The following is a 285,630-nucleotide window of genomic DNA, read 5'->3' as shown; positions in this document are numbered from 1 at the left end:
ACTACCCTCGGGGCCTAAAATAGAGATAAAGCTGACTGCAAAGCAAGCTTTGCAGGATTTTGCCCGTACAAGGCCAGAGGCGTGCCACCTTGCAGCCCCTTGGGGCAGGGAGCCGCGGGGCGGACTGCCTCGGGTCTGCCCCAACGGTGTCACAGGCTCTTTCTCCCTCTGATGGATGACTCTCTGGGGGCTGACTTTTATTTAAAATCAGTTTAAGAGAAGAGGCCCCCGGCTCCAGGCCCCCCCCCCCCGGCCAGACAAGCCAGAGCCGGCCCGGGAAAGAAGCCCCACAGCCCGAGGTTTCCCAGATGCCCCTCTTGGATGTGGAATTTGGAGCCGCTGCTTCTGGGGAGTGTCTGGGCGAAAGCGAGGGGCTTCAAGATCTACCCCGCACTCCCCCGCGAAATAGACCTCTAGGTGGCTGTTCAGTCATGCGTCACTTAGGTCCTCTTTGTCCTACGAGGAAGCTGGTCCCTCAAACCACGTCCCCGTTGCCTCACAGGGGGAAGGCCTTGGAATCGGTCCAAGAAAAGACACCCAAGTGTAAGGGGAAAGGCAATTCCTGAACCCGGCCTCTGACACCCAGGAGCTGTGTGACCTTAGGCTAGACGCTTAACCCCTCTGCGCCTCGGCTTCTCCTCTGGTAAATAGGGATAATAATGCACGCCTTGTGGGTTTGTGGTGGGGGCTGAACGAAACAACGAAGGATGGAAAGAGCAAGCCCAGGGCTGGCGCACTGGAGGCGTTCTGTACACGCTCCCCTTACTCCTCTGCTCATAAGACAGTGTGGGTGATGGTTTGGGTGGTGCAGTGACACCTGTTTCAACTCCTGGAAACAGCACACGGGGTTCAGCTCTCTCTCTCTCTCTCTCTCAAGGTTGCATCAGGCACTTGAGGGTAGGAAGAAGGCACCAGACGGCGTCCACCCAGGACTTGTGTACGTGGGGCACTGGTCTGGCCTGGAGCAAAGCGTAGCTGCTGACCCTCCAGCCAGTTTCTGGGCTTCTGTCCCATCGTTCCCATCAACCTGGATGTGCCAATACTTCAGTACCCAAGGGACACCTCCCAAAAGCCTCTCACACCCCAGGAGGTCGTCCTGTATGGCTGCCACTCACTCCAGGCCATAAGCAGGTGCTCAGTGACTGCTTTTGGGGGTGGTGGTGGGGACCCCGACCACTGTGAGTCTAGATACGTCCTCCTCGGGATGCGATCAGATTATAGAAAGCTAAGAGAGGTGACCCACCGGCCCAGAGCCAGGTACCTGGCCTGCAGGGATCTGTTTGTGCTCTGGTCACCTCTTGGGCATGCCCTGGAGCTGTCAGGGCAGAGAGCGGTGCTGGGGGAACTGATCGGCACCCTAGGGACCATCCTATTCTGTTGCTGCGGTGAGCAGGACTCGTCTGCACCTTGTTTTCCTCGTCCGTGAAAGGAGGATTTGCTGAGACCCTGAGCTCAGTGGTTTAGAAGGTGAGCTTGGAGCCAGCTGCCTGAATTTGAAGAGTAGGCCTCCTACGTGTGACCTGTGCCCGCCTGGGTGGACTATTGAGTCTTTCGGGGCCTCTGTTTCCCCATTTGTAGAATGCCAATGGTGACAGAACCTGTCTCCTAAGTTTGCTGCTGTAAATGGTCCAAGGCACCTGGTAACACAGGCTGAATGCCTGCCAGATGCGGGCCACCTGCATCGACGGGTGCCATCTTCCGGACAACTCTCGGAAGAAGGTGCCAATGCTAGTCCTGTTTACAGATAAGGAAACTGAGGTCCAAGGTCACATAGCTAGTGACTGTCAGAGCCAAAGCGTCTGTCTCCATGAGCCCACATTCTTTTTTTTTTTTAATTTTTTTTTAACATTTATTTATTTTTGAGACAGAGAGAGACAGAGCATGAACGGGGGAGGGGCAGAGAGAGAGGGAGACACAGAATTGGAAGCAGGCTCCAGGCTCTGAGCCATCAACCCAGAGCCCGACGCGGGGGTCGAACCCACGGACCGCGAGATCATGACCTGAGCTGAAGTCGGACGCTTAACCGACTGAGCCACCCAGGCGCCCCGCCCACATTCTTAATAAATAATGTTACCTTCTAGTGTTATTGTTGTAATTAAAATTAAACACAATTCCAGTGTCCCATAATTGTGACCTGCCTTTGCTGTTGAATAGGACAAGGGTGAGGTGGTGTCAGTGTCCCCAGGCCTGTGCTTCCCCCAGCTGCTAAAGAGGATTCTGTTGTTTCTCTTGCCCACCTGGGGGACGAGGGCTGCCTAGTGCAGGGCCATAGCCAGGACTCAGAGAAGAGGGACCAGGAGAGCTGGAAGGGAGCACCAGAGAACAGAGGCAGGAAACAAAATTGGGAGAAGAAGAAAACTGAATGTAAAAAAAAAGTCGCCCAGAGCTATGAACTGGTCTCTTAAGAACCCTTAAGAAATGGGAGTTAGGGGTGCCTGGGTGGCTCAGTTGGTTGCACGTCAGACTTCGGCTCAGGTCATGATCTCACAGTTCAGGAGTTCAAGCCCCACGTCAGGCTCTGTGCTGACAGCTCAGAGCCTGGAGCCTGCTTCTGATTCTGTGTCCCCCTCTCTGCCTCTGCCCTACTCATGCTCTGTCTCTTAAAAATGAATAAACATTAAAAAACATTTTTTTAAAGAAATGTGAGTTAAGAAAGAACCTATTTAATTGTGAACTGTCATTTGTGCTGTCTGAATCCAACACCACCTACAGGCTTAGCCATCAGCAGGGTTACATTTGGGGTTATGCCTGGGCCTCAGGGAGGCCCTGGATGCCTGGGGGAGACGCAGGGAGCAGGCTGACTTCTGGTGCCTCAGAACGGCAGGTGAGTCTTGACACTGTTACGTGTGCCTTCCCTCTTGGTGAGGCGAAATCCTCCACCTTCCCTTGTCCTCTGGCCTTCTGAGGTCTAGGGGGGCTCAGGCCTCTCCTGGTGACCCCTGATGAGGGGTCTCAGCTGCATCCCAGTGAGTCCTGAAGCAAAGCCCCTCTCTGGGAAGCCCCCTCTGGGCAGTGAGGACCGGAGGCCGGGACTGCAGTGGGGACCCATCAATGTCTGGGTCAAAGGCCCAAAGAGCCCTTGTTCTTAACATTCCTGGTGCAGCCTAACAGGACTGTGAAGGATGAGGGCCACTGGGCAAGTGCAGAGTCAATGTGTGGCTAGGGGAGCAGACAACGAGGCTGACCACTAGGGCCTGCGTCCCCAGTGGAGCGCCCAGATGTCTTGTAGGGCTGATGTGATGAAATGCGCTGGGGGCCAGGATAGTGTTTTATTTATTTGTTTATTTATTTGTTTATTTAATGTTTGTTTATTTTGAGAGAGAGAGAGAGAGAGAGAGAGAGAGAATCCTGAGCAGGCTCCATGCTTTCAGCACAGCACAGATCATGACCTGAGCTGAAATGAAGGGTTGGTCGCTCAACTGACTGAGCCATCCAGGCACCCTCAGGATAGTGTTTTAAAAATGAATATACTACATATTTCCATCCATTATAAGTTAAACCATTGACTTTATCCTAGTTCTTTGGGGGGACAGGAAAAATAGATGTCTTTTAAACGTATTTATCAATTGGGAGGCCCATTCAGGTACCCCTACTATAAAAATGTGAACAAATTGTGTATCTCAGAATCAGGGACTCTGCTGCTCATGGAAAAAGTGTCCTCACTCTGAGAAGACAGGTCACCCTCACCAGCCCTCGGTTCTCTCTTCCCTCTGTCCTTCCTGGTCATACACATCTTCTCTCTTATTAAGTGATGCTAAATGTGAGGCCAGAGCTGCCTGCTCCTGACTCTTTGGTGATGGAAGACTAAGGGGACTGACACATACATGAGCAGTAACAAAGCATCCTCCCATTCATTCATTCATTCATTCAACAAATACTGAACACTTCATATGTGCAGACAGTAGTCTGGGAGATGGAGATGAAATGGAAAAATGGTCCAAGTTGACTTGGGTCTTCATAGTGTACTGGCTACATGACTGGTAACATTGAAATCAAGCCTTCTCATGTCCAGGTAGATAACAAGAAGTACGGATAGCTGAGTGAGGTTTCACTCCCGTGAAAACCAGGATTAAGGAGCTTGCACCCAATTTTTAGCAAGAAGTTGTAAACATATCCATGTAAGTTACCTCTGTCCCTAGTCGGTGAGGGTGACTCAAGTTAGGCAAATGGCATGATGGAAAATCTGGGAATTAAAAGTCCAAATAAGTTAAAATATTGTGTTGCACTCAGGGCCTGGAATCTGGGACTTTCCCAATGTTTCCATCCTCTGGAAAAGACTCCACCGTGAGCCAGAAACCCAGGAGTGCCCTATTCCTCCTTCTCCTTGTCCTACTGTGATTTTCCTTCCTAAGGATCTCAGATCTGTTCACGTCTCTCCATCTCCCCTGCTACCTATTGGATTTGTGCTGCTGTCGCCTCCTGCCTGGACATCTTCTCAACTGGTACCTCCAGCCTCTCAACCCCCATGAGTCAGGCCAAATTCCCCCCATCACTAGCTCTGGCACTAGCAGTTTTTCACGGTGCTCATCGTGGTCCTAACCGTGGATTTATTAGTGAGCTTGTTTAAGTAATGGCTGCCTCCCCCGCTTCATTATAACCTCCTTGAGTGCAGGGACTACATCTGTTTTTGCTCATCATTCTGTCCCCTGCACTTAGCACGAAGCTAGGAAGGAGTTGGAAACATATTTTGACCAAGACTTTGTAAACATATCCATATAAGTTAGCTCTATCCTTACACTTCCCCTCTATCTTTGCTTATCCTTAGCCATGGCGGGTGCTCAATAAATATTTGTTGAATGAATAGATTAATGACTAAAGCTGTTTTAAACATAAAAGAGAGAGACATAATTTTTACATGTATGAAATCAGCTTTTTTTTTTTTCTCCCCCACTAAACAAATGCTGAAGACATATTTCAAGACTGTCCATTTGGAAGGACATTTTGGCCTGTTCAGAGGCCAAAATGTGGGTGGTGGAGCCCCTTACAAACAGTGTGTGTGTGTGTGTGTGTGTGTGTGTGTGTGTGTGTGTGTGTGTTTGAGAGATTATTCCCTGGGGAGTGCACAAAGAGGAAGACAGTGAGGATTATCTATGATCTGATCATCTATTATCTGATTATCTAATTATCTGTTAAGACAAACACATCCAACTGAGGGTCCCGGGGACTTCCAAGAAGTAAAAATAAAATCCTGCTAAGTATTTGCACACTGAATGCTGACATGAAGGAAGCATTAGCCTGGTGCGATGCTATGAACGGGTGTAGGAGAAAAGATAGGTATCTTCTTCGCAGACTTTCTCTCTCCATCTTGTCAGATCTTTTCCTGGATGCTGCTGCGGGTTCCTGGGAGGAGGTGACAGCCCCGGAAGTATCTGCTGTGGTCAGTGGGGCTACTGTTTGGCTCTCGACATAGTCCTTGCCCCTCCCTCCGCTCCCCCGTCCCCGCCTTTACACCCACTTTGTGCTCAGCCATCCAACAAGACCTGTGCTGTCTAAGTGTAGAGAAACAGGCTCTCTTCTCTACTGTTTTGGGGGCTGTAAATTTGACCCACGTTTTGCAGGGCAATTTAGCAGTACCTATCAAACATTTAAAGACATATCCACCTTGATCACGGCCAATTCTCTTCGAGAACTGTATTTCCACAGATATACTTGGACTTGTTTGCGGAGATGGATATGTGAAGATGTCCATTGCAGTATCATTTATGCCAGCAAACAAAAATTAGAGCAATTAAATGTGAAATGTAGGAAATGGCCTAATAAATTGTGTCCATCTGTACTGTGCAATATTATAAAGCTGCGGGATGGCTTTCTCGAATGGTTCTTCCAGACTCCAGAGTGTTCCTTCTCAGTGTCCTTTTGAGTTCACTTTCTCTCGACAACAAAGAATTATCTGGCCCCAAATGTCAATAGTGCCGAGGATGAGAAATCCTGGGCTAAACCCGAGCCTAGAACGCAGAAAGTGCTCATTAAATATGTCATAAATGAATAGAGTCTGGCATGTGTTAGGTGCTCCGTAAGTAATCAGTAAATGATTGGAGGAAAGAAAATGAGGTAGATCCACACATTTCAATAGGGAAGGAAGTCTCAGATACGGTGTTAAAAAAAAAAAAAAAGCAAAGTGCAAAACAGTGTATATTACTATTACTTTTTGGTTAAAAATGATATAAACAAATGAATATGCTTGTCTATGCATAGGAAATTTATGTAAGAGAACGTAAGTAAGTCTTACTGGTTATCTCTGTTAAGTGGGACAGAGTTTGGAGTGGGGAACAGGGGAAAACATTGGCTTTTCATTTCATAGGATATTTGAACTCTTTTAATTTTTTTTATTTATTTATTTTGAGAGAGAGACAGAGCACCTGAGCAGGGGAGGGGGAGGCAAGGAGAGAGAGAGAGAGAGAGAGAGAGAGAGAGAGAAACAGAGACTCCTCAGCAGGCTCCACACTGCCAGCGTAGAGTCCAATGTGGGGCTCGAACCCACAAACTGTGAGATCGTGACCTGAGCCCCTGAGCCGAGGTTAAGAACCGGATGCTTAACCGAGTCAGCTGCCCTTGTGCCCCTGAGCCATTTTAATTTTATATCATGAGCATACAGTGATTCTAGAACACCCACCACCACCACCGAGCCCAGCTTAATTAAAAAACCCAAACCAAAACAATAGGACGGCCTGGTCTACCTCAGCGGCAACAACACTCGGTGTAAAAAGTGGCACGTGGGGCCTGGTGGACTGAACCTCTGGGTGGGGGGAGCTGGATGTGGTTTTCGCAGCCTACAGCGTGCCTCCCCCCCCCCCCCCCCCCCAGTAAGCCACCTCCGACTCTCAGCTTATCTCCGTTGGTCTTCGTATCAGCCCTGAGAAGGCCTGTCATCATTTTTACTGTTGAGGAAGCTGAGGCCGGAAGAAATTATAGTGCCTTGCTGAGGGGGTGACAGCAGAAGAGTGTCCTTTTGTGCTTTGACCCCACGGGTATTGGTGGGGAGGGGGCGTGTATTAGTTATCTAATGCTGCGAAACAAAAGATCCCAAAACAGCATCTCAAGACAAGAAACCTTTATTGTCTCACAGTTGCTGAAGGTCAGAGGTTCTGGTTCGTGGTTTCTCCTAAGGCTGCTGTCAAGCTGAAGGCTGGGACTGCCGTCCTCTGAAGGGGGAGGATCCGCTTCCTCTCACCCTGTGGGCCTTGGCAGGCCTGGATTCCTCAGTGGCTCTTAGAGATTCGCTTCCTCACCATGTCGGCCCCGGGCTGTCTGAATGTCTGTATGGTGGGTCAGCCGGCTTCCGCTAGGGCTGAAAGCTAGAGCTGAAAGATTGAGGGAGAGAAAGAGAGAACCCAAGGCAGAAGCGCGGTGTTTTATGACCTAATCTCAGAAGGGACATGCAGTCACTCCTGCCATGTTCTGTTGGCCACACAGTACAGCACGGGAGGAGACCACACAAGGGTGTGGGTTCCAGCAAGTGGGATAATTGGAGGACGTCTTGGAGGCTGGTGACCACAGAGCAGCTTCTGGAAGTCTTACTCTGAAAGCCCAGACTCTATCTTTGGGTGGCTCCTGGGGCGGGAGAATAGGAGGACCCACCTGGACCGGTGCTGTGGTGCAGCAGGGGGCACCACGGAGAGACACCCGGAGGGACGAAGGGGTACGGACCTCCGGAGCACATCCCCAGTGTGGGCTTCTGCCCCAACCCTGAGAAATCACAGGCAAATCGTCGTGCTCTCTGGGTCTCAGCACCCCCCGTCCAGGGCCAGTGGCGACTTGACACCTTAGCCTTCCCTCCGCTCGGGAACGTAGTGGCCCAACTGTGGGCAGTGCCCGGGAGCCAGTGAGCCCTGTCAGCGCCATAATCACAGGCCTGAGTGGCCCGCTCTGGACAAATGACCTCGCCAAGCTGGCCGCGTGGCGAGTGCTAGACAAGCGCTCGGTGACAGGTCAATGGCTTCCTTTGTAAACACATGTACTCATTGTTTACTGCATGCCAGGTCCTTGGCTAGGCCTCCAGTTCACACATTACATCGGTGTTCACCCCCAGCACACTATAAGGTTGGTAGTTATATTAGGCCCCATTTTACAGATGGGAAACGGAGGCAGGGAAGTTCAGCACGTTGCCCCAAACCACACCGGACTTGGGCCCCAATCAGCATGGCTCTAAGATCTCTGTTCTCCCTGCTGATGCGGCACTGCCTCCCATTCGCTTCCCTGCAGTGGGAGTCAGGGCTCTTTAGCGGGAGGGCATGAGTCTGCGGCCCGAGAGTCTTCTGGGTCCTCTATTCCCCACCGAAGGGGTGGAGAAGGTGCAGTCCCAAGACAAGAAGCCTCCTCTTCCCTCCTTGAGTTGGAGCCAGTGCCCAGACCCAAAGCCTCCTAAGAGCCAGACTGGTGGTCTTTCACTTCCGTCTGGAAGCCCAGTCCTCATACCACCTCCTGCAAAAATACTTCTGCAATAAGCAGGAGGCTGGTTCATTTTCTTTTTTTTTTTTTTTAAACGTTTTTTATTTATTTTTGGGACAGAGAGAGACAGAGCATGAACGGGGGAGGGGCAGAGAGAGAGGGAGACACAGAATCGGAAACAGGCTCCAGGCTCTGAGCCATCAGCCCAGAGCCTGATGCGAGCCTGACGCGGGGCTCGAACTCACGGACCGCGAGATCGTGACCTGGCTGAAGTCGGACGCTTAACCGACTGCGCCACCCAGGCGCCCCGAGGCTGGTTCATTTTCAAGGCCGGAGCTAATTCCTAGTAGGCAGCCTGCTAGAAGGAGCCTGGGCTGTGGCAAGAGGCAGATCTGTGTTAAGTCCTTGGGCAAGCAGCTAACCTTTCTGAACCTCAGCTTCCATATCTGCAAAATGGGGACAATCGCACTAATTTCTAAGTTAGTTGTGAGGATTAAGTGAAACACAAGAAGTGAAAATACCTGGTATGTGGTAAGTACCAAATCACATTTGTTTCTTGGTTGTCTTTAGTCCTTTTAGATCATATTGCAGAAGCTCCAAGTCTCCCTCCAATAAAAATGTTCTTCTTTGCATTAAAACGGGGCCCTCAGGGGCACTTGGGTGGCTCAGTCAGTTGAGTGTCAGACTTTGGCTCAGGTCACGATCTCACGGTTCATGGGTTCAAGCCTCACGTCGGGATTTGTACTGACAGCACGGAGCCTGCTTTGGATCGTCTGCCTCCCTCTCTCTCTGCCCCTCTCGGCTTACACACTCTTTCTCTCTCAAAAATAAACATGAAAAAAAAATTTAAAAAAAGGGGGGCCCTCAGTCTTGCCTGCTAGGGTTTTTTCCCTGTGTGACCTTAACATCTCCAAACACTTCTTCCAACCAGTGAAGACCTCCACAGCGTTGATGGGGGCTTTCTCTTCTGCACCTTGTTAGAGCCGGACCTGAAGCCCCCAAGAAAAGGGAGCCTTGATATAGCCGACCTAATTTCACCAACTGCGCCTCTAGTGGGCCAGGTTGGGGGAAGTTCCTGCAGTACTTCTGGAGTGGAAAAACCCCAGGTCTCCAGGTGGTGGCTGCTGCACTACATTTGGCCAGCTTAGTCACTGGCGGCAGGCCTAGGAAGTGGTTGGATTCCAGCAGCTGAGGTCCCATGGGGAGCAGCTGCTTCTGTCCTAGGGAGCTGGGGGAGGGGGCATGGGAGAGCAGACATTCTAGAGACTCTCATCTAGTCCACAGTGGGATTGGAAATGAGGCTAAATTCTCTCCTAGCTACTCTGGCCTGGAGTTTTAGGGTGAAAACCAGGCCCCTGTGGCTTGCTTACTCACAAATGGTTTATTTAATAGAAACAGAAAAAGATAGTATAGGGGCGCCTGGGTGGCTCAGTCTGTTAAGCGTCAGCTTCTGCTCAGGTCATGATCTTGTGGTTCGTGAGTTCGAGCCCTCACCGGACTCTGCCGACAGCTCAGAGCCTGGAGCCTGCTTCGGACTCTGTGTCTCCTTCTCTCTCTGGCCCTCCCCCACTCACATTCCGTGTCTCTTTCTCTCAAAAATAAATAAACATTGAAAGAAAGAAAGAAAGGAAGGAAGGAAGGAAGGAAGGAAGGAAGGAAGGAAGGAAGGAAGGAAGAAAGAAAGAAAGAAAGAAAGAAAGAAAGAAAGAAAGAAAGAAAGAAAGAAAGAAAGAAAGAAAGAAAAGGAAAAGATAGTATCCTTTCAGGTAGGGAGGCTGGCTCCTTGGCAAAGGTTGGGTGGCTCTCAGGGAACTGAAAGGTGGTCAGACCAGGCCTTGAAGGTCATTTCCAGTCCCCAAAATGCAGGGCTCCATGATTTGGGACATTGCTCTAGATCAAGTAGATAAGAATGAGGGCTCATAGACAAACCCGCCACAGCATCCCTAGGGGAGAAGCAGGGCCAAGAGCCAAGACCCAGGGCGGAAAAAGTACCAGACAAGTCAGACCTCTGACTGACCTTGTGACCCCAGGCAAACCGCCTTCCTTGCTGAGCCTCGGTGTCCCCGCTTATAAAATAGGGAGGACATGCTCCTTTACAGACACTTGCAGCTCTGAAAATCCCTGCTTCATTTCTGGAGTTTTGGCCTCGTCCCTGGTAATCTGGAGACCTGCCAGTACGCAAATATTTATGGAACATTTGGCACCTTGTCAGGTGAGGTAGGAGAAACAAGTAATTTCAGAGTCAGCCTCTGTCCTCCTGGAGCTCATCAAGGACACTCAGATGTAGGCAGGCACACACACAGAAGCGGCTACCTGATACCCAGTGGATGGTGCCTGTTACAGGACCACCCAGCGTGGTCCACAAAGACTTTCTGGAGGAGGCAGAATTTGAGGCAGGCTTTGCAAGATGGGAAGAATTCACTAGTTTAGGGGAAGGGACTAGGGTATCTGTGCAAGGCCTGGTGAAAAGTCAGGGCTCACACATACAGCTGTGTGGGATGTGCACTGCACAAGTTCAGAGGCACTCTGCATTGTAGTTCATGTGACTAGCACTCCCTCCCTGTGTATAACCTCCATGGCCTTGTGTGAAAACCCTGGAAAAATGCTGGGATAGGTGTCTTCCAGGGCTGGTGGGGTGGGGCCCATTTGCCCACCCCTGGCCTGAGGTGATACGATTCTCTCGGCCTTGGGCCGTAAGCTGTGCTCCTTCTTGAACAAGGCTCCAAGCGTTCATGAAAAGAGCTCAAAGAGATCAGATTCGGGTGTTCCTTCCATTGCTTTGTGGGATCCTCAGCAAGTGGCACAACCTCTCCAGTCCTCGGCTCCCTCCTGAAAGTGGGCGTCATAAGAATTCCACTCTACTGGGTGTGGAGGAAGTGAAAGCAGATCACGTATTTGAAGTGCCAGCCCTGGGCTTGAGAAATGATCCGTGCGATGATGACTGACTTGGGGACAGAGAGAGAGGACGGAGACAGAGAGGTTGGTTCCCGGAAACTCCTGGGTTCTGGGGACGGTTGAGTGGGGGCAAGCGGCTTGCAATTGGGCTGGGCAAGAGCTGTTGCCAAATAGCAATGATTTTGCCATGAACTTTTAAATGGCTCCCAGGGCACTGGCAGGGTCTTGTGGGAGAACTGTTTTAGGAAAAAATATTTTGTGAAGAACATTGGAGCCGGGGCCTCAGGGGATTGGAGTTCTTTGCTTCGCCCAGCAGGGATGCTGGGCCACTCGCTGAATCTGAGTTTCTGTGTGTCCCTCACCCCATTAGGGGAAGGACCTCACAGCGGCTAGACTCCTTGGCCACCCTGGGCACTGCCCACCCCAGGCCCGGTTAAGGAGCCGGAAAATGCAGGTATACCCGGGGGAAGTTGAGCTTTCCAGGGAACATCATGACTCCAGGCAGCCAGACTGGAACCTGAACTCACAGCAGTGGAGTCTATGCAGTCAGTCTTAGTTTCACTCTGCTTACACCGCTCTGCAGACACAAGGCTGAGCAGCAGGAGGCTCCAGCTCACCCCCATTTACCCCCAGGTTTGCCTTCTGGACCCAGGAATCTACTGATAGGACGGAAGCTTCTTCCAAAGGCTTGGACTCAGCCCGGGCTCAACTTCCTCTTCCAATGGCACGTGCAGACAGAAAGTGAAGGGGTCTTCTCTTGGTGGGGGCACCAGCCCCTCGGTCCTTCAGATCCCATTCTAGAAGCGTGGCCAGGCTCGGGGCCAGCATAATAATAATAATAATAATAATAAGTGTTCATTTTTAAATAAAACAGCTTTAGTATAATTCTCAGATCTTAAAATTCACCCTTCAAAAGCATACAATTCGGTGGTTTTATTTTATTCACAAAGTTGTGCAATTATCAATCCCTATTATCTAATCCCAGAACGTTTTCAACAAAGAAACCTGGACCCAATTAGCGGTCAGTCTCCATTCCCTCTTCCCCCTCAGCCCCTGGCAACCTCTGGTCTCCTTTCTGTCTTCATGAATTTAATGATTCTGAGCATTTCACATAAATGGAATCACATAAAGTCTTTTATGACCGGCGTGTTTCACTTAGCATACTGTTTTTAGTGTGGCATATATCAGCACTTTGTTCCTTTTTTATGGGTGAATGATATTCCACTGCAGGGATAGGCCACGTTTTGTCTATCCATTTACCAGTTGATGAACCAAGCTGTTTCCAGCTTTTGGAATATTATGAATAATACTGTTATGAATAGCTAAGTTTTTAATATGGCAGGGGGCCAATATCAGCCTTCGCATGTGGATGTCCAGTTGTTCATGTCATTTGTTGAGGCTCTTCTCGCCCCCATTCAAATGTCGTGGCAGTCTCACTGAAAACAAATTGACCATAAATGCAGGGGTTTATCGCTAGGCTTTCAATTCTATTCCGTCGATCTATAATATACGTTTGCCTTTCTTTCAGTACCACACTGTCTTGATTACTGCAACTTTGTAGTAAATTTTGAAATTGGGAAGTGTCAGTCCTTCATCTTTGCTTTCTTTTTCAAGAAATTTTCTTTTCCAAAATTTTGTGGGGGCTGTGGGGTGCCTGGGTGGCTCAGTTGGTTAAGCATCCGACTTCGACTCAGGTCACGATCTCACAGTTCGTGAGTTTGAGCCCCGCGTGGGGCTCTGTGCTGACAGGGCAGAGCCTGGAGCCTGCTTTGGATTCTGTGTCTCCCTCTCTCTCTGCCCCTCCCCTCCTCACACGCTGTCCCTCTCCCTCTCAAAATTAAATAAATATTTAAAAAAATTAAAAGAAAAATTTTTTTGGCTATGTAGGTCCCAAATGAATTTTATAGTATCAGCTTGTCAATGTCTGCAAAAAAACGCAGCTGGCGTTTTGATAAGGATTTTTATTGAATCTGTAGTTCAATTTGGGGTTTATTACCATCTTAACAATTTGTCTTTCATCCATAGACATGTCATTTCATTTATTTAGATCTTCTTTAGTTTCTTTCAGTGATGTTTTGCAGCTTTCAATGTACAAATCTTACACTTCTTTTGTTAAATTTATTCCTAAGTATTTTATTCTTATGTCTTTAAAACAAGTACGAAATTGTTTTCCCAATTTCATTTTTGAGTTGTTCATTGCTCGAGGGTAGAATTGCAACTGATTTTTATATTTTGATCTTGAATCCTGCAACCTTGCTAAATTCATTCCTTACGTCTAATTGTGTGTGTGTTTGCACGTACCTGTTCACATGTGTTTCCTTAGGATTTTTTATATATAAGATCATGTCATCTGCAAATAGTTTCCTTCTCCTCCTCCTCCTCCTCTTCCTCTTTCTTCTCATCCTTCTTCTTCTCCTCCTTTGCAATCTGGATGCCTTTTATTTTATTTTTTTCTTGCTTAATTGTCCTGGTTAGAACCTCCAGTACAATATTGAATAGGAATAGTGAAAACAGATATTCTTTTCTTGTTCCTGATCTTAGGGGAAAAGCTTTTAGTCTGTCACCATTAAAAATGATGTTAAAACTGAGAACAAACTGAGGGTTGATGGGGGGTGGGAGGGCGGGGAGGGGGGGTGATGGGTACTGAGGAGGGCACCTTTTGGGATGAGCACTGGGTGTTGTATGGAAACCAATTTGACAGAAAACTTCATATATTGAAAAAAAAAAAGAAAGAACAGCAAAAAAAAAAAAATGATGTTAACTGTTGAGGTGCTTAGCTGGCTCAGTCAGAAAAGCATGTGACTCTTTATCTTGGGGTTGTGAGATTACTAAAAACAAACAAACAAACAAACAAACAAAAAGAATGATGTTAACTGTGGAGTTTTCATAGATGTCCTTTATCAGGCTGAGAAAGTTCCCTTCTATTACTATTGAGTATTTTTATCATGAAAGAGTGTTGGAGTCCTTTAAATTCTTTTTCTGATTCTATTAAGATGATTATATGGTTTTTGTCCTAATTCTGTTTTTTCAAATATATTTATTTATTTTGAGAGAGAGAGAGCAAGGGAGGGGTAGAGAGAGGGAGAGAGAGAGAATCTCAAGCAGGCTCTGCACTGTCAGCGCGGAGCCCGATGCAGGGCTTGAACCCATGAACAATGAGATTGTGGTCTGAGCTGAAATCAAGAGTTGGAGGCTTAACCAACTGAGCCACTCAGGTGCCCCTGTCCTAATTCTATTAATATGGTATATAATTATACTGATTGATTTTTGGATGGTAACGCAACCTTGTATTTCTGGGATAAATCCTACCTGGTCATGGTGCATAATCCTTTTTATGTGTTGCTGGATTCTGTTTGCTAGTTTTTGTTTAAAATTTTTATGTCTACATTTATAAGGGATATCTTTGTAGGTTTTTTTTTTTCCCTTGTGCTAATTTTGTATGAAGGGTAATACTGTCCTTGCAGAATGAGTTAAGAAGTATTCCCTCCTTTTCTGTTTTTTAAAAGAGCTTAGATTGGTTCGTCTTTAGATATTTAATATAATTCACCAGTGAAGCCATCTGGGTCTGGACGTTTCTTTGTGGGAGGATTTTGATTATTACTTCTGTCTCTGTACTTATCATAGTTTTGTTCAGATTTTCTGTTTCTTCTTGAGTCCGTTTTAATAGTTTGTGTCTTTCTAGGAATTTGTCCCTTTAATTTAAACTATCTTATTTGTTGGCATATAGTGGTTCATAGCATTCCCTTATAAACATTTTCATTTCTGTAAGGTTGGTATTCTTGGTACTATGTCCTCTCTCTCATTTTTTATTTTAGTAACTTTAATATTTTCTTTTTTTTTTCCCCCTCGGTCAATCTAGCTAAAGCTGTGTCAGATTTTTTTTTTTTTAATTCAGGAAATATTTATTGAGACCTACTCTGTGCCAGGCATTGTTCTGTTTTTTTTTTGTTGTTGTTGTTTTACATTTTTTTCCTTAAAAATTTAATTCCAATATAGTTAACATACAGCATTATATTAAAAGGTTTGTCAATTGTGTTATCTTTATCTTTTCAAAGCATCAACTTTTGATTTTGTTGATTTTCTTTAGTATTTTTCTATTCTTTATTTCACTTATTTTGTTTCAGTTTTTATTTCTTTCCTCCTGCTTCCTTTAGGTTTTGTTCGGGTTTTTTCTTATTTATATTTTTATTAACATATAATTGACATGTAACATTATATTGGTTTAGATGCACAACAAAATGATTTGGTGTTTGTACATATTGTGAAATGATTATCCGAATAAATCTAGTTAATACCTGTCATCACACTTAGTCACAAATTTTTTTCTTGTGATGGGAACTTTTATAATCTACTCTCCTAGCAACTTTCAAATATATAATAATATAGTCATCATGTTGTACCTGACATCCTAGGACTTATTTATTTTATAACTAGAACTTTTTACCTTTGACCCCCTTCACACCCATCTCACACATTTCTTAACTACTTAAGGTGGAATATTAGTTTACTTATTTGAGATCTTTCTTCTTTTTAGTTTTTATTATTTATTTTTTAAATATTTTATTTTAAAATTTTAAATGTTTATTTTTAAAGGAGAGAGAGAGAGACAGACAGACAGACAGACAGGGCATGAGCGGGGGAAGGGCAGAGAGACAGGGAGACACAGAATCTGAAGCAGGCTCCAGGCTCTGAGCTGTCAGCACAGAGCCCGAGGCGGGACTTGAACTTACGTGCTGTGAGATCACGACGTGAGCCGAAGTCAGATGCTTAACCGACTGAGCCACCAAGCCATCCCTTAAATATTTTATTTTTAAGTAATCTCTACACCCAACCTGGGGCTTGTACTCATGACCCCAAGATCAAGAGTTGCTTTTTCCTCCAACCGAACCAGCCAGGCACCCCACCTTTCTTCTTTTTAAATATAGATGTTTACAGCTGTCAATTTCCCTCTAAGCACTGCTTTATCTGCATCTCATAAACTTGGTATGTTGTGTTTTCCTGTGTACTCATTTCAAAGCATTCTTATTTTCTTGTGTTTTCTGCTTTAATCTATTGGCTATTTAAGAGTGTGTTGTTTAATTTCCACATATTTTCTTCTGTTAATTGATTTCTAATTTTATTCCATTGTGTCCAGAGAACATACTTTGTATTACTTCAGTCCTTTTAGATTTATGGCCTAAAGTTTGGTCTGTCCTGGAGAATGTCCCAGGACATTCTGTGGGTATGCTCACAGCCCTGTGCATGCATGTGGAATTCTAGATTCCCAGAATATAAGGGCACTTTTCACAGCCCTCTATGGACATCCCATTCTTGTGTCTACTTTTAAGTTTAAGTTTGGTGAGCATTTGCTGTGTGCTAGGCCCAGGGCTAGGTCTCATGAACCTCTTTCCCTGACTCTTATAAGAATTCAGTTGATTTTTTTATTGGAGCATTTACTTTATGGATTAAAAGGCTGGGGCTCAGAAAGGTGAAGAAATGTGCCCAGGGGCGCATAGCTGGTTGAATGGTGAAGTTCTTCTCTATTTCCCATGCCTCTACTATACCAGTGTTTCGACATCACAAGATGATTTGAGGTAACATATAATCACTTAACAGTTTGAATTGCGCACGCGCGCGCGTGTGTGTGTGTGTGTGTGTGTGTGTGTGTGTGTGTGTGTAATTTGTATACCCAATCCATGACTTTACGTTTAGGACAAGGCATAAATCCGTGATTAACTTTGAAGAGTTAGTCAATCTAAAAACAATTTTAAGGGCACCTGGGTGGCTCAGTCATTGAAGCATCTGACTCTTGATTTTGGTTCAGGTCATGACCTCAAGGTTCATGGGATCAAGCTTCATGTCGGGCTCTGAGCTGACCACATGGAGCCTGCTTGAGATTCTCTCTCTCCCTCTCTCTCTGCCCCTTCCCTGCTCTCTCTCTCTCTCTCTCTCTCTCAAAATAAATACATAAATATCAAAAAATTAAAAACAATTATTAAATAATATATGGTTACGGGTGATATCTGTCAGGACAAAAGTTGAGCATGATGGAAGTTGGCATGACACCACATTCTGCCCACACACCCTCCACTCTGACATTGGGAGTTAGGGTGGGGGAGGGCAGAAGGCGTGTCTATACGGCACCATCCGGTAGGATTTTCTGTGATAACGGAAACATTCTGCTATCTTACTGCCCAATATGGTAGCCACTGACCACATCAAGTACTTGAAATTGTATTTAATTGTAATTCTTTTAAATTCGAATTCATACAGCCACGTGTGATTAGTGGCTGCTATATTGGAGAGGTCAGCCACGGCCAATTTCAGCTCACCTGCTCCACAGGTCTGCCGGCTTCACTGAGCTGGGAGTTGTCGTCCCAGAAGCTCATACCCAGGAGAGCAGCAGACAAGGCTTCTGTCTCTAACTCTGGATTGTGTGGCTATTCGGTCTTGCCAAAAGGACTGAGTCTTTTCATGCCTCAGTTTCCTTATATGTAAAACAGGACTAATAATTACTGCTCCATATATCACATAGGCTTATGACGAGGGTCATGGGACTAATTTAGGAAAGAAAGTTTTATGAACCATTAAGTAGTGGAGAAATGAAAAAAAAACCGTCTAAAAATATTTTCAGAATAAATGAGTTTCTTGGAACAAGTGTGGTCAGGCTGGGCTGGGTGTGGGGAGGCAGTGTGAGTGAATTTGGGGTCATGGAATCTGACCTACACTACAGCCTGGACCTTGGCTTGTCCTCTAGACCACACAGCCTGGGTCTGAACTCGCCTGTGGGCTGTTCCAGAGTAAATGCATCAGAAGATATGATGAGAGGCCCTCGGGGAACCCGTACTGACCTCAGGCTGGATCCACACCATTTTCCCGTGGTTTCCCCTACCTCAGTAAATGGCAACTCGAGCTTTCTAGCAGTCGTCCTTGAGGCCTTTCTTTCCCTCCCATCCCACCCCTGAGGACTTGGCTTCTATCCAGAATCAGCCACTTCTTACCATTCTCACATTATCACCAGCTCACCCCGGAGCTATCATAATATCCTCCTATCTGGTCCCACCCTTGACCCGCTACAACAGCATCTTTTCCACTATAATCAGGGAGATCTTTTCCAATGCTAAATCAGGTCAAGTCTGCCTTAAAACCCTGTAAAGGCTTCCTGCTCCACAGGGGAAGCCTGCATCCTTCTGGTGGCCCACAGAGCCTACCTACCTGTTCCCTCTGACCTCCTCTCCAAATACTCCACTCCAGCCATCCAGCTTCTTGCTGGTCCTTGAACACATTAAGCCTCAGGGCCTTTGCACTTACTGTCCCCCTGCTTGGAATGCCCTCCTGCCAGATACCCTGTTGGCTCACCGCTAGTGCCTCCAGGTCTCTGCTCAAATGTCACCTTATCAGACGGGATTTCTGTGTACACCTGACAAAATGATCATCTCTGTCTCCGGCCCTTGCATGCCAACTTCCCGAGGACAGTGCCCGGGACGTACTTGGCAGTGTCATTCTTGCTGGATGAATGATGTTCTGGGCAGATGGGATCACTGGCAGCTCAGGAAACTTGCTATGTGGTTTGGACAAACTGCCCTCTTTGGACTTCAAATGCCCCATCTGCACAATGAGGCCTAAATAAGGGACGGCACAGTCTTGAAGATTGCTCACAGTTTGAAAGAGTCCGTAGGGCCCCCGATTCTGCTCTCGCGTTTGCCTGATGTTGGTGAGGTGGCCCTCCAGAGGGGTGTTGGACCTCGGGCTGGCTGAGGCATCACTTAGGAAGGAGAAGGATGAGATCTAAGTTGGGTCCCTGGGGTGGTCCACAGGGCCAAAAGACAACTTCTGCAGAACATGGGCCTCTTGGAAGCTGCTCCGTTGGCCTCGGATCCTTTTAGATACTTCAGTCTGGGTCCCCTGGGCCTGTTTTGTTTTGTTTTGTTTTGTTTTGTCTTTAAGGTCCTCAGGGGCTCCTCTCATCTTTCTTGCTTAGAGGCACGGTGGCCTGCCGCTCCCCTTCTGGTTTATCAAGTCTAGCCCCCGGCACTTCCTCTCCCCACTTCCTGAGCAGTATTTCCTTAGGATTTTCTGGCATTTCTTTCTCCTCTTCTGGGAGGTCTCATCTCCCCACCATCCCCTCAGACCCCAAACTGCAGAGCCCCACTCTCCCCGCCCCGTTTCTCATGGACATGGGCGTGTGTCCAGGAGCCAGGCCCGTCCCCTCTGTTCCTCCCTTTTCTTCTCCAGCCGCACAAGGGGCTGTCTGCTGCTTGGGCTATTTTTATCCCAGAAGCTTTCTCAAGGAGAGAGCAGCATGGTCCCCGAGCCAAAGCATGGGGCTGTGTCCCTGTGGAAAACCTCCCCTCATGAGGAAAGAATCTGGGGTTTTGGGATTTTTTTTTTGGGTCCTGGCTTCAAGCCTTCAATTTTTGTGTGTTCCTTGCTAATTTATCAAGGTTTCAGTTGTTGAAATGTTGTGTTTTTATAGGGACGAAGGCAACACCAGATTATGAGTCGGGCTTGGATGTCGTCTCTTGTGTTGTGATCAGCCTGCGTTTGGGGTTTTTAAAAAAAACTTCTTACCTTATTTCTGTCAATAGTGGAGTGGAACAAAGAGGTATAATGAGGCAGGAGTGGCAGTGCAGAGCAGAGCTAACATGTCCTGAACACCACTAGCATCAGATTCTGGTTTCTGTGCTTACAAGGCCCCTAGGAAGAAGGGACAGTTAGTGTCCAGGTTTTATATGTGGGAAAACAGAGACTCAAAGAGATCAAATAACTTGCCCGAGGTCTTCCAGGAACACATGAAAGAGCAGAGAGTTACCCCCAGGATTTGGGAAGCAACTGATGGCTCAGCTTCCTGGGTTTAAGTCTCGGCCCTGCCACATGGTAGCTGTGTGACCTGAGGCAAGCAGCTTCACCTCTCTGAGCCTTGCGTCCTCACCTGTAAAGTAGGGATCGTAATACTGGCCTTATGGGCATTTGGGAGGATCCAGCGAGATGCTGTGTAAAGGGCTTGGGGCAGAGAAGAAAATATATGTTGGCATCTGCACCCCCACCCCCCCCACACCCCCCGCCTTTCCTTCTGGGTCACAATCGTTCCAAAGAGCCAGCTGCCTGTCGGGCTCCCCAGGCATGTCTGTGGAGGTTCCTGCACCTTGTTTTTCTTGTCCTGGGAGTTTTCCTTTTCCGCGGCCTCAGAGAGTCTAAGGTCTGGACAGTAGCACCCTTTGAAGATGGCTGTTTTTGCGGAGAGGAAAAGAGTAGGGAGAGAAAGAAAAGGAAGTGTCAGCGGAGATTCCAAGGGTTGAGTCTCAGTGCTGTCGCTGCGTTCGTTCATGTACTCTGAGAAGCGGGCACCACAGTGCAATTCAAAATATAGCATGTTTATTGGAGGCAACACCCGCGAAGCATGACTGGAGGGGGCAGGAGGAGGCGGGGAAGAGCCTTCAGACCGTGCTTTCCTGGGAGAGAAGAGAGAAGGAAGGGGAATGAGGGATAGAAGACTCTTGCATTGCAAGACAATTGCAAAAAAGGCTCAGCCAGGCCGATGAGGAGTCCTTGAGCCAAAGTAGGCCCATGGAGGAACCCCACGTCTCCCGGGAAGAGCCTGTGCCGCTGGCACCCTGGTCCTCCATGGGCTGGGAGCAGCCTGGGGGAAGCAGAAGCGGACCGCAGGGAGACTGCAATGGTGGATCCAGGCGGACAGTAGCTGGGGCCGTCAGTCCATTAAGCCCCACCCGACAAGAGATCCCAGTGGTCATTCTCACAGCCACCGGCTTGCTTACTCACTGGGCAACCGTGGGAAATGTGCTGAAGCTCCCTGACCCTCAGAGTCGGCATCTGTGAAAAGGGGATGATGATAGTATATCCAGGTCCAAGGACCTGTCTCCGTGTTCCACTGCTGTGTAACAAATCATCCCCGACAGTTTTGGCTTAAAAGAGTGATGTATTATTACTCATGATTCTGTGGGTTAACGGGGATAGTTAGGTAGTTCTGCAGCTTTGCACATTATTGCTAAGGTTACTCGCAGGGGCTAAAATCAGATAGGCCCTCCTGGCTGGGACGGGATTGTGCGAGGTGCCTCCCAGCCTCCAGGCTGTCTCTCCACATGGCCTCTCCCCACAACGTGGTCTAGCCTAGGCTTCCTTACAGCATGGTGGCTGGCTTTGAAGGACAAGCATTCCAAGAGGACAAGCCCCAGGGCCTGAGCACTTGTCACACCTCTGGCTGGTACCAGGCTTGCTAATGTCCCATTAGCCTAAGCACATGGCATGGCCAGTCCAGGGGACCACCCAGGACATTCACAGGGCTGTGGGAGGGGAGGGAAGTGATAATGTTGTTAAGTGCTTTAAACACGCACCCAATGAAGAGTGGCTGGAGCGTCATGAAATTGCTCTCAGAAGGGCTGGGGGGTGAGGCTGGGGTGGGGTGGGGAGGGGAGGGTGAGGGGGAGCCCTCTCTGGCCCTGAGGGAAATTAGAAGACTGGGCTGGGGGGAGGAAAGATGCCGGAAGCTGTGTGGCCAGAAGGATGCCCAAGAATTCCTAGGAAGAAGGGAGGTGGTAGGGACCAGCTTCATGGAGTCTGGGGATGGTGTGTGTGTGTGTGTGTGGGGGGGGGGGGGGGGGTGGTGGTTAACTCAGGTCAACAGAAGCCCAATAAGTCGGGGCAGGCCTCTCTCTCAGGGGCAAGAAGACTTCCCGCCGAGAAGTTTCCTGGTGGGAAGGATATGGGCACATGTGGTGTGACTAGAAGGAAAAGTCCTGTGGAAGCTCCGCTCATCATTTCCTGGGTCTGCCGGGTGAGAGTCACAGGAGTCAGCTCCCTCCAGAATATTCCTTGTAACTGCTTCAGTCTTGGGAAACTGGTGAGTGTGTAATACAGCCCAGTAGTGATGGATGGAAAGAATGAAGGTTTAAATGACGGGGTGGAGGAATGCTTTGGTGGATGGATGGCCGGACAGAATCTGGAAGAGAGGGGGCTCCAAATTTATCTGTTATCTCACATAATCTTCGCAACCGCCTTCCCTTATGTCTTCACAGATGAGCAGCTGATGCCCAGAGATGCTTAACAACTTAGAGCCACACAGTGTGTAGGTGGCTGAGCTGGGACTTGAACCCCAGAACCCTGATAACAGCTCAGTATAGATCCCATCACACCATATCCCGTACAGAGAAAGGGACATCTTAGGAGACCACAGCAAACAGGGCCAGAGAACAAGTAGATGAGTCTGGCACCTGCCAAGGCCAGTCAGCCCCGCCCCCACCCCCTAGGGAGCCAGGCCACCCAGTCACCCCACTGCTGCCATCTCCTGCCTGCTTTCCCTAGTATACCCGGGGCCGAGGTCACTCCGTCTCCCTCCCAGGACCTGGGCTCTTGGGGGGGGGGGGCCTCCACTTTGAACGGTGGGTGACATACGTAGATAGTGTCACTGGAAAATGAAACAAAACTCTTTTCTTTGTGCCCTCGGCAGTATACCAAGTCCTGGGCAGCGGGACAAAAAAGCGTTTGGAACAAACTCCTCTTTGATGGCCGAAGTAGGAAGACCTTGGGGGAAAAGCAAACAGAAAGAAAAGTCTGACCTAACTGAGCCACAGCTCTGGCAGGGAGAACAGCTTATTCACGTTTGAAGAGCTATCGAATGCTGGCAGCATATTAAGTGCTGAAGGCAGGGAGACACTGCCATCCAAATAAATCTAGGCACAGTAATGAGATGGAGAAGCCGGAGGGGAGAGCATTGGCAGGAGAGGTGGGGTGGTGGGGAGGGAAGGATCGGGGAGGCGAAGGGGCCGGCCAGCATTCCAGGCAGTGGGTTAGGGTGGCGGTTTCCCTAGCAGACCCACTTTGTTTGCCTTGGAATGTGGTTCTCTATCTTGGGGAGTCTGATGAATGCTGTGGCCTTTATCGTCCCTTTGCCAAACATACGCGCAGATAAAATGTGGGGTGGGAGGAGAGACCCCCTGCGTCCCTGCCACACAGCCCCTCTGAGACAGTGGTTCTTTACGAGTGGCATTCACCTTCCTGCCCGCCCCAGAGACACTGGTTTTGGGGAAAAGCTTCCCAGGTGATTCTGACATAGCGTCCTGGTTGAGAATGCTGTCCAGGGGCTCCGGGAACTCCAGGTGAAGTTCTTTTCGGGAGCAAAGGTTTTTTTAAGCTAGCAGTGAGAACAAGTGAATCCAAGCCAGGAATGTACCTCATATAGCTGGAGGTGTCCTTACTGGTTTGGGACCCCCAGCCAGCTCTACAGGGCAGTTAGTGATTCACATACCAGCTCTGGAAGATCTGTGCTGTCTTCCCGTCATGCTTAGATTCAAAGCCAAAGTCTTTATCGAGGTTCACAAAATCTCACGAGATCCTTTCCTCAAATACAGCAAATACATGCTCCTACCTCAGGGCCTTTGCGCTTGCTGCTCCCCCTGTCTGGACACTGTTTCCTCAGAGAGCCCCATGGGTTACTCCCTCACTTTCTGTGGGTCTTTGCCTAATGACCTTATCTGAATAGCATTCCTTCCCGCTGTTGATCCCTTACCCAACTGGAGTATTCCTCACAGCATTTATCCAACCATATCTATTCATATATATCGTTCATTTTCTATCACCTGCTTGAGAAGGTAAATTGCAGGAGGGCTGTATCTGTTTTGTGGCCATCCTTGTCACCAGGGCCTAGAATAGGGTCTACCACATGGCAGTCGCTCAATAAATATCTCTTGAATGGCTGAATAATGCTAATGTGCTTCTCCCGGTTGTCCAACAGGATACGAATGTCATTTTCAAATTTGGCTAAAACCGCCATGTAAACAGCGAGCTGCTTTTTGGATCTGTTTCCCATACGGATTCCCGTGTAAACTATAAACAGGTAAACGAAGAGCAGTTAGTTACCTGACACCTGCTATATGCTCAGCCCCCACAGGCTAAAGGGAGGTACAAGCAAAGAGTCTTTCTCTTCAAGGTCCTTAGGGTCCTGTCAGGTATGAGTGCTAAGGTCAGAATACCCAGGTGGACAGCTGCTCAGGACCTTGAAAGACAGTGGTCGCTGCTCTGAGGGTGGCGAGGTCAGAGGGGCTTAGCGGAGGTGTGCCCTTTGAGGAGCAGGACTCAGAGGGCAACCACGCGGGAACCAGTGAGGTACCTGGCTCTGAGGCCCTGCCAGAGCAAGATGAGTTGCGTGAGCTAGAACCACGGGCCCCTGACATCCTGGCGTCTCTCCTCCACCTCCCTACTTGGGGTTGCCTCATACAACCCGGAGACCCGGCCAAACCCAACAGGACCATTAGGGGACTGGTGCTTTGGCTAAGTACCCAGAGAACACTGGGAAGAAGGCCTGGATTCAGACATGCCTGGAGTCAGGCATCAGTGCAGGTGGTGTAAACTTGGATAACGTTGAGGAAAACTCGCTGGGTCTCAGCTGCCCCACTTGTAAGGTGAGGCCAAGGGCACTCTCCTCACTGGATTGTGGGGAAGGCCAGAGATGTGGACCCAGAAATGTGGATGTGGACCCCTGGACCCATGTCAGCAGAGAGAGCCCCTCATTACAGACTCCCAGGTTCTGGTCACAGGTATGTACGGGGCACAGTCTTCTGGGGTGGCACCCCCCCCCCCAACTTAGTTTCATGTCTGTTTGAGAAGGCACAAAAGACCGTTTGTTTGCAGCCTCCTCCCCCTTCTGCCTTTCTCTGTGCCTCAGGCTCCTCTCTGAAGTGGATCTTCCTGTGGCCGAGTGGCTACTTAAAAGATCAGGGGACTGAAATCAAGGGGGTAAGAGTGATAGAGACAGGGAGATGGTGGGGGTGGAGGGCGCCTGGGTCCCGTTCTTGAGGGAGGAGCTCTGCCCACCTCCCCACACCCCCCACCCCCCACTACCTCCCTGCTCGCTTTCCAGACCTGGAAAGAGAACCCAAGGGCCTTCCAAGTTAGGCCACGCCAGGCACAGGACTTGGAATCTTTCTTGCTTTGGAACAGAGAGATGCCAAAAGCAGCTGGGGAGGAGGACGGAGGGAGGAGCAACAGTGCTCCTCCAATCTGGATTCGAATCCTACCACTGATGTTTTCTAGTCGTGTGACAATGGCCAGGGCACCCCACCTCTGGGAGCCTGGGGTTCTCTCTATAAGCCCGAGACCCCCAGGAGAGCCTCAGAGCACAGGGCGGGCGGTGGATTAGAACGGGTTGTGTCGCCGGTCCCTCGCGCGGTGCGCGAGCCGCTCGGTGCCCAGGCTTCTGCGGATGCGCACTGCGCGCACCGGGCCGGCTGCTCCGGGAGGGCGCGGCCCTTCGCCCACCTTTCCTCGTCCTCCCGCCCGGGCTTCGCCGCGTCTGGGGAGGTGGCGGCCCTGTTCTCCGAGCCAGAAAGGAAAATAGGGGTTTCGCGCCCCCTCTTGGCGAATCCATGTTACGGCTGTTGTGGTCGGAAGTGGGGCCACGGGAGAGGCTCTGGCTGCCGCAGGTTGTGGGCAACGTAGGAGGTCGTGGGAAATGGGGATTTTCGTCTGGACAAGTCTTCACTCCGCCGTCAGCGTTCACCTGCTGCTGACAACTAATTCCCTCAATTCCGTCTCAACCGCTGATAAGTTGCCAACAACACTGAACAAACACTTTATAACCAAGAAGCCCCTCTGTGCCTTGAAACTATGGCAGAACCAGAGGGGGTCGCAGACCTTAAATTGCATATGGCATCCGTCCATCCGTCCACCCACCCGTCCGTCCACCCATCCGTCCATCCACCCACCCACCCATCTGTCCACCCATCCTTCCACAAATATTGAGCTTCCCTAAAGGCCAAGCACGGTTCTTTGCCTTTGAGGAACATCAGTAAACAAAACAACTGAAGAGCCTTGGCCCTCGTGGAGTTTATGTCTGAGAAGGGGGACTGATAAGAAACAATGCAGATAACAAATAAGAAAATATATGGTACACTTGGAGGAGAAAAGTGCTGTAAAAAATGACAGATAGAATAGGGGAGGAGGTACCACGGTGTGGTGAGGGTGGGAGCAGGTTGTGGAACAAAGTAGGTGATCATAGTAGACCTCTGAGGGAAGGTGACATTTGAGCAAAGACAAGGAAGTGAGGGAGTGAGCCAACCAGGTACTGGGGGCAGAGCAGCGCAGGCATCAGAGCTCAGCTGGAGCAAAGGCCCTGGGCACACTCCCTGGCTTGTGTACCCTTGGCATGGGCCCCTACACCTACCTGGGGAGTCAGGGAAGAAGATTCCTTGGAGGAGCATAGACTTAGTCTGCCGAGGAGGTGAATCTGTGAGTGGGCTTTCTGAGTGGAGGGAACAGCATGTACAAAGGATGAATGAGAGATCCTGGCATGCTGGGAGAGTTACGGGAGGGTCAGTGTTTGGTGTTGTCGCCTGGAGGCGGAATGGAAGAGATGTGCAAAGAATGGGGTTAGGGAGGTAGGCTATCATCGATTATTCTAGAATCTGATATGCCACATGAATGAGTTTGGATTCAGAGGTTGCAAACTGATGGCTGAGGGGCTGACATAAACTGGCCAAACCATTTTGCTCTCTTTGCACATTTGTTACCATTGTGTCCCCGAGGTATTTGAGTTTATAACCCCTCAAAAAAGGGGAGCCGTTGGAGGATCTTAGGCACAGGAAAGATGTGATCAGATTTTTCCATTGGAAGGTATTCTGGGGCTTCTTGAAGCCAGGGACCTTTTCCTGCATTCTGATAGTCTCAAGGTCTAACACAGCCTAACACGGGATCTAACACATGTATCATGGGTACATAATAGGTACCCAGTGAATTGTTTTTAGCTTTAATGAGTGGGGGGTGAACAAATAAATGACACAAGGAATGGGCCGTCAGGGCGGGCCAGGCTGGGGGACATGTGAGGTCTTAACCCTCTGCAGTAAAGTGCCAGCCCACAGCTCATGCTTCCTCTCACTGCGGAGTCTGCCTGGGCAATGTGTCTCCAAGAGTAGTCCATAATCACCTGCCATGTTTGTTTTAGAAGACAGGCTACCAGGCCCAAGTGTAGACCTACTGACTGGAATCCCTTCGTGGAGCCCAGGCATCTGCACATTAAACCAACACCCGCTAAACTTGGAGGAGAGTCGCAAGGCAGGGTATTTTCAGACTACAGCCTGCCTTTGGCCTCGCTTCTGTTTGTTGGCCCTCAGGGAAAGCAGAACAGGAACGGTCAAGCGTGAAACTGATAAACCCACACATAGAGTTATGCAGCAGTTCTCTCATTTTGGCATATATCCTCTGACTCAGCCTCCACATCACCCTCTGTGAGGAAGGTTTCTTGATCTGCCCCTTTGACAAGGAGTAACCGAAGACCGGAAAGACCCACAAGGATATGCTGACAGGTAAGGCTGGGGAGATTGGGACCGGGCTTTCTGGCAGCCAGCCACTCCAGTGCTTCCTTGTCGAGTTGTCCTTCCTGCCCTAGGTTAGCCCACTTTAACGTGTTCTCAATCATGGCCTCTCCAGAAATGGGGAACATTAGTAGCTCATCTGTGCTTTAATTGAGATTTGCTCGCTCCAGTGGTTCTCAAATGCTGGTAGTATTTGAATCACCTGGCCGTCTTGAGCTACCACACGGCCCCGGCCCTAGCCTACTTCTGAGAGCCCCTGGCTCTTTGTTACCTCTCCAGGTGGTGCCAATGCCCTCAAAGTTTGAGAACTGTGGCTCAATGTGTGGTTCTTCCATGTGTGGATATTGCTGAGCCTTTCCTGCAAAGATGCGAAGAAAGGCCATTTTAGGTAATGGGGAGCTCCTGGGGAGATCCCTGTGGAAGGGAAAGGGTGGATCTTATTATTGCCCTTGAAACTACTTTGTACTTAAAAGCAGAGCATGCGGGCACAAAGCAAGCTTAGTGACAGGAGGAGGGTGGTGGAGAGGTCTCTGAGCCCTGACATTCAAGGACAGTTTCACCAGGCATAGTAAGGATTTCAGGCTGGAGAAGAGATGAGTGGAAACAGAGATAAAGGTAAATGTGGAATGGTAAGGAGGGGGAGCCGTGGGATATGGAGTCTGAGAGGGGCTCTGGATGAGACATTGCTGTGGCTTCAGCTGGGGCTCCTGGACCCCCAGTGGGGTAGGACCCACCATCTGACTTAGGTTTTGGATTCCCAAAAGTGAGTACCAAGTTTTGAAGGTATGTGCACCCTTCCAGGAAGAGGCCTTGAGGGAGGATGGGGCCTGGGGTTAGCAGACTTGGGGTTAAAGCTCCCCTTTCCCATCCTACTTGTGTGAGTCACCTCCTTCTTTTGGGCCTCTGGTTTTTCATCTGTAAAGTGACGCTAATGGCAGTGCTCTCCTAACAGAGTCCTTTTGAGGATTAAGTCACCCAGGCCAGAGCTTGGTTCCGACAGTGCTCAATCAGCGTTAGCTGTCACTGATAATATTGTGATTTGGGAGAGTTTTGTGTCCTCCCCCCCCTCCAAAAGTTTACATCACTCGTGCTCATCCTGGATATATTGGGGGGCCTTGTTGAATTCAATGGACTGTAATAAATTATGTCATTAGTTGCTCCATCCGAAAGCTGGGAATAATTCTTATCACCTAGAGGTTAGGATTAAATGCTGCGTGTGGCTGGGGCTGCTGGGCAGCCGCTAGGCTCACTCATTAGGTAAGTGACCCGGGTTGAAAATGCTGGTCTAGTGTTTATTACCAAAGTCTGGTTGGCATATGTGTGCCACACAGGTGAGGCTGTGTTCCGATAAAACTGTATCTACAGAAACATGAGTCGGGCCTCTATTCTATCACTACACTAAAGTCTCTTGTAGATCATCTGCGAATTCTCTAGTGTCTTCCAGGCAGACACTAGTAATCTGTAGATAGCAGAACTCCAGATTGCCTTGTTCTAACTCTAATTTCTTTCCTTGCCTAATCTCGGCCAAGACCTCTGGTACAATGTCAGCTATTTGACAGTGACAATGGGTGGCCTTTCCTTTTGTTCAGGAGTTCAAACCTTTCAGAATTTCCCAAATGAGTAAGAGTCTGGCTTTTTGGCTGAGAGATGCCTAATGTTAAAGAGGTATCCATTCATCCTATTGTCTAAGTCAAGAATGGGTGTCTAATTTTGTCAGATGTCTTTTTAGTGTCTATAGATCAAATGATTTTTATTCCCCTAGGATCTGTTAAGGAGAAGTTCATTCAAATCATAGGGTTGAACCATCCTTCCATTCTGTATGATCCCATTTGGTCATAAGGTTATGTTACGATGCGTTTGGAGTCTGTGTGCAAAGTGCTATTCAGCTTTTAAGTATTGATAATCTGATGATAGGTAAGACTTGTCCATAGTTCTTCCTATAAACTTCATCAGATCTGTTATTGTTTAGTTGTAAAATGTGGGTGTGTTTCCTCTTCTCTGGACAGTTTAAATAGAACTGGAATAATATACTTCTTTAAATATATGGTAGAGTTCCTGGTGAGACTGTCTGGACCAGTCACTTTTTTAGGGAATTAGTCCTTTGATAACTTCTATGTAAATTGATTTCTTTTGATTTTATTTCTCACCTGGGATTAGGATTAATAAACTACATTTTTAAGCTAAATTAGTAATTTCATCCAGACTTAAACATTCTCTATATGTGCTTTTTTTTTTTTTTTTTGAGAATTGGCTCTTCATTTCTTTCCTACTATAAATAATTATGTAAATGTGCTCCTGTGTCCTTGGCACCTGCCCCCCATATGGGTCTTGCCACTTAATGGGCTAGCACTGGAAGCAAACTTACTTGGCTATTTATATCCTAACAGAATTTTAAATTAGCTACAGCTGCATTTGAAAAACCTGCTTCCTAAATATATTAAAATTCCTAAGTGTACAATTTGAACTATGACAAACGGTATAGCCATGTAACCACAACCTCAAGTTATAGATCACGTCATCTCCCCAGAATGTTCCCTGTACCACATTGCTGTCATTTTCCCAACCTCCTCCCCAGGCAACCTCTGTTCTGATTTTTATCACTATGGGTTACTTTTGCTTGTTCCATAAGTAGAACTGTACAATGTGTACTGTGTCTGGTTTCTTTCACCCGGTTGGCCTTAGCTTTTAAAGGCAAACTTACTTGCTCAGATTAGTAGTATCCTCTGCACAAATCTAGTCCCTCTAGCAGGGAGGAATTGGTAACACCTATTGAAATATTGATCCTTTGATGGCTACAGGATTCTAGGTTGGGAGTTACTTTCTCTCTATATGTTGAAAATAACATTTCAGGGGTACCTGGGTGGCTCAGTCGGTTAAGCATCCGACTTCAGCTCAGGTCATGATCTCACGGCCCGTGAGTTCGAGCCTTGTGTCGGGCTCTGTGCTGACAGCTCATAGCCTGGAGCCTGCTTCAGATCCTGTGTGTGTCTTTCTCTCTCTCTGCCTCTACCCTGCTCACACTCTATCTCTATTTCTCTCAAAAATAAATAAACGTTAAAAAAAATCTAAAAAATAAAAGAACATTTCATTGTTTTCAGGTTTCCGCTGTTGGCTGAAGTCAGCTTTTGGTCTGTTATTCCTCTGAGGGTAACTTTTTTTCTTGGCTGATTTTTGAGATGTTTGTCTTTTTGTAGATATACAATCTCCTAAATATATACGTATATACATATATGTATGTATATGTAGATTGCTTTATTTTAATTTGCATTTGTTGGGCTTGCTGAATCCATGCTGCGGTGTCTGGTTATTTGGCACTGATAAAACATCTTATTCAGATTGCTTCTGCTCTATTTTTCTCTTCCTTTGGGACTCGAAATGAATATGTATATGTACATTTTAGATCCTCTGCTATCTTCTTTTACTTTTGTGTCTTCATGTCACGTTTTAGAAAGTTTCTTCAGCCTCTTCTTCTGGGTCATTAATTTTTTCTTTAGCTGTATCTAATTTGATGTTAAACTCTGCCATTGAGGCTTTTCACTTTTGGTCAGTGGATTTTAACCTCTAGAATTGATTGATTTCTTTCAAATTTGTCCTCTTAATAATTTCCATTTATTCTGTCAGTTTTCAGACTTGAGTTTCTATCTCCTTGAGAAGAAAAGCAATCATTTTATAGTCTACTCTTAGTAGCTGGAGTCCATGTTAGTCTTTCTGTTGTCTGTACTGGTCTTACCTCATGCTGCTTATTCATGTGTCTGTATTTTGTGTTCTGGACACTGTATTTGAAAAGTCATCCTCTGAAAAATGCAAGTAAGTCTAAGGTAACCACTTCCAGAGTATTTGTCAGCTTCTGCCCGGGGGCTTGGAGTCAATACAGGAGGACAAGATTGTTGGGTGAAGTTAATCCGCCTTCAGCAATTGAGACTTCCTGGACATTGTGACATGAGGCCAAGCTGCTGTCCATGTAAGGGCTGGTTTTCTTCTAGCTTTCTCTTGTTCTCAGGAGTTCTGGGCTAACGTGGGAGGTCTGAGGTTTAAATCCTGGCTCTACTGTGGCCTAGAAGTGACTCATCTTCATGAAGCTTCAGTTTTATCCCCTTGAATTGAGGTATCTTCTTATCTTACATATGAGAAACTGATGCCCAGACAGGGGAGATCATTCTCACAACATGCTACAATTGGTGAGTAGGAACTATAAAATAGAATCTAGGCTCTACAAGGCTGCTTTTACCTGAGACTTCAATTTTGCAACTTGTGTTTAGGGGTCTATTTCCCCCACACCTTGCTTCTCACGCACATAAAGGAGGCTCCGCAATCCTTATCATACTTCCCATAACAAGGAGGAAGTATCTGACTGAGGCCCAAGGACTGGGACACCAAGAGAAGCTGGTACATGGCAAAGGAAAGGAAGGTCGGAGGGCAAGACCGAGCTAGAGAGCTTGTAGGGTCCTAGGGAAAGTGACATAAAAATTGTCCTGCTTGGAGTCAGGTGCTGGCATTGCAAACAAATGAGCTGGTTCTAGCTCATTTCCCATGTTCATTCCCTATTCCCAGCTTCTACTGTTTGTCAGCCCTTTGGCTCTTTTCAGAAGGTTGTTGGTATCAGTTGGGCTGGTTCTGAGCCATGGCTTCTAGCTGTTATAGAAGACCCCTGAGTGTGACCTAATAGGCAGATGGTTGGAAGCTGAGGAATGTTGAAACCAAGGGTATGTACAAGACAACTTGAGGAAAGGGTTGGTATACCTCAATACCAGACAATTTAGGGGCATTATTGCCTTTGTGGGCCAACATTTTTCACAATAGACTTTTCTTATAGAAGATATAAGTCTTGGCAGAAATCTAACTGCCAGGTTTCCTCCTGGCCTTACCACATACTCATTTCAAATACATTTTGGGGTGCCTGGGTGACTCAGGTTAAGCGTCAGACTTTGGCTCTGGTCATGATCTTGCAGTTCGTGAGTTTGAGCTCTGCATCAGGCCCTATGGTGGCAGTGTGGAGCCTGCTTGGGATTCTGCCTCTCCCTCTCTCGCTGCCCTTTCCCCACTTGCTGTCTCTCTCTCTCAAAATAAATAAATAAACTTAAAAAGAATTTGGGGGCACCCAGGTGGCTCAGTTGGTTAACCACCCAACTTTGGTTCAGGTCATGATCTCATGATTTGTGGGTTCGAGCCCGGTGTCGGGCTCTGTGCTGACAGCTCAGAGCCTAGAGCCTGCTGAGAATTCTGTCTCTTTCTCTCTCTGCCCCTTCCCTGTTCACACTCTGTCTCTGTCTCAAAAATAAACATTTAAAAAAGAAAAAAAAATACATTTTGCCAAGAAAACACACTTCTTTTAGGTACTTGCCTTAGCACTATTTGCTGTTCCATAAGCCTGCCTGGAGAGGTTCTCATCCTAACTGCTTCGAGCAGCCTTTTTCCTCGAATAGCTTGTTGGGCCACACTGGCCTCCAGTTTCCCTACCTGATCCTGATCACTGTTTTCTTTGTACCTGGAGTCCCTGGCTGAGGGCTGGGTGGATGGGACAGAGTTGTGGAGTTTTGGTAACATCAAGGACTTCCAGGGCAAGAAGTTCAAGAGAGCCCCTAATCCAGCCTGAACTGGGATTACTGCTTAAAGTCTGGGACCATGTGCTGGTCTAGTGGATATTACAGAGCTGTGATATCTTTGGTTTTGTTATTAAGGTGATACAGGACAAAGACCCTCAATATGTGAGAGACTAGCCCTGGAAGAAAGCAGAAACCCCCTACTTCTTGCCCATTGAAGAGAAGTCTTGTCCAGCAGTGTGGCCCTTCCCGCCAAACTCCTCAGAACCAGCAGGGATGATAGGCACAACCTTTTGGAAGGCAAAACCACAGGAATCTCTGTTGACACGTAACTACCCCTCTATGCTATCCGAGTATAGATTTTCCTTGACTTATGATGGACTTCTGTCCTGATAAACCCGTTATAAGTTGAAAATGCATTTAATACACGTGAACTACTGAGCATCATAGTTTAGTCTTGCCTACCTTAATTATGTTTAGAACACTCACACTGGCCTACAGCTGGGCAAAATCCTCGAACACTGTCCATTTTATAATAAAGTGTTGAGTATCTCATTTAGTTTATTGAATAGTGAAAGTGAAAAGCAGAAGGGTTGTATGGGTACAGGATAGTTGTAAATGGTTTTTACCCTCGTGATTGTGGGGCTGACTGGGAGCTGCATCTTGCTACCAGTGCCCAGCATCATGAGACGGGATCCTACAGCACATCACTGGCCCAGGAAAAGGTTCAAATTCGAAATTCCAAGTACAGTTTCTACTGAATGCGTGTCACTTTTGCACCATCGTCAAGTCATAAAGTCAAGAACTGAACCATTCTAAGTTGGGGGATCTGGAAGGATCTGTATCTGGAAGGACCGTATGAGCTCCTTATCTGCAGGGTTGAAAGCCCCATTGAAATGACCCTTTAACTTGTAGGGGAGGGAGTCTGAGCCAGAACAAAGTATTTTGCTTGTGGAACAAAGGGTTAGTCTAGACATGAGAATTTATATCTGTTCAATCTCTTTCTAAACAGTATGTGTGTTCCTAATTCTGGCGCGTGAAGTTCTTTGTATCACTGCTGATGAGAAGTTGGCACCCTAAATCAAGACCCAGTACTGTTTCGTCCTGTGGCTGTATCTGGTCACCGCTCCATCTTCTATAGCAAAGTCCTCATGGCTTTGCTCTTCTCTTCACTGACTTGGCAACATCCTGCGGTTGTGCCTCTCCTCCTAGCTACCTATGTGCCAGGCACTGTGCTAACGATAGAATGATGAAGGCTGACCTGGGGAGATACTGAACATGTAACAGTATTAAGTGTCATGAGGGGGAAGTATAGATTGCTATGGGCATATCCCAGGCAGACTGAACATGTTTTGGAGAAGTTGGGCAGAGTGTCCAGTACTTTGAAGTGCTGGTGCAACAAACCTGTGAAGGAGGTAACGAGGCTTTGCATATGGCGGGGATGGAACTTAGAATAAGAACTCAGAATATGGCATCTAGTGGAAGGGCTGTAAATCTAGAATTTTTAGGAAAAGAGGTCTCTGTGTCTGGGAATATGAAGATTGTCATACAAAGAATTAGAGGCAGCTGTTGGCCTCAGGTTTTCTTACTGTGTGGCTTCTTGCTCTCCGATTTGTTTGGTTGATTCTTCAAGGCTTTTAAAAAGGTTTTTCTTAGGTCTTTCCCATCATGTTGACTTCTCTTCAGATGAAAGGTTGGTCTGAATAGTTAGAGGCTCTCAAAGTAGAGCCTCAGGAACTTGTTTGAACTGAAAATTCTCCGGCCCCACCCCAGATTTACCGAATCAAAGTCTGGCAGTGAGGCCTCGCCATCTCTGTGCTAACAAGTCTTCCAAGTGATTCTGGTGAAGTTTGAAGTTCAAGAACCATGTATCTAGCCCCTGGTTACTAGTGATGGAAGTCTGAGGCAGCTGTCACAGTGAGCAGGTTGAAGGTATTTATAAGGAAATGACACAAAGAAGGATAGAAGGACTGAAGAAAAATAGACAAAAAGAGGGGCTGATGTTCTAGAACAAGGGATGGCAAACTTTTCCCAAACAGGGCCAGATAATGAACATTTTATGCCTTGTGAGTCATATCCTATGGTCTGTGTCACAGCTATTCAGCTCTGCCATTATAGTGTGAAAACAGCCATAGATGATATATCAACAAACAAATGTGACTGTATTCCAGTAAAACTTTATTTACAAAAAGAGGTAGTTGGATTTGGCCCTTGGGCAGTACTCACCTCTATGCTAACAGAATAATTTACTCAGGCTTTTTATTCTTTATCTTTCTGTCTCTCTCTCTCTCCCTCTCCCTCCCCCCCCCCCCGTCTTTCCCTCTCTTTCTTTTTCTCTCTCTGTCTCTTTATTTCTACAGAATCCCCTTTTCTTAGAACACTGTAAAGCAGGAATTGCTCTGATGGAGGGAGAGGGAGGAGACCCCAGAAGCATACCTGTTCACTTTCCCCTGTTTCTCAAAGTAGGCCCTAATGCTCTTCTTCAGAACACATTTTAATGCCATTTCACTACAGTGTTCCAGGGTCTGGGCTTGGGGCCTCTTAGGCATTGCCCTCAAATGAGTCGGTAATTCTCCCTGAGCCAACATGTACCTATACCCAAGGCATGGAAGTAGGAGGCAGTGAGGAGCCTGAGATCGGGCCTGGATCTCCTCAGGGTCAAGGAGGGTTTCCTTTAATGCACTTCGTGGTCTCTCGCTTTCTCTGCAGGTTCCAGCCAGCCTGCTGAGGCCAAGACAAAGACCCAGAGCATGAGTCATCGATTAGGCACGTTCCGTATGCCCTCTGCCCAGATGAGGGGTCAGGGCCTCAGAAACCAGAGAATCCACACCCACCTGATGGAGATGATGCTGCACTTGAAGCAGACCATAGAGAAGAACCTCATGCACCTAACAACCAGGCACCTGCAGCAGGACCTGGTGCTGGAGGAGCAGAGGCACAGTCAGGCCGCCAGTGAGCAGGAAGCCCTCCTGGGCCGCTTAATGTACCAGTTGGTCAACCTCCTACAGTCTGGGGCCATGGGTGGCCTAGGGCTCCAACCGTCTTGCCCTTCCCTGGATGTTAGGCGTGATGTCAGAGGTGGGCAGTGGGCCCAGTCCTCCAGGCAGCCTGACTGGCCAGTTCACCAACTGAGTGATCTTGAAGCTACATTTGTCAGTCAGCACCTGTCCAGCCGTGGGATTGACATCTCTGCCTTATACCACTCCAGCTTCCAGGACTACAAGATCTACCAAAGAGACAAATACCACGAGGACAAGAACACCATGGTGAGGATGAGGGCAGGGGGAGACACCTATTCAAGGGCCCCAATCACTAGGGTTGACTGAGTCCTGTGCCGAGTACTGGACTCTCTTCCTCTTCTTAGCTCCGTAAAGTAGACGCTATTGTCGTCTTATAGATAAGGAAATGGGCACAGAAACAAGGTGACATGCCTAATAAAATTAAGAGCTGTGTCTGAGTCCCCTGCCTTCCAGTTCCCCCAGACTCCCGCCACCGCCCCCACCCCCAGCCTGCTTTCCCTGAGTCCATGCTCTTCCCCACTAGGGGTCACTGTGGTCAAAGTGGTAAGCAGACATGCCCTCATGGAACTCAGTCTAGTGATGAATGTAGTCAGCCATTGGGGAAAGGAACATGAATAATAATTCCGAGTGTACAAGGGGTTGCCTGCTTCGGGTGGTCTAAGGTGTCTTAAAGACTGAATCAGCCAGCCATATGGTGGAGGTGGTGGGAGGGGGGACCTCTAGGTAGGAGGAACTACATGTGTGAAAGCTTCGTGGTGGGAAGGGCTGGGAGTGATAAGGGAAAGGCTAGGTTGGGGGAAATGGGTGCTGTGACGAGGTGTGGATGGGGGCAGGCCGTCGTGAGGTGTTGGGATGGTATCCTAAGTGTTAGGGAGCCAACGAGAGACTTCCAGCAAGGGAGGTTCACTACAGCTCTCCAGCCAAAGATGGAGGACAGTGCTAGTCAAACCTTCTTTTCTGTTTTTAGCTAAGTGATGTGTGGTCAATGGCCATCTGCTTCTCTGGGGACCAACTGAGCCCAGTATCTCCACTGGACTCTGAGGGACCATATCTCCTCCAATAAGTTGAAGGGCCCTCTCATGGAAGCAGAGATGGGTATGAGGCAGGTACTGGGTCAGGCAGGTGGGTTCTGCCCATCGCTGTGGTCACGTGGCTAGTAGGTTATTCAATCTTTCTGAGATTCACTCTCTTTATTTATTTATTTATTTATTTATTTATTTATTTTTAAATAAAAAAAAAATTTTTTTTTAACGTTTATTTATTTTTGAGACAGAGAGAGAGCATGAACAGGGGAGGGTCAGAGAAAGAGGGAGACACAGAATCTGAAACAGGCTCCAGGCTCTGAGCTGTCAGCACAGAGCCCGACGCGGGGCTCGAACCCACAGACTGTGAGATCATGACCTGAGCCGAAGTCGGACGCTCAACCGACTGAGCCACCCAGGCGCCCCAAGATTCGCTCTCCTTAAATCATGTGCTAGGGTCTGGCACATGATAAGAACTCAGCGACTGGTATCTGGTATATAAGTACTATGTGGCTCTGAAGGGGAAAACTTGCAAGCTGTAAGATTTTTGGGTCTGTGAAAGTTTTCTAGCACTTGAAGTTGTTAAACATGGATTGAACTGCCTCATGGGGCAGTGAGATTTCCATTTGAAATAACCTAGCATGAGTATTTACTAGAATGTTTAAGGAGGCCCATATAGGGCAGGGCAAATGGACTGATCTCAGATTCCTTCCATCTCCAGGGCTTCATTAACCTTGGACTCAGTGAGAATAAGCTCTGCCTCGATCTGATGACTGAACGGGTAAGCCAAGCCCTGTGCTATGCTGGGACCCGCCATCGGGCCTAGTCCCACTAGAATGTTTCTTAGCAAGTGGCAGATACAGGAGTTGGACTTAGGAGTTTGGGGAAAGAAGGGAGAAAAGAGCTTCTAGAATAGCACATCTAACCTTCTGGCTTACTGACTGTGTTTGGAGGTGTGCTGTGGATGGGTATATATGGTGGGTAGGCTGCCAAGGGAGCCTCTGGCCCTGTAGGGCCATCAGACACTCCCCAGTGATTCTCTATTTGTATAGTCTATGACAAGATTGGGCCTCCATTCATTAAGGGGCATGTTTCCCTGTTCGTCTTCTGTCAGGCCCTGTGTTGTAGGGCAAACACCCAGATGTGTCTGAGCCGTGGGATGAGGCCTGTTGGGCTTCCCTGGGCTGGCTGTCCTCATGCTCTGTTTGTCCACAGTTGAGTCAGAGTGATATGAACTACATTGAGGATGCCTTGCTGCAATATCCTGATTGGAGAGGGCAACCATTGTAAGTAACTTCCAGATCTAAAGTCTCTTGGCCCCTAGACACCTGCTCTCATCCAGGGAAGGACCCAAAGCACCAGATTCTTGGTTGGCTACCTCCCTATTTCTTTGGGTAACAACTTCTACAAAATATCTAGAGCAAAACCTCATCAGGAGCCTGGTGTCATAGAAATAACACTGCCCTATAATTCAAAAGGCTTGATTTCTTGTCTCAACTCTCATACTTCTTGTCTGTGTCGCCTGGGGAGTTGATCGCCTCAGTCAGTAACCTGTAACATGAGGTTGGATACCTTGCTCTTTGGAAAAGACTGTAGTCTAGATCCTGAATGAGGAAGGGCCCCTGGGCGCGGGCACCACAAAGTCTCTCTGGGTTTGTCCACAGCCTGCGAGAAGAGGTGGCCCGGTTCCTGACCTACTACTGCAAGGTACCTGACCAGCTTGATCCAGAAAATGTGAGTCAGTTTCCCACCCTCACTGCCCCCTTGGTAGAGGGCTTTATTCTTGGGGGACTCTTTTGTATTTTCTAGAACGAGTAGAGACCCTCAGGGCCAGGACAGAGGAAAGGCCAATGGATAAGGCCAGTGGCTAACCAGATAAAGAGGTTCCTGATACCCATCATAGGGGGAGGGAGAGAAAAGGGCTAGACCTTCTTATATGGGGGATGGGTTTTGATTTCTGTCTTCTGTCCATCTTCAGGTAGTTGTTCTAAATGGCTGCTCCTCTGTATTCTCCACACTGGCCATGGTTCTTTGTGATCCAGGGGGTAAGTTAATGGGCTTTGCTTTCCCTCTGGGAAATAGCAGCACAATGGGCACTGGACCTTAGGGAAGAAGAATATCTTGACCCAAGGCCTTTCCCCTAAAGTACTGGGACTTCTACATTCATCAGAACATCTTCCTACTATTTCTGTAGTAGCGAGAGATTTGGGTCCCCATTTAATATGGAAGGAAAACGTGTGATGGTCCTCAGTGAGTTATGCTTTAGAAATGTGACAATGGGAGCCAATTCAGTATATTCTTAGCTGGGCTTCTGGACTCAACTCCAATACAGAGAGCCCTGGTAAACTGGCTCACAAGATAGATTTCCTATCCTCGTCCACCAAACAAACAAACAAACAAAATACACACACACACACACACACACAACACCTCCCCCCCACCTGAACAAACAAACAAAAAACTAATTAGTTCTAGATCAAACAAGGCTGAGGGATCTGTTCTTGGTCTCCCTCCTAACAACACCCAAACAAGAGTCTCAGATCTTGATGAGCTCTGGCTGCATAGAAGGAAGTTACCAAGATGATGGTTACATTCAAAGGAGTGAATCCTTGGTTTGCTCATCAATGAGGCCAAAGGAACGGGAAGAAAAGAACCCATGGGTTCACCAAGTCTAGGTAACCTGAGCCATGCAGAGAGGTGAGCGCCCCCTCTGGGCACAGACCTCAGCCTCTTGTGTTCCTACTGGAGCTGGTAAGACTCAGTGGATGACTAGCATTTCACCTGTTAGCAAGCCTGTTTTGGTTTGTAACCTGGATTCTGAGCCATTCATAGCAATATTCTTCCCCTTCTACTTCTCTAGCATACCCCCAAAGAAGAAACTTCTCTAGTGTTCCCCAAATAACATTTATAAGAATGTAACTTTTATGGAGCCTGAGCCCAAAAGCATTAAGCCCCAAGCAGGATGGATTGCCAAACTAACCTTCTCTTGTCTATAGTGTTGCTGCTGGTCTGGGGGGCCTGGCGTGTTCTGACGGGGAGACCATGGACTGACGACTTTGTCTCCCTGTGCTTCCAGAGGCCTTTCTGATTCCTGCCCCCTTTTATGGTGGCTTCGCCTTTAGTGCCTGCCTGTATTCGAAAGTTGAGCTGATTCTTGTCCACCTGGACAGTGAGGTCAGAATGGGGACCCTTCCCCCTGCTTAGCCCACCTAGGCAATGGAAGGTCTCTAGGGCATTTGGAAGGTGTAGGGGAACTCCCTTTCCTCCTATATAAGTGACAGTGGGGGGAGATGGAGAAATTAGAGCAAAGAAGGCATGTGGGGCTGCAGCCCTGGGCATGAAGCATTGTTCAGTGTCTGTGGGATGAGGAACTAAGGCTTAGAAGCTTTCCAGTAGGCAGTTCTCAGACAGCGTTTGTCTTCCAGGTCACAGATGCAAATCCCCATCCTTTCCAGCTCACTGTGGACAAGCTGGAGCAAGCTCTACTTGAGGCTAGGCTTACAGTAAGGAGGGACCTCTGTCTTCAGGGTGGGCACTGCTGTCCCTGAGAAGGGTTGAGGACTGAGACCCGGTACAACCTTCTCACCACGGTGGTGTGGGCTCCTTCGGAAGAAGCAGTGTCCCAGGGGCCATGTCCCCCTGGGAGCCCTGAGCCTTGTCTATGGCAGCCCCCAGAGCTCCTTCTGGGGCTGCATGTTCGAGATCCCACCTAAAGGAGCTGAGATCCCAATGAGGCCTTGGTTGGGTGTCCATAATGGGGTGTCCTGATGTGACCTTTAGCTGAACTTCAGGTAGATGTGTAGGACTTGTGTTCACTCAGTTATGGTTTTTTATATATTTTTTTTAGGGGAAAAAGGTCAGAGGCCTCATTCTAATCAACCCTCAGAATCCTTTGGGAGCCGTCTACTCTCGAGACTCACTACAAGAATACCTGGAGTTTGCCAAGAAGTAAGAGTTCCACCCCTCAAGACTACACAAAGTCCCTTAACAATGTTCTGATCACTCACGGTCAAGAAGTCAGAACCAGACAAAACTTACTCCGATATTTTTACTGCACAGTATACTTTGCAAAGCTATGTAGAACTCACACTGAAATTGAAGGAAAAGGCGCCCACATGCTTCAACCCTACATTTTTGGGCCATTTTGCCTTTTTTCTTTTTTTTTTCTTGCCCAGGTACAGACACCTACATAACAATTATGATCTGGTTTTGTTGCTTTTCCAATTCTTGTTGTGTAACCACTCTCTCCCAGCATCCATTTCCCAAACTACTTGGCCTGAGGTGCTGAGAAAGACAGACTTTCAGACCTTGTGGGGTGAAGATGTGTCCCCAGAGAACCCTCATGTCCCATTCCTACAAACATGTTGACATCCACCATCTCTGGAGTTCTGAAATAGCCCTATTGTTTAGGGTACCTCATCTCCCATTTTCCAGAAGAAACACTTATTCAAATTTCATAACTCTAATCCAGACCAATTCATGGCAGAACAGGAGGACAAGAGAATGAACACTGGAAGTCCGTGGGCTGGAATTTGATAGAACTAGGTTCAAATCCCAGCTCTAGCATCTGCTGATTGAGGAAATGAACTATGTCTCAGAAACTGTTTCTTCATCTGTGAGATGGAGATACCACCACTGCTTCAGAGGGTTGTTGGGAAAATAAACAAGATGATGTGCATTAGCACTGAGCCCACTGAATGCCACTACTCAGTTCGGACCCTGGGTGGGAGCTCCCTGACTACACCAGATATAAAACTCTTTGGGACACCCAGCCCTCCTCGTTGGTCTCTGCTTTACAGTTGAAGGGTTAGATGTTCTCCTGAGTGTCTTTGGGTCCTCTTCCTTCCTACCCCCGAGCCAGGTCTAAAGACCCCTTCTGCTGGCCACCCCCCTCCTACCTTGCCATGCCGCTTGGAAGGGTTGGATGGGCTGCTGGAGCAGTAGGAGTAGCTGATCTGTGTCCAGAGAAGACCATAAAAGAAAATGAGTTGAGATTGGAGAGCGCCTAGACATTCTCTTTCTTTTACCCAACCTGCAGGTACCACCTTCATGTAATTATAGATGAGATTTACATGCTGTCTGTGTTTGATGAATTCATCACATTCCACAGTGTTTTGAGCATGGAAAGGTGAGTTGGCCTCAGCTGTTGGGAATGAGAGCCAGGAGGTTCCTGCTTTTGCAGGGTGAGTTCATGTGCCATAAACTTTACCAGCTATGTGCTAGGAAAAGGGCTAAGTGCCACTGGGAGTGTGAAAATGAGCAAAGCATCATCTTTCCTCTCAAGTGTCTTTAAGTTTATTTATTTTGAGAGAGAAGATGTGAGTGGGGGAGGGGAAGAGAGAGGGAGAGCAAGAATCCCAAGCAGGCTCCACGCTGTCAGCACAGAGCCTGATGTGGAGCTTGAACTCATGAACGGTGAGATCATAACCAGACCTGAAATCCAGAGTTGGATGCTTAATCGACTGAGCCCCTCAGGTGCCCCCCAGGTGTCTTTTTTAAATGCCATTTTGTACATGAGATAACTTGACAGCATGGTATAGAGGTTACTGTCAACATAAAGCCCTACAGAAGGTCAGGGAGGAACTTCTTGATAAGCAGTACACAGGGAGAGAACAGAAATAGGGGGAAACTTTTAAAAAAATTTTTATTTTGAGAGAGATTGAGTGAGCACGAGCAGGGGAGGGGCAGAGAGAGAGAGGCAGCTTGGGGCTGATAGCACAGAGCCAAATGCAGGGCTTGATCTCATGAACCATGAGACCATGACTTGAGCTGAAATCAAGAGTTGGATGCTTAACTGACTGAGCCACCCGGGCACCCCTAAGGCAAAACTTTCTTAAGGATAGTATATGGCCCTAAGATAGGATCCCGGCAGCCAAAGCAAGGCGAGGGCATGCCCAGCAGAAGGAACAGCTTCACCAAAAATGGGACAATAAGAAATAGGTGAGCACATTTTAGAAACAATGGGTGGCCCATATGTGTGAAGAGCTAACTGCTAAAAAGGTGGCTTTGGATCAGCTACAGGAAGGCTGAGGGTCCTGGACTTCGTTCAGTGGGTGCTTGGGAGCTGTCCCATCTAGTTTGCCAGCGATACCTGTTGTTGATTTCCTGGCTTAACTGGGGCAACTGTTTCTTGAACTTTGGGCCCTGTAGGTCTTTTTGTGTAGGAAGGACCTCAAGTCCATTTTCCCCTTCTTACCCGCATTGACCCCAAGTTTTCATTCTTCACATACTTCTTCATAACCATGATTGTACTGTCTCCTCTCCAGTTTGCCTGACCCCAACAGGACCCATGTGATCTGGGGCACCAGTAAGGTGAGCCCCAGCTTCCTGTCTTTGGGTAGGAAAGGAAAGGGAGCCAGGAGGTGGGCAGACCAGGTATTCCTTCCCCTACTTCTTTTCCTCTAGGATTTCGGCATCTCTGGCTTCCGCTTTGGTGTTCTCTACACCCACAACAGGGAGGTGGCCTCTGCTGTGAGCTCTTTTGGCTACCTCCATGGCATTTCTGGCATTGCCCAGCATAAGTTGTGCCGGCTGCTCCAGGACAGAGGTACTGAGTCCCATCCCGGGCTGGGATCTTGGCTAGACTCCATGGCCATGGGGATTCCTGGGTCTGCTTGAGCCTCCGATATATGTCTAAAACACTGAGACTCTGTTTGCTGTCTTGGGCTCAGTGGTGGCAGGACAGGAAGTTTTGAAGAAGGGCAGGATGTGGCTCTGATAGTGTAGTAGGGCAGAGATGGAAGATGGAGCTGCTGGTCTGAAACGTAGATGGGCCTTGTGTCTAACTGTCTGGGAGCTCATGCTCTGCCTGGACAGGGATAGTCAAATTGTACTCTAAGGCTTGAAAGCCCAAAATTCGCCTTTATGTGGAGGTCAGTTTTCCTGCCCCAGTGCCCTGCTTGCTTTAGGCAAAGCTTACAAAGAAATGCCATGACTCCTTGAATATGACTTGACTTCATCATCTAAGGTGGCCAAAGGAGGGCTGCCATTTGGGCACGTTGGTGTGGCTGGATCTATGGCACCTGGATTCAACTTCCTCCGTGGATCACAAGTGAATACTGGCTTCAGAGGAAACCCCCCCCCCACCCCCTCTGTCTAATGCCATGGCCCAAACTTAGATGAGGCCCTCTCTCTTTAATTCCCTATAACAGAGCAGATGCCAGGCTGGAGGATTTAAATTAAAAGCTGGTATATAATGTTACAAATGAATGTAATTCAATAATCTGGTTTAGAGACACTGTCTTTCAGCTTTGGCAGGGGGAAAGGGGCAGATAGGAGAAATCCAAGCAGATATCTCTGGTGGATGGTGCCAGGCCCTTTTGATATTTGGCAGAAACCAGGTTCCTAGCCCCTCGAACACTAGTTCTCAGCCTTTGACACATGGGAACTGTCTGGGGAGCTTAAATGCTGATATATGGGTGCTCTCCCCCAAGATTCTGATTTAGATGATCTAGAGCTATAACCTGGGCATCAGGACTTTTAAAAGCTCCCCAAGCATATCTAGGTTTCTCAAAGTCTGCTGCGTGAGGCTCTGAGGCAGGAGGTAAAGAGGGCTCTGATTATCTGCTACTTGCCCAGTTGACAATAGCAACATCAACCTCACTTAGGGGGTACCCTGACTCTTTGTATCAGGGGTGTAAATCCAAATAGAACATCCCTACCAGACTATTGAGAAGCCTGATATCTCTACCCTGGCTCTAGGTAAGTGGTGGGTGTGTTGGGGATAAAGGTCATCAAATATAATACAGAGTCAGTCTTGAATAGGAACAGCTGGCACAAAGCCCAGGTAGGGAGCCTTGGGTAAGGATCCCTCTGGCAGATCTCTGCCACAAGCCCTGTGACAGCGGTCTTTCCCCACCCATCCAGAGTGGATTGACAAAGTATACCTGCCCACCTACCGCTCCCGGCTGCAGATAGCTCACGGATACATGACCAAGAAGTTGGAGGCATTAGGGATCCCTTTTCTCAACCGTGGCTCTGGCCTCTACATCTGGATGAACTTGAAAATGGTGAGCTCTGGGATGAGGCCCAGTGCCGTTGGGCAGACCTACCGGATGGGTCCTGGGCTCAGCTCCGTCCTTCTGCCTGCCCTAGTACCTGGATCCGTGCACCTTTGAGGAAGAGCTGCTCCTGCATCGCCGCTTCCTGGACAACAAGCTGATCTTGTCCCGTGGCAGGACCTACATGTGCAAGGAGCCCGGCTGGTTCCGTATCACCTTTGCGGATAAGCCCCTCCTGCTAAAACAAGGTGAATGGTCCTGACCTCCAAATCCTGGCATCCTTCAAAGATGCCTCACCAACGCCTCTGTCGCCCGATTCCTGAATCTTCCTGTTTTTGGCCTTTAGCAGCCGATAGCGCTAGCCCTCCTATACCATCTGTTCCATTTTCCGTTTTTGTTTTTTTTTTTTTTTTTTAAGTCTATTTTGAGAGAGACAGCGCGAGTGGGGGAGAGGCAGAGAGGGAAAGAGCGAGAATCCCAAGCAGGCTCTGCACTGTCAGCACAGCAGAGCCTGACTTGGCGCTCGAACTCATGAAACCTTGAGATCATGACCTGAGCCGAAACCAAGAGTTGGATGCTTAACCATCTGAGACACCCAGGTGCACCCCACTTTCCTATCTCCTATTTCCCAAGCTCCTTTGCAAACAGGAACAGATAGGCACTTGAAGGACACTGCGCCCTTTGGGTATCTGTTCTGTGCATGCATTGAGCAGGGCATTGGGACTATCAGCTAATCAGAAGCGGTGCACTGCCCTTGTGCAGCCGTGGTTTGGTAGGTGAGACAGACGGAGGACCATGGAGGTCCCTGTACATTATACTGTGGTGTTTCAGATTCTCCTCTGAAGGTTATAGAGAACATGACCTTTATTTCACCAACTTTTTTATTGCATCTCTCCACATACCAGACACTCTTCTACCTGCTGGGAATAGGAGTGTTAACGAGAGAACGTTTATGTTACAGAAACATCTTTTAGAGCATGGACTGAGCCAAAGGACACTAGAGGCAGATAGAAACCCTGATGAGGACAAAGCTATAAGCCAGGTTACAGGATCGGAGATATGAAGGTGTCTGGCAGGTGGATGCTGTGATAACGAAGCTTAGGAAGAGACCCTGGGGAGGCGGCAGGTAGACTGGGAAATCTGTCCCAAAGAAGGGAGGATTGAACTTCAGCATCCCTGAACGAGGGGCTCTGTGGTGGTCTGCCATGATCTAGGGATGTCTGGAACCCACCCGCAAGCCCATTAAGTCTTCATTTCTCTGTCCCCATTTGGACCCTCTAGCCATGCACCGGTTCTATCAGGTGCTCTCGGAGCAGAAGCAGGATCTGATCATGAAGCAACTGGAGAATGCACAGAGAGAGTAAGTGGGCTGCTGCCAGTCACATGCTCAGGGCATCCCTGACATCAGCGTCTGGTCCAGAAGGCTGAGGGTTTTGGCCTGATGCTGTGACAGAGCCAACAAGGGGCTCTTCCAGGAATGGGCTCATCTGACCCAATCATCAATTTTCTCAAGCTGAGCATCTGTCGTTTTGGAAGCGTTGCACCTTTTTAGTCTTTGCTAGCCATTGTGTGCCTATGTGGAATGCTTTTATAGAGTTTGGGGTGGGAGCTTTCGGGGTCCCTATTTTGATGGTTTTACTTTTGTATTTAGTATCTAATAAATTTAATCTTCTCTTAAACTCTAGGCCTATTTTATTTCTTTACATTCTTTTGTATCATCTTTGGGGGATTTTTTTTTTTTTTTTGGTCCTTTTTAAATTCTAAGGCAGGTTATATGTGAAGAATACTGCATGGGGAAGGTCAGAAAGGAGGAAAAAAAGTGATCTCTAATTGACAGAGCGCGTTCTAGCTGTCAGGATCCTATGAGACACTGCATCCCATGAGATCAGGCCCACCTTACACCTGAGTGGGTAAGTGCAGGGTGGGGGCATAATACCAGACGTCCCTTCTTCCAAATAGGAGTTCTTTCCATTTGCACCCCGTTCAAGAGGCTTTTAAAATGAATCTCTGGTGATGAGCCTGGGATCTCCCAGTTTCATATCGAGTGTTTTCAGCTGTTGGAATCACATCACCTGGGAGTTGCTCTGTAAAGCACTTGGATATCTGCACTCTAGTTGGGGGATTGATGCTGTGAAACTGGCACAGCAGGGACTACCACATTTTGTAGAGGACAGAAGAGCTTTTAGCACCAATTGATAGCTTTGGTCGGTCACTTGGGTTTGTGATCATCCTCCCTCTCTTGGGTCCAGAGTTGGTGGTTCTTGTTCTTCAATGACAATCTTTCTTCTTCTTCTTTTTTTTTTTTTTTCTAATCATCAAAAAGTAGCATGCCAACAAATCCCGATTCTTCAGTTTTTTTTTTTTTTTAACCCCGGAAACTTTTTTTTTTTTAAGAGAAATTGACTAATAAGGTAATGGACAAGGGTAAGGGAGTTCACTGTATGAATGAGGGAGCTCACAGGACCAGAGAGAAGATGAAGATCAGAACCACAAGTGCTCTCGGGATCTCTCTAAGGGACCTAATAGCGAGTCTCATCAGCACACTGTGCTGGGGCAAAAGGGGTGGTGACTTCCATGGAAGGGGTAGACTATTTCTGTCTTCATTTCCACTCAAGATTTGAATGGTTGAAGGGAGAGAATTTAATATCTCCCTATCTTTGAGCATGGAGTCTCCTTCCATTTATTTAGGTCTCTAATTTCTCTCAGCAAGGTCTTTGTGGCTTTCAGTGTATGCATTTTGTTTTACACACGTTTTAAGTTTATCACTATCCTATGCTTTTCATGTTCTGTTAAATGTATTGTTAACTTTATTTTCTAATCGTTGCTAGTACGAAACAGATGTTTGTATCTTGTATCAGGAGCTTTGAAGGCTCTGAAGTTTTACCCTAGTTATAAATGAACAGGTGTTATGGATGCTGGCAGAAGGCATGAGAATCCAGGGTCAGAGATAAAGGACAGCTTATTACTCAAAGAAGCAGCAGGAATCAGAGTAGCTGGTTTTGGCTCCCAAGTCCTGATTCCTATAGGGCAAATTGAAGAGTATCAACTGATGCTTGCACGTGCAGTGCGGTATATTGCAGAAGAGGAAACCCAAGCTTAAGGAACATGATTCTTTTATGGTTAGCAGTAAGCCTGCCTGAACTTTGGCCCCAAGGGAGACATTATCCCTATTATATTGAGTAATAAACCCACCCTTTGCTCCAGAGGGAAATACTATTGCTATCATTCAGGGCTGTTCACTCTACACGTGTGTGTGTGTATCTCCTTGAAGATAGCCTAGAACAAAGACAGTCAGTGCTCCTTTTTATAAGACAGGCAGAAACATGAGAGACCCAGAAAGAATCCTCTTGTGACATTGCTAAATTCATTTATTAGCCCTAGCAGTGTCGGGTGAGGGATTTCTCTGAATTTTCAGTGTATACAATCATGTTGACTGTGAATAAAGATGATTTTCCTTCTTCTTTTTCAATGTTTCTAATTTTTCTGTTTTAATTGCATTGCCTGGAACCTCCAGTGCAATGTTAACTAAAAGCAGTGAAGGAGGACTTCCTTGTTCTCAATCTTAGGAGGACCTACGTCACTCTCTCTCTTTTTACTTTGTTTTTTTAACGTTCATCTATTTTTGAGAGTGAGAGAAAGACAGACAGACAGACAGACAGACAGACAGACAATATGAAGCTGGCTCCAGGCTCTGAGCTGTCAGCACAGAGCCCAACACAGGGCTCAAACTCACGAACCAGGAGATCATGACCTGGGCCGAAGTCGGACGCCCAACTGACTGAGCCACCCAGGCGCCCCACTCTTAGTCTTAAGTACAATGTCACTGTAAGTATTTTTTATACTGCCCTTTCCCAGATAAGAGGTCCTTTGATTCCTAGTTTGCTGAGAGTTTTTCCATGAATGAGGGTTCAATTTTTGTCATGTTTTATACCTCTAGAGAAGATACAATTCTTTTAATTATTAATGTGGCAAACTACATTAAATTTTTTAAATGATGGGGTGCCTGGGTGGCTCAGTCGGTTAAGTGTCCGACTTTGGCTCAGGTCATGATCTTGTGGTTTGTGAGTTTGAGCCCCATGTCAGGCTCTGTGCTGACGGCTCAGAGCCTGGAGCCTGCTCAGGATTCTGTGTCTCCCTCTCTCTCTCTCTGCCCCTCCCCTGCCCATGCTCTGTCTCTCTCTTTCTCAAAAATAAATAAACATTAAAAAAATTTTGGCTGGGGCGCCTGGGTGGCTCAGTCGGTTAAGCGGCCGACTTCGGCTCAGGTCATGATCTCGTGGTCCGTGAGTTCGAGCCCCGTGTCGGGCTCTATGCTGACAGCTCAGAGCCTGGAGCCCGTTTCAGATTCTGTGTCTCCCTCTCTCTGACCCTCCCCCATTCATGCTCTGTCTCTCTCTGTCTCAAAAATAAATAAACATTAAAAAAAAATTAAAAAAAAAATTTGGAGGGGAGCCTGGGTGGCTCAGTCGGTTAAGCGTCTGACTTTGGCTCAGGTCATGGTCTCACGGTCTGTGGGTTCGAACCCTGTGTCAGGCTCTATGCTGACAGCTCAGAGCCTGGAGCCTGCTTTGGATTCTGTGTCTCCCTCTCTCTCTGCTCCTCCCCTGCTCATACTGTGTCTCTCTCTGTCTCAAAAATAAATAAAAACATTAAAGAAAAAAAATTAAAAAAAATTTTTTTTAAATATTAAGCCAAGGTCCTATTCTTGCAGTAAGACCCGCACAGTCATAATGCATCCTCGATTTATATATTGTTGGATTTGGTTCAGTATTAAGAATTTTGCATCTATTTTCGTGAGGAATATTGTGCTATAATTTTCTTTTTAGTATTGCATTGTTGGTCTTGGTATCAGAGTAATACTGACCTCTTAAATGTTTTTGGAAGTGTTCCTTATTTTTCTGAAAGGAAAATTTCCACATTTTGGCTATTGTGAATAATGCTGCTGCAAACACGGGCGTACAAATATCTCTTCAAGAATCTGCTTTCAATTCTTTTCAAAACATACCCAGAAGCGGAATTACTGGGCCAAATTTACTTCTATTTTTAATTTTTTGAGGAATCTCCGTATTGTCCACAGTGGCTGTACCATTTTACACTCCCACCCAAAGTGCACAAGCGTTCCAATTTCTCCTTGCCAACATTTGTTTTCTGGTTTTTGGATAATTGCCATCCTCTTATTATTGGCATGGTATATACTTTTTCCGATTCTACTTTTAACCTTTTGTCTTTTTATTTAACGTGTCTCTTGCAATTACCGTATGCTTGAACCTTGCTGCTTTGTCCAGTCTGATGATCTTTTAATTGGTCCTTCGTGATTACATTTTAATGTGATTATTGATATGGTTGGATTTCAGTCAGCTATCTTGCTGTTTTCTATTGTGCCATATGCTCTTTGTTCATTTTTTTCCTTCCTGCCTGTCTTTTTTCAGATTAATCAAGCATTATTTAGGATTATTTTTTATTACCTTTTTTTGGCTTCTTGGTTATAGCTTTTGATTTAAAAGAAATTGTTTGGTATAGAGCAATGCTCTCAGTGAGAAGTTCACAGTTCTTATCATGGTTGGTTTACAAGGACTCATGACCTCAGCCCTGCCTCTATCTCCAACGTTTCACCCAAACCCCGCAAGCTCCAGCCATGTTAGATTTCTTCCCGTTTATTAATGTTCCACGTTGACCCTGACCTTCAAGGCCCTATCAAACACTTCCATCTGCTTCCACCATTCCACCCTCTCACTATCTAGCTAGGACTTATCCTTCAGAACTCAGCCATCACTTCCTAAGTGTTCATAGCAATTTTATGCGTGTGTAGGGCTTCCTATGTGGGGCCAACGCATGTGCTGGGGTTGGCGGTGAATCTCCCTGCTGCATGCTTCCATGGCACTGGGTAACCTCGTTCTTAATAGTCGTCATATTTGTATGTCTGCCTTCCCAATCGACCACGCAGGCCCACTGTTAGTTTTGCTCATCATTGTACTCCAGTACGTTGCAGAGATCTGGCACAAAACAGGCATTCAATAAGAGTACTTATCAGAATTAAATAGAATATGACTTAAATGGGGAGAACTGGCTTGTTTTACAGAACATAACACAGAGGACCAACAAAGTCAGGAGAACCGCTTAAGGTCACAAGGGTAGTGGCAAGGCCAAAGAGAAGACCAGAAGTGGAGTGGGCAGAAGACAGCTCAGTCTTTCCAGCCATACTTGTGTTGAGTTAGCCTGCCGATTTCATGAGAAAGATTTTTCCTACTCAAGGCTCTGCGCAGGCTGAGGCCTAGGTAGCTTCACTCACTGCCCAAGCACCGGAACGTCTAGGGTCCACGGCGGAGTTCAACAAATATTCCATGGAACGCCCGTAAAACAAACAAAATAACTCTCACAGGGGAAGGATGTTTTGAGGATGGCCTCGCCTTAACCTGGAAAGGCTGTTCCATGGGTGCAAACAGGCAGACATTTGCCAAGTAACCTCCGTGACTCTAAGTGCTTCAAAATCGGGAAACTGAGGCCGGGAGGCAGAGGGAGGGGCGTCTCTGCTTCGGCCGCGCCCCGGCGGGGGTCGGCACCGGGAGGGGCGGGGGCGGGGAAGGCGTCCCGGTGCGCCCGCTACACGGAAGCCGGGCGCCGGAGGGCGGGTCCGGGCGGAGGAAGAGGCCCCGGGGCGCACGGCTCCGCCGCGCCAGCGCCCGCCTCCCTAGCGCGGCTCCGGGGCTGCGGTCCCGCCTTGCAGGGCAGCCCTCCACGCGGGCTCGGGGATCGTCCGCAGGCGTCCACGCCTCCGTCTCGCAGCCCCGGGCCGGCTCAAGCGTCCTCGTCCCGGAAGCTCCGCCGTCTCGTCTCGCGAGGCTCCGCCGCCCGCCCAGGCCTCGGCCGTCCCACCGCGGCCTCCGCCCCTGGCGCAACGCGGAGGCCCGGTGGCGCGACGGCCGGAGCCGCGACCCTGCGCTCCCGCTCGGCCTCCGCCCGCGCCGCCCGTCCGCCGGCCTGCGCTGTCCGTGGGAGCGAGGTGAGCGCCCGGCAGAGCCCGGCCACTTGGGGAGGGGAGGCGCTGCGTGGAGCAGTGTTTAACCGCGGGAGCCCCCTGGGGTTCAGGGCCGCTGGCCGTCACCCGTCACTTGGCGTGCGGGCTGGCTTCAGGACTGGGAGACTGCGTGCGAGGAGCTGTAATAACACTTCACTGAACTGCAGCCATGAGCCGGGCTTTGTTCTAAGCGCTTTATCTACTTCTAGCCCCGCTGCTGCCCTGCTCGGCAGGTGAGGAAACTGCCTTACAAAGTGGAGGAGCTCACACCCGCTGGCAGGAGGTGACTGCCCTCCCTGGCACCTGCGCTTCCCTCCCTCTGGTGTGAAGACCGGCCCCTGGAGCTCTGCCCGGGTGCCTGCCTACACGCGGGAGACCCCCAGGCGTCCTTCCTTTAGTCCCCACCCATCATCCGCTCGAGACCACCAAATAATCTGTCCTTTACCCCAGCTGTCGTCAACCACCACAAGACCCCTGGGACTCCCCACTCTTTCTGCCTTTTTTGTTGTTGTTGTTTAAGTTTATTATTTACTTGGGGGGGGGGGGAGGCAGAGAGCGAGGGAGACAGAGACTCCCAAGCAGGCTCCACACTGTCAGCACGGAACCCACCAACCCTGAGATCATGACCTGAGCCAAATCAAGAGTCGGACACTTAACAGACTGAGCCACTCAGGTGCCCCCAGGCTCCTTCTGCTTTAAGTCAGAAAATTTTAACCTGATTTTTGGAAATCGAGGTCAGCAAGGATAGAAAAAGAACGTTGGTGACCCTTGGGCTGCAGAATGAACTCCCATAAGCTGTTGTCAAGTACAACCCCTGACACTGAATAGATCCTTAACAGAATTTACTTGTTGAAGGCTTTGCCCACACGGTTACAACCAGTAAGGGACACGGGAAGCGGGGAATGTATAAATGTAAAGGAAGGGGCAGATGGAGAATGGGAAGGATCTCGACTCCTAGTTCATTTCCCCTGCTACGAAAAGCCCTCGAACAGGTGCTCAATGCTTTCAAATGCTTTTGTCTTCTTTGCAGATGTTCGCTCTGCCTCAGAAGGAATCCAAGGCACCTACCACCTGTCCAGGCCCAGCCTCCACACAGGACCTGGACAGTAACCATGGGGATAGTCTGGAAAGAGAATGCTCTAGAAAACCAGACTGGAAGCTTCCAGAGTTCTGTGGAGTGGGTGATCCTACCGCCACAGCGTCCTCCGACAGCTCCCACCTGTCCTCTAGAGGAAGCATCATTAAATGGTTCTGGGACTCAGCTGAGGAGGGCTACCGGACCTACCACATGGACGAGTATGATGAGGATAAGAACCCCAGTGTGAGTGAAATCCCTGTTCCCGCTGGAACCCAAGGTGGGATACTCTACCTTGACCACCAGGCAGGCGCCCAGCTTGCTCTTGTCAGGTTGGAGTTACAGTCCTCTGACCTCCAAGAAGGCTTCTGCTGTAGCTTAGAGAGTCCCCGGTTCGTTGTCTGGATCAGAAAACGGCCCGTTAATGATTGAGGGGACCCTGATTTGTGAGGGAGGAATTCAAGAATCATGGAGAGCTCCCCTGTGGATTCTGACCACAGCCCATCGACCATGCAACTTGAGAGCTGGGACACGACTAGAGGTCAGGCTGCAGCCGTCTCACTTAGGGGTTGTGTATTCTTGAACTACTTTATTTAATTTCTTCGAACCTCAGTTCCCCTGTAAGTTGAGATGACGATGTCTGTTCTATAGCAGAGTCACAATTAAATATGAGGTATGTTACTAGCACAGCACTACTGAATAGAGCATCCAGTACATGGTAGCTGCCATTATTACTATTCTCTGTCCCAATGAACCTGTTTCTGATAATACCTTCAGAGGGCAGAGAGCTGTCACAAATAATCCTGTAATAATCTCTGTTAAGCATCTAATCAGGGGCAGGGCACTAAGTCCAGCACACATTCAAGGCTTCTAATGAACAGAACATGGGGGTGTCACATCCTGCAAGAATCGGTCATAAAGTCTGTGGCTCCCCTCTTGGGTACTCACGGTGTCTCGTCCTCTTTCTTGGACCTCCTGCCCTGGGGGAGGCCAGCTGCCCTTTCCCGAGGCAGTGCTGTGGGGAATCCCGTGTGGCGAGGGACTGAGGCCTGCCAACAACCGTGTGAACGAGTCTGGAGGTGGATCCTTCCCCCAACAGAAGATCCTTTCTAGATGGGGTTCTGGGTGGGGGGCTTCCTGGAGGAGATGGCATTTGAATGGAGCTTTAGAAATGGGAAGACGGGACCAGGGAGCTGAGTGAAGGTAGGGCTCGAACAAGGGCAAGGAAGGGTGTTTGGAAGGGCAGGTTCACTCCGGCTTTGCTTTGCTGCCTCCGTGGGCTCCTCAGGCCTTCTTTTGGGACCCCTCGGCTCTGTTGACCCTGCCTCCGTATCTCTGTCTCCAGGGCATCATTAACATGGGCACCAGCGAGAACAAACTCTGCTTTGACCTGCTGTCCAGGCGGGTAAGTCCCGGTGCTCCTCTGGGTGGTATCACCAGTTCCCAGGGAACTGTCCTCTCTTGGACTTCCCCCGAATGCTTCCCTGACAAGAGCCTGCTGCTCACCTGAGGTCAGGAGACCCGGGTTCCACATCTGCCTCGGGGGCAACTTTCTCTGTGATCTTGGGCAAGTCACTTCCCTGTTCTGACCCTGCTTCTTGAAGACCTCCTCCCCATACTTGGTGCCTCCTGCTGGCTGGGTCCCTACTCTGAGTGGGGAGCACTCAGCAAGGTGAGGTCAGTATTTAGCACCTGGCTCTGGAGTAAGGAGGACTCTGATTTGTGGCTTTTGCCAATTCCCATAGTGTAAATACTCCCACCGTGGCTGGTTTCAAGGTACGGATGTGACATCCCTGCAGACAACTTGGGAAAAGCGGTGTTAGAGGCACCCATGAGGTAGTGTCCCCACTGTCTAGACACATAGATGGAAGTAGCCTCGAGGGCACACATAAAAATGTAGTAACATAACCAGAAACGGTGATGTTTAAGTTATTACCTTGGTTTTTAATGCACTTTACTTATTTATACGTTTATATAATTTAATTTTTTTAAATGACTTTTTTTTTTTTTTAACACAGCTTGTAAAATTCCTGGAAACTTAATTAAGCAGATTTCTTGAGCTGGTATGAGCCCTCTCTAGCAAACCGCTGGAAATACCTGGGAAATGTGTCTCCCAAAGCCACGGAGTCAGAGTTGGGGATTGTAGAGAGAGTGACGTCTAACCCAAAAGAACTTCTTTCCAGAGGTGACAAATCCAACACCTAAGGGAAGAGGAATGTAGGGAATGGGTTCAAAAGGCGCGTTCTCTCTGACTCCAGGTCCCCGCTGCACTGTCCGAAACAAATAAAATGTGAGCCACATATATAATTGAAACTTTTCTATTAGATAAGTAAAAAGAAACTGGTAGATTCATCTTAATAACATATTTAGCCCATTATATTAAAAAACAGGACCATTTCAACATGTAATCAATAGAAAAAAATGAGAATATTTTTCATAATTTTTTTTTTAAATTTTTTTTTAATGTTTATTTATTTTTGAGATAGAGACAGAGCATGAACGGGGGAGGGTCAGAGAGAGAGGGAGACACAGAATCTGAAACAGGCTCCAGGCTCTGAGCTGTCAGCACAGAGCCTGACGCGGGGCTGGAACTCACGGACCGCGAGATCGTGACCTGAGCCGAAGTCGGACGCTTAACCGACTGAGCCACCCAGGCGCCCCACTGCATACTGTTTTCATATCAAGCCTTCAAAATCCAGCGTGTCTCCATTGAGGCCAGCCACATTCCGCGTGCTCTGTAGGCAGCTGTGGCTGACGGACTCCATACTGGACAGCCAGCTCTATGGGATCAGGGAGAGGGAAGAGGCTGGAGTTATATACAAGGGGCTGATTGCCCTTTTTCTTCGGGTCCTCCCCCCAAGACCCCTACCTTTCCTTGACATTGTGTATGTGATGCCCTGGGAGTTCCTAACCCAGCACCTGGTCATGGTGGGGATGGTCTAGACACAGCCACACTTTCCGGAGTGTAATGTTGAGCAGAGCCTGCAGGCCGAGTCCCTCCAGAAGTTGGAGCCAACACCGAAGTGATGGCACCCGATTCCGGGACCCCTTCTGTCACCCCAGGGAGAAGCTGAGTAGCGCGATCTATCACGGCCTCCACAGATCCACCCCTCTGGGTTTTTTAGATGGCAGTGTTGTATAAAGAGCACTGGATTAGAAGGCAGACATTTGGGTTTTGTCTCAGCTCTGCCACTTGCTAGCTCTGTGACCTTGGCTGAGTCACCTCACTTTTTTGAGCCTCAGTTTCCTCATCTGCAGAACGGGCAGGAGAATGCTGTGCCTGTGCTGTGTCACAGTTTCTCTGATGAGCAGACCGAGCCCAGGCTTTAACGGCCCTGGTGCTGGGTGGATGCGGGTCAAGTGCTGGCGGTCACCCTGAGGATGCGTGGCCCTCAGTCCCGCTCTTCCCTCTGTCCCCAGCTGAGTCAGAGCGACATGCTGCGGGTGGAGCCATCTCTGCTGCAGTACCCTGACTGGAGGGGACATCTGTTGTAAGTAGTTGCCATGAGCCAGTGGTTCTCAGTCTGGGCTGGTTTTGCTCCCCAGGGGACAAAGGACAGCTGGAGACATTTTTAGTGGTCATAACTGGGTCGGGGTGGGGGGGGCTGTCACTGGCATTTATCGGGTAGAGACAAGAGATGCTGCCAAGCCTCGTACAATGCCCAGGGTAGCCCCCACAACAACTAGCCCGCCCAAAGGTGAGTGGGGCAGGTGGAGGGGGCCTGCCTCAGGCTGAGGGCCGGTCCCGGGGACCTGGCGATCGCGGGGTCTCCTGGAGCGTCTGCAGGGAACTCTTACCTCTGCCAGTCCCAGCCCAGCTCAGGAGCTCCCAGCTTGGCTTCCCTGGGTCTGAGGCGTGGGGAGGGCCTTCAGGCATGGGGTCTTTGTCCCTGCTTTCTCGGTAGTCTTAGAGGAACCAGAACTAGCACTGGGGGCGAAGGGGGGCTGGCTAACGCGTTTTCCTCCTGTAAAGATGGGAGGTGGTACCTAATACTAATCGGAGTTTGTCCTCGTTGAGCACTTGCTAGGGGCCACCTGCTGTTTTAAGGACTTAGCGGCCAAGCAGGACTGGATTCCAAAGTGCATGTTCTTCTAGTAATTAGGATGGTGGGTCCTAGAGACAGGCCACTGGCATGAGTGGAGTCTGCCGCTTACCAGCAAGTGACTGATTTCCTTCAAGCCTCCGTTTCTTTGTCTGTAAAATGGGAATAATAATAATAGCATCATAGAGTTGTCATGAAGATTAAATGAGTAAAATTCCCCCAAGTAACTCCTGCATCATGTAAATGCTCAATAACTGTTAGCAACAGTAACTATGATGACAGTTATTGTTATAACATTATTATCTGCTAGATTTACATGCAGATAGAGTGTTACTTTTGATATTCCTCCCCTCCCCTACCCCTGGATCCTACCCAGTCCAGCTGATCAGGTGGGTCGGGGGTCCTAGAACTACAGAGAAGGCAGGTTTTTATGCCTGTGGGTGGTGGTGGGGTGGGGGGCCCCGAGATGTGGAGACAGCACTGGCCTCACTGCCCTCGTGAGAAAGTGGAGAAGGATAATGGCAGCTATCTGAAGATTCACCAGGGGACCTTTGGGATGGACTGTGGGTTGGGGACCCTCTGACAAGTGTCCATCTCTCTGTCCAAACTTTAGCCTCCGGGAGGAAGTGGCCAGATTCCTCTCTTTCTACTGCAAGAGCCCTGCACCCCTGAAACCAGAGAATGTGAGTAGCCCCCTCCTCTGCCTTCTGCTCTTCTGCCCACCTCCCCCAATTTTTGACTGGCCAGGGGTAAGGTAGGGCTGGGATCTGCCTTTCACTCAGTTTTGACTTATTTCCAGGTGGAATTAGGAATACCCCCTCCCCCTTTCCTCCTCACCCTAGATATTTAGGATATAACTGGGATGTAATTTCTGCTCTACTTGGTTCTGTGGTTCCTTGTTGCCTTGACACCTTTGGACAAGACCCTCTAAGTGACCAGCTCCCTCTTCCTTGCTCTGTTGATCCAGAGCATCGACCAAAGAATAAGCCACACAAATGCGCCTGGCTGTTAGTCAGGCGGGCCTGTGGCTGCTTCTGGTGACTGTGCTGTGACAGAGCCCCAGAGGGCCCCGAGGTGGGGCCTGTCCGTCCCTCTGTGCCAGCCTGGATATAGCCATAGGTCCTTGCTTCCACTTGCACAGGTTATTCATCTTTCTTGTGTGGATGTGTCACCCTCAGGTGGTGGTTCTGAACGGCTGTGCCTCTCTCTTCTCTGCTCTGGCCACAGTGCTGTGTGAGGTGGGGGGTAAGTAAACTGTGGGCTGCTCAACACTGGGGGCTGCCCTCCGCCTGTCGTGTCCACAGCCGCCTGTCTTTGCAGGCTGCACCGGAATGCTTTGGGCCATAGTAGACTGCTAGATGGCAGGGGGCGAATTAGCACTTTGACAAGATACTGGATGTTGGCAGTTTCAGGGGAGGTCAACTGATGCCAGGGTTCTGGGCTTCTCTCTGCCATGACCTTGGTTTTTCCTGTCGTGTGATGCTATGGCCTCCTTACGTGACAGTGTGTCCTAAGGCAGGAAGGAAGGGATGAGGTGGTGCCTTGCCTGTGTCTTTTTTATTGGGAGGGTGCAGGACTTTCCCAAAAGAGTCCCAGCAGGGCTCCCCTTATGTCTTACTGGCCAGAACTGACTCTCAAACCCGTTCCTGAAGCAGTCCCTGAAAAACGGGATTAAGAACCACGGTTGGCTTAAGCCAAACATGGTTTATCCTCAGGGGCTGGGGAAAGGCCATCTTTCCTTCCCTCCCACCTTCCTCGGACTTATTGCTGGCCATATCTGGGAAATCTGATGCTCTCTTCGCAAGAAAGTTGGAGTGGCTGTTGAGTAGGCCACGAGCAGTGTCTGAAACAGGAGCCAAAGTCAGATTGAGAATGGGTCATGGTCAGGGGTTATTGTCGCCAGAACAGAGAGACCAGACCTACTCACCTAGCTTAACTGGTAGTGATTATACTGGTAACAATTACTGACCGCATGCCATGTTGCAGGCACTGGCCTAAGGCTTTACGCCTAGTCCGTCATTTAATCCTCAGTACCTCCCTCGGAGGCAGGTTCTGTGTCAGTCCTATTTCACAGATGAGGACATGAAGGCACAGGGGGTTAAGTAACCTGTCAAATTCACACACACACAGAGCTCGTAACCAGGATTCGAACCACAAAAAGAAGATTCATTGCAAGGATATAATAGGCAATTTCCTACCCATTCTAGAACAGTCAAGAACAGGATTGGTGTTACACTCTCCATCTCTCATTGGGGTATATAGTTCCTCTTCCTCCCCTTTTTATATGTGAGCCTCTCTCCGGACCTTTCTCAGCTCCCGCATGGCCCAGTGTAGCTGCCCCAGCTCCCACTGCACGTGATCTTTCTGTCCAGGTGCTCATTCTCATCTGATGAGCGTCTGTGCTTCCTAGAGCAAAGTCGTGAGAGAGAGCACGTGATGGGCTTCTGGCCAGCCAGTGGATGGGCTCGCTTGGGTGCCTTGTTTACCTCCCGTCCACTCCCTGCGGCTGGGGTAGGGAACATGTAGGACGAAGGCTGTCCCTCCCAGAGCTGCGAGTGGGGCAGGTGGGGGGAGGGGAAGGCGGCCTGACCATGTGTCCTCCCCAGAACTGGAGGAATGCCTTTGCCTCTGCATTACGATAGACCTTGGCGGTCATCGCCAACCACCCCCTGCCCCCATCCACAGCTGGGGTCTTCTGGATGATATCCCGTCCCCAGCATGCCGTCTCAGCCTTTGATTCCAATGTGCCCAGAGGGGGAAAATCCACTCCTCCCGAACCCACTCTATCTCTGGGCAGTTCTGTCTGCTCTCAAGTGTGTCCATTTGTCCAGCCCAGATCACCCTGCAGCTTCAACTCAGTGGGTCCCTGTCTTCTTGGAGTGACCCAGCACGTTGAGTGCTTTAGAGGGATCCTCTGAGGTTCAGTTTGCTCATCAGTAAAGTTACTGACATTACAGAGTGATAGCGAGGACCAAATGAGCTAACACGCAAGTGCATGTTTAACACAGTTCCCAGCATGTAGTAAGTATTGAGTAAATGTTGGCTATTGATTATTAGCAAAGGGACTGATCTCAGTGGATCCAGTATTAGAGCTTGAGAGTTGAGAGACACAGTGTGCCTCCACTGTTCCCCTGAGGACGTGGAAGTCTGGGAGAGGTGTGGAGCCCGTGGATGGGGGGATTGGGGCATTCGGGCCAAGAGTGACAGACCCTGGCCCACTCCTGCCCTCAGAGGCGTTCCTGATCCCTGCCCCTTACTATGGAGCCATCACACAGCACGTCTATCTCTATGGCGGCGTCCGACTGGTCTGTGTCTATCTGGACAGTGAGGTAAGAGCTCCTGGGACCCCAGGCAGGACCCACGCCTTCCTATACATGAAGACTTTTCTCTCTATGAATTTGAGGGTGGACATGGGAAGAAGTCCATGCTGAGGGCTTTGGGGTTATGGCTGCAAGGAAGTGGAGCCTTCTGTTGCCCATGACTGTCCATACCTGGGTTCCCCAGGGGTTCTCCAAGTCCTGGTTTTGAGAGCTCTGGGGTCAATGTAGAAGCCAAGGGCAGTCCCAGGGAGACTACATCAAAATGGTGGCGTGAGGATGGGGCAGAGAAGACCTCAACATGAAAGTTCTTGGACCCCAATCAGAGTCTCTCTCGGGCCTCTTCCCAACTAAGAGTGATGAAGTGTCCCTGATGTGATGGGGTGGGGGTTGGTGGCAATGAGGAGAGTGAGCCTATCTGTGTTTTTTTTTTTTCAGAAACTGCATTGGGGAAGCTAGAGATGACAAGGGCCCTGGAGAGGCCCCAGAAGTTCAGGTTTAAGGGATCCCTGAATTTGGCTGGTGGCTTTTCTCCATCTTTGTCTAGGTCACTGGGCTGGACACACGCCCCTTCCAGCTCACAGTGGAGAAGCTGGAGATGGCCCTGCAAAGAGCTAATTTTGAGGTCTGGAGGTCATATCAAACCCAAGGCTGGGAGTGGGTGGGTCTAAGCAGGACAACAGACTTCCTGTGGCTGATCTCATCCTGGGAGTGGGTTGGCACTCCCTGATGGGGATGGGGTGTCGGGGGGTCAAGTAGGAGCCTGCCCAAGGAGGGTCTTCTCACTGGAGAAAGACCCTGAGACCTCTGTGTACAAAGAGTCAACCAGGGAACTTGATTAACACCCCCGCCTCTACCACCCTATTTTGATTTTGTGGTCAGGTGTGGAACCTAGCCGTCTGTAGTTGAGCAGTCTCCCTGATGATTTGAGGACATGATTCTCCTCTCGCCTTGAGGGGACCTCCTGAAGAAAGGCAGAGACAAGTACTACTCCTGTGGTTCCTTTCTAGTCCGAGGTCATTAACGCTGTACACGTAGGAAATTCTAAAAGTGAAAACCCCCACCCGTTATTCTACCAACAAAGGCAACCTTTACCCTTTGGGCATGTTTGCCTCTGGGCTTTGTTCTCTGCCTTTGTTTCCTTTCCTGGTTGACCCCATGCTACAGACATGTAATTCTCTGCCCTTGTTCACTCCACATTGGGTGGTGAACACATTCCCATCACATTTCCCTGGGAGCCTGCCCAGCAACCAGCCCCATCTAGTGGGACCGTGTGGCTCTGGCCTTCAGGAAGAGCTGAGGGTCTCCTGCCCCACTGATGGTTTCAGGGTGTGAAGGTCAAAGGCCTCATCCTCATCCACCCCCAGAACCCTCTGGGTGACATCTACTCCCCAGGAGAGCTGCGGGACTACTTGGAATTTGCCAAGAGGTGAGGCACCTTGCAGTCCCCCCACAAAGCGTGTCGGCAGATCAGGAAACTGACACAGGCTTTGGTACAGGCCCTTCTACCCTGTTCCCTCCACTGTGGGCTCCCACCCGCTTTGGTCCTTCCCCAGCAGTGGGGTGGGGAAGCAGGGATTCGTGGGATGCCGCTTCTCTTTCTTTCTCTCTTTCTTGTTATAACAACAGCTGTCATTCAGTGTATAGGCTCTAGGGGCCAGGCACCCTGCTAAGTGCTTCATGTGCTGTGTCTCCTGTAATCCTCCCGGTCACCCTATTATCACACTGTCATTATCCCCCGTTTGCTGAGCAAGGAGTGGAGCCAGACTTGAATCTGGGTCTGTCCGTACGTAACTGTTTTGCACTTATTCGTGTCCTTTGTGGAGGTACCCACGGCCTCTCCGCCTCTCCCAGACAGTGCTTCGAAAGCCCCACTGCTGTCTGCTTTGTGTGTGCGGCTTCCTGTTTGAAGAAACAGGCACAAGAAGGGTGTCTCTGGAAGAAAGTTTGGTAACCCTGGGCCAGACTGTGGTCCCCTTGGATTTCTGATTCATTGCTTCCCCCACCCCGGGGGACCTATTTGGCCTGCAAACCAAGCTCTCTCCTCCAGGCACAAGCTGCACGTGATGGTGGATGAGGTCTACATGCTGTCCGTGTTTGAGAAGTCGGCGGGGTACCACAGCGTCCTAAGCCTGGAAGGGTGAGGCTGCCCCACCAAATCTGACTCTGCCAGCCCCCCAGGCCCCCACGGTGCCCTGGCCCCCTGTGGCTCAGCCCTCAGGATGTGGCCTAAGTTCATTTCATTTCCTCTCATGTCCAGCTAATCCCACCGTCCTCAGATCCCCTAAGGAGAACATGGGAAGCCAGGCTGCATCATAGGTTTTCACATTGTTCTGTGGGGTTTCTGTAGAGCCCCAAGGAGGGGCCAGGCCATAGGATTCCTGGTTGGGGGGAGGGTGGTGCTGCGAGGGTGGGAACTGGCCTTCTTTGCTGTTTTCCAGAGTAGCTCTAGCTTTATCCATTCATTCACTCACTTACTCACCCATTCATTTACCCTTTCATTCATTCATTCATTTACTCAGTCGTTCACTCCCTCACTCATTCACTCCCTCCCTCATTCACTTACTCCCTCCCTCACTCCACTCACTCCCTCCCTCACTCACTCCCTCCCTCAGTTGTTTGTTCCCTCACTCCCTCACTCGTTCACTGACTCACTCATTCCCTCACTCATTCACTTACTCCCTCACTCACGCATTCACTCCCTCACGCATTCACTCACTCACGCATTCACTCCCTCAGTTGGTCACTCAGCAAATCCTTCTGCAGCCCCAGGCACGTGCCAAGCACTTCCAGCTGTTTGGGCTCTTTCACTGGATTTGGTATAAGCCAAACATTTGTGGCTAAAACAGCTTTGGAGACTCTTAGACCAGATCATCTGTAAAGTCTGCAAATCCGACATTCAGAGATTCTAACAGTTCCTGATACTTGTTCAGACCTGTTGACCCTGTGAAGTCCTTTCCATTGGTTCTCTCGGCTAGTCCTCATGAGGCCAGGTAGACGGTTGTCGCTTCTGTTTGTTTATGGGTTAGGAAAGTGAGACACAGAGAAACAGTGACTTGCCATCTACTCTGTGCCAGACATTGTGCCAGGCGCTGGGATACAACAGTGAGCAGGAAAGGCATAGGCCCCCCCTTGGGTGGAACTTCTGTTTCTAGCCAGGAGAACGTTAGCAGCTAAATACACAGTGCTTTGATTGTGGCCGTGAGAAGTGCTAAGAAGGAGAAGTCTGGGGAGCTGTGAGGGGATCTACTTAGGGTCCTCCATTGGCCCCGCCTACGGGGAGGTGGTCAGAGAAGTGTGTTTGAGGAAGTAGAACTCGAGCTATGCTCCAGATCAGGGATTGGCAAATGTTTTTTGGATCAGATGGCAAATATTTAAGGCTTTATAGGCCATACGGTCTCTCCCTCAGCTGCCATACAGCATGAATGCAATCATCGACGGTATGCACACGAAGAAGCAAGGCTGTGTTCCAGTAAAGCTTTATTTACGGAAACAGGCAGTGGGCTGGGTTTAGCCTGCAGGCTATGTCTGCCGACTCTTGCTCTAAAGGATGTGTAGGAATTGCTGATTCAAGAGATGAGACCGGAGCTTCACACAAGAAGCGGAACCAAGGGGCGCCTGGGTGGCGCAGTCGGTTAAGCGTCCGACTTCAGCCAGGTCACGATCTCGCGGTCCGTGAGTTCGAGCCCCGCGTCGGGCTCTAGGCTGATGGCTCAGAGCCTGGAGCCTGTTTCCGATTCTGTGTCTCCCTCTCTCTCTGCCCCTGCCCCGTTCATGCTCTGTCTCTCTCTGTCCCAAAAATAAATAAACGTTGAAAAAAAAAAATTTTTAAAAAAAGAAGCAGAACCAAATTCGTCCACCCATCTCATTTGTTCAGCCGAACGTGTGTGAGCCTTTGTGGTGGATCTGTGTTCCCATTTTCCCACACTGTGCTCTCTGCAGGTTGCCTGACCCCCAGAGGACCCATGTAATGTGGGCGACCAGCAAGGTAGGTTCCTGTATGGCCTCGGGGGTGTCGGGGAGGTGAGAGGGCAGAGAGGTGGGTGGAACCAGCTTCCTGTGTGGCGGGATGGCCACCGGGTGCCTTTCTCCTGCAGGACTTCGGGATGTCTGGGCTCCGCTTCGGCACGCTGTACACAGAGAACCGGGACGTGGCCACTGCGGTGGCTTCCCTCTGCCGCTATCACGGCCTCAGTGGCTTGGTCCAGTACCAGATGGCACAGCTGCTCCGGGACCGTGGTGACTGCCTGGGCCCGGTCACTTGAGAACTGGGGGGAAGGTTGTAGTCAGTCGGGGACTGGCCAGGCATCATGGGTGCTTCTGTCATGAAAAGAATTCAGGGTGGCGTTTGGAAGTCCCAGTGACCTGACTCGGGCACTCCCTGGCTGTGTGGCACCTTCCTTCGCCTCCCCAAACCTCAGTTAGTGTGACTTGTGAATTAGCGATAGCACCTGGCGTAAAGAGGCGCTTGGTCAGCGTGAACCCATTACTATTAGCTGTGAGCACTTAGAAAAAGGAGAAGCTACAGAGGGAAAATGGTTATAAGGCAAGTCTCTCTCTGTGAGCATCTCAGTGTAGACAGCAAAGGTGGTCTGTAATTGCCACCGTTTATTGAGCCCTGCTAGATGTTCTCAGTGCACCAGCTCATTTGTCCCTCCCCTGAATCCAGGAGCAGATATTCCTGTATTTTCCCTGGTATTTTGTAGATGAGGACAGGAGGACCAGATACCATACACCTGCTGTAGCAGCTATAATTAAAAAAAAATAGCGACACCATCAAGTGTCGGCGAGGGTGTGCAGCAGCTGGAACTCTCACGGGCCGCCCTGGGAATGCAGGAAGGTGCGGCCACTTTGCAAAGCAATTGGCCGTTGCTTACGAAGTTAAACACACGCTTACCAAACGGCCCAGCGATCCCTCCCCTAGCTCTTTACCCTTACGGTCACCCAAAACCCACTACGTGAATATTTATAGCTGCTTTGTTCACAATCACCCCACACTGGAACCAGTCCCCCGCAACGTCCTTGTGGGCATGAACAGGGGAACAGACTGTGGCCCATCCGCACAATGGAATACAACTCTGGCATAAAATCCAAGGCAACGCGGGCTGAGCTCAAAGGCATTGTGCTGAGGGAAAGAGGCCAGTCTCAAAAGATGACGTGTAATTCTACTTATGTGACGTTCTGGAAAAGGCAAAAGTAGAGTGACGGAGAACAGGCCAGTGGTTGTGGGGCCATGGGGGAGACGGGACTACAAACAGCATGAGGGTGTTCTGTGGGGCGAGGGAACTGTTGGTGTCCTGCTTGTGGGGGGTGGGGTGGTTTACACAAATCTGCACGTGTTAAAACTCATCAAACTGGACACCACGGAAAGTTAATAAAAAAAGGTGAGGATGGGGGGGGGGTGAAGTTGCCCAAGGCCCCACAAGTTGTCAGCGGACTGGCTGGGACCTGAACCTCAGCTCTGTGAGTCGGAAGCATTGCTCTGTGAGTGGGCCACCCCTCAGGTAGGATCCACATCCTGAGGGACTTTGTGTCTGCAGGACAGGGAGCTGTCAGGCCAGGTATCTGGATTTCAGGTGCTTTGTACTGGCTATTGAATATTTCCATCGCCCCCATCATCCAGCTGGAGGAAGAGTCCTGGCCTTTTTGTTGTCAGTGTTTACACTCCTGGGACAGAGTGAAGGATTGATGAGAGTTTTGTGTTTTGGCCTCTCTTTGTACCCAGACTGGATCAACCAGGTGTACCTACCTGAGAACCATGCCCGGCTCAAGGCTGCCCACACCTATGTCGCAGGAGAGCTCCGGGCCCTGGGGATCCCCTTCCTCGGCCGTGGGGCAGGCTTCTTCATCTGGGTTGACCTGAGGAAGGTAATGCAGGTGGCGGGGCTGGTGCTGCAGGCTGGGAGGGAGTTTAGGCCTCTCTCCAGCAGGTGAGGGGCAGGGCTGTCTCATTTGCATCCTGAGCCCCTCCCCCCCGCTCCCCCCCCCCCCCCCCCCCCCCAGTACCTGCCCGAGGCCACCTTTAAGGAGGAAATGCTGCTTTGGCGCCGCTTTTTGGACAACAAGGTACTGCTGTCCTGCGGCAAAGCCTTCCAGTGTAAAGAGCCTGGCTGGTTCCGCTTGGTCTTCTCGGACAAGGCCCACCGGCTTTGCCTGGGTAAGCGATCCCACCTCCTCACACACCCTTCGGTCTGCCTTCCCTCCTCCGGTCCCCGCTGTGGCTCCAGCAGCCTTAGCTCGTGCATCCTGCCGCCCAGCTATCGGTGCCAATGCAGCTGTCCCTTCTTCCCAGGGATGCAGAGGGTCCGGCAGGTGCTGGAGGGCAAATCCCAGGTGCCAGATGACCCCGCTTCCTGTCAGAGCCAGGAGTCAGGGAACCAGCGCAGGTGAGCTGGTCATTGCCTGGTGACCGCAGGACCTGGCAGCCGCCACCAGTCTGACCCATTTGGGGCTGTGAAGACTGGCGGGGGTGAGCCGTTTGCCAGGAGGGTACCTGACTTGGCCTTGGCCCTGAAGAAGAACCATTGCTTGCCTCTCTCAGTGGCGGTGAGACTCCTCCAGCGGTGCTTTGACTCGGCCCCACCCCCTCTATTAAACAAGACTGGGAGAAACTGGAAGCCTCGGTTGTAATTTGCTGAATGGAGGAGTCGCGACTGCTGCTAACCACAACCCTTAGGACCCACCCCTCCCAGGATGTGAGAACAAAACAACGTGTACCTTCTTTCTTCCTTTTTCTTTGTTGCCAGGGAAACAAGTTAGAGGAGCAACACATATGAGAGAGAATATGCCCCCGAAATAAACAAGAATGATAATCCCCGAACTGCTAGGTGAAAGGAATTAATTCTGTATGTTCAGATTGTTCTCCCCACGTTAGGATGTGTGGGCCCACAGTACACCTGGGACCTGGGATGGGCCTCTGCTTGGGCCGTGGTGAAGAGGACCCTGTGCTGGTGATCAGGAGGAACTTCTCTCCCTCCTCCTTCCTGGCAGGGAGCTGCCGTCACTGATGATCTCAAACCTGAGTGATCTAGCCATGACTGCGGGGGGGGGGGGTGGATATGGGCTAGACCTTGAACCAAGGCTTTCCACCCTACGCATGCAAAGGGCCACTCACCCCATCTCCAGGGGTGCTTTAGTCCAGGGCCCAGATGAGCTTTCTGAACTGATCTTAAAGCTTTGCGCTGAGGACCCTTCTCTGGTGTCTACGCTCCTGATAAGAAAAGCTGTCTCTTTCCTTGTTTCTGTTTTAAGAGAATGTCAGTGCGATCAGTGTTTCATTTCTGTAAACCGTGGTGCTCAGTTTAGGATTTGCTTTCCTCTATCTTTCTGCCTTTCATTTATTCATTTCTTCTCCCTGTCTTTTCTTGAATATGTTCCATGTGCCAGGTACTGTGCTGGCAACTTCTATGCGTTATTTCTTTAACAACCCTGGGAAGCTGATGTTATTATCCCCCATTTTAGAGATGAGGAAATGGAATCTCAAAGATATGGAATGATGTTCCCAACGTCACGTAACTAAAAAGTATCAGAGCCGGGATTCAAAAGGTCAGATTGGTTTGGTTGAAAGTCCTGTGCTGTTTTTACTCTGTCACACCAGGTTCCAGCAAGATGCTCTGACTCTCTCCAGGCCTGAGAATCAGGCTTTGTGTTGTCATTGTTGCCCCCTTTAATTCTTCTTCAGTGTCTTTGGCTAAGTATTGCTCCTGTCTATTCCCACTTCCGGGAAACATTGGTACTAGGATTTGCTGAGTCACTGGAAAGCCTTCAGGTTTACAGAGGATCAGAATGAGAATGGCCACATTGAGAACCCTTTGCATCCCCTTCACAAGCCTCCGTTGTGATGCTTGCCATTGCTTAGGGTCCCCCAGGGAAGGATCCAGGTGATCCATTCCAGTTTAGAATTCTCAGAAGAATGACTCCTCCTTCTTCAGAGGGAATCTAAGCTGGCTTCCCAGCCGAGGCAGACTGAACCGGGAATTGGCCTGAATGTTTCAGTAGGCAGAAGAGGGGCCTACAATCCCAGCTGGCCTGTGCTGCGCTGATGGGCTGTGTTCCACGTGTATCTCTTTGTGAAGTGTGGGTCCGGCATATTCTACACCCATCTCATGTCCTCCCTAGTCACCTTTCTGCTTTGCTCTTTACTGCAGCCAGCCAGCCGTGTGTGCGCTTAGCCCAAGGGCACCTCAGCTGCTCCAAATGTCACTTTCTGGCACAGCCTTCTGGCACAGCCACTTGGGGCACATGTACACTGGGAGGTCTGAGGGAGTTCACACTTCTGGGGTGATCCTTGAGCGATGGGGGCTGGGGCAGGAACCAGTGGATAAATATCCCTCCCTGCAGTAGACAGTTGAGACATTCTGCGTGGCTTCTTCAAGAGTGCTGCTGGGAGTGAGCCCCGGGTGCCCACGACAGTAGCCTGCTCTGTAACACACCCCTGGATGGGCTTTCTCTTTTCTCCTGGACTCATTCCGATTTCACTATTCCCTTAAGATTACTTCCCAAAATAGTTACCTGCATCAAGCCTCTCTCTCAGGGAAGGGCAAGACAGAGGGCACATGATAGGTGAACAACATCCACCATGTATTTTCTGAGCTCAAGCCATTTTCCCCCACAACCCTGAGATGCAGGCCCAGGTTTGGGCACCAAGTGATTGGATTTCTGTGAGTCTTTGGGAGAACCCTCTACTGTTGGCAGTTACAGGGCGAAAGGTTTTTCATAGGGAAATAATATATTTCCCTTTCTCAATCGATGAGAATTTCTAAGTTATTCTCTTACTTAAGACTTGTTTACAAAAATGGTGAACACAGCTCATATTTAAACAGAAGGGTAGAGGGTTTATTGAATTTACTAGGAAGGGGAAGGGCAGATGTTTCAGGCATGACTCTAGCCAGGAGTTCAAATGATGCCATCAGATTTCGTGCTCGCTCTCGTATCCTCTATGTAGCCTCATTTCAGACATGCTCCATTTAGGTGGTGGCAAGATGGCTTCCAGACAGCTCCAAGCGCCGTGCTCCTTGTAGCAGATACCTACAGGGTGTTTGAAGGATAGATACCCTTTCTTCCTCAGCATTCATGTCTCTCCTGTTCCAGGAGGCCAACTGGCCTTACCTCAGTCACCCGTGTTCCAGGGGAATGTGGTGCTCAGAGCCCAGGTTCTGTTCATCTGCCCACCCTGCTCTCCTAACACATTGATGTTTCCCATTCGGGCTTCCTTCCTCACGGTCTCAATATGGCCCCAGAAGCTCCACACGTCACCCCCTCACCAAGTGCTTCCAGAGACAGAGAGGAGAGTATGTTTTCTGGTGCCTCCTTTTTGCTTTGTTTCAGTCATTTATTTGCTCATTTATTTAAAAAGATATTTTTGGGGCGCCTGGGTGGCTCAGTCGGTTGAGTGTTCAACTTCAGCTCAGGTCGTGATCTCCTGGTTTGTGGATTCGTGCCCCATGTCGGGCTCTGCACTGACAGTGTGGAGCCTGCTTTCAGATCCTCTGGCCCCTTCTCTCTCTGCCCCTTCCCTGCTTGCTCTCTCTCAAAAACAAACAAACATTAAAAATAAATAAGGGGTCCCTGGGTGGCTTAGTCGGTTGAGCATCCGACTTCGGCTGAGGTTATGATCTCACAGTTTATGGGTTCGAGCCCCACATCAGGCTCTGTGTTGATAGCTCAGAGCCTGGAGCCTGCTTCAGATTCTCTCTCCTTCTGTCTTTCTCCTTCCACCTCTCATGCTTTGTCTCTGTCTCTCAAAAATAAATAAATGTTAAAAAAATTAAAATAAGTAAATAAGATATTTGTCAGGCTTCAAATGTGTAGGGGTTTGTTATCCAAGTGAGCACTTTGCCAGATTCTCTGAAATTATTCACATTCATACTTCCATTATTTATTTATTTTAAAAGTTTATTTTCGAGAGTGCATGCACACGGGAGGGGCAGAGAGAGGGGGAGAGAGAGAGAATCCCAAGCAGGGTCCACATTGTCAGTGCAGAGCCTGATGCGGGGCTGGAACATAAGAACCTTGAGATCATGACGGGAGCCAAAATCAAGAGTCAGATGCTTAACCCACTGAGCCAGCCAAGCGCCCCAATGTTCATACTTTTAGTATTTTCTTTACCCTTCTCTTAAGCATGCAAACGCCCTTTTACATTAACTCTTACTCCTTTATTTTCATCTCCTGTGACACTGTTGTCTAGTATTTTAGTTAATGCCTAGGTGGTCTGTTTGTTCCTTCTTCCTCCAGAAACCGTGCTTTGGAGACTCATGACAACCCCAGTTTAGGTAAAGACCAGGCAAAATAGAACTTCTACTTTAAAGTTTTTAAAATGGTTATTTATTTATTTTGAGAGAGAGAGAGAATAAGCATGAGCGAGGGAGGGTCAGAGAGAGAGGGAGAGAGAGAGAATCCCAAGCAGGCTCCACACTATCAGCACAGAGCCCAACGCAGTGCTTGAACTCGGTAACTGTGAGATCATGACCTGAGCCAAAATCAAGAGTCAGATGCTTAACGGCCTGAGCTACCTAGGCGCCCCTTGTTTTTGTTTTTAGATTCTGCAAATAAGAGAGATCACCCAGTATTTGTCTTTCTCTGTCTGACTTATTTAGCACGATACCCTTGAGGTCCATCCATGGTATCACACGTGGCAAGATTTCATTCATTATTATGGCTGAATAATATTCCATTGTACGTGTATATATCCCCTTTTCTTTATGCACTCATCTATTGATGGACAAGTAGGTTGTTTCCATATCTTGGCTACTGTAAATAATGCTGCAGTGAACACGGGGGTAAATATCTAGTTTTTAATATTCAAATCAGTCATTTTTATTTTTATAGTTTTATACAGTTACTATTTGTTATTGTTGCTTTAGTCAGTATTTGTTTTGATTTACCCATGAGTTTATCAGTTTCATTGTTTGCCATCGGTCCTTCATCTCAGTACTTTCTTCTGGTTCTAACATTCCTTTTCCTGAAATACATCTTTCAGAAATTCTGTTAGGAAGGGTCCACTGATGGTAAATTCTTTCTATTTGTGTCTGTCTCTTCCTATTTGTGTCTCGTATTCTTCAAAGATGGTTTTACTAGGTATACAATTTACATGGACTGCTAGCTTCTCTTGGCCCTTTTTTCCATTATCTTATGACTTCTGTTTGTTTTTGTTGAGAAGTCTGCTGTTAGTCTTACTGTCCATCCGTTACAGAGAGTCATCCCCACCCAATAATGGAAAATTCTCAGCTGCTCTCTCCCTGGATACCAAAATCAAGAGTCGGACACTTAAGCAACTGAGCCACCCAGGTGCCCCAGGCACCTTTCCTCTGATGGGCTTATTGTTCATGTGCTCATTCTGGATTGTGAACTTAACATTTGTTTGGGTTTTATCTGTCAGCATCCTGGGCAGCCTGTGTGGAGGCATGACCCTTTGGGCGGGCGGGGGGTCGGGGGTGGGGGGTGGGCATGGATTGGATTTATATTTCCTTCTTCAGGTGCTACCAATCTGGGTTGATGATACTTCATGTTATTCTCTAGGCTTGGAGCTTTCTGGACCATGCTGGTAATATAAATTCAAGCCCCACATCGTTGTGAAGCCTGGTGTTAAACGTTCTCAGCAGAGACTCTTCTTTTTCCGCTCTCCGGACAAGACAGGTTTTTGGTTTGTTGTTACTGATGCTGAGTCAGTTTTCCAGGCTGCCATCTCAGTGTCCTAGCTTTACATGGCCTTCTTGGTATCAGCTCCCCACCTTATACACCCAACTTTGTAGCTTTAACACTCATTTTTCTCACTGTGCTTCATTTCTGGCTCCTGTATATTTTCTTTACTATTTTTGTGAGCCCAGCCACCCACCTGACAGAGTGTTCATTATATCTGCTGTGGTTTTAATAGGTGTTTTCTAGTTCTCCAGCCTGCCTGCCGGTGTTGTTTAAGCTGAGCCAACATAAAATACCACAGAACGATTCTTTCACAGAGTCTTTTTCCTTGGAGATGACACCTTTCTTCATTCTTGCAAACTGCTGTCATTTAAAGGAAGTGGTAAATCTGGGACTCAACTGCACACAGGCAGTTCTTCCTGCTGGTAACCTTGCTTTCCCCTGATGATGCCACTTTCCTTGAAAGCCACGCCTTTTCTAACTCCCGCCTTTGCTTTTCCTGACTCTCTGGGTAGGTGGGGGTCGGTGCGGTCTCTGTTTTTCTTTCTTTCTGTACCTTCAAAGTGAGTAATGCAACATCTTTCTATAGCCTCTCCTCTTTTAACTGCTGACCACTAAGACTTTTCTACCTCTGAGAATAGGGGCGTCAGGTCTGGCTTATAGTTTTATTCCCCACTCTTTGCTATCATCCCCAGCTGCTTTAGCATGGCTTCTAATATCATAACTTCTGTGCTTTCCTACCTCCAATCACTGGCATGGTTTCTACCCCTAGAAATGCAGCCACATCGTTCCAGTTACACTGGATTAAAAAAACACTTGGTCTTTCTGATGGCTTCTCCCGTTTTTACACCTCCTCCTTCTCATCTGGGTTTTTGCTCATGACTTTTTCTCTGTCTGGAACGCCCTATTCACAGCAAAGATATTACATCTTGGGTGAAGGCTTCCCAAATCTTTGCAACTGGAAGGGTTGCTTTCTCTTTTGAGCCCTGTAGCACTTGGTGTATATTCTCCCACACCACTTTTCACCCTCAGTTTTGGCTAATCTTGCTTGTATACTTGTCTTATTCTATTGAGGCCCACCTAGTTCTTGGGCACCCTTTATTCGTATTCACTGAGCACTTACTGTGTTCCAGGCACTATACATGTGTAGGGTTATAAAAAGTAAATAAGATAGGCAGGTTCCTCAGAGGCTGAGCCTAACACGGGCCTTTAACACAGAAAGTCCTCATTTAATGGATGAATAATGATTAATGAAAAGCATATATACTATAGATATATTTAATTCAGAGGAAGACAAAGAAGAAAAAATATTTTCCATCTTTCCATTTATCAAATGGGGTGTATGTACCTGTGCTAAATTTCCTATGGTTTGGGGAAGATGTGGACTTGGATAGCAGAGCAATACTCTCTCGGATGTGGAGAAGAAAATGTGGGTTTCCCATCTCCAGAACATTCTCAACCCAGTCTCCCTGGATCTGTGACAAGCAGACATTAACTCACAATATCCACGGAATCACTGTTGCTGCGGGAAGCCTCAGTCTCTGGACTCCGAAACATTCCCATGAATATTGAAGCTGTAAGGGACAACGTCCACCAGGTGGCGCTAAGGGATAGCTGGGCCTAAAATGGATTTGGCTTCTGTCGCCAGTTACCTGTAAACTACACAAACTCAATGGGGTCACCTCATTAACCTCTCAATAACATCACTCTGCATTTTGATTTAATTTTTTAGACTCCACTTATGCCTTATGACGGGTTTTACTGTGCCTTTATAAGGCCAGATCATATAAATAATACAGAAAACAAAACAATCTCTTTCCCCCATTTCTACCTTCATAATTACTCCCCCCCCAAAAGTCTTCATCGCTTCTTGGATTCCTTCCAAAAAAAAAAAATGTTATACATACGCTTGAATATAAACATCTACATGTATAGTTTCTCTCTCCTGTTTTTGCATGTAAATATATTTTACAGAAAAGGGATCATACTTGCTCACCGTTCTAGAGCACGCTTTCATATTAACACACCTTCGAGATTATTTCTATACCGACATCTATACGCATTCTCACATGATTCTATTCTAATCATAACTTTTTTCATAGTTTATTTTGCCGGTTTCCGGTTTTCAGGTATTCTTAGGAACAATGCTGTAATGAGTAATTCTGGTAAACGTTGTTGAGAATACCTGTGGGGTAAAATCCACACAGAGGGATTGGAGGGGCAAGGTTGCGGGCATTTCACGTTTGATGGATACTGCCAAATTGTCCTCCGGGAATCTGCACGCTCGCCAGTGCTGATTGTAATAAAACGTTTACGTCTGTGTCAGTTTTGTAAGTGAAGCACGGTGCGTAGCTACTTGGGTCTGCAGTTACTTTGATTATGAGCCTGCGGGTCTTTGCGTGAGAGTTTCAGGATGGAGCCTGAGCTGCGCGTGTCTGCCAGGGAGACATCCTAAGCGGTGCCCTGACTCCTCCTGTCCAGCAGGGGGCGCGGGCCCGGCCGCTCCCGCATGCGCAGTGAGCTCGGTGTCAGGCGTCACCAAGCCCGGTCGCTGGCGCCTCGCTCCCCGCTCGCTTGCGCAGACCCGGCGCCGGCGGTGGCGCCCGGCGACTTGGCGCGATTCCTCCTGGGCGGCCGTGGCCCGCGCCCCGCGGCATGCGCCGGTGACCGAGCGCGGGGCCGAGCGGGAGGCAACCGTGGCCGAGGTAAGCGCGGCTCGGAAGGGCCTCGGTGGCAGCGGCAGAGTCGGGCCGGGCCGCCGGGAACCGCGGGCCGCGCGGAGGCCTGAGGGCGGTGAGAGGCGACCCCACCCCCGCCGGGGCCGCTCGCTACTTCTCCAGCTGTGGGAGCGCTTTGATTTCCGCACCGCCTTCTCGTCGCTCCCCTGGCCCACCCCGCGCTTGGGTGCCCACCTGTCTCCCTTGCCCACGCCTACCCCGCCGGCCCCTTTCCTCTCTTTTCGGACCCCGAAAAGAGAGGGCCCATCCTGCGCGGTGACCTCTGCCATCCCGCTGCCACCTCCGTCCCGCGAGCAGCGGAGATCTGCTTCCGTACGCGGCGCCTTCTGGAGCGCTGGGCTCTCCCGTGGCCTGTGGCATCCCGGCAGGTTCTGGTGCGCGGAAAGACTGGTGGGGAAGGTGGCCAAAGATGCCCTGAGTTTGGGCATCGGCTCGAAGCTCAGAGGCGTTTGGAGGTTTACTACTGGCGGTGGGAACCAGATCTATGTGTACAGTTTCGAGATTCACATGATTGCTTGGTGTAACTTACTGGGAGTTGCTAATCTGGAAGCGTCCTTGACTTGCTCCTTGTCTGAAGATTCCTTGAAATAGAAACATGCCAATTTTAATTCTTGAAGTCAGTTGAGTGCTCTAAGGACTTACATTGGACTTGGTTTGTAAATTTCAGGGCTCACAGGCTATTCGCGGTAGTATATGAGTCAGTTTCCAGCATTTCTCACTTCCGCTGACTTAAGCCTTTTGGCTGCATATGCTGGGTATGGATAGGTTTGGGTCCGTCAAGTTATGCTGGCTTTGCTAATTGAGTGAAAAAGGTAGATCTAATCTAGGGTGTTAAAGGTAATTAGGGGAGGCATGGGGTTTGAGAGCTCAGGCTCCAGAGCCAGACTACCATCCTCCAAATCCTAGCCTTGGCATTTTCTAGTTTTGTGACATTGTGCAAGTTACTTACGCTTCCCGTTGCACTTTCCCTGTCTGTAAAATGAGGATAATAATAGCTTGTCAGGTGGCACTGTTAGAAAGATTAAATTAATACAAAATGCTTAAAACAGATTGTAGCATGTAGTAAGTCCTCAATAAAGTTTAGTTATTAGTTAGTGTATGCACTGTATTATAATTCCCACAAAGAAGCACTTTTTATTCCCCCTTGAAAATTTCACCATTTTTAGGGATGGCTAGCCATAATATAGCTTTAATTATAAAGGACCCTATCAGGTAAGGCAGTGAATTGCAGATTTTCCTACCTTTGCTAATATTTGGTTCCTTTGTTTTCAGGCACTGTGGGGTTGAGTTCCAGTGTAGCAGTGGCCCTGGGAGTTCAGTTGTGAGGGCTTTTCTAAAAAGGTTAAGACCAGAGATTGTGACTCAAAGCTTTGGACTAAGTGGATTGGATATAGCCCGAAGCACCAAGGAAAGGGTTTTTCAGGCAAATTTTAGGAATAAATAATTCCAGGAACAGAAAATGCAGCTCATCCTGACATTAGAGTGGAGTTAAAAGATTTTTCCAGTGAGTCAGTGCTTGACAGCTAGCCAGATGATTCCAGTGTTTTGCAGGGACAGGTTTGATATGTTTTAAGGAAGATGAAGTTTGTAGGGCTTTGTTATGAAATTCTTGTTTCATCTGGGTTCTGGTATTACATGGAACATTACTTAGCAGAAGCCTCCTTTCAGTCTGTTGTCTTCAGAGAAGCCCAGCATCAGGAGCTTTGGACATGGTGGTGGTAGTGAGTGTCCTCTTTGGATGGAAAGATGATTACTTGTTCTCTTGGATGATGGTTTTGGGGAATACATCTTTCTGAGCTTCAGTGTGTGGAAACTGACTACAAGAACATGACAACCAGTAGAAGAGACTGGCAAATATTTATTTTTATTTTTTTAAATGTTTATTTATTTTTGAGAGAGAGAGCATGAGCAAGGGGAGGGGCAGAGAGAGAGGGGGACACAGAATCCGAAGCAGGCTCCAGGCTCTGAGCTGTCAGCACAGAGCGTGATGCGGGGCTCGAACTCACGGACTGTGAGATCGTGACCTGAGCCGACGTTGGATGCTTAACCGACTGAGCCACCCAGGTGCCCCAGACTTACAAATATTTTATATAACGTGGCAGATACTGTGATGAGGTCAGTAAAAGGTGCATGGATGCTCACCAAGAAGGTTGTCTGTTTCTGAAACACCACTGAGTAAGGGACTTTTTCGCTCTATCTCTCATCCTTTCCTTTCCTTTTTCATTTAAGACTTTCCCCCTCATTTTAAAATAGTTTTTATTCTACCTCAAGCACTCACCGTATCTGTTAGCTATTTGGCAAAAACTTGTGGGAGCTCGCTTAGCCTGTGCAGGGCATACCTTGGAAATGTGAGTTTATATCTTGGAATAGCCCTCAGCCCCTGGGGGATGGGCTCCAGTGGATAAATGCCATAGCTTCTGATCCTTTAAAGAGACAGTTCGGAGGTGCGTTCTATATAGTCCCGCAGATGGATCCTTCTGCAGAGGACAGAAGTCCATTTCCCAGCTCAGTGCGGTAACCCTGATGGCTTTCTGTCCTTCCCTGACTCCTCTCCTTTGTCCCTCGCTCTGGCTCTGTGGACTCCCCTTCTGCCAGCTACCTGCTTTCGAGTTTTTTTTTTTTTTTCTTAGTTTGGCAGAACATAAACTGAAGACAGATGGTACGAGAAGTGGCTCTAGAAAGCCAGCCCTGATGAGAATAGTATTGTGAAACTGGAACCCTTCACCCTCAGATGGCAGCGAGGACCCCTCTGCTGGTGTTGGGAACCATTGGTACTCTCTGGCATCACAGTTGCATGACTTGCCGGCGGTGGGAGGGATGCGATTCAGGTAAAGGGGAAGCAGTGGCTACTACAGTGGCTCTAACACTTGAGCAGTGTGTGGACAACGGTAGTGATAAGGCCGGCGGAGTTGGCTGTCTCTTGCCTTCTTCCTGGGAGCCTTGAGGTAAGGTCTGGCTCACGTCAGCCAGATACCAACTCAGGATACACCGTGAGCGACAGAAGGCTCTGTGGCGGCATCTCCTGCAGCTGGAGGGCAGGCTGTTGAAAATCAGCCCCAGAGCTTAATCATCATCATGGCAGAACTGCAGGGGAGGCCGAATGCACAGCCTTGGCAGGCGGCCGCTGCTAAAGCGAGACCGGGTGAGACCAGGGTGGAGATGTTTGGTAGAAGCGCTGAGAACTTTGAAGCCCCAGGTTTCCTTGGATCCCCTGGGCCAGCAGAAGGATCCACTGCTCTTCGGACACTCTGCAAAGACCTCGCTTAAGGCCATTGCCTTGCAGGATGGTATATATCCTCCTCAAGATCTGCCTCCCCCTTCACCAGATCTCAGCATTGCCCGAGTGGGCAAGGACAGTCCCTGCTACTGGAGAAATAGCTTTTGTACCGAATGAGCTATAGGACCTGGCTCACAGGCAGGAGCAGGAGCTGGGGGCGCACGCGTGGGAGTGAGTCTGGAGGTCGCTAGGTGAAGAGCGGGCTAGTGGTGGCCTGTAAAGCCGCTTGGGACAGGCTGTGTTGCTTTGGGAGTGTTCCCTCAGGATTCAGGATTTAATGATCTTGCAAGAGCAACTGGAGCCAATCTGCTGGACAGATTCCTTGAAACTTGAACGTGACAGTGATCGGCACCACTGGTTCTCAGCTAGGGGTGACTCGGCCTCCCCGGGGGATGTTTGGCAATCCGGATATGTGGTGGGTCGTCACAACTGGGGGTTGTTTCTGCCTCCCCGCAGGAAAGGATGACCTGGCTCAAAATGTCGGTGGTGCCGGTAGGGCCTGGCCTATGGTAAAGGAGGTGGAGACGTCAGAGCTGTCTTGGCAGGTGTTGAGGAAGTTATCAGGGGCATAGGGAAGTGGAGACTTGAAATTGATTTATTGCTTTAGGCTGGTGTTCCCAGGAGGGCTCACTCCCTTCTCTCTGGTAACGTGAACATCCAGAGGAGGCCAGCATCTTTGAGAAGCTTGGTGTTGGTTGTGCCCTGCGGGCCAGAATTGACTCCAGAAGGTGTGACATGGAATTGGGTTCCTGAGGATCTGTGAGCATGATAGGATTCTGAAGTAGCAGAGGTGGTGGCACTAACCATCAGTGACATGCTAGACCAATACTCATAGTGGGATATAAGGCCCAAGTCATAACCTATGTGTCTTCTGTGATGCTAAAAGAGTATGGTCTTCTTTTTTTTTTTTTTAATTTTTTTTTAATGTTTCATTTATTTTTGAGAGAGAGAGAGAGACAGGGTACGAGGTGGGGAGGGACAGAGAGACAGGGAGACACAGAAGGTCAAGTAGGCTCCAGGCTCTGAGCTGTCAGCACAGAGCCCACTCGTGAACCACGAGATTGTGACCTGAGCCAAAGTCAGATGCTCAACTGACTGAGCCACCCAGGCGCCCCTAGAGTATGGTATTCTTGAGGGCGGTATAGATGGGCGGCCAACTAGGGTATCGCTTGACTTGTTTTACCAGAAAAAAAACCCCGAAAAAAACAACAACCCAAGAGTGGGCAAATAGAAGCCTGATGTCAGCTGTTGCAATGGAAAAATCCTGTTTTCCGACATGAGCTCAGACCCATATCCTATGTATTGAGAGGGAGGCTGGATCTCTTTGAAGAGGACTTTGCAGCATCCCTGCAAATATAGACAGTCCTTCCTCAAGAAACTGCAGCTCTGTATCAGACTGACGTACATCAAAGAAAGGATAGTATCCAGATCTTTTGGGGGTTGTTGAGTACAGAGTATGAGCTGATAATAATACCAGGCAACCCTCAAGCAGTAGTGTGCAGGAGTTGGGAGATAAATGCCTTGGGCTCTCATCCTTCTGAGGGACAGAAGGTGTAGTCTACATGATTCTTAAAGGCTTCCCAGCCCTCCTAGAGTCCCTGTTGCCCACCGCAGTGACCGGCTTAAATCACGCACCTCTTATTGGCTTTCCCTGGTTCCCTGTCTCTCTCTGCTTGATAGCTGCTCTGGCTTTCTGGGGTCACCTTCCAAGTAAGTAAACGACCTGCACCTCCATCCTTGTCTCTGGTTCTTTTTTTGGGGGGCGGGGGGCAGAGGGACCAAACTGACGAGTAGAAGCAAAATGTGATGCCTAGGACTCTAACGTAGGAGCATTAGGTCCTCTTCTCTCCAGCCCTTATGCTGACCACCTGGGACTCTGGAGCCTGTTCACATTCCTACCAGGATGTGCCAGGTCCCTGCCAGCACTGGGTGGTGTGTTTGATTCTTATACTTCTTGCGCTCGTGAGTAGATGGTGTCTCATTGTGGTTGTACTTTCCCTGATCAATGAGACTAAACGTGTTTCTCAAAAGTCGATGTGCTGGTTTTGTTTCCTCTTCTGTGAAATTCCTGTTTGTCTTTTGTCCGGTTTTCTATTTTTTGTTTGTTTTGTTTTTCTTGTTTTGTAGGCATTCTTTATTCTCATTGCTAGTCTATATTGGTTATATGTATTGCAGGTATCTACTAGTTTATTGATTGTCTTTTAACTTATGGTGTCCTTTTTTTTTTTTTTACAAAAAACTATTTATTGAGAGAGAGGAGACAGAGTGAGCAGGGGAAGGGCAGAGAGAGAGAGGGAAAGAGAGAGAGAATCCCAAGCAGGCTCCACACTTTTAGTGCAGATCCTGACATGGGGCTCGTACCCACGAACCGCAACCAGGACTTGGTCGCTTAACCAACTGAGCCACCCAGGCAACCCGATGAACAAAAATTCTTTTTTTTTTTTTTTTTAATTTTTTTTTTTCAACGTTTATTTTTATTTTTGGGACAGAGAGAGACAGAGCATGAACGGGGGAGGGGCAGAGAGAGAGGGAGACACAGAATCGGAAACAGGCTCCAGGCTCTGAGCCATCAGCCCAGAGCCTGACGCGGGCTCGAACTCACGGACCGCGAGATCGTGACCTGGCTGAAGTTGGACGCTTAACCGACTGCGCCACCCAGGCGCCCCCAAAAATTCTTAATTGTGACACAGAATTTATCATTTTATCTTTTTATGGTTTGCACTTTTTTGTATTTTGTTTTAGAAATCATTCTCTGCTCAGAAGCCGTAGAGATCTCTGTTCTAAATATTTTATAGTTTTGCCTGTAATGTGTAGCTTTTTAATCTACCTTGGATAGATTTTTCTCCCCTCTGGCCGCTTTTAACATTTTTCTTTGGCTTTCTTTTCAGTAGTTTTACTTTGACATACATAGGTGGGGTTTTCTTTGTATATATTCTGCTTGGACTTGAGATCTTGAATCTGTGAGTTGGTATCTTTCATTATATTAGGAAAAACTTATCAGAAGACAGCTGGATTCTCATATCTATTTCTGCAGTCTTTGCAATACCATGGATCACATGGCCTCAAAAATGAAAGTGAAAAAATCTTACCAGTATTATTATAAAAACACTTCAGAGCCTTTGAAAGGATTGTGGGGAGCCCTCAGACATACCTTGAAATCCACCTGTGTGAGATTTTGGTATTAAGGTTATACTAGTCTCCTAATATAAGCTGGGAAATGTTTTCACCTTTTTTCTGAACTTGGAACTTATTTGTGTAAAATTGGAATTATTTCTTGAATGTGTAGTAAAACTTGGGAAATCTTCTGGGCCTAGGATTTGCTTTCTAGGATGATTTTTAAACCTTTGATTTGATTTCTTTAATGTTATACAAATATTCAGGTTTGCTGTTTCTCCTTGAAAAATTTTATATATATATATATATATATATATTTTTTTTTTTAATGTTTATTTTGAGAGAGAGAGAATGAGCAGGGGAGGGACAGAGAGAGAGGGGGAGAGAGAATCCCAAGCAGGTTCCACACTGTCAGTGCAGAGCCCAGTGTGGTGCTCAAACCCACAAACCATAAGATCATGACCTGAGCCAAAATCAAGCGTCAGATGCCCCAACCAACTGAGCCACCCAGGTGCCCTGGAAAATTAAATTTTATATATAAATTAAATTTATATATATATGTGTGTGTGTGATTTTTTTAAGGTTTTATTTATTTTTGAAAGAGAGCACAAACGGGGGAGATGCAGAGAGAGAAGGGGACAGAGGATCAGAAGCAGTCTCTGTGCTGAAACTCATGAACTGCGAGATCATGGCTAGAGCCGAAGTCAGACACTCAACTGACTTGAGCCACCCAGACGCCCCCGGGGAAATTATATTAAAAAATTTTTTTTAAATGTTTGTTTATTTTTGAGACAATGCAAGAGACAGAGTGTAAGCGGCTAAGGGGCAGAGAGAGAGGGAGACACAGAATCCGAAACAGGCTCCGGGCTCTGAGCTGTCAGCACAGAGCCCGATGTGGGGCTTGAACTCACAAACCATGAGATCATGACCTGAGCCAAAGTCGGACGCCCAACCGACTGAGCCATTCAGGTGCCCCAAGAAATTATATTTTTAAAGAATTTTTCTAGTTCATCTAAGTTTTCAAATACCTTGGCGTAAGTTTATTGATATCATCTTATCTTTTAAATCCAGGCAGCATTTCGAGTTATGTTCCCCTTTTCATTCTAGATATTTATTTGTGCTTTTTTTCTCTTTATCTTGATTAATCCTACCAGAATGATATCAAATGTCGATTTTATTCATTTTTTTTTTAAAAAGCAAACTTTAGCTTTGTTGATCCTTTCTGTTTTGCTTAAGTAGTTAATTACTGTGTTTTTATTATCTCCTTCTACTTAGGTTTATTTTGTTGTGATAGTGCCTTTCTCATAGTCTGTAACTTGTGAACATTTGTAAGCTCATGTGTGGATTCTATTTTTGTTCCATTAATCCCACTTTTGTTACATATGAAATCAGTTTTTTTCTAAACTATGGGTGTCTAAATTATTGGCTGATTGAACTGATCTAGTAGGTAAGGCCAGAATTTTAACAAAAGCAGTAGAATAACAATGGAAAAAATTTAGTATTCATTACATATTCTATGGCTAGTGCTGTATACTAAGATTAAATGTTTTGTCAAGCTTTTATTTCAAATACAAACACACGCACACACACACACACACACACACACATGCACACACCTGTGTCTGTACTGGGTCAATATAAAATGTAAAATGCATTTCTTATGGCAGGTTTTAGTTAAAAAAAAAAAAACAAAAAACAAACCTTGAAAGCCACTGTGTTAAATTGTTTGTTTAATTTCAGTAAAGACTTCAAACCTGTTTGCACAAAATAAACACTGAGGAGCCTGCTAAACTGACAGATTCTATGACCCTATTTTAGACCTGCTAATACAAAGCTCCCGCACTGGGGCCAAGGACTGTTTTGTAACAAGCGGTCTCTGTGATTCTCACCCGTTGGGTGTTCTAGAACCACTGATTCAGGCTGTAAATACACCTGGAGAGCCTGTGGGACGTTCTAACTTGCGGCAGTGAAGGCCGTGGAGCGTGCAGCTGGCTCCTGGCACACATTTGTCCTGAAACTTCCTGTCTTCTAAGTCGCGCAGAGACCCAAGAGTGTGGCAAGAAAGCTACAGGGGGAGGGGGGGTGGGGGTGGGGGGGCGGGGCTGGCAGTGGTAGGGAGTAGGGGCAAACTGGTTGTTAGAATGGCAGAAAAAGTGAAATCACTCCCATCTTCCTGGACCCAATGAGTATATATTGGATGACTGATGTATATTCCCCAACGATGATAATTTTTGAGCTTAAAATGTGTGCACTTTCGTGCATCAGTCTGTGACCAGGAAATTTTCTAGGTTCTAACTCATGGTCTCAAGAGATGGGAGTTGAAATCGTTCATGACTATTTACATTTTGCCCAAAAAGCTGATAAGGGTTACAGCATTCAAAGCTTGGCGGTATTCAGCTAGCTGGGCAGGGGGCAGTTTTGTGGTCTGGGCAGCAGTTGGGGAGAGCTCCATTTAGCCAAAGTAAAAATGGCTGTTAACCTTTGCGATGGTCTGTGGACTCCTCAGTTATTTTCCCTTTTTATTAATAGCTTTTCTGCAAGACCAATGAGTGGAATGAGGCCATTTCATAGGCTGGGACTTTGACACTTGGCATGCCACAGTAGCTTACTGTAGTAACCTCGTGGGTCTGTGAGGCATGGCGCCACCCACGTGGCTCTGCCCTCCCTACAGTATCTAGGCATCGGATGGGGCAGGTTTGTCTGGTAAGGATCCTAAGTTGTGATCTACAAGGAAAGTCTGTCTTTTCAGTTGAGGACTAAGAATTTTCTATCAGTCAGCGACGGTTATTGGCTGTTTCATTTACGTATTGCTGTATGACAAACCAACCCCAAGTGTTGTGGCTTAAATGACAGTAACAACCATGGATTTGCTCCAGATTCTGGGGTTGGTTCTTACCTCTTCCACAGAGTTTCCACTGGGGTCTCCCTGCAGTTGCCCTCAGCTGGGAGCCCAGCTTCCTTGCGGTGTGGCAGCCGGAGTCCCAGAGGACAAAAGCAGCCGCTGCGGAGTCTCTTAAGGCCTGAGCTCAGAAGCCCTCGAATGTCACTTCTGCCGCATTCTCTTGGTCAGAGCAAGTCACGAGGCTAGCCCAGATTCACATTCTGCCTTTTGATGGGAAAAGTAGCATGCACCCTCAAAGATGTAGATTGCTGGCACCAGTCTTTGGAAATCAATCCACCACATTGAGACTTCTTTCCCTCCTCCCGATCTCCCTGTGCTCTTCTTCATTCCTTCCTTCTATCCGAGCGTGTCATCTGTCATCTTCATTATGAAGCACCAGCACCCATGTGTATTTTACTTAAAGATTAATCTTTTCTTCTCTAACAACCCTTGGCACTTCATTGATACTTTGCTAGTGATATTTTTACATTTGGCATTTTGTTAGAGTTTTGTCTTACCTCCCCCAGTGGAATATCCGTTCCCATGAGGTGGGGCCTTTGCTTTCCTCCTCGTTTCCTGCACAGTGCATGGTGGGTGCCTGCTCACCCGGGGCTGCTTGGGTAAGTGAATGAAAGCAGATTTTAGAATAACCAAGAGTCAGCTTGTCTAGATGAAGCATCAGTTTCTATTGGGCAAGTGTTAGAGAAAACAAAGCAAAACATATATCTAGCTATTCTGCTTTTGATTTTTCTTCCTTGGTCAGAGCCCTTCTTCCTAGGCCCCACACATTTACCACTTAATGCTTTCCTTGTATGTATAATTATAGGCTATTGTTCTCTTTTTATATTTACCAATATTTATATTTAGTATGTGTAGTATTAAATATGTCATGTAGCATTTAATGCACAAATATATATTTGTCTATGTTTATAAGAAGGGTCAAAAATCCCTTTTCGTTATTTCATCAAATCACTTAAAGGAAAGAAGTAGGTATACTAAGTCATTTGCCACCCTAAAGACTTCATTTTTCTCATTTCTCCCCCTGGAACTAGGAGCGTGAGGAAGAGGCTGCCTGTGTCATTATGTGTGCGTCGGTCAAGTACAATATCCGGGGTCCTGCCCTCATCCCAAGAATGAAGAGCAAGCACCGAATCTACTACATCACCCTCTTCTCCATTGTCCTCCTGGGCCTCATTGCCACTGGCATGTTCCAGTTCTGGCCGCATTCCATCGAGTCCTCCAGCGACTGGAGCGTGGAGAAGCGCAGCGTCCGGGACGTGCCGGTGGTCAGGCTGCCCGCCGACAGCCCCATCCCCGAGCGGGGCGATCTCAGCTGCAGGATGCACACGTGCTTTGACGTCTACCGCTGTGGCTTCAACCCAAAGAACAAAATCAAGGTGTACATCTACTCTCTGAAGAAGTACGTGGATGACTTTGGTGTCCCAGTCAGCAACACCATCTCCCGGGAGTATAACGAACTGCTCACGGCCATCTCTGACAGTGACTACTACACCGATGACATCAGCCGCGCCTGCCTGTTCGTCCCGTCCATCGACGTACTTAACCAGAACACGCTTCGCATTAAGGAGACAGCACAAGCCTTGGCCCAGCTCTCTAGGTAGCTAGTACTTTCTCAGACGGGAGCACAGTCCTTGGGGAACTAAAGGGAAGGCCAGGGAGAGGGAGTGGTTCTTCTCTTGATCTGGCTCCAGCTGCTGTCTCTTTGCTCGAGGGAGGGCATGCGTGTGAGTGACTGACTTGGGGGACAAGGCCAACGCCATAAGCACCTGGCCTGTGTTCCAGTGAGAAGCAGTTGGCCATCAGTGCTATTGCTGTGAGCTCTCAGCATCTCAGAGTTTAGAATCTAAGGATGGCTTATCTTCCCACACTTTTCCTTTTATGCTTAAATGTTCCCTCTTTGTTACTTACACAGTACATGTTCACTGTAAAAAGTCTGAAAGTACAAGGAAGCAAAAAGAAGAACGTAAGGTTTGTTCCGTGATGCTGCTGTGATGTTAGTTTCTGGTCACTTTTTTAAAAATGTTTTATTTGTTTTTTTTTTTTTTTTTTTAATTTTTTTTAACTTTTTTATTTATTTTTGAGACAGAGAGAGACAGAGCATGAGCAGGGGAGGGGCAGAGAGAGAGGGAGACACAGAATCTGAAGCAGGCTCCAGGCTCTGAGCTGTCAGCACAGAGCCCGACGCGGGGCTCGAACTCACAGACCGCGAGATCATGACCTGAGCCGAAGTCGGACGCTTAACCGACTGAGCCACCCAGGCGCCCCGTTTTATTTGTTTTTTGAGAGAGAGAGTGCGAGTAGGGCAGGGGCAGAGAGATTGGGGGACAGGGGATCTGAAGCAGGCTGTATGCTGACAGGCTGACAGCAGAGAGCCCGACACGGGGCTCGAACTCACAGACCGCGAGATCATGACCTGAGCTGAAGTCAGATGCTCAACCGACTGAGCCACCCAGGCGCCCCTTCCAGTCACTTTTGTATAAAAAATAAATACATATGTGTGTAATATTCATTTTTGTATGAAATATATGCATACCTCAGTGTACATATACATTTTGTCAAGGGATTACACATTATATATTCTTACGCTGTCTTTCTCCCCTGATATGTTATGAATCTGTTTCCAAATAATTTCATATTCTTTTACTATATAATTTTAAGAGTTGTATAGCATTCCATTTTACACATCCCATTCTGTATTTAAGCCATCCTTATATATTTTATATATTTTTTTGTTTCTTTAACCAGATGGTGCACATTCAGATAGTTTTCAGGTTGTCCTAATCATGGGCACTTCTGTAGTGGACAAACTTCAAGTAAACATCCACCCATGTTTTTCTTTTGGGGAACCAGGGTGGCCTGGGATGTCCTCTTGGGATTTCTAGGAATTCACTTTGCACACCCGAGAAGTGGGCCTATTTTGGGTTGGGGATATTTGCTGCTTGTCATTCAGTAACTGACCCTTGTATTTGTTTCTTGGGAGTTGACATGTGAATTCCCCTACATGTATAATTTTTTAATAGGTGGGATCGAGGTACAAACCACCTGCTGTTCAACATGTTGCCTGGAGGTCCCCCCGATTATAACACAGCGCTGGATGTCCCCAGAGACAGGTAACGGTATTTGGAGTTGTCCCTGTGAGGGGTTTCTGAAGATCAAGGAAATACAAGACCCTTTCCTTCCTGTGAAGTCATTTTCTAAGCCTAGTGGGACGGACTGTGTCATCAGAATTGTTTGTTAAATTAAAAAAAATGCCCTTGGCATTTACCTCCTCAGGACCTAGAAGTAGTGAGACCTGACCTACTTAAATCTGTTGTGTTGAACCGACCAGAACTTCCATTGTAGCATTGCATTTTAGTTAGTGTATTTATTTATTTATAAAAAGTTTTTGTGTATTTATTTGTTTTGAGAGAGAATGTGCACACAAATGGGGGAGGGGCAGAGAGAAGGAGAAACAGAGTCCCACGCAGGCTCCACGCCATCAGCACAGAGCCTGATGTGGGGCCTGAACCCACGAACTGTGAGCTCATGACCTGAGTTGAGATCAAGAGTTGGAGGCTTAACTGACTGCACCACCCAGGCGCCCCTGTAGCATCGCATTTTAAACAACTGTCTTTTTTTCTCGGTCTGACTTATGCTGTCCTTAATGCTGCACCCCCACCCCCAAGACCGGGTTCATGATTGGCTTGTGTGTGCTCTGTCTGAATTTGGGAGCGTTTGCCAAAAGTGGAGCCACAGCTCACTGTGGGAAGGGGGTGCGGAGGTGTGAAAGTGACACCCACAGCCCGTCACGTCGGAGGACAGGGTGGGGGCAGTCTGGTTGTCATTTACTTTCCATTGCCTAAGTCAGTGGGACTCTTCCTTCCTCCCTCCCCTCCTCGCCCCCACCCATTTCTTGCCTTCCTTTCTTCCTGATGAAGCCTTCCCGACAGCACTTATGTTACGGGGTGGCCGAGATCGCATGATTATGATTCTCAGTTCACGTACTGTACTCGTCAGCCCTTTCATACAGCGGCTGAACCCCTTGGGCTGGAGGCTTCCTGGAAGTCTTGGGAATGAGGTCTGCTTGGCCTTCCTCTCCTGGTACTTGATTCACGGCTTTGAGGAGAGCAGAAATGTTAGGCCCAGGGTAGGGCTCCCGGGCAGTGTTCAAGGTACAGGATTGTTGTAAACTTATGTAAAACTCACTTAAAAGTAGTTTTATTATGGTTGATATTTAATTCTTAAAGTGATTGTTACTGGCAAAGGTTAGAGAGTAACCCGAGGCCAGCCATGCTCTCAGCTTCCCGGAGGCTGACACTGTTGTCATTTGTGAAAATCTGCACCTAACACTACTTTTCCCTGGAAAATTAAACCCAAGCTCTTTTCGCTTTATGTGATTATATAGGGTCAGTGTTGTGTTTTTATCTGGAAATACCGTTAATGCTACAAGAGACTTACACTGCAGGACCACTCTTCACCTTTGGTGTAGGAACCATTTTGGTCGATAGAGGGCAGTCAGGCCACACACATTCGGTAGAAACCAGCCGAACACAAGGTGAGCCCTGGTTTGGCCCTCAGCCCCAGCCACACCTGAGTGGGCTACTGTTTTATGGATTTGGTTGCTCGGGGAAAGAGAAATACTTTAGGGAACAGAGAAGGGGAGAAAAAGCTGTTAGGAATGCAGTGTCTCTACCTGCTGTTTTGGCTTTATTTTGAGAAGGCCTTCTTTCTTTCTTTCTTTCTTTTAAATTTTTAATGTTTATTTATTTTAGAGAGAGAGAGAGAGAGAACGAGCAGAGGCAGAGAGAAAGGGAGACACAGAATCTGAAGCAGGCTCCAAGGCTCTGAGCCGTCAGCACAGAACCTGATGCAGGACTTGAACCCACTAACTGCGAGATCACGACCTGAGCCAAAGTTGGATGCTTAACCGACTGAGCCATCCAGGCGCCCCCTCCCCCCTTTTTTTTTTGAATTGTTTATTTTTGATAGAGAAGGCCTTATTTCTATATAGGACGTTGCACTTTTTGCTGACATTTTGGTATATGTATTTGCATGGGAGAAGGATTTTATTTTTATCAAGTGCACATGTGAAATGGGGTTTCATGTCTCTGCAGGAAAGTGTCAAGTGGTCAGGAAGAAGTTTGAGTTCCTGCTAGTGCTTAGGTGTTAAGGATCAGGAAGGTTAAATCTTTTTCCCTGTGCATGTATTTTTGTAAGCGATTATGGCAATCCTATAGCAAGTAATGAATCACTGTTTAGTCTTCCTTTATCTCTGCACATGGGAAATTGCGTTTTGAGACCTGGGTGGTCTTCTGGAAGGAAGGAAGAGCAGATTTTTTGTTAGTTTTTCTTATCATTTGTCCTTGCTCCTGGATTCAGAGGAAGCAAGAGCCATGAATATACACTGGTTTTAGCAGGAGCTGTGTATCAGGTTATTTGGAAATTAGAAAGCAGGCAGCCTAGATTAGACTGTTTCTTAGGGTCTCCTAAAGTCTAAGGTCATAGGTGTGATTATTTGAGAATGATTTGACCCAGGGAAATGCAAGGAACAGGACAGAAGAAAATGTCTTCTCAGCATATAATCTTTCGTGCTGCTTAAATCTGTCTTTATTTCTCTTTCAATTTTTAAAGATCCTACACATGATATACCTGATAACGTATACTTTCTTTGTACAAGATTGTAACAATATGCAAGTGTATAAAGAGTGAAATATAAAAATATGCTTTCAAACCCTCCTCTATTTTCACTCCCTTACCGAAAGATAATTAAGTACTATGTATTTTTTCTAGCCTTTTTCCTATGGGTTTATACATAAACGTGTGTGTGTGTGAGACACCCATTTTTTAAAGTTTTCTTTATTTTTTGAGCGAGAGAGAGAGAGCTAGAGGGAGAGAGAGAGAGAAAATTACAAGCAGGCTGCACACTATCAGCATGGAGCCTGATGTGGGGCTCAGACCCACCAACTGAACTGTGAGATCATGACCTGAGTGGAAATCAAGAGTTGGACGCGCAACTGGCTGAGCCACCCAGGTGCCCCGGTATATATGCCCACTTCATGTATGTATGTATGTTTATTTAGAGAGAGCAAGTACGTGCACGTGCATGAATGGAGGAGGGGCAGAGAGAGAGAGGGAGAGAGAATCCCAAGCAGGCTCCATGCTGTCAGCACAGAGCCCGACAGAGGGCTCAAACTCACGAGCCATGAGATCATGACCTGAACCAAAATCAAGAGTCAGTGGTTTAACCGACTGAGCCACCCAGTCACCTCTGTATACACCCATTTTAAGTGGGAGCAAATTATACCTCTTCAATGCCTTACTTTACTAATCTTTGTTTTCTCATATATGTTCTGTAATATTATTACTACCCTGGATTTTTATTATTGTTTATTTGCACGTATCTCTCACAGATTTCCACTTTGTGTGGGCTTTATTTAACTTGTTATGGAAAGTTTCAAACCTATATAAAAGAAGAGACGATGAGGCACCTGAGTGGCTCAGTCACTTGAGCATCCGACTCTTGATTTCCGCTCAGGATCCCAGGTCATTGGATTGGGCCCTGTGTATGGCTCCACACTGAGTGTGGAGCCTGCTTAAGATTCTCTCTCTCTCTCTCTCTCTCTCTCTCTCTCTGTCCCTCCCTCCAGCTTGTGCTTTCTCTCTCTCTCTCTAAAAAAAAATAAAAATAAAAAATAAATAAAAGAGACTAGCACAGTGAACCCGTGTGCCCCTGTCCAGCTTTAGTAATCATCATCTCAGGGCTGGTCTACATTCATCTGTACTCCTACCCCTGCCCCACCTGATTATCAAGAAGCAAATGCCAGACATTGTATCATTTTATCTATAAATATTTCCATTTGAATCTCTGCATAAGGGATTTAAAAATATATATAGCTATAGTACTATTTCTGCACCTAAAAAGTTAATAGGAATCTAATATCACCAGATATCTAGCCATTGTTCAGATCTACTTGTCTCTCTTATGTTTTTACAGTTTGTTTGATTCTGTAAACAAGTAAGGATGACTAATAGAATTGGTCAGTTTTTGTTTTTGTTTTTTTTCTTTACGAAATTTGAAGCTTTATATTTGAGGAATTTGCAGGCCTGATTACATGCAAAGGTTGACCTTGCAGACGAACTGTGTTTAGGCCCTGCCGACACTCAGATAGGAGGAAAGCTGGGGGAACATCTGAGGACAGATGAGAGTGGGGACGGTGGAGTGCATGAGTCGAGCAGGTGGCTTGGTGACAGAGGAGCTGTCCTATAGCTTCAGAAAAGCCTGCCACATGCTAAAAATGCTAGAGGACACTTTTAGTGACATAACACTTGGCCCATGAGTCTGATCATCAGATTAATACTTGTGTAGCTACAAGTTTTCTCTTCACTCTCTTGCAGCTTTGGAACTGATCTCTGATTTTAGGGATACTTAATGGGAAAACAGAATGTGCTTTTCAGAACTGTGCTTTTCCCTCAATGTGAAACACATGTTCTGTAAAGCAAGGGAAGCTTACTGTATTGTCTCCATTATAATATTATGGAGTGCTTGGCAGAAGACGATATGGGGACTTGCAGTCTTAGTAGCAGCAGGGCTGGTGTGAGGTCTGTTTGACTAATTGCAATCCTGGCTCTTGCCGAGGTCACAAGTGGAGATCTTGAGTGTATGATGTGTGACGTAAGCCATGCTTCAGATGGCATGCTTTCCTCCTACCAGTGCATAACCCCACCCTACTCTCCTGGAACAGAGTAACAGTTGGGACCCCAGGGACAGAATTATAGGAAAAGTTGGTGGATGCACACCTGCTTCCTCTCTTGCCACATACACATTCCCCTCTCCTCTGGGGCTGTGGCTGTAATTACCTAACCACCTACCACCCTGGCTTACCTGGACTGCCTGGTGCCTCCATATTGGATCTATGTTTGTTTCTCTGTGCATAGGTCATGGGGCCCCATACAGTCCGTGTGCTGTTGTGGAACCAGCCCAAATTCATGTTGGATGGATTCATTACTGAATGCTAATCAGGAAAAATAAGACCGTATGTTGGTACTAAGGATAGTCATTAAGTTTTACAGAGTAGACTGGCAGCTGGAGAGGTTTTTAGCCTGCACATTACCTCACTAACCAATTCTTGGTTTCATAAAGCTTAAACAAACAGATTGGGATTTCCAGGGGTGGTTGGAAAATCTTTGAACTTAAACTGGTCATGTTAGAAGGGAATGTAGGCTGTCATCAGGGCAGGGAAAGGATTGGTAGCAATCAATATTGCAAAAAGTGTGGTTTCTCAGCTCAGACATTTTGGCTCAGACGGTGCAGTGCGTGGAACTGGCAAAACTCTGCCCCAGTAGGTGATTTTGATGGGTTTGGGGCCCCAGGGACAGAGTAACAGTCAAAGTTGGTGTGATATACACCTGCTTCCTCTCTCTGATGAAGTGTCACCGTACTACTTGCTGGATCCAATTAAAGCAGTGTGTTCACAGCTTTCTAATTAAGGAGAATAAAAGCTAGTACATGCAAACTGCAAGAGAAGCAGTAAAGGTCGTCCTGGATTCTTGCTTCCTGAATGGGGACTGAGTAGCTGGAATGGATGGCGAGAGCTGGTGGAGGCTACATGATCCACACGCAGCTCTTGGACGACACTGAAGGACCTGCCTGGGGCAGCAGTTGCATGGGACCAGATACTTGGCTGTCACTGCTGCTTTCTGTGCCCACTGTCTCCTGAGATTTGGGCCAGAGGGTGGGTAAGTGACTGCCCCGGACGGTCTTCCCATGCAGACCTCTTGTTTATTCCTGCTGTCGTGAATGTTGTGAATGACTTTGGGGCGAGGCGAATGGGATCTGAATAGGGAGGCAGAGGGGCTGTTCAGAGGGTGTCCTCTGGGCTGTGATGTGTTTTATAAAATGGAAAATAAGGAAAGACTACCTAGGACCCCAGAAGAAGGCCGATGACTCAGGGATAGAATGCAGCTGATGTCCAGGAGATGTGAGTGTAAAACACGTAGCACTGTGTCTATATAGAAAAGTGGGCCAGTAAACAAGTTTTTGTTGATACGATAATATTAAGACTCAATTCTTCTATCCCTTCTCACAGAGCTTATCAAAATGAAGGCCTTCCTTTCTCATTGTTTGACGAAATCCTTTCCTTTCAGGGCTCTATTGGCTGGTGGTGGCTTTTCTACATGGACTTACCGGCAAGGCTACGATGTCAGCATTCCCGTCTACAGTCCGCTGTCAGCTGAGGTGGACCTTCCAGAGAAAGGACCGGGGTAAGGTGCATTCAGCTCAGCCGGGTGTGCTGTGAGATGCTGACCAGGTTCAACGTGCTGGGTATCACAGCAGCTGAAGCCTCGGTTACAAGCCAGTATCTTGGAGTCTGTCATCTGCCCCCTGCCCCCCGCCCCCAGTCCCCAGTCCTGTTTGTCCTCCACTTTTCTCTGGCTCGGTGAATGTACCGTGCTGTGTACCCAGCTTTCCAATCTGGAATCGCTGTGATGTCCTTGACTCCTTCCTTCCCTTACTTCCTGTACCAGAAGAGTAAGTCCTATTGATTCTCCCTCCTAAATATGTCTTAGCTCTGCCCTATTTCTCCATCTGCTCTGCTTTCCCGCACACCAGGTTACTGTCATCTCTCCTGTGGGTTGTGGAAATGGACCCCTGTTGGGTTTCCCTGCCTCTAGTCTTGCTGCCCCTATAACCTGATTGTTGACTTCCCATTTCCCTTTGGATAAAGCCCACATCCCTTAAAATGTCTTTCAAGACCCTCTGGCATGTGACCACTCTCTCCGTCTCTAGATTTTTTTTCCCCCTTTTAGTTCTTTTCTCAGGACGAGCTTTGCTGTCTTGGTTTTTCTGGGTTGCAGATACTCTCCACTGTCTGGAGGTCTTTTTCCTTATTTTCATCAGACTGATCACCTGCCTGTCCTTTGGGTTTTCACTCGAGTACCTCTCACCACTTTGCTAGCCCTGGAATGGCTCTTCTGCCTTATGCGCCGAGAGCGGTCGTGTGCCACTCACGAGGCCACGTCGTAACAGCTTGCTCGCAGCCTCTCCGCTGGGGATTTTGGATTCTGGTGCCAGATCTTTTTTTTAACAGCCATGTTCGCTGTGCCTGGCGCATGATTGGCTCATATTGTTGACATGTGAGTGGGTAAATGGAAAGAGCTGACAGCATGGACGTGCAGGGCATCTTGTGTAGCCTTTTTTGAGGTAGTATATTTAAAATTGTGCTAATTCACGGCGAGAATCTCAGTAAGCTTTAAACAAATATGGTCAGAATAGTATTCTGTGTGCCAAGTGCTCAGGTATGAAAGTAATGGATTTGTGTATTGCCACACTAGAAAGCTCATACAGGGGGAGATTTAAAAACCCACGCGTAGCATTTGGTCACAGAAATGAGTGTCAAGGAAATAGTTTGCAAAGCATCTCAGACTTCCCCTTAGAAGCCTTTATGCATTTTCCTGTGTATGTGTGTCCTACTGTGTGGCCTGGTGATCAAATTCTGGAACTTTCTTTAGACATAGCAAATTTTGTTATTTAGACAAGATTGAAATGTTTTTCTATCTTTAGGCAAGCGCCAAGAAAGACTAAATAGTTCATGACTTCTTGCCTAGTTCAACTTTCCGGATTTTTCTATTAGTGACTTCCAGAGTTGACTTTTTGTTTTGTTATTTTGTTATTTTTTTATTGAGATGTAATTCAGTTACCATAAAGTTCACTCTTTTAAAGAATATACTTCAGTGGGTTTATTTTTAAATGAGATATAGTGGACATATAACAGTAGGTAAATTTAAGGTATACAACTGCTGATTTGATACAGTTCAGTGGTTTTTAGTATATTTGCAAACTTGTACAACTGTCATCACTGCTGTCTCATTACAGAACATTTCATCACCCCCAAAATAAGCCCCATACCTGTTAGCAGCCACTTTTCTGTCCCTGCCCTCAAACTTCACACCCTCTACCCCCAACAGCAACTGCTCAGCTACCTTCCTTCTCTGTGGATTTGCCCATTCCGGACATTTCCTAAAAATATAGTCATATAACGTGTGGCCTTTTGTGTGTCTTTTCACCCAGCATAACACTTTCAGGGTTTATCCATTTTGTAGCATGGAATCAGCGCTTTATTCCTTTTTTGGCTGAATACTGTTTTGTCATATGGATATACCACATTTTGTTTATCCTTTTCTAAGTTGATGGACATTTGGGTTATTTCCACTTTTTAGCTATTCTTAATAATGCTGCTATCAATATGTGTATACAAGTTTTGTTTTTTTTTTTAATTTTTTTTTTTAATATTTATTTTTGAGAGAGAGACCGAGTGTGAGCAGTGGAGGGGCAGAGAGGGAGACACAGAATCTGAAGCATACTCCAGGCTCTGCTCTGTCAGCACAGAGCCCGACGTGAGGTTCGGACTCATGAACTGTGAGATCATGATCTGAGCCAAAGTTGGATGCTTAACCAGCTGCGCCACCCAGGTGCCCCGGACGTTGAAAAACTCTTAGCAGTATTTATCACTAAACGTGAGCAAAAATATGCCTCTACTAATTTTTTTGGATCATCATCAAGATGAAAATACAAAATCTTACAGAGGATTTGTAGACTGGAGAGAAGTATGCAGTTGGTGATATGTTTTGAGACTGGATTTTCCTCTGATGAGAAGGTACCAGCCTAGCTGGTACCTGTTGGGGTGTACAAATTTCTGTCATGTATCTCGGATCTTAATTTGGCATCTTTATGTAGCAGTAGATATAATAGATATTAGCATAATATAAATATATTATGATAGATACTATAATATGAAACTATGATAGTGGAGAAAAGTCCAACTGAACTTAGAAAAAAGATTTATCTTCTCTGTTGCTTCTGTGAACATTTAAATTTAAATCAGCTGTGTGATTTTTGAAAGTTGATTTTTAACCCTTTGCCTTTTTTTTCCCCCTGAAGTTGTTTTGGAAACTGTTTAATTCCGTTTACTTCAGCTCTAATCAAACCTTTATTGAAGGCCTATCTGGACCAAGCATGGCCGGATGAGCGGTTCTCAACATCGGAGGGGTTGATTTTATCTCCCCAGGGATATTTGGCAGTCTGTGGAGCCTTTTTGACTGTTGTGACTGAGGAGTGTGTGTGTCGGGGGTCCCCTAGACCACCTCCGATTTCGATGATTTGCCAGGAGAGCTCAGGACTCGGTATGTAGTCCTACTCGTGGCTATGACTGTAGCAGGAGACAGAGCATAGTCAGCAAAGGGAAAAGGTACATGGGGTGAAGCCCAAGGAAACCAGGTGCAGGTATCAAAGGTCCTCTCCCATCGGTGTCACACCGTCACACAGGATGGGCAAGTGGTGACAGCAGACATGAAATGTCACTTACCGGGGACTCGTTAGAGACTCTCCGTGCCCGCAGTTTTCATTGGGAGTGAATCACATGCAGTCTCTGCTTGACACGTGCCCCCGTTTCAGATTTCCAGAAGGAAAGCAGGTGTTCGGCATAAGCCATATTGTTTGTACAGTTTGGGCCCGGTAAGCCACTCCTCTCGGTTCGGGGGAGGGTGGGAACTCTCCCAAAATCAGCGTTCCCATACACCAGCCGAGAGCCATCCTCGAAGAGCAGTCAGGCCTGCTGGGTTGACTCTGTTCTGCGCGGGGTGCTCCTGGCGGCCAGTGGGTGGAGGCCGGGGGTGCCAGTAAACCTCTGTAGCGCACACACTGCAACAAAGACTCCGGGGCCCACATGGCAGCAGTCTGCTGCAGAGAAAGCCTGGCTGAGGCCAAGACGAGCGGCTGGGGCCCGGGTCTGTCCTGTCGGCACGGCTGACTCTGGGCCGCGTTTCCTTAAGACTACTTGAACGCTACTCTCTTTATTCTCTAATCTCTCTAGTGTGTAACCCAGCTCTCTTAGGACTCTTCCTTCCCTTCAGATTTGACCTAGGGGCAAAAACCTACCGAGAAAAGATTTAGTGAAAACAAAGGAGAGCAGACCACCTCTAAAGAGTAAAAATTATTTTCAGGCGATTACTTTTCAGAGATTTAAACTGCTGCTGGTGGCTGTTTTCTCAGTAACGACGCCTCCCTAGTTTTTACGTATATCAAGTTTGAAATTAAGATCTTTAACTAGATCCCTAGATGTCAGAGTGTGAAATTCTGCACTCAGTAGCTAGCTGGAAGAAAGTAGATCTTCAAGGAGCAGGGAAAAAGCTAAAGGCTGCCTGGGGCACGACCCTCCCTCTGCTGGCCAGTTGGTGGATTTCTAGAGCTCAGCCCGACCCACACTTGTGTTCCCTCCAGCTTGCAGTTCCCTTGTCTCTGAAAGGAAGAAAAGAGGGAGGAGGAGAGGGAGGAGAAGAAGGAAAAAACAACAAAGGGCAAAAGCAGGCTCCAGACTCATCAGCCTGTCCAGGGACCTGGGAGGGAGGAGGCAGGGAGGTGACCTCATGGCCGTGCTTCGGATTTGTTGCTCTTGGTGAGAGTTGCTTTTCAAGGGGATTCCCACATCTCTTGAGGGCTACATAGAGTAGTGAGAGCTTTGTTTTTATTTTTATTTTAAATCTCTCTCAATATTTTTTCAATGGGAAGCTGAGGATTGTTGCTATTGATAGCTTCTTCTCACAGCTGTGCCGGTCTCAGCTGGAATTCTTGTCATTTTCTTTCTAAAAGGAACTAAATTGGGAGTTTACAACTGTTACTATTGAGGGAGACTTCAAGTTCTCAGCATGATTTTACTTAAACTTAGATTTCAGCGCTGCTGGGAGGAAACATGAAAGTCATAGCTAGTAATTCTAGTCCTTAAAAGAAAAACAAGTCCACCTTAACATTTTGTTTGCTTAGAACTAAAATGGGCACACACCCCATCAACCATCTGTCAGGTCAGGGAGAGCCGGCAAGCAGAGGGAACATTTTTAGACTCTGTGCACATCTGCACATTTATGTTGAAAATGCAGTAATGGTAGAGTAGGGATCCAGTGATCTGGCAACCGAACGTCTAAAATAGAACTTTGTTTCTCAACAGTGAAACCTCAACCAGAGTCCTCTCCTCAGGAGCTTCTTGGAGCACCACACACTAACGTCTGTATTTTTTCCTGTATCCACCTGGGTGGGCGGTCTCTATGTGATCCACGTGCGTTCCTATCAGTGTCTCCAGTTCCACCCAGCACCGCACGAGCCTTCCGGTCTTCTCTTTCTGCGTGTTTGTAACTCCGTTCTCAGACAGTGAGAAATCTGGCTCCCATTATCCTCAATATCTTCACTTATTTGAGCAACCCTCCTCCATGTAACCAAAGTTCTGTGCTGCCACTGCCTCCATCACTGCACAGTGCCCTCTTCGGCCCTACTCAGACACTGACTCCCATGTTGGCTCTTGCTGCTGTCTCCTTCCCACCTGCCCCAGCAGATACCCTCCTCAGCCTTCTTGGGTTCCAGCACCCCACTCTGGGATGATGGGACTGTTGGCTCTCATCCTCCCCACAAACATGGCACCCTTTTCAGCCTGACCAGGCTCTAACGCTCTGTCCTGGGATTCCCACACGGCCTGCTAACCTCGCTTGTTCTCCAGCATCCCACTGGGTTGTCATGGCTACCTTCACCCCTGCCCCCCAGTGCAGAATCGGGTACCCTTGCAGGACTCTCATACCCTGCATTGAGCCACCTCCCAGCTCTTCCCTAAGTAGAAGCCTTCACTGGGGTGAAAACCTTTGTGGGGAAAGGCTCCAACACTCCGTCTGGGCCATTTCTGTCCCCACACACGCCATGCAGAAATAGAAACACACTTTTCTCTCTAGAACTCCCAACACTCTGCGCCCTTCTGCATGGACACCCTCCTGGATGCCAGTGTGTCTCTTCTTACTCTAGATGGCATACAGCCTGCCAGTTTTATGCCAGCAGCTCGACTTAAATAGAAAGTCCCTAGAAACATCTGCCAAGTATCAGTGCCCGATGAGATCCATCATAGAACCAGTGTCTTAGGAACTGGAAAGACCTTTAAAGGCCATTTAGCTCTAACTTGATGCATGGCTGATATCACTATAACTTGTTAATGAAAATTTTTCTGATTTGAAATAAAAAAAAAACCCAGTCCATTTCATTTTCAAATAGCTTTAAGTGTTAAGATGTTTTTAAACCCTGCTTGTCTTGTGGTTTTTGCCTATAAATCTTTCTCTTGTTTAAATAGACAAGTTTGATTACAGAAATAATTTCAAAGTAGATGGTATTCACTTCACAATGATCTGTAGGTGCTCTTATATGTGATCTTTTCATCACAACGTCATCCCTCTGAAAGTTAATACTTTTTAAAAAAAGTTTATGTATTTTGAGAAAGAGAGGGAGGCGCGAGCAGGGGAGGGGCAGAGAGAGAGAGAGAGAGAGAGAGAGAGAGAGAGAGAATCCCAAACAAGTTTGCATTGTCAATGCAGAGCCTGATGCGGGACTCAAACTCACAACTATGAGATCATGACCTGAGCCGAAATCAAGTGTCGGATGCTTAACCGACTGAGCCAGTCAGGCGTCCCTGAAAATTAATGCTTTTACAAAAGAAAAATTATTGAGGCTCAGGGCTGAACATAGAATCCAAGAGTCCATTTCAGTGTCTAGAAGGAATACTTTTAACTATAGATATTCAGCATATTGTTCAATAAATTATAACTTAGGGGGAAGTTGCCCGGGATGACAGGAACCGATCTGTGCAGCTGATCCAAACTCACTTCCCCATGGATTGCTCTTCCACATCTTTCTTATCTCCACTTACTTTTCCCCTGGTTTCTGGGTCTGAACAACCATTGAGGGCCACTCTATCAAATAGACCTTTCTGCGGTGGGGAGACCATCTGTATTTGAGCTGTTAGGTACCCACTAGCCACGTATGGCCATTGACAATTTGAAATGTGGCTAGTGTGACTGAGGAACTGAATTTTATGTTTTACTTAAATGGCCTCAGGACGTCTGGGTGGCTCAGTCGGTTAAGCGTCTGACTTCAGCCCGGGACATGATCTCATGGTTTGTGAGTTCCAACACCATATCGGGCTCTGTGTTGACAGCTCAGAGCCTGGAGCCTGCTTCAGATTCTGGTCTCTCTCTCTCTCTCCCTGCCCCTCCCCTGCCCATGATCTGTCTCTCTCTGTCTCTCTCTCTCATAAATAAACATTAAAAAAAAATTTTTTTTTAAATGGCCTCATGTGGCTAATTGCTATTAGACAGTGAGGTTTTAGGAATGCGTGCATCCCTTTCTTTCCTGACTGTGGCATGGGAAGTACCTTTTGCTTTCAGTTTAGCTGCTTAAAGAAATGGTTCTGAGGATTTGAAAGCAATCTGGCTGTGGTATGCGTTGCTCTGTTCTCTGGAGTTTCTTTAGCTGATCTGGCTGGTGAGGTGAGGGTTCCCCTTCTGCACTCATTGCTCTATGTGTTTGGGACCTGAAGTTCAGCACTGGGTAAAACGTGATTTTCAGTTTCAGGATGGGTTGTTCTTAGTGGGTTAGGTATTCTCTAGCTAGAACCTCCAAGTAAGTATGAGAAACTAAAAAAACAAAAAAAACAATAACCCTTCCATTCTCTCAAAGCAAGAAGAGAGAGAGACAGAGAGAGAGAGAGAATGGGGTCATAGAGTATAGGTTTTGGTCCTTTCTTATGTGCATACTCATATCAGCTTGCCTGGTGGCATTGCCTGTGAGATCTACCAACCCCTGGGACTTCCCCTGGTGTAGACCATTGGCGGTAGATTCATGTGACTGCTGCTTCTAGGTTTAATGGGTGCTTTACTTCTTCCTGGAACCTGCTTTATATTACTTATGTCTTTGATGGTGATCTCTAGTGGTCCCTCAACCTATGTAGTGTTTATGCTCTGGAACCTCTCCGCTCTGTAGGAGTCTTGCCTTCCAGGAGAGAATTACCATCTGGTCTTCCTCAAATCTCCCCCGTAACTTCTGGCTTATGAACTTTGTATTCATGTTTTTGTCTCTTGTGGAGATCTAAATGGTACTAGACCCATGGAAATCCTTTCTGCACTCCATTTTCTTTTAGATGTCCTTGCTATCCAGATGTTAAGACAGGTTCCATACTTTGGTGAAGATAGTTTTTTCCACTTGCTCTCAACTACCAATTCCGTCTTCCTGTGTCCAGGTGGCTGAGGATGGGGCTCTCTTCCCTGCAGCATCTCTGTAGCATGAGGAAGCCATTCAGCACCCGGAAGCAGTCCTTCACCTCTTCCGTTTTTTTGGTTTTTTTTTTTTTTTTTTTTTACATTTATTTATTTTTGAGAGACAGAGACAGAGCACAAGTGGGGGAGGGGCAGAGAGAGAAGGAGACACAGAATCCGAAGCAGGCTGCAGGCTCTGAGCTGTCAGCACAGAGCCCGATGCAGGGCTGGAACCCACAAACCAGTGAGATCATGACCTGAGCCGAGGTTGGACGCTCAACTGACTGAGCCACCCAGGCGCCCCAGCTCTTCCGGTTTTATAGCCACTACTGCCCATTGTTTGTCTTCCTTCCTGTTTGACGGATGCAGGCAGCTGTTGGTTCTTTCTCAGATCAGAGACCTCAGATATAGCTAATGATAATATGTTGATGCTTCTTCCAAATAGCCATCCAGTCAGTTTCTCTCTTTTCCCACACACACGCATACACATATTTATGGTATGCTCTCCAAGCTTGGCATATTATAAGCCTTTCCTCAAAACGTGAAGAACTTATCCCAAATAAAACCTTTAATGATTGCATAAGATTTCAGCACATGAATGATCCATACCTTACATTCTGACAGGGTATGATATTGTAAATATTCAGCAATACTACAGAGTATAATTTCCCAGAAAATCGAGGGGTGTGAAGCCTGGTGAGGACACCCCTCCTGCCGTAGGTTTAACGCCAGAGTTTGTCTCATTTTGACCGGCATGCCAGCGGCAGCGTCGCAGTCACCCTCTTTCCTCTCTCGTAGTCCCCGGAGGTACTTCCTCCTGTCCTCTCAGATGGCTGTCCACCCCGAGTACAGAGAAGACCTGGAGGCCCTCCAAGCCAGACACGGGGAGGCGGTGTTAGTCCTGGATAAGTGCACCAACCTCTCAGAGGGCGTCCTCTCCGTCCGTAGGCGCTGCCACAAGCACCAGGTCTTCGATTACCCCCAGGTGCTGCAGGTGAGTGTCCGTCACCGTCTCTTGAGGCTTGGTAGAGGTCACTTCCACAGAGTCACATGCACCCCAGCGCAAGAGGCTGGTTTCCACACGCGGCTGGGAGAACTACCCAAGGGGAGAAGAGGAAGACGTGGTGCTGCTCCTTACCGGACACGCAGGCCTGCGGGCGCGTCCGTGCCTGCCACGTTGTTCGTGCGCAGCCGCTTGGCCTGTGCGTGTCCCTCCTCCTTTCTGGTGTTCATCATACTTCGGAATCGCAAATCTGATGGATTTGCAAAGAAGCCACACGGACAAAGCGGGCACGTGTATTTTACTTGTACCCTTGTCTTCACAAGCCCGTCCAGGGAAATTTCCTTCTTTCAGGAGGCTGCTTGTATCCCCTGCCATGCTGGCCCACAAGGCCGCAGTCGGCTTTTGCTGGGAGCGGGAGCTTTTCATTTTTTGTTACTGTCTTGTCTGTTGGTGTTTTGCCACCCTTGGCATGTCCTGCTATTAGTGTGTCCTTTGCTTGGTCACGGGCCTGGCAGTACTTCCTTAGCCATGGGCAGAGTGGTCCTTTGGGGATGTTTTAAGCATAAGCAGGATGCTTGACATTCCAAGGGCCGGGAGCGGGGGAGGGGGGCTAGGAAAGGAGAAAGTGAGTTTTTTTCACTGAAATATTTAAAATAGCTCAAGGAGAAATAGCAAGGAGCTGGTGTGACTTTTTTTTTTTTTTTTTTTTTTTTTTAATCTCCACAGAGAACTGGGCCATGCTGAGATTGTTAAAATACTTTCTCTCAAAAAGTGCTGCATGTCCTGTGGAATGTCTGACTGATAGCAGTGGTGATGCGAGTGGGAGTATTTCTAGTAACCTTTGTCTAGACAGGAAAAATGGTTATCGGCATGCGTGTCCACATCTGGATGCCGACTCTTCGGGGCAGGCTGAGCTGTCCACCTGCACTCCGGGCGCCATGATGCATTCTCTTCCTCAGCCCTCGCTGCTTTCTCATTTATTCCCAGAGGAGTTTCTTTGTATTTTTTTTCTGGACTTTCCTTTACTCTAGCTGTAAAGGTTAAACAGTGGGGTTTTTTGTTTTTTTTTTGCTTTTTATCTTTTTTTTTTTCCCCCCTCCTGAAGGGGCAAGCACTGGGAGAAACTAAGTGTTGGAGATAGGATCATTTCTTACTTTGGTTTACCTGCTGCAACTGCTTGTTCTTCTGCATGTCTTTCATTTTCCAAAATGTTCTCCACTTTGACTAGGCTTGAGGGAGTGAAGGGAGAAGAAATTTTTTGATTTTGCTTTCTGTTTGATTTATTGTTCTACGGGAACCTATTTGTCGTAGTATGTTTTCAAAGGCATTGCATTCACGAAATGAACATCTTCTGTGTGCAAAGCACACCGCTAGATGCCACGAGGGGTAGAAAGATGGAAGGAGAGTTTGCGGCTTCCCTCTAGGGGGTCCTCGAGGGAGCCCGGAATGCCCAGACAACGTAATCCCGTGACGAGGTAGGCTGAGGTAGGCACCGTAAGCCACGCTCAGCCACCGTGCCGCGGTGTGTTTGCATCACACACTAGGGCTGCAGGGGACCGGGCTGTGGGAGGTCACACTCTTGAGTGCCCAGAGGAAGACTTGGGCTTTGGTTTCGGACATTTCAGATGCTGCCAGTGGAGGCAGTGACATAGCACGGAAGCATTGCAGCCGGTGCGGCTTTTCAGGTTCCACTGGGGTGAACTGTTACCTTTCGGCATTTTCCGCCAGGATGTCTCAGTGTTGCTTGGCCTCAGCCCTTGCGGATCGGCGAAACTGGCGTGTAATCCCCTACCTCTGCTTGTGTTCCTGCAGGAGGCCACTTTCTGTGTGGTCCTTCGAGGTGCTCGGCTGGGCCAGGCGGTACTGAGTGACGTTTTACGCGCCGGCTGTGTCCCCGTTGTCATTGCAGACTCTTACGTTTTGCCTTTCTCGGAAGTTCTTGACTGGAAGAGGTGAGTGTTTCCTTCTGGTAAACTTTATACCAGTGGCTCTGTGTGTATGGGATTCGGAGAGCCCCTTAGGTAACTGTAATGCATACCTAGGTTTGAAAACTGCTCCTTTAGATTATCGTGCCGTATTTTCCATCAGAAGAGTCCGTCTGTTGGCCTAGAGCAGGGGTTCACAAACTGAGGCCTTTGGGTCAGATATGGGAAGCTGCCAGGTCTTGTAAATAAAGTTTTATTGAAACACATCCACACCCATTTATTTGCATATTTTCTGCTGGTTGTTTTTGTGCTATGGTGGCAGAGCTGAGTAGTTGCAGCAGAGATTCTCTGGCCCACAAAGCATAAGATATTACTTACCTAGCTTCTTATCTAAGATGTTTAGCAACCCTTGGTCAAGAGCAGTGGCTCTCCATTATAACTGCAGTGCATACTCACCTGAAGGACTTTAAAAGATGCCTGGGCCTCATCCTCAGGAACGCTGTACTCGAAGCTCCGTGGGTGTGATTTGTAGCCATAGTTGTGAACCACCGCTCTTAGAGACCAACGAATTTACATAATGTTACCAGCTGGAGATGGAGTGTCTGCACGTGGGTAAAAGCTTAGAAACAGTCCCAGTGAACAGATGGACAAACGTAGGTTCCGCTAGGTTGTAGGTTGTTCCCTAGGACTTTGGAAGTTGAAGATTATTGAAAATCAGCTGCCTTTGTGTTTACCTCTCCGGCTGGACTGCCTCAGATATGCTTTCTCCTCTCCCGACTGTTTGGATATTTCTATTCGCGTCTGACTACCATAGATAGGTATTTGAACAATGTTAAGTAGCATTCATTCATGTGTACATTCATTCGTCTTGTACTTATTGGAAAGTCTACTGCGAGCAATGCGGTCCCTGCTTCTAAGGAGGCTGGCATCTAGTGGGGAGGACAAACCGAGAATTCTCATAGCATGTGATATGTGCTGTGGCAGAGGCCTGCACAGGGGGCAGTGGAGGCCCAGAACAGAGGGGGAGCCTCATTCAGCCTGAAAGAGGGCTCTGTGTAATTCTGTTTATCTTAGAGAAGTGCTGAGAGCCACAGCCAGTCGACCACGCATCCGTGGAAACATTCGTTCAGGGCCCTTTGTCTGCCAGGGGCCGTGTTAGGTATGGGGATGCAAAGATGAGCAAGGTCAGACCTTGCCTCCTGGACGCTCCTAGCCTAGTGGTGGGAGATAGACAAGTAGACCGGCAACGGCCAGCTACCGTGAGGGGACGCGGCCCAGGCTGGGTGGGATGCTGGGAGAAGGGTGAGGTGGCCGCACACGCCATCACTGGCAGTGGAGTTGGTGAGGGCTCCGTGGAGGCAGTGACCCTGAGCTGAGTCTGGAAAGATCCTCTCATGAGAATCGGGACTGGCTTGGGTAGTTGTAATTACGGTTAAGTGGAGGCAGGGCTCTGAATTTGGAGCCAGAAGGCCTGGGTTCAGATAACCATCGCTGGCTAACTTTGTGATCTTGTCAAATCATTTTTTTTTGAGCCTCAGTTTTCCCATCTGTATAGTGGAAATCATGGACTGACTTAGCAGATACTAAGTGCCAGCTCCGTGTGCCAGATGTGGTACCACGTGCTCAGGGTGTGTGTTCGAAAGCAGGTGTGGTTTCCATCCTAACGGACTAGTTTTGTTGGGGAAGGGGTTTCGGGTTTTGATAAGTTCATCTGTACAGATATAACAGCAAACCCTGCTAAATGCCACGACGGGTGGGTCATCGCGGAGCCGTCCCTCTCTCACCCAGGCGTCTAGCCTGCCAGCGAGTCCTGCCGGCTCTGTCCGAGCCACTTTTGCCGGCTCTTCTACTGCATTTTGCGATGGTCTCCAGCTGTTCTCCTGCTCTCTGCCGTTTCTTTGACACCTTAGGCAGAATGACCCCGTTGGAGCTTAATCAGATCATGCCAGCTCTCCTAAACCCTTCCTTCTAATGGCTTTCTCTCTCAGTAGAAGCCGAGTCCTTACAATGGCCTGCAAGGCCCCGTGGCTTTGCTGAGCTTTCCCCCCCACCCAACATTTGTCTCCTGGTCTCCTCCATGTTCTTTACTGTACTCTAGCCACCCTCGCCTCCTTTCTGGTGCCAGAACATTCCCAGCGTGCTCCTTCCTCAGGGCCTCTGGCTCGTTAGCCCTTCTGCCTGGAATGCTCTCCCACAGGTGTTCTTGTGGTGCTCAGCCCTGGCCTTCTCTGTCTTATGTGGTCACCGTCGTGATCCCAGGACCTGGCACGTAACGGGGACTCCATAAATACATGCGGACTAAGCGAATGGATTTGAGTAGGTAGCTGAAGGCCAAAAGTCCTCGTTGGTTCAGAGTGGGCAAGTATGAGAAGGGAGAGCATACCAGGCAGGAGGGAGTTCACAGCCACAGACCCCGTGGCGGGTAGAGCATGGTTTGTTGAAATGACCAAAAGGGTGCCAGTGTGGCTGGAGCACACGGGTGGGGGCGGGGCGGAGGGAGGTGAGGACACGCAGCAGGCAGCAAGCGGGAACTGTGCTGAGGAAGGGGGGAGGAGGAGGAGGAGGAGGAGGGGGAGGAGGAGGAGGAGGGGGAGGAGGAGGAGGCACGCACTGGAGGGAATGCGGGTGAAGGAGGGTGCGGGTGTTCGTGTCTCTGCTCGGAGGGGCTCAGCAGGACATGCACGTGGAAGTGCTTTGTGTGAAGGCCTGTGTGTATGTAAACTGTTTTGCCGTTGTCTCCAGAGCATCTGTGGTTGTGCCAGAAGAAAAGATGTCAGAAGCGTACAGTATTTTGCAGAGCATCCCCCAAAGACAGATTGAAGAAATGCAGCGGCAGGTAAGAGGCCAGGCAGCCCTGCTGGGGACGTGACGTGGGTGGCACGAAAGGGCGCCTTGCACGGTTGGGGTACACGTCCCAGCTGACACGTGAGCGGGGCTTGTGGCCTCCACCGTGTTGGCTGACCGCACTGAAGCGAGGAGAGCAGACTCCGGTGAGTTCCACCAAATGAGGGTCGAAATAGTAACTGTCAGAGATGTGAAAACTCTCCCGAGGTAAGCCTGCCATGTTTTCAGGGTCTTGCATAGCAGTGTGTTCAGCCCGCAAAGCTGAACCTTTGGGTGGTTGTGTTCACAGCAGGTGCCACTTACAGTGACTAAGGCGGCCCTGGAAGCAGGGATGCTTCAAGGTGACGCTTCTGAGCAGCTGTTGACCAGGAGAATGTTGTCGTGTCAGCTGGCCTACAGTTCCAGCTTCCTGGTCCCAGAGGCTTCCTCACCGAGAGGCCCTCCCTGCCTCCTGGAGCGGGTGCCGTGCCCCTGCCTCACTTTCCAGTTTCTCTTCCACCTTCTGATAGTCCTTCCCCTGGGCTGCTCTCGACAGTCTGAAGCACGCCACTGGGGGCCTCAGGTGGCCCTGCTTCCCTTTCTTTTCTCTTTCCAGAAAGGAATTTAGTTGGGCTGAAATGTCAAGAGAGTTAAAAAAAAAAAAGAAAGAAAGAAAAAAGACTATCCCAAGTTGTTACTGTGCTTGTTGTTTCTGTTTCTTTTCTTTTTAATGGATTTTTAAGGTTTTTATTTTTGTCAAAATTATCTTTGTAGGAGATGCGTGGGAGAGAGGTTTGGAGGTACTCAGCATTAAGTATGCACCTGTTCCATGTACCCTCTGCTTTTGGTTTGACACCCCCACCCTGGGCAGAGAGCCTGCACGTGACCTTGTTCAGGGAATGGGTGTCAGGCCTCTGTCTGGGTGACGGCAGGGTGGTCACCTGCCAGTGGGGGGGGCGGGGTCTGGGCTTCTGACCACTTCGTAAGTACAGGTTCAGTCTGTCCTTCTGCTTTCGGCTCATCTTTGCCCCCACTTGGGGTTCCACAGTGGCTGACCTCAGGTTTTTCTCAGCTGATTTTTCTCAGCAGCTCCCTTGGGTTTGCAGAGTCAGCTACCCTGTCTCGTTCTGCCCCTCAGCTTCCGCATTTTATTGCTGTCATCTCGTCTCTCATTTTCTTTATCTGGGAGTGATTATGCCTTTGCTTTTAAAAATTTGTCTTAATTGTCGTTTTTGGGTTTTAGGAGGCAGTGAAAATTAGTGGATGTGTTGAGTCTCCCCTCTTCATTAAACCAAGGGATGGCGGCATCATGCAGTAATTAGTCTGTAGGCGCTGACCTTGGACTGCCTGCACTGCATGCGCACGGCTCTGCCCTTGGCCAGGGATTTGCCGTCTGTGGACCTCAGTAACCTCATCTGTAAAACACGCTGGCATTCTGCTTTGAAAACAAATCACAACTTGGTTTTAGCCTCCCCGTAGTAGTTTCACAGCCCGCTCATGTCCATTTTAAGTTTCTGGGCCTCTCAGTTGTTATTTAACTACTGACCTCATCTGAGTTTAGTCAGTTAGAAAATCCATCTAGGGATCTCTAGATTCTTCATCTAAATCTCTGGTTGCTATAACTTGTGTAGAAGAAAATATTCCTTTTCACAGAAGAGTCCTCTTGTGTGAGCTCCTTGTGTTTCTTTTGTGGCATCTTGATTTATTAACACAACTGAGTATCTGCCGAATCAGATACCATCTTAAGATTCCAGTCGGAGAAGGCCGAGTAAGCACCCTGCACCGTCATGTTGGGAAAGAGAATCATTTGGTTTTAGGAGCAGAGCTCCTATGGCCAGCTTCTAGAACACTGTTGTTCCGCAGAGCCTGGCTGGGGAACCGCACGTCTGAGACCAGCGCGGCGGGTTATTTCTGAGTCCAGGCTCAGACTCCTAGAACCATGGAGATGGAATGAATAGAGGTCATTTAAAATAGGGTACTTTGAGGTTATTTGGGTTCAGAGAGATATACTTGGAGTCAGAAGACTTGGCTATGAGCCCTGGCTCTGTCCCTATGAATTGTATGACAGTGGTAAGTCACCAGAGCTCCCTGGGCTTTCATTTTCTCCTTTACGAGATGATGGGGTGGCTGGATCCTCTCTCATGTCCCATTCATCTGTTTAAAAACTCTGTGAACCTCTCGTCCTTAGCAAGAATGTCACTGTCCTTGACAGCATTCATGACCACGTGGCTGTCTCTTCTCTGCTGTTCACCTCTAGGCCTGAGGACCAGTCACCTCCTGGGGTGGTGAGTGCCTCACCTTGTGTAATTGGACAGAAAGGCAGTCTTGGCACTTTCCTGCCTCCCTTTCCAAGTCTTCCTTCTGCTTTCTGATGCCCTTCTTCTCTGCTGCTTTCAGACTTTCTAAAGCACCCTGCTGCCGTTCCCCTGTGTAGTCCTGCTCCCCTTTCCCTAAGTATTCTGTGTTCTAAAAGTGACCTCTTTTCTTCTCCCAGTCCCAGCTTTCTAGATGGACTGATGTCAACTAGAAGTGAGATTATCTGGTTAAGTAATTCCCGGATAGATGGAAAGGAGGACCAGGTTCAACTACTAGAGGCCAATAGCACACCCTTTTCCCAAGTTGTGACAACCAAAAGTGTCTCTAGACATTGCTAAATGTCCCATGTGGGGCAACATTGCTTTGATTGGGAACCCCTGTTCTTTTGGTGGTGATGATCTCATCCCAGATTAGAGAGAGTTCCTTTGCTCTGTAGGACGCTTTGCAGAATATGTTTGTCATTTTGCCCTCTGTTTACTGTCCATCGGTTTAACCTGACCTTGGCAGAAGTAGCGAAAAAATAGCACATACTTGGTTCTGGAAAGTTTTTGTACCTAGTGAGTTCTCTTTAGGGGGTTCAGATTCAGATCTTTCTGTAAGATAAGTTGCATAAACTTTTAGGGGAAAACCTGTTGCCTCAGCCGTTGATTCCTTAGAGCCTCTGGTTGATAGGTCAGAATGAGCTGAGGCTGAGCAAGTCTGATTTCTTGCTCAGCAGTTGAAAACAAGCTCGAGGAGCTGCATGGACAGTTGCAGCCAGCAGAGGTCTCCATCCACTTCTAAGTGACTCCTTTTCCTTGGGACCATTGAAATGTTTCCAAGAAATCCTAAGGTGCTTCTCACTGGCCTTGCCCTCATAGTCAGTCTCTAGAGATTTGTTCTTTCAGATGAGGAAAAATAGTGCCGAGTGTAGGGTTTTTGCTGTCTGTAGATGGAGCAAAGCTAAAGTTTCTGAATTGACCCCAACGTTGTGGGGATGGGATCTTGGTGATGAAAATATCGCAGTGATGTTTTGTAGCTTAGAGCTCGGGATGAGGGAGGCTACAGCGTAACTGGTGGGCACAGCGGCGAAAGTCCTCATCGTGACCTGGGCATTGGGACGCACCAAGGGAGAGACATTTTGCCTGACAAGGAAAAGTGAATCTGCTTTCTGACCGTAGATATGATATCAAAGCAACCATAAAGTTAAGTACAATGCTAGAGCAAAAGGCAGTAAGGGTTAAGCTAAGGTTTGTGAAGACAAGGACCACCTCTGCCTCCGTTATGTACTCCTGAAAAATGACAAGAGGGCTGGCATATGTGGCATTGTACAAGCTAGGGGCTTACAGGTTTGTGTGTGTGTGTGTGTATGTGTGTGAGAGAGAGAGAGAGTAGTTAAAAACCAGCTCCTTCAGTTAGTAGAGGGTAAGAGTTATAACAGGATCAAGCCAACATATCAGTTGGCGTTTTGTCATCCTGTGAGCTAAATTAACTAGTTAATTTAGTGAAACACTAATTATTATTTTTTCAACGGGAGATGGTGGGAGATAATAATAAATCTGTGATCCCCACTCACAAAGGCTTGTTCTCTTGGGGCTATAGGGACATAAGCACAAAGAAAGTTGAGAAGACAGTGCACATTTTCCAAAGTACATTAGGGGTCTGAAATGGAAGGGAGAAGTTATGGGCTGGAGTCAGGGACAGATTTATTGGGGAGGTGGCATTTGAGGTAGGCCCTAAAGATGGAGAGGCCTATCAAGCACCTTCCCTACACTGGAAGGCAGGAAGAAGTATGCAACTGAATATTTTTCTGTAGTCAGAAGGAACGTTCGTATCCGCAGTATCCCTTGAATGACAGTGGAAAAGAAAGCAATCTAGGATCTTGGAAGGCTGGGTAGACACGGACCGTATAGTTGGAAATGTTTGTGTGGATAGGGAGGAAGGCGTAAATGGATCCCTGGTTTATCTGTTGAGTGGAGTTTCCAAACATTCTTTTATTGGTCAGTGGCTCCACCAGCACTGACCTCTAACCTCAGCCACACTAGGAGGTGGAAGTCAGGAGCCTGCTTTGCCTTTGAACTCTTCTTTGTACTCAATTGACTGGGAGCCTTTGAGGTGGCAGAAACAGTCAGCATCTTCTTTTCTCCCTGGCCTTTAAGCTTGGGTGAGTTAAAATACCAGTTTCTTTTCAGTCTGTTACACCAACCCGTCTCACTTTGCCTTCATATTTTCCTACCAAGCATAGCGAATATTCGTGCCGCTAAAGAGTACTTGAAGATATAATTGGATGATTGGGAAAAAGACAAAACACTTCCATTTAAGAAAATAAAACCCCAGGCCTGTGGCACCCTCACTGACCAGGACTATAGTTAGGTGGCCAGTGTGGCTATGACTAAGGAAAAAGCAAAAAAGAACACAGAGTCCAAATGTGTGTGCACACCAGAGGTCACATACTTTGTCCACACGACAGCCTCTAGACCGAAGCTTGTATTTTATCCTACTTGCATGTAATTTCAGCACAGTGACTTACCCGGTTTCCATAGCCATAGTAGCTTAGCAGTCACAAATTTGAAGGGCAGAAGGCTACAAGGGAGGGTCTGTGAGATAGGGCATCTGCCGTCTAGTGTGAAGAGCAAAGACAGGAAAGCTGTTTTAACAATAGGACTCTCAGTACGTTAGATAGACGGATAGACGACAGACAGCTCCGCAGGCTTTGCCATGTCCTGGGTGCGTCGGGGCAAGATGGCGGACTTCCTTGACTCATAGAAGTACGTGTTTGTTTGCTTTTCATATTTTGGATTTCTGACGTCCAAATGAGACGTACCATCAGTTTGAGTATCACTTTTGCTTTTTCCTCTAAAGCTGTTCTTGATGCGGTATCTTAAAATTGAGGAGATACAGAAATTGCTATTCTTGGTGATGCCCTCGAATCTTTAAGTGAAGGTTGAAATCTTGTTTAGCATATATATAAATATATATATATATTTTTTCAAATAGTGGCTCTTAATGTAATATACTTTATAAAGCTTTCTGTCTAGAATGTTTGTTTTTACAGACTCTTAAATACTCTTAAATACAGAGAACAAACTGATGGTTACCAGAGGGGAGGTGGGTGGGGCATGGGGTGAAATAGGTGATGGGGATCAAAGAGCGCACTTACCATGATGAGCACTGAGTAATGTAGAATTGTTGAATCACTGTATTGCACACCTGAAACTAATATAACACTGTATGTTTACTATACTGGAACTGAAATTAAAAATTCAGGGGTGCTTGGGTGGCATAGTTAGTTAAGTGTCTGACTTCAGCTCAGATCATGATCTCGCAGCTTGTGGGTTTGAGCCCCGCATTGGGCTCTGGCTGACAGCTCAGAGCCTGGAGCCTGCTTTGGATTCTGTGTCTCCCTCTCTCTCTGCCTCTTCGTCATTCACCCTCTGTCTGTCTCTAAAAAATAAATGAACATTAAAAAAAATTAAAAACTTAATAAAAATGAAGAAAATGAAAATGTTTTTATTTTTAAACAGTGTTTTGTGACTCACTTAAAGGTGTAAACTCTCCAATGTCTAGAAACCTCGGCAGTGCAGTTCTCTGAAGGTTCCCTGCGCGGGTGGCTTGACCGTCCTGTCCATTGACAGTTATACAGCTGTCCGAGTCCACTTCCCCTCACTCCCCCACCGTTTACAAAGCAAACTGTTTAAACAGAGTAGTGAGATAGGCAGTCAGACAAGTGATCTGAATGTTTTAACGTGAGGAAACTGAGAATAAAGAGATGTAAAGTTATCCTCCCAAGACCGCACACCATGTGAGGGACAGACAGGGAGCATACTCTTTTGCTGCCCACAACTTTATTTAAATCGCAGAGCTGTGTGGCCTGGATTGAGGCAAAAAATCAGACGAACTTGCCAATAATTCAAGATGACTGCTTACTGGATCATCTTCTCAAAAAAGTCGTCGCTTGAGACATTTAGGACTGGATGCCTCCCTGGAAATATATTATGAAGAATATGGAAAATATTTCACTTCTGATTTCCAGAGTCAGTATTGTAATGTCTGTCATTTTTATCCCTCCACCTGTGAAATTGAAAATTTTTTATGTACATGAACTGAACTCTCACAGCTTTTTAAAAAATGCCAAATATTCCCTGCCTCCTTTCCTCCCCCACTCCCAGGCCCCAACAAGTCACTCCAAGCTGCGTTTCCCAATCTCTGCTTTCGTACTTGCCCTAAAAAAAGCTGCTGGATTGCTTGCCCTTAAACAAAACACATTGACCTGACCCTGGAGTTCTTCCTGTGAAACAGACAACCATGGTTCCGACCCAGAGCTGGGCTCTTTGGCCCATGGGAGAGCCTTGAGGACTGAGCATGATCACTTTGTGGGATATTTTGAATTTCACAATTTCTTTTCAATAGCACTGGACTCTCTGTGTCTGAGTTTTCCTGAATGTATAAATCCACATTGTGAAGGAGATGGGTTAATGTATGTTGTTTAAAGCAGGATAAAATAAGGACTCGTTTAATTGGAACTCTTAAGGAAGAGCATTTTTATGTGTTTCACTTCTTTCCCCCCCCACTTTAGTATTAAGAACCTTATTGGAAAAAGACTTCTGCCAAGTATCTGATGGGAAGCCAAGAAAAGCATTTTAATAGAACTGTCTCAAATTTATAGTGCACTAGGGCCTGTAAATAAATTTTCCTGTCTTTAAGGTTTGCGCTGATTTGCAGTTATTTTGTATGGCTTCTGAGATTTAAATCCTCACAGTCCAGATGGAGAGACCATAAAGCTGCTTTCCTTGGCAGCCCTGGCAAACCTTGTCCGTGGGCAAACGGTAGCGAATAATGTGCAGAACCTCGTCTGTAAATGCCTGCTTATCTTATTATGGCGCCACTTTTAATTCGTTCGGTGCCTTTTCCTAGAGCAGCCCACCTACAAGTTCTCAAAATGTAGGAGAGTTAGTCTTTAATCTCATAATGCAAGCCAATCAAATAAATATGTGTTAAGCACCTGCTCTCAACATACTGCATAGGCAAATTGAGGGGGATCTTTTTTTTTTTTTTAAGTAGAGGGCACGGCACAGATCCTGCTTTTAAGAAAGGCCCTGAGGTTGCTGGGGAGAGTACTTTCGGTAGTATACCCATTGAAAGGCCAGAAGTGCTGTCACTCAGTTGTGCTACGGAGAGTCCGGAATGGATCAGAGGTGAAGGGAATCCTCACAACCAGGTAGTCTCAGATAGGAAGACCGGATGCTCTGGAAGGGTACTGACCTCCGTCTGGAGATGGCTTCTATGAGAAAGACTCAGCAGATGGAGCAGAACAAGCAGGGACCTTGAATACTAGTGGCAAAGAACTTTGCAGAGAATTAGAAGGCAGGGAAGGTCAGTGACAAGCGGAGAGTAATGAAAAGATCAGTGATGGAGGGGGAAAGCAGTGTTCACTAAGGAGACTGAGAAATAGAATCAAAGAGCTGGAAGGGACCTTCAAAACGGCTCAACCTGTTCTTTGTATTTTTTTTTCTTAATGCTTATTTATTTTTGAGACAGAGAGAGACAGAGCATGAGTGGGGGAGGGGCAGAGAGAGAGGGAGACACAGAATCTGAAGCAGGCTCCAGGCTCCAAGCTGTCAGCACAGAGCCCCACGTGGGGCTCAAACTCGTCAACTGCAAGATCATGACCTGAGCCGAAGTCGGATGCTCAACTGACTGAGCCACTCAGGTGCCCTGTTCCTGTTCCTTGTATTTTATAAATGACAGGCTCTTGAGTTCAGGTGATCTTGAGAATGAATTGTCAGGGCTGGGGTTGAGCCTGACTGGAGCCCAGGTCTCCTGACTCCTGGTCTGATGATTTGGGGCAGGGGGCGGTGCTAGGCATTGGGTACTGCAGTATTTTCCAGACAGAGGCTCTTGATTTGTTAGGAGATCATGCAGTCAATTCATTGGGTGATGACTGGCATTTTATTTTATTTTTTTTTAAATGAAATAGAATAGAAAGGAAAATATCAGCATATTCTGCAGTAAAGATAAGTAGTTCCAGAAACCTCTATTTCAATTATAAATGTAGATGAGTAGTAAGTTGCAGTATAAGATGTATTTGTTTCTTAGTGTGGGTCCGAGTCCAAAAAGTTTGAAAAATGTTGGTAGTGGAAAGCACAGGGGTTTTTGAGTTGGAGAGACCCGAATTCAAATCCTAAACTGTGCCACAAATCCTAATTTGTGACTGTGGTCCAGTTACTTAACTTTCAAAGCTTCCCTTTTCTTATCTCAGACCTAGGGCTAATAACACTGTAGAGCAGTTGTGTTGATCACATGAAGTCATTAAAGCATCTGGGTTCTGGTCTGCCTGCTCCACTCTGACAGTCATTTGGGGTTGCCCTGTCTGGGTTTGTGTTTGAATATCGGAAGGAGCCTTCTGGTATGGAGTTTGGTCTTAAGGAACCACAGTGAGTTACCACCATGGATGTATTATGCATTTGCTTCTGGGCTTGGAAACTTGAAACGGAATTTATTCCTGTGGGTCTGGTGTACTTTCTACATCTTGGCATGGAAGGTGGTTCACCTCTCTGTTTTTCTGTTGGGATCAGAATGACTGATTAAAATCAGTGGTTCTCTAGCTGGCCTTAAAAAAAAAAAAAATCATTGGCACATTTGGATAAAGAACTATTACTTTTTCCCCTTTCTAGTGAGAGAAAATTTTACAGCGAGTCTTTTTTCCCCTCTTAAGATGTGTTTTCTGCCAAATGATGATTTTATTCATTTTTTGGACTGAAAAATCAAAAAAGAAATGAACTTAAAGAGAAAAGTCAGTATGGACATGTGGGGGACAAACAGTTGAAGAACGTGAGTTGCTGAGTAAGAACTAAAAATAAAGGGCATTTTTATGAGAACGTAAGAGGACCGGTCAGATCTCTTTTTGAAATAGCTGTTGTCCACATCTCACTGAAAAGAGGCTGAGTTCTGTTGTATGAGTTTCCTGGTACTCTCTGCTTCTTCCTTTTTCCTCTCCTCCTCCTGCTACCCATGCCTCCCTTCCCCCAGTCCTTTCTGGCCAGCTCCATCCCAGATTTAAAATCCCGCTGGAGAGTGGGGACGAGAGCTTCATCCCCCAGATGATTTGGGCCAGGGGCTAAAACACTGCCATAAATCTGCAGCTCATTTTAATGCCACGTTAAAACAGTGTCAGCGGCTGGTTTCCGTGGCCCCTGCCCTCCTTCTTTATGGGCTTCTTTGGCTCTTCTTTATAAAGAGGCCCCGCGGAGTCGTTTTAAAGTTCTTATCAGTTTGCTGACAGCTATATGGGTCTTTCTGCCGAGTCCAGGAGCTCAGGCAGGCGTGTGAAACTTCTGATATTAAAACTGAAGAAAAATGCCAGGCAGGAGGGATTGGGTGGTGCAGCCATTATTCGGAGGTAAAAGACTGGTGAGATCATTAACCTTTGCAGGTCCAGAACCCTGCCGTTGGCCGGATGAATCACTTTCTCAGTTGAGGGAGGCCGGGGCCGTGAGGGCTAGGCAAGAGAGGATTTTCCAAGGGCTTTTATTTTTATCCCTTGATTAGAAAATGCCGTTCCGCTGGCAGTTTGTGCTTTCAGGCTTCAGCAAGTCAGTTGGGCAGCCCTGAAGGGCTAGGGGGAGCCAGGTTTACGATGTACTTGTTTTCTAAAGGCCGTCTCACTGGCTAGGCCTCTGCTCGCATGTCTTCGCCAGCGCCAGCTTGCTGTCTCTGTGCCCACGGCATCGGTTATCAAATTTAAAGGGACTTTCATCAGTCTGCTTTGCTGCCCCTTTTAGACCACATTGCTAACCCTCAGTAATCCTCCCAGAGTGCTTCATGGAAACGCCAGGCCCTCTATAAATGTCAGCCTGCAATGCTTGGCCCTTTTTACCCTCTCCGTTACAGAGAAATGGACTGGATGTGGCTCCTCCCTCTTCCCTACCACTTTTCCTTTCTTTCTCTTCTGGAAAACTCCCGCAGCAGACAGCTGAGGGGAAGGAAAAACCATTACCTGGAGCAAGGCCAGCAGCTTGAGGGGAGCTTCAAAATCTCTGGCATCTCCCGACCAGAGTGTTTTTCCAGGCCTTTCAAAAAGTGCATCCCTGCCCTCCTTCTCCTTTCAGTTTTCCAGCCTTGATTTTCAGAGCAGCTGGGGTGGGTGGAATGTGCCCTCAGGATGGACTTTATATCTGCCTGCTCTTCTAACTGAGGCATTTAGGAAGAGGTTAGTAGAAAGAAGCAAAATCCAATGTGTGTGTGTGTATATATATATATGTATGTATGTAATTGCTCTGCACCCTTTTGGCACATACACATTATTTTTCCTTTTCAAATAGTTTTCGACATGAGCAGTTTTGCAAGTGTATTCAATTTAAAATAGCCATTCAACTTGAGGTTGAGGCAAAAGCAAGAAATTCTTGTAGCAAGTTAGTCAGATCATATGGCTGTTGATCTAGGATTAATGATTTTCATTGAGCGAACAATAAAAAAATACTGGTTTCTTTTATTGCTCATGTAACTCCTGTGGGGAGAGTAATTAGTTATAAAGGCCAAACGAGCAGTAAAACAAAATATCCCAAACTCTAAAACGATAGAACTACTTTTTTATACATTTGCTGGGGACTAAATTGATACCCGGTAGTTAGTTAAGAAGTTTAATGAACTGGATATTATTGCTTATAGTATAATTATAACAGGCTTACTGAAAATATTGAAGTTACCAAAGATAAGCCATATAAAAATAACTTAAGTATATTGGGCATTTTCCATAAATACGTGATGATGAACAATCATTGCACGGCTTTTTCCAGGGGTCAGGATAGATGGAATGGTCCGTTTCCTCTTTGGGCATTGGTTGAAGAGCTGTATCTAGAGTTAACGTGGGTTAATCCCTTGTAATGAGTCCCCAGTATGGGACATTGCTTCAGGAAATGGCCTCTCTAATAAAAGTGTTAAATATTAATTTGCAGCCTATGTAAGAATTGTCTGACTCTTTGGGGCTGGTTGCCCACAGAGTGGGACTCTTTGTGAAGCATTTCTGAGAAATGATTGCTCATTATAGGAAACCCAGTGCAGCTTTTGTAGATTTGTTTTATACCTACTTACAAAAATATCTAGGTTTGTTTACAAAACAATGACTTGTGAGTTATCAAGGGTTGCTATGTTTGGTGAAGAATTCACTGTATTCAGGTCTTCAGTAAGGGTTCAAGTGATCCGTAAGATCTCTGTCAATATTTATAAATGTCAATATAGGTTATACATACATGCATATATATGTATATATTCTGTCTCAGCATTGCAGAGGTTGAGAGGATTTGGTGTTGCATACTTATTTTTGGCATGACATAATTTTTGGCTCTATAATAGCACGATGTTATAATTCCACGCTACTCTTCTTGGGAATGTGAGACAACAATCGTCTATATTTATTTCATCTCTCTTTACTTAAAGACATTTAATACCAAATCAGACCAGGATTGGTACAGAAGCAGCTCCACGTAAACCACTTCTGGCAATACGGTCATCTCTGTCCTGTAAACTTAAGGCTAATTTGTTATGTTGAAACGTGTACTTCCCGTTTTGATAAGGGCCTTAGTAGGACAGCAGTTCGCTTGTTATCTTTCAGATTCCAGTACTTTTCCTTAGAAGGTTTCTCTTCAGCCACGTGCAGTGCATATGTGTATTGAGGTATTTTTAACTTTCAGGTTAACTCGAGCAGGTCTTGATGATCTTCTGTATGTGTCAAAGAGCTTTGAGTTTTTGTTTTAACTATAGACCTAGGGTTGAGTTCAGCAGTGAGGCTGAACTTTGGCATTTGGCCAGAATGAAAAGACCCAGAAGTTGGCGACGCAGTGAAGGGTCTGAGTGACACAGCCAAGGATTGTGGTGCAGTGTGGGCAGGAACGGAGGACCCGAGTGGATTCCCTGGAGCCCAGAATAACCGCAAATCCGTATTCCCCCAAGTCTCTGCCTAGCGAGTTGTAGGTAACTCTGGATATGGCGTGACAGCAAGCACGACCTTTGAGAATCTTTCTGGAGTAACCCGCAGATGGGAAACTACAGAGTAGAAAGGTTTTAATGGTCTCATCAGCTGCCGCAGTGATTTTTAACTGTGGAGGCGAGGGAGGGCTCAGGATTCCCCGCAAGGATTTTCAAACTTCGCATACTTCTCTCACTCCCACTCAGTTCTTTTTTTTTTTTTAATTAAAAAAAAAAAATTTTTTTTTTTTTTTTAAAAATTTTTTTTTTTTTTCAACGTTTATTTATTTTTGGGACAGAGAGAGACAGAGCATGAACGGGGGAGGGGCAGAGAGAGAGGGAGACACAGAATCAGAAACAGGCTCCAGGCTCTGAGCCATCAGCCCAGAGCCCGACGCGGGGCTCGAACTCACGGACCGCGAGATCGTGACCTGGCTGAAGTCGGACGCTTAACCGACTGCGCCACCCAGGCGCCCCAAAATTTTTTTTTTTAACGTCTGTTTATTTTTGAGACTGGGAGAGACAGAGCACGAGTAGGGGAGGGGCAGAGAGAGAGGGAGACACAGAATCTGAAACAGGTCCAGGCTCTGAGCTGTCAGCATAGGGCCTGACGCGGGGCTTGAACTCCCGGACCACAAGATCGTGACCCGAGCCAAAGTCGGACGCTCAACCGACTGAGCCACCCAGGTGCCCCACTCGCACTCCCACTTCCACTCCCACTTCCACTCCCACTCAGTTCTTAACTGCGTTCTGGTGCCGGGTTGGGGAAGGGAGACTGAGGACATGAATTTCTGTTGAGGGTCCCTGCTACGATGAACCTCGCCGCTGTTACTCACGGGTATACATCATCCTTCAGGTGAGAAGGGTGGGGGGGGAGAATTGAGAGCCACTGACATAGCAGGTGTAGCTACTTCAAGCTTCGCCTCTGTTCAGAGTCGCAGCTCGGAGGCTGGACTTTGGGGTTTCCGCTCAGAGTCAACAGGGGAACTTGTCTTAGTCATCTCTAGTCAGAAGCAGCGGGCAGCTTACAGAGGACTCGTGCCTCTGGTCAGGTGGGAAAGTGAAACACAGCAATGGACCCACACTATTCTCAGTTTCTCTCTTTCTGGGAATATGCAGGGACAGTGGAGAGGGCTCACCTGTGACCTGTCTGCTGAGTTAGTGTCCCCAGCGAAAAAAGAAGCAACCGCCAAAGAATGTCTCCTTAGTTTTTTCTAGTTGGACTGTCACCGTGTGGGAAACAGAGCAGAGGGGAGAATATCACGCTGCCATGGTGTCACGTGGTAACAGCCTCAGGGATGAAGCAAGCCTTCACATCTGCCCTCTTGGTCGCTTCGCCTATCGTGTTTGTTGTGTTTTAATTAGAGGGGGGAGCGGAGCAGTCCCTTCCAGTGTGGGACGTGGCATGGGTGGAGTGGGGCTTCTCTAGTCACACTAACTTACACTCCTGTTCTCCTGCTTTTAGCGTAGCAAACACGGGCAGTCTCGCCCCAGGCAGATTGCTGTACAAGTCGTTGGCCCGTGTTGAGCTGTTATTTATTTTTTCGATGACAGATCTTGATTCAGGTTTTCCAGTCCACTTTTCAGGTATTTCATGGAAGCAGCTGCGGGGGCGAGGGGCGGGGGGAGAGTTGGCGAGCTGCTAATCACTAAAGAAGCTCCTTGATCTGACCTAGGGAGTAGTGGGATTCAGAGGCGTGGATAGCTCAGAAAACTGGGCACAGCCAAAATGAATCTCTGATCTCTAGTCTCTTTGCTGAGAAGGTTTGACCACGCACAGTTTTATTGGTCAGTGGCTCCTGCTTTAGTAACCTTTCACCTCTGTGACTCTTGGAGGTACAAGCCACTGGCCGGCCTTGCCTTTGAACTCCTCATGGCTCCTGCCACCTCAAAGGCTCCCGGTTAGAGGCTTGTGTTTTGCTTGGGATCTCTCCTCACAGCAGGGTGTCAGCAGTTGGGAAAACTGATCCACCCTTAGAACATTGATATATTTGAAGGTGATACCCCTGAGAGTTGAAACCTATGGCTTTCTGTTTCAGGAGCTGTCTGTCATATGTCAAGAAACACAAGTCAGACTGCCCCTTTTTTCTTCCTGGATCCCATCTTGTTTCCCATAGGACAGGAGATCATAACATTGGAGCATTCCCTAGCCGTATTCACAGTCTTCCCCTTCCTTCAAGCTCTTTTACTCCTTTTTCTTCCGACTTGCCCCAAGTAGCATCCATTTTGAAAGAAGTTTTAAAGAGCTCTAAAACGTGCAAAACATAGCCATCTTTGGTGTCTGGGATCATAATTATGCTGAAGCTGGCATGGTACAAATGTCACAGGGCTCTCACGATCTGACGAGCCCTCCTCGTGAGATGTGGCTCAGCCGCACTCTTCACTGCCGTCTTGAGTCCATCCCACCTTCTGGGGAAACTAGGTCTTTCAGGGAGACGTAGAGAGAGTGCAGATCACCCTCCCACATCTGCTTGGCCTCTAGTCAGAGGAGCAGGAGTAAAAGCTCTATTACTGAGAGGCAGACCCAGGGACCCATGGCTATGAGATGATTTCAGCATAGCTTCTTTGGCAAGAAATCAAAGTTCTCACTCTGAGAATACTGAGTAGAAAGCGTCTGTTCTACTCAAGATGCCTTTAGCCTAGGAGAAGGAGCAAATGATCTCTCTTGAGGTCCTCTGCTTTTCGAGAATTCAAATAGAATATTACTGATCATCTTTAGCAGAAAAGACGGTCTGGCAAAGTCTTTTTCCACGTCAGAGCAAAGGTTGAGTTTTTAGCAGAGACTTAGGCGTTGCAGGAGCCGGGCCTCATTTCTCCGCTGTCTAGTTCTGTGGTCACGAGCTTACGTTTCCCAGCTGGCAGCGGGAAGGGGAGAATGAACATTTACGTTAACTCCTGTGTTTGGCACTGTGTTAGGAACTTCCTTAGGAAAACCTGATGAGGTAGCTGCTGTTCTTATTTTTATAAACGAGGAAAGCAACTCTTAGAGGCTAGTGGACGGCGTGAGCTTACACGGGGTAAGTGGCAGATTTGGGATTAGAAGGAATTTGTGGCAATGTGATCGAAAGGTATGAAGTTTATTTATAAAGCTCTAATTTTCTTCGTTTAGAGCACCTTTTGAACTGTTACAATAACCTAACATATTTATAAAAAGCCCGCGCTGGGTGAGGTGCTGTCCATGATCCAGAGCTGCTCTTGTTCCTGGGCAGCCAGCAGCCTTTTGTTTTTTCTTATTGTGTATTTACTTTTTTTTTATGTTTATTTATTTTTGAGAGAGAGACAGAACATGAGTAGAGGAGAGACAGAGAGAGAGAGAGAGAGAGAGAGAGAGACAGAATCTGAAGCAGGCTCCAGGCTCTAAGCTGTTAGCATAGCTGTTAGCATAGCCCCAATGTGGAGCCCAAACTCAAGGACTGAGAGATCATGACCTGAGCCAAAGTTGGACACTCAGCTGACTGAGCCACCCAGGTGCCCCTATTTACTTATTTTTTAAGAGCTAGAGAAAGAGAGAGAGAGAGAGCGAGAGAGCGCGCGTGCGTGTGTGTGCTTGGGGGAGGGGCAGAGAGAGGGAGAGAGAGAATCCCAAGTAGGCTCCGCAGGATCAGTGCAGAGCCCGAATCAGGCCTTGATCTCACAAACCGTGAGATTATGACCTGAGCCTGACCGAGCCACCCAGGCGCCCCACCCAGCCAGCAGTCTTAAGGGGTGGTATGTGATGTCTGTGTTAATTTGGTACGGCTGCCGTAACAAACCACGACAGGCTGTGCGGCTTAAACAACAGTAATTTATTTTCTCACAGTCCTAGAGGCTGGAAGCCAAGGTCAGGGTATCATCAAGGTTGTTTTCTCCTGAGCCCTCTTCCTGGCTTGCAGATGGCTGTCCTCTTGCTGCTTCTTTATATGCTGTCCCTCTATGAATTTTGACGGGATACAGTTGTGTCCCTCAGTGTCTATATAAGGTACAGGAGCCAAAGCCAGTAGTTATCATATAATTGGCTCCATTGAATTGGGTTTTGTGGAATCCACGTCTGAGGCATTTTTTTCCTAATCCCATTCTCAGCTCCTGACTACGTAAGAGGGTGGAAAGGGGGTGCGAGAGGGCGAAGAGTAACCTGCTTTCAGTGCCACCTGCGCATCCACATCGTGACACTGCACATCAGGACACTGACGAGTGGACCATGTGGCTCCACTCAGAATTTGCAAACTGCCTCTGCCCTGGACACCAGTCAGTGAGGGGGGACTTCCGTTGTGCTCTTTAAGCACAGCAGGGTGACAAGGATAGTCTCAAAAGAGTTTGTTAAGCCCTATAAAAGCTCAGTTTTCATCTTGTTTTGCTGGATCAGTGGAAAGACTCATAGAGGTGAGGTGGTTTTTTTCTCATTGAAATTTTGAATATCACAATTCATGTTTTAACTATAGAATGGAAAGGTTACAAGTATGGGATTGTGTGCTAGGTTGAGAACTTTACGACTTTAAATTTTTTTTTTTAATGTTTTTTTATTTATTTTTGAGACAGAAGAGAGACAGAGCATGAGCAAGGGAGGGGCAGAGAGAGAGAGGGAGACACAGAATCTGAAGCAGGCTCCAGGCTCTGAGCTGTCAGCACAGAGCCTGACGCGGGGCTCGAACTCATGGACTGTGAGATGATGACCTGAGCCAAAGTCAGACGCCCAGCCGACTGAGCCACCCAGGCGCCCCGAGAACTTTACTACTTTAAAAGTACTTGAGAATTTTAAAAAGATTTAATAATGCAGAAAACCTCTTGTTTGTGCTAAAAGTGATTTCATTTTTCATAAAACCTGTGTCTTTCAAGATGGTTGATGTGGGGGCAGGGGGAATGGAGTGTGGAAGAGGAAACAGGTGTATGAAAATAATGGATTCCCATCCCCTAAAGAGATCTTATTCATTTATCCTCCTAACCATACATGCCTACTGCTGATTGCCTCACTTAAATACGTCATCTGGATCAACCCCACCCCCACCCCATCTCATCCATGTTACATCCTGGGCGTCAGAATCAGGTAGATTAGTTAGTTTAGTGGTGAATTGTAATAAAGAAGGCATTTGTTGAGCAATTGTTTTTTTTTTTTACTTTTTTTTTTTTAATGTTTATTCTTTTTTTTTGAGAGAGAGAGAGAGAGCAAGCAAGCACGTGCGAGCAAGGGAGGGGCAGAGAGAGAGGGAGACACAGAATCTGAAGCAGGCTCTAGGCTCCGGGCTGCCAGCACAGAGCCCGACGCGGGGCTGGAACTCACGGACTGCAAGATCATGACCTGAGTCAAAGTCAGACACCCAACGGACTGACTTTGGTTTCACTATGGTTTTCAATGACAGAAACCTTATGTGCTTGGCCAAGATAAGTTCATAGTCTTTAACTACATCATTTGTGTGTTTTTCAGAGCATTGGATTCTCCTTGGCTAATAGCCAGAGCACACGTTTTTCAGAAAACTAAGGACACACAGGGCTTCTAAGTTTATCTTCCGTGAAGCATGTAAATAATCTCTCCAGAAGTTTTCTCTAAGTAAACCAGTTTGCTACTACCACACTCTTAAAGCCAGCCCCACCATGTGCATTTATTTCTAGTGGGCCAGTCCTGGGAGGGAGGAGATGTCTGTATTTTATCGACTCTTGCTTTTTTTTCTTGTTCTCTCTGCATTGGTTTTCTGTAGCAAACTTGTTGACATTATTGGTGCACTTAACCTCTTCTATCTTGTGATCTGAGAGATGACATTTCTCTTTAACGGGCTAGTTTTTTTCATCAGAGCAGTGAGGCTACTTTGCAGGTGATGTGGGACCCCCTCTCCTCCTAAGAAAGAAACTCTCAGGGGAATTGTGAGCTGAGCATCAGGCCTGGAGAAAGGCACAGCTGAGTACCAGTACTAGGCAGGAGAGGTGCTGGGACGGTCGTCGTATGCGCTATTTTCATCCTGTCCTTTCCACCGATGCCTAGTGTGTGACTTAGGGTAAGTCACTTGCCTTCAGATGTCTCCATTTTATCACGTTTGTTTTTATAATTTCTAGTAAGGACTAACTCTTTAACTGTGTTACAAAAACCAGTGAAAGAGATCCAGGGGGAAGGTGGGTGTTAGGTTGTCTAGACAACAACTCTCTAAACGTTGCTGAGGAAACTTCCTGGTTATCCAGGAATATATATATACACACACATATATTTAAATGCCTCTCTTAAATTGGCTAAAAGCATGTAGGCATGTGGCTGGGAAAGGGAGGCTTCTGGAAAAGCTGAGCATCATGGAGGGGTGGGAATCTCGAGGTCATGCATTGATTCCTTTCATGAGCTACAGGAAAGCACAGTGCAGCTCATGCTCCAGTGCTACTGGAGTTAAATCAGGGGGTGTAGAGAAAAGCAGGACCAGTAAACCCCCGTGAACCTTTCAGTGGCTCCTTTTTCTCATCTGTAAAATAAGGATGCTGACCTTGGGTTGTGAGGATTAAGTTAATACAGGGGAAGCACTTAAAATAGTGCCTGGCTTAAGCAACAATATTTATCAAGTTCCTGCTTTATCTGAGGTGTAGACCGGAGGGCTGGGACGCAGCAGTTAACAAAATAGGTGCGAACCTCGCCTGCGCGGTGCCTACGTCGCTCTGTGGGCAGCACGCGTCAGACGGTGAGCTGATGATCCTCCTCTCGGGTTGGGAATATTGGACACAGCGTTCAGTTCACTTACCCTTTCTCCTGGGGCATTTGCCGTTCACACTGAGAGCATGTACGTCTTTTGAGACATTCTTATATTGCTAACGCTTTATAGTTTGCTTCCTCTTGTCTCCGTTTTCTGTTTCCACCTAATTGCAGATTTTCTTCTCCTGTTCTAAACCCTATGGCGTGACTTAGAGAAAGAAAGGAATTTGGCATCTCCGGTTTTCATTTTCTTCTCTTCATCCCATGTTTTCTAGTTTTTTCTCTCTATCCTTTCTTTGATGATAACGCAGGTTTGAGCTCTTTATAGGAACCAACCATGCAACATGATGCCACGTGAGCTTTTAAAGAGCTTGTAAATGTGTACTAGCCCTTGGAAAAAACACTCTGTCTAATGAAAAACTCTGTGAACTTAGGCAAGCACCCTGTCTTCCCTTCACAAAGTATTGCCCTGGACTTCAGCTTTCAGACCTGTTCCTTACATTTTTCTGATTACTGGGGAATCTATGCCGTGGCCATTTTCTTTGGTAACTATACGGAGAACTAACTGTATTAATTCTTTAATCACTACCCGTAAATATAACGACTGAGACTGGAGATGAACAGAAGGAAGTCTTTGCTTCGAACTAGACGAGATGCACATGTGTACGGGCCTTTGGGGGTTTTCCAGCCAGCTGTGTGGCAGAGTGGGATCTGAGTGTGGGTCCGTGTGCTTGCCCTTTGAGTGAGTGACTCATAGTTTTGGATGTGAGAATAAGATCTAGAACTTTTTTTTTTTTTTTTAAGCTTATTTATTTTGAGAGAGGCAGACAGCCTGAGTGGGGAAGGGGAGGGGCAGAGAGAGAGGGAGACAGAGAATCCTAAGCAGCCTCCATGCTGTCCGTGTGGAGCCCAGCACAGGTCTCAAACTCATGTGGGATGCTTAACTGGCTGGGCCACCCAGGCGCCCCAGATCCAGAACTTTTATAAATACGCTATACGAAGGGGAAGCTGTGTGTTTGAGTATTCACGCAGGGATGTGGCTGCTGCTGCCGTCCTTCAGAAATTCTTGGGAGTGTGCTATTTTCTTCCTTTTCACTATTTATGTGCTGGATAGAGACATTTAAAATTTTTTTTAATGTTTATTCATTTTTGAGAGACAGAGAAAGACACAGAGAGAGAGAGAGAGAGAGAGAGAGCGAGAGCGAGCATGTACGAGCAAGGGAGGGGCAGAGAGAGAGGGAGATACAGAATCCGATGCAGGCTCCAGGCTTGAGATGTCAGCAGAGCCTGACACAGGGCTTGGACTCATGAACCGCACAAGATCATGACCTGAGCCGAAGTCAGATGCTCAACCAACGAAGCCACCCAGGCGCCCCTGGATGGAGACTGTTTTAAACAAGACAAAATAACAACAAATCTGTGGATTCTAAATCCTAATGTTCTTTTTAGAAGGCTGAGAATGAGGGATAAGGTGAAAATAAAATTGAGATTAATTCCTAGCAAGAATTAGTGGGCTCTGTGTGGGATCCTAGAAGAGCAAAAATTTGTTCACTAGGGTGTGATACCTGAAATCTTGCACTGGGCAGTGGCTGTATTTAAAATGGTTCTTAGTGGTTCTTAGCTGTTCCCCTGGTTAACCCTACTGGTTACGCCAAGCCTAATCCTGCTTTGTTGCTGCTCTTGGGAAAAAGGAGTTGTGACATGGTGGATGGCATTCTGTCTCCTTAATCCATTCCAATTTTCCAAGCCACTTGGACCCATCTGCAGGATACCAGCCTACAGAAGCTCTGAGAATTCACAGAAACCCACTGCCCCAAGTCTGTAGGATTTATGGGCTGATTTCTTGAATGCTTGCCTGTAGGTGGGGGCTAGGAAATTCTGGTTTGTATTGTGGGCCCACCATCAAAGAGTTTTTAGTCTAACTGGGAAGATAAGTTTTTTTCCCTCTATAAAATAACAGTGGGACAGAGGATAATGCTGACTTTTGTGTAAAAATTGTCAGATGAATTAGAAAAGAAGGGCCTTTTATAGTTTCAAGGAGGAGGTGAACCTGGAAGGATTTTTAAATTAGTAAATTTTATGTATGTGTGTATGTATGTATTTATTTATTTATTATTTTAGAGTGAGGGAGAGTGCAAGCAAGGAAGGGATGAAGGGAAAGGGAGAGAGAGACTCTTAAGTAGGCTCCATGCTCTGCACGGAGCCCGATGTGGGGCTCAATCCCATCACCCTGGGATCGTCACCTGAGCCAAGATCAAGAGTCAGACACTCAAGTGACTGAGGCACCCAGCCGACCCTAATTTTATTTTTCAGAGCAGTTTTAGGTTTATAGGAAAATCGAGTGGAACGTAGACAGAGTTCCCGTTACCGCCTGTCTCCACAGATGCTCGGACTCGCCCATATCGGCATTCTGCACCACAGTGATCCATTTGTTATGGCTGAACCTACACTGATACTTCATTATCATCCAGAGTCAATAGTTTATGGTTCGCTCTTGGTGCTGTGTATTCTCTGGGTTTTGACAAATGTACAATGACATGTATCCACCGTGTAACTATTTTAAGTTTAATTCCATTGTGGTATAAGAGCTGACATTATAAGATCTTTTTTTTTTTTTTTTTTAAATTTGTTAAGGTATGTTTTATGGCCCAGAATGTGGTCTGTCCTGGTGAATGTTCCATGTGAGCTTGAGAAGACTATGCAGTCTGCTGTTGGAGAAAGTTGTCTACAGATGTCACTTACATGGTGCTGTTAAGTTCCACTGTGTCCTGACTGATTTTCTGGCTTTCAGATCTGTCCATTTCTGACCGAGGGTGTTAAAGTCTCCAGCTTTCATAGTGGAGCATCTTTTTCTCTTTAGGCTTGTGTCAGTTTCTGCTCCACATATTTTGATGGTCTTGTGTAGGGTGCATACACATTCATGACTGTTGTCCTCTTGGGGTATTGACTCCTTGATCATTATGTGATACCTGATTACTTCCTGGCTCCAGATTCTACTCTCTCTGAAATTGATATAGCTATTCCCACTGCTTTGGATTAGTGGTAGCATGGTGTATTTTTCTCCATCCTTCTACCTTTAATTTATGTGTCTTTATATTTAAAGTGGGTTTCTTGTATTTATTTTTAAAGTTTACTTATTTATTTTGAGAGAGATAAAGTGGGTTTCTTATAGGCACGTGTAGTTGGGTTTTGGTCTCGATCCGCTCTCACGATCTTTTAATTGGTATATTTAGACCATTAACATTTAAAGTGATTATTAATATAGTTGGATTCATATTGGCCATATTTATTACTGTTTTCTAGTTTTTCCTTTGTTCCTCATTCCTTTTTCTGACTCCCACACTTTTTATGTCTTTTGTGGTTATAATTGAGTATTTACATGATTGCATTTTCTCTACTTTCTTAGCATGTCAATTACATTTGTTTTTTAAAACATTTTTAGTGGTTGCCCTCAGGTTTGTGCTATACATATCCATCAAATCCAAGTTCACTTTCTTTTTTTTTCTTTAAAAAAAATTTTTTTTATGTTTTATATTTGGGAGAGAGAGAGAGATGGAGGGAGGGAGGGAGAGAGAGAAAGTGTGAGCAGGGGAGGGGCAGAGAGATGGAGACAGAATCTGAAGCAGGCTCCACGCTCCGAACTGTCAGCACAGAGCCTGACGTGGGACTCGAACTCATGAGAAGTGAGATCATGACCTGAGCCGAAGTTGGACGCTCAACTGACTGAACCACCCAGGCGCCCCCCAAGTTCACTTTCATATTGACACTTTACTGCTTCATAGGTTGTGGAAGTACAGATCTTCCTTGACTTACGATGGGGATATATCCTGTAAACCCATAGTGAGTTGAAAGTATTACAAGTTGAAAATGCACTTAATACAAATAAACTATTGAACATCATAGCTCAGCCTAGCCTATCTTAAATGTGCTCAGAGAATTTACATTGGCCTCCAGTGGGGCAAAATCATGTAATGCAAAGCATATTTTATATTCAAGTGTTGGGTATCTTGTAATTTGTTGAATCCTGTAGTGAAAATAAAAAACAGAATGGTTGTTAAGTGTAGCGGTCGTTGACCCTCACGGTCACGCGGCTGACCGGGAGCTCCTTGCCTCTGCCCAGCATCACCGTATCACAGATCGCTAACCTGGGAGAAGATCCAAATTCACAATGCAAAGTATGGCTTCTACTGAATGTGTATTGCTTTCATATCATTGTAGAGTCAAAAACATGTAAGTCAAACCACCTTAAGTCTAGGAAACTGTCTATACCTAACATTAGCAACAGAATTTTATTTCCTCTTATCCCTTGTATCACTGCTGTCATTTAATTGATACATAAGCATAGGTAATGGAATACATTTGTTGCCATTATTACTTTGAACAACTTGTTAGATGAATTAAGAATAAGAAACATAAAAGTTTTGGGGCGCCTGGGTGGCTCAGTCATTTGAGCATCTGACTCCTGATTTTGGCTCAGGTCATGATCTCACTGTTGCAAGATTCTCTCTCTCCCTCCCCTTCCCCCACTCATGTGCCTGCATGCACACACGTGCTCTCTCTCTCTCTCTCTCTCTCTCTCTTTCTCTCTCGGTCTCCGAAAAAAAAAAAGAGAGAGAGACATAGAGGGTTTTTTATTTTACCTTTACTTATTTCTTCTCTGATTCTCTTCCTTTCTTCATGTAGATCTGAGTTTCTGACCCATGTCGTTTTCTTTCTCTCTGAAGAACTTCTTTGAACATTTCTTGCCAGGCAGGACTACTGGCAACAAATCCTCTCAGTTTTTGTTTGTCTGAGAATTTCTCTATTGTTCAAAACTTCACTTTTGAAGGAGAGTTTTCCAGAGTACAGAATTCTAGCTCGGTGGGCTTTTTTTTCACTTTCAATATTTCTGAGGAGACGTTGCACATAATTGTCACCTGTGCTTCTCTATAGGTGAAGTGTTTTTTTCCCCTCTTCCTCCAGGATTTTTTAAAAATATTTGATTTTCTGAAGTTTTAGTGTGATACGGACGGGAAACAGGTGCAGTGCGTTTGGTCACTCTCCTGCTTGGTGCCCTCTGAGCTTCCTGGATCTGTGGTTTGGTGTCTGACATTAGTTTGGGGGAAACTGGTCATTATTGCTTTAGATATTGCTTCTTTTCCTTTTGTTTTTCTCCTGGTGTTTGTATTGCGTATATGTTCCACCTTTCACGGTTGTCCCACAGGCTTTGGATATTCTGTTCTGGCTTTTTGTCCTGTCTTCAAGCCCAGAGATCCTTTCCTCAGCCCTGTCCATCCCATACTGATGAGCCTGCCATAGGCCTTCTTCATTTCTAACAGTGCTTTTGATCTCTAGCAGTTGTGATTCTTTTTTAGAATTTCCATCCCTCTGAATTTTGAGTGTAGAAGAGTCCTCTCTCAATTGTAAGGTATGAAAATTGAGATCTGGAAAGTTAAATGGCTTGTCAACATTTATTTGCTATTTAATGGCAGGAGCCCCAATGAGAACCTACCTGTTCGACACTTGTGCTCTTTCTACTACCCGTATTAAAGTTGGTGCTGCAGACAAGCGTCGTAAGTTGTGGGCCGTCCTCCAGCTGATACTCACGTCATTACTTATGAGCACAATCCCTAGTTTCCCTGGGAGACTTACTGCTGTCATGCACTTTGGAATCATTTAATACAAGGCCTCTTTCACTTAATTTGAACATGTGGTATTATTAGTGGATACTGCCTTGGTGGTTGAGAATCATGTTCTGTTTAGTTAATGACATTCAGAGAAACCTGTATTGGAGAAAAGCCTTAACAGGTGAAACCCAACCTGATTCAAAGCCTGGGTACAGTTCTGGATTTATCCTTTAAGGCAGTCTGTGGTTTCATCAGAACTATGATGAAAAGAACACCGACTTCGGAGTTAGACAAAGTGGTTTTGAATTCTGGATCTGTCAGGTTAAAAGCTTTGTGATGACAGACAAGTTACTATTAATCTTTCTGAGCCTTGTTTTCTTGTCTGTAGAGATATGTTAATTATAGGATTGTTGGGAGGATGAAGTGGAAAAGTATAAACCATATTTAACTGATTCTTCTCAGACCTATATTTTTTCACATTTTAAAATCTCTGATGTCACAGGACGCCTGGGTGACTCAGTTGGCTATGCATCCCACTCTCGATTTCGGCTCAGATCATGATCTTACGGTTTGTGGGATTGAGCCCCGCATAAGGGTCTGTGCTGTCAGTGTGGAGTCTACTTGGGATATTCTCTCTCTCTCTCTCTCTCTCTCTCTCTCTCCCTCCCTCCCTCCCTCTCCCTCCCTCTCCCTCCCTCTCCCTCTCCCTCTCTCTCCCCCTCTCCCTCCCTCCCTCTCCTCCTCTCTCCCCCTCATGTGCATGCACACACACCCATTCTCTCTCTCTAAATAAATAAATGTTAAAATCAAATAAAGTCTCTGGTGTCAGCTTTGTGTTACAATTGATAATGTTTTAGTGTTGTGTCATACCTTGAGAACTTTTTCTTAGGGTTATATGACATAATGGTGCATCTTATAATTCTTGGTGGCAGGCAGCTATCCCACATTAACACAGATGCACAAATCCTAAACAAAATCATAACATTGAATCTGGCGGCATATAAAAAAAGAATACTGTGTCATGACTAAGTGAGATGAGGAATGTAAAGTTTGTTTGACATTGAAAAAAATTAATCAGTGTAAATTACCACATTAACAAACTGAGGGAGAAAACCCATCTCATCATCTTCTAAATGTAGAAAAAAAGCATTCGATAAAATTCAACGATTCTTGAGAAAAACTCTCAGCTAAATGAAAAATAGAAAGGAACTTCTGCTATTTGATGAAGGATATTTATGAAAAACCTACATCTAACATATTACTTAGTGATTAAATATTGAATGCTTTCCCCTAAGATTGGGATCATGTGAAGGATGCTCACTCTTACCACTTGTATTCAGTATTGTACTGAAGGTCCTAGGCAGTGGAGAAGGAAAATAAAGACATAAAAATTGGAAAAGAAAATGTTAACATGTCTTCATTTGGAAATGACATGGTGGTATAATCAGAAAAGCCAAAGTAATCTACAAACTATTGAACTAATAGGTGAATTTAACAAGATTATAGAACACAAATGATTTGGCTCTAAAAAATAGACAGATTTTTACTGTGTCCAATGTTTTCTTGTGGTATAGATGGTAGTCTTTTGTGATCTTCTGTAACCTAGCTAGAAGTAGAATCAAACTATTGATTTTATTATATATATATTTCATAATTGTTCACCTTCCTGGATTTTATCCTTACTGTGCAGATTTCTAGCTCATGCTCTTGATTCTTCTAGATATAAAGTCCTATCATCTATAAACAATGATTGCTTTATTTAAGGTCATGAAGTTCATATTATGGTCTTCACAGAAGAGGACAGTATCAGGAGGATATCTAGGAGAATATAAAAGAAAACTCTACTAACAATTGCCTAAGGAAATTAGGGTTTACAAGTCTCACATTACACTTGACCTTAGCCAAAAGGCCGAGAAGCGATACAGGTCTCACACTAGAAGAAATGCAGAAGTAGCTCATCCAGGACAATTGTAGTGATTCAGTGATGCTGCGAGGGAAGCAGGTTTCTTTCTGTATTTCTGCTCTGTCACCACATCAGCAGGCTGACCTTTTCTTTTCAGTTACAGTACATCTGCTTCAATCCCAGCCAGCCATGTTTGCATTCTAGGCAAGCAGGAGAGAGAGGGCCAAGGGAAAAGACCAAAAGGCTTGTAGCAAGACTTTATCTTCTTTATTTAGGAAAGCACACCTTGTTTGCATTGCCGCAGAAAAGGCTGGACTATTTTGTTAGTAAAGATGAGGAGGTAAAGGATGTTGGGAAGGCAACTACTGTTGATCACAAGGACTAAGAAATCTGGACTGTGAAAATTGGGGTAATGGGAAGGGCCCTGCCACTAACTTGTGTGTGTGCAGTCTCACTGAGTATTGCTGAGATTTAACAGTTGGGAGTTTTGTTTTATTTGTTTATGAAAAAAATTATTTTGTAGCTGGTTACTTTAGTGATCTTCCTTACCAGTTCTGATAGGTTTTTAGCTGATTCTCTAAGTTTTATGAATAGCCAATCTATGGAAAGCTCTTGGATTTCTTTTCAAATTCCTTTCTTTTTTCTCTTATTAATTACTACTTGTTTTCTGAACTTTGTTTCATTCTTTTCCAGATGATCAAATTGGGTGGTTGCTTTATTTTTGAACAGTAATTCTGTGTTTACAAGCAGGGTAAAATTAAATATGAGACTAGAACCCACTGAAATTTAGAAATGTTTGAGGGCTCAGTAGATTTCATGTCTGAGCTTTTTAATAAAAAGTAGCTATGTGTTTTCTCTTTTAAATAGATGAGATATATGATTGGGCTTCTACTTAACATTTAAGGCAAATGTCATGTTTTTTATTTAGTAAAATTATTAGTGGGGAAAGAAAATGTTTTAATATTTCCACAAGCCACAAATCCCCATGGGTTTAAGGATTTTTTCTTTTCTTTTTCTTTTTTTTTTTTTTTTTTTGAGAGAGAGAGAGAGAGAGAGAGAACATGCGTATGTGTATGGGAGTGGAGGAGGGGCAGAGGGAGAAGGAAAGAGAGGTGGAGCTTAATTATCTTCCCTGGGAATGCAGACAAACATAGTGACTTGCTTCTGACAAATAGAATATGGAATGGGGACAGTAACTTTACAGTGGAGAAGCCAGCAGACCCCACCTTAACCAGGTGATCAGGGTTCATTTCCCCATGATAAGTCATGTTGATAGCGTATGTCCCTTGATATGATGTGAGAAGAAGGGCATATCACCTCTGGAGCATCCTCCAAAATCCATAACCTCAGTCTCATGATTAGAAAACATCGGACTGACCCAAACTGAGGGACATTCTACAAAATGCTTGACGAGTACTATTCAAAACTGTCAAGGTCGTGAAAGACCAGGAAAGACTGAGAAACTTTCTCAGATTGGAGGAAACTAAGGAGACAAGACAACTAAATGCAGTGACACCTCCTGGACTAGATCCTGGAACAGAAAAGGACCTTAAGGGAAAACTGGGGAAATCCATAAAGAAAAAGTCTAGTGAATGGAATTAACTACATGTTAACTTCTTAGTTTTGATCATTGTGCCATGGTGAAGTAACATGTTAACGAAAGGGGAACCTGAGTCAGGGATGTTTGGGAACCCTCTGTACTACCATTGTTTCTTGAGGTCTCAAATTATTTCAGAATAAAGTTAAAAAGAAAGCAGTTACCACTTTGCATGGTAAAGAAACAAAAAAGGATTTACACCTACCAAAAAACCGCAGAATGACTTCTGATGCTGTTACGTAAACGGATGTCTGTGCTTTTGTGAGCATGATAGACGTGGGTTCCTCTGGTGCTGTGTTCAGGTAATTGAGATGAGGGGACTAGGAAACTTCACTGGATGGTGGAAGAGTGTCCCAGAGGTATTGGGCTTCCAGGTGGAGGATGCATCTGGAGAGGGCAAATACAGCAGCTCATGAACAAGGGAGTGAAAAAAACACTCTTGTATTTTATGTTGTAAAGTATCCTAAATGCAATGAAATTAACAGAGTAAGTATTTTAAGTGAAGGAAAAAATGGAGTGCTGATAAATCCTAGGTATATTAATCCTTTTCTTCAGAAATTTTATTTTATTTTTTTATTAAATTTTTTTTAATGTTTATTTTTGAGAGAGAGAGACAGAGTGTGAGTGGGGGAGGGGCAGAGAGAGAGGGAGACAGAATCCAAAGCAGGCTGCAGGCTCTGAGCTGTCGGCACAATGCGGGGCTCAAACCCATGAACCATGAGATCATGACCTGAGCCAAAGTTGGACACTTAACTAACTGAGCCACTAGGCACCCCAGAAATTTCTTTTTATTTTAAAGAAAGTAAATTCTATTTATTATTGTTTGTTTGATCGTTGAGTGAAGGTGTATTACCTGTTTGTGAACTTTCTCTGTTCTAGAAAAACCTTCAGTCCAGGAGAAGTGCCTCTGGGGGGTTTGGCTGATATATATATATATATATATATATATATATATATATATATATATATATATATATATATATATTTTTTTTTTTTTTTTTTAACATTTATTTATTATTGAGAGACAGAGACAGACCATGAGCAGGGGAGGGGCAGAGAGAGAGGGAGACACAGAATCTGAAGCAGGCTTCAGGCTGTCAGCACAGAGCCCAACGCGGGGCTCGAACTCACAAACCGCAAGATCATGACCTGAGCCGAAGTCAGATGCTTAACCAACTGAGCCACCCAGGCGCTCCGGTTGATATTCTTTTCACGTAACTCTTACGTTTATAAACATAGAGAGTAAGCAAAAGGAAAAACAAAAGTAGTCCTGCTGACAGTAATTGTCAACTAGAAATCAGGATGCTTGGGTTATCATTTGACATCACCGCTGAGTTTTTAGCTGTCAGGTAGAGATGACCTGAGCCTGTCTTTGCTGCCTCCAGGATGTGACACGGTTGTCCAGGAAGGGCCCCCTGCTCCGGCGCTGTCACCTCTCCTGTAAGGCAGTGAGGGAAAGAACCCGTGTAACCCTGAGCGTGCTGCCCAGGAGGCTTGGGAAAGGCAGGAACGCGCGTGGGGTCCATTTTGTCGCAGCAAACAAACGAAAAGGAGATAAGTGAGCCTTTGGTCCGTGTGTTTGGAAAGACTTGGAATCCCTTTGGCAGTTCTGAGATTCATCTTCAGACACAGCTTTGAGAAATTAATGTGTGGGGCGTGAAAATACCTTGCAGCCCTTCACCGGAAAGGAACGGTTCCGTCGACCTTAGCGCGCTGAGAGAATCTCCCGTGGCTCAGATCTCTTGAATGTCCTGCGTGCTCAGAGGCAGACGTGCTTTCGCACCTTTAATGGTACGGCTGTTCCTTCAGCTTTTTGAGGGAGAAGGTGAATGCTTTATTTAATGTTTGGGTTCTCTGAGCTTCTTGAGCCTATGTGTTGTTGTTTTTCATCCATTTTGGAAAATCATTTAAATGAATACATCTGTTTCCTTGTTTTCCACCCCATCTCCTAGGGCTCCAATAACTGGCATGACAGAACATTCGATACCGTCCTGCAGTTCTTGGATCTCTGTTTTCTTCCACACCTTTTCTTCTGTGCGTTTCAGTTTGGATAATTCTCCATTTTCAAGTTCGCTGTTCTTTTCCCCTCCTGTTTCCAGTGGGCTGATAAGCTGGTTGAAGGAATTCTTCATTTATACTACATTTTTATTTCTGGCCTTTCATTTGGTCATTTTTGTATAGTTTCCGTCTCTCTTTTGAATATTCCCGTCTGTTGACGCAAGTTGTCTCCCTTCTTCCCCAGATTCTGTAACATATTAATTGTAGTTATCTTAAAGTTCTTGTGTAATAATTCCACAACAGCTTGGTCATCTTTGGTCTGGTTCTATTGGCAACTTTATATCATGACAGTGGATTGTTTTCTTGTAAATTTTGATTGGATGATGGATACTGTGTAGTAAAAACACCCTAAAGTAGATGTCATATTCAGAAATGGGCACGAGGCTGACAGGCCTAGTGTGTAACAGGCTGCGTTTGGGTTTTCTGCTGCCTGGCTCGCCTTCACACACCTGGACTTCAGATGTTGCAGGTGGCCAGCCGCTGCCTTGTTCTCAGTGTGGGCCAGTGTACTGAGGTTTTCCTCAGAGTTGGCCTCACCCTCTGCTTTGAGCAGGCCCTGCCTGCCTGTGCCCTCAGCGACGGACTCCCGTTGCTTGTATGTGGTGCTGGGCTAACGGTGGGGACGGTGGGATTCTCCCTTCTCCCGGTCCAGTGGTAGTCTTGAGCAGACACGTTTGCCAGGGTGTTAGAGGTGGGGCTTCTCAGGTTCTGCTCCTCCTCCCTTTGGAAGCCCTATTTTCTTCCGTACCTGGGAGAGGTCTCGGGTTAGAGAGAGTTTCCTACCCCTCCCGTGGGGGCCGAGGCTTCTGCTTTGCCCTCTCCCTCAGTGGTGGTCTGGAGGGAGCTGAAAGGGTTCCTACCCAGCCCCGGTGGCTGGCTGCCTTTCCCCACCTGCCCCACAGCCAGTACGTCTGTGATTGTATCTTGAGTATGGGAGGGCTTCCTGCTCCTCCCCCAGCCCTTTAAGGCTTTGCTTTGGATGAAAAGAAGTCCAGGAAATGGGCAGAGTGTGTGCCTGTGTGCCACTGGGGCGGCCTCTCTTTGATTTCCTTCCCGGCCGCAGTCCTTCTCAGGAACATCCAGCAGGAAAGAGCTTGCAAGGGATTGCTTGACTCCCCTTGTGCCTAGAGCTTCCCAGCAGTCCTGCTAGCCGACACTTTTTAAGAATTTGTTAATACTTTAGCTGTTTTCTTTGGTGGCTTTTACTGCAGCATCTCTACCTTCTGTGATCTTCCGAAGCTGGAATAATTTGTCCCATCTTTCCTAGAGGAGCTTGTCACCCTTTGAAATCCGAATTCCCTGATTGCCTTATGACCACAGCCCTCTGACGGGCCTAAAACAAGTTATGATGTTGGTGGGTTATTGGTTGTGTTTTCTCACTGTTATGGTGGAGTCTGTGTTCTTGTGGCTTTCTACCTCTTAAACGGAAGCAAATACTTTATGTTGTGACCACCCAGTGGATTGGGGGCAGGGGAATAGAGCAGTATCCGGACAAGTTCTGATCCATAGGTACCTGCTGTTGTTGGGTGTTTGGACAGCATTATCACTTGGAATTTGGGACAGAAGCATAACCGGCTGATTTGTTGTTTGTCTTGTGTGCGTGTGGTTTTCATTAGAAAACTCCAGTATACTAGAACGAAGCCATCAACATGGGTCACATTCTGGAGGTTCTGATGAAAAGGACCGTTCAGAGTTGGCTGGTTACTGAGAAGGCACTGAGAGCCATTGTTGTACTTTTGGGGTGAAGATGCTCTTGGACCACTTTGGGGTAATTGAGGGGTTCTTCTACATAAATCTTGCACAGTTAGCTATCCCGACCACTCCTAGGTAGCAAACTTACATGGCATAGTTTTTAAAAAAAAATTTTTTTTTAATGTTTATTTATTTTTGAGAGAGACAGAGCATGAGCCGGCGAGGGGGAGAGGTAGAGAGAGGGAGACACAGAATCCGAAGCAGGCTCCAGGCACTGAGCTGTCAGCGCAGAGCCTGATGCGAGGCACGAACTCACCAACTGTGAGATCATGACCTGAGCTGAAGTCGGTCATTTAACTGACTGAGCTGCCCAGACGCCCCTACATGGCATAGTTTTAAACACTGTTTATCTCCCTCGTGGTCTATACCTAGTCTATATAGTCTATACTAAGCATAATGTGTGGGACACTGTTAGTCCTGTTTCTGCCTTGATGTCCCAGCTAGGAATGGATTTGCCTTCTTTTCCCTCAAATCCACATCCCCCATGTCTCACCTTTTAAAATTCTGTATACAAGATGTGATCATTCTTATTAAACGATGGCTTGGCACTTACAAGGTTTGGAGATTTCCATGAGGTACCTGTAGTCCCCATGTTGCCTTGGGCCTCTGAGGGTTGGTGCCAGGTGGGTTCAGTCTTCCGGCAAGTGTGTGCCTGCCTCCTCTTTGACAGGCACCGTGCCGAAGGTGGGGACTTCGTGGTGAGCAAAGCCGGATGTGTTCCCTCTCTCCCAGTTTCTGGAGAAGGACTGTCTTCTTCCTTGGAAACTTGGAGGTTAAGCTAGAAGGGACGTATTAATGGCTGTACTTTTCAGTATAAAGTTCTGTCACTCCCATGTGATGTGTTTTTATTATTTCTGACTCTCTGATATGTTGGATTTCTTCACTGCCTTCAAGAATTGAGATAAGTGGAGTGTGACACTGGGGTCCCGTTCTGTCACTCCTCTTCCCCTCCCCGCGTTCTCACTCCAAAATGGTGTGGAATGTATTCTAATGTAAGTGACAAAGACCCTGAGGGAACAGAACGGGTGGGAGTGTTGAGGACAGAGCCAACAGTTTCCAATTGTCTGTTCTGCACTAGTACCCAGTGAGGAGCTTTGTAAACATCATCGAATCTTTACGGCTTCCTGACCTAGGTGGTATGCTTTCTGTCTTACGGATGCAGAAAAACCGGAGGTTAAGTAACTTGAATTGTGCTCATAGCCATGGCTTTTCAACAGTGCTGCACTGGCTTCCTTTAAACACTGGTTATTGCTCATCCTGGTGGCTTTATGTTACTGAAAATCAAAGCAATTAATCACATTTAGCTGATGTATAAACCGAGGTAGCAATTTTAATTTGATACTTATGATAGTTTTAAGTGGGCCCAATTCCAGATCTGTAGGAACTTTGTAATTCTCAGGATTGGAAGCGTTGTAAGAACTTTGTAGTTCTTATGCTTTGAAATCTGCATGTTTTATAAAATTACGGAGGCATATGTATAATGAAGAAAGGTTAGATGGTTTGTCTGAGATTACGTTGGTATGACCAATGCCTCTGTGACTTAACTCTTCCAACTGTGCAGCTCCCACGGCTTAAGTGACTGAGAAATTTGCATAGATGCTGAAGAGACCCTCATTTAACTTTTCGGGTAGTGATAAATGTGGCCCCTGTTTTGGGGGAAAAAAGGAATCCAAAACATAATAAGCATTTGCTTACTGAATGGGAGCATTGCCAGCATAGCTGAAAACTCCTTCCCCTCTGCTGACAAGTGGCTGATACTGAGTCCTGGAGGGGCCATAAATTATAATGTCTTCTAAATACTACAAGGTGTTACCGAGGTCCTGCAGAAATAATTAAGCCTGAGAAGTTCACTTATCCTCAGGCTGAGACACTTGAGCTATGATTATGTGCAAAGCTTGCTTCCTTTCCGAGTGAACTACAATTTGGTGGACAGGACGAGATGATTTGAGACATCTTAAATTAGAAGCTTTGTCCTATGGTTGTGCCTTTGGCTGGTGTGCTAGATGGATTTGTTACCGATCGTTGTTTCCTATAAATCCCAAAGGCTACCGTCTCCACTGTGATTGAATGGGAACATGAAGCTTTGGAATGCTTACGTTTGAGTGTGGGTTTAATTTGAGTGCGATTTAAAGTGAAAGAATACATAATGGACTTGTTGGGGTAGAAAAGGAGGTGAAAATTTAAGATGTGTGTGTTTTTGTGTGGGCTCATGCTTCTTAGTGAATTTTCACACCTTCCAGTTTCTTGAGAAAGGATCGTCTCCTAAAACTTAGTGTGGCTGGTAGTCCTTATACTCTAGAACAGGGTGGGAAAGGTCCTGGGCTTGAGTTGTGACTCTACCACTTAACATCTTTGGATCTTGGTTTCCTCACATAGAAGAGGAAACTGCCACAGATAAGTGACGTGCTGGTTATACACAGCAAATGAGATCATGCCTACCAAAGTGCTTTGCAGCAGGTCAGACATCCTCACACCTACAAGGAACTCACAGTCCAGCTGGGGAGAGAAAAGCTATCATCTGAAATAACAGGAAGACCATTCTAGAATAGAATATAGCAGAAACAACCTGTAAGGTAACGGCTATAAGTGCTGTGGGATTTCATGGTGAGGAGAGATTGTTGGTGTTTGGGGTGATCAGTGAAGGTTTCCCAGGGAAGATGGATTCTTTCAGGTCTCATAAAATGTAAACATTTTGACTGGATGATGGGCAGGACAGCAGTTACACGACTAAGCAGGAATGAAATTGGAGTGAGTAGGGTATATCTAAGAAGCAGTGGCAGGCAGCCAGCCAGCCACGAGGCTTACCCAGGACAGCATAAGCCAGGTGCCCTTGGTAGCTAAACCTGTGTCAGCTTTTCTTTGAGTAACAGAAATTCTCTTTGTGAGGCTTTGCTTCATTCTTATACTTAGTGGAGAGAGTAGTCATCATATACTTTCCTTAATTATTGGAGCACTTACTGGGAAACAGAACAAAAGTCAGCAGGTGTAGACTAGAAAGTATCTTTTTCTTCTACCTGTTTTAGTTGTATTTCGAATTTCTCTTGTCCCATTTTCAAATGTCCCCTCTCTCGCAGAACTCCTCATGGCCTCTGATTCCGAGTGGAATCACAAGTCTGAATGAAGCTGGACGGGTCACGTAGACCGGCGTCTTGCTTTCTTGGGGACTGAATCTGAACTCTGCTTGGACGAGAAAACTGTCTTCTTTCAAAAAGCCACATTGGGCTGTGACAGAGTAGCTAGTATTAGAGTAACCCTCCTCCTAGGAAAAGAAAAAGAAGTATCAAAGCTTATTAAAATCGATAGAGCAACAGTTGAGAGGCATTGGAGAGCCATCAGCACAGTCAGTTCTTGAGGGACTGTGGCTCCTGAAGGAAGGGACTCACGCTGGGCGGCATGTTCCCTTGAGCTTTTTCCCTGAGGGCACTTTCTAATTCACAGTCTGTACATCTGGAGTCTGAGCAGAAAGCAGCAGCCCCCTAGGGCCGAGAGGTTGGAATTAGGGGTACCCCAAAGTGTCGGGGACATGAAGGACAAAATCCCTGGAAGACGGGAACCGCAGGAAGTAAGCAAAAATTGGGCATGTGGCCTTCCCTTGAAGTGTTTGCCAACTCCTGAGGTGAGCAGAGCAAGACTGTAAGAATCCCTGCAGAAAGAAGCATCTGGGAGCCTGACAAGCTGTGCAAACATCCCAGCCGCCATATATAGTACTGGTGAGATGGAGCTTGGTATCCCAGGCTGCCAAGATACAGGGGACCTGGTGGACACTCCAGGCTTTACTTGAAGGCCCCAAAGGGCCCCACTACAAGAGAAAGGGAAAGCCAAGGAAAGTTAGCCCCAACAAAAGGTAAAGTCACCCACTGATAGGATTAAAGTGGGCTGACTGCCTTCGCTGTGCCCTCCAGAAGAAATGTTACACTCTTAGGAGGAAGATAATTTGGTACATCCAGAACCACTACAGTTTTTAATACAGAATGTTTGGTGTCCAATAAAAAATTAAGAGGTACATTGGAAATGGAAACCAGATGACCAAAACGAAGAGTAAATACAGATAGTAGAAAGAGACCCACAGGTGATTCAGATGTTGGGGTTACCAATCAGGAACTATGCTCAATAAAATAAGAGAATTGCAACAAAGATATGAAATCTACTTTTTAAAAAGTCGAATGGAAATTCTGTAACTGAAAAACATATGAACTAAATGGAGAAGTGAATATATGGGTATGATAGCAGTATAGACACACACACACACACACACACACACACACACACACAGGACAGAGGATTATTAGACCAGGAGAAAAATTAGCAGAAAATACCCAGATTGCAGCACAGAAAAGAGAATAAGAAACCTATGGGGCATGGTGAAGACATTTCTGTCCATGTATCTGGAGTCCTAGAAGAGAGTGATAGAACCAATATTTAAAGAAATACTGGCTAAGGTTTTTCTAAAACTAGTGAAAGACATCACACCACAGGGTGAAGAAGCTCTAACCTCAGTGGGGTTAATACCATGAGCCACACCTAGGTACATCATAGGCGAACTATTGTAAGCTGAAGACAGAGGGCAAAGTTTTGAAATAACACATGCTCTCAGACTATAGTGCGATCAAAGTAGAAGTCAGTAACAGAAAGATAAATAGAAAATCCCAAAATGTATGGAGATTAAACGGTATACTTCTAAAAAGTTCATTTTTTTTTTACCTAAACTATAATGAAAATGACATACAATTTTGTAGGATGCATTTAAAATAATGCGTAGAGGTACATTTATAGCTTTAAATGCATATATTAGAAATGCATAGAAAGAAAGATTAAAATCAGCAATCTAAACTTCAATCTCAAGCTAAATGCAGGGCACCTGGGTGGCTCAGCCGGTTAAGCATCTGACTTCGTCTCTGGTCATGATCTCGCAGTCCGTGAGTTCAAGCCCCGCATCGGGCTCTTCTCTGACAGCTCAGAGCCTGGAGCCAGCTTCAGATTCTGTGTCTCCCTCTCTCTCTGTGCCCCTCCCCTGCTCGTGCTTGTGCTCTCTTTCTCTCTCTCTCAAAAATAAATATTTTAGGGGCGCCTGGGTGGCTCAGTCGGTTGAGCATCCGACTTCAGCTCAGGTCATGATCTCACAGCTCGTGAGTTCAAGCCCCGCGTCAGGCTCTGTGCTGACAGCCTGGAGCCTGGAGCCTGCTTCAGATTCTGTGCCTCCCTCTCTGTCTGCCCCAACCCACTTGCATTCTGTCTGTCTCTCAGAAATAAACATTTAAAAAAAAAATTAAAAAAAAAAATAAATATTTTAAAAAATTTAAAAAAGAAGCTAAATGCAAGATGAATTAAAGTCCCCCCAAATAGAAGAAAGGGAATAAAAATAATAGCAGACAAGATAGAAAGATAAGAAAAAAAAGTATGATAAAGAAAATCAGCAAAACCAAACATTTGTTTTTTGAAGAGATTAATAAAGTTGATAAACCTCTGGTAAGAGGAAATGCAAAGAGAAGACACAGATTATCAACATGAGGAATGAAAAGTGGTATATTACTGCAAATTCTACAATGCATTGAATAGATTTAGTGCAATAAATTTAACAACTTAGATGAACACATTTCTTGAAAAATACTACTTTTGAAGCTGACACTCATTAAAATACGCATAATCCTGTGTGGATGAAAGAGGACTAATCATGATTTAAAACCTTCACACACCAAAAAACACCTAGCCCAGATGGCTTTTAGGTGAATTCTTCTAAACCTTTCAAGAAAGAAATAATGCCAACCTTGCATTAAATTTCTCAGGGAATAGAAAAAGAAGGAACACTTTCAACATTTTATGAGGCCAGCATAACCTTGGCAGCAAAATCTGACTTAAATGTTCTAACTGTTGACAAAAGAAATCAGGCACAAGAGAATAAGTACTGTTTTGATTCCATTTGTATGAAGTTCAGTAGCAGGCACAATAGAAATCAGAATAATGATTACTCTCGGATGATTGAGAAAGTGCCTGGGAAGCATGAGGGAATCTTCTGGGGTTGCTGGAATGTTCTATACCTTTATATGGGTAGTAGTTATAGGATTATGTACATACCTAAAAAATCATTGAATTGTAAACTTTAAGGTTTGTACACTTTATCTAAAAAAGGACTATAACTTGTTCTGCTATAATGTGTTGCTATCATCGGACATAGTTTGTCTTATATTCAGATTGAACCCAGTGTGCACTTCACTTGCTTACACTGTTTTGACTGTATTTGATAAACTATTCCAGCACTATTCTGCTGCAGCTGGCTTGAACAGCAGGGAACGTTTGCTGTAGGCTCTTTCCCTTTGGGAATAAAGGAATTACCCAGACCCAGAGGTGGCTGTGATGGGGCATCTAGTTCTTCACCCTGTCTCGCTTGCTTACTTAATTCAGTGTTGTTTTCTTTACAGGCACGGTGGTTCTGGGAAGCGTACTTCCAGTCAATTAAAGCCATTGCCCTGGCCACTCTGCAGATCATCAATGACCGCATATATCCATATGCTGCCCTCTCCTATGAAGAATGGAATGACCCCCCCACTGTGGTGAGTGAATTCCGCTGCTAACCATGTCAGCCATGGTCCAGATGTCAAGATGGGACAAAGAAAGACGTCCTGAGTTTGTAAAGATTATTTAAATTCTAGCTATCTAAGATGAGGCTGTGCTTGGGGTCTGACAAAGTCAGCTTAATTCTGAAATGATAACAAAAGTCAAAAATACAGAAGCAGCAGCTTCCAGTTTGTTTTCAATGTGGTTAGGAAGACGGTGTGCTTATTTATTGCAGAGGTAAATGGGGAGGCCTGGCTCTTGTTGGAAATCAAACGCTTCCCGATGACTTTTGCAGTTGTAGTGCGTAGAACTCTTGAAAAGATTCTATAGGCAGCATAATAATAATAGCTTATATTTTGAATGCTTAGTCTCTGCCAGGGACAGTGCTAAGTGCTTTGCATGGATGATTTCAATCAGCACTGCCATCACTGTGTGAGGAAAATAATCAGCAAAAGCGATCTAGAGACATTATGGATTGTCACAGTCAAAACTTGCTCACGATTGTCCTTTCAAAAGACTGTACCAATTAATACTTCTACCGACAACATTTTGGTTATTTGGGCTCTCCCTGCCTTCCGTAACCCTGAATGCTTGAATCTGTGCTCATCTGCTAGGTAAAAAATGATCTTACATGTGTGTATTTTTCAAGTGGAAGGTTGATATCTCTGTTAGTTTCTCCCAGAATATAAATACAAATCCTGTTTGTATTTTGTTGGTCACATGGAATTTTTAGATTGTTTTAGGCATTTATTCATTCAGTAGGTATTTACTGAGTGGCCACTACCTTCTACCTTCTAAACAGTGTTCTTGGTACTTGAAGTGTATCAGTGAATAAAGCAGAGAAGATCCATGCCTTTGGGGAGTTTACACCGCAATGGGTCTTGCTATCTGGAAGCAAGATTTATCTTTCTAGTTGAATTTTAAAGTTTTCTTTAAAAAAATTTTTTTAAGTGTTTTATTTATTTTTGAGAGAGAGAGAGAGAGAGACAGAGACAGAGTATGAGTGGGGAGGGGCAGAGAGAGAGGGAGACACAGAATCCAAAGCAGGCTCCAGGCTCTGAGCTGTCAGCGCAGAGCCTGATGCAGGGCTCGAACTCGTGAACCATGACATTGTGACCTGAGCTGAAGTCGGATGCTTAACCAACTGAGCCACCCAGGCGCCCCAGAATTTTAAAGTTTTCTTTATATCAGTTCTTCACAATTCCTGATTAATTTTTTCTAATTTTACCTTTCTTATTCTCTATAAAGGAATACTTTCTGATATTATAGTTTCTAACTAGTTACCATTGTATAAAGACACATTATTGTTTTTTTATATAAATTTTGTTAAGTATTCTTTTACTGAGTTCTACAATTTTTTCACTTTTATTTAGTTGATTCTCTTGTTTTCTAAATCTGCAATCATATGTGCAAATGCTGACTTTCCCTCTTTTTCCCAATACTTAAACCTTTTATGGTTATTATTATTTTTTTTTTATCTAAATACGTTGGCTAGTACATTCAGCACAATGCTAATTGATGATCTGAGTGTTAAAAGAGAAAGGAGGTGTTATCTAGTCCGAGAAAGGGGGGATATTGGTCCCATGCAGAAGGAACAGCAGATCCAGAGGTTCCGAGGCGCTGGAGAACGTGTGGGTTTAAGGAACTGCAAGGAGGTCAGTGTGGCAGGACTGGCGGAGGCTCACGGGGGAGAGGCCAAAGACGAAGCCTGGAGAGGGCCCCAGTCACAGAACACCTCAAATGTCATGGAGGTGTTGGCCTGTTATCTGTGGGTTATTTAAGCTGGGAAGTAAAGGGGGGAGATTGTATTTTGGGTCAATCAGACATCAGTGTGGAGAACGGATCCCTCGCAGTGGGACGGGTCGAGAGCAGAGGCAGGGGCCTATTTAAGGAATCCAGGTGAGAATTAGTAGGGGGCAGTTTGAGGGACCACAGGAAGAACTGGCTATGCTAACTGGCTGGTGAGTGAGAGCAGTTAGGGAGAGTGAGGCATACGGGGTATTTTATCCAGATAGGGAGTGTGGGCACATGGAGGTTGCGGGCAAGCGTGCTACTTGAGTCCAAACTCAGTCTGACTGCAGGGCCTTCCAGTCTGGCTCCAGCCTGCCTTTCCGGTTTTATTCCCTTCTGTTCCCCTTTAGGGAGTTCTGGGTTTCTGCCAACACAACCTTGTTGTGTCCTTCTTGTCCTTCTTGTGTATGATCCGTGCTTTTCCTTCTTTGTGCCTTTGAGATGCCTTTCTCCACCATTACCTCCAAGTGTCCATATTTTATCCAAATTTCAGTGACCTGCTCATATACCTCTCCCTCCTTGAGGTTTTCCTAGACCCCTTAAATAGAAAGTAATCTTTCCTCCTTGTAACTCTTAGAGCATATTTCTGTATTTCTTTCCTGCCTCTTAACACGCATAGAAGCATAATTTCCCGTAGAGTTTTAAGCTTCTTAACAGAATTTCTGAGTTATCTTGGTATTTCTTGTAATACCTAGGACAAGTTAATTCAGACAGGAGGCCCTTGATGTATAAAGGAGGGAGGGAGGAAAGGAGGGACATTGGGATCCCAAGACATGAGCCATCTAGGGCTTACTCACATGCTGATGTGACATACATTGTTTCATTTGACCTAAACCCTGTTGAGAAGATGGGAAAAGTGATATATTCTTTCCCTTCTATTAAGTGGACATAATGAATGTCACAATGCGTAATGACTTGGCTGGGGTCATATAATTGGCAAGTTGCATAAACAAGTGAGAACCCAGGTCTTCTGATGATCTTGAATTGCTTATGGAGTTTTGTAGGTGCCAGGCCTCCTCTGGGCTGAAACATTTCTACTATTCCAACTCAATGGCATCAGCTTGAGACGAAGAATACCACCCTGTTCCTCTACAGGAGAATCATACAGGTGGGGTGTCATGACCCAACCAGAAGGTGTGGAAAGAGTGGGACTTTATTTCTGTACTTTTAATCTAAAACTCTAAGAAAAGTCCAATGAGAATAAATGGTTGGAATTTTGATTCTCTGTTTTTCATAAGACTATTGGGCCAGGGGAAAGTAGTACATGAAAATTTGTAGTTTTGAAAGACTTGTGTTTTAATGGAGGACAGAATGGTCATAGTGCTGGACTATCAATTTGGGAAAGAATGTAAGTATAAAAAGCTTAAATCTGGATATGCAACTGGAAAATATGATCAATTTTTTTTTTTTTTTTTTACTTCTTAAACAGTTCTTTTTAGGGGAATTTAGTGCTCACCACATTTCTAGGAGCTCAGGTGATGAGAGCCCTGATTTAAAGCAGTGGGTTGTACATTTCTGCATTTTCAGCAAAGGCAACTGACAGGAGGTCTGAGTAGTACTGATTTATTTATAGCTAACTTTTCCCCTCCCCTTTGGAAATATTTAACCTACTCTAGATGTGATTTCTATGAGCCCAACCTGCAGGGGAGTCTCCTGTCTAGATTCCATCAAATTTACAATATCAGACACCACGAGGTGGGAGGAGGTGTGCATCTTGGTCAGTAAATCAAGGGATGGTCTGGTGTTTTCAAAGATACGCTGTCAGGGCCTCCAGCCAGCCATGCACTGAACTTGCTCAGGCCAGAGAGGAAAGAGTGAGAGCAGAGTCCTGTTTTGCCAGATGTTACTGCCTTAGTTTAATGTAAACAACAACAACAACCACAACTACCTGTGTGTGTGTGTGTGTGTGTGTGTGTGTGTGTGTGTGTGAGATAAAGATAGCGAGGGGTGGCCTTGTAGAAACCAAGTGTTTCTGTCACCAGATGACACATTTGCCACTTTTATCTTTAGCTAGGTAGGAGGTACGTTATATTATCCACGTTGTGCCACACTCTCGAAACTTGAACAAGTTTGACAAAATAATTCTTGAGCATAACTTTAAAGCAGCAGATGTATCTGGTTTGGAGAGACTGGCACTTTGTTTTCATTCTCCTCTTTGGAAGGAATTTCTCACCAAGTTAAGCTTCCTTACGAGAGCACAACAAGTTTTATTTTACCAATAATTTTCCTAACTCCTCATGGCAAGGCTGACTGTATTTCCCTGCCTTTTTGGTCTTTCCATATGCTTTTTCAATCTTTCTTCCCTTTTTTGCAGATATCAGCAAAACTTTATCATCTCCCCAAATGCTCCACACCTGCATCACTTGTAACATTAGTGTCATTTCTGGTCTTGCCTGTGGCAGGCCTCATCCGTACATCTGGGCCTCGCCTGTGGAGTGGAGGGGCAGGGTGGGGGGGTGGTGCTCCTCAGACACCCTCTCCTGCCTTAACTCTGGTTCTTTGCCAAATGTGAGCATGTCTGGCAGACAGAGACCAGCAAGTGAGCATTCCATGTGCTCTGGGGACACAGTCGGCCAACAACTGTGAATTTTGGGTTTCTGACATGTGTGACCAAAACCATATCCTCTCGGTGACAGTTTTTTAAAAATTCAAAATATTATGGCCCTCAAGTCATGTTCGAGAGTGCAATATTTTCCTAGGTCATGTTTCTACGACGTGACTTGAAAGACTGTACCTCACCTTTATCAGTAAGTCATAACCTTACTTACCCAGTCCCTTTAGACAGACACTTCGTGTTTTTCAAATTTGCCATCCTAGGAACCGCTAATAGAGAGACCGCAGGTTATCCCCTCTTCCGCACTGGCTCTACTGGCCCTAGAGCAGAAAGGAGAGCTAGCTACAGTCCCTTTGACAAAAATTGATGAGAAAAATACGAAAATGACCTCAAATGGATTATTGTATCCAGCATAAGAGTGAGGTTGAAAAACGAGAGCTTTTTCCTGTGAAATCTAGCCAGAGGGGAGACTTAGCTGCGAGCAAGACCTCAGATGAGGATCATGTGCTTGGCTGGACTTCGACGAGCCTCGTGTCCGAGCCTCAGCAAGGGACCGGCAGAGGGGGGTTGTGCATCAGAGTCCTTGATTGGTACTTGTCGCCCTTGAGGAGCAGGAATCAGAGTTGTGGCTAAAAGATGGCAGAGCCTGCCGTCGCCCCGTAAGGCCTTAAGGAGGTGAGTGCAGTCTTTCTCCTAGAAAGCTTCTTCTAAAACACAGACTGCTGCCACTCTAGCCCAAGTGACAGATTGAGTAGGTCTGGGCGGGGTCCTGGAACTTGGCATCTCTAGCAAGTTTCCAGATGGTGTCGATATTGCTAGTCCAGGGACCCCACTTTAATGTGGAGTTGATGCACTGTGTGTGTCCTGACTCACCCACTGGAGAGGAAGGCTCTCCCTGTCCTATCCAGTGCCTCCTCTGGACTCCTTGGGCCTGGATCCGAAGCATCCAGAGACAGTTCAGACTGCATCTATCTCAGCCACATGAAGTCGTCCGGGCTGGCCGCACTGAGATGTCCAGGCTGCAGCCCCCACTCACCAATGTTGTGGTTGTACGAGCAGTTGAAAATATCACTCCGCTATAAACGCTACCAAGCAGTAAATCACTCTGCAGGCTGAAGAAGCGCCAGCTCACATGCATGAAACAGAGCTCTGAGTTGAAGAGATATGATGTTAACAGTCTGTTTAACTCTGCTCAGTGCCCTTGAACTTCCAGGTTGTGGAATGTTTCTCTGGAATTTGAAAGCCTACCCTGCCCCCAGGAGGCCTCCTTGGCTTATTCTCCCCCTCCTTCCTCCCACTGCCTAGATATGGACTAAAGTATGTATGGAATTTAGAAATTTAAGCTTGAATTTTTAAGTACACGTAGGTTTTTTGAAGTCTTGTTTTTAGAGGTATCACATTTGTAGGATCACAGTTGCACAAGGGGTCCAGTACACTACTAGGAATTCAAACCTTCCCGTGTGTAGACTTTGCCACTGAGCTGTTTCGTATCTGTAGTGACTTCCATGGAAACAAGCTAGAAAGTCTCAGATCATCAGTAGCCAGGGAATAAAGAAAGCCGAGTTAGGTCTGTGATGGACAGATGCATAAGGTCCCAAGAGCTTAATCTGGGGCGCCAAGCAAAGAACTTGGCTGATGGTCAGGTAAAGATGGGAAAGATGAGGTCACAAGCCGGATCCAGACGGAGAGGACGTGTAAGCAATCTGAAGAGATGAGCCTGGGGATGTGGCTAAGATGATTGTGTCAGTTAGGTCTTTTGCATGAACACCCCAGATCCTTCCTAATAGAGGCTTGTATACCTGTGGAGCACGCACCTGTATGGCAGCCGCAGTGGTGGTGGCTGGTGAATCGACTCACACCGTTTCCCTGGATGCAGTCCTACCTCCATTGCCTTCGTAGAGTCCATTTTTCTGGCTCTTGCTTTCATGAATCCAAACCTGACTGCTTCTTTACATCACACAGCTGGTAGGAGGGCGGTGACTAGAATGGTTTTTCAGAGTCCGTGGAAGCTTGATCTGACAGCAGATTAAGAACATACTGAATGTTTTGGCACAGTCATCCTTGGCACATGTCCTAGCGATCAGTTATTAGCACAGATTCCCTTTCCCCTTTTTGGGGGGCCACTTTAGTTCTCTCTTGATGTCTGCTTAAATGATTCAGCAGCAGAAGTTACCAGGAAACTAGAGTTGCTGGGTATTATAACATCAGGATAATGATTTTGTTTTGTTTTGTTTTCATTTCTACTATCCTTTGGTAGTTACACGCCTCCCAATTAATGAATATTTGAGTGTAATTTCTTAATAAGTGGGTTGTTACAGCTGCAGAGTAGAAAAATTTCCCCATTGCTTGAATGAGAGGTTGATTGTTGATGTTTGGTTTTCTTTTTTTTTTTTTATCTCAACTATATTTCTTTATTTTACTTTTTTTTTCTTACTTTAAATTCAAGTTAGTTAACATATAGTGTATTATTGGTTTCAGGAGTAGAATTTACTGATTCATCACTTACATATAACCCCATTGCCCATCAGGCATTTAGCCCATCCCCCCACCCACCTGCCCTCCAGCAGCCCTCAGTTTGTTCTCTGTATTTAAGTGCCTCTTATGGTTTGCCTCCCTGTTTTTATCTTATTTTTCCTTCCCTTGCCCTGTGTTCATCTGTTTCTTAAATTCGACATATGAGTGAAATCATATATTTGTCTTCTTTTTTTACTTATTTCGCTTAGCATAATACACTGTAGTGCCTCCACGTTGTTGTAAATGGCAAGATTTCATTCTTTTTGATTACTGAGGAATATTCCATTATACATATTCCATTATACACACATACCATATCGTTATCCATTCATCAGTTGATGGACATTTGGGCTCTTTCCATGATTTGGCTATTTTTATGGCACTGCTGTAAATATTGGGGTGCATGTGCCCCTCCGAATCAGCGTTTTTGTATCCTTTGGATAGATGCCTAGTAGTGCAATTGCTGAGACATAGGGTAGTTCTATTTTTAACTTTTTGAGGAGCCTCCATACTGTTTTCCAGAGTGGCTGCACCAGTTTGCACTGCCACCAACATGTATGGTTTAAAAATTAAAATAGTAAAATAAAGCATATAACTAAATTGAGGCAACTCAGTTTGTCCCAAGGGGCAACTGCTCTCAACTCTCAGCTTTCCTCTGGGATTTAATCTTCCTATCTCCCCCAAAATGCTTACAGTGCTGTTTTTTTTAATTTCTCAATCATAGACATTATATTTTTACTACCTTTGGGTCAGGACTTCGTCTCTTGTTCTCTCCTCTTTCTTTACACATTTCACTTTTCCCATCTTACCACTAGGGCTTTATCACCATTTTTCATTAAAGCAGTATTTATTGTATGCTTTATTAGGACTATATAAATACAGTTTTTAATTTTTTTTTAACGTTTATTTATTTTTAAGACAGAGGGAGACAGAGCATGAACGGGGGAGGGTCAGAGAGAGAGGGAGACACAGAATCTAAAACAGGCTCCAGGCTCTGAGCGGTCAGCACAGAGCCCGACGCAGGGCTCGAATTCACGGACCGTGAGATCATGACCTGAGCCGAAGTCGGGCGCTTAACCGACTGAGCCACCCAGGCGCCCCATAAATGCTGTTTTTGACTGAACCAGGAGTAAACCATGATTATGCTTTTTTTCGTGTACAACTTTTTATTTTCCAGGGAGTTAATAACTGCCTCTTTTTTTTCTCCTCCTAGTTTTATTATTTTTATTTTTTATTTATTTTTTTTATTTTTTATTACATTTATTCATTTTTGAGAGACAAAGAGAGACAGAGCACAAGTGGCGGAGGGGCAGAGAGAGAGGGAGACACAGAATCCCAAGCAGGCTCCAGGCTCAGGGCTGTCAGCACAGAGCCCGATGTGGGGCTTGAACTCAAAAACCGCGAGATCATGACCTGAGCTGAAGCCGGAAACTTAACCAACTGAGCCACCCAGGTGCCCCTCCTCTTAGTTTTAAATGTTCCTATCACTAATTGATTTTTTACTCAGTTCTCCAACAAAAGAGGAAAATGGTCAAGCATAAAAAAATTTTTCTTACTTTTTTTTTCTTTCCGTTTGTCTCCTTCTTTCTTATTTTCTTTTTTTTTTTCTCTCTCTGCCTTCCTCCCACCCCCTCCCTTTTCTCCTATAGTGATTCATCTTAAGCTTCAGTCTGGATTGATTGCTCCTGGAGTTTCCTGTGCAGCAGTCATTCTAAATTTTAAGTTCACTATGATTCTGGGAATTTGTTTTTTCTCTCCTTTGTTGGATTCTTTATTTCCAAGGTCTAACATCTTCCTCTTTTTTTTTTTTTTTTTTTTTTTTTTTTTGGTTTATTTTTTCTAACAGTTTCTGGAAGAGGAGAGACCATTGGGAGATAAATTTGCATGTCTGAAAGTGTATTTATTCTATTTCACATTTGATTAATAATTGGACTGGTGTGGACTTCTGGTTGAGGTGGGTTTTCTTCTGAATTTTGAAAGGATGGTTCCATTGTCCTCGAAGTTTCCCATTTTAATTTCAGAAAGTGAGATGTCATTCTAATTCCTGATCCTTTTATGTGACATTTTTATCCTGGGAAATTCTGTGTTCTCCAATTTTATGATATGCCTTGGTATGAGTGGTTTTTTTTTGTTCAGTGGACACTGATTTGGGCTCTTTTAATTGGAAATTCATGTCCAATTCTGAGAAATTTTTGTTTTGTGTTTTATATGTCCAATTCTTTTCTTCCCATGTTTTCCTCTTTTTTCTCTTTATGGAACTTCTGTTACCTAAATGATGAATGTGTTAGATTGAGCCTTGTTTTCCTTATCATTTCTGTTCTGTTTATCATCTCTTTTTATTTCAATGATCTTTTTGTTTTAGTTTCTTAGATATTTTCTCAATTTTATCTTCTAACCTTTCTTTTGATTTTTAAAATTTTGTTCGCTTTTAATTTCTAAGTTTTTCTTGATTTCTAATTAATCTTTTTCTGTAGCTTCCTATAGTTACAAGGATACAGTACTTTCTTCTCTGAAGATACTGTGATTTTGTTTGTTTCTTAGCTCCTTGTATTGTTTGTGTCCTTTGAATTCCTCTTTCAGTTCTTTGTTTTTTTTTTATATGAAATTTATTGTCAAATTGGTTTCCATACAACACCCAGTGCTCATCCCAACAGGTGCCCTACTCGATACCCATCACCCACCCTCCCCTCCCTCCCACCCCCCATCAACCCTCAGATTGTTCTTAGGTTTTAAGAGTCTCTTATGGTTTGGCTCCTTCCCTCTCTAACTTTTTTTTTTTCCCTCCCACCCCCCCCACCATGGTCTTCTGTTAAGTTTCTCAGGATCCACATAAGAGTGAAAACATATATAGTATTCCATTGTGTATATAAGCCACAATTTCTTTATCCATTCATCAGTTGATGGACATTTAGGCTCTTTATAATTTGGCTATTGTTGAGAGTGCTGCTATAAACATTGGGGTACAAGTGCCCCTATGCATCAGTACTCCTGTATCCCTTGGGTAAATTCCTAGCAGTGCTATTGCTGGGTCATAGGCTAGATCTATTTTTAACTTTTTGAGGAACCTCCACACTGTTTTCCAGAATGGCTGCACCAGTTTGCATTCCCACCAACAGTGCAAGAGGGTTCCCATTTCTCCACATCCTCTCCAGCATCTATAGTCTCTTGATTTGTTCATTTTAGCCGCTTTGACTGGCGTGAGGTGGTATCTCAGTGTGGTTTTGATTTGTATTTCCCTGATGAGGAGTGACGTTGAGCATCTTTTCATGTACCTATTGGCCATCTGGATGTCTTCTTTAGAGAAGTGTCTATTCATCTTTTCTGCCCATTTCTTTACTGGATTATTTGTTTTTTGGGTGTGGAGTTTGGTGAGTTCTTTATAGATTTTGGATACTAGCCCTTTGTCCGATAGGTCACTTGCAAATATCTTTTTCCATTCCATTGGATCCTAAACCAGACAGAGACCCAGCAAAAAAGAGAACTACAGGCCAATATCCCTGATGAATATGGATGTAAAAATTCTCAGTAAAACACTAGCAAATCAAATTCAACAGCATATAAAAAGAATTATTCACCATGATCAAGTGGGATTCATTCCTGGGCTGCAAGGCTGGTTCAACATTCACAAATTAATCAATGTGATACATCACATTAATAAAAGAAAAGAAAAGAACCATATGATCCTGTCAATCGATGCAGAAAAAGCATTTGACAAAATTCAGCATCCTTTCTCAATAAAAACCCTCAAGAAAGTCGGGATAGAAGGGACATACTTAAACATCATAAAAGACATTTATGAAAAGCCCACAGCTAATATCATCCTCAATGGGGAAAAACTGAGAACTTTCCCCCTAAGATCAGGAACACGACAGGGATGTCCACTCTTACTGCTATTGTTTAACATAGTGTTGGAAGTTCTAGCATCAGCAATCAGACAACAAAAGGAAATCAAAGGCATCAAAATTAGCAAAGATGAAGTCAAGCTTTCACTTTTTGCAGATGACGTAATATTATACATGGAAAACCCGATAGACGTCACCAAAAGTCTACTAGAACTGATACATGAATTCAGCAAAGTCGCAGGATACAAAATCAGTTGCATTCTTATACACTAATAATGAAACAACAGAAAGACAAATAAAGAAACTGATCCCATTCACAATTGCACCAGGAATCATAAAATACCTAGGAATAAACCTAACCAAAGATGTACAAGATCTGTATGCTGAAAACTATAGAAAGCTTATGAAGGAAATTGAAGAAGATATAAAGAAATGGAAAAGCATTCCGTGCTCATGGATTGGAAGAAAAAATATTGTTAAAATGTCAACACTACCCAAAGCAGTCTACACATCCAATGCAACCCCAATCAAAATTGCACCAGCATTCTTCTCGAAGCTAGAACAAGCAATCCTAAAGTTTGTATGGAACCACAAAAGACCCCAAATAGCCAAAGTAATATTGAAGAAGAAAACCAAAGTGGGAGGCGTCACAATCCCAGACTTTAGCCTCTACTACGAAGCTGTAATCATCAAGACAGCATGGTATTGGCACAAAAACAGACACATAGACCAATGGAATAGATAGAGACTCCAGAATTAGACCCACAAACATATGGCCAACTAATCTTTGACAAAGCAGGAAAGAATATCCAATGGAAAAAAGACAGTCTTTTTAACAAATGATGCTGGGAGAACTGGACAGCAACATGCAGAAGAATGAAACTAGACCACTTTTTTACACCATTCACAAAAATAAACTCACAAGGGATAAAGGACCTGAATGTGAGACAGGAAACCATCAAAACCCTAGAGGAGAAAGCAGGAGAAAACCTCTCTGACTTCAGCCGCAGCAATTTCGTACTTGACACATCTCCAAAGGCAAGGGAATTAAAAGCAAAAATGAACTGTTGGTACCTCATGAAGATAAAAAGCTTCTGCACAGCAAAGGAAACAACCAACAAAACTAAAAGGCAACCAACGGAATGGGAAAAGATATTTGCAAATGTTTTTTATCTTTCGTATTGGAAACTTTCTTCAAATACCTGATGTTTTCAGCAGTCTTCTTTTAAGGGTGAGATTCCAAAAGCTGATCGGAAGCTTTGTGTACATGTATAAGGCTTATCAACTGGTGGGCTTTACTTAGGTTAAGAGGTTGAGGACGCAATTGGTTGCCCAAATGTCAGTATTCATGTGTTATTTCTGCTGAATTCATTCATCGATCCAGAGAATAATCCTTCTGCCTTTGGGGGTAGGAAAGGATATATGATGTTTGGGCTGTAAGTGTTTGGGGAGCTGAGTGGGGGATGGGGGGAAGGAGAGTTTCTCATTCTTCATTTTATAGATAATCACTTAATTCATAGTTTTCAGTGTGGTGCCTTGCCCTGCCTTCCATGCCTGGGGTCTCTGTGGACTCTCTCAAATTCATTTTCTCCAGAGAATAAACTTCCCTTCTCCTGCAAAGGTGGTGGGGTGGGGGGTGTGGGGTGGGGGGTGGGCGTAGGGTTCGGGAAGGGAGGACTGGGAGAGCGTTGGCCTGCCTTTGCCTCTTAGTTTAAGTGATCTTGGAACCAATGTTCCTTATGTCTGTTTTCAGAGTCCCTTCTTCCTGGACAGTGGAAAGTTTACCCTTTTTTTTTGCTTTGCTTGGTAGTTTGTGTTGCTCTATCTGCTTTTTGTTTGCTTGCTTAAACAGCCCTAAAATTCTCTATATTTTTTACTGAATTTTTTATTTTGACATAATTTCAAACTTAAAGTTCCAGAAATAGTACAGAGTCTCTGTACATGCTACACCATACTTGTCAAATGTTAATATTTTACTATATTCTTTTTTTCCTGTGTATATACATTTATATATTTATATACATTTTTCCTGAGCCATTTGAAAGTTGCAGATGCAAGCCACCTTTACTCCTGAATACTTCTCGTATAGAATCACAGTGCAGTTATCGAAGTCATCTGAAATAGACATTGATATAATATTTTTACTTAATCTATAGACCTTATTTAGATTTTGCCATTTTTCCTAAATGTCCATTTTATAGCAAAAGAAAATTCCAGACCATGCATTACATGCATATATTAGTTGTCATGTCCCCTTCATCTCCTTACTCTAGAACAATTTCTCAGTCTTTGCCTTGCATGACATTGATGTGATTTAAGAGAACATGTCAGTTATTTTGTAAGACGTCTCTTGATTTGGCTTTGTCTGATAATTTTTGTATCAACTTATGCATTCAATTTAAAATTGCTGAAATTCAAATTATGCATTTTTTTTATAGGAGTACTACAAAAGTAATGTGTTCTCAGTACATCATGACGGTGGACACATTATGTCAGTTTGTCCCGTGACAAGGGACGCTAACTTCAATCACAGGTTTTGGCTGGATTTCTCTAATGTCACATTCCTGTTTTGTTCTTACTGTGTCTTGTGGGGAAATGCTTTGAGACCGTGTAAATATCCTGCTGCTTCTCAAGCGTTGCAGGCTGGTTGTAGCTCCCACTGGTGACTTCTTGCCCGCATCACTTGTTACAATGGTTGCTAGATGGTGACTTTAATTTTCCCATTCTCTATCAGCTTTTGAGAGTGTTTTTGTTTTCCTTTGACCTGAGAGTTCATGTCTTTAGTCAGTTTTGGAAAATTCTCCATTGTTTTCTCTCTGAATATTACATATCTGTCATTTTCATGAATCTTTCCTTTCCCTGTTAAATGTATGTCAGACCTCCTTCATCCTGTTGTTATGTCTCTCAGGGTTTTTTTTTCCCCTCACGTTTCCACATTCTTATCTCTTTGTACTGCACTCTGGATAATTTTTTCACATTGATTTTGCTATTCCCTTCAGCTGTGACTAATTTTTCACCCATCCATATGAGATTTAAATTTCAGTGGTTATTTTTAGAAACTCTAATTATTTTTCGAGTCTGCCTGGTCTTTTTTTCAGTGTCTTTTTTACAAGATATGTTTATAATTCCTTCTTTTATATCTTTAATTATTTGAGGTACTTTATATTTTCCAATTATGCAATTTTTCAGTTTCTTACAGCGTCTGCTCCTATCGTTGGTCTGCTGCCTTTTGCTCTTGTTGCATTGTTTCCTTATATGTTTTATGATTTTGGAATGTGTGTTCACTGATTTTTTAATGTTTATTTTGAGAGAGAGAGAGAGAGACAGAATGCAAGCCAGGGAGGGACAGAGAGAGACAGAGACAGAGAGAGACAGAATGCAAGCCAGGGAGGGACAGAGAGAGAGAGAGACAGAGAGAGAGAGAGAGAGAGAGAGAATGCAAGCCAGGGAGGGACAGAGAGAGAGAGAGAGAGAGAGAGAGAGAGAGAGAATGCAAGCCAGGGAGGGACAGAGAGAGAGAGAGAGAGAGAGAGAGAGAGAGAATGCAAGCCAGGAAGGGACAGAGAGAGAGAGAGAGAGAGAGAGACAGAATGCAAGCCAGGGAGGGACAGAGAGAGAGAGAGACAGAGAGAGAGAGAATGCAAGCCAGGGAGGGACAGAGAGAGAGAGAGAGAGAGAGAGAGAGAGAGAGAGAATGCAAGCCAGGGAGGGACAGAGAGAGAGAGAGAGACAGAGAGAGACAGAATGCAAGCCAGGGAGGGACAGAGAGAGAGAGAGAGACAGAATGCAAGCCAGGGAGGGAGGGAGGGAGGGAGGGAGGGAGGGAGAGAGAGAGAGAGAGAGACAGAATGCAAGCCAGGGAGAGAGAGAGAGACAGAATGCAAGCCAGGGAGGGAGGGAGGGAGAAGAGAGAGAGACAGAATGCAAGCCAGGGAGGGACAGAGAGAGAGAGAGAGAGAGAGACAGACAGACAGAATGCAAACCAGGGAGGGACAGAGAGAGAGAGAGAGAGAGACAGAATGCAAGCCAGGGAGGGAGGGAGGGAGAGAGAGAGAGAGAGAATGCAAGCCAGGGAGGGACAGAGAGAGAGAGAGAGAGAGAGAGGGAGAGGGAGAGGGAATCCCAAGTAGACTCCATGCTGTCGGCACAGCGGAACCCGATGCGAGGCTCAATCTCACAACTGTGAGGATATGACCTGAGCTAAAATCAAGAGCCAGATGCTTGACCAACTGAGCCACCCAGGCACCCTCTGAGTTCATCTTCAGTAAGGTTTTCTGTGGTAGTCTTTGCCACCTAGGCTAAGGGGGTGTCACTCTAGAGGGTTGGTTTGTTCTTGTTTGTTTGTCTGTTTTGGCTTCTGCTGGCTATTCCAGAGGTATCCTGGAGATAAATCAGTTTTTTACATTAATTTCTCAGTAGGAGGTTTCCATACGACAGGTACAGATTTCGTTTAAACCCCAAACCTGTATGAGGGCTGGGCTCTGTTAAAGCACCCCAACCTAAACTCAGGTTTTTTTTTAATTAAAAAAATTTTTGTTTTAATGTTTATTTTTGAGAGACAGAGCATGAGCAGGGGAGGGGCAGAGAGAGAGGGAGACACAGAATCCCAAACAGACTCCAGGCTCTGAGCTGTCAGCACAGAGTCTGATGCAGGGCTCGAACCCACAGACCGCAAAATCATGACCTGAGCCCAAGTCAGACACTTAACTGACTGAGCCACCCAGGCACACTGCCCGCCCCCCCCCCCCCACAATTTTTTTTAATGTTTATTTATTTTTGAGAGAGAGAGAGAGAGAGAGAAAACAAGTGGGGATAGGTCAGAGAGAGAGAGGGAGACACAGAATCGGAAGGCTCCAGGCTCCAAGTTGTCAGCACAGACCCCTATGTGGGGCTTGAGCCCACAAACCCTGAGATCATGAGCTGAGCTGAAGTCAGACTGAGCCACCCAGATGCCCCCAAAAAGAAGCGTTTTTTATTTCCTCTATCTACTAGGGAATGACCTTCTGGGCCACCTTTTTGTTGATTGTGCAGGCCTTGAGGGATTCTGCCTTTGTGTGTCTGTCCCGCTTCTGGTTCCCTCACTTCCTGTGCCCAAAGACATCGTCCCTCTGCCAGCATGGACATTACACCCGAAGTCACTAAGCCCAGCAACTACCTCTGCCCTCCACAGCGTGCCGGAGTGCCAACCACCCCCTGTGCTGTCAACCCCCAGGTGCGGCTTTTTCTTCATTTTTGGTGCCTGGGACTTCCGCTTCCTGTGACCTCAGCTAGGCATTTAAAAGGAGTTTTGTTACATTTTATCCTACATTTCCGTGTATCGTTTAGCAAGAGACTTCATCTGTGTCGCCTCCCAAAACGTGTTGAATTCTTGTCCACTGTTGTCGCCTTGCCTGTTCTTTCTGCCTTTGTAGGTTCATGCCTTTTCTTTTTCCAGGAGGAAGCGGAGATAAAACAGAGTAGACAAAACATATGCCTTATTGGAATTCCAGAGAAATGAAGAATTAAGAAATGACTGCATTTTAGAGGTTGCTCTTTCCACATTGTATCAACTTTACTGGTGGCATTATACTCCTGTCAGCTCAGAACCACACAAGGCTTTGGTTTTCTTGCTCGTAACTGTGTTGGTGTTTTGTGCTTAGATGCCACAAGGTGTAACTCTTTTTCAGGAGTTTCTGTTTACTCCGCCAGTGAAGTCTTCCTCCGTACCATAGCTGGCCTCTTATAGCCAGTGGGCTCAGCAAACCTTTTTATGCCTGGGCCAGAGAATGAACTTCTCTTTCCAACTGTCGGAATATTTCAAGTGCAGGATAGTCAGACGAAATCATGAATTTGTTTTACCTCTCGTGAGAAGTAGCTGTTTCGGCTGCCATTAACATTCTTGAAACACTTTGGATTGTAGATCAACTTTGTTTATTTGCATCAAATAAATCACTAGTGTTTTCATTAAAACATATCTTCTAAGTGTTTTCAGTACACTTCTTAAGTAACAGATCTGCGGATCGTAATTATGTTCTAAAAATAATCCAGATCTTGTGAACTATGTCAAGTAGGTGAACTGTTATTTTTAATATATCAAAGTATGAACCAACAAAATCAATGATGTGTTATTTTTGCCCCATTTAATTGATTAGACAGTGTCTTAAACTATCTTACCATAGATATATTTAGTGAAATTTATTACTTGCAGACTGATATAACTCATGAATTATTAAAAGCATCAGCATATGGAACCCACTCTTCCCTCATTCCAAATTCTTTTAATATGGCTTATGTTGAGCCATTTAACTGGCTTCTATCCATCCCACCGATGGAAGCTGCAGCCAGATGAGGATTCTTATAAATGATTGGCTTCCTTTCCAAGCAAAAGGAGGATGAAATGTCAGCTTTTTCCTCCACTACCTGAAAAGCAATCAGTGGCAACCTTTCCTGGCCTTCTTGACAGTAGTTTGGCTCTATAGAAGAGGGTGGGCATTTAGCCAAATGTGAATTTCAGTGCTATATCAGGAAAAAAGTAGCTAAAACTCAGATAATAGCTGGAATTTGCAGAGAGGCATTCAGATGGGTCTAACCTGTGAGTCTTCAGTAAGCTAACCATAGCTCAGAAATTCCTGAAGTGCGCATTTTAATCCCTTCTTTCCTAGCGATGAGCTGAGTGACCAGAGGTTACCTACCAAATCTGTCTTCCCGGCTGTGTGCGCTCCTCTGTAGGACTGGGTTTAGGGGTACCAACAGCTTCAGAATAGTGTAGCATGGTGACTGATTACCGACGACAAATCAAGACCACTGAAAAGGATTCCAAGGAATCAAACCTTGGAGTTCAAGACCATTTATTAACTTGAACTTATGCTTTGAAATTTGTTATCCTTATCTGTAAAATGGGGATATTATTTATTTCACAGGATTATTATGAAATCTTAAATAGTATATGTGGAAGCATTTTGTAAGTGGTGTGGGACTATAAAAAGTAAAGTGTTGTTAACATAAGGCTGCTAGTATAATGCTTTATCACATGGAACAAATTTTAAAATTGTGAAGGACACTGGTGGGGAAACACTGAAATTCACAGGACGGTGTTTTTTTTGTTTTTTCTTTTTGTTTTTTGTACCCATATAGGCTCTATTATGTTTTTTCTGTTGTTTAATCCTTACAACTCCAAGAGTTAACATTCTGTTAGCTCTATTCTTACAGACGAAGAAAGTGAGACTTACTTAAGATCTACCTCTCCATCATTCTGTCTTACAAAAGAGGAAATGGAGACTAAAGAAGATTCTCGGTCCATCATTCCATCTATTATAATATACTACTGTATTTTCATAACTGTTTTTATCTTGCACACAAACTTGGCCCCCAAATTAAATAGGAAACACAATAGCAAATAATTAGATTGACAGTGTAAATAGAGACAGACTTCCGTCACTGGCGTTATGATGGATTAGATATGCTCTATGACCCTCCCAACTGAACAAGTAAAATACTGAATGAAATATCATAAAGCAGTTTTAGCGTATTGCTAAGCTGGCATGAAAGTAAGATATTTGTTGACTCACTAAACAAAGTGAGGCTGGGTATCCTGGTAGGTGATTGGGAACCAGAGCCAGCTTTGCGTGGACGTTTTTGTAATTTGATGACCTGGGGCTTCTGCTATGAAGAATGGGGCAGGGAAGCAGGATGGACAGCCTGTGGCCTATGTAAGTTGGGGAATCTAGAAAAACTTCCTGGAGAATCCAGGAAATCAAAAGACTATATTTTCAGTTAAAGGGGAAAAGAAGTAGGTCTGTAATGATCCTGCTGTTGAGAACTACAGTTTTAAGCCACCTTCACATGGTTCGTGGTCCGAATTCATACAATAGGTGTCATCCAAATACAGTTTCAGAGAATTTCGTTGGAAGTGGCCCTGAATTGGTAGGGACCAGCAGAAGTAGACAAACCCACTCTTGAGTAATTCATCTTCAATCCGGGTCTCAATTCTTACAAATAAAGTATCTCAGGAAAATCACAGTTACAACCCACAAGACCATAAAGAAATAAGGCAATATCATGACTGAGAACCAGCAGAAATTCACCTTCAAGGACTCTGATTATGGGATTAGATTATTAGATTCAAAGAAATTGTTGAGGGGCGCCTGAGTGGCTGAGTTGGTTAAGCGTCCGACTTCAGGTGGTGATCTCGTGGTTTATGAATTTGAGCCCCTCATCAGGCTCTATGCTGACAGCTCGGAGCCTGGAGCCTGCTTTGGATTCTGTCTCTCTGTCCCTCTGTCTCTCTCTCTCTCTGCCCCTCCCCCACTCATGCTCTTTCTCTCAAAAATAAATATTAAAAAAATAAAAATAAATAAAAAAAAGAAATTGTTGAGATACAACCCAAAGAGACCGAAAAGTGAAGTGATGTGGAGAGTGGAGGATGTCTAATCAAGAGTTCTAGAAGGAGAAGAGAGGAAGGGTGGAAAGAGGCCCTCTGAAAGGATAATGGCTGAGAACTTTCCGTTATTGTTGAATTTCAGACTTCAGATTCAGGAAGACCTATATATAAATCACGAAGCAGGTGAAACCACAGTACACCAAAGAAAAAGAGAAGACCTTAAACTCGGCTGACAGTAGAAATTACTTGCCCCACGCTCCTGTGACCCTGGGTTAGTCTCTCAGAGAGTCGCCCCAGCCTGTTCTTCTGGTACACTCAAATGCGGTTAGACTCACTCCAGCTCCACCATAGAAAACGTATTCAGGAGCAAATTGCCCTAAGGAAGTTCTAGGGATGCTAAGTTGATAATTTACTACCTCCCTTACTTAAGTCTGCCGCACTAAGGGGATTTCTGACCTTTGATTTTCTTCATCTTTCGTGTGTCTGTTTACCGTGAAGTCAGTGAGATTGTAGCCATCCGTGTTACCTTGTGTTTGTGAACAATCAGTTGTTTTTTGTGGGTGGAATGAATTAAAGGTAGGACGCAGCAAGTAGACTTCAGACCTGTCGCCGAATCTTTTCTCCCTTGATCTAAGAGAGCCGGCCCGAAGACCGCGCTAGGTCTCTGTACTTGTCTGGTTTCCTGAGGCAGCGCATGCCCAGTGGAGTGTGTGCTGCCAGTTGTTGGGGCTGCAGAGTTTTACTGGTTAAGGTAACATGGGCCACATTACTGATTGCCCCTTTCAAATCTCCCAGTAACCATTAACATAAATATCATCTCACCATTTGGGACAGGGGACACCACCCTTATGCACGTTAGTAATGTGATGCTAATGCTTAACCCTTTCCTGGCTCTGTTCGCTTCCGAGGCCTTGCTCTGTATCCTTTAGTAGGAGGTCTCTGTGAACCTCGAGGTGAAATGGAAGGGTTAACTCCTTTTGGTTTTGCCCTTTGACCACTTCAGGATGAGAGGCATGATGAAATACTTTTCAAAATCTTCAGTGGAAACACATCATGCATAATTGGAGCAAAAAAGAATAAATCAAAGCTTTTCCCCCCTTTTAGTCTGGTAATTCATAATTGAAACCACATTGAGGTAGGGGCTGATAACTTCAAAACAAGCAGGGAAACTGCCCTTTCTGTCAAGGTAGGGATAGGTAAGGCTCCTCATTACCAAGGGCTCAAAAGCTTCTGTATAACAAGCCTGTCCTCTCCTCCCTTCCTTTCTTTGAATTCTCACTCTTCTGCTCAGCCAGATACCTTCAGTTAAATCAAATCTGGGTTCACTCCAACGTGCTTAGTTCTCTTCTTGTCACATGAATTTATACGTGGTGACATTTAAAAAAAATCTCTGATATGGTGAGTAATAGGAATTAAATTTTGAATCATCCTGCTTCAAGGTTGATTTCTTCTGTCTGGAATTTGGTTGGTTTAGGTTGAAAGAGTCCTTTAGTTAGTAACGGCATGTGGTTTTCCTCGCTCTTGATTTTATAATCCTCCGGTAGTGGCAGCAAGAACATTTCAGAATGGTTAGCAGAGGCCATGTACTTGCTCCCTGCCTTCCTCTGCTTTCTGTATGGTAGGTAACCATGGCTAGAATGGTTTTGGCTAGGCTCATGTCGGGCTACCGTGACCTTTCAACTAAAAAAAAAAAAAAAAAAAAAAAAAAAAGGCAAAACGAGATTGCGGGAGAGGTCCAGACAACTTTCCTTGTATGAGATTGCCAAAGGCACACCTAATTTGAGTTTGAATTTCTTTCTTGAAGGGGAAAACCCCTTTGCACTGAAGGGTGACCCTATGCGTCTCTTTCAGGCATCCTGAAACCCGAGCCCACGACTCTCTCTTGCAGGTTGGTCTGCTCTGCTCACTGCTCACTCACCAGGGCTTTCCAGAATAAGCAGTAGGAAAGAACTTTTCCTCAGCTGGTCTTGTGACCTGGCAGTTTTTGTAGCTATTATGGATTACTTTTATGTGATTGCAGTTTAACAATCTGGATTTCTTATTGAAGCTTCTAGAATGAATGGCTGTTGCGGGAGTGAAAGTGAAGTTTGGGAGGAGGGGCGGGAGATGGCCAAGGTATTCTGGCCACATGCCAGTACTCTGCCACAGTGATACATACCTCTCCTCTTGGCTTCTCCTCCCATCTCTGAGTAAACGGTTTCATGGGGGAGATTTGAAGGCGGTGTCGATAGCCCAGATTCTGGCGGTGCCGCTGCGGTAGGTGGGCTTTGCCTTTTCTTCAGGTCACTGTTGCTGGGTGCCTGGTTCCATGCCCTGTCCTGCCATGATGGAGATTTAATCAGGCAACAGAGTTAATTGCCAGCGTTGTTTGCCTTTTCCCTGGCAGAAGTCAGAGTCTTGAGTAAATTATGGAGGTTTAAATTTGCTTGATTTCCTGCAGAAAGTGGGGTCAAGAGGTCCCAGACTGTAGACACTCTCTCTGGTCAGCCAGCAGGGGGTCAGTTCTTAAGGGTATTTCAGAGGAGACTGAATGCCATTCTTGAAATGTCCTTCTCCACCAGTTTTTTTCTCTGGGGGTTAGTTTGTTGACCTTACCCCAGTGGAGCGGAGGGTCTATGGGAAGGCACACACCCCAATTAAAGCCGCCTTTCTCCACGCTGTCCTTGTGCTCCAAAGGCAAGTGGGATTATGTTTGAGGAGGAAAAAAGCGATTGGCACAGAAGCCTAGTTGTAGAGCAGCATTTCCTATTTCTGACCTTTTGAAAAAGAACATAAAGGGAGCCATGTTCCCTTCTCAGGAAAACAATACTCAGGAAAAGAAAGTTTTGAAAGACATCAACAGAAAGCTAATCATGTGACTTAAAAGACCCTTCCATCATTCCAGGCTTCTGGTGCCATGGCGTTGGCCTGCCCGGCCGGTCCCTCTCGTTTCCGCTCTCCTCCCTTGTCTCCCTGTCTTGTTTGCTACTCAGTTTGCCAGCACGCGCCTGCTTACCCTTGACGACGACGACGACGACGACGACGACGCACCAGTCCCCTCCTCGTCTCTTCCAGGGAGGCAGAGGCCACTGTATCAGCCTTCACGTTCCCTGCCGCCCCGGACTTGAACACCTTGTGTTGGTACTTGTTATTTTACCTAGCCGTCTTCCCCACCAGATTATGAGCATGTCAAGGGGAAGGCCTTGGTTTGTCTTGGCATCTGTAACCTTCTTCTAGGAATATGGGATGTGCTCAGGAAATGTTGACTGAATGAATGAGCATCAGAAATACTATCAGTAGGAACAGTCGCTGAACTGCTAACACCAGTATTTGGGCAGGTTGGAAGAATACGGGTAGGGAGAGCCGCACGTTTTTGTGTCTGTTTTAAACTACAGTTCATGGAGCTCTGTGCTGAGCCCTCTGCTCAGAGCTTCTGTGCATCATCTCTCTTAGTCATCATTGCCCTAGGAGATGGTACCATCATGGTCCCCATTTTACAGAAGAGGAAATTCATACAGGAGTAGCTTCACGCATCACAAAACTAGTAAATGGCAGGACCTAGATTCAGACTCTCTGCTAAATATCCTTATCCTACACTTCTTTGGAATATTTGGTACAATAAGATTCTTGGTAAGTGCTTTCAAATGAATGAACTAGGTTGGAAATTACTTCAGAACTCATGATGTCATGCATTTGAGTGTATATCAGCTCTTCACATCCAGACATGAAGAGGACAGAAAGAACATCACCTGGGCCCTGTGGATTTAATGGAATTTAATTTAATCTTACTCATTTTTATTTATTTATTTTTTTGTATTAATGGACTTTTTTGGAAGGGCACCTGGGTGGCTCAGATGGTTAAGCATTTGACTTTGGTTCAGGTCAGTTTGTGAGTTTGAGCCCCATATCCAGCTCTGTGCTCTCAGCACAGTGCCCACATCGGATCCTCTGCCCCTCTCTCTGTCTGCCCCTCCCCGATCCATGCTATCTCTCTCTCTCTCAAAAATAAACATTAAAAAAAAAAAAAAGAATCAGTAACAAACAAATGTTTAATGTTTATTTTTGAGAGAGACAGAGAGAGAGAGAGAGAGAGAGAGAGAGAGAGAGAGACAGAAAGAGAGAATGTACACGAGCAGGCGAGGAGCAGAGAGAGAGGGAGAGAAAGAATCCCAAGCAGGCTCTGCACCTTCTGTGTAGAGCCTGAGGCAGGGCTTGATCTAATGAACCATAAGATCATGACCTGAGCTGAAATCAAGAGTTGGCTGCTTAACTGACTGAGCGGCCCAGGTACCCCAACTTACTCATTTTTAAACAGGTTTTCATCGGGTAACGCTAGGCACTATGCTAGGCGCTAGGTGTTAAAACAGGTATGGTTCTTGCTTTCATGGAGCTTTCAAGGTAAAATATAAAGAGTAGGAAGGAAAAGAGGAAACTGTGAAAATAAAAACAGTATATTTGGAGAAGGAGTAGAGGTAGAGAATCTGGATAAACTAGGACCCTAGAGCATGATAAGGTCAAGGTAGAGAGGAAGAAGGATTTCATCTAGACTTCTTGCTGGAAGAGACTTGACAATTGCCATCCCACTTTCAAGACATGTGTAAAGTAAAGCCCAGAGAAATTACTTCTCCCACAGGGTCAACCATTGGTTACCATTCATCGAATGCTTGCATGTGTGAGGTACTTTACATATGTTAAATATTTACTTTTATTAACAGCCTCTTGGTTGTTAAGAAATGCTAATTAAGAAATGTAAATAACATTGTTAGAAATTATTACTCTTATTATTTCTCATAGCTGGAGAAGTATTATTATCACAATTATGGAAACTGAGGTGCAAGAGAGGTTAAGTACTTTGCCCCGGTCACACTGCTGCTAAGTGAAAGAATCTAGATTCCTATTAAGGACACACAGTTCCCAAACTGACCCCAAACATGTCGACTCGGGTTTTGAAGTCACCTGCCTCATATAACCCTGGCGGTATATCCTACAGTAAAGCACTGAGCCCGTATCCCAGTAAATACATGCTCGGCCGCTTCTGGGTTAGGTCTGTGCTCATCTCGAGATCTGTATTTCATGGGGAAATGTTGGTAAGATTTCAGTCCCTATTCTGCTCCTTGGCGTGCTGTCTCCCCTTTAGGCTGCCTCTTCTTTTCTTTTCTTTTTTTTTTTAATGTTTATTTATTCTTGAGAGAGAGACAGAGCGTGAGAGGCGGAGGGGCAGAGAGAGAAGGAGTCACAGAATCTGAAGCAGGCTCCAGGCTCTGAGCGGTCAGCACAGAGCCCGACGCGGGGCTCGAACTCACGGACTGTGAGATCATGACCTGAGCTGAAGTCGGACGCTTAACCGACTGAGCCACCCACGCGCCCCTAGGCTGCCTCTTCTGCTTCCGCCTTCTCAAGCCTTACCTGGTGTGCAAGTGAGTAGTGTGGAAAAGTAGAACACCAAGACAAGTTACCGTCGGGTCCTACCCACCCCCTTCCCCGCCTCTCCTCCTCCCCTTCCACCGCCCTCCACTTCCCAAATGGAGCTGGCCAAGGGGATGAGACCCGATCTGTCGTCTTGCCAGAGACTCTGGTTCCTTCTCCTGGCAGTGCCTTGAAATCAGAGCTGTGATGCCCTTCAGGGGGTGCCTCAGTTTAAATTCCAAGGGATTCGTTTTCCGAAACCAAGCTTCGCATCTCTCAGGGAACTTTCCTCTCCTTTTAATGTCCTACAGGCGTTCGAGTGTGCTAGCATTCCCCACTTCTCCCAAGAACAGACCTCATTTTGTTGGGGTTTTAATAGTTTTTCCTTCTGTGTTAGAGATGTATTTACCTTTTTTAATTTATGTGTTTCCTCTGTGTCAGTGTTACGTATTTATTCCACGTACCTTTGGAAATCGTAGAGTTTGGGGTGGGCTCTTGCCCACATGTGATTATCAAGGATAAAGAACTTCCAGCATTTTTGTCTCAGAGAAGAGTTAGAAGTAATAAACTCTGGTGCTCCCCACAGTTCCATTTTCTAGAGTCTATAAAATGGTGATGCCTGCCTTGGACTCGGAGGAGGAGGGCATGGAGAAGGGCCGTGAACCTCCACCATCCAGTGTTCTGGAGCTAGACAGCTTACACATTGTGTAACCTTGAGCACCTAGCATCATTCCCTCCCCTCCCCTCCCTCCCTCCCTCCCTCCCTCCTTCCTTCCTTCCTTCCTTCCTTCCTTCCTTCCTTCCTTCCTCCCTCCCTCCCTCCCTCCCTCCCTCCCTCCCTCCCTTTCTTTCTTTCTTTCTTTCTTTCTTTCTTTCTTTCTTTCTTTCTTTCTTTCTTTCTGGTAAAGCAAATGATTAGACATCATTCACTATTTTTAATCTTATAGTTTCATCATGTGCAAAATAAGAATAACTGTGTCTACCAGGGGGTTGTTGTGAGTGAAACTCAAGTGAGATAATACGTGTAAAGCCCAGTGCCTAACGCTTAGTAAATACTCGGTAAATCTTTCATCACACATTACATTATTTTACACCCTTCTTCAAAAAATCTGTTTTTCTGCCTTTTCCATTTAAAGGGGTGCTTTTCAGGCGTAAGAGAGTATTGTGTTGGTAGGAGTAAATGAGTGGGTTGGGATGGTGATGGCAGAGAGGCCATGCACCTTCAGGATTAGTTGTGACTTAAGCATAAGGCTACTTACTGACCAGTTTCCATAAAAGTCAGGAGGATAAAAGAATAAGATTTGGGGTCGAAAAGTAAAAGGGGTTCCTACAAATGTGATGAGATGCTAGGGTACCAGTGCTAAAGTCCAGGCACCTTCCTAAGACTGCAGCTTAATGTCAGAGCATGAGGTCATAGACACAGAAAGTCCACATTGAGCAGATAGCCTTTCCTATTGTGTCTCGTGGCTGTGAAATCTAATTATGGCCTGTTGTGGACGTTCTGGCTTTAATATCCTGATTACATTAGGACTCCTGGAATCCCATTCAGTCTCTGTGAGTTCCCATCCCATGTGTATTCCATGTGTTTGTGTACATTTCCTGTCCCACACTGTTACATCTGGCAAACAGCTGTTGTCCTCTACGTGGTGATGGGTGTCCATCAGTGATAAGGATGAGGTTGAAGGGGAACCTTGGGAATGCCAGAGTAGGAGAGACGCTAGGGAAGTGTAAGTGGCCAGAATAACAGATAGGACATTTCATGTTCAGCCACCTTCTGGCAGAGATGAAGTCTGGTCCTGGACTTTTCACATAATATGAATGTGAATGTAATTAATGCCACTGAACTGTACCCTTAAAAATGGTTAAAATGCTGATTTCATGTTATGTTTGACCATGGTTTAAAAAAATTAATGTACCAAAAACCATTTTATGCTTTAAATGAGTGGATTGTATATTATATGAATTATATCTCACAAAAGCTGTTTAAAAATACAAAGTTGTTTTAACAATCTTATTATCAGTACAAAAATATTTTTGCTTATGTTACTGTATCAAAAGTTACTTAATGTTTTAATGGTAGCAAAGAATTTGAATTTCCGTCAGTACTTTTGAAACCTTATTTTGAGGAAATTTCAAACCTACAGAGAAATTGAGAGAATTATACAGTGAACTCACACCTAGAACTCCTTGCCAGGATTTATGCATTTTATGTATTCACACTCTTTATTCCCAGTGTCAGAAGTGATGTGCTTTGATATATTTTATTTTGTTTTGCTTTTTGTTTTTTTGTTTTTTTGTCTTTTTCAAATTCAGTGTGCTAATTACTTCTTGGGCCCTTTCAATTTGAAAACTCATGTCTCTTCTACTGTTCTGAGAACTTATTTCTTTGGTAATTTTGTTTCTTCTGTATTCTGTGTTTTCTTTTTCAGGAACCTGTTAGATGGATGTTGGACCTCCTGGATTTTCTCATCTTTTTTGTCCTGTTTTTTATCTCTGCCCTTTTTGTTCACTAGATTGGAATATGTTGCCTTTTTCTTTCAATCCTGCTTTTAAAAAAAATTAAGCTATATTTTTAACGTTCAAGTATTCTTTCCTGTTCTTTGATAGATCTTTTTAAATAAAAATAGCAATTTATTCTTATTTCATGGATGAAAAATTCTCTTCCTGAGGATATAATTTATTGATGTTGTTTTAATGTCCTTCTGCTTTTCTCTTGTCTCTGTTTCCCCTGAGTTCCTGCTTTTCTATTCGTTCATTTGGTTTCTGTCATTATGCGGAAGATATTGTTGAAACGGCTGTGATTCTAGGATCTGTTCATAATTACCAGGGAATCACTGAAAACCTGACCGGAAGGAAGCTCTGTGTGTGAGGGCAAGCCTACTTCCCGGAGGGCTGTGAGGTGCTAGAGGGGCAAGTGGGCTCCATGGCCGCCAGCGTTTGGGGAGCTGGAGAGCAAGAAGGCTCTGGGGCTCATCACTCAGAACGTAGACTGGCACCTGCATGTTCCTTCCAAAGGTGTCCACATCTCCATACCCAGAGCTTCAGTTCCCCAGAGAATATACCTCCCTCCCCCTGCAGGGGTGGGCAAGAAGAGGAGTCTTCTGGCTGAGTGGCTGGGTGAAGGGAAGTTTTGTGGATCTGGGTCTTTTTTTGCTCCTTACACATATTTTTAACCAGTCTTCCTGTTTTCAGCCCTGCCCCTCCTCTTACCCCACAAGGTTCCTGCTGAACTCCGTTCTGAGCCTTTGGGGGCTGAGCAGTTTGGACTGGTTTGCCTTCGTGGGCCCGCCTCTGTGTAGGCACTTCGCTTCCACTCTCATTCTCCTGCCCCGTTACCACTTCACCCTTCCAGTCTTCCAGAAACCCGTCCCTGCTGCTCATCAGCTGTGGTGGCCTCTCTCATTTCACTGTCGTCGTCCATTTCTATTTCCGATCTACGGTCACTTTAGTGGACTTGAGGAGAGAATGGAGATAATGCATGCATTTCATCTGCTGGGTTTAACTAGCAATCTCTTCTGGGCTACAGACATTCTCTGCTCCTGTTTTAGTGGCATCAGAGCTAAAGTTAATTAAAGAGAGTCCGTACAAAAGCTCTTGGGCTGGTCACGGTGACAGCCACCCAATCTCCCACGTTCTAGCCTGCTGACAGCAGTGGCAAAGAGATCAGCCCCATGGTTACTAGACCCTTCGCTGACTCCTCTTCATCTGTTCTCTTGCAGAAGCGGGGCAGTGTGAGCAACCCACTCTTCCTCCCACTGATTCCACCGCAGTCCCAAGGTTTTACCGCCATCGTCCTCACCTACGACCGAGTGGAGAGCCTCTTCCGGGTCATCACTGAAGTGTCCAAGGTGCCCAGTCTGTCCAAGCTGCTCGTTGTCTGGAATAATCAGAATAAAAATCCCCCGGAAGGTAAAAAGGGTGGGAAGGTGCTGTGTTCAGGAACGGCCTGCTTTGGGTGTCGGCGCGCCTCCCAGCTGGGTCAGTTTGGGACTGGCCACATTATTTGCATCCTTAGGCTTGCATGAAGTTTCCTGCTTTGTCAACAGTAATGCCATTTCTGAGGCAGCGTGACCCGTTTAGTCAGCCATCTCACTCTTGTTCTGGGGTGGCCCAGCTCACTGTGCGACCAGGGTGTGAGCTGCAGCCACGAGGGTCTGAGAGCTCAGGAATCAGTGGGATCAAAGGCCAGCAGCCTTGGGAAAACAGACCTCAGCTTCCCTCGGCCATCTCAGCTGATTTGTTTACATGAAAGCTCAGTTTAAAAGGCATTAGTTTTCTCCTTCCTTATCTCGGCTCTGATACTGTGCTTTCCTTAAAAAAAAAAAAAAAAAAGATGGCCTCACTTCCAACTGGGCAAGTCAGCAGAGCATGCCGTCTCCAGGCTTCGAATCAGTTCCTTAAAGTGAGTGCGCACTACGGTCCCCAGGCGGTTCATCGCTAATCGCTTTGTCCCTTGCCTTGGCCACCGTGTGAGCTGCTGGCTGGCGCTGGCAGCTAGGGTTGAGGACTGTTTGATTAATTGGATTTCTTTTTCATTCAGGAGGCATAGAGTATGTTCCACCTGCATTTAGTTTCTCATTCAGTCTGTCTATTACTGATCCTAATCCCAGGCACTTCAAAGCTCCTGCCCTTTATAGCCTATTAAAGCCAGGAAGTTTCTGATGGATTAGAGCAAGGAATGAGTTTGAAGTTTGTAATGTGCACCACTATCACTGATAAGGTCTAGTTTATTGCCTGACAGTAGTATCTGCACTTTTTATGGCTATTCTCTTTTAATTGGGAATACTGAAGTCAGGATAGTCAACCCTGGAAACTGCCCCCGGTAGATCTATAGTTTAGGCTGGAAGAAGAACATTTACTGTCTGTGAGGCAAATCAGAAATTACCCCCAAGAAAATTCTTTAGTACCTCCCGAGACATTTAAGAACTGTTCCTTAGTGGGATTTTCGTTCTCTGAGAGAATCCTACACTTTCTCTCTAGATTTAGGGAGCCGTGGTTTAAGTAAACAAAATGTCTACTTTAAATGACGCTCCCATTTTACGCTCCAAAGAACAGTGCCTTTTCGTACTAAGTACATACATCTTTTTATGCCAAGTCCGTTTTCCTCCCAACAACCAGTTTCCTGGATTTTTGTTTGTTTCATTTATTTGACTCTCAAGAAAGGGGTAGAAGGAAAAGGGAGGAGACGGGAGGAGGAAGAACTGGGCAGGAGGAAGGGAAAGGCAGAGGGAAACGGGAACTGTGCAGGGAGGGGCACGGAGAGAGCCCAGCCCGGTGCCTCACCTGGAGGTGGGGGGGGTGGGGGGTGAGCCGGCCGGCACTGTTGTGCTGCTCCTTGGTCTGGCACTTGAAAGGGACGAGTCCTGTTTTGAGAAGGAAGGCTGTGGGTCCCTGCTCGGATCTGCGGTAGCTCACTGCATCCCGCCACGTTCACCCTCCTGCGCCTGCCCCCGCGCACGCAGGCCGCCGGCTTTCAGAGGGAGCCCCCGCCCGCCCGGATAGGCACAGGTCTGAATCTGGAGCTAAATGCAAAGGAGGCTTCTCCTTCCTTGGACGCCTTGGTCAGGCACTTTGCGCTCCAGGGGAATGACTTCTTGTGAGTGCGAGTCCCTCGCAGACCGTGAGAAGGGAGGAACCGTTCTCTGCCCTCCTAGTCGAAGCCCTCGCCTCGCCCTGGTCTGACGGAAAGCAGTAACACAAACCTAGAGGTTTTGGAGCTGGGTGTTCAGTCTTAATTTTGGGGAGACCTTGCTAAAATGTGGTTAATTTTATGACCAGGAGCTTAGTTTATTTTTGTAATGTTTCGGCTCCAGGGAAGAGAGTGAGCCCTCAACCGATGAGGCCCCAAATTTGACACGTTTAGAGACTGAACCAGCTTTTTTTTCCCTCGCAGTGGTTTTTAGGTCTCCGCTCAGGCTCTGGCGATGTGGTTGTTTGGGGAGAGCGTGAACCATGTTTAATCTTCTGTGGGGTGTTTGTTCAGTTGGTAAATGAGGCTGTCAGCTCTGGTCCTCATGCCAGCAAAGCCATCTGAGTCTGCATGTATGGCATTAGTAACATATATATCTTTTATAAAGCAAGTCCAAGGCTTTGAAATATTAGAGGCGAAAATGATGTTTTTCACTTTCTCTACATTTACTAAAATAAATATTGCGGTGAACATGTCTGCTGCTGGGAGGGTTAATGTAGGCAGAAATCCACCCCCCCCAGCTCCCCCACCACTTTTTTTTTTTTTTTCACTCTCCAACACAACCAAATACTTTTTGCTTTTTGGTTACATTTAAGCCTAAATTGCTGGGTTTGAAGTTTAAGTAAATACTTAGACTAGGCAATAGAAATTTCCAGTGAGCTTTCGTCACATCGGTTTCGAGCTCTGTCAGAAAAAAAAGGCAAGCCACTGCCTTCGTCCTCCCCAGCTCTTCAGTTTCCAAACTTGATGGATATAGAGGTTGTTTGGCTTGGCCCCTGGCCTCCGTGTGAAGGAAGCTCTTACATGGTACATCTCAGACAGGTTTAACTCAGCCTTCTGTTTTAGCTGATTTCAGTGTTAAATTTGAATTGACCTCAGGAGCTCCCTGGCTTCAGATTGTGACTTTGATAGTTGTTAGCAGGCGGGCTGGGCTGAGTGTGTTGGGATGGTCAACTCAGAGGAGGCAACAGAGAAGTAGAAGTCACAGCCAGCCACCTTGCATTTGTGCTGAATTCTGGGACTGTGGGGAATTAACGTCATGGGGACCAGCTGGACACCGGCAGCTTGAGCACTCCAGAAGTGAGCTCAAGGTTTGTATGGAGATAATCTGACCATTTATTTTATGGGTCTGTGGTTGTGTTTGTGACAGTGTTGGCCAGGATGGCTTGGGGTCATCTTCAGTCAACCTGAGCATTTTATAGTACCTTTGCCAAGATGGAGGGAAAATTCTCTTTGCTCACATCTTTCTTGGCATCCAACATGGAGAAAACCATTAATCAGTACACATTAAAAAAAAACCCTCAACACAAGGAGTTCTTTTTCTCCTTAGAGCTAGACTAAAGCTCCTAACTGTGAAGTTATCAGGTCACCTGGCTCAGCTGTTTGTTTTTCATAAATTCAGCAATGTGCTTGGAAAACCCTTGTTTTTCAGACTACTTTGTGTGAATGGAAGGTGACATTTTTATTTTGCCAGCTGCAGATTCACAGGATGAGACATAAGGTACATTATTTTGAATTCATTTAGAATTTAGAAGGAGTACAGAAAAAGAGACCCCATTTGGGCTCAGCAATGGAATTGGAGCCTGAAGGTCTCTGGCTATGCTTTACTGTGTCCTTCTGCATCCTAAGGGGCCTCCCCACAGCCGTGTGTCTACACCTCTTCAGATTGTCACGGGAGAAGTGAAGTTTGTGAGACTTTACAAGAACCCAGTTATAAAGATGAAAACGATACGATGTTTTTATAACCACGTATTATGTACCTTTTAAATCCCAGGAGCAGGCACTGTGCCAGGTGCTTTACACATATTATCTCTAGTCCTTAGGACAAACCTGCAAGGAAGCTGTTCTTATTCCCATTTTACAAAAATGAAACTCCCGATGAGACGTGTGATTTGCCCGAATCACAAAACTGCAAATGGCAGAGCCAGAAATAAACACGTGTCTCTGTGGATGCGAAGCTCATGCCCTTTGCACAAAGCCCCACTGTATCTATTTGGATTACCATTTAGTAGTAGGCAAATCATCACGCTTTGTCTGTTCTCTGATTTGGGATTATGTAGACGAACTAGGTCCTTGTCAGGGACTCAAAAGAGAGACAGAAGAGTAAGTCTGTTCTTTTGAAAATACTAATGGAAAGGGGAGAAAAAGTTCTTCTTTCTCACCCATATTTTTCTCTCCTACCTTGAGCTTCTGTCCTAATTTTTTAAACAATCAAAATCCCATGTCAGAATTATCTACTTTAAGGGCAGGGGGTAATTTATAATGTTTATTTTTGGTGCTGCCCTCCACAGAAGGAATGCTGAAGCCTGGGCGAATGGTAGTTCCTTTTCTTGGAGGCCTATTTTACTTGAAAATGTGAAAGTGAGAAACTGGGAGTTCTGTTGGGAGGCCTGTCTGTGGTAATGATGGTGCATAGACAGCTGACTGTTGAGGTGGAGACTGCTCTTGCCCTGGCTGACTTTTGGCTACCGAGGTGTGACTCGGAACAGGGAAGGTAGTCCCGTGTCCATCTTCACCTCCTTGGCCCATATCATCCTCCTTGGCCCTGCATCGTTCCCTAAAACTTCCCCATCAAAGACTTTACAAGGGCAGGGGCAAGTTAGTTCCCTATGGATATTGTCTCAAGTAATTCTTTGGCTATGTAGGTGATATATGTGGAAAGCCGTCTGTGCTTTGAACATGCTGTGCACATTCACCAAGTGGAAGTCCAAATCCCATGCAGGGTAGAAGAAAGTTCACACTCGACCCAAGCAGCTAGCCTGTTGTCTATACACACTGCAGAAAGAGGAGCTGTTTGTTACTTTGTGTTCTTTTGCTTCATTTCTGTGTTCCATTGTCTCAGCTCTAGAGGATTAATAATGGCAGGGATCCTATTTATTTAAAAGTGGATATGGGGGCACCTGGGTGGCTCAGTTGGTTAAGTGTCCAACTCTTGATTTCAGCTCAGGTCATGATCTCACCGTTTGTGAGTTCGAGCCTCACATGGGGCTCTGTGCTGACCGTGTGGAGCCTGCTTGGAATTCTCCCTCTCTCTCTGCCCCTACCTGGCTCACGCTGTCTCTGTCTCTGTCTCTGTCTTTCTCTCTCTCTCTCTCAGTAAATACATACATACATACATACATACATACATACATACATACATAAAAGTGGATATGGAAGGTACAAGCTGGGTGATGGCACTGGATTTTCAGAGTAATGTATCAGATCTAACATATACCACTTTGCCACCCCTAAGGTTCAAAAGAAGTCCTTTGGTTCTATAAATAGACACATATGTTCAAAGGAAGGCACAGCTAACATTTACTGGATATCTGCCATGTGCCAGGCGCTGTGCTAAGTGCTTTCATGTTCATTCTCACAGTCAGTGATGGGAAGATAGTGTTATTATTCTGTCTTCGTAGTTGAAGACACAGGTTAAACACGATTGATTTGTTTAGGATCACATGACTAGTAAGGAGTACACCTGGGATTTGAAGCTCTTCCCAAAGACCGTTCATTCTTTCTCTTTCTTTCTTTCTTTCTTTCTTTCTTTCTTTCTTTCTTTCTTTCTTTCTTTCTCTCTCTCTCTCTCTCTCTTTTTCTTTCTCTCTCTCTCTTTCTTTCTCTCTCTCTCTCTCTCTTTCTTTCTTTCTTATTTAGAGAGAAAGTGAGTGTGAGTGGGGGAGCCACAGAGAGAGAGAGAGAGAGAATCCCAGGCAGGCTCCAAGTGAATGCAGGGTTTGTTGCCATGACCCTGGCTGGCATCATGACCGGAGCCGAAATCAAGAGTTAGATGCTTAACTGACTGAGTCACCCAGGCACCCCCAGAGACTGTTCTTTCTATGATATATTACTGTCTTATGTGATCCCGGACCTTAGAGACATCTTGTTTGGTTTCTCATATGATGTCGAGTAGAAATCTGACCTAAATTAGTACATTTCAAGTAAAAGGGTGCATTGAACTGCTGAAGGCATTTCACTGTATCTAAAACAGTTTCTGCCATCAGAAGATTCCTACCTATTTTGAATCTAAATCAGTTTCCCTGCAACTTTCACCCAGCTTCCGGTCATGGTTCTAACTTTAGAGGCCATGGAGAACAATTCCCCTTTCATCTGATAACCCTCCTGATAGCCTAATGTATTAGTCAAGGCCAACGTAGAAGACTGAAACCACCAGTAACCTGAACAGGAAAAGTTTAATATAAAGAATCATTAACCAGTAACGGGTGATTGGTGACTAAGAAGTAAAAACTGTCAAGATAACAGGAGCCCCTTCCCCAGCTAGATGTGAGATTCAGACCTTGTTGGAGAGCGTGTGACAATACGTAGCCCTCTGCATAGTGAAGTGTGTGGGGGTTGCAGGCTCAGTCTGGTGACCGGGAAACCTACCGCCCCCCTTCAGTACCCACGGAATTCAATAGGAAGCTACCCAGAGCGTGTTCTTGAATTTACTAGGAAACTGTTGAGGGCTTCAGTGAGCTCCCGTGGAACCACCCATGGCGAGGGACCCTCAGCTGCATTGCTCTTGGGGGTCTCTGCAGAACCTGTTGTGAAGGGGCCCCTTAGAGGTGCCACTTACACTTGGTGGGGAGAAGTGCGGCTGCCTGTCTGTCTTCTGGCCAAAGACCGAAGGAGCAGGAAGTTAAAGAGGCACACTGAAACCTACAAGAAAAGCCCCCTTCCCTCCCAAGGGTCCCTCCAGCACCCTCCACAGACAAAACCTAGAATTGAGCTAGTTGGCAAAAGGGAAATGTATACGGGATCTAGTTCCAGTATGAGAAACAGGGCAATGAAGGGTGGCATTGCAGCTGAGGGGCAGTACGCTGACAGCTGGCACAGTTGGTTTCTTTAAACATTCCATAGAAATCCTGGATTCATGTGCCTGCACTGCCCCTGTCACTCCTCCCAGACTGGACAACAACACTCCTCCAGGTTGTTGGAACTTTCTCCGTATTTTGACACCCAAATCTGAACACAAAAGCTCTCAAAGTGTGGTCCAGGGACCTGGACATCCATGAGAATCTTGCAGGGGGTGTGGGAGGTTGAAATTATGTTCATAATAATACTAAGTCACCTCCATTTCCCACTCTTTATTCTTTCACAAGGTGACAGAGGAGTTTTTCAGAGGCTACGTAACATGGGATAACATCAATCTAGTGGCTAGTGGAATGTGTGCTTGTGTATTCTTGTGTTTTAAAATTTCCTCAGTTTTCATTTCTCATACAAATAAATTGTGTGTGTGTGTGTGTGTGTGTGTGTGTGTGTGTGTGTATCCCATATAAGGAAAACTTCTTTGGGGTTCTCAACGATATATATATTTATTTATAATATAAATTATTGTCAAGGTAGCTAACATACATTGTATACACTGTGCTCTGGGCTTCAGGAGCAGATTCCCATGATTCATCGCTTACATACAACACCCACTGCTCATCCCAACAATGTGCCCTCCTCCATGCCCATCCCCCATATCCCCCTCCCCCCCACACCCACCCCAGGGTTCTCAACAATTTTTAAGAGCCTATAGGAATCCTGACACCAGAAAGTTTGAGACTCAGTGGTCTAGTAGGTGGGGCTATAACCTCTTATATTTTAGACGTTATGATTCATGTTTTATAAGGATTTAGACAGTAGATTTATGCCAGGGGTTTTATTTACCTGGAAGAGGGAGTGGGGAGCAAACGAGAATAAGGATGACTGCTGGAGAAAACATTGAACTTCATTGTTTTGTCCCAGATTTAGACAAGCATGAGGTGTTCAAGCTGCAATAGATCGTACATGTTCTGTTTGGTTTTTGATGCTAAACAGACTCAGATTCAGTCACAGGCCTTCTCATTTATTAGCTCTGTAACTCCTGCCAAATTACTTAATCTCTGTGAGCCTTGTAACTACTGCTACTACTTTGTAAGTAATTTCTGCCCCACGGGGTTGTCAGGAGGATTGGATGACATTGCATCTACAAAGCGTGTGGCATATACTAGTTGCTTAGTAAAGGTGCCCTCCCCCCACCCCTGCTTATTCTTAGAGGAGAACGAGAAGGAGTTGCCTGAGACCCCATAGGTAATACAGGACTCAGGTCTTCAGTCTCTCAAGTCCTGTGTCCGTCCATTTATTCCACAGTTATTTATTATGTGCTTCTGTGCCAAGAAGGAAACTATAATTAACTACTGTTATTGATTAAAAGGCAGTGACCCATAGGATCATTTCTTTGGTGTTCAGTTCAGTCTTTTCCCAAACATACTTCTTGGAGTTGACTGCTTTTTCAGGCTCTGTGCTTATTTCAGGCTGAATGCCTTCCTTAATTACAGGGCCTCCATTGTGCCGGCTTCTTCCAGGACTCTGGAAGTGTCCCAACAATGTGTTACATGGATACACTATAAAATGTACCTTGGTGAGATATTTCATCTGAAAGCAGTAAAGACAGCCTTTTCCCTTCTGACTCTCCCTCACCACACTTCTCTTTAGTATGGGGACCTGGGAGCGGCCACAGGCATTTGGAACTTCAAGACCCACGCAGACTGCATCTTTCCACAATTACACAATGGAGTTTTGGGAACCAGTATGATACCTAGCTTTCCTCTTGTCATTTGACAAATGCTGTGTGAAGAACACACTACCTTCTGCAAAGAACCCCGAGGTCTATGGACAGGGGTGCTATGCTAAATGCACCATTTTAAAATGAGGAACCTGTGGTTGAATTGCTTCAATCATTTCAGAGTAGAATGGCAAAAAATGTAAGGCAGGTCATGGGTTGGTGTTTCTTCAGTATACTAGAAAATCCCGCATAATTGGACCTAGAAATTTGATATTTATTCTGTAAATTGGTCATGATGAGAAACCAAACCTAGTGAATCAGAGCGAAGGGGTGGTTGAGGGGATAAAGTGCTAAGTTAAGAAACCCACGTTGTTCAGTGAGACCCATTTTGAGGGCTGGATTTTAGCAGCATTGATCTCTGTTTGCGATTGCATTGTGGAGGCCGGCACATCGGGGCAGACACCTCGAGCGCGTGCTTTGTCTTTGCTGGCAGAGCGGAGGCATGCTTTGAGCTGGGGTGTGCCTGGCCGGAGGTATTCAGGGGAGCCGGTGGAATTCTGGTAGCAAACCCTGGGCCTGAGAATGAGACAGTGTGGACTTGACCCCTCCTCTTGTTGTGATCTTGGGTCTCTCTGCTTCTCTGTGTCTCAGTTGTGAGCGGAAGCCATCTGTGCACTCTGGCTAAGACAGCCTTGAGGTTGAGTAGTGTTGTGAGGACCTAGAGAGGACAGAAGTACTTACCGAATTTTATAACCAGGCATCTGTAAGAGCTCCACCGTGCACAGTTGTACGTGTGGGTTGAGTGGGAGCCGTGGAAGTAAGTTCCATCACATCTGTGGCATGGTGCATTCACTGCTTTATCTCCTCACAGAGGTTAGAAGAGTAATGCATGCCTTGTTTCCCCCCCCCCCCCCCAGACTCTCTCTGGCCCAAAATCCGGGTTCCATTAAAAGTTGTGAGGACTGCTGAAAACAAATTGAGTAACCGATTCTTCCCTTACGACGAAATCGAGACAGAGGCTGTCCTGGCTATCGACGATGATATCATCATGCTGACCTCTGATGAGCTGCAGTTTGGTTATGAGGTAAGGAGGTTTCAGACAGTCTGTTTACATATTGACTGTTTCTTGCCTAGCGTTGCTTGTCTTTCCTAATGAAGAGGATTAGATTTCATCGTCTAAAGCCACAGTTTCTACTCCCTAGTCCATAGTGCATAAGAGCGTGGGTTATGAAGCTGTTCTCCCAGACTTTGGGGAAACCCTATCCTAGAGTGACAGCTGTGGCCTCCACTACTTTTGGGAACTCCCAGGGAGAGTCCCAGGGGATATTTTCAAAAGAGCGTCTATAGCATTTAACGAGCACTTAATTGATGTCTCCTCGAATGGCACTTCCCCTGACTCAAGCAGCTGGGCGCGGCAACAATAAAAACGCCAATGAGCAGAGACGCTGGAGACGCTGACAAACAGAAAGCAGACCCTGTTGATGGCTTTCTTTCTGAGGTTTAAGTGGAGAGGTTGGCTGCCTGTCTTTAGGGAGAAACATGCTCTATCACCGTTCATTCAGTGCGGCTGATGGATTAGGCTGGGTTCAAGGGTTAAGTATGGAGACCAGTAAAGGTCTCCCCAGGGGAAAGTGCCAGAGCCGAGGCCTGGTGAAAAGCAATAGGAATTGATGAGCTCTGTCAGGGAGGATGTGCGTGAGATGCATGGCATGACGGCGGCAGGAGGAGGCCTGCGGTGCGGGGATGTGACGGCGGCATCGGACCTAAGCAAAACAGAGAGTATACGTCAATTAGCCACGGCCGACACAGGGAAAGTGGTGCGGTCTGTCCCCTACACTCGTCCTGCCCATGAGAGAGGCAGCTGTCTTTGTAGTTGACTCGGGGTTTGCTGAAGTTGAGGTTCTAGGAAATCACGAAATGTTATTATATGAAGCCATATTTGGCACTCAGATTTTATTAAATGAATATATATTCTATATTGTATATTTATTATAGAAGTTCATTTTCTAACCCTTAAGCTAGAAGTGGATTTTCAGGGGAAGAAATAGGAATCCCCCTGTCACCACCACCAAAAATTAAAAGCTCAAGTTCTTTGTTTGTTTGTTTTTTTAAGTTTGAGTGTAACAGAAATTGTTGTGAATTAGGCTGGTGTGTGATACAGTCAGTATAGTTACTGGCCGGTGAAAGGCGTGAGAGTGGCTAATCAAACATGTGTGTCATCTTTTTGGGTTTATTCTCATTCACAGAGATGTCTTTTACATTATCACATCTAGGATATTAGATGATTTGTAGCACACTATCATTCCCATTTTTTTAAAAAAAGCGAATTACCTACTTGTTTCTCTAGCCAACTCATGGCAAAAAGACCTTTTTTTTTTTGGCCAGTGTTTCCTCTCTTCGTTGCATATAGTGGCTTCAGAATATATTCATGGGTTTTTTTTTTTTTTTTTTTTTGTGGTGAAAGGGAGGTGGATAAAAGGGAACATTTGGAATGATATAGCCAAGATGGATAGAGTGCTCCCTCCTCAGTATTTTCAGTTGGGCTAAATGAAGTCTAGTGAAAGAAAGGCAGACTTGAGGCACCTGGCTGACTCATTCGGTTGAGCGTCCTGCTCTTGATTTTGGCTCAGGTCATGATCTCACTGTCGTGGAGTGGAGCCTGCTTAAGAGTCTCTCTCTCTCCCTTTCCCTGTCTCCGCTCATGCTCTCTCTCTAAAAAAAAAAGAAAGAAAGGTGGACTAAACGTATTCCTTTTGACCTTGAGTTGAAATCTTAAGATGTTATGTATATTGAACCCTGGGATTTCTTTCAACCTTGAGTTTGTTTCAAGCCTCTTCCGCTCTTTCCTCTGATGACCTGTGTTTGATTCCACATCACCTTGAAGGAAGTACCTGCCTATTGGAGGAGTGGCAGGCAGGAAAACACCTCCTCTACATTAATCTGAATCTTCTCTAGATGCCATGGAAGGCGAACTTTCATAACTACTCTCTGTATTCCAGTGAATGTTCTGGGTGTTCTTATATTACTTACGATCTTTTCTCACATCTGCAAGACAGTTACTGCTTTTCTCATTCTTTACTAAGACTAAGAAGGTTAGATAACTTATCTACAGTCACACAGCTAATGAGTGGAAGAGTTGGAATTTCAGTCCAAGTCTGTCTACACTATGCTGTCCTCTAAGATTTTACCCTGTCAGAGACTACTGGTTTGCAAAAGTAGTACGAAGAGCCATGAGCGTATCAGTTCTCTCTCACAGAGTTATCCTGATGCTAAGGAAAACAAACAGGTTTCTCAGGCATCCCTACCATTGGTGCTTTAGGGTAACTTTGTAAAAGTTATTTCTTGCATAGTAGTTAATATAATGGACAAAGTTAGGATAGCTCTGGACCTGAATTCCTGCCCTTTCACTGACTAGTTAATGACCATGGACAAGTTTTTTAATCTCTCTGGATGTTATTTTATTCTTGCATAAAATGGCAGTAACAATATCCACTTCATTAGGTTATTGTGTACATAGAAAATTCCGTAGTGCCTAGCACATGGAAAGAGAATGCTCAGTGACTGCTCCTTCTATGTGGTAGGCAGTATCCTCTGCACTTTACAAGACACCATGTTGGCTGCTATAATGGCGGCTACTATGGTTATTCCCATTTCCCACTCATGACTCCGCTGTGGTTCATGGGAAAGGTTGTTGTTTCCATTCTTCTTGGGACATTATTGTTCTAGAGAGGGTACCCGCTTTTGTGTTGAGTCAAAAGACAGAAGGTGATGGGGCTCCTGATCCTGTTTTTTGTTTGTTTGCTTGTTTATTTGTTTGTTTTTGGCCAAAGCCTGGGATTATTTCATGCAGGAATTGGGAGCAAGCCTGACTGATAAAGTGAATTAATAAATCTGTTAACAAAAATTTATGTCCAAGGGGAGTTACGTTGGAACCCAGAGCTACTTTCTTGTGCTGAGCACAGTGCATTTGGATTATATCTATCTTATTAATTGCTACTCATCCGTCAGCACTCAGCTCAATTGTTGCTATCTCAGAGAAGCTTTCAGGGAGGTTAGGTTCAGAGCATTCTACCTCTTTGTAAGCAAATAATTAATTGTGAAGTATATTGTTTAATGTCTGCTTTTCTTCTAGAATGTAAGCCCCACAAGGGCAGGAATCATGGCTGTCTTGTTCATTGCTTTATCTCTATGCCTGACCCGGTTTATTCCATTCAGTGGTTACTCAGTAATAGTTGATGAATAAACAAACCTTTATCACCAGCATGCACATGAAAGCTGTGGAATAAGTTACTCCGGCGTGCGTGCCCGTCCACCGTGATCCACAGTCTGGATCCAGCCATTTTGAAAAACCATTTGGAATTTCAGATGCTAAGCATATACCTACCATGTGACCCACCATTCTTCATATAGAGATTTACCCTAGAGAAATAGGAGCACACATATACACAAATACTTGTACACCAATATTCATAGCAGTTTTTATTTGTAAAAGCTGGAAACTAGAGGAAAAACACAGAATGTCCAATCTGAATGAATAATCGTAGTATATCCATACAATAGAATACTACTCAGTACTAAATATGAATGAGCTATGGAGACATACCATGGATGTATTTAATAATAATTAGGATGAGTGAATGAAGCAAGATGAAAAAGAACATATATTATGATTACCTTTATGTAAAATTTTAGAAAATACAAACTAATTTTCAGTGATTGAAAGATCAGTGGTTGCCACACTTAGGAGTGGGGAGGGTCAAGCTGTGAAGAGCAAGAGGGAGAATAACAAAGAGGCAAAAAGCTTTTAGGGGTAATGGATATGTTCATTATCTTAACTGGGATGATGATTTTACTGTGTATATAGATGTACACATACCAAATTATGCATATCAAGTTATACACTTCAAATAGATTTAGTTTATCGTATGTCAAATCTTATTTCCAAAAAGCCGTAAAAAATTATATTCACGCAAATGTGTAAAAAATGCTTTAAAAATTGAAGGTAATGTGTACCAGATATGTTCAGTAAAAACTACAAAATGTTGCTGAGAGAAATTGAAGTACAACTGCATAAATGGAAAGCTGTATCCTATGTATACATTCAAAAGTGTAATTTCTCCCCAAATTGTTCTGTAGATTCAAAGCAATCCCAGTCAGAATCCCAGACGGCTTTTTCTTTTTTCTTTTTTTTAATTGAAATTGACAGACTTGTTCTAAAATTCAAATGGAAGCAGAGTAGACCTGAAAAAGCCAAAGCAATTTTGGGAAGTAGAACAAAGTTTCAGGACTACCTCATTTTAAGAATTATTATAAAGCTACAGTAATCAAGACACTGTGGTATTGTTGTCAACTTAGACATACACATCAACGAAACACAATAAAGAGTCCAGAAGTAGAGCACACATGTATGTCGTTAATTTTTGACAAAGGACCCAAGTCCATTCAATAGAGATGGGAGAGTCTTTTCACTAAGTGGTGTTAGAACAATGTGATATCCTTATGTCAAAGAAAAATAAATCATGACCCTCACCTCACAGTGTATGTAAAAATTTGACTAGTCCTCAATGTAAGAACTAAAATTACAAAACTTCTTAAAGAAAGCAGAGGAGAAAATCATAGCACATTGAAGCTAAGCAATTATTGTTAAATAGGAGACAAGTAGCATGACTTATAAAAGAAACCAAAATGGATAGGTTGGACTTCCTCAAAATTACAACACTTGAAAAGACACTTCTAAGAAAGTAAAAAGGAAAGTCCTATATTGGGAAAAATATTTTCAGAACATACATGTGGTAAAGAACTTGTATCTAAAATATATAAAGAGCCCTCACAACTCAGGAAGAAGAAGACAAAGAAGTCAGTAAAAAAGAAAAGGGGCAAAAGATTGGAGCAGTTACTTCACAAAGGAAGATAAGATATGTAGGTATAAACTAACATACGAAAAAGTCCTCCACATCATAGTCATTAGGGCAATTCTAAAATACAAGCACAGTGAGTTACCACTACATACTCACTAGAGTGACTAAAAAAAATGTAAAAGAATGACAATGCCATGTGTTGATGAGGCCATGGAGCAACTAGAACTCTCACATGTTACTGGTAAATATGCGAACTGGTACAACTAATTTGGAAAACAGTTTTGCAGATTCTCATGAAGTTAAACGTATACTTTTCATATGATGCAGCTTCCAAAAGAAATAAAAACATATGTCTTTACACAAAGACATGTACTCAATGTTTACAGCCTTATTCATAAGATCCCAAACTGTAGATATCAGCTGGCAAATGGAAGAGCAAATTGTGGAATATCTATGCAATGGAATGCTACTCAGGAAGAAAAAGAAATGGACTACTGATATATGGAGCAACCTGGAAAAGTGTCAGAATCATTATGCTAAGTGAACGAAGCCAGATACCAAAGAGTACTTCCTATACGTGTTGCCCATGTATATGAAGTTCTAGAGTAGAAAAAACTATGTTGCCAGGGGTAGTGGATGAGACTGACGAGAAAAGAACAGAAAGGAACTTTTCAGACAATGGAAATGTTCTAAACTTTGTGATGGTGGTTTTATGACTATATACGCTTGTCAAAACACACTTAAATTTGGTGATTTTATTGTAAGTAAATTCCATTTCAAAGCTGACAAAAATTTGTGGGATGCAACTAAAGTGGCTCTTAGGGGAAATTTATAGCATTAAATGCTTGTATTAGGAAGGAAGAAACGTCTAAAAGCAACACCTAAAGTTTGTTCCACCTTTAACGACTTTGAAAAGGAAGAGTAAGTTAAACCCAAAGCAAGTGGAAGGAAAGAGTAAAAGAAGTGCTAATGATGAAGCAGAAAACAAACCAACAGAGAAAATTTACAGATACAGAAACTGACCATTTGAAAGAATGAACAAAATTGGTAAGCCCCTAGCCAGAACACTCAAAAAAAAGAGAACACAAATTATCATTGTCAGGAATGAAAAGGAATTAAAGAAGGATTGACATTATAGATCCTACAGACATTAAAAGAACACTAAGAGAATACTATTAAAATTTTTATGAAAGTAAGAATTCTTTGGAAATTACAGCGTATGTAAAATTAAATAGAATATATGCATATATATAATTCTCTATTAAAAAACTGAAGTTGTTATCAAAAATCTTCCTGCAAAGAAAACTCTAGGCCCAGATGGTTTTACTGGTGATTTCTTAAGAATACAAGGTGTTGGAAAGAAAATTAGAAAGTGAAGAATAAAGAAAATTGGAGATAATCTAGCTTCCTCATGTTATGGGTAAGGCCCATCTGTAAGCTATATATGAAGCCCTTAAGTGACTTACCCGGTGTCACCCAGTTAGTAATTGGCACTAATAGAGCTTAAACTCATTTTAGTGGTATTTTCACCATACCATGTCACCTGTAAAGATTTCATTATATAACTGGGCTTAGAGAGAACCAGTTACAGTATATAGAATTATAATGATCATTATATATATAGCTGTTCTTATTTTTGGCTGTGTACCATTCAAACCAATTTGTTGAAATCTCCCTATGGGGAAGATAAAAACACCTGAACGTTTTCTTTGTTATTCTAATATTCACAAGCAAGAATCCATGTCAGTCAGGAAAACAAATCCATACTAGTTGTTTCAATAGAATGGATTTAATATATGAAAATTTCTGATACAGGGTATTAGCTTGAGAGAGCAAAAGGGGACCCTGGAAGTATAAAGAGATGATAACTGTAGGACATGAGGAACAAAGGAAAGGAAGGAAGTGGTTGGGGTCATTAGAACCTACATGCTGGGAAGAGAGCCTTCCCCCTCCCCCAGTGCTGGGCCTTAGACCTCCGCAAAGGGCCACTGGCTGACTTTTGCTGGTAGTTCAGAGAGCAAAGAAGTAGCACCTCATCCCTTCCCAGCCAGAGAGTGGAGGGAAGATTAAGGAAAGGAGGAAGCTGGAAAAGGGATTCTCTAAATCTGTGTGTAAAGTCCTGGGGGCACTCCCACCTCTCCCTTCAAAGCAGCCCATGCACGGAACTGATTAGACTCAACACAGCAAAAGCTTTGAAAAATGAACAGTGGTGTAGAATACCAACCAGGTTTCAAGAATTGGTGCCTGGGTGACACCCAAGTTGGGCAGACCAGAAGAGCACTATCAAGTCTTTGAAGACTGAATTGTTACTCGATCCACAGCCCACAAAGGTGGGGCAGGGCATACATTCTGAACCTAAACTCCCTGATAAAATATGGAAACTTAAAAGGAACAGAGTCTCATAGTAATATTCAAAATGTTCAGGGTGCAATTCAAAATTACTCATCATACCAGAATTGGGAAATTGCAACTTTTATGAGAAAAGACAGTCAACAGATGCCAACACCAAGATGATACAAATATTGGAATTATTGGACAAGGATTTTAAAGCCACTATCATAAAAGATGATTTAATAAGCACTTATGAGCACTCTTGAAACAAATGGAAAAATAGAAAGTTGCAGCAAAGAAACAGATATAAAGAACAACCATATGGGAATTGCAAAACTGATAATTACAGAAACCAAAATTTAAAATTCACCGATGGGCTCAGTAGATGAATGAAGATAACAGGAAAAAATTAGTGAACTTGAGGATAAATCAGTAGGAATTACCCAATCTGAACAACAGAGGGAACGTAGACTGAAAAAAAGAAATGAACAGAGCCTCACGGACTTATGGGACAATCAAAAAAGATACATTTGGGTCATCAGAGTCCCAGAAGGAGAAGAGAAAAGAAAGAATGTGGGGCAGAGGAAATATTCGAAGAAATAATGACTGAAAACTTCCAAAATTTGGCAAAGGACATTAAACTCACAGGTTCAAGAGCTGAAGAAGCCACAGACATCCAAAGAGGTGTATAAATTTACGTACATTGTACAAACTGAATAAATTGTAGCAGAAATTCTTATGTCAAATAGTAATTGGAGAAGGAGACAAAGAAATTGGTACACACACACACACACACACACACACACACACACACAAGGAAAGGAGAAAATCTGCATAGCTACGGTGGTCTCTGTACCTATAATAGCTTGGTCGTGAGAGCATAGTTGATATTTATAACTTTCTCCTTACACCACCCATTCGATGTTCCCTCTGTTCTCAGCCAGCTCTCTAGCCTATGAATTGCACACCCAGTTTCTTTAATGACTCCAGCACTGTTCAGACTTCCTATTTCTTGGTGTGTTCATTTTTGATAGATTATGTTTTTCAGGAAATCTCTTCATTTCATTTGTATTGTAAAATGTATTGCTATAAAGCCGTCATGGGTCTTATCTTGTTTAAAGTCTAGAGATCTGGAATGATGTTTTCTTTTTCACTCCTGGTGTTGGTGGTTTTTGTTTTCTTTTTCTTGATCAGTGTTGTTACAGGTAGAGCAGGGTCATAATCTTTGCAAAGGGTCAGCTTTTGATTTTGTTGATTTTTCTTTATTGTGTATTTGTTTTATCTTTAACTTTTCTTGATTCGTTTCTTTGTTTACTTTCATGAATTTAAGTTGCTGTTATTTTTCTAGTCTTTTGATAGCTTAGATCTCAGTATTTATTTTTATAATGTATGCATTTAAAGCTGTAAATTTCTTGGTAATTACTACTTTAGGTTTATTCCCAAGTCTTGATTTCATATTTCTATTATCCTTAAGTTTAAAATATTTTATTTCTATTGTAGAATCTTCTTTGACCCATAGTTATATAAAAGTATAGTGCTTACTTTTGCCAGTTTTTAAAGTTATCTTTTTCTTAATTGATTTCTCATTTGATTCTACTATGGTCATATACTACATATGGTTTCATTATTTTTGAAATTTGCTGCGACTGGATGGTCCAATGAAAGGTCTATTTTGGTAAATGTTCTGTGTGCACCTAGAATAACTTTACATTCTGTAGGGACACCTGGGTGGCTCAGTTGGTTGAGCATCCGCCTTCGGCTCAGGTCTGATCTCAACGGTTTGTGGGTTCGAGCCCTGCATCAGGCTCTGTGCTGACAGCTGAGAGCCTGGAGCCTGCCTCAGATTCTGTGTCTCCCTCTCTCTCTGCCCCTCTCCTGCTCTCATTCTGTCTCTCTTTCTCTCTCAAAAATAAATTCTAAAAAAACGTTAAAATTTTAAATGAGTTTATATTCTGTAGTTGTAGATGTAATGATCTTATGGGGCCAATTAGGTAAGATCAGTTATCTCGGTGCTTTTAATTTATTTTTTTGTTTTTATTTAAATTCCAGTTAGCACACAGTGTAATATTATTTTCAGGTATACAGTATAGTCATTTCACACTTCTATAAAACACCCAGCACTCCTTAATCGCCGTCACCTGTTCAGCCCATCCTGCCACCCGCCTCCCCCCAGTAACCATCAGTTTATTCTCCACGGTGAGACTTTTTAATTTTAATATAATCATCCCTGTGCTTGTTCTTCTCTATAATTGGCATCTCCAATTCTTCTGTTATTTTTCTCCCAAAGCCTTTCTCATTTCTGTAGTAAATTCACTACCCTCGTTTAAATTGGAAAAAAAAAAAAGTTTAAATACAGTATTTAATATGTGAGAACCAAAGAGAAACCAGCAACAGACCTTTCTTACTGTGGCTCCAAAGAATTTTTGGAGAAATCTGGAGAGACAGAAGCATCTCCCCATTTGGGAATTTTTCAGAAAGAGGAAGCCAGCAGTCTTTCCAGCCTCTAGAGTGGTTTTACTAGTGCTGCCAGGAGACAGAAGAATAGACCAGATGACTTCCTGCAATCCCTTTGGGTGTAACGAATCTGAGGGATAAAAAGTACAGGCAAAGCGGTACGGTGTGGTTGCATGTGGAAAAGCGTCCAACTTCTGTGCCTTTATATAAAGTGACAAACCCCTTCCCTTCCCTGTGAAATGTGGAAAGCTCGCACGAGGGAGGATCCAGGGGGGCGGTGGCCAACAGCAACGTGTCGGGAGTCCGAGGGGAGAATACGGCAGTTACCGGAAGGGGGAGCCCAGGCCTGCTGTGGGCGCGGTTCTGCCCACGCCCCTTCTGAGGCCTAGCACCTACTCAGGCACAGAGTCCCAGCACGGTTTTCACAGACGTGAGGGCATTTTAAGGTAGCGCACCTGTCAGAGGGTTGGAACCATCGATGTGCAGAGACCGTTTTGGAGTGGCGGGCTCCAGGGCGTGCCTGAGGAACTAGGGCAGAGACCAAAGGGCAGCTCACAGGCTGCAGGCATCCCAAAGCGAGAGAGGGAAAGGTGGGGCTAGTGTAAGAGGTGAGAGAGAGTGGATCTAGAACCCTTTTCCAGAAGGCGGCTCACCAGAGCACAGCTAGGTCATGTTAGCCCTGTCTCCCGAGGCACGTAGACTGGCCGAGAGGGTGGGGTTCACTGTGCACCCGGTGACCGTTCACAGCACCCCGGCTGGAAGGCTGTTTTAGAGAAACACAGTGCCAGAACGTGAAGGGACCTTAGGGATCATCCTGTCACCTGATGCTTTGTTGCCGAGCAGACAGAGGTGCAGAGAGGGCGGTGACCTCTTTAAGATGTGCCATGGGCGTGGACTATCTCCCTGCAGGTGCAACACAGCACGTTGTTGTGCAACACAGCACTTCCCTGGGCACGGAAGGCCAGGCCGTGTTCGAGAGCCCTCTTTCCTTCCAGTGGCAGTGATTTGAGCCCACAGACGTTTGGATTCGAGACCTAATACTGCGGATCATTATTTGTTTAATTGGAAGAAAACACAGGGGTCACTTGCCTGTTTATATGGGTCATACTCCCTGTTGGAGAGCAGAGGGTTTGGGAAATGTTACATTCCCTCTCCAGCCCTGAAATCAGGAGTTGAAGAATGCTCTTCTCTGGCCCTGCGTGTTTCTGACTTGTTTGACAAGCTCTAGTGAGCCACCAGATGTGGGAATTCTTTTCAGCCTGGGATAATTTATTTATCTGTTTATGTATTTTACCAGGAAAGTATCTATTGAGTCCTTGATACTCATTTGCAAGGAAACCCTGGGGGAGCAGTAGCAGCGTATAGTGTTACTTGAGTGTGATTTTTTTCCCCCCGAAGTCTGGCTGCTTTTATTCCAGACCTAAAGAGCTGGGAAATAAAATGCAACTTGTTCCTCCTCCCCTCCCCCGCCTTTAAGAGAGTTTCAAACATGTGGCAGAAAATGAGCCAGGCGGACTTGGCCAAATGTATGAACCCGTGAATTTATTTTTCCTTTCATACTTTGATCCTCATTTCCAACCATAAAAATTATTAGTAGCACTTAAGCGCTGAACATTTTTCACCTGAGAGATGTGAAACGCTCTTGGCTAATAATACTGGTTATAAAGTCAGTACTTCATGTGCGGATGGGAATTGGCTTAGAGTGGCTGTGTGTTGCTAGGCGCACAAAAATGCTGATGCCTTCCTTTCACTGGCTGGGTATCCGTAGGTGGCAGAGGCTGGTTGAAGCTCTTGGGTGCTAATGATTTTTGAGAATTTAGTTGTATTATTTTGTTCATAACTCCCTGGGGTAATGGCAAGTACATACTTTCAAAGAATCGTGGCAAGACAGCAAGATAGCTTAGAATGCTCCACTTTTTTTCTGGACGACATACAACCATCTCTGAGTGGCTCTCCTGGTATAGGAAGAACCGAGAGGAAAGGCACCAAGGGGAGAGTGAGCTCGGTGTGTGTGGTCGGCAAGAAGCAGATTGACCTGAGGAGGGAGGAAGTTGTGCCTCGGTTAACAACGGAAGCTAGCTTGGTTACACAACGTAGGGCCAGCTGAAAAGCTTAAGAAGTGGTAAAAAGAAGGATTGTAGGTTTGTACGAGTGTCTGGTCCAAAGCAGTCAGATCACAGGATGAATGCGAAACAACACACACTGAAGACAGCGAAGGCCAGGTGGATAGAGGTGGGAAGTCTATAGACTTAATGTTCAAGTGGATTAAAGAACCAAAGAGAAGAAGACAGGCTTCCCCAGAGCTCGCATTTAATTTGTGATGAGGGAGCTTGGCTAATTGAAGAATTCCAGAGTTGAGGCTCTGTATAACAGTTACATTTGAAACAGAATTTGTAGAATTTGGAGATACTTCTATATTCATCCAGGGAGAGCAGACAGATGGTGTAATCTGTGATCCTAAGTAAACTATCCCACTTTTTCTCTCCTTGCTAGAGGAGCTGAGAGGTGAAGACAGCCTATCATAGAGTAGCCTTCACGGTAACCTCTAGCAGATAATTTAAAGAGAGAGAGAGAGACTATCTCTGTCCTCTTCATTTCTCTCCAAGCTTTCTGCCAGTGAAAGTGCCACAGATACTGAGCCGGGGGAACAAATAAATGTAAAACAAGTGTTGGGCTGGGTCTAAAGATTGTTTCTCACAGACTTGTGGTTATGATCCGTCTGATAAGTTAACTGCTTTCCTCCCTAGATGTAAGCCAGAGCCCTAAATCTTACGATGTGCTCTGGTTTGTTGGGAATACAGGAGGCTGACTTCAGAAGAGTTTTCCTTGATGGCACATGGAACTCATCCTGCCGTGGGCTCTGGGGCAAGCTTACCCTTAGGGTTCATCTAGGGCACCAAGAATCTCAGTTCTTACACAGCCAAGACAGATAAAAAAGGGAACGTCCCTAAAGGAGGGCCCAAAATGCAAGGGATATCCTTGCAGTGGGCAGATAATCTAATTGCTGGAACTGTCTCAGCCTTCGGAAAGAACCGGTGCCGTAGATTTCCATTCTTTGACCTCTTGGCTGACTCAGATCCTTGAGCTTTCACAGCGTCTGACCTGGTGGGTGACTGAGAGGTTCCAGTATTTCCTTCTCTTCTCTGAAGGATGGACTCTCCTCATGGCCGCCGGCACTAGGATTCACTGTGAGCTGGGCCCATTTCTGGCACTCAAAGTCAAACCTTGCAAAAGCTGTTCTGGATTAGCATTTGTGCTGGGTCTGGCACTAAAGCTTTACCGTGTAGCTAGAGCCTAAGTGGAGCTTTTTAGAATTATACGTTTCTTAGGACTCGTGGTGTGCCCTCCTCATCAATTACCTGGAGAAGTAGATGGCTGTAAGCTCTTTGGACCTTGTGCATTATGTCTGAGTGAGTGATAGTACATTTCCTGAGCCCGGCCGTAATATCAGGACAGTGGTGAATGTTGAAAAACACATCTATCCGTCTTTCCTTACGTTGTTCACTTTCTTATGTACCCAAAGAGTGGGCATTATAGAGACTGTTGTCTTCAGAAGAAGACTAGGCCAAATGGCTCGTTTCGGTCACTGTCCCTGCCCAGAAGGTGTAGTCAGAGCCTCCCTCAGAGGAGACATGTGGAAGACTGTGGCTCTTTCATAGAGAGTTCTGTCCCTGGGGTGTCCCTTATTGCTGCGGGCTCCGTTTTCAGCCTGGAGGAGAGTCCCGAGGAATCTGTTAGGTCTGTCCTATCTCCAGCTTGCACTGATTTACACCCGGGGCTCCCGGGAGCCGGGGAAGCCGTGCATGTGGGCCGCTGCTGCCGCCGGGGCTGCTGAAAGAGGACCCGAAGCCGCGGCCAGGAGCCCACGGAGGTGCTGAGAGGAGCTGCGGTGAAGTTTGACCTCTCAGAGCTCTTCTAAAGCGCCTAGTCCCCACTGGAGAATAAGTCAAACAAATATTAAGGGAAGGAAATCGAATATCTATGCTGAACACTGGAGTAAGATCTGAGCATTTTAAAAGAGTGCCCAGTTGGGAATTACAATAGAGTGACACTTTTTTCTTCCCCACTGAGCAAATTAAAATGACAAGCTCAGAATTTATTTACCTAGCCATTAATGAAACATCCTATCTTCCCTGTCCCAAAGAGGGGGAGTGTGCTTCCTGCTGGCACATCTTCCCACCGAGGTGTCTCCTCCTCACTGACTTCCCCCCCAGATAAGGCAGGTGAGTCGGTTTCAATATGTTTTCCATAAGCGCTTATTTCTTGCGGGGCAGTGCTGGTGCTCTTCTGCCCTCTCCACCCCCGGGTCTGTGTGCTCCCCACCGAGCCTCCGCGTCTCTCCCGTCTGCGGCACCAGCGGGCCCACCTGGCTCTGTGGCTCCGTGCCTCAAAGAGCTAATGCTTATAATGTGGGATAGTTATTTTAAAGAGGTGTTGGTACACTTGATGGTTTAAAGAATGCATACTTCCCCTCCCCCCCATTCAAAAGGAGATATCTGCAATGATATTCCAACCTGAAAGGATCCATATGTTTGAGGGTTATTGTTCCAAAAGCTGCCTGTTGTCTCGTTGGGATTGATTACAGGCTTTGGCTGCTCCAGGAATTCAGAGCTTCAGAATTTGGCTTATGATTTGGGGATATGGGGAATTCGTCTTGCATGGGCTGCTTATCTGCCTTGATTTTGATAGAGTTGCTTCAGGGAGGTGTGTGGGCAGACCTTGGCATAGGGCCAGGGGAAACAAAAGCCATAGCAGCATCCAGGCCATGAGCGTCCCCAGCATCTGGGGGGCTGGGCGGGGGGGGGGGGGGAGGGGGGGCAGCGTCTGTAGCTTTCCAAAGAAAATTCTGTGTTGTTCCCCAGTGTGAACCTGCGTCCTTCACTGCCGGTTGTAAACCTGCTTGCAAAATCATGAATTGGAGACCGTGGTTGTTGATTGCTGCTGCATTAAACCTAGCAATTCCACATTTTGGAAGAATAAAAAGAAAGCAAGCTTAAAGGATCAGAGTAGTCCCCTGACTTCAGAATGGTCGTGACTAGGAACAGCGAGTCTTTTTTTTCAACGTTTATTTATTTTTGGGACAGAGAGAGACAGAGCATGAATGGGGGAGGGGCAGAGAGAGAGGGAGACACAGAATCGGAAACAGGCTCCAGGCTCTGAGCCATCAGCCCAGAGCCCGACATGGGGCTCGAACTCACGGACCGCGAGATCGTGACCTGGCTGAAGTCGGACGCTCAACCGACTGCGCCACCCAGGCGCCCCGGAACAGCGAGTCTTTAGAAAGCAAGGTGAACTAGTCAGTGTAATGTTTACGGCTCCCCTCTTAGATCAGATTTATTTCTTGGTGCTCGCAAGTTGGTGCCTAGGGTTCGCATTAATCGTGATTGCTGCATGTTTGCTACTCTCTGTTGATGGGTTTAGATCAGGCATTGGCAGCCTTAGTTTCTAGTTTCCCAACCAGCCTTTGAGTTGGACTGAAGATGTGAGGGTTGGGGCAGAGGTCCTGTCGACCCTCTGCTCGCTTCTTACAGCTAGGCCCCTAATTACACCCACGGCCTAGATCTCTGGGGCTAGATTGAAAAACTCCCCTAATTCAGAGTAGCCCATTCAGGCAGGATTGTGTCTGCCCTGTTTACTACTCCGTGCCTAGTGCTTAACACATAGTGGATGCTCAGTAAACATTTATTGACTGAATGAGTGAACCTAATGTGTTCAGACATTGAATTTTCTGTAACATACAGTTTCTGAGAGTAAAATTACTTGTTGTTCAAAGTTAAATGATCCCCTCTTCTGTATTCAGTGAGAGAATCCACGTAGAGGTTGTCTACTTGCTGGCCTGCTAATAAACACATAGCAAAGAGTAATTTTGTACTAATTACTTACCTGGTTGGGGGCAGTGGGAATCTCAACCCTCACTTTGTAGTTCTCTTAAAATGAAATCCATGAAGCCTTTTCCTTATTCCCTGGTCTCCCACCCCCAACCCAGAAGTAATCTTACCGTCCTCTTAACTCACTTTTGTGCTTTCTCCTGTGTCCTTGCTTTCTTTCATGTCTAGCTTTTTGTGCATATGTCACTAGCTTTTCTAAACGATTAGGCCCTTAATAATAAGATACATGCTTTATTTTTGTATACATTCTTTGTTTTTGTTGTTGTTGTTGTTGTTGTTTTTTAATACTGCATTTTTTTCCCTCTTAAGTCACGGACCTCTTCAGTTTTAACGTTTATTTATTTTTGAGACAGAGAGAGACAGAGCATGAACGGGGGAGGGGCAGAGAGAGAGGGAGACACAGAATCGGAAGCAGGCTCCAGGCTCTGAGCCATCAGCCCAGAGCCTGACGCGGGGCTCGAACTCACGGACCGCGAGATCGTGACCTGAGCTGAAGTCGGACGCTTAACCGACTGAGCCACCCAGGCGCCCCTGTATACATTCTTTGGATTGTAAGACAGTCCCTAAAAATTATGCTGAGTGAAAAAAGCCAATCCCAAAAGGTTGTATACTACGTGATTCCATTTATATAACCTTCTTGAAATTATAAAATCATAGAAATGGAGAACCCATTAGTGGTTGACAGTGATTGAGGGGGAGGGTGTCTATAAAAGATCAGGCGGAGAAAGCTCTGTATCTTAACTGTGTCAGTGTCAGTGTCATGTGATATCACACTATAGTTTTGAGATGTTGCCATTGGGGGAAACTGGGTAAACAGTACACAGGCTCTTCATTATTTCTTACAACTGCTTTCAAATTTGCAATTATCAAAATATTTGATTAAAAAAATAGTAGAGACTCAGTAAGTATCTGTGAATTGAATGTATAAATTAATTGACAAATAGGAATACTCATATCTCTCTATCCCCAAACTTTATGATTTTAGCTTGCTGCTTGATTGCCTTTCTAGAACTTGATATTAGGATTAATATTCTTAACAGTAGATGGAATGAGTCTGAATTTTTAAAAAAATGCTGTTGAGGACATCCTTTGTTTTGACAGTTTGGACTTTAAAAAGAATTTTTTTTTTAATGTTTTATTTATTATTGAGAGACAAAGAGCGCAAGCGGGGGAGGGACAGAGACAGAGGGAGACGCAGAATTTGAAGTAGGCTCCAGGCTCTGCGTTGTCAGCAAAGAGCCCGGTGTAGGGCTCGAACCCACAGACCATGCGATCATGACCTGAGCCAAAGTCGGATGCTTAACCGAAGCCACCCAGGCACCCTGACAGTTTGGACTTTATTTTAGTTTTTGCCTTTTATTGTAAGGAAATGCATTTTTTGGAAATGCATGGGATATAAATAAATAAATACTTTGAAAGAATCCCTCAGCTGCTTGATTCCCCACCGGGACATTATGGGGTTTAAGCAGACATATAAGGAGGGCATTATGCTGAATTAATTCATGCATAATCAGTTTGGAACCACACTGATGCTTCAGCCAGGATTACAGAGTTTATGGTCAGTGCCACTTCTTCCCTTTGCATGGAGAGACGAGAACAAAGTATTGGCCAGTTTTGTAGTAGTGTCCCCGATTGCTAGGCGATGGAAGTCACCAGGGCAGTGACCTGAAGTAAGGAGAGTTCCCCCTTACTGGACAGAGCTCGTATCTTTGGTCCCCCGTCTTTTAAATTGAGCCTCACCAAAATCAACTGGAAATTCTGAAGCCTCAATAATAGTTATTCATAAAAACTAAAGTTTCCGTTTTCCACTCGATTTAAAGGATTTAAAGAGAGTAGCCATTTGACTTATCACTTTTCTTCTTTTAACTTTATTAAACAATCCCATGGGACCAGACTTAGAAATAGTATCCCCCGTCCCCCCCACCCTGAGCTGAGGTTATGGAAATAAAAATGATTTCATGTTTAGTGTGTCCTGAGGAGTGTGAGATTGGAAAACCCACGACCCAGTCCTGACCCATCCCTTACCCCTCCCGTCCCCTCAAACTCACGTCTTTCCTTCTCTTTGTTATTCTCTCTCAGGAGATTCATTGCCTCGTGAAAGATAGTGGTGGAGTTTAATCTTTCATTCAGCTGCTTTTTGCTTGTATTTCCTTCTCTGTCCCGAGCCTTACCGATTACCAGGACCCAGCAGACCCACGGATGTCATCTGTGGGGTCTCACTAGTTTGCTGCACAGCTGACAGGACTTCCTTCTTTTAATGGTGTGAGCATGTGGCTTTCTTTGCTAAATGGGAACCACATTCATGAAGAGCCTTCAGCTTTTAGAAGACGAATGCCGGGGGGGAGCACAGGGTTTTGTGGGTTTCCCCACCTCCTCTCCCTACCCGTTCTACCCTCAGCTTGGTCAGTACGCGTGCGTGACTCTTCCCGTGTCTGCACTAGCACTCGTGTAGAACACCGGTCCCGAATGCCATTCCAGACAGCACCACCTGACTTCTTTGTTTCCCAAGTGGGGCTCTGAGTGTGGGGACATGAGGCGCTTTTCAGCCTCGGAAGAGTGGGGAATCCTGCGACTTCATGAACAGATGCCCAGGCTGGGAGTTAGGCTCCAGCTTCGGCTCGAACTGACAATGTAACGTTGGGAGGGCCTCTTCTTCTCCAGCTGTTTTCTCATCTGTACGGCGAGGGAGCCGCACAGAATGAGCTCTGCCTTCCACGTGGTCTCCAGCTGCGGATCTCTGAAGTGGCCTGGGCAGGGGCCAGCAGCTCAGACTGCCAAAGCGTGAGTCTTCTCCTTACCATCCACAGAAGACCCCTGGTTGTGCCATCGGGTGAGATGGTACAGATCAGAATGAGGAGAATGTTTCAAAGCCAGCTCCTCCAGCAGAGTCTTCTTAATTGTGGTTACCATTGCGGGATTTAATGGTACACTCTCTCAACTCTGGCCAACCCCAGCCTGTCTCTTTGCCTTCATCACTGCCCCGAGTCCGAAGAGAGAACTCGAAAGGAACGGGAGAGCATGTCTCCCAGCACCAAGGCACTGACCTTCAGCCAGACTGGGGCAAGTAGAATGGCTGCCCAAATCCCAGAAGCCTCCCCATGGTCCTGGCTTTGCTGCTTGGCTTATTTTTTTTTTTTTTTTAATTTTTTTTTTTAATGTTTATTTATTTTTATTTTATTTTTGGGACAGAGAGAGACAGAGCATGAACGGGGGAGGGGCAGAGAGAGAGGGAGACACAGAATCCGAAACAGGCTCCAGGCTCCGAGCCATCAGCCCAGAGCCCGACGCGGGGCTCGAACTCACGGACCGCGAGATCGTGACCTGGCTGAAGTCGGACGCTTAACCGACTGCGCCACCCAGGCGCCCCATTGCTTGGCTTATTTTAAGCAAACCCTGGCCTTGGATTGGAAAGGTCTCTCAGGCAGACTGAAGTGATCCAACAGGTAAATCTTAATACTTAACACAGCATGTACATGTATTTGTCAAAACCAACCAGCATCAGGGAACTCCAGGTGACAGCTCAGGGCTCCCTCACTCTAGATGTCTAGCGTTGGCATTTAACTGCATCCCGGGTATGGATGGAGGCTCTTTGGCTTTTTGGCAAAAAGAGAAAACTACCAACGAAAACTACCAACCACCGGTGTGACTAAAACGCATGAGCTGAGGGGCGCCTGGTGGTCAGTCGGTTAAGCGTCTGACTTCGGCTCAGGTCATGATCTCACAGTTTGCGACTTTGAGCCCCGTGTTGGGCTCTGTGCACACAGCTCGGAGCCTGGAGCCTGCTTCGGATTCTGTGTCTCCCTCTCTCTCTGCCCCTCCCCTGCCCACGCTCTTTTTCTTTCAAACATAAATAAACATTTAAAAAAAATTTAAAAAAGCATGAGCTGAAAATGAAGCCAATCAACTCAAGCCCCAGTCTACTTCTTTTCAGGAAATTCCAAATATAAAAGGTGAGCTTTGTTCCTGGAGGGCTGAGAGTGAATCCGATAACTGGCCCTTCTGTGGAAACTAGCCAGGAATTGGCATGCAGCCAGCTAGCCCTCTCCCATCTGGGCAGCATGCAGGACAAGCCCGAGGGAAGAAGGGCCACTAATCCAAAGATGTTCGAAAGTCAGGATCCTGGCAGCTCTGCCTCCGCTGACCCAGGCGTGTGACCACGGGGTTTGGGCTGGTTCCTGGGGTTCTGTTCCACTCTGATGGTTAGGGATGGACACAACCCAGGGGCCGTGTACAAGGACAGAAGTGAAACCCCAGCCCGGTTTGATGTGCCTTGGATCCATATTTCCCGCATTTCCCTCACTGCTTCTTCGTCTGTCTGGGCTCCTGACTCCTGATACATGTGGTATCCCTCTCACCCAGTAGCAATATCCCTGTGGAACTGTGTCTTTGAACTGTGATGACTATAGCAGCCCCTTCAGAGAGTTGCTTTTCTCCTAAAGCTGACCCGTGATTTCATAATTGCATGGCCCAGATGGGTACCACCTGTTGTTACACCTTCCCCCTGCTCCCCCCGGTCTGTTTCCTGAATCTGTGGTTAGCACACACCCTGGGTTTAAAATGCACTCTCCAAGTTAGCTCGGAATATAGTGCATTAGCTAGCCTCTTTTCAGGAACATTTGTTGGGTACCCATATGTGAACGGTACTTTAAACCAAAGTTAAATAATGCGGGCCGTGCACTTTAGAGACTTACAACTCACAACTGATCACAGCTGGGTTAGTTTCTTTGGGAGTATGTCAGTGAGGAAGAAGATAGAAGATTTTAGCCCTGAAAGGACATTAGAGGTCATTTAATCCAGCCCCTCTTTTGCAAATGGCAAAACGAAAGCAGGACAACCTGAAGAGTTTGCTTGCACAACTCCTCCGTGGCCGGGCAAGGCCTGGATCTGCTTTAGCCAGATCCTCTTGGTGCACTTTCTGTAGCAGGTGATCTAGGCTGCCTCCTGTGCCTTTGAAACAAAGATGGACAGTCTTAGTTTGGTCAGCTGGCTATGGGAAGCCACAGAAGACCTCAGGAAGTTGGAGGGAGGGAGGAAGGGAGAGAGGAAGAGAGAGAGAGGGGGGAGATAGATAACTCTGAAAACAGGTCAGTGAGCATAGCTGGGAGTTCAGAGAAGAACAAATTTCCATAAGCCAGGTAAGGGGTGGTCAGGACCAAGTTTGTAAACCTTTGAGTGGAAGCAAACAGCATGTTATTACCTTGTTTAAACAGTGATGTGGAATTGGCCCCTAAATGTAAGGATTCTGTGTCTCCCTCTCTCTCTGCCCCTCCCTCCCTCTCTCTCTTCCCCACCTCTCTCTTAACTCTCTCACTCTCTCTCAAAAATAAACATTAAAAAAAATAGATGAGGACAGTCTATACAGAGGACTTCAGCAGTGCAGGCAAACCATCGAGTAATGGCTTAGTGACCTGAGCAGAGCTGTGGAAGCACTGTTACTAGAACTCCAGGGATATCGTGTGAAGTTTCAGATGCCCGCACTGCAATATATAAAGGCATCTGTTAGTAATGACAAAAGGCTGACCCCGGAGCATTTCCCTGAGGTAAAAAGAAAAAAGCTGAATTAGAGTGGGAGGTGGGTAGCCATGAGGAGAGGGGGTGGAATTAGAGTTCTCGCTCTTCTGGCTGGGAAGATGCTTTACTGTCTACATAATCGACTTCGTACTACACTGGGGCTCGATCAGAGAGGGCCCATCCTGCTCGGCCCCACTCCGTTTTGATCCCGTAGTCAGCTGCAGAGTTATAGATGAAGTGACAAGGATGGTCTCTTGATTGTATCCAGCTGCCTGGAGTAAGTCAAGGGCAGAGAGGCCCCGCCTGAGGAACAGCGCTCACCAACGGCTCCAAAGGAATCTGAAGTTCAGGACACCTCTGATGCTTTTAGAACAGCGTAGTTCAGCCTTCTGTGACCCAGTGTCACCGAATTAAGTCCCTGTGGAGGGAAGTCTGATAAGTGGCTTCAGCCAACAGGAAGAAGACTGAAATCCTGACGGCGTTTGACCCTAAAACTGAGCCAGTGTTGTCATGGTTGCTGCCAATGGGGGCTTGCAGAGAAGGACCCGTGGGAAAGCGCAGGGATTGCAAAGCTTTGTTGACTCAAAGTAGATGCGGGGAAGACGGGGAAGACGCAGCTTGCATCCGGCAGGGGTGTTCCCCACCCCTGGTGTTTAGTTTACTTACTTGTGCCTGGAGCCCTTTCAGAAGCTCTTTCATTCCGCTGAGGTGACTGCGGCAGCGGCGTGACTTGAACAGGCAGGTGTCCGGTGCTGGCAGAAGGAAACTGGCGGTGCGTTTCATGGAGGGTGCTCGGGCCCACAGACCAAACAGCAGTTATGGCTCACATACTATGTTGTTGCTCTGCGCTCTATAAAACTGTAAGAGTATCATATTATTTTAATCTGCTGAAACACAAGCCCCAGAGTAGGAACACAGCAGCAGCCTTACACATCCGAGGAAATGTTTGACACGACTTCGTTTGTCTGCAGCTATTATGACGATGGCTGTGGCTGATTAACTCTGTTGGTTACAACATGGTGTTAATGAGGCCAAGGTTGTGGGTTTGAGAGGTTTCACACAAAGGAAACCCCAGGCCACGCTCAAGACCCAGGTCAGAGAGCCCATAAAAGCACGTGGATGATCACAGGAGGACTGGGTGAGACAGTGTAATGACTCAGCGAACATCCCTTATCCGCTTCTGGAGAAGCCGTTTAAAACATGTGCTTTGGTGATGGTGAATTATTACTGTGATCCTCACACGCAAGGGATATCCCAGTATTACTCGTGGTAGCTGTCGAGCGGTACCGTTGCAGACTTTCTGAATAAAGGAGGACACTGGCTGTGATCTGCAGTGCCTTCTTGTATTCTCAGCTTTTTCGCCTGCGAGAGCCTCCGTGTCCGTACGTTCAGAAAGTGCGCGTGGAACGCTGCTATGCGAGGGTGCCGTTCTTTGTGCTCGAGAAACCACAGGGAAGAAGACTAAACTTCTTTCCTCATGGAGATAAACAGTAAGGAAACAATAAATAACCAAAGCAATTTCAGAAAATGAAAGTTTGGTGAAGAAAAAGATGGGGTGAGGGGATGTGATGGAGAATGGCCGGGTGGGAGAGGTGTTCACCTTGGCTAGGAAAGTGTGAAAGGGCCTCTTAAAAGTAGGCGACATTTAAGCAGAGACCTCACTGATGAGCAAGAACCAGCTTTTTGAAGAGCTGGGACAATATCCCCGTCAGAAGAAAAAGACACAGAGGTTAGGATTAAAGACCAGAAAGGCCACTGAAATGTGGAAGAACATGGTAGAAGAGGTTGGAGAGTGGGGTGCACCCTTCAGAATATGCTAAGGAATTTGGCTGTCATTCTGGTCATGGGAACCCATTCTTTGTTTTGTTTCAGAGCTATAGCATTTCTTAAAGATTTTGGGGGTGTTGGGTTGAAGTGTGTCCCTCTAAGAAAGATATGTTGAAATCTTAACCCTTCGTAACCTTATTTGGAAATAGGATCTTCTCGGGTAATAAAGTTAAAATGAGGTCATTGGGGTGGGCTATAATCCAGTTGGACTGGTATCCCTATAAAAAGGAAAATTTTGGGCCCAGAGACACACACACAGAGGGAGGAAGGCCATACGAAGACAGAGGTTAGGAGTGATGCACCTACAAGCCTAGAAAGACCCAAGATGGACAGCCAAATGAAGCTGAACAGCAAGGAAGCATCCTTCCCCTATAGGTGTCAGAAGGGAGCATGGCCCTGCCAGCACCTTGACTTCAGACTTCTAGATTTCTGTTGCTTTAAGCCGCCCAGTGTGGTGAGTCTGTTCCACTAGCCCTAGCAAACTACAGAGGGGGCGGGGGGTGCTGGCCCACTGGCTGTGCCTCTGGGCAAACAATGACACATCCTCCCTGGACTCAGTGACACCTAGGCATTGAGGAAGCCTCTGCTTGCTGCAGCATGTGACCATATGACATATATATGCGGGGACATATATGATGAAGATAATATTAAGATGTATATATGTATATATATACATATGTATATATGTGTATGTATACATATGTATATATGTGTATGTATACACACACACACACACACACACACACACACACACAATGGGATACAGCCTGTTGGCTGAGTTACCCTGTATAGAATACAGATTTTTCTCAACTTGCCATAGGGTTACCTGATAAGCCCATTGTAAGTTGAAAATGCTTTTAATAAACCTGATTTACCAAACATCCCAGCTTAGCCTATTCTACCCTAAAAGGTGCTCAGAACACTTACATTAGCCTACAGTTGGGCACAATCGTCTAACACAGAGCCTATAAAGTTGAGCACCTTGTGTAATTTATTGAATACCGTACTGAAAGCGAAAAACGGAATAGTTGCCTGGGTACAGGATGGCTCTAGATGTATAGATTGTGGACCCCGTGGTCGCATGGTGACTGGAAGCTGCATCTTGCTGCCACTGCCCAGCCTCATGAGAAAGGATCGTACTGCAGATTGCTAGCCCAGGACAAGATCCAAATGCAAAAAATTCGAAATACGGTTTCTACTGAATGCATATTGCTTTTGCACCATTGTAAATGTCAAAAAACCGTAAGTTGAACTATCCTAAGTTAGGGACCATCTGTACTCTAATATTCTTTTAGGAATAGTCCTCTTAGAGATACTCTATAAATAATGGTCTGGAAGGGTGAGAGTGGAAGCAAGGAGATGAGTTAGAGCCCTGTTAACAACAGTCTAGGTGAGAGAGGATGGTGGTTTGGGCTGGAGAGAGGGTTGGGAGAATTGGCAAGAGGTGGTCAGAAGTAGAGCCAGCAGGACTTGCTGATGGATGGGGTGTGGGGAAGCAGGAAAGGGAGGAATAAAGGCTGTCTCGTAGCTTTTGGGCTGGGGCAGTCAGGTAGCCGATTTATTGAGATGAGAAGATTGAGAGAACAGCTTATCTGGGGATATGGAATCAAGAGTTACGTGTTGGCCATGTTAAGTTTGAGATGCCTGTTTATCCAGTGGAAGATATTAAGTAAGTAGTTGGTTATCTCTGGAACATTCTGGGCCAAACAAATTTAGAGGTCAGTAGATTATAGAAGGTATTTATTTAAAGGGATGAAAACTAGTTGAAATTAGAGAGTTTAAAGAATAGGGCACAGGACTGGACCCTCAGGAGCCTTAGAGGCCTGGTAAAGGATGAGGAATCATGGTGCTGAGACGTGGCAGCATGAACAGCTGGTAAATTGTCAATACTCCTTAACGATACGCACTTCCTCTTTTTTAAAGGTTAAACTAACTTACACAGAAATACACGGGGAAAGATCATTGGAGGTACCCCACCCCCAGTATACCAAATTTTGTTTCACAAAACCGTATCTAAGAACCTTTCCAAATGTGGAATTCAAGTTTTTGTTTTCAGTGTGTTACATTATAGAATCAGGCACATTCTCTACACATGAGGCTTCTAAAAGGCCATAGGAATGGCTGTGTGCTCCAGAGAAATTGTTTTGTTTTGTTTTGTTTTTTAAGAAACAGAGACTTTCTAAGGTTTCACAATTGTCAAATTTAATATAAACTAGGACAGTTGAGTTGCACGGTTCCATTTATTCTTCATGTGTGCATTCATTAAAAATGGAACCTATTTCCATAATCATTTGTTAAGGGATTACCTACCTTGCCCAATTCAGTAAGCTATTTTCTTTTTTTTTTTAACTTGTTTTTACTTATTTTTGAGACAGAGAGAGACAGAACATGAGCAGGGGAGGGGTAGAGAGAGGGAGACACAGAATCTGAAGCAGGCTCCAGGCTCTGAGCTGTCAGCACAGAGCCTGATGGCGGGGCTCGAACTCACAGACTGTGAGATCATGACCTGAGCTGAAGTCGGACGCTCAACCGACTGAGCCACCCAGGCGCCCCTCAGTAAGCTATTTTCAAGCAACCGCAGGAAGATTTGGAGGAAATTAGAATCCGCATCTGTCTTTGAGTATTGACGGAATAACTAGCACCTGTTTAATTGAACATCTTCAGGGACGCATTCTGATCTGAGTTGGTGAAGGGTTCAACCTGGCGAGTCTGCATACCATGTGTATAACTTAGCACTGTGCTCGGTCGCCGTCTGAACTGGGAATTGATTGTTGATGTATTTCTTGCCTTAGGTGTGGCGGGAATTTCCTGACCGGTTGGTGGGTTACCCAGGTCGTCTGCATCTCTGGGACCATGAGATGAATAAGTGGAAGTATGAGTCGGAGTGGACCAATGAGGTATCCATGGTGCTCACGGGGGCAGCGTTTTATCACAAGGTAAGAGGGGGGCAGCAGGCGGGGGCAGGTGGGTCTGAGGTGACCCAACTGAGCGCATGCTGTTTGTTCTGTTTGGCCCAGTTGAATTTCTGCTGAGTTTAGGAAAAATGTTCTAGTCAGAGGGCTTACGAAGGCCATGTCATGTCCTGTGTCAACTACACTAGTTAAGGAAGAAAGGCCATGTTGTGTGATTTTTTTAGTTATATTTCTTATTATACAGATAACGCATATACTGCTATTAGCAAATATGGAAAATTCAGAACAAATGTTATCATAGAAGAAAAGTCACTTGTAGTCCCATCACTTAGAGACAATCATTGTTACCGTATAGATGTTTTTTGCGGTTTGCCTTTTATTTATTTACTTATTCACGTACGCAGACTGTTGTAAATATTCTCATTAGCCTGATTTTTGCATGTATTATGAATTTTTTTAACATTAACATTTCTTCGTAACATAACTGCTAATATGCTATTGTATTAATATTCCATAAATCATGTGTAACTATTTTTCTATCACTAGATGTTTAGATTGTCTCTAATTTTTTATTTGCTATTTTATGTATTTATTTATGTTACTTTTTTTTGTTGAGAGAGAGAGAGGATATGAGTGGGAGAGAGGAGCAGAGGCAGAGAGAGAATCTTAAGCAGGATCCACGCTCAGTGTCGGTCCCACGACCCCCAGCATCACGACCTGAGCCGAAATCAAGAGTTGAGCGCTCAACTGATTGAGCTATCCAGGCACCCTTTGTGTTTTTTGCTTTTGGTTTTTTTGTTTTGGTTTGTTTTGCTATTTTAGATAAGCTTAATATGGGGGCGCCTGGGTGGCGCAGTCGGTTAAGCGTCCGACTTCAGCCAGGTCACGATCTCGCGGTCCGTGAGTTCGAGCCCCGCGTCGGGCTCTGGGCTGATGGCTCAGAGCCTGGAGCCTGTTTCCGATTCTGTGTCTCCCTCTCTCTCTGCCCCTCCCCTGTTCATGCTCTGTCTCTCTCTGTCCCAAAAATAAATAAACGTTGAAAAAAAAAATTAGATAAGCTTAATATCTAATGCTTAAATAGTGATCAGTATCCATTTTCATAATTGTGCTTGTGATAGATTTCTAGAAGTAGAATTACATCAAAGGGAATGAACATTTTGGGGAGGTTTTGATGTATATATTTGTTGTTTTCAGCATTGTTTGCACCAATTGCACACCCAGCAAAATATAAAACTATCTTACTATTACCCCTCCTTGCATGAAATATGTAAAAAGAGAAAAATCAAACTGAGCTGTTTTGATAAGTGAAGACGGATCTTACTATTTTCACTCTGATTTGATTATTGTGGTTGAAATTCCTTTTGTGTCTTTTGTGTTTCCTCTCTTCTGAGAATTGTCACCTCATGTGTTTGACTTTTTTTACTAGGGAAAGGTTGAAGAGTGCGTATTGGACTTTAGAATATTCGGTTTGATGATTGAGTGCCCCTGGGAGTGTATAGTTTAATTGAACTCTAACAACTTGTCTGTTGTCAGCAGTAGCACAAGGTACTGATGTCAGGAGGACATCTGTGTGTCTGTCCACCCCAGTGTAGTTGAGTTAACGAGCTGTATTGTAGTGATTGCTTGTTGGTATCTCGGCACTGCTGTGTATTTTTCAGGGCTCTGAGTTTAGAAATGGGTTTTTGTTCTTAGCAATAAATAAATAAATGTTTATAATTCTTGGAGTTTATGGTAGTACAGTGTGTGTACTTTTTTCTCCATGAACTTCCACACTATTTCATACATGTAAGTGATGGAAGTAGCAGAATTGCCTCATATGTATTTTACTTTAAAAAACACATACTGGGGTGCCAGGTGGCTCAGTCGGTTAAGCGTCAGACTCTTGATGTCAACTCAGGTCATGATCTCATAGTTTGTGAGTTTGAGCCCTGCATCAGGCTCTGTGCTGACAGTGTGGAGTCTGCTTGGAATTCTCTCTCTCTCTCTCTCTCTCTCTGTCTCTCTCCCTCCCTCTCCTTCTCTCCCTCCCGTTTCCTTCTCCCCCCCCCACTTACTCTCTGTATCTTTCTCAAAAATAAATAAAAATAAACTTTAAAAAAAATAAAAAGCACATACCTTTGCAGTGTCAGTCCACCATTAATTTATGTCTGTCTCTATTTTCAATCTGCGGGGAGAATGTAGCAAAGAGGATTGAGCATTGTGACTCAAGGAAGAGAATTTGGTAGCGATCCATATACAGTGTGTCTCTGAATGATATTTTACTTACTAAATACATGGAACATGAGTCTGAAGCATCTGCATTCAAGGGCTTCACGCTCTACCTACGCTGCTTATAATAGGTGATTTTTATTTTTTATGTTATTTATTTATTTGGGGTTTTGAGACAGAGAGAGCGCACACAAGTGGGGGGGAGAGGGAGAGAATCTTTTTTTTTTTATAAGTTTATTTTTGAGAGGGAGAACACAAGCGAGGGAGGGGCAGAGAGAGAGAGGGAGAGAAGGAATCCCAAGTAGGGTCCACACTGTCAGCACAGAGTCCATTGCCGGGCTTGAATTCACAACTGTGAGATCATGACCTGAGCTGAAGTCGGACACTTAACCGACTGAACCACCCAGGCGACCCAGAAGAGAGAGAATCTTAAGCAGGCTCCACCCTCAGCTTGGAGCCTGACATGATGCTTCATCCCAGGACCCTGGGATCATGACCTGAGCCGAAATCAAGAATCGGATGCTTCACCGGCTGAGTCATCTAGGTGCCCCAACAATAGGTGAATTTTAAAAGAATGACAGTATTAAAGATACTTGATCACCTGACCAAAAGCATTCTAATACTTTTTACAGCCTTGTGATTAATCCTATGAGAGAAAGCTTGTCTCCGCAATATGATTAAGTGACTCTTTGTCTTAACCATCAACCATTAAGTGGCCCCATCAACCGTGGCCCGCTGCCATTTGCGTCTTTCTTCTTTTTGTCTTACCTGACAGTATTTTAATTACCTGTATACCTACAAAATGCCTGGGGATATCAAGAACTGGGTGGATGCTCATATGAACTGTGAAGACATTGCCATGAACTTCCTGGTAGCTAACGTCACGGGAAAAGCTGTCATCAAGGTAGGAGGCATGCTGGTCCAGCTCTGCTGCTAACTTTGTGATCTTGGGCAAGTCTTTGTTTCTCTGAGCCTGAGAAGTTCTCATAAGTATAAATGAAGTGTTGGATTGGATGACTTTAAACTCTCTTTTAGCTTTAAGATGCAGTCACATTGTAACGCTGAAGCTAGGCTTTGATAATTTAAACATATTTTCTTTTTTTTAAATACAGTTTCTTTAGTTACAGTTTTTAATCTCCAGTATGAGAGATAAAGGCTGTAATGGTCAGTCTACAAATCACGTTTTTAAAAAACTTTATTCTCAAAGCTGATAGGGAATCTAGATCTGTTAGTTAAAGAATGCAACTTACATCTTTCTTAAAGTAGCTGATTTTTATTTTTTATAGACATAGAGAAGATAGTACACTTTGTACAATGATAACTGTAGTTTTTCTAAACATTTTAAAATATCAGTTACCAGTTTTTAAAAGTATCTTTCCCATAACATATTAAAAGCTAAGAGTAAAAAAATAAATAAAAGCTGAGAGTACACAAGGATCACGTGGGGATCTCTGTATCTGTAATGGGTGTCTGTTTCTGAAATGTAGATTTTGCTCAAACCCAGATCCCCAGATACGAAGAGAGAGTTTCCTTATTTTTATGAGTGGAATCATCCTGACCTTCTTCCCTTCCGAATTCGGATTCCATATAAAAATGGGCTGTGCTTCAAGGACAGATTCCTATAACGGAGTCTTGCCGTACTGGAAGTACATTGGAAGCGTGGTATGGCCCCCACTGATTGTTCATGCTGTTAATTGAGGGGAGAAGTCAGATTAAACCAAAGTGACTAAAAAAGAGGAAGAGTCCCTATCTGTAATCTGCAAACTTGACCCAGTCCTCCCCCTGCCCTCTAACTTAGTCAACAGCTCACTGCAAGAAAAAGTCCAATATGTAAATCACAAACTTAGTTTTAAAGGAACCCCTCTTATCTCCAGAGTTGCTTTTTGATGTGCTTCAAGAGATTTTAGCTGTGCCGGCTCACTCTGGACAGTCGTTCTGGCATCTGTGTGCTTCTTAGCCTGGCCTTAGTTATCTAGCATTCTCCCCCTGCCCAACCTCTGTCTGCTCTTTCTTTAGCTTCACTGGGTTTGGATAACAGTCTCCCTGGGTTTGCTAAGAAAATCATTAGGAGTTTAAGGTTCGGGAGAGCGGGAGGGAGAGTCAGGGAAAGGAATTCAGAGGGCGAGAGACCATGGGATTTTTGTCCTGATTGAAGGGAATTGCAAAAGAAGCTGGCACCTTCAGGAGCATGGTGCTGCTCAAAGCATTTGCCATTAGCTGGAAGAAGGAAAAAGAGTGCCTGTTGGAACCGAGGTTACGGTGAAAGTTATGGGAAGCTGTATTTCATCGCCCTTATGGCTGCAAGAACAAATGGTGTTTATACAAGGACCTTGGCAGTGAGAAAACAGTCATTAAACAGGAATTAAGGAGCTTGTCATCACCACTTCTTTCCAGTTACAGAAGGCAAAAGCCCTCCAAGCCTTTTTTATTGGGCCCTTGTGAGTTGTGCCGTTGGCCAAGCCAGACAGAACTGAATGGAGGAATGGCGAGGGGTGTGTGTGTGCGCGCACGCGCGCGTGTGTGCGTGTGGAGAGAGCAGGAAGCTCAGCTTACAGAACAGAAGCATGCAGAGTGTTGCCACAAGCGTGATTTTATCGTCCTTGGCACTGACGGCCAGGTGTATTTTTGTACTTCTCTGGCAGGTAACACCGCGAAAGAAATTCAAGTGTCCTGAGTGCACAGCCATTGACGGGCTTTCGCTAGACCAGACGCACATGGTGGAGAGGTGAGCGAGCCTCTAACCAAAAGTCTGCCCTAGCCTCTGATCCCCATTTCCTGCCTTGGGCCTGTTTATGGGACTTGTTGGAGATATAAGGACAGCAGCTGGTAGCCATAGTCACCTCCTTTTGCACTGTGGGAATTGGGTTAGTTCAAGCCCAGGTCACCCAAAGAATTAATTTGGAATGCTGCTCACTCAATTTGTAATGGCTAGAAGGGTCTTAAAAATATAGCTGGCCTTAAGCTCCTGAAGTCAGATTCTCCATGTGGACTAACAGTCAGCCATCCACAGTCATTTGGGTGGAGGCTAGTTAATTCCAAGAGAATATGGCATTGTTTTGCAGGGTATCTCCACGTGACAATAAAAGTTTGATTAGAAGGAATGAAACCAAACCTAGAGGCAAATTACCTTTTCTGACCAAACACCTCAAGAACAGAATGGAAAGCACAGCTCTTTACATTACAGAGTGAGAGGAGCAAGTCAGCTCTGAAATCCTCCTTTTATTTCAATTCAGTCAGTCACTCAACAAGCATACTTTTGTGTGAGACGTGATACTAAGCCTCGTAGGGGAGCGGATGTAAAGGAGTGGGAAACCTACATCTTCCCTTCGGATCGTTATAATCTTTCCCTAGACCTCACCATTCTCACTTGTATCCTCAAGGTCCCCAAGCTTGGCATCTCCTGAATCAAACCTAATTCTTCCAAAAGGCAGCTCCTTACATAAGACAACAAGCCCGGACATCCCATAGCAGTGCTGTCAGGGGACCAAAGTGCACTCAGGGAAGGTTGTAGTGGCCCTTAGAGAATGAGATATCTAGCGCAGGTGTCCACGGGTCCCATGTGGGTCTGCTGGCAGTCTTTCTGAAATCTATCCACCGTGTTAAAATCCTTAAAGCCTGGAAGATCTTTTTGTGCAGAAAGTTGTTTCACTTGGCCTGGATTCTATAATGCTTTACTCCTTCGTATTCCTACCTCTTTCCTACCCTGTAAATAATCCTTTTATCTCTTTCATATATAAATATTTTACCCAAATGACATGACTTTTATTAATTGTCAGTGTGAAATAACATATTATTGTGATTTTGGAAATATCTGTCACGGGTATCATAGTTACTACACAGTCAAGGGCGGTCACAATGACTGTCATAGCTCATTTGGAAGAGACCCCAATTATAGTTTTTTGGAGTACACGAAATTATTATTAAACCCACCTCCATTCTTTGTGTTGGGAGAATTCATAGCATTAAGCAATTGGTTGTTGAGTAGGCTGAGTTAAAATGATGGGGTTTGTATGGTGTAAGATAGGAATTTTAGGGACCAACGTTGGCCTGATAATGGCCTTGAAGTTCATGCTAAGGCTAAGCAACTCTTCTCTAGCACCACTGAGATGACCAATGTAAAGAGACTTAAAATACGGTGAGAGAGATTTAAGTTAGATATAATTATTATTAAACACTGACTACAGTAACTAAGGGAGATGCGGGGGCTTCCTGTTGGGAACAGACTTTTGAAAATAGAATAGGTGACTACCCAGATGTTGTTAGGCTTAAATCAGATTCTGTCAGAATTTATAATTAACAGCAACACACACACACACACACACACACACACACACACCTGTGTGTGTAACAATCCAAAGCTATATGTGATAAATACCATAAGGGAGGCTCAGAATGTTATAATTGGTCAGAGGAAAGAGACGTGGCTTCTCACTAGGTTGATTACTAGAATAATTTTGCAAAAGATGGCACTTGAAATAAGCCTTCAAAGATCACTAGGATCACTGGACAAGAAGAGGAGATCCCAGGCAGGGGAAACCAGGTGGTTGAAGGTTCCAGTCATCAGGTTGAAGGTGTATCTGGCAGGCAGTTAAGGGTCCGGTGTGGCTAGAGTGTAGAATTCTGTCCTGTTGGTGCTAGACCCTGAAGGACTGCCCAGTGAAGGAGCTTGAACGAACTTCTTCAGGCTCTGACATGCCGTCGAAAGTTTTTGAACAACGGAGCTTGATCAAAGTATTGTTTTGAGATTAATTTGGAAGTGGTGCAGAGTAGAATGAAGGCGAAGAAATTGACGGAAGTACATATGGAAATTGGAAGCTTGAGCTAAGTTGAGTGTGGAAAGGAAGGGATGGATTAAATATTCAGAGATGCTTTTTCACCCAAAGGAAGATATGCTAGAACTTGAAGTTATGGAGAAGGAATTTACAGAGGGAGCTTAGATGTCGAGTCAGGAAGAGCGGTAGTACCATCAACAGTGTGAATGATAATAATAATAAGTCAGGGGGAGACGGCCAGCTAAGGGAGGAGGGAACACAGATGGTTGCACCTTTAGCAGTGTAATTAACAAGGACGGGAGGAGACTTTAACCATGGGCAAAGTTGGAGAACAGTCAGGTTGGTGAAGATTTGGGGGTCTTTCCCTCTGTATGTGCAGATATAGATATGGAGCAAGCAGTTGGAAATGTGGAACCTTCAGGAAGAAGATGAAAACAAAGGTAGATATCTGAAAGACATCTTCCCAGAGATGGCCACTGACTGAAGAAAAGCCAAGGGCAGAATCTTGAGAAATTCTGACATTTAGGAGACAGAAAGAGTAATGAAAACAGAGAAGCAGCCACCAGAGAAGCCAGGAGAGACCCAGGGTCTATAGTGCACAGAAGCAAGGGAGGAGCAGGAAACATGCAGACTGGGAAAAGATCTTTGAATTAAATGGTCATTGGTGACTTTGAAAAAAAATAATGCCATGGAGCAGTGGGGCTTAAGGGTTATGGAGTGTGAGTCTGTGGTGAGGAAGTAGAGTTAGTGTATGTAGAATACCCTTTTGAGAAATTTGATCGGGAACAGAGGAAATCAATCTGGAAATCAGAAACTGATTTCAATTAAATTTCAATTAAAGATTGAATCACTAAATTATTATATAAGGCACTTAGGTCGGGAGGGAGGAAGGCATGATTTAAGCCATCATGGGTAGATCCAGAAGTGGAGTTACAGTTGTAGAATGGTTCATTTGTTGTTTTTTCTTAATAGTTCCCTGTGCAAAATTCACATTTTGCACAAAACAGTGAAGCAAGTTAACCACTTTGCAAGTTATGACCTTGTGTTGGGTTTTGTGGTTTAATAAGCTTATTTATTCTTATATTTGGGGTCTTGGAGCAGAAATCACAGTTGTGTAGGAAAGTAGCTTTTACTGCCAGCATCCATTTCCAGGATGGTCTGTTAATTCTTTAAGAGCCAGAAAACCAGAAGACTATGTAACTGTTCATTTTGACCAATAGCTTCAACAAGGTAAGGGAATATGGCAGACGGTGCTGATCTTAAGAAAAAGAACACTGTATTCTGATTCAGGCCAGTCTTTGTTCAAATTATGGATTTGTCACTTAGTAGCTATCTGACTTAAGACCATTGATTGACTTTATGCTAAACTCCAATCTCCTTATCTCCTAAAATAGGTGTATTAGTAACTATCACATTACAGTGTCCATTCATGGGTTCAACAAATATCTATTGAGCCTCTTTGTACCAAATACCGTGTTATATGCTGGGCATGAATGAAGTAATAACATATGAAAGCCTGTAGCACGATGCCTGGCAACATTATTTCCTTCCCAGTTTCCCCAGCATTAGTCCTAAAGGCTCCGGGTTACTTCAGGTAATTGCATGTGTTTACAAGGAAAACAGAAAACCATTAGTCCTTTCTCCCACAGACACTTCAGCACTTCCGAGGTAGACATTGGTGGTTCTCAGCCTGTCTGTACTGGATTATAAAACCAACCCAGGGGAGCATTTACTGACAAGGTGGCTGGACCTCTGACAGAACAACGCAAGTCACCTACCAGCCACCACCAGACTCACCGTCTACCCCAACCTGTTCCCCAACCCAGATGCCCTGTGTGAAAAGGAGGTAGACAACACTGACAGTACCTGGCCGGAGAGTTAAGGACCTTCACCACTCAGAGTAGCCGGCGGCTTCTCCAGTGCAGGCTGCATGGGGAGAAAGAAGCACTCACTAGGCCTGGGTCAGCCAGGGGCAGCCGTCAACAAGTCAGCTGGCCTGAGCCCCAGTGGCCTCCTGCCTGTGGCCCGGCCCTGTTGGCAGATCTGTTTACAGAGGAGACATTGTGCTCAGTCTTCTCCAGCGGGCCAGGGAGCCGCTATCCTCTGCCAAGAACCATGGCTCTTCTTTAATACGTACCCACCGGTACCTGTGTTGTGTGTTGGGCCCTGCTGGGCTTTGCTGGCCAGAGTCTACGGGCATAATGACTGGAAACTGGAAGAATCTGTACATGTTTGTAGGCAGAACAGCTGCCAAAAGTAAGACCTCGGAGAGACTAACTTTGTCTGCACTGCCCTGACCCTGTACCTCGAGGAGAGGGCGGCTGTTGTGCTTCCTCGGCAGCACTTTGTGGACACGCCTCGGTCTTTTCCCGGGTCCCCTCTCAGTTTGGAACCTCAGCCTCCACCTCCCGAGTCTCACAGGAGTGGTGGCAGGAGGCAAAGTCATTGCCTCTGCGTTTTGGTAGGGTGAGGGAAAGTACAGAGGCTCTCTTGCCGGTGCAGGCCTGAGCTGCACACCCAGCTCCGGCACTTTCCAGCTCTGGGGCTCAGGCCTCAGCTTTAACTTGTCGGCCCATAACAGGAAGCTGCTGTAAAACAGCCGTTGGGCATGTCAAGGGGGATACTTTAAGGAATCGATGAAATCGTGTTTGTAAATTATCTGGCACATCATAGGAGCGCAAAAGTCGTTAATTTCCAACCGCTCCACTTGGACTCTAGAATTGTGTTCATAAATAAATTTGTATCATCTCATAATTAAGATTTTTTAGCCTCAGGAGCCAGACTGCCTGGGTTTGGTGCTGCCTCTTACTGTTATTTGGCCTTTGGACATATTACTCAGCCTCTCTCTCTCTCTCTCAGTCTTCCCAGTAGAAAATTGGAATAATCATAGGACCCACCCCCTAGGGTTGTCGGGAGGTTGGAGTGGGTTCCTAATACATGTAGGGCACTTGTAAGGCAGCCTGGAGTCCATAATAAGTGTTAGTTGTTGGCTCGTGGTGGTGGACACAGGCATGTTATTAACTCCAAGAGCTCCGAATGAAGTGGTAACACGTTCTCTTAGAAACGTAAGAAGAGAAAGGAATTGAGGATAACTGGCTTCTTTATTAATTGGTTTCTTCCCCAAGCTCGGAAGACTCAAATAAAAACTTACTGATTGAAATAATTTGAAACAAAGCTCGCAGTGTCTTGGGACAGGAGAGGCTTCTGGTCGGGGTCTTGGACTTCCACCCCTCTTGGGGAAATGGTTCTGCCTCTGATTGGTGTGTTCTTACCCTAGCTGTCGGGTGCCGTGGGCCCGACTTGAGGGGAGAGAGCGCTGACCTTTCTGAAATGCATCCTTGAGGTCCCCCTGACTTCAAAAGCGGTGTTTATGGGCTTGTTTTTCCCTCTGGTCCGGATGCGGGAGCGTCCTCATTACCCGGCTGTCACACTCAGTTGGCCTGATTGACCAGAGCCGTTTCCCGCCAGCGTGCCTGACCCGCTCACCTCTGAGGAGATGGCTCATGGGCTTCAGGGGGCGGTATGGAGTCAAGGACACCGGCGTCTCCCCTCCTGCAGCCCTGCTGGGCCGCCCTGTCCCTAAGCCCTGTTTGGAAGTGAGCCTCACTGCCCATTACCTTCTGCCTTCCGTTGCTGCTGGTGTAAGGTCCTCTCTTCTGCTTTTTAAACTCCAGTGAGCTGAAGCTCGGATCCAGGCGCCCCTTCCCTCTGCACCCTTTGGCCTCTCTTTAGCTGGCAGAGACGGGGTTAAGAATTGTTCGCAGCCATCCACCTTGGTTTGAGGCCTGCTTGTAGTGACGGGGAAGAATGACTGGAATTTGAGGGGGAGGGGAAAAGAGACTGACCTCTGCACAGGTCAGTGGCCTCCCGCCAGCATCCTCTGTTCACTCTCTCCCCCTGAACTAATAGTCACAGCACCCCCAGATCACTTCTTGTGTCCACACCCTCCCAACCTTTTCTAAGAACCTGGGAGCAGGCTTGCGATACTCGGATTTCTTTTGTTGATATTGAGTAGTGTATGTATGTTGCTCTCATGTGTCGGCCCCTTGAACATTTTCTCTCTTCTCCTTACCCCTTTCCCTCTTCACCTGCCTCCCCCGCGCCCACCCAAAACCCTTCAGGTCCGAGTGCATCAACAAGTTTGCTTCAGTCTTCGGGACGATGCCGCTCAAGGTGGTGGAGCACCGAGCTGACCCTGTCCTGTACAAAGATGACTTTCCCGAGAAACTGAAGAGCTTCCCCAACATCGGCAGCTTGTGAAACCCATCAGTGACGGAGGTCTGAATGTGACGCGTGGACAAAGTAGGGGAGCACAGCCTCCCGGCACCCTGATATCAGGGTGTGGGGGACCTTCAGTTGACACACTGGACTGTGACACCTAACCTGCTTCCTCGGGAACTGGAACCTGAAGAGAGCGTCTAAGCACCTTGAGCGGTGCGTGCGCTATTCTAGTGTTTCTTATGACCCCGATGGGTTCTTGCTGGAAATGCCAAATGGGAGCCTTTGTGGCATGCTCTGGGTTTAAATGCAGCCCAGGCTCCCTTTGTTTGCAGGGAACAGTCTGAAAGGAAACTTCACTGACCCTCAGACTGTAGAGCAGACAGAACTGTCAACCATGTTCGATCTGGGGAATCGTGTAAATCGTGCCCATATCTCACCTTTAGCTATTTCAGATCAGTGACTTTTTAGGAGGAAAAGCCAAACCAAGAATTTGGCACAAAATCCCAGCAGCTTAGAGGGATTTGACGCACGCCCTAGGACCTGAGGCGCTGGACCCAGGCGTAGGTGGAGCACCCGGTGCTGAATTGGGATCCTGTAAATTCCATGAACCATTCCTCTTTGGTTTGGCTTTTTAATATGATTAAAATAATTTTTTATTCCTTTTTACAATATGTCTTAAATGCTGATTATTGGTAACCCAAGGAACTTTCTTTTTTGTGTGTATTTTACCTCCATCTTCCGGCCTTAACTCCAGTCTATTTCCAAACCTCCTACCACGTTCAGGAGGACACACAGCCAAGAGGAATATCTGGTGCCATGTGCCTCACGCAGAAGAAGATCTCCAAGCTGTAAACATGCTAAGACAAGATGTCTCCCCAAACCTCCAAAGGACTCTGTTTGCTTCTTGATCAGATCCAGTCAGTTTTTCATAGGTATTCTTAGGGAAAAACAGAGGGCCTGTAATAACCATACACTGAGTTGCTGTAGCTGGTACCGTGTTGTAAAAGTCGAGGCAGTTGTGATCCCCACCCCAAGGGGATTCCAAAATTTCCCTCCTTCTTTCGGTGTAAACTTAACGTTAGCCAGGGAGGTTCTGGCTAATGTTAAATACTGCTATAACAACTGCTTTGCCATAGTTGCTGGTATATTTAAATCATTAAATTTCAGCATTTAGTAATACTGCACATGTGTGAATTATACCTCTTTAAGCCCTGTTGATGAACAAATCTACTCTGGCAAATGTTAGATGTTATGGATTCGAAACAGATTTATCTGGCTCTAATATTAAGATTAGCCACAGTTTGGGCTTTAGCCATAACATATGTCCCCAGAACACAAAATACAGAACAATTTGCTTGGAATATGGTTATAATTACTGAAACCTAGTTGTGTGCCAGTTGAAGTCACTAATATGCCACCCATTGTTCTCTTGAGTGACATGAGGGTGAATAGTTACTGTGCTATCGATTTTAAACGTGTAGTTTTAACAAGAGTCACCTCCAATGTATTCCTATAGACTTCGAGAGGTCAGAGAAAACTTCAGGAAGTAACAAAATTGAAAGCGGGAATCATGAGTTTTACTCTCTCACACTGAGGAGCAAGAGCCTGGGACTGGTGCTGGTGGAATGGGCAAGAAGGGACAAGATGCCTCCCCGCCGTCTGTTCACGTTGCAGGTGCACACACGGAACCTGTGATTATTCCTCGTGTTGCATTCAAACACTGGTGCCTAATAAATACTTCTGATTTGAATAATTCTATTCCTGTCAGTAGGGGATATGGGAAGGCGCTTAGTCTCATATTCACAATCCTGGGGATGGTAGGATAGAAACCAAGAGAAGGGAAATTCTGTTGTCACAGATGATGAGTACTGCTAACCTTTCTGGGGTTCCTTAGCCATTTTTCCAAGATTCAGGGTGGGTGGAAGGGTTGGGCCTCACATTTAAATCCCTGCCAGAAGCCAAGAACCGGGTGAACGTTGTATACGTGCATGTATTTCACCCCCGGTATTTTCCCCTCAGCATCGTCACCTCAGATTTTCTGCTCTTTTTCCCATCACTGAATCCTCTGTCTTAGTGGCTGGCTTGTAATCCAGGTCTCCCTCTCTGAGGGTAAATATTTTCTTTCTTTTCTTTTTAAAAACTTTGTCAGCCCTTTGATTTTGGAAGAGGACCACTTCCATCGGAGATGATTGGGAGCCCCAGAGGGCTCTGTTAGTGTAACTTTATCACCTTGTTAGGAGTCACTGGACTTCTCAGGGCATTAAAATTCCATTTAAGGCACCTTACTACCCCCAGAAATATTGTGGGTTAGATCTGGCAACATAGCATAAAACAGTATCTATCGCAGAATGAGTATTATATCCTAGGTACTTGAAACAAACCTCGGAGGTTCTATCCTACGAACAGACAGGTGGTGCAGGTCACAGGGAGAAATTCGGGGCAAGAATGTAGCAGGGGATCATGATTCATGGGTTCCGAGGGGCCTGGGGACTCCACCCCTTTCTCTGTGTATTTATTTGCTGCTCACCAGCAACCCTCACCCATAAGCCTGGGTTGGGATCATCTGCCCTTGGGATGCCATAGAGCCGTGTTTCAGAAGCGGAACAATAATGCTAATTAAAATGTCATGTTCTGGCCTACAGCAGACAACAGCTGGTTTTAGATTAAGAAATCTTTTTTAAGAAATTGCATCCTGCTGGCCTGTACAGAAGATGAACCTGAGCTGGCCCTGGCCCTGGCCCAAATGTGTGCACTGAGTCACTCGCCTTTTCCCCCAGGGACCCAACTGGGATGAGCCAGTTTGGAATGCCAAGATTGGAAACACTTTTTTTGCTGGTTATCATTAGATAGTTCTTAATATTCTTATCTCGTGTGTTTTACCAGCCCTCACACGTGTTTAGGCAAAAACCTCCTTCTCTAGGAAAATTAAAGAGGAAAGCAACAACTTCTGTTCTCAGAATCTCTGGTTCTTTCCTGCAAATGATGCTCTACTGTCTCTTCTTCTTACTCAGTGTCATGAAGTTCAAAACCGACTATCCCGGTGCTCTGCCAAAGTCTGATGTACTTCCAACTGTGCTTCCAGCTTGTGGCTTTTAGGGCCAGTTTTTCTGCTGCCTTTGGGAGGCCGTGAGCATCACGCTGGGGTGTGCGACCAGGACTGGGAGCCAGAAGGGGCAAGCCGCTTTTTTGCTGTCCTCTGTTGAAGGAGTTGCTAATAACCCTGTGACCCCAGCGGCTGCCTGGAATGGTCGTCTCTGGCAGGAGTGTTTGAAAAGATGCAGGTTTCTAGCCACAGGCTCAAAAGATATGATTGCTGGGGTAAAATTCAAGACCCTTTGACGGTAGAATTCTTAAGTAGCTGAAGTAAGAGGCCGGCCGCTTGGGAAGTGGCTCAGTTCTGGCGAGACTTCGTGGCTGGGCACTGAGAGGGGCAGTCAGAGAGGGTCCCGTGGGAGCCCGGCTGGGAGGGAGAGGTTTGGGCACTTGCAGGTCTCTCACCGGCCACGCATCCTGAGCCTGGTGGGTCTCCTTCGCTTTGGGGACGGTGGCTTCTCTTGGGGCAGGCTCCCTTCTCCATCTCTTGGGGCCCAGGTTGCCTTCTGCTGCAGCAGCAGAAGCCGCAGCAGCTGCTCCTCAGGGAGCCGTGGCACAGCGAGGCGGGGACAGAGTGCTCAGTGGCCCCCGGCCTCTTCAGCCACTTCTAGGAGCCGTTCTGGCAGGAGTGCTCACCATATTGGCAGGCAGCTGCCATCCAGGAAGACTCTGGAAGCAGCTTGAGCTTCCCACTGCAGGGCCTGCAGCAGGTGAAACTGGGGGGCCTGTCTGCTCACCTCAGCCCCGTTCTGTTCCACGCCTCCCTAAGAGCCTTCCCTTCAGAATATTCAGTGACACCGTTTTCTGTTTCTGAGTTAAAATCAGGAATAGCTTGTGGCCCCATCGTGCCAACCAAGCATGGTCTGGCAATCTGCGAACAGTCTTCACTGACCTTCTCCTGGCGGAGGAAAGTGAGACAGCACTGTACTCTCAATTTTAAGGTTTCCCCTCTCTTTAGGGTGGGAGCATTCCAAGCTCAACCCACACCCTCTCATCCGCCTTTGTCAATGTCAAATGGACTGTCAGGTTTCAGCTTCAGGCTTTGTGACTTCCAGGTTCTCAGGGAGGAGGCAACTTTGTGCCATGGCTTTTTAATTCCAGACTCACTGTTGCTGGCATCACAGGGAACATGACTGGGCAGAGTTTGGCCCCTTCTCTCAGCCTTCCGGGCCTCTTTCATTTTCCAGAAACAACAGTTGAGTCACCAGCATCTGTGTCTGGCATTTCATTTCCACAATCGTACAACCTTTTCAGGGTAGAGCTTTTTCTTTTCTTCTGTTCCCAAGTGGTTGGGCCCTTGGTGGCATTTCTTCCCAGTCCCCTGAAGGGTACAGAGCTGTCAGGCAGAAGACAAAGAAAGGGAAGGATGCCTGTGTGGCGCTCGAGAGGTACCAGGCCAGCTGTGTCTGCCGGAGGCTTCTCAGCAAAGCTCCCTCTTGTCTGCAACCTCTCAGGAGCGGCACATGGGCTGAGAGGTTCCAGTAGAGCAGGGACTGGAATCCATATGTCTTAGACCCAAACCACCAGCCACTCCATCTAGAGTGCTTTCCTGTGGAAGCCTCCATAAGAGCCTTCCCTTCAGAATATGTCTATTTGGGCTTTTATTTATAGCCACCAACTTACATCATTAGCAACTATGCCCAAGAATAAACTCAAGGAATGCCTGGTTTTCTGGTAATCACAGCTGAAGCACAACCAACTAGTTACTGATCCAGGTGAGGTAAGAGGACATTCATTGGGTCGTTGAGTTTTTCTAATCATTCATCATTCATCAAAATACACTTTTTGCTGGACTCTGTGCTGGGTCCAGGAAATAGAGTTGAATAAGACTCTGTCCTGAGCTCAAGGCACTCCAACTCTACTGGGAGCTCTTGAGCTGTGTAAGATGGCATGAGCCCATCAGTGGCCAAGGACTCTGTATACCTACGTTTTAGTCCCAACTGTAAATGAAGACTCCGTTAACACCATCTTCTCCGGTGTCTGGAGGATGCAAGGGTTTTGTTTTGTTTTGTTTTTTCCCTCTTCTCTTAGCACCTTCCCCTTGAGTTGAACCCTAGCCTTCCTTGGTCTTGAGAGTCCACTCCCATGCCTCAGTTTCCTCAACTAGGAACTGGAGGCAGCAAGATCACTTAGACCCAGGATGGTGAGATGGGATGATGTATTAGATCTTTTCCCCTTCTCTCAGGGCCTTTACAAGATTGTACCTGGTGATGCTGGCAGCCGGCCCTCTTCCGGCCCCTATTTCTGTTCACCCTGTTACCAGAGAGCTTGGGGGTCTGGATCCTATCTGGCCCCGTCAGGGTGGATTACCAAATGAGTGGTTCTTTTGCCCCAGTCCCTTTCCTGAGCTATAAATAAGCCCCATGTTTATTTTCTTATGTTATTGAAATGAGCACTTGGGATCTGGGCCTCTTGACGGGTCCAGAGAGCGTCCATCCGGTGCCTGGTGAGGGCCCTGTGTGGCTGGCTGCTGTCTGAAGCTATTTGGAGTCCTATCCCCTGTGTTCTGGATGTGGCTTAATTTCAATAGTAAGGGCCGTATGTAGCCCTGTATCTGCTGATTTTCAGGTTTCAGCTTTCTGCCAGCCCCACTGTCTGCTTAGAAGTGAAGTTGTGTTTCTCATTAAGGGAATAACAGCCACAATTGAGGTAATTAACGAAAATTGTGCATTGGTGGCACAGCTCCTATAGGATTTCCAATAGTCTTTCTTTAGTAGATCCTGAGAGGCTTACCTTCATCCCCTCCCTTCTGCCTACCCTGTGCCCAGTCTCTGTTCCTTGTTTTCTGGATGTAGTCCCAATAATTTCTCTCCAAACAGCCTTGTTCTTGTCACCAGTTTGGGTCAATGTATTGACAACTTGGCCAAATGAGGATTCCATTAAGTCCATCTTCTTCAATTCTTAGGAGATGCAGGGATTTTTTTTTTTTTTTTTTGTCTCTTCTCATAGCATCTTCCAGTTGCCAGTTGTATCTTAGCCTTTCTTCAGAAGTAATAAGGATGAGTATCCATTAAAATCAGATTGATGCTCCTTTTAGTCCCCTGGCTACACCATCTTACTGGGAAGGATGACCTAGGACAGTGTTCGAATAGAAAGGAAACATCTGAACTAGGAAATGTTCTGAGTTAGGGCCTCCTAAGGAGTGATTTCTACCTTCTTCAGGCTTCAGCAACACATCAGAAGTACACAGTGAGACTATGGGCAGGACAAAACTTTGTCTGTCAGAACTTGGACTGAAGAGCATCATTCACTCTGGATGGATTGGCCTGGTAAGTCAGTAGAGAAATCTTTTTGTAGATACAACCTGACCCTGAAATATGTTAATGAAGACAATTGCACCTAACAACCAGATTTAATTCACTTTCAGAGAAGGGACCAGGAGAAAGTAAATTTTCATTCTGGTGTTTTTAGTCTACTGACTCCTAAAGATAATTTTCCTTGAGAAAATAAACCAGATGTGGTGGATTCATTCAATCAACAAATATTTGTTGAGCTTTATACCAGATACTATTCTTCATGTGAGTCTGCTGCATTGAACAGAACAACACAATGCCCCCACTTTTATCTAAAGGTTTACATTCTAAGAAGGAAGACCACCAAAACAAGTGAATGAATATAATTTCAAATGACAGTAAATGCTGTGAAGAAAATAAAGCAGAGTAAGGGGAGATAGTGGCTTGGGTGTGAGGAAGTATTTTAGATGGGTTGGTCAGAAGTGATGTTTAAGCACAGATATACATGTTGAGAAGGAGTGAACCATGAGGGTACCAGGCAATGGTAAGAGCTAGCACAAAGGCCCTCAGGCAGGACCAAGCTCAGCTTGTTTTAAGAACAGCAAGAACGCCTGTGTATTTAATGTGGAGAGCATGGGAGAGATGATGCCAGAAAAGTAGGTCAGAGCCAAATTGTGTTAGGACCATGTAGGCCAAAAGGATTCTAGATTTTTATTGTGTGTGACAGGAAAACACTGGAAGGTTTTAAGCAAAGTGGTAATACCTGAATGGTATTTTTTTTTTTTTTTAAGATAATTTCAACTAATGTGTGGAGCTCAGGCTACATGCAGCAAGAATGAAGGAAAGGAAATCAATTAGAAGGCTATTTTAGGGAGCCCAAGTGAGAGATGGTGGCTTCATTAGACTTGGATGGTAGTAGCAGGGGTAGTAAGAAGTTATGCTGGGAATAGAGTCTTATTGGACTTACTGATGAATATAGGAGAGGAAAACAATAGAGGATTCACAGCCAACTCCTAGGTTTTTGTCCTGAGTAATGGAATGATACCATTAACTGAAATATGCTGACTATGCAGGGGTGAGGGGAGGGAAGTGTTGAGAGTGAAAATCAAAGGCCTTACTTCAGACATGCTCTTTGAGTTACCTTTTGGAAACCTAAGTAGTAGTGTCATTTAAGCAGTTAGGTATCTAGAGCTCAGGGGAAAAGTTAAGACTGAATATATAGATGGGGTTTAAAACCATGAGACTGGATAAGATTGCCCAGAGAGTCAGCATAGGTAGAGAAGAGAAAAGGACTGGGACCTGATTATTGGGCCCACTCTAACCTTTATAGATAGAGAAAAAAAGGAAAACCCAGAAAAAGAGACAGAAGAGTTGCTGGTGAGTTAGGAAGAAAGCTTGAAAGATATCTGAAAGATAGACTGTGATAAATTAAAGATGTGCATTGTAAACCCTAGAGCAACCACCAAAAACATTTTTAAAAGAGGTATAGCTAATAGGCCAATATTGGAGATGGAACACCAGAAAAATCAAAAAGATGGCAGAAAAAGAAGAAAGTAAACAAGAGATGGGACCAAAAAAAAAAAAAAAAAGAGTAGACTTAAACCCAAATATATCAATAATTACATTAAATGTAAATGGCCTAAACATTCTAATTAAAGGGTAGAGATTTTTCTGAGTTAAACAGCAAGAACAATTAAATGCTATCTACAAGGAAAACACTATAAAATACAGTTAGAGTAGAAAGAGATATACTAGATAAACATGCGTCATAAGAAAAGTGGGAATGATTATATCAACGAAGGACAAAATTAACTTCAAGAATATTGAAGGGTGCCTAGGTGGTTCAGTCAGTTAAGTGTCCGACTCTTGGTTTTGGCTTGGGTCATGATCTCACAGTTCGTGAGTTCAAGTCCTGCATTGGGCTCTGTACTGACAGCATGGAGCCTGCTTGGGATTCTCTCTCTCTGCCCCTCCCCCGCTCGCATGTACACTCTCTCTCAAATAAACTTTAAAAAGAAAAACAGAATATTGCTAGGAAGGAAGAGCAATAGTTCATAATGATAAAGGAATCAATCAAGAAGACAGAACAGGTAATACTAAATTAGGCACTGAATATCAATGTTTCAAAATATATAAAGCAAAAACTAATAGCTGAACGTGAACAAGAACATGTACAATTATATTTGGATATTTCAACATTCCTCTGTTAGTAATTGATGGAACAAGTCGATAGAAAAGTAAGAAAGATATAGATGACTTGAATAATACTATCAACTGTCTTGGCTTAATTCATAGTTATAAAACACTTCATTCACTAATAACTGAATACACATTCTTCTCAAGCATACATGCAACATACACCACAAATGGGTTGCAGCATAAGTCTCAGTAATTTTTGAGGAAATGAAAACATAAAAACTATGTTCTCTGTTCACAGTGGAATTACATTAATAAAAGATATCTGTGGAAGTCCCCATTAGGTGAAAATTAACATATTTCTAATTGATATATGAGTTCACAAAGACACAAAGGAAATTAGAGACTATTTGGAGCTAAATGAAAATGAAACAATAGATCTAAATGTGTGGGATGGAGATCTATAGCTTGAAGTGCTTATGTTAGAAAGGAACTAAAATCAATTAAGCTTAAGAAACTACCTTAAGAAACTTGAAAAAGAAGAATAAAGTCCAAAGTAGAAGAAGAAAGGGGTGGAAATAAATGGAAAATGGACAAACAATGGAGAAAAATCAGTGAAACAAAAACTGGCTCTTTGAAGAAAATCAATAACTGCCTTATACTGTTCAAGGAAAAAAATGAAGATATAAATTACCAGTATCAGGAGCCAAAATGAGGACAGATTCTAAAAATATTAAAAGGGGATTCATATGAGCAACTTCATACCAATATATTCTGCAACATAGGTGAAATGGAAACAATCCTTGAAAGGCACAAAGAGATAAAATTGCCCTACGAAGAAATAGAAAATCTGAATAGTCCTGTATCTGTTAAAGCAATCAAATCCATAATTTAAAACTTCCCACAGAGAAAAACCCATAGTTTTTACTGGCAAGTTCTATCAAATAATTAAGGAGGAAATAATACCAACCTTATACAAAAACTTTTCTCAAAAAATAGAAGAGGAATAAATAAGTATAATTTACATAATGTTTTAAAAAATATATATAGAAAACATATTTCCACACAAATGTTCATAGCAGCTTTATTCACAGCAGCCAAAAACTAGAAACAACTTAAATGTTCAACAGATGATTAGATAGATGAATTGTGGTATATCCATACAATGGAATACAACTAAGCAGTAAAAAAAACAAACTATGGAGACACACAACATGGACGATTTTCCAAAACAAGTGAACAGAAGCTAAACACAAATGAGTGCACACTGTACATACACACAATATATATTCTCATATATATAAATACGTTCCACTTTTATGAAGTTTTACAACAGGTAAAACTCATCTGGAGTGATAGGGTAGATCAATGCCTGAGGCTGGGGATTGACTGGGATGAGGCACAGGGAACTTTTTGGGATCTGGGGAATATGGTGATGGTTAGCTGTGTGTATATATACCTATTTTCCCAAACTCCTCTAATTATACTTAAAATTGATGATGTAAATTATACCGCAATAAAGATTGTTTTTTAAGTGGTGGTTAAACACTGTCATCTTTCACAACTCCTCAATTTTGTTATGGACTGGTATTCCTTTCCCTTCTTAACTTGGATGTTTGCTTAAGGATTCAGGATCTAGGCTGCCTCCAGTTCCATTGCTTCAATTTAGTGTTTTCTGGTATGTTCTTGATGTGGAATGCAGACTTGCCAGCCATCCAGCTAACAGTAAATGCTTACTATGATACTTTGCCAGATGCTACAGATAAATAGGTGAGGAAGATACCATTTCCACCTTCAAGGAGCTTTTAATGGAATTAATGAATAGAGGAGATAAGTCACTTTATAATCCTATCTACTATATAAGACAGTGCATGATTAAGGGTGAATTGCACACATTCCCTGTCATGGAAGGAGAGTGTGATCATGTTTGACTTGGGAAAAGAGGTGGCACTTGAGGTGGTCTTTAGAGAATTAATAGGTAGAGATGGGCATTAGGTGGATAGGGATGTGTTGAGAAGTTGGGGCAGGCACTTTGACCTGAGGGCAGTGAAAGGAAACAAGAAGATGGGAAAATGTGATGCAAAATCCTCAACAAAATACTAGTGAACCAAGTACAACAATATCTTTAAAAAATCATACACCACCATCAAGTAGGATTTATTCCCAGGATGCAAGGGTGGTTCAATATTCGCAAAACAATCAATGTGATATGCCACATCAATAGAAGAATGGATAAAAACCATATGATCATTTCAATAGGTGCAGAAAAAGCATTTGACACAGTACAACAACCACTCATGACAAAAACCCCTCTGTAAAATAGGTCTAGAGGGAACATATCTCAGCATAAGAAAGACCTTGTGTGAAAAACCCACAGCCAAAACATCATACTCGATAAAAAACTAAGAGCTTTTCCCTGAAGGTCAGGAACAAGACAAGGATGTCCACTCTCACCACTGTTTTTCAACATAGTACTAGAAGTCCTAGCTACAGCAATCAGACAACAAAGAAATAGAAGTCCTCCAAACTGGTGAGGAAGAAGTAAAAATTTCACTATTTGCACATGACATGGTAGTATATGTAGAAAACCCTAAAGATTCCTCCCCAAAACTACTAGAACTGATCAATGAATTCAGTAGAGCTGCGGGATACAAAATCAATGTACAGAAATTAGTTGCACTCCTATACAGTAATAATGAAGCCACAGAAAGTAAAATTAAAACAATGTCATTTACACTTGCACCAAAAACCGTAAAATAATGCCTAGGGATACATTTTTCCAAGAAGGTAAAAGACCCCCATACTGAAAACTACAAGACATTAATGAAAGAAATTGAAGAAAGTACAAAAAATGGAAAGATACTCTGTTCTCATAGATTGGAAGAATTAGTATTGTTAACATGTCCATACTACCCAAAGAAATCAACAGATTTAATGCAACCCCTATTAAAATACCAACATCACTATTCACAGAACTAAAACAAATGATCCTAAAATTTGAATGGAACTACAAAAGACCTTTTGTAGCCAAAGCAATCGTGAAAAAAACAGAGGCATCACAATTCCATTTTTCAAGTTATATTACAAAGATGTAGTACTTGAAATAGTATGGTCCTGGCACAAACATAGTCACATAGATCAATGAAACAAAATGGAACACCCAGAAATAAATCCACAATTATATGGTCAATTAATATTTGACAAAGCAGGAAAGAATATCCAATGGGAAAAAGACTGTCTCTTTAACAAATGATGTTGAGAAAACTGGATAGCCACATGCTAAAGAATGAAACTGGACCACTTTCACCATCTACAAAAAATAAACTCAAAATGGATTGAAGACCTAAATGCGAGACCTGAAACCATAAAAATCCTTGAAGAAAGCACAGGCAGTAATTTCTGTGACACCTCCCGGAGCAACAGTTTTCTAGATATGTCACCTGAGGCAAGGGAAATAAAAGCAAAAATAAACAATTGGGACTACATCAAAATAAAAAGCTTCTGCACAGCAAAGGAAACAACAAAACTAAAAGGCAAGCTATGGAATGGGAGATATTTGCAAATAACTGATCAAGGGTTAGTATCCAAAATATATGAAGAACTTACAGAACTCGATACCAAAAAAAGCAAAATAATACAATTTAAAAATGGACAGAAGACATGAACATACAGTTCTCCAAAGAAGACATCCAGATGGCCAATAGACCATGTGAAAAGATGCTCAACATCAGTCATCGTCAGGGAAATGCAAATCAAACCCATAATGAGACATCACCTCACACCTGCCAGGATGGCTAAAATCAAAACCACAAGAAAGATGTGTTGGCGAGGATGTGGAGAAAGAGAAACGCTCCTGCACTGTTGGTGGGAATGCAAACTGGTGGATTTCCACTGTGGAAAACAATCTGAGGGTTTCCTCAAAAAATTGAAAATAAAACTGCCTTGTGATCAAGGAATTGCACCACTGGGTATTTACCCAAAAAATACAAGCAGTAATTCAAAGGGATACATGCACCTCCATGTTGATTGCAGCATTATCTACAATAGCCAACTATGGAAGCTGCCCAAGTGTCCATCAACTGATGAATGGGTAAAGAAGATGTGGCCTACATAAATAATGGAATATTATTCAGCCATGAAAATAGTGAAATCTTGCTATTTGCAAAGACATGGATGGAGCTAGAGAGTATAATGCTGAGTAAAATAAGTCAGAGAAAGACAAATATCATATGATTTCAGTCATATGTGGAATTTAAGAGACCAAACAAATGAGCAAAGGGGAAAATAAAGAGGCAAACCAAGAAACAGACCCTTAACTATAGAGAACACACTGATGGTTACTGGAGGGGAGGTGGGTGGAAGGAAGGGGGAGATAGGCGATGGGGATTAGAGTACACTTATGATGAAATAAAATAAAGTGATTTTAAAAATATGGGAAAGTGTAATGGATGACGTAGGTTTGCAGGAACAGTGCATCCAGTTTGGGGCGTTAGAAAATTTGAGGCTAGGGGCGCCTGGATGACTCAGTCGGTTAAGCATACAACTTGATTTCGGCTCAGGTCATGAGATCACGATTCATGAGATCCAGCCCAGCGTTGGGCTCTGTGCTGACAGCACGGAGCATGCTTGGGAGTCTCTCTCAACCCCTCCCCCGACCTGTCTCAAAAAGAAAAGAAAAGATGAGACTGGATAGGAGTTTAGGCCTAATTAAAAGGGCTGAAATGTCAGTGAGTAGATACTTCAGAGACTTTTCAGATGTTTGTTCTAGTGAAGGATGTGATCAGAGCTGGTCTTTGGCAGTCTGGCGTTGGTGTTGGTGATGGGCGGAGTGGGCGGGGACTAGGAATGGCACGTGACCACTCAGCGGTGGCCTAGGTGGAAAGCGACAAGGCACCAAATCACGTGGTTGCTGGGCACGTGTGGGAACTGCTGGCACCTGCTGAGGGCCTCTGGGAAAGGAGGATGGGGAAGAGCAGTGCTGGTCTATTTCTGTGCCTTCCCGTCACTCGTATATCACACACCAGCTGCTTGTTACACACAGAATCGTGTCCCCTGCAAAACCCCACTGAAGCCCTGACCCCTCAATGCGACTGCTTTGGCCTAGAAAGAGGTAATAAAGTTTCAGTGAGGTCCTAAGGGTGGGGTCTTAATGCGATAGGACTGGTGTCCTTTTAGAAAAGGAAGAGACACCAGAACTCTTTTCGGCACGAGCACAGAGACCAAGGCAGTGTGAGGACACAGTGAGAAAGTGACCATCTACAAGCCAGACGCTAAGCCTCACTAGAAACTGAGTCGGCCAGAACCTTGATCATGGACGTACAGCCTCCGGAGCTGTGAGACAATAACCATTATTTAAGCCACTCAGTAGATGGCGTCTTGCTCTGGCTTCTACACTGCTCACCACCCCCTCCTCAATCCCGTAAGCATAAGATCAGGGGTGCTCAGTGCTTCCCAGGCTGGTGGCCCACTTTGTGAAGCAGTACCCCAGGCTTTGGCGTCTGTCCCTTGGCCATTTGGCCAGCCCAATGGCCCTCCCCAGACCCCAGCATGCGAGATCTCTCCTGCCTGTACAGCTCTTCACTAGCTTCAAATGCTTTCATTCTCTCGGACTTCATAACTGCCTTGTGAGATAAGCTGGTTGTGCCCATTTTACAGATGAAGAAACTGAAAGTCAGAGATTGCTTGAGATAACGAAGCTGATAGGTCGTAAAATCAGTTGTTAAACCCAGGTCTCCTGTCCTCCACTTCACCACGTGGCTTCCCGGCCCGTCCTTTTCCACGCTCTTGTCTGAACAGAACTGTCTGTCCAAAGCTACCTCTGAGAGGAGACTTCACCCTTCGTCAGACTCTTCTCTTCCCTTGTCCTCCCCCCCCCCCACCACGCCTGACCACACACACACACACACACACACACACATACACATTCATTTCTTTTCATCTGTCTCCGCGGTACAGCTTGGCCTTAATGTCCTGTCTTTCTCACAGAGCCTGGGCATCACAGAGATCCACTGTGGGTAGAAGACAGAGAAGAGACAGCGGGGGTGGGGGGCCTGTGACGCCACCAAAGGAGAGCCCCCAGGGGGTGTGCCATGAACAGCATCGCCTCTGTGCCTCTGAAGTGCGCTCCGACCGGGGCTCCGGGAAGATGTCACCCAGGGCCCACAGTGGGTTTGCTCCCAACTACTTGAGGCAACACCTTACTTAACACATGGTGCACACATGGCCATACACTGGAGTTTCTTTCGGAAGTTTGCCTTCCTCAAGCCTGTTGGTCTGTGTGCAGCTGAAAAAAAAAAAAAAAAAAAAAAAAAGTCTGTTTGGAATCACAGAATTCCTGGGAAAATGTCAACTCTCACACCCCACTGTCTCTGGAGCTGGCACGCATCTCCTCCCTTCTGTGCGCACAGTGTGCGATGGCCCTATTTGGGGGAACGGGCTGTTTGTGGAGGGCCTATTGTTCCTCAGCAGCTGAGCGTGCAAGTCTGGGCCTGTGCGGGAAGAAGACCACCACCGAGGCGCCACCCCGCCCCCCAGCAGCTACCGGGGTTTCTGCTGATAAATGCCAGCTCGGTGCCTGGGCACCACTGTTTTCTGTAGCAAGACCTGGGGCAGTGGGATTGGTGAGGAACCGGAGGTGAGAGCAGCCTCTGCCGGGTTGGCTGTGGAGCCCGCCCCGAGGCAGGTGGAGGTGCAGAGGGCTTAGGGGCATTGGGACTCGGGGATGACTCCAGGTTTGAGCCCAAGACTTCGCAGAAAAGGCCTGAGATGAGCACTCTGGGGTATGAGACCTCTCGGGCTGTCTTGGGGTGCCGGCCTCGTGCTGGCTCAACCCCAGGAGCACCAGACAGAGAAGCCAGGCTTCGCGTCCTGGCTTTGGCTCAGTGCACACGAGCCCTGGAGGAACAGGGTGGGCAAGGCCCACGGCCGGGTGGCGGCTCTGAGCTCACTCCTGGCTGATCCCTAGTGGCCTGAACCCACTTCCAGCTCTCTCTACCTGAATCCCTTCTCTGACCTTCCCGGTCCCATCGTGAACCAAGCAGAGCATTGCCTCCTTCCCATCTTCCCATCTGTTCCCTCAGCTACCCAAGTATTTCCTGAAACATCCGGTGAACAGAACTGGCCTGTCTCTCCTCGGAGCCTTTTAGGCCTGTGGGGCAGTCAGGCAGATAAATAACGTACGCGGATTATGTGCTGAAATTGTATTACAAACAGCTCTGTGGGTGCACACAGGGGCCAACAGCTGACTGCGGGTGGAGGTAGGGGTGGGGGCCTGGACTTAAGGTAGAGCTTCACAGAGGGTCTTGCCATTTGGAGGAAGCCTTAGAGAACGAAGCAGACAGGAGTTCTCCTGGTGCAGGCAGCTTGCAGGGGGCAGACAGGCGTCCTAAGTGGATTGCACGTCCATTACTGCGGCCAAGTGAAAGGCCCCAGATGGTGTGGGGAGCAGTGAGCCGTCCTGGCGGCGATAGGGAAGGGCTGAGCTACAGCGGATATCGGAGGAAGCCTTGCTGGCCTTGTCTCCCAGAGTGCTGCTCAGAGGCACAGGTCCCAGGGACGGGTGACCGGGGTCACCAGGGAGGCCTGAACGACCCCGTGAAGCAGCCCCACACTCAGGCAGTCCCACTCACCTGGACTCCGGGACGCTGGGGCTGCTCAGCTCCCACAGACCAGAGCAGGGGCACGAGGCAGGCAGCATCGCGGGCACGAGGCCTTTCCCTCTCTCTGCTTCGGTTCCTGCCCTGGGACTTGGCAGTGATTTGGGATGGACATTCCAAGTGCTACCATGACCCTGAGTCCCAAGAGCTGACAGGTGTCTTTTTAAAAAAAACAAGTTCCCAGCCCAGGCCAACCTAAGACCCGGCTGGGTCTATACTGAATAAGAACTTACCACAGGTACCGAGTCGGAGATGTGGCTCCAAGAAAGTAACATTTAAATAGTTGGAAAGAGAGGCTGGAAAGGACATTCCTGTGAGACTCACGGCTGGCAACCAGAGGGAGAGGTGTTTCTTTGGGGGATAAGCATTGCCCTTTAGATCACTATTGCCACACCAGCTCACAAAGGCCCGTGCATGGATACTATGGGTACTATCCGTATCATCCTCCCCCAAGTTGGTAAACTAGTCCGGGACAGACTTATTTTTTATTTTTATTTTTTAGAGAGGAGAGCCGGGGAGAGGGGCAGAGGGAGAGAGAATCTTAAGTAGGCTCCACGCAGAGCCCAACGTGGGACTCGATCCCACCACCCTGGGATCATGACCTGAGCTGAAATCAAGAGTCGGATGCTCGACCAACTGAGTCACCCAGTCGCCCTAGGCACAGGCTTATGAGCCACAATGATGTGAGAGCAGAGTCCCCTCTCCACACAGCAGCCCGTCCTCAAATCACCTTCACGTCGGAAAGCAGGGACGTGCCTATTCCGTAGCAGAACCTGGGCCCTCCCTGCTTCCTAAGTTGCTCTTAGAGCTTTGCTTTAAAGACCATCTGGTCACGCCTCCTGCAAGTTCCCTCAGCCACCGAGGAGCAGAGCCAGGCCTGGGGCCTGCCTCTCCTGGAGGCCTGTCTCACGCTCTGTGCCCCGCGGCCCTGCCCCGGCCCTCCGTGTCCCGGCTCTCTCTGCTTTCAGGACAGCCCCTGCAAACGCAGACTGGCACTCCGTGACCAATGGGCTGGCTGTGCCTCTCTGAAGACCTCCGCGCATGGGCAATGCTGGGCGTACCCAAGATGCACTGGGACCCTTTCTGCTGCCTGAGAGGCAGACTCTGGTCCCCCAACCCGCCGACTTCTTTTGCCTGCTGTGCGGGCAGGTCCTCTGGGATGAAAGGGGGCCGTCCCAGACCCTCGCAGGCCACGCACCCCTTCTCTGTTGCAGGAGCCCTGGCCGGCCACCTGTTGTTAATCTAGCCCTGGTAATCCATTCTGTACTGTGTCAGCAGTTCAAAAGGGCACTGTTAGTATTTTTTGCCGACTTCAATTAATGTGAGATTTCAGAGGCCCCTCTGATCACATTTCATCTGTCACAAGCCGGGAACAAAACAGACAGGTTCCAGTTGAGAGGAGGAAGGAGAAGGAGTTTATTGCAAACACCAAGCAAACAGACAGTTTGGGCTGTGCCCGGCGTAGGGTGCCCCGGAGCGTCCATTTGCTTCCGCCCTCCACTTGGCCCCGTGCCTGGGCCCTAAGTCCCCTGCTCATCACATATTCCTCCCCTCCCAAAGAAGATGTAAGTGCAATAACTTACTTTAAAAGGCAAGAATGATTCTTTTAATATTTTGCTATAATGTCGTTACATGGTGGTATTAGGCAGTAAAACTTTATAGAACTGACCTCATTTTTTTTAATACATTTTTTTTCTGAGTTTTTAATGTATTTTTAATATATATTTTTAATATTCCACCCCAGGCCATTAAGCTAAAGGGAAAAGTTGCGTTTATACAGGGTTAAAAATATCTTACAATGAGAACAGTCAGTGTTGGCTGAGGTTCACGCTCCTTCTAGCACTCAGCGCTTTTCAACCACTGCACATCCAAACAGACTATTAGGCATTGAAAACCGTCCTTCAAAATCAGTAGTATAAAGGCCTAGCTCTATGTATGTACGTGAAGGGGGAGGGGGGAGGGCAAGCTTAGGTAACGTCTGGTTCACCAGAATGCCTCTTCTCCCTGCAGCATCCTTGGTGAAGGTGAAGTGGAGTCTGGGAACTCTGGCAGTAGGGTTCTTATCTTCTCCTCTTTCTCTTTTATGGCCATGGATTATTATCCTGGGGGGGGGCCGCTTTGCCAACCGTCCTCCCCCAGCTTGTCTTACTTGCCTTTGCACCTGACAGGGCCATGAAGCCGACCAGAAGCCCCCGGGGTGTCCCGCGAGATGATCTCCCCACGACCTGGCCCAGAGAGACAACGGCTGCGTAAGCAAGATAACCTGGTCGCTTTCGTGGAAAAACTCCTCTTGTCTACCCAGCCAAAGAGAGGGCAGGCGGGGCTCTGGAGCTGGGCCCCGTGTGGCCACTGCGGTGTGTTGCTGGGACCCACCTCACGACTGCTGCCCCCGTCCCCTAGCAGTGTCTTTGAACTCACCTGGCCACCATGCTTCCCAGAGCTGGAGGCTCGGTAGTGAGAGCTGAGAATCAAGTATAGTCGAAAGGATTCAAGAAAAGTTACAAAGCCCGTGTCCTCCAAGAGCCGTTGAAGACCTGGGGACAAGCCAGTGCCCTCTCCTCCCGGGCCCCGGGAGTGTGAGGGCATCTGAGGGTGGTGGTGGCACCTTCGTGTCAAGCCCTGGCCACGTGGCCGTGTCCCCAGCAGGGATCGGAGGCTCTCGGTGTTGAAGAGGCTGCCCAGTGGTCTGCATTTGCCACGTCTGCTGAGATCTTAGGCAAGTAGCCAAAGGGAATCCTCACCCCTTGCAGCTTATTCGCTTAGCGGTGACCCTCAGAGCAGGCTGGCTCTCCTCTCTGCCCGCCTTCCTGAGACCTTGCTCCCAGGGAAGCCAGCCAGCCCCGGCGCGTCACCCAAGCTTGCTGAGCCCTCGCAGGAGCTGCTGCGGGGACGCCTCCAGCCGTCGGAGGCCTGGGCCCAGCCACCCACTGGGAAGGAACCAGAGGGTAGGCTCAGGAGAGAGGGAGGACCTCCAGCAGAGAGCGGAGATGCCGTGTGAGGCACCCCCCCACAACATGTGGGCTAAGGCCGCTGCTTAGGGCAGTCACTTCACCGCCCCTGCCCCGACCCCCGGGGCTGGGACCTTCTCGTTCTCCATTGTGAAGGGACTGTACTAAGTAGAGGGCCTTTCAGTCCTTCCAGCTCAAGGGTTGTATGATTCTCAGGGTGTTGGGCCGGCCCTGGGGAGCTGGGACAGGGTGAAGATAGGCCTGGGGCAGGTGGGGCGACCTCCCTGTGGGAAGATGAACAGGCACATTTCACACGGACGTTTGACACATAAATACTTGGCCGTGTTGGTGGGAAGGACAACCAGAGCCACAGAGCCTCTTCCTCTACCAGAGGCTTTTTCTTCTCAAGCTTTTTGGTTGAAATTTGTCCGACTGAGGTGTCACCCAGCCGGAAAGCAGTCAGATAGAGGAACTGAGCACCAGGGGTCCCTTCCAGAAGGATCCACCTAGAGCCCCCTCTCTCCCTCCCCTCCTCCTCTGGCACTCTCTCGGTTTTCCTCCTCTCTCTGTTGATTCCCTCCTGGGTGAGAACATACCTACGGCAAGGGGTCCTCCCATGTCCTTCCCAGCCACCAGAGCCGTTAAGGAAGACAGGGAACTATTCCCAGCCTTATGTGCTTCCCTCTTTCCCTTCCTAGATTTGGGGAGCCTGAGTTATTTCAGTGAACCTCAGAACTGGAAGAGGCATTCCCAGATCCTCAGATATAAGAAACCTTTAAAGCTGAGCCAATGAGAACATCACCTGTACCTTCACTTTTGGAAGAGCAAATGTTAGAGCCACAGTTTGCAAAGAGGTCTGACTCTTAACGAAGGGAGCCAAAGCCAGATCCTTCCCCAGTCCTGTTTCCAGGGCAGATGGGAACACAAGGCAGAGGTGGGGACTGTGATTCCTTCTAAACCTCCAGAGGCTGTCACCCTCCACCGAAGCCAAGAGGCTGTCCTGTGGGCAGGTCCCCGAGCCTGCTGGACTTGGCCCTCCTCCCTGACAGAGAAGGTGGGGGCCTTCTCCCCAGGGGCCGCCCCGCTGGAGGGGCCTCAGAGGACAGGTGCTGTGCACCACGGGCTTAGGTGATGGCTGGGACCTGGTGCTGAAACTCGAGCTGCAAGTCTCCAGTCAGGCAGACATGGATAGAGATCCCCCACAGAAGGAGGCCCCTTCCGCAGGCAGGGAAACCCACTTCCGGGGGGCATCCTGTCTCCCACATCTGGGGCAGAGCAAGTGACCCAGAGAGGCTTGGCCCATGAGCCCCTCTAGAGGCTGGAGAGAGGGGCTGAGATTTCTGACGCCCTAGGGAAGAAGCACAAGAGAGGGCTCTATCTTCCCTTTGTCTGGAAGAACTGGGACCCCCCCCCCCCCCGCACCCTGCCCCTGCGGAAGGCTCTGGGCAGGTCTGGTGCTACTCCAGGGACGGCTGGTGAGGGACAGGCAGCCTGAGGCAGCGTAAGGGCCGAGAGGCCGAGCGCGAGCACACATCCATTAGCAAACTCCGCACGCTGCTCTTGACCCCCCGCCAACACGGCTCCAGGCCCTAGCTTGTGTGTTCCGAGGTATAAGTCCTTCCACGCCGGGGCACTCCTCAGCAGCCCTGGCGAGAGACCAGAATGGGTGGGGGAGGGGACAAGCATCCCCAGGTCCTCCTGGAGGGGCCTGGCTAGCTGGAGAACAGAGCTGTCCAGACCTGCCCACTGTAACAGGCACCCTGCTGGCTGCAGGGTGTTGGACCGTCAAGGAGAGCGCAAGTGTGTGCCCGAGCCCCTGTCCCCTCCCGGACCCCTGCCCGCAGCTCTTCCTCTCTCTCTAGAAGCTTTTCTTCTTCTAGCACTGTGGGTGTCGTGGGTGGTCTGTGTCCGCTCCCCTGCGGTGTTCACCCAGATCCGGGGTCTCCGGGAGCAAGGGAGCCGGATGAGGCCCCCTCAGGGACTGTCCTAGATGCCAGCATTGCTGGATGACAGCAGGATTCTTCAGCTCCAGCTCCTTTCCTGTTCTGTCCATCCCCCCAGGTGGGTCCGGCACAGGGGACAGCCAGGGTGGGTGAAGGCGAGGTGGTGCCTTGGGCCCAGGAGGTCGGATGCTGTGGGCTTTGGGAGGAGAGGAGATGGGAGGGCAGGAAGCCAACTCTGTAGGGCGGCCTGTTCTTCAGACACGTTCACTGGCCTGGTGACCAGGGGACCACACAGCAGAGGGAAGGACGGACATGACTGCACGTGGCCGCTGCTCGGTCTGGATGGGAATCTATCCTTGACTCAACCCTCAAACCAGGCAGGGCAGAAGAGCAGGGGTGGGGAGAAAGGGTCTTCAGCTTATAATGGATGCAAAGCTGCAAAACTCGGCCACCTGGCTTCCTCCGCTGCCTCTGGCCAGGAGCAGGGGTCTCGGCCTCAGTGCCAGAGAGGGCGGGGCCTGCTGCCCCCTCCCTCCCAGCGGTCCGTGGGGCCTCACACTTGGGGCGGCTGAAAGTGCTGAGGGCCAGGCCCCTGGCCCAGGCCAGGTTCCTAAGAGGAAAGTCGAATGGGAGGCTGGGGGCCTGGAAAGCATGGGCGTGGCCAGTGCCCCGAGGTGGGGGAGGGCGTGGGGATGGGCTGCGAGGGGCCCTGTCATGTGGCCCAGGAGATGGCCGCGCTGTGCTCCTTGGCCTTCATGCGGAGGGCCGCGATGCTCGAGGTCTTGCGGTCCGGCTCCCCGTTGAGCTCATAGCCATTGAGGCCCGGGCTGAGCCCTGCTGCTCCAAACAGGCCACCCATGTGTGTCTGGCCCACATGACCGCCGGCCCCAGAGACACTCAGGAAGTCGGTGACGCCACTGGTCCCCGAGCCAGGCGGGTGGGTGTGAGGGGACATGCAGGCAGGCACCGGGTCGCAGGGGACCACGCAGGCTGGCACCGGTGAGGCGGCCCCATTGTTGCCGATCCAGGATGGGTTCTGAATCTGGGGGGAGGGAAGGGAGAGGTGTCACAGGCTTGGCTGGGACAGGGGTGGGGGTGGCGGGTATGCAAGGGGCTTGCTCCTACCCCCGGATGACCTGTCCCCGCCTAGGGGCCCATCCTTACGAGGAGATCATTCTTGAGTGTTCACCTGGGAGTCTCTCAAAACCTTTATGGCCATCCAGACCTAGGAGGGTTTGGGTTTTATGCTTTGGCTCCTCTGTTCCCAGCAGAGAGAAATTCTGTTTTAGGGACTGAACTTCAAACTTCATCAAAGGTCCAGTAACAGGGACCTTCCCGGCACAGCTAACCAGCTGAGGGCAGCCCCCGCCTCAGCCAGCTGACGTGCAAATTTTAGATGCAGTTGCAGACTTTGTCTCTCCCTCCATGAGCCCCTTAAGGTCAGTAATAGCATCTTACTTGCCTGTGGTTCCTCATCAGGCCTGGGGCATCCCAGGTACCTGAGAAATGGGAGCTGACCCAAACCCAGAGAGCTCTGGCGTTGGGAACATGGGCTCTGGGCGTGCAGGCTGTGGTGTGCAGGGGGCAGGGCCAGGCAGGGGGGCCAAATCTCCCCCATGACCCGTGGTTAAGGGTCCAAGGGCTGTGTCCTTGAGGCTTCAGAATTTAGGATGGACGGGGCCACCTCAGAAGGCTGGGAGTGCACATGAGGGGATGGATGGAGCCAGGCTGGTTGCCCACGTGCCAGGGTGTGTGTGTGTGTGTGTGTGAGAGAGAGAGAGAGGCGGGGGTGCTCAGGCAGCAGGTGGGGGTAGACTGGAGGCAGGCCTGTGGTGTGGAGGGGCAGGGTGAGCAGGACCAGAGGAGATGGTGACCTCCCAGCCATGTGCAGGGGATTCCTGGTGGCCCTCAGGCAGCTTCTGCTGGCCAGCTCCCCTCCGCACCCAGTGTTTGCAGTCCACACGGGGCAGGGATTCCAAAGCCAAGTGAGGAAAGATGGCTGCCCCCGAATCTCCACGAGGCATTGCCACGGCGACAAGAACTGTTGGCAGATGGGCCTGACCGCCTTCCTCCTGGTTGGGGTGACGAGGAATCAGGGGCCTCGCCCCTCCCCTCGGTCAAAAGGCTGATGTGTGATACGCGGTGCTGCAGGTGGGAGGGATGAGGCCGCCCTGGGCTGTCCGCCCCCCATCCCCCCCCTCCAGGAGAGAGCTCGGGCAGCAGAGATGCTGGCCCAGGAGCCAGGCTGGAGGCCCAGCTTCCCGGGACAGAGGGAGGGGAAAGATCAAAGTAGGCAGCAGGAACTGAGGACGAGGTGTGTGTGTGAGAAGGAGAGAGAGAGAGAGAGAGAGACCCCACATTCCTCAGCCTCACCCAGCCCTGCCCCCTGCCCCCTCACTTGAATCCTGGGAGGCCGAGGGGCAGAGCTGGTCCAGGAGGGGTGCCCAGGGGCTGTGGGACAGCAGGGCCCTGACGGAGAGTCTTAAAGGAGACAGGAAGGCCTGGCTTACTGCCGCGTGGGGCCAGGCCCGGAGCTGAAGGCAGAGGCCATGCTGCCACCAGCATCAAGAGGCCCGAGGGGAGGGAACGGTCACCTCCACCAGACAGACTGAGGGGTGTGAGGAGTGGACTCAGCCAGAGGGACATCTCAGCTCCGGGTGCCGGCCACTACTCACACTCTTCTCGTCCCTTTGCCTCCCACTGAAGACTCCAGTGTCACTAGAATGGGGGCTGGCTGACGGGACGGGACGGAGGGGAGGATGGGACACTGTCGCCTGGGAGAGCTGAGGGCTGTAGCGTGACCTTTATCGGGCTGTTCATTCCCCCAAGTACTTCTGCGTTGTCTAATCTCTGCCTTTCAACAACCTCACGAAAGAGTTGGGGAGGGTCCTTTTATCATGTCGGTTTTTGGGTGAAGGAACCAAGGCTCAGAGAGCTCGTGGCTTGTCTGAAGTGAGAAAGGTCTGGGGCCGGAAAACAGCCCGTCTCGGGACTCAGACTCCCATGCGCGCTACAGCCTTGCGTCACGCCCGCCAGGTTTCAGGAGCTTGCTTCCCTAGGAAACACTCCAAGTGGCTCCTGATGGCCCGGAGGCCCTGGTCAGCAGCCTGCCCTGGATCTGACATCCACAGCAAAAACAGCAAAAGTGGCAGAGGGGAAAGCCGTCCTCTCTGTCCCACCCTGCCCCTCCCTCATGTCCAGCCAAGCCTGGGCCAGCACTTAACGTTGGGCAGGAAAGGCCTTGGACCTCCCACATTCAGGTATGAACACACCTGGACCGGGCCTCATGTGTCCCATCTCAGGGGACCCAAGCCCTCCTCTGAGGTGCCCATTCCCAGAGCCCCAGGAGCCTGGGGGGCTGGAGCCGGCGGCTCGGGGCCGGGGCTTACCTGGGCGTAATTCTCAGCTCGGGTGAGGAGGGGCAGCTCGTAGGCGGTGGAGAAGTGGGTTCGGACCTGCTGCATCTGTCCAAAACGCTCTCTCTTCCTCCACTTGGCCCTTCGGTTCTGGAACCAGACCTACAAGGCAAAGCAATTGCCACAAGGGGTCACGTAGTGCAAGCTGGTCCCTCGAGCCCCCACCCATCACAGTGCATGGTCAGGGCCACGGGGCTGCGGGGAAGTGTCTGCCTCAGTCTTTGGCCTCAAGGCTTATAATCTAGAATGATCAGTGCTGAGAGTCAGGAAGGCAGCATACCCCCAACTAACCACAATGTGATCTTGGGCCAGACTTCATTTTTCCAAGCTGCAGAATCCAGAGCAGGCAAGTGTCACACACACACAGCATATCACCGGCCACCTTACCAGGTCATCTAACCAACCCCAGCGCCGTGTGGCCGAACCTGCTGCAGGCCACAGACTCCTGTGGGCAACCCGACAAAAGCTGTGACCGCTCCTCTAGAAACTCGTCCCCTAGCCACTCACGCACACAGTCTTGCCATGATTTTCCAAAACGTCCATGGTCCCCTGGGGCCTATTGGCCCAGCATCAGAATTCCTACCTGTCTGAATACCCTCTGAAGCCTTCTTGTTGGAAAACCTCCCCACTCAGGACCTCTGTGCTAAAGCTTCTATGGAGAACAGGGGTTCTGCTGGGTAGCAGAGGCAGTCAGGGGCGGCTTCATGGAGGGGAGGGCTGAGGGGAGGGCCTGAGTGTAGAAACAGCAGGGCATCCTCGACCCCAGGAAGCCATGCTGCCCAGCTGGGGGGCGGTGGGAGAGAAAGAATCGTGGACGCAGAGGTCACATTGTGGAGGACCTCGTTGCTTAGTAGAGGGGTTTGCTCTTGGTGTGGTCAGTAAAAGTGGCCACTGCAAGGTCTCATGCAGAGGGTGGCCCGACTCTGGGGAGGAGTGAGGGCCCACCCGTCACTGGGCAGGGGCGGGTGGGACGTTGGCTTGAGCGGGGACCTGGTGGGGAGGGTGGTCTCTGAGCCAGGCGTGTGAGCTGTGGTCTTTGATGGGCGGGTGGGGGCTGTCGGGTCCTTTTCCTTTGCGGGAACGTCCCTGGCAGGCTGAGACCCTTCCCAAGGTTCACGGACGAGAGCTGGACTTGAGGCCTGCTGCTGCTGCCTGTGACTTGGGATCTGGGGCAGAGACCGGCGGGAAGAGGATGTGAGGAGGCTTTGGGCCGAGTTGTCAAAGGCAGACCTCAGAGATCCCCAGGGAGAGGTTCCTGTCAGCTGGAAGTTCACCTGCCGGTCGATACAGGTGCAGGTGGGCACACATCAACAGCAGGTCACTGGCAGCCGGCACCCTCGAAGAGGGAGGAGCTGGGCCCCAGGGCTCCCAGGGTAGCACGGGGTCTGCTCAGCCTGCTCTGGCTCCTGGTGTAGCTGGGCAACACGGTGCCCATTTGGGCGTTGCCACTGGCCGCAGTTTCTGTATCTGGAAAATGGGGCCAATATCTGAACTGACGTCCTCACAGGGGTTGGGCCTCACAGAGCAACAGGTGAGACAGATGAGAAATGTCCTAGTTTTTAAGATACTTCACACTTGTTTATTGACAGCTCCTGACCTTTCTTGCTGTCTTTTGCTAAAGGAAAGAGGACAAAAAAGTTGGGGTGTGTGTGTGTGTGTGTGTGTCTCACGTTAGTGTGAGGACAGTGGGGGCAGGGAGGGAGTGCGGGGCTGCACCTCAGTGTCCCTCCCTAGACCCAAGGATACTTGTGCGTGCACAACTGCTTCTCTCTCTCTCTCTCTCACACACACACACACTTGCCGGCATTGCTTTCAGAGTCCTTCTTCCCTGTCTTGACTCTGGTGTAAGAGAAGCACTCAGCCCCTGCCCCACAGCCTCCTGGGCCCCTCTTCCTCCAGGGGCTCCTGGGGTCCGGGCCCAGGCCGCCCGCCGAGAGCCAAGGGCGGATCGGGTCTCCACTCTGTGCCGCTGAAACGGGATCCCCCTTTATCAGCGGCCTGGAATGGGGGACTGGGGGGCAGGATGAGAGAATGAATCAGAGAAGTTGTTTTCATTTCATGTTTAATTTCCTGCAGGCTTAGCTCAGTCTTTCCGCTCCTTCCTCAGCCTCCCAGGGTTTTCTGTGGGGGAAGCCAGGGGGAGGGGAGAAGCCCACTGCAGGCATCAAGATATATGGCTCCATTCTTTCTTGGGGGGGGGCGGGGGAGAAGGGGAGGGAAACTGTGGCCGACGCTGCGGGGCGGGTGAGGGGGTTTCCCTGGAGCCCCGGGGTGGGAGCGGCAGGTGAAGGTGTCATGCAGGCTCTGGATGGGCTGTGTGTGTGTGTGGGGGGGGGGGGTGGTGCTGCACTGGGAAAGGGGTGGCTGGGTCCAAGAAGTGGGAGGAGGAGCAGAGTCGGGGGCGATGGAATGTGGAGGCTGGAGCTGGGCGTGGAGAGCACGGTGGGGGTGCCGGGGTTATCTGGAAGGACAGCTGAGCGGTGGGGGAGAGCGGGGAGCACCACGGAGTCAGCGGAGAGGGCCAGGCCCAGGGATTTACCGGAGGGTTAAAGACTGAGAGGGGAGGCCAGGCTGTGGGGCAGCGGCACTGCCCCACCCCTCCTCCCCGGCCCGCAGCCCTGGGCCCTGCTCCTGAGCAAGGCTGGAGCTCTTCTGCCCAGGCCCGGCTTGAGTCAGCCTCTCGGGTCTGCCGGCTCCTCCGCGCATCAGCTGGGTGGTGGCAGGGCGTCCTCGCGCCCCTTCGGAGCTCACGTTGGAGGGCCTGGAGATTAGGTTCGTCTGTCCTTCCATTTCTGAGCCCTGGAGCCTGGCGCTCTGAGAACTCCCCACAGATGCTCTGTGCCTCAGGGCTCGGTGGCCCCAGCCTGTCTCCACAGGACAACCCTAAGGGGGAGAGGGGACCGCGAGGTCCAGCCTTCCAGTCTGCGTGTCGCACCCCAGGACCACCCCGCTCCCGGCCCACCCCGGCCTGAGCCTGCTCAGCACAGGCCTCTCCCCAAGGAACCAACCGTCTTGGCGGGGGCCTCACTAACCGCAGCCCATCTGGGGCCAGGGCGGGGTGGCCCAGGGCGGGGAGGCCTCTGTCTTATTGTCTTCAGACACCAGCTGCGGAGATCGGAATCCCAGACAGCAGAGAGAGGCCCCTGCAGCCCCCTGGAGCAAGGCCAAACCCTGAGCTTCTTCCCGGGAAAGGTCCATCTCGGAGCCCCCCACCTCCTCCCTGTCCCCACCGCCACTCCACGCCAGGCACCTGGCTTCCCACCAGCTGAGGATGGGCCCCAGAACAAACTGAGCAGAGGCAGGCAGGGAGCTCCCTCACCACTCCCCCCAGACCTCAGGGCACTGCCAGGCTCGATCCAGAGGTCTGACGCACATAACGATCCCACCCACCCTGCTGCCTTTATACAAAGAAAAGTCTCAGAACAATATGGCCCATGTCCTGGCACGGCAAGCTAAACTAAAAGAAATAGTGGGCCGGAGCTCAGGAGTCCTGGATTCTGCCACTGACTCACTGTTCCTGAGTCATCTGATCACCGGTGGTCCTCCTCTTCCTTATTATCAAACGAGAGGACCAGATGATCCTTCCGGGCACTAACATTCTATATTCCTATGATCATCCTCTTAGATGGTAAGATATGCAACACATCAGGGTTTCCCTTTCTGCCTTGGCTGCCGGGAAGCTCAGGGTTGAAATTTGTGCTCGGTGGCAACTAGGATTCTTAGCCTAGGTGTTTGACATAATTATCTTCCTATTTCATGGACGTTGTTCTTATTCTAAGATGAAAATGATAAATCATGAATTGTAAGCTGCCTCAACTCCTTTTTAGAAGTAGGCATAAATTGTGTGTGTGTGTGTATGTGTGTGCACTCGCACACACATGTACAGAGGGGACGCTCTGTTTTAGCTGTATCATGGTACCTGAAAAATGTCCTATGTGCCCCAGTGTCATTTCCATCTTTCGTACTATAGGAGCCATCCTTCCTCCGATACTGAGTGGATTCTACGCCTGGGCACTCCCAGCCATTTGTCAGGAACACACACATACTACACGGAAGACGAACTGGTCTGTCCCTCACTGACACGGTGCCTACAGGAATGTCCCACCACTGGCCTCTCCCTTCTCCACTGGCTCCTTCAGTTCCTTGCAATCCACTGGCAGAGCTGAGGCCAGATTCTGGGGTTCCCGTCCAGACTCTGAGGCATGTGAGGTCACATGGTGGCTTCTCTTGATTCAAATAAGATAGTTGGGGTGTGAAGGTTTCTAGAATCACAGTAAAGCTTCCACTGCCCCATCTTCCTTCCCCAACCATTCACCAGGCACTGGGCAGGACTAAAAGGGGCAGCCGGACCCGGGGAACTTGTGGCTCAAAACCTGACTTTTCAGTCACTTTGGGTACATGCAGTTTCTGGATGGCTACATATTTATGGTGACTGCCGGTCCTTTTTCATAATATCCATTTCCAATGAAAACGTTTCTGGACTGTGTTAAGGATGCCTCTGCCTGATTAAACAGAACATGATTGAGACCGATGAACCTTTAACTGATGCCTTGGAAACACTCTGGGGAAGGTTCTTTGGTGAACTGATGCAGCAGGGGGCGCCCTTGGGGCCTGCTGATGAGGGAAGGCTCTTTGTCCTGGCACTGAACCCACTTCTGAGCTGAGCCCAGCCCAGCTGAGCCGTCCCGCCTTAAAAAAAAAAAAAAAGCCAGACTGCTCTTCGCTGTCAGGCCGTTGACTTCCCCAGCCCACTGGAGGGAGAAAAACTGTCTGACAATACCTTATTTGCCATTTCTAACAGGCTCTGGGGTGGAAAAGCTGACCGAGCATGACATTTATTTGTGTGAAGCTGAAGCCTGAGCTTCAGTGCAGGGATTTTGTCAGCCATGTTTTGGGTACTCAGAGGTTTTTGCTTCCTCTCCGGTCTTTTCTTGCTGTAACTTCATGCAAGGAGGGAGGACACACCTCTCTGGACAAAGGAGGTCCACCGATCCACAAATATTTCTTTTTTGCCCTTGTTGCTGTGAGTTCAGCCTTCTCTAATTGGTAGGGGTGCAGTGATGAGCAACCAGACAGTACCTGCCCCCAGGAACCCACAGTGTAGTGGGAGGAGACAAACAGATAGTTTAAGTCGCTCGTAAATTCTCACAAAACAGGATGATGTGGTAGAAGGTGACCCGGCTTGTGTTGTGTGGGTTTGGGATGAGTTGGGTTGTGTTGCATCGAGTGTTGGTTTGGGTTATGTTGTGTTAGGTTGCGTTCTGTTGGGTAGTGTTGAGTCGTGTCGGGTTCTGCTGGGCTGGGCTGGGTTGGCTGGGCTGTTTGGGTTCTGCTGGGTGGGGCTGGGTTGGCTTGGGTTGGGTGTTTTGGCGGCTGGATGGTGGTAGAGGGCTACCGCTTTAGCCACGGCCATCAGGAAGACTTCACAGAGAAGGTTACTGAGTTGGGAGCTGAAAGATGGATGAGGAGGCAGCCATCCCCGGCAGAAGGAAGAGCCAGGCTGTTGTCTGCGTCTGCCCATTGGAATGCCGTAGCTGTCTTCAGGTCTACCCTGTTCCCATCCTAAGAGACAGGCCTTCGAGAGCAGACACGGGTCACCTCCTTTGTGAAAAGGCCAGGATGCTCACACCACACGGGGCCCAGAAACACAGCCAACAGGCTTCCTGGCCTCCACTGGGGACTCTCCTTCTGCCCCTGCTCCCGCCAGGGCAAGAGGCCCGGTATTCAGGTGGACAAAAGCAGCCTTGCTCCGGTCGAAGCAGGGGTGTGAGGGGCAGGTTCTCCTTGGACTGAGATAAAGAAAACCCTGGTGTGGTTGAGGGACAGTCAGGCGGCCCCAGCTTGGGCCACCAGCCCAAGGGCGGGCCCTAGCTCTCCCACCCTCTTCCCGGGCGCCCTCACTGACCTGCACGCGGGCCTCGGTGAGGTCTGTCCTCATGGCCAGCTGCTCCCGTGCGTACACGTCGGGGTAGTGGGTCTTCTGGAAGACCTTTTCCAGCTCCTCCAGCTGGTAGCTGGTGAAGGTGGTTCGGTTCCGCCTCTTCTTACCCTTGTTGCTCTCTGAGTCGGCCTTATCCAGCGGGCTGGGGAGGTCGGCACTGGCCCGGTCCTGGGTCCCCTTCACACCAGCCTCCTTCACACTGAGGTAGCTGCTGTCCATCCCCACGGTGTCAGAGTCAGGCGGTAACTCTGGCTCACCCAGCGAGCTCTCTTTGGCTGGGGGGCGGGGAGGGGAACAAAGTCAGAAACCAATGGCTGAGCCGAGCAAGAGGAGAGGGAGGGACGGGAAGAGCCATCCCCTGCCACCTGCCCCGTCTCAGAGTCACACTGGAGGTGAGGTCAGGAGGCCTGGGTTCTAATCCTGGCTTGCCATCAAAGTGCTGTGTGACCTCGGGCAAGTCCTTGTCCCTCTCTGGGTGAGCCTCTGTGCCATCATCTCAGAATGGATCCCTTTCGGCACCGATGTAACATGACTCTGGTCAGCCGATCTGATCTCTCAGATCTTTAATCCCCGTCCCCCACTGGCCCTGGGCTCTCCCTTCTAGAAGGATCCTCTTTGCCACAACTCTGCTTTGGGCATCAAGGATGCTGACCCAGTGCCTCAGACTCCCAGGGCAGGGAAATCTCATGCAGCAGCCGTGTCTGGCCCAACGGGGCAGGGGCAGAGAGGAGGGCAGTGTCGAGGCAGACAGGAATGGCCCTCCTCTCCTGGCCTGGTCCTGTTTGGGCTCAGCAGGAGCTGTGGAGACCCCTCCCCTCCCACCAAGAATCCAGCCTGGGGTGGGGGTGGGGGGGTCATACTCTTGCCCTCTGCAGGTTTCACCTATTGTCCTCACAGGGTCCTGCCTGCTCCAGGCAAGTGCTGCATGTACTGGGGACACTGGGAGGACACCTGCATCCCCAGGATGCTGCCGTGTGCGCCCCAGTAGATTTAGACGAAGCTCTCCGCCTGGGCCCACAGCCATCGCCATCTGACGGAATGGGGCTCTGCTGGTGGATTCCTAGACGCCCAGAGCTGAAAAGGACCAGTCGACCTATGTAAGTCAAGGATAAGGAGGCGGAGGCCAGAGGGGACAGTGGGGCGGGGAGTACCTTGTCCACGTCCAGATGGCCCAGTTAGCACCCTGGGCGGACATACTCAGAGTCAAGTTTAGAGCAGGGGCCCCGGAGCCAGTGGAAGGAGTGTATCCCACATGTACCTCTCTCCAGCTGTGTGCTTTCGACAGTTCACTTAACGTCTTTGTGCCTCGGTTTCCCCCTCTATGAAACGGGAATGAACATATCTGTAGGATCCTCCTCACGGGGTAGTGTGGGGTTAAGGAGGCCGACATGCAGAGCCCTCGGCACAGTCCCAGCTTCTGGAGGTTTCTGCCGGGGTTGTTATTCCCGGTTCCGCTATGGTCTTCCGGGCGGCAGAGGACTCTTAGCCCGGAGAAGCCCTCGCGGCAGGCCCCCCGCCCCGCGCGTCTGAGTGCAGGAGCGTGTGCAGGTGCTGGCCTGGTGTCTGGAGACCCGTGTGAGCCCTCCTCTGAGCCACACTCCCCTGCCTGGGACTCTGGCGGGTGAGATGAGGCACCAGACGCAAGTACAGATTAATAAGGGGGAGCACGTGAGAGGGCCTCCCACGTACCAGCTGACTGGCACAAGCACGCCTGGTGGGTGTGGGCACCTCTTTCGGGAACAGGTCCAAGCCGTGGGCGTGACGTGTCGGGACACTGCGTCTAGCTCAGGTCTCCTGACTCCATCCATATCCTGGGGGCTGAGGCGTCAGGGCGGCTCTCCTCCCTGGCTTTCTGTGTGCCCTGAGGACTCTCACCGCTGGGAAGGTGAGAGGGACATTTGCCTGTCGTCCCCACCTCTCTCTCCACAGCTCCGATGAAGGGGGTGGAGGTGAGTGCCCACAATGGACCTGAAGCAGTGTCGGGAGGCCATTCCTGAGGCCACTGACAGCGCCGTGGGGGGACGGCCCACGGGCATCACGCATGACACCCATGTGAGCCTGGGCACACGCAGACTGCCACGGCTTCGGTGACAATGTTATGCAAACTGCAACGGGCAGCCGGGCCAAGAGCTTTCAGCAAAGATATTTATCTTCCTGGCAGACAAACAAGTTTTATGTTTTGGGTTTTTTTTTTTTTTTTTTTTTTTTAGAGAAGAAATCCCACCCAGCCTCACCAAAAATAAACATCTCTGTTATGCAATTTCCTGGAGGCCAGACTGGGGGCGGGGGGGAGGGGCAGACCCTGCCCCTCCCGCCCCAGCACTGATCTCCAGGCTCCATCCCATGACCCCACGGACCCTAAGAGTGCCCTCTGGCATCCAGCCTGGGACTGGGACCACCCCGCACAGCAAGAGGGGCCGGGCTGCACATGTCACAGAAACCGAGGGCTGTAGGGACCAGCCCAAACTCCTAGTTTTAACTGGGGGAGGAGGCTAGTGCAGGGAGAGAGAAAGGGAGGGAGAGAGAGGGCAGGGAATGTGTGTTAATTAGTGAGCCCCTAGCTCATGGGTCAGTCCTCTACTCCTACCCTCCTACCCTGTGGGCTCAGGGCCTCTTCCCAGGGAGAGAGGGGGAGGGCCAGAGGGATCAGGGAGCTGTCATCATCAAGGAGTCCTGCTGGCTCATCCTGGGGGGCAGAAGGACCAGCCTCTGAGGATGAGGAGGGAAAGACGTGGCCTCTGAGAGAAGGCCCTCTGTGTCGACCTAGTTCTAGGCTTAGCCAGTGGGGAGGCAGCAGAGAACAGCCAGTCTTCTATGGCGAGAAGTAAGGATCTAGTTTCTGGTACCCACTGAGCCCGAGCGAGTCGGGGTGAAATGAGACAGCACGGTGTGCACAAAGACCACGGGGCCAAGAGTTGGGAGATCAGGTCTCATTTCCAGCTCTATCACCACCTGCCCCGGACCACAGATGACATCTCTCAGAGTCTCAGAGTCTCATCTGCAAAAGGGAGCAGCCGTGCCCCGTCTGGAGTAGGGGGAGGAGGCAGGGGTGTGTCACTGCCTCAGCCCGGTGGAGTATCCCCCCTGCCTCAGTCACCATCAGGACCCTCTCTTAGGATCTGAGAAGAGGGGAGAAGGAAGAGGAACCTGTCTGTGTCCAGGCAAACTGTGGCCAACTGGAAAGGCCTAGAGATGGACGGGATTCTGGCAAACAGATGTTCTGGCTTCTCAGAGAAGAGGGAAGCAAGCTGTCTAACCTCAGTCTTCACCGTTGATCATTTTGCTTTACGTTAGAGGCTGGGTCTCTAATTCAGATAACAAAGAATAATTTGCCAAGGTCTGGTGGCCCATCCAGCTGGTCAGAATGACAAGCCAAGGCTCTTTCAGGCACTCAGTCCACAGATCCCAGACGGGCTGTGGTGGCAGGGAGCTCACTGCCATCAGGACAGCTGGGCCGTTCATCCCGAGGTCCGGCCAATGTCGGTCTCTTAGACATAGGGCTTATTGGTCCTGGCTCCAACTACCCAGGGCCCTTCCCAGAGACAGCGGCCACACCTCCCAGAGTCTTCTGCCCTCCTGGCTAAACAACTGTGGTTTTCACCACTATTCCTCAGGTGGCCCAAGTTTAACAAGGCTGTTTGAGACAGGGGGGCCCCAGGGAGGGGCTGGGTGATGGTGCTGGACCCTGGGGCAAAGCCAGCAGATTGCTCTCCAACTAGGTGATCCTGAGGAGCTAGGTGGCGAGTCAGCTGGGTGGCCCAAGACAAGCTCGCCCTGCAGTGCCCTCGACAAGACAGTCCCTGAAAACAGAGGACCCCGCTGCTCATGCTGAATGAGTCTTGACTAAAGGTTAGCTCCTTGTTCCTCTCCATCGTACCTCCAGCCACCTGCCTGGAATGCCCTTCCTTCCAGCTGACCTCCAAGATCCAGTTAAGCACCAGCTCCTCCAGGAAGTCCTCCCAGACTGCAACAACCATACAGACCCCTTTGTCCTCTGCTCAGCCTCTCCAGTTACTGCTTGTGTTTCTGACTAGTATACAATCAGGCCCCGAGTATCCATTTCCTCTGGTGGAACATCAGTTCCCCAAGGGTTGGAACCTCATGTCATTGACCTTGGGCTTAACCCAGGGTGGGGCAGATGGCAGACATGCAGTGAGAAGTTGCTGAAGGATAAAGAACAAATTCCAATAACCAAATACTACTGAGCTCTCACTCTGTCCAGCTACCTCCATGTGCCTCCTGTGTGCAGCTACGTGCCCTATAGGTACATGCAGAAAGCATTTGTTGAACAAATAAATGGATCAATTCCTCCTGCTAGACAAGGAGGAGAAAGGTGGATAGGATACGTGAAAAAGAGGCTTGCAATCACTCATTCCTCCGTGAACAGCTGACAGCTGCAACAATGGGGGGAGACGAGTCGAGGAAGGGGAGAGGGGAGAAGACCAACGCAGACATTGAAGGGTGTCTCTGTGTGGGGGCAAGAGGGAAACAGGGGGTGCCAGAGAAGCAGAAGGAGAAGCAAAGAGTTGGGATTCATGGAAGGGGCTCTAGGATTTAAACGCCCAGGAAACCCAGTCCAAGATCTTCTGGGAGTCGGCTTCATACCCACCATGTTCCACACTGGGGAAAGGCCACTGGGAGACTCTCGGCTTGCCCTGCTTCTGGGCCAGCCTTCTTCAGGCCGCAGCACTGGCACTGCATGGGGCTGAGAAGCAACAGAACCCCCTGCCCCTTGGTCTAAGCCACCCTCCTGCAGTTCTGGCTTCTCCCCTACCCTTCTTTCCACACGGACTCGGGACAGGCGCCATGTAGACGCCCCTCCCATAGTGCGGAGGGGTCCTCAAGATGGTTTTGTCCCAGTCTCTGGGGCCCAAGACAGTACAATCCCAAGCTGCAGCTTCCCAGTGGAATGTCTTGATCTGGATATAAACCCCCGGCCACCCAACGGAATCAAGTAATGTGCACACATAAAACATCAACAGCAGTCAGCACCTGCCCCACCGGGGGGTATGCATGCAATGGCGATGGCGGCCGTGATGGCACGGCATCCCTTCAAACAATCCCAGGTAAATATTTCCAGCAACCACTTCTCATGAAGTAGAACCATATGGTTCAAGGATATACTCTTTTTTTAAGTTTATTTATTTATTTTGAGACAGAGAGAGAGAGAGAGAGAAAGTGTGCACAAGTGGGAGAGGGGCAGAGGGAGAGAGCGAGAGAGAACCCCAAGCAAGCTCCGCCCCACCAGAGCCCAATGCAGGGCTTGAACCCACAAACCGCGAGATCATGACCTGAGCTGAAGTCAATGGCTTAACCAACTGAGCCACCCGGGCGCCCCCAAAGGGGGTCTTAATCAGGAGCCACAGAAGGCCCTCCAACCTCTGCCTGAACTCCAAGAAATGCAAGAAATAGAAATTCTCTCTTCACTCCCTCACCCTCTGCTCATTGTCCCCGTTCAACCCAGTGGCGTCACTCTAGTCTATCATTTTTTGATATGAAAGTCCTTGGGAGATCTCCAAAGGTGACTGTGCTTTCTTTTTCATGGCTAGGATCACAAGAGAATGTACTTCTGAAGCCACTTGCGGGAGGGTGCAGAGGCCTCTCTGCGTGCATTCTTTCTGCGTGCAGGGACGTGCCCCCTCGGGCCTGTGGCACAAGCCTGCCGCTGGGAATGGGTGTGGGGAACATATGTGTCATTGCCTGCGGACGGGTCTATGGATGGGCAGGCTTGTGGGGTTGCGTGCAGGCCCCCAAGTAGGATGCGTGCTGTGGTGCACGGGGATTTGGGTGAGTGACCGTCACTCGGCAGATACACGTGGGTGGGTATGGACACGGGAGAGGTTTGTGTAGCTGTGCACAGGCCCGTGCATATGGAGCGTATGTCTAAGGGGCCTGAGTAATTTTATCCTCCATGGTTTTGATTACATCTATTTTTCCTCCAAACATCTGCTTCGTGGGGGACACGCCGCTCTCTCTGTTCTCGGGTGAGCTGGCCTCGCACACCCTGTGGCAGAGTGCACAGCGCCGATGTAATCTCCTTAAACAAAACAGGCCAGCGTGAGGCCCTTTCATGCTATTTAAAGGGCACTGACTAAACCTACCGCTGTCCAAACAGTCGTGTGGGGGTAGGGGCGAAGGTTAAAGGTTAGCCATTGATCACATCCCCGGCCCACCTCATCTGCCACTGGGCTCTGTCTTGAGCTCAGCCTGGATGTCCCTTGTCTAGTTCCAGGCTCAATAAATAACGCCGAAGGGGCCGCAGTAACTGGGGTGACGCTTCAGGGACCGCGCAGAGAGCCGATACCTGTGCTCACCCGGGACAGGCAGACGGGGGGTGGGGGGGGCGGGGATGGAAGTTCAGGTGTCTAGGCCAGCCACCCGCAGGGGACGTGGGCACCCCTGTCCGCCAACACAAGCCCTCCAAATGCTTCTTGAAACAAAGAAAGTTCAAGAAACTAACACAGACCCCGGGAGGCTAAGGAGACCTGAGGACTAAATGTGGTGTCCCGGATAGGGTCCTGGAACCGTAAAAGCACGTTGGGAAAAAAACTTGTGAAATCTGAATAAAGCGCGGGTTTTAGTTGACAGAGATGCAAAAAGAAAAGAAAAAAAAAGTGGACAGAACACCTAAGTACACGCTTCACCCAAGAAGACAGACAGGCAGCAAAAAAGCAGGAGAAAACGCTCTTGACGTGTTACCCGCCACGGAAATGAAAATGCAGCCACAATGGGATATCGCTACACACCTATTGCAATACGAGTGAAAAACCTGGCGACACCGGGTGATGACGAGGACGGGGAGCGACGGCAAGTGTCCCACGTGACCCGCCGGCGGGAAAACAGGGCAGCAGCCACGTAATCAAACACACACTCCCCACGTGACCCAGCAACTCCACTGCGAGGCACTGACCCACAAGACATGAGGACTTATCTTCTGGGGGAAAAACACCAAACCTGCAGGCAAATGTTTATAGCAGCTTGGGTCCTAATCACCCCAAACTGGAAACAACCCACATGTCCTTCAACAGGTGACTGGATAAGCAAACTGGAACAGTCACGCAACAGGATGCGACTCAGAGATAAAGGGAGTGAGCTATTACACAGGCAATTGCAGGCAAGACTCTCAAAAGCAGCGTTAAGGGTCGGTAAAAGAAGCCAGACTCAAAATTTACATAATTATGACTCCACTTATTTATCATATGACACTCTGGGAAAGACGACGGGATCAGGATGGAGAACAGATCACCGGTTGCTAGGGGCTGGGGAGGGGGAGGGCTTGACCATAAAGGGCTGGTGTGTGGACTTATCCCTCACCCGAGTCGTTGTGGTGAGTACGTGGATCACGCACAGGAATGTGTTAAAATTCATAAAACTATACAGCCCCAAATTTGAATTTTGCAGCATATTATTTTTTAAATGAAAGATATGTAAACTATAGGGAAAATACAAAACTGTATTTACATATACTAAAGAAAAACTAATAAAAAGTCTGTATGTCTTTCCCCAGAAATCTCACTCCCCAGGAATTTATCCTAAAGAAACGATTGTGGATGGGCACAAAGAATTAGCTAGGGAGAAAGTTCATCATGGCATCATTACACAGAAAAACCAAAATGACCAATTACTGGACAGTAATAGGAGATTGGTTAAATAAAGGATGATATTTCCATAAATAGAAGATCCTCCCTGATAGTCTTTATTCGGCAAACGGTTTCTTTTTTGGCATTTAGCACACATTGTTATGTCTCTATTTGGGATTTTTCTCTTTGTTTATTGTCTCTCTCTGCCTTCCGGTAAAACCAGGGAGTATATCTGAATAGGTTTCCTTTGTTTACCCTTGTCTAATGCCTACTACTGTGGCCTGAATATAGTAGGTATTCAATAAACATTTGATGAGCAAATGAATGAAACAGATATTATAAAAGAATAGCATTTTAGTATCCAGAAAGATGTTTGAGTTGTGGTAAGTAAATCTCATCTTTAAAAAAAGTGGAGGAGGGGGGGGAGTACCTGTCTTTAGAAAATTCTGGAAGTTTCCAGAGCTGGGAATGCAGGTATATGGGTTGATTTTGTTCATCACTTATTTATTTATTTATTTTTGGTTTGAATAAAATTTTTTAAGCTTGTTTATTTATTTTGAGAGAGCACGTGTGCAAGCACGTGCGTGAGAGCGGGGGAGGGGCAGAGAGAGACAGAGTCCCTCTGTCTCCACGCTGTCAGCGCAGAGCCCAACTCGGGGCTCAGTCCCACCAACTGAGGACATGACCTGAGCCGAAATCAAGAGTTGGAGGCTTAACCGACTGAGCCACCCAGGTGCCCCTGAATTGATTTTCTGTTTGTTCTACCATAGACAAGAATTGCTCTTATCATTTTAAAATGTTATTTGAAAGCGGCGATTAGATCTCGAATGATGCCTGCTTTGCTAGGGTGCAGGATTCTACAGTGAGATTTGGGGAGATAAGAGCATTGGGTGTAGGGGTGGGGCGGGGTGGAGGAAGGGTAGGGATGCTTCAGAGAACAGCCCCCTTTGTGGTGGGGATTGGCTCCTGTCCTCACAAACGGGGGCCCCTATGACTCTGACATACTGGAAGCTTTCAGGCCACAGGCTTAAGTTCACCTCTTAATGGCTTTCTCTGCCTTCAGGCCCACAACCCTCAAATACAACCAGACAGGCTGTGTAAAACACACACACGTCTGATTGTACGTTGACCCTCTCGAAAGGCTTTCACCGGTCCCCAGAGCTCACGCTGGGACCGCCAAGGAAAATAATACAGGGTGCTCAGTTAAATTGAATTTCACAGAAACAACAAACAATTTTTAGTATAAGTATGTCCGAAATATTGCATGGGAAATACTTGTAGTAAAATTGATTCATTGTTTATTCGAAATTCAAATTTAACTGAGCGTCCTGGTTTTATGGTTAGCTTTTTTTTTTCTTCTTCTTTTTTTGCTAAATCTGCCAGCCCTACAAATCAGGCTTACCGTGGCCTTCAGGATTCCCAGGCGGAACTGACCCCTGCCTGCTTCACAAACTTACATCTTCCCACCCGCCCCCTCCACCTCACCTCCAGCCCCACAGACCCGCTTTCACCCCCGCAGGGCGCACACACACACACACACACACACACACACACACACACGAGAGCGGCTTCGGGTCTCCGCATTTCTGTCTGCTCCCTTCCTGCTCCCTGGTACGTCCTGCCCCCCCTACATCAGCCCTCATGCTAGCACCTGCATATCTTTCTCCATAACTTCTGTGGCCTTTTTTCTCATCACACAGAATAATCTGTGTCCCAGATGGAAAAATGTTAAGAATCAATAAGCTAAGTGAAGATAAGCCAAGAGAAGAAAACCACACACACACACACACACACACACACACACACGGACACAATTTTTCATAAACTTTTTTTAACCTAACACCATATTCTGTACATCTTTCCATGCTATGCCATATTCTTTTACCACATAATTTTTTTGAAGTTTATTTATTTATTTTGAGAGAGACAGAGGGAGCACGAGCAGGGGAGGGGCAGAGAGAGAGAGAGGGAGAATCCCAAGCAGGCTCTGCGCGCTCAGCACAGAGCCCGATGTGGGGCTCAAACTCATGAAACTGTGAGATCATGAACTGAGCCAAGATCAAGAGTCAGATGCTTAACTGACTGAGCCACCCAGGCCCCGCCTACCGCATCATTTTAAAAAATTTAAAAAAACAATTTTTTTTTTGAGAGAGACAGAGTGCGAGTGGGAGAGGGGCAGAGAGAGAGGGAGACACAGAATCCAAAGCAGGCTCCAAGTTCTAAGCTGTCAGCACAGAGCCTGATGTGGGGCTTGAACTCACAAACTGTGGGATCATGATCTGAGCTGAAGCCGGATGGTTAACTGAGCCACTCAGGCGCCCTACCATCATTTTTAATGACTACATATTATCCCATCACAGGGACAAATTCTATTTAGTCAATCTCCTATTGCTGGGCACCCGGGCTTCTGATGGTTTGAAACTACAACAGGCCTGTGATGAACATCCTTGCTGTTCAATCCTCCCTACATTATGGTGATTATGTTAGAAGCTCTAAGAACTAGAAAAACTGAATTAGATCACATTCACATTTGAAGGTCTCTGATAAACATGGCCAAACATCTTTCCAAAGACACGCCAGGTTCCTCAGCAGCTAGAATGCCTCTTGCTTCAGGGCCAGTGCCAGTCATAGTGTTCTAAAAATCTTTGCCAGCTTTGGGGGCGCCTGGGTAGCTCAGTGAGTTCGAGTCTGGCATCAGTCTCTGAGCACGGAGCCTGCTTGGGATTCTGTCTCTCCTTCTCTCTGCCCCTCCCCTGCTTGTGCGGGCATGCACTCTCTCTCTCTCTCTCTCAAAAAAAATAAACTCAAAAAAAAAAAATCTTTGCCAGTGTGATAAATGAAAGTGAGATCTGTTTTGAACTGACATTTTCTATTACTAGTGAAGTTAAATCTTGTATTAGTTAGATCCCTTCTTTTGTGAATTGCGTCTATTGGACTTCCAAGGTTCGGTGCAAGGGGGACCCCTTCTTACCCCGCAACCCCGGGCTGGTCTTACCCCTTGAACACTGAATTCTCTGCTTTCACGTGCTTGTGTGTGGGAGTGTCCCCCCCAGTTGAGTGTGAGTAGTTCAGAGCGGGGCCTCCCTGATGCCCTGCTGGGGTCTGAGCCGGGCATGGGCTCCTTCTGCCTTGGGTGGCTCTGTCTGTCCTCCTGAGGGTGGCCAAGGGCACCAGCAGCAAACACCGCTGTATGGATGGGGTGGCTGTGGCATGGGAGTGGGAGAGGGGGCCCAAAAGCCCACCTAGCCGCAGGGCAGGGCGTGAAGGACCAAAGGTGGCCCTGTTGCTGCTATGACCCTGCACAAACCTTCTGGCTTCTGTTTCCTCGGTTAAACAAGTACAGCCCGGATCCCTGCCAGGGACTGGGGAAGGGGTTACCATGGGAAACCACAACTGAAGACTCAACAGAGCCCCGGACACGATGCTCAACCCCAGGGCGGGTTCCCTGGCCCCTGCCTGCCCAAAGGTTCTAGAGCCCCACTCCCAGCGGACCAGGATCAAGGCTGCAGTTGCCCATCTTGCCACCAGGAGGCACTGCAGTCACAATTAAGTTCCTCAGGGCGGATGGTGGTCCCCAGGGCCCCAGGCCCTGACGAGGTTTCTAGAGGTTTGTTTGAAGGCCGAGGTCCAACCTGGGAGGGTTTGCAAACAAGCAGTTATTCAGTCCTACTATGTGTCTGCCACTGTCCTAGAACTGCAAGGGACACCGAGATGAGGGAGGTGGGTCTCTGCCCTTCCCCACAGAGCTCATTCCTCCCCCAGTTCTAGGGGTTTCCACATTCTTGATTGATTTCAACCCCCTCAAAACTCCCACAGGGTGGCTCTCCTGAACATCCTCACTCTACAGATGGGCAAACTGAGGCTCAGAGAGAAAGAACGCACTGAATGTCACCAGCAACTGAGTGGCAGGCCCGACCTGAGATATTTTTATTCCCCAAAGTTGTGGGGAGTCCCTGGGGAATCCCTGGTCCTCCAGCTGCTTGCAAATGAGCCGGACCAACGCCCCCCACGACCTCCGGTATTTTCTCCCAGTTGGCTATGTTGCCAACCCCTCTGTGGGTTCTTCGTGGGGGGAGGGGGCATCAGCAGAGGCAGGGGCTGCGGCCCCTCCACTATCGCCCCCCCCCCTTAGACAGAAGCTCTCTCTGTCCTTCCCACATGGGGTGGGGGTGGTCCTTTTCGGGGCCAGAGGACGGAGGGCGTTTCCCAGAGCCAAGGAAGGAAAAGAAACTAGCAGCACGCTCACTGAAATCCAGCAACTGTGGGCTTTGTGCTTTGCTCAGGACCAGGACGTCCGTCACGCCTCCACGGCTGTGCAATAACTGTGTGAAATACCCCCAGAAAGCGAGGCGGCGGGAGCCAATGACTTGTCTGAGAACATACAAGAGGTGGGAGGCCTAAGGTTCGAACCCCAGCCTAGGGCATTTTCCGTGCACCATCCTAAGGCAGAGGTCCCGTGAGGGGCTGGGATGGGGCAGCCGGGAGACAGGGTCAAGAGCAAGGAACAAGGCTGGGAGTCTCAGGAAGTGGCCCCTCTCAGACGCCTCTGCAGCGGGCCCCTGGGTGTCCTGCCTTCGGTGCCGGCCCTGACAGAACTCCATCGAACATCCACAGCGCAGAAGGAAACAACACGTACATGTGCACCTGCATATAAACCAGTACGTGCATGTACACACGAGAGCCTGCAAGAGACCTTGAGAAGAGCACAAATACGGCAAAAGGTGAACCGGGGACTCGGGTAATGGAATCTGGGCATTCTTCGTACTCCACTCGTAACTTGCCTCTAAGTCTGAAACTGTGTCCAAATAAAAAGGTTTTAAAAAGAAGTATGTGAATAGTGCTGTACTGTATATTTGCAAGTCACCCGAGAGTAGACCTCAAAAGTTCTCACCCCACCGCATCAGGCTCTGGGCTGATGGCTCAGAGCCTGGAGCCTGTTTCCGATTCTGTGTCTCCCTCTCTCTCTGCCCCTCCCCCGTTCATGCTCTGTCTCTCTCTGTCCCAAAAATAAATAAACGTTGAAAAAAAAAAATTTAAAAAAAGTTCTCACCCCAAGAAAAAGACTTTTTGTAACTATGGAAGGTGACGGATGTTAACTAGATTTATTGCAGTGGTCATTTTGCAACATATCCAAACATCAAATCATTACATCGTACGCCTGAAACTAATATGTTATATGTTAATTAGACCTCAACTAAAAAAATCTTTTTAATTTTTGTAATGTTTATTTATTTTTGAGAGAGACAGAGACAGAGTGCAAGCGGGGGAGGGGCAGAGAGAGAGGGAGACACAGGATCCGAAGCAGGCTCCAGGCTCCGAGCTGTCAGCATGGGGCCCGACGTGGGGCTCGAACTCACGAACTGTGAGATCATGACCTGAGCTGAAGTCAGGGATTTAACCGGCTGAGCCACCCAGGCACCCCTAAATTAAAATTTTTTTAAATAAATAAAAAAAAAAGATTAGGGTTTCAAAAAAAGAAGCATGTGGGTGTGAATGGGAAGAAGCCGCTTTATGCAGGAATCCCTGCTCTGAAGCCGGTGTTAGTAGTAATTCGAACAGGGGCCTGTACTGGAGTGTAGTTAACAGCCACTGCCATCCACAGCCTTCACAAATGCACCTGCGTGCCGATATCAAAATCACAAGGTGGGGGCGCCTGGGTGGCTCAGTCGGTTGAGTCTCCAACTCTTGATTTTGGCTCAGGTCGTGATCCCGTAGCTCGTGAGTTCGAGCCTAGTTCCCCAGGGTCAGGGGATCTAGCCCTGCATGGGGCTCCGGGCTGAGGGTGGCTCCTGCTTAAGATTCTCTCTCTCTTGGGGCGCCTGGGTGGCTCAGTCAGTTGAGCGTCTGACTTCGGCTCAGGTCACGATCTCACGGTTCGTGAGTTCGAGCCCCGCGTCGGGCTCTGGGCTGATGGCTCAGAGCCTGGAGCCTGCTTCCGATTCTGTGTCTCCCTCTCTCTCTCTGCCCCTCCCCTGTTCATGCTCTGTCTCTCTCTGTCCCAAAAATAAATAAACATTAAAAAAAAATTAAAAAAAAAAAAAGATTCTCTCTCTCTCTTCTGCTTGTGTGTGCTCTCTCTCTCTCTCATAATAATTTAAAAAATCACAAGGCGGATGCCAGCTCTGGGAACGAACCTTGCTTTCCCAGCCTTTTGAAAACCCTCATCAGAAGTGACTGATGACCCAATCGGAGCACATGATGCTTCCAGCAGCATTTCTAAGAGGTACTTTATTTTTTGAGGCCATTATAATGTCAGCTTTCTTACAATTAGTTTGAGTGAGTGAAGTTTCCTATATCAAAAAAAAAAAAAAAAAGGAATTATAAGAAAGCCACTGACAATAGCCCAGACATGGGAGCAAGTCATTGTCCACGGCAGATGAATGGATGAGCAAACCGTGATCTATCCGTACAACGGAGTATTACTCAGCCTTAAAAAGGAAGGAAATTCTGACCTATGCTACAATATGGGCACGGCTTGAGGACATGCTGACAAAGCCAGTCACAAAAAGGCCCCACTCAGATGAGGTACCTAGAGCGGTCAAGTTCACAGAGACAGAAAGTCGTTGGTGGTCGCCGGGGGCTGGCAGGGGGATGGGAAGTTAGCGGTTAACGGGTATAGAATTTCGGTTTTCCAAGATGAGAAGAACTCTAGAGATGGATGTGGTGATGGTTGTACAACCTTTTACTGTATTTAATACCACTGGACTATGCACTGAAAAACAGATGTTCACTGTACTTCAATTAAAAAAAGTGAAGATGGTAAATGTCATGCGATGTGTGCTTTATCGCAATGAAACGAATTGGAAAAAGGAAAGAAAGTGCACAAGCCAGTGTCCCTTGGGGCCCTTGTCCTGGCTTCAGCCCGCTCTCTCCAGGGCTAGGTCCCTTCCACCTCCCAGCCTACACCCCCAAATTCTTTTCCGTGTCCTCTCCTGATGCTGTGTCTGGGTTTGCATCCGCTCACACCCTCGCTCCTTGGTTCACTCGGGTGTCCGTTCATCAAGCACTTCCCTTTGGTCACAGCCTCATGGAGGGGACAGGCAAGTAATAGCGGTCAACTGTCCCAGGGCCTGAAGGGCAAGAGCACTGGGTCCCGGGCACAGCGGGGTCCACAATGAGGAGTGGTCAGTTTTGCTTGAAAAAGTCAGGGGAGTCTTCAGTGATGGCATGGGCTTGAACAGAGTTACTGAAAACCAAAGAAGTCTTGGCAAGACTGTATGGTAAAACAGGATGCCTCCAACTCTCCCAACTATGCAGGTCCTAGTTACCAAGGAGGAGTCTTAGACAGCGGCCTCCCACCAGGGCTGGTGACCGTAGGGAAAACAGGCACAGAATCCCTTTGAGCAGTGCTGACCCATCCACGATCTCATTTGATTCTCCCAATTCCCAGGAGCTTGGTGTTGTCACTCCCATTTTACAGATAAAGAAACTGAGGTCTTGAGATGTTTAACAACTTGCTCAAGATCACACAGCTGGGGGCGGGGAGGGGGGTGGCGGGTAGAGCTGGGATTGGAACCCAGATGGCCCAGCTCCAAGCCCAGTGTCCTGCCTGGTGCCTCTGAAGGCAGAGGCAGTGAGGGGTCGTCTTTCTTACACACACAGGCTTTTGGAGGGAGTGAAGGCAGGCTTCACCTTGTCACCAAAAGACACGACTGAGCCACAGGAGTAATTCCCACCTCAGAGGACTAATCTAAACCGAGTTTTAGGATCACCCTAAAAAGCCCCACTTATGATGGAACACTTGGACATCACCTCCTGATATTTACTAGGGTGGGCGGGGGTCTTGACTTCTATCAGAACTCACACCCCCCTGTTAGCTGCTCCTCAAGGAGACTGGAAGCTCCCCAGCTCCTACCTTCCAGGCCCAGCCCAGGTCTCATCTCCAAGCTCTGCCTCCCATGGCTGGAGGAGATTCTGACACCTTACAGGGGAAGGGGTGCCGGCCGGGGCCGGGTCTGCTGCCGGAGAAGCAGAAGGAGCCTCCCAAACCCACCCCTCACCCTGGCAAGAAGCCTCAGAACTCAGAGACCACACTAGGCCACCCTCTCCCCTACGGGAAGGATACGGAGGTCCCGAGCGATCACACAGCCTGTCAGTGGGAGACATCTGTCTCCTGATTTCAAGTGCTTTTTCTGCCCATCGCCCCATTCTGCCTCCACCAAAGCATGCGGCCTTGGGCTTGTCCCTAAACACCTCCCACAGAGTCCTCTGAGCCTCTACTCCTCCTCTGTAATAGGGAGAAAGCCCGAATCCGCAGTCTCCCCCAAGGAGGCACTATAATAGCACTTTCAGACCCAAGGCAGACAAGACAGAGAAGCTTAAATCCTGCACTAGGTGAAATGAAATGAATGAGAAATCGTTGGAGTGGGACAGACTTGATTTCCAATTCCACCACTTATTTGATTCGTTCATTCATTCATTCATTCATTCAGCAAAATTTCTGGAGCACCAGCTATGTGCAGGCAAAGTTTCAGGTGGTGGAAATACAAAGCCCAACAAAGGCCCCTTTCTTCAAAAGGCCCACCTTCATGAGGGAGGCAGTGGTTGTGGTGCAGATTGCTGGACAGAGCAGGGCCATCTAGGCCAGGCGAAGTGGAGGGTGGTATTTTTAGGGAGCAAATCCAGATCTCTCTGTAGGAGGGGCTCTGAGGCAACAGTCTGATTGGCGGGGTGTGTTGAAGCTGTGCTTAGCTAGCACTTTACCTAAGATGAGGAAATGTCAGTTTTCCCTATCAAAGAAATGGAGAGTCTAAGGAAGGTTACTGAGGAGGTTCCCAAGCCACCAGTGGCTCTGTCACTGAAGGGTATGACTTAGCTTCTATGTGCTGTGGTTTCCTCATCTGTAAAGTGGGGCTGAGAACATGCACATCCCAGAACGTCTGTGAGTTTTGAAGGACGCAGCGTGCAAGGATGCATATATCCCACGATCCCAAGCTGAGTGTTCTTTGTGCCTCCGTCAGTGGGAGTCCCCCTGGATAAACTTATATGGTTATTATTTGGGGTCAAGCTAGGCCAAGGCAGCTGCAAGAGCAAAGCAAAGTCACTCAACCTGCAAACGCCCCCTTCCAATCCAGTCCCCCGTTTCCCACATACGTAACACTTGAAACCACTGTAAGAATGAGACGTTACACTTATTTTGATATATTCTTGCTTAAAACTTTAGTGTGTTTTAAAGAAAAGACCCTTCCATTAAATAGTTTAACTGCTCAAGAATTTCGCAGTGGGAACATCCAGTGCCTTCCACCCATCATACCATCTGAAAGGCATCTGGGGTGGGCAGTGGCGAGAGAGGCCATTCCAGAAATGCGCCGCTGCTGCTGTCATAGAGAAACTAACCCCGCTGATTCAGGGCCAGGTGGGGCCCTTTCCGCCTCGTGAACCCCAGGTCACCTTCCCAGGCTGGTCTCACTCAGCTCCTGCCTGTGGATTCCCTGCCACACCCTCCTCAGAGCTCCCTTAAGGGCCCCTAGTGATTAAATCGCTCATCACAAAGCCTTGCGAGAGTAGATCAGTAGCCCTGGGCCATTGGACTATCCCCTTACCACAGGCAGGGGGGGTGTCCTGCCGAGCTCCGAGCCCCGTTACCAAGCTGCAGCCCAACTGAGTACCTGATGCACTGAATTAATCTTGTTAAATAACTGAATGTCTGAGCCTGCAGAAGGACCACGTGGGCCTGGAGAAAATTTGCTTTCTTTCACCCAAATCAAGCGTTTTCTTTCTCCAAATGTGTTTATTCAAACCTAATGAATCTTTTCTAAGCTGAAAAAGCAAGATTTTTCTCCCCTGGGATGAGAAGAGAAAACTAGTAGCTGAATTTTTTTAAAAAAAAATTGTTTAAGGTTTATTTATTTTTAAGAGAGAGAGAGAGAGAGAGAGAGAGGAGTTCTGTTAGTACCGATCATTCTCCAGTTGTTCAACAAGAGGCTGTGGGAGCAAGCCTCAAGTGTGGCCCCACATTGCAATCAACCTGGCTTTTTAATTCCATCGTCCAGGCTGCCCTCTGACCCAACCCACTGTGACCCGGTGGGACACAGGCATCAGTATTAAAAAGAGAGAGAGAGAGAAACACAGAATCTGAAGCAGGCTCCAGGCTGTCAGCACAGAGCCTGACGCAGGGCTCGAACTCACAGCAAGATCATGACCAGAGCCAAAGTCAGACGCTTAACCGACTGAGCCACCCAGGCTCCCCTAATGGCTGGGTTAATTGGAAGGCTACCAGTTACAATTTTTCCAGATTGATAAAGATGAAGAAGACTATTCAATTTTAGCCTTAAAAAAATTCCACCTTTGTAACTATCAAATGGCTAAATTTCCAAAATTTCTAGACCATACTTGTATCTAAGCTCTTCGTTAGAGTTTCCATCTAAATGGCTGAGATTTAGAGCAGATGGGTTCCAAGTGTTTTGCCCACCCCATGGGTATGTAAGTATAAATAATCCTCAACATTCCAGTATTTACGTGTTGGGGGAAAATGGTGCTTTTGTTGATGTTTGCTCATCTGGAGTAAAAAAAAAAAAAAAAAAATTCAAATCAGTCTCTGCTTTAAAATGTATAGTGTGTGCCTTCTACCTAGAAAACCTTCATCTGCAGAGGATGTGTGAGAAGCTCATCTCTTTTCCACCTGCTACTACTTCGCAGGAGGAGGCATCCCATAAAACAGTGAGAATGTACTTTGTGTAGCAGAAAGCTGACTTCTGCGGATCTTCTCCAAGAGGCTGAGTCCTGTAAGGCTCATTAGGTAAAGCAAGGGTCAGGAAAACGCCTTCGGGAAGGAAGCCCGGCCCTCACTGACCATTCACCTGCCTTGGCTCAGGAGACTTTCCCCCCTAAAGTTTACTTATTTATTTTTGAGACAGAGAGAGAGAGGCAACATGCACGAGTGCAAGCAGGGATGGCGGGGAGGGAGCAGAGGGGAGGAGGAGAGAGAGAGAGAATCCCAAGCGGAGAATCTCTGTGCTATCGGTGTGGAGCCCGATGCGGGGCTTGAACCCACGAACCCTGAGATCATGACCTGAGCCAAAACCAAGAGTCAGATGCTTAACCGACTAAACCACCCAGGCGCCCCAGGAAACTTTTCTCCTCAACCCTGGTCCAGATGCTGATGCTAAGCAAATGAGGAGGCCGGTCCACGTGTGGTCAGTTATCATGAGTTTGCAGGGGGGCGGGGTTGGTTGGCTCCTCCCTCCTCACCCATGGAGCTGCACCCAACACACGGGGGACCCCGGGCTGGGCTGGCCTGGTTGTGAGGAGGGAAATGAGGCCCGGGGAGTCAGGGAGTGTGGTCATCATCGCAGGGGTGAGGGGAAGACGGTGTGCTATATCCTGAACCCCCCAGGTGCACCCCACTCCACAATGTACTGAGCTCTCCCACATGCTTGATGGTGTCTCACAGATACACAGGCATGAGGTCACCAAGCGACAAATATTAGCTTTAAGGGCAGAGGAATGGAGAAGAACAAGGCCCTTTGTCTTCATTCAAGCGGGGCCGCTTAGGCACCTGCCCTGTCTGGGTCTCACCTGCTTCATCTGTAAATTAGGAGGATTAATACTTCCTGAGAGGCTTCAGTGAAAGATCCCAGCGTGGGTCTGGCCTGTGAGTGACACCCACCGTTAATTACTCCCTTGATCGCAGACAAGTGTGCTGGGGCCCAGAGTGGGTGCAGAGCCTCGCTGACATGCCCCGAGCCCGACACTCTCCGCGCCCAGCCCTGTGCTCATGCGGAAGTGAGCACAACGCCCTTGGGGACCTCAGGACCCATGAACTCAGAGAACAGACTTTTGGAAGGGGAAAAGAGAAAGTTATGTCCCAGTTCATGACGCCTGGGTACACGATGCAGCAGCCTGGGGAGACACGGGCTGGAGGTTCTGAGCGACCTGGGGGTGCCCTCCTTGTCCCTCCTTGACCCTCCCTGTCCCACTGCTAAGGCAGATGGGCAGCCTCCACCCCTTTATCACTCATCCATATTGTAAAAGACTGTGTCAACCACCCAGTGTAGATTCAGTAGGAATTTATTCACTTTCCAATTTGATGTATCCAAGTCAACTACAATTGCCCATCAAAGCTTCTGACCAGCCTGACACAGTCAGGGTTCCAGAAAAATCCTCCCAGTAATAACAGCTAATATTGATTGAGTACTTGTTCTGCTTTAAGAACTTGTTCTTTACCCATATTATCTTATTTAATTCTCACAGAATTCTCAAAAGGTTGATAGTATTCTTATCCTCACTTTACAGAGAAGGAACGTTGGGGCAAAGAGGCCGATCAATTTGTCCCAGGTCCCTCAGCTGTACAGGGTGACATCTGTTTCCAGGTCTTGATATACCAGCCTCCCCAAACCAAAGGCATTTAAGCTTCAGGCTGCCTGTGAACCCAGTTGTGGGCTGAACACAGTTTGCACAAGATCCCAGAATACTAGACAGTGTGCCTGTCCCTCGTCTTCAGGCACCCGGTGAGGAGACCAGGCTCAAGCAGGTCTCTGTTTAATCACTGGGGCTGGGGGACTTTAAGGTAAGAGGCACTGGGCTCACCAGGGAGCCCCTCCACCAACAGTGACCGCCATTGCTTTGCATCTCCCTCCTCTCTGGTCACCTGTAGGGGGCGCAGAATCGCTTCTAGCCCTGGAGCCTCAACCCCGGGCTATGGTGTTCACCAGACAGTACTTAGGATGGCTGGGGTAGGAAGACAGGGGGCGGCAAGTCCCTCTCATGGGAATCAAGCAGAAAATATTCAAGACACAGGGCCAACAGCGTGAAGCTGGTTTAGGGTGGATGGGGGCTTCCCCCCTGGAGCTTCCACCTGGTCCACAGGGAGGGGGCTCTGGGATCATCTTCCTGAATGAAGAGGTCCCAGATTTGGGCCTCTCAGGAGTGGCCCCAATGGTGTGTGGACCCTAAGCACACATGGGAATTTTCTCAAAGGCCGTGTCCCCACAGGAGGGTCAGATCACATACTTGGAGCTCCTAAATAGCCAGGGGCCTAGCCAGAGACCAAGGGCACAGTTCTGGTACCCTTGCCAACGGCTCTGCCCCCGTCCCTTCTTACCAGCTCTGGTTCCTGGAAAACAAACGTGTCCCTGAGCTGGATCTCTTTGGCTGGTTAGTCATCAGCTTGGAGGAAAAGGGATGGAAGGATGACTTTTGAAGTTCCCTGTATTCTGGGATTCTGAACTTCACCTCAGAAAGCTACGCCGGGGACAGATAGACAAACCAATAGGACAGAATAGAGAATCAAGAAATTAACTCTTAAATATACGGCCAATTGATTTTCAACAAAGGCGACAAGACCATTCAGCAGAGAAAGGGCGGTCTTTTCAACAAATGGCGCTGGGAAAACTGGATATCTAAGTGCGAGAGAATAGAGCTGGATCCTTCCTCCAAATGCACCTCAACTTAAGACCAAAAGCGATAAAGCTCTTAAAAGAAAACACAGGGGGAAATTCTTCATGACACGTGAGTTAGCGATGACTTCTTTGGATGTGACATCGGAAGCACAGGCAACAAAAGAAAAAAAATGGATAAATTGGATTTCATCCAAATTAACATCTTCTGTGCGTCAAAAGGACACTATCCAGAGAGTGAGAGACAACCCACAGAATGAGAAAAAATATCTACAAATCATATATCGGATGAGGGATTATTAGCCAGAATATATAAAGAGCTCCTGCAAATCAACAACATATAAACAAGCAACCCAATCCAAAAGATGGGCAACAGACGTGAATACACGATTCTCCAAAGAAGGTGTTCAACTGGCCAGACACAGAAGCACAGATACTGTATGACATCACTTCCACGAGGTACCCAGAGTAAGAAAATGCACAGAGACAGAAACTAAAACGGAGGTTTCCAGCAATGCGGTGGAGAGGGAGAAGGGGAGCCATTTAGTGTTTAATGGAGCTGTTTGGGATGAAGAGTTCTGGAAATAAACGGTGGTGATGGTGACACGCCATGAAGAAGGTACTAATTGTCACTGAATGGTTCACTTAGTTAAAATGGCAAATTTTATGTTCTATTTTACCACAATAAAAAATCACCCCTATTTAAAAAAGAGAGTTTGAATTTTTATTTAAAAAAATTTTTTTTAACCTTTATTGATTTTTGAGACACAGAGAGAGAGCATGAATGGGGGAGGGTCAGAGAGAGAGGGAGACACAGAATCTGAATCAGGCTCCAGGCTCTGAGCTGTCAGCACAGAGCCCGACGCGGGGCTCGAACTCACGGACCATGAGATCGTGACCTGAGCCGAAGTCGGACGCTTGACCGACTGAGCCACCCAGGCGCCCCAGAGAGTTTGAATTTTTAAAAGGGCCACCTGATTAGGCACAAAGAACACTCAGCTTGGGATCATGGCCTCTCACTGCGTTGCTCAGGGTCCAGACCCTTCAGCGGAGCTTGGACATCGTTTTTGGCTTTGCCTCTGCCCTTCCTCAGGCCCCATCTCGCCTGTATCCAGTGTGCCCCTGCACGCTGCATGCTTGCTCTTTTCCGAACGCTGCCGGTATCTTCCTGACCCAAACCCTTGTGCAACGCTGTTTCCTGAGTCAAGGGGGCCTTTTCTGGCTCCTTCCGCGTGGGCTCCTCTTCCGCCTCCAAAGTCCAACCTCGAAAGTCCATACCCACAAAGCCCCAGTCCATTTGCACTTTCCCTGGGGACTCTCACTTCTGCACATCCAGCTCCCTGAGGTTGCGGATCAACTCGCTCACTGCCAAATGCCCTACACCTCCCTGCCACAGGGCACAAACCTGCAGGATTTGTGGGGCCCAGAAGCCTCTGGCAGGGCACTCCTCACAGCGGTGGTTACGCAGTATTCCCTCTCTCCAGAGGGAGGAGGGAGCCTTTCCGTCAGAGTCCCCTCTGCCTCTCTGTCCACATCGTCCCCCACAGGGCCCGGCACATGCTGCTGCCCCAGTGCTAACTACATCCCAGGCTCAGGTCTAAATGCTTCATCCTGTCTGGGCTGTGATCTCAGGATGGCGTCCTTGCCAGAACAGAGGGCTGCATCCCGTGTGTGTGTGTGTGTGTGTGTGTGTGTGTGTGTGTGTGTGTGTGGTGTCAGAACCCCAAGAGGCTAAGGCAGAGTAGATGCGGTACCCAGGCAGGAACATTAGCAGCTCTCAGGTGGCCCTGCCAGGCAGGCAGCAGGAAGGAACAAGGGGTCCAGAGTGGAGCGGGCAGGGGTGGGGCTGCAGACAGGAAGGACCTAGCACTCACTGCAGGAAATGGGGAGACCTGGGGAGAAGAGCAGGGTAGGGAGGGAGGTTACCCATTTTGATAGAGCCAGCCCGGATGTAGCAGCTGGACCCCGGCTTGTGGCCCTGAGATGAGAGCCGGGGGGGTGGGGGGGGGGGAACAGTGGGGGCAAAAGGGTGTTCTTCCAACTATGGAGTCCGAGAGGGCACGAGGCTCCTACAAAATAGGGCTACCCAAGACCTCTCTGCTCCCACACCCCATACTCCACAGGGATCTCTGTGGGGAATAAACTATTTTCCACCAGGGTGCAAGAGAACTAGACGTGGGGTTCTCATCCCAGGCCTGGATTCAAAGGAAGGAGGAAAGAAAAGAGAATAGAAAGACTTTTAGAGATCCTAGCATGTTCACATCCTGTTTCATTCAATGATTCATTCATTCGTTCATTCATTCACTCATTCATTCACTCACTTGTCTGTCAACATTTATGGAGCACCTACGCCATACACCAAGCCCTGATTCAGGCTCTCGGGAAAACAGCGTGCAACAATGTGGACAAACGACGAAAGTATTTCCCCATCGCTGGTCCCACACATGGTCCTCAGCTCCACCCTGTCCTGACCAGATGTTCTGGGGCATGTTCCCCGGGCCTCTGGAAACTCAAGGAGAAATCCCGCACACCATTTTGAGGCACCTGTGTCATGCACGCCGCGCCCCCCTTCTCCCCGCAGCTCAGCAGGATGCTTGAATAGGTGAAGGAGCCATGCCCAAGGTCACAGAGTCAGGTCTAGAACTCTGACCTGCCAGACACCAAGGCCACCCTGGACCCCCCCACCCACTGGATCCCCAGATGTGGAGAAGGGAAGAGCTCTGTGGAAGCCATGTTTGCAAAGCCCAGTCTTCCAATCTCACAGCATTAGTGTGGCCTCAAGTCTAATTAGGATCATCCTACAAAAGAACACCTTTCAGGTTCTCAGGGCCTTTGCTCATCAAGAACTTACCCTCTGTCTTCCTAGCAATCCCACCTTTGGCCAGCTAGTCAACCTCTGTGAGTCTGTCTTCATCGGTGAAGTAGGGACGGCAGTAGAATCTGGCTCATAGGGCTGCAACCGGGATTCAATGAACTCGCACACAAGATTTGGCACATTGCCCGCTGCATGGGCAGGAGTGCTCAGGAAAAGCGGGCTGTCCCCTGGTATCAGCAGCACAGAGGCCCTGCCCTGCCAACTCAAACCCCCTGTTGCCTCACCCTCCATCAGACTCACCTCATTACTGTCCCTGTCCTGCAGATGGGAAAACTAAGGCAGAGAGCGAGGCCAGGCATGCCGGACCTTCCCCTTCGGTGGGTTGGACTAGCTTTCTGCTCCCAGAGGGGCCTCTCTCAGTACAATGGATCTGGCGGCATGGCGGGGCCCGGAGGCCTCCTGAGGATCCCGGAGGAGCCATCCGCCTCTCTCCCAGCACCTCGATCCCGGGTCTGGAATAGCACAGAACCCCAGGGCTGCAGAAATCACCTGGTGCCATGCAGGGGGGTTACAGACAGGAGACCAAGGCCCAGAATGGGGGACCTGTGCAGGGGACCTGTGTGCATGCTTGTCTTCTCTGCTCCTTCTTGGCAGTGGGGGCGTGGAGTTGTCCCAGCACTGAGCTGGGGCAGATGCAAAGCCATGCAGACGGATGGTTGGGCTACAGACCTGGCCAGGGAGATCCCTGGATACTGGGGTGGGGGGGGGTTGTACATCTGGAGGAACCCCAAAGTCTCCATCCCCGCTTTGAAACCTGATCAGAGCCCACCCCCCCCCCCACCTCCCCACCACCATCGGCATCACCCTAGTGCCCTCAAGGGTGGATAACATGAGGGGGTGGGGCTCTTGGGTAACATGAGGGGGCGGGGCTCTTCATCCTAGGCAGAGAACTTGGCCATACGGGATGTACCTGCAGCCACTCTATCGCTCTGCACCCTCACAGCCCCCACACTCTCCTCCCTCACAGGCAGAATAGGCCCGAAGAGCCCCAATTTACAAGTGAGAAGGTTGAGTAGCACCCTGGAGATAAGGGTACTGTTCCAAAGGCACATTTCCATGGCAAAGCCAAGACTAGAACCCAGGTTCTCTGGAGAAGAGCCGGAGGGAGAGAAGAAGTGGGGAAGAAGGAGCCTCGGGCTTTTCAGCTTCCAGAGAAGATCCAGGGAGTCTGTGGCAACTTCCGACTTCGCCATGCTTCTCTGAGCCCTCCCCTTACCAGGCGAGGTTAGGCCCACCTGGGAGTGGGGTTGGGGACTTCTAATGAGCTGCAAACCCCGTGGACAGCCCTTCCTGCCATGCACACACCATAGCCTGAGTCGGGGCACCCCCACCCCAGCCCCAGCCCCAGTGAATGAGAATTGCCAAGTTATAGATCTTTCTCCCACCCCAGACCTGAAGGTGGGGCTGTGTCCAGCACTTCTCAGAATCCCGCCAAGGCCCGGCACAGTGACAGGCAAAGTTTGGTGAGCAACCAGTAACTGGAATCAGCATCTCCGTCCCCTTGTCTGTGAAAGAGGACATTTGGGCCAGCAGACATTGGGTGTCTCTTCCAACACCGAGTGGGATACCCACCCCAGCACCACGACCCACTGTGCCCGGCAGGGGAGTACCAAAGCTCCTGGACATGACCAATGCCCCGGGCCAGGCAGGTGACTATCCGAGAGAGGAGGAAGTTGGCCATGTGGCCTCAGCTAACCCTCTAATCCACACGGTTTCCCCCGCTTAGGGAAGAAAGCTTGGCTTTGCGAAACTTGCAGAGATCAGGAGTTTCAGCCAGGACACAGGTGGTATGAGATGAGTCCCTGCAGTCCCAAAGGGACCTCCACCAGTGCTCTCCTGTTGCCTTGACTCCCCAGGCTCTCAGGGTGGAGGCCACCTCATTTCTCAGGAGAGTGGGGCTGTAGCATCTGCCCTATTTGCTGCACACAGAGAGCGTGTGTGACTTCTGGAGGAGTCACAGCAGAGGAAGAGAGTGGGTGAGCCCAGCAGGCATTCCCTCAACCCCTGCCTCCCCGGCCCCTAGCAGCACAGCCCCTGCCTCCCCGGCCCCTAGTAGCACAGCCTCAGGGGAAGGGAGAAAACCCAGCGGTGTATTCTGCCTTCCCACCAACCTGGTTACAGGGCTTCGTTTCTCCCCGGGTCTCTGCTCATCTGCTAAATGGGATGGGAACGTGCATAAAAATGGCACCCGTGATGGTTTCTCCTCCACGGCGAGCCACCCGGAACACAGAGTATACTCAAGGGTTGGAGGAGGTCTCTTCCTGGTGGACCCTGCCAGGGCCCCAGGAAGACTCTAGGGCTCTGTGTCTCCTGGCCACATGGGGACTCTCCTGCCACCCAGTGAGTCAGCCTTCCTGGGAAGCTGAGAACAGTGGCTGATGCACAGGCGCTTAGAAACTGTCTCCCAGCAAGTGACCCTGGCGGCAGAGGCTATGCCCGACACAAGAGGCCCTAAGGGGTGTCCCTGACTGGCACACGGGCTCCCCCTACCACGCATGCAGTTCCCCTACACGGGGTACAACAGGTGCGAGTGTGGGAGGAAGTATATGCACGTCCCTCACACAGGAGTGCACACAATTAGTCCACAAGGCCACTTCCTGAAACGCATTTGGACAGCAGGACTCAGACCCAGTCGATACAGGGGAACACGCCAGCCCGAGTTCACCCTGTGCACGTGCTCATAAACCCCCCAGGCCTCCACTCACACAGGCAAAGATACTGGGATATGCTCACAGGTGGCTTATCCTTGCTTGAGAAACACTCGTAATGAGACCTCAGTTCTCTGTTCATCCTCCCAGCCGGTAAACATTTATTATGCCCACAGATCTACATCTGGAAGGATCTAAGCTATAAGACAGCAGGCAAGCGCTCTGTTCTCTCCTAGGAGAAAGGCTGGCACTTAGTAGGTGCTCAGTAAATGTGGAGAGAAGGAAGGTAAGTGGAGACAGAGGACATGAGCAGACTGGAGGGGCTAGGAACCCCTGAGCCTCAGTTTCAGCCTGGCCACTTGTGGATACAAAGACCCTCTGCAGTTAGTTCTTCTCCGTATTTAAACACAACCTGGAGTCTAGAACCTGCATCTGACCGAGCCCTTCAGGACCACCAGCCCACTTATCCTGGGAACTGCTGCTCACTTTGTCCCCTACCTCTTAGCTCACTTCAGGGAAACCTCAAGACCCGTTTGTGCTTCCAGTGAAGTCTTTTGTGTCCACTGTATCCAATTTCTCCTGCACAAAAACATAAGTAAGGGAGGGGAGGGCAGGGAAACGGGGCGAAGGCGGGTCCAGACTGGGACCATCACAGAAACCTCTAGAGGGCTTTTGGAAATTTTCCAAACTCCTGCATTTCAAAAATTCAGACCCAGGAGGGGGTGGGTAAGGGTTTTCCCAAAGTCATGCAGGTTGTAGAGCACACAGCAGTGGAGACCCGCCCCGGTATACCCTATCACCCTGCCCAGCATGTGTACCCTTCTGGGCCTTAGTGTCCCCACCCAAACCTCCACAAACCCTCAATCTTCACCGGGGCCCTTGGGGGGCGCAGAGAACCAGCCGTTTTGCCCTGACCCCGGTCGCCAGCAGTCCGTCTGCAAGGGCCTTGGGGCTGATGCCCATGCTCTGCAGCCCCCAGTTTGGAAGGAGAATCCGCTTTAAGGCAATCTGCTTTAAGAGTCCAATGAACTGCGCACCGGCTCTCCCTCTTTCTGGAACATGCAGCCACGCCCGTGCCCAGCATCTTTGAGCTGAGCCTGCGTTCTCAAGCAGAGGCACCCGGCAGTGGCAGGGAAAGACAGGTACTTGGCAGGTGGTGGTGCCTCTCTCGTGCACAGTCTCTGTCTCAGACAGACACACACACACACACACACACACGTATTTCCCAGAAACCCTCCTCTCCAAAAAGGCACTCTGGGTGCAACGGAGCTCCGCGGTGACCCTCTTATCTGCCTCTGGAGCCAAAACCTGAAACTATCCGCTGCCCTGAATCGCCACCCAGATCCCCAGCCTTTTGCTCCTCCAGACCTCCCCTCAATCAAGCCTCAACTCCCTTTCCACCCCTCCCTCTCCTCCTTGGTGGTGGTGGCTTCCGGGTGGGATGGGGGTAGAGAAGAGAGTCTCTGCTAAGGTGACATAATGTGCTGGGCATGGGAAGTGGGTGGGCAGGTCTGGTGTCTGGGGCCCCCGGAACACCTCTCTGGACACACTGGAAGCTCCTAGGAAACCCTTGAGTCAGCCTTTATAGGGAAACCGGCTCTCAGGTAACGAGGACTTGCTGACCCAGGTTACCTTGACCCCCTGTACCGTAAGGAGAATCTTGCAAGGAGGTGGGGGTGTGGCCCATTTGCACATTTGTAGACCACAGAAGAAGGAGCGGGGCTGCACCTCGGGAGGGGAGGTGCCTGGTGGCCACAAATAGCTCTGATCCCGGAGAAGCACCAGCCGGGGTCTGGGAGGGATTGCTGGCTGGAGAGGGGTGCCTCTTTCTTCCGCAAAAGGGAACTGTTTGGAAGAAGGGTCCCTTCTGTCTAATCCAGCCCGGCGGAAGGCGCGTGGTGCCCGGAGCCCCCGAGCAAGGGGAACCCGGTGACTTAAACTATGAATTCACGGAGCAAGGGGAACCCGGTGACTTAAACTATGAATTCACGGAGCAAGGGGAACCCGGTGACTTAAACTATGAATTCACGGAGCAGTAAGCACATAGCTGTCTTCCTAATCTGGTGACCCGCTTTGTCACTTTAGCGAAGCCTGGGGAACCCCGTAGCTTCAGGAGCACGTGGCCAGATGGCGCCTGGCAGGCGCGTCCCAGACGCAGAACCGAGCTCTCACTGCCCCACCCAAAACAGTGCCTGGGTCTAGAAGGGGGTGGGGGAGGGAAGGGTCGTGGCAGAGGGCTTCGGGTACAGGGAGCTCTCTCTAGCCAAGCACTCGGTCACAGCCCGTCTTCCCTTCTCCCATTTCTGTGCAGCAAAACACTCACCACCAAGCACGGCTTCCCCATTCTGCCACCCAAGCCCCCGGACCCTCCCTCGGCGCTTGGCCAGGTTTCCCGCATGCTGCTTCAGGCACCCTGGTCCAAGGGCCAGCGGAGAAGCCCGAACCCAGAGGAGCGGCGCCCTCACCCCCATAACTGCAAAGGTCTCCCTATTTCCATTTGCCATCAAAACGAAGCCACGCACAGAGCCGCAGGAAAAACGCGGCCGAGGCCGAGCTAAAGGTAGGTCCCAGGAAAAGTGTGCCCAGCTGCTCTCCAAAACGAAAGTCCTTAGAGACTTGGGCGAAATTTTATCAATGGTATTTTAACTTGTTTCCCTACCTCGGCTCTGTTTCGCAGCCCGCCGGGGGCCGGGGCTTAGGCGACCCCGGGATAGCCCCGCTGCTGCATTAAGGTTTCTGGTGCAGCCGGTAAGTTTTCCAGTCCGGGTGGTGCAAATGCCCGGGTGTACAATGTCACCCTACTCAAGAAACACAACCGTCGTGAACGGGGGGGGATGGGGAAGGGAGCTGCCCAGCTCTCCGAAGTCTCTTCTGAAATTTTCTTAAAACAACTCACACACAAAAGTTTCCCCCCCAAATTTTCGTGTCCATATGCATGTCTGTATCTTGATTCAGATGGTAGTTACACCAGCGTAGACAGACAGAACAATTCTTCGAACTTTCCTCTGCACTGCACATAAATTATCACAAAGAAAACTGTGCACATCAATTGATTTAAACTACTAACCCTTTAATCTAGGTCTTCTGTTTTTCTCTTTAAATTCATGCGTGTTTAGGCCGACTGTTGAGGCACGCTGGTGGCTATAGAAATTAACAATGTAAAACATTAAAAGCATTTTCCTTCTCAACCTCCTCCTCCAAAACTGACGAGGGCGCGGGGGTCGGCAACGACACAGCTCCCAGGTTGCTGTTTTTTCTCGATCACCCTACAATCACCCAGGGCTCTTAACTGCTTCTTCCATTTCTCGCTGTCTGATTTTGGGCTTCTCTTATACAAAACCGCACGCCGGTCCTTGGACTAACTTCGAATACGATCCGGGCAGAGTTTACACATTTGGTGGTGTGTGGACTGTGTCGGCGCGGGGAAAGAAATGCCCTTAGTATTCAAACGCTGCGTCTAATTCGACAATCCGGAGCAGCGGTTCGGCCGCGCCCCAGGGGTCTCGGGCCTGGCCCGCGTCTCCCGACCTCTGAGCTCCGTGCGCTTCTCTCGGGGGCCGGGGCCAGGGCCGAGTGGATGGCAAGGTAGCGGCTAGCAACGAAAACCTTCGTGCACCGAATCGAAAGCGAAAGAGAAGGAGGGAGCAGGGCTGCTCCCCCGAAGCGTCCCGGGGCGCGTGGCCGAGGCCTGGCGCGCCGGCCGCGGCTCGCGGCTCGGGGAGGCGGCCCGGGGTTTGGGGGCGAGGCGCCGGGGACCTCACTCTCACGACGAGGAAGTGCTTTGCGCCGCTGAGAAACGTAGGGTCTCCAACCTGGCGTGTCTGCTGGGGCCCACGGGCCCAAGGACAGGCCAGGGACCAGCAAGGACTTCGAAGGCCGAAGTGCGCACCCGGCGAGGTCGTAATTGCAGCAGGCGCGTTCGTAAAATCGAAATTGTGCCCTGCACCCGGAGGCACTGCAGAGTCATCTTGTTCATCTCAGGCCTGCAGCTTGAGAGGATTCTCACCTCCACTTTCTGCAACTCCGAGAAGACCGGGCGGGCGGAAACTGGAGGCGGCTTCCCCGCCGCCGCGCGCTCTCTCCGCATGGCCCCAGCGCAGCCCCCAAGGCCCGCACCTCACTCGCCCAGGGGCGCTCGGACGCGAGGAGTGGTTCCCGGGGCTGAGGTCCCGGAGGAGGCCTCCCGAGCCTCGCCTCCGGCTAGTTGCAGTTATGCAGATCGAGAACCCGGCTTCCAGCCGCGGGACCAACAGAGCGGGGAGGGAGGTTTCCAAGTCCAAGCTACCCGCGGTCAGCCCGACAGCAACCGCGGTAGAGCCTAGTGCGGGAGGCCTTGACTACTTCCGCCTTTCCCGAGCTCCTGGGAATATCCCCAGGCTTTTTTCTTTGAACCTCATTTACCCCCTTTTGAGTCCACACCCTCCAAGCATGGGAGAGAACTGTCCCCAAGGTGTGCCTCAGTCTCCCACAGAGCCATCTCCAGAGGCCCTCCTCCTAGCAGCCTCTGTAGAGGGCAGAGCCTCACCTCTGGGTGTCTAGGTTTCCCATCTCGGACTTAATGTGCCTAATCTCCTTTTTATAGGGGCCAGAAACCTCCCCGCCAGGGAAGAATACACAGAGCTGTGTGTTGTTTGTGGCTCTGCCCTCCATCTCAGGCAGCAGGGGCATGGGGGTCCTGTAGCTGATGCTGGGCTGCCTTTCGTCCCAACCTGCAGCCTATGGCTTTGCCCACAGCAGGGGCAAAGACTTGGGTGTTCACAGGTTCCCAACAGCACAGAAGCTGAGGATGGAAACCTGGAGGAGGGTACACTACACTCTTGCTCTCTCCCTTGCTCCCTTGCGGGGTTGGGGGGCACTTACCGCCCAGTGATGTAAGTTATCAACATTCTCTCCCTGTGATGCAGATGAGGAAAAGGGCTTCAGAGGAATTACTTGCTCTACTGGCTAAGGCGAGTAGAGGAAGGGCCAGGCTGGTGTGTGGGGGCCCAGCAGGGCTCGAAGAGGGTGTCCAGAGGGGGCCAGCCCTCCCCCCCTCTCCACCCTGGACCTGAAGGCATCTTCCAAAGAAGAGGCTGGAGACAGCTTGGGACCTCTTCTTATGTAATGCTTCTTCCTCCTCAGAAGCCCCACTGGTGAATTTTTGAAAACATGCAAATCCAGTGCAGTGGGAGAGAAAACACATCAGGCTCCTGGCTTTGCACAGTGAACCTCCACGGGTCTCCCAGGCCGTGATTTGCTCTCGCCTAATAGTCCTCTGCGACAGGGACCAGGAGGAGGGAGCCTGAGCCGAGGCGCTGGCAGGCGGGTGCCTGCTGACAAGGGCTGACAGCTCCTGCCTGCCTGAGTGTGGAGCTGTGAGTGTCTGTGATCTGAGTGCCTGATCTCATTCCAACAGGAAGGTGGAGAGGAAAGGTGGAGGAAGTGGGGAAAGGCCACCGGAACTTTCTAAATCTGCTCTCAGTCCTGTCCTTTGGGTTTGGGAGTGTGTGACTATGTGTGAGGCCACACGAGTGAGTGTATTTGTGTGTGACCATGTTGGCTCACGAGGAAGAGGTTGTGTGTGTGCGCAGACTCAAGTGTATGATTGTGTAAAAATGTTTGTGTCAATAACCACCTAAAGAACTGGTTCAGAGCCTCTGGGAAAGCTAGTTTGAACGTAGGAAAGTGTGTGCCACGGGCTGTTTTCCTGAGGCTGTTCTAGTCACCGAAGCCTCCACCATGTCCTATGTCTCTCCATCCAACCTTGGTCCCTCCATCCAGCCTGGGCCCGTGCAACCAAAGTCATTGCTCTGTCAGGACCAGCTGATCTCCAGGGCCCTGCCTGAAGGCCAAGGTCTCAGGGAGAGTGTGTACCCAGGGTTCCTAGCCCAGGGAAAATTTTTCCCTCCCTTCTGGGTTGTTTTCTCTGCTGGCTTGGGGCTCATCAATCTGGATTCAGTGGGAGGGAAGGCCTATAGGCTCCTGAGCTGCTCTGGTCTCAGGCAGCCCGATCTTCCACCCTCCGGGGGCCCAGGCCTACGACGTCCTGCCTGTGAGCTCAAGGGGGCTTGGAGGTCATTTAGGCCTCGGGTTCCCTGGGGGCCCAAATCAGGACCCAGAACCTTCCCTCTTCCCCCAGCACCGCCCCGCCTCGGGCTCTGCAGTTCCCTGACTTCTTGCGGGTCGGTCCTAAACCGTTGTTCCCAGGCCAGTCGCCCCCCCAGGTTGGCCACAGGAGAAACGCTTGGAGCCTGAGCCGGCCTGTCTCTCCGCCGCGAGCCGCGCTTGCGGGGCGTGTGGGTTTGTGGGGTGTGTGGGTTTGTGGGGTGGCGAACTGGGGTCTTCGATGACTCCGGGCGTCGGGAGCCCAGCACCCGTGTGGCCCCCTGTGCCAGGGCATCCCGGGCTTCGCCGACTGCGCCCCGGGCTCCCAGAGGGCTCGGCACCTGCGACGCTCCCACCTGCAGCGCCGCCCGAGGAGCCTCCCTCCAGGCCTGCGGGGAGCGAGGCCTCCGCAGCCCCGGAGCCCCGCGCGCGAGCGCTGCACCGGGACTGTTGGCCTCGGCGCGCCCGGAGCCCCTGCGAAGCGTCCGCTTCAGAGGGGGCCCCGAAAGCAGCGCAAAGCGAGTGGTTCGGCGAAGACGGGGAGAAACAAACACCAGGTCGTCTTTAACAGCCCAAACGCTCCGAGCCCTCGGCTGGAGGATACGAAGGTGGCAGGACGGATCCCATGGTCCCCTCAGAGCAGTCGGTTCCTATTTGCCGACCCAGAGCCACCCCACTGCTCGGCCCCGCGCCTCCCCAGCCCGCCGAGTCCGGCCTCGCGAAAGCCAAGTGGGCTTCAAGGGCTCCGAAGCCTCGGTCCCGGGGTCCCCAGCCCTGAGCACCCCGCACGTGCACTCACCGTAGCAGGGGACCTGCAAGGCCGCGTTGTGGCCGCCGCTGCCTTCCTGGATTTTGAGGCTGCCGTCCGGGGGCGTCTTGCAAGCGCCGCGCTGCAAGTAGAGATGCGGTTGCTGCGCGGGCGGCTGTGGCTGCGGCTGCGGCTGCGGCTGCGGCTGCTGCGGGGCCGGCGGCTGAGGCTGGGGCTGGAACTTGTTAAAGGAGCCCCGCGCCCCGGCGCCGCTCTCCAGGGGTGCCGCCAGGTCCTGCTGCCCCGCGCCGTAGCGGGCCCGGCTCTTGGCGTCTCCGAATCCCTGTCCTTTGGCGGCGGCCGATAGGAAAGTTGTGCCGAACTTCTCGCCGCCCGGGTATGCCCTAAAAGGCGAGGAGCCCTCCCGGCTCTGCGACACCGGGCTGTAGTAGGCGTCCATGGCAGCAGCCGGCGACTCGCAGTAAGACACACAAGTCTCAGCATTCATGCCTGGCCTGCGCGGGCGACGGGCGGGGGCGCGAGCGAGAGCGCGAGGACGCCACCGCGCGCCTTGGCCGGGAGTTTGGAGAGGCGAGGAGGCGGTGGCCTTGCGCTCCGCGCCGGCCTGCTCGCTCTCCCTCCTCCCCTGCGCTTCTCTCTCTCTCTCTCTCTCTCTCTTTCTTTCTCTCTCTCTCTCTTCCTCTCTCTATGTCTCCCTCTCTCTCCCTCTCTCTCTCCCCCCTCCTCCTCCTCTCTCTTCCTTCTCCCTCCACACAGCTGGCCCAGGGAAAGAACGGAGGGCTGTAAAAAGATTCAGATGTTTGGGAAAGTTGACCAGATCTCCCAAACTCTCTTAAGGTGTTGGGGGGGGGGAGAGTGAATTCCACCCCCCAAGACTCTCTCCTTCCTTCTCTCCTTCTCCCTCCACCCTACTCTCCTTCCACTTCCTGCGCCTCCCTTCCTCTCTCTTAAGGAGATGCTACTAACTGGTTCGCTAGGGATTAAACCTGGAGGCACCGGAGGGCCTTTCGGATTCTAGGGATTCTAGGCCCGGAGAGGTGACGGGACCCCCAGGACTCCTGAGGCTAGGCAGAGAATTGGTGGGTCCATGATTTGGCCTAGGGGAGGGGAGCAGGCAAAACTTTAGTGACAGATTAAAAGAAAGAAAGAAATGAAACAAAAACACCCAACAGGTTTTCACGTGGAGTCTGAAGGGTCTCTAGCCTCCTGATATGGGTGAGTCCTTTGGACACTTGCCTCCAAATTTGTGGGTGCGGCTCTGGGCCTTCCCACTGGTGCCCTTTCCTCTGTTTACAACCCCTCTTCCCCATTTGCAGTCCCTCCATGAAATTAACACGCACACCAAGCACTAGTCCCCTGCGGGGCCACTTTCCCGTCTTATTAACTATTTCCCTCCCCTGGAAGGGCGCTGGGTCTGGGTGCAGAGGGGCCTGTGTTCACTCAAGCACCGGAGAGACCCTCGATGGGCCAAGTTGGGGAAGTCTTACAGCTCGGTCCCCTCCCTCCCCTCCTGGGACAGAGCCCTTCTCTCCCCAGCACTGCACCCAACCCAGGGGATTTTCCGGTCTTGGTCTGGGGTTGAGAGCAAGGGGTTGGGAGACCTGCTGGCTGCGCCTGGTCTTCACACAGTCACCTGCTCGGGGCTTGGGGTAAGGGTGAGGCAGCTTCTTCTCTCTCTACACTCACTGTCTCCGACCTGAGACCGATGGCTTGGATTTGATGGGTTGTGGTTTCCCTAGGCGACGACGCGGGGCACACTGGACCAGTCACAGCAAGGGAAAAGAACTTTTAAGGTGCGTCCAGCCCTTTCCCCAGGGTTAGTCATCGATCGTATCTCACAACAACTGTGAGTG

At 47.3% G+C, this 285,630-nt stretch overlaps 4 protein-coding genes across 9 annotated transcripts; 3 read left to right on the top strand and 1 right to left on the bottom strand.

Annotated features, from left to right (window-relative positions):
• The first annotated feature begins 35,835 nt into the window (after window positions 1-35,835).
• ACCSL (1-aminocyclopropane-1-carboxylate synthase homolog (inactive) like) lies at window positions 35,836-46,836 on the top strand. Its single transcript, XM_025928623.2, has 14 exons — window positions 35,836-36,390; window positions 37,888-37,947; window positions 38,382-38,452; window positions 38,831-38,900; window positions 39,145-39,211; window positions 40,243-40,340; window positions 40,592-40,669; window positions 41,014-41,114; window positions 42,205-42,294; window positions 43,433-43,478; window positions 43,572-43,713; window positions 45,033-45,175; window positions 45,261-45,414; window positions 46,448-46,836. Exons 1-14 carry the CDS (start codon window positions 35,875-35,877, stop codon window positions 46,528-46,530), a joined length of 1,719 nt encoding a protein of 572 aa, XP_025784408.2. The 5' UTR covers window positions 35,836-35,874; the 3' UTR covers window positions 46,531-46,836.
• Window positions 46,837-51,792: 4,956 nt separating this feature from the next.
• ACCS (1-aminocyclopropane-1-carboxylate synthase homolog (inactive)) lies at window positions 51,793-67,436 on the top strand. 4 transcript variants are annotated; one of them, XM_086677632.1, is made up of 16 exons: window positions 51,793-52,166; window positions 53,212-53,502; window positions 54,602-54,661; window positions 56,677-56,747; window positions 57,913-57,982; window positions 58,478-58,544; window positions 60,531-60,628; window positions 61,164-61,241; window positions 61,945-62,045; window positions 62,667-62,756; window positions 64,559-64,604; window positions 64,714-64,855; window positions 66,342-66,484; window positions 66,620-66,773; window positions 66,909-67,002; window positions 67,158-67,436. In XM_086677632.1, the coding sequence occupies exons 2-16, from the start codon at window positions 53,212-53,214 to the stop codon at window positions 67,186-67,188; spliced, it is 1,536 nt and encodes a 511-aa protein (XP_086533758.1). In that variant the 5' UTR covers window positions 51,793-52,166; the 3' UTR covers window positions 67,189-67,436. The 4 variants fall into 4 exon arrangements, with proteins under 4 accessions (XP_086533758.1, XP_086533761.1, XP_086533760.1 ...); XM_086677633.1 differs by lacking the exon at window positions 51,793-52,166 and adding an exon at window positions 52,199-52,414; XM_086677635.1 differs by lacking the exon at window positions 56,677-56,747.
• A 7,334-nt stretch (window positions 67,437-74,770) lies between these two features.
• Window positions 74,771-220,788, top strand: EXT2 (exostosin glycosyltransferase 2). 2 transcript variants are annotated; one of them, XM_086677631.1, is made up of 14 exons: window positions 74,771-74,958; window positions 85,316-85,881; window positions 87,305-87,394; window positions 93,408-93,524; window positions 102,174-102,369; window positions 104,191-104,330; window positions 107,046-107,139; window positions 145,354-145,485; window positions 173,654-173,843; window positions 183,055-183,221; window positions 208,799-208,942; window positions 211,902-212,030; window positions 213,769-213,851; window positions 220,020-220,788. In XM_086677631.1, the coding sequence occupies exons 2-14, from the start codon at window positions 85,346-85,348 to the stop codon at window positions 220,156-220,158; spliced, it is 2,157 nt and encodes a 718-aa protein (XP_086533757.1). In that variant the 5' UTR covers window positions 74,771-74,958; window positions 85,316-85,345; the 3' UTR covers window positions 220,159-220,788. The 2 variants fall into 2 exon arrangements, with proteins under 2 accessions (XP_086533757.1, XP_025784038.1); XM_025928253.2 differs by lacking the exon at window positions 74,771-74,958 and adding an exon at window positions 83,932-84,085.
• A 16,840-nt stretch (window positions 220,789-237,628) lies between these two features.
• ALX4 (ALX homeobox 4) lies at window positions 237,629-284,410 on the bottom strand. Of its 2 annotated transcripts, XM_025928975.2 has the most exons (4): window positions 283,808-284,390; window positions 250,449-250,759; window positions 244,517-244,645; window positions 237,629-242,169 (listed from the first exon to the last, which is right to left on the bottom strand). In XM_025928975.2, the coding sequence occupies exons 1-4, from the start codon at window positions 284,262-284,264 to the stop codon at window positions 241,840-241,842; spliced, it is 1,227 nt and encodes a 408-aa protein (XP_025784760.1). In that variant the 5' UTR covers window positions 284,265-284,390; the 3' UTR covers window positions 237,629-241,839. The 2 variants fall into 2 exon arrangements, with proteins under 2 accessions (XP_025784760.1, XP_086533756.1); XM_086677630.1 differs by lacking the exons at window positions 237,629-242,169; window positions 244,517-244,645 and adding an exon at window positions 246,741-247,426 and having other exon boundaries at window positions 283,808-284,410.
• Between the last annotated feature and the right edge of the window lie 1,220 nt (window positions 284,411-285,630).

This window comes from Puma concolor, chromosome D1 (assembly GCF_028749965.1).
Source record: "Puma concolor isolate L17-30 chromosome D1, mPumCon1.1.hap2, whole genome shotgun sequence".
In the NCBI taxonomy this organism is placed as follows: Eukaryota; Metazoa; Chordata; class Mammalia; order Carnivora; family Felidae; genus Puma; species Puma concolor.
The sequence above is the reverse complement of the archived record's forward strand: the minus strand, read 5'-3'. Positions and strand labels throughout refer to the sequence as shown.

Coding starts and splice junctions, on each gene's coding strand:
- ACCSL (XM_025928623.2), top strand. CDS start 35,875: ATGAGTCATCGATTAGGCACGTTCCGTATGCCCTCTGCCCAGATGAGG. Junction 45,176..45,260: donor TCTGGATGAACTTGAAAATG/GTGAGCTCTGGG, acceptor TGCCTGCCCTAG/TACCTGGATCCGTGCACCTT. Junction 45,415..46,447: donor GCCCCTCCTGCTAAAACAAG/GTGAATGGTCCT, acceptor TGGACCCTCTAG/CCATGCACCGGTTCTATCAG.
- ACCS (XM_086677632.1), top strand. CDS start 53,212: ATGTTCGCTCTGCCTCAGAAGGAATCCAAGGCACCTACCACCTGTCCA. Junction 53,503..54,601: donor ATGAGGATAAGAACCCCAGT/GTGAGTGAAATC, acceptor CTCTGTCTCCAG/GGCATCATTAACATGGGCAC. Junction 64,605..64,713: donor TAATGTGGGCGACCAGCAAG/GTAGGTTCCTGT, acceptor TTTCTCCTGCAG/GACTTCGGGATGTCTGGGCT.
- EXT2 (XM_025928253.2), top strand. Junction 212,031..213,768: donor CGGGAAAAGCTGTCATCAAG/GTAGGAGGCATG, acceptor CTTCTCTGGCAG/GTAACACCGCGAAAGAAATT. Junction 213,852..220,019: donor CAGACGCACATGGTGGAGAG/GTGAGCGAGCCT, acceptor AAAACCCTTCAG/GTCCGAGTGCATCAACAAGT.
- ALX4 (XM_025928975.2), bottom strand. CDS start 284,264: ATGAATGCTGAGACTTGTGTGTCTTACTGCGAGTCGCCGGCTGCTGCC. Junction 244,646..250,448: donor TCACCGAGGCCCGCGTGCAG/GTCAGTGAGGGC, acceptor TTTGCCTTGTAG/GTCTGGTTCCAGAACCGAAG. Junction 242,170..244,516: donor GAGCTGAGAATTACGCCCAG/GTAAGCCCCGGC, acceptor CCCTCCCCCCAG/ATTCAGAACCCATCCTGGAT.